The sequence below is a fragment of the Amphiura filiformis genome, chromosome 8, assembly GCF_039555335.1.
Source record: "Amphiura filiformis chromosome 8, Afil_fr2py, whole genome shotgun sequence".
In the NCBI taxonomy this organism is placed as follows: domain Eukaryota; kingdom Metazoa; phylum Echinodermata; class Ophiuroidea; order Amphilepidida; family Amphiuridae; genus Amphiura; species Amphiura filiformis.
In genome coordinates, this window is record NC_092635.1 from 948,501 (window position 1) to 1,221,782 (window position 273,282).

The 273,282-nt window shown below is 35.9% G+C and overlaps 6 protein-coding genes across 8 annotated transcripts; 3 read left to right on the top strand and 3 right to left on the bottom strand.

Annotated features, from left to right (window-relative positions):
* Positions 1-13,996: 13,996 nt before the first annotated feature.
* On the top strand, positions 13,997-22,222 carry LOC140158191 (uncharacterized). Its single transcript, XM_072181322.1, has 3 exons — positions 13,997-14,307; positions 18,272-18,373; positions 21,761-22,222. The coding sequence occupies exons 1-3, from the start codon at positions 14,004-14,006 to the stop codon at positions 21,949-21,951; spliced, it is 597 nt and encodes a 198-aa protein (XP_072037423.1). The 5' UTR covers positions 13,997-14,003; the 3' UTR covers positions 21,952-22,222.
* A 7,814-nt stretch (positions 22,223-30,036) lies between these two features.
* Positions 30,037-138,813, bottom strand: LOC140158492 (bone morphogenetic protein 1 homolog). Of its 2 annotated transcripts, XM_072181590.1 has the most exons (20): positions 137,613-138,813; positions 127,114-127,287; positions 95,368-95,484; positions 90,169-90,292; positions 73,860-74,044; positions 68,843-69,076; positions 65,580-65,798; positions 63,220-63,336; positions 61,473-61,618; positions 60,259-60,454; positions 59,062-59,187; positions 56,098-56,258; positions 44,538-44,627; positions 41,196-41,376; positions 40,586-40,711; positions 39,821-39,948; positions 38,322-38,535; positions 37,581-37,666; positions 36,184-36,351; positions 30,037-35,659 (listed from the first exon to the last, which is right to left on the bottom strand). In XM_072181590.1, exons 1-20 carry the CDS (start codon positions 137,794-137,796, stop codon positions 35,519-35,521), a joined length of 3,117 nt encoding a protein of 1,038 aa, XP_072037691.1. In that variant the 5' UTR covers positions 137,797-138,813; the 3' UTR covers positions 30,037-35,518. The 2 variants fall into 2 exon arrangements, with proteins under 2 accessions (XP_072037691.1, XP_072037692.1); XM_072181591.1 differs by lacking the exon at positions 44,538-44,627 and having other exon boundaries at positions 137,613-138,812.
* Positions 138,814-142,847: 4,034 nt separating this feature from the next.
* On the top strand, positions 142,848-169,771 carry LOC140158483 (uncharacterized). The gene is made up of 4 exons (XM_072181579.1): positions 142,848-142,986; positions 149,512-150,254; positions 167,349-167,411; positions 168,754-169,771. The coding sequence occupies exons 1-4, from the start codon at positions 142,881-142,883 to the stop codon at positions 168,940-168,942; spliced, it is 1,101 nt and encodes a 366-aa protein (XP_072037680.1). The 5' UTR covers positions 142,848-142,880; the 3' UTR covers positions 168,943-169,771.
* Positions 169,772-175,638: 5,867 nt separating this feature from the next.
* Positions 175,639-213,049, bottom strand: LOC140158484 (uncharacterized). Its single transcript, XM_072181580.1, has 7 exons — positions 212,919-213,049; positions 195,238-195,957; positions 181,613-181,701; positions 180,885-180,986; positions 177,987-178,339; positions 177,173-177,300; positions 175,639-176,605 (listed from the first exon to the last, which is right to left on the bottom strand). Exons 2-7 carry the CDS (start codon positions 195,326-195,328, stop codon positions 176,370-176,372), a joined length of 999 nt encoding a protein of 332 aa, XP_072037681.1. The 5' UTR covers positions 195,329-195,957; positions 212,919-213,049; the 3' UTR covers positions 175,639-176,369.
* A 21,670-nt stretch (positions 213,050-234,719) lies between these two features.
* LOC140158485 (retinol dehydrogenase 13-like) lies at positions 234,720-242,360 on the top strand. Its single transcript, XM_072181581.1, has 6 exons — positions 234,720-235,079; positions 236,827-236,967; positions 237,536-237,727; positions 238,336-238,614; positions 239,105-239,318; positions 240,698-242,360. The coding sequence occupies exons 1-6, from the start codon at positions 234,998-235,000 to the stop codon at positions 240,801-240,803; spliced, it is 1,014 nt and encodes a 337-aa protein (XP_072037682.1). The 5' UTR covers positions 234,720-234,997; the 3' UTR covers positions 240,804-242,360.
* A 10,841-nt stretch (positions 242,361-253,201) lies between these two features.
* On the bottom strand, positions 253,202-265,870 carry LOC140158192 (homer protein homolog 2-like). Of its 2 annotated transcripts, none has more exons than XM_072181323.1 (9): positions 260,071-260,327; positions 259,479-259,635; positions 258,568-258,699; positions 258,259-258,402; positions 257,837-257,955; positions 256,811-256,967; positions 256,133-256,249; positions 254,430-254,510; positions 253,202-253,610 (listed from the first exon to the last, which is right to left on the bottom strand). In XM_072181323.1, the coding sequence occupies exons 1-9, from the start codon at positions 260,160-260,162 to the stop codon at positions 253,431-253,433; spliced, it is 1,179 nt and encodes a 392-aa protein (XP_072037424.1). In that variant the 5' UTR covers positions 260,163-260,327; the 3' UTR covers positions 253,202-253,430. The 2 variants fall into 2 exon arrangements, with proteins under 2 accessions (XP_072037424.1, XP_072037425.1); XM_072181324.1 differs by lacking the exon at positions 260,071-260,327 and adding an exon at positions 265,548-265,870 and having other exon boundaries at positions 253,207-253,610.
* Between the last annotated feature and the right edge of the window lie 7,412 nt (positions 265,871-273,282).

The window sequence follows — 273,282 nt, forward strand, 5'->3', positions numbered from 1 at the left end:
AAGTTTCTATGACCCTCCTTTTGCACATCAACAAAGTACAAATGATGCAGGTCCATGTAAGCTCATGAGTTTCACACTTCTTGAAGGCATCAGGAGAGCACTATTATTGAATAAATTACTCATTTTCAATTGTTGAAATGGGAAGCTTTATGACCCACAACAATTTAAGTATGACCCACCCATTTTCGTATGAGCACAAGTACATAATAAAAAGCACTTAATAATACCACCTTGCATTTGAAAATTAACGCCATGGGCACTACTTGATATAATCATCTGGGTAACCAATCAAAATAGAGCTTTTAGATCTCTTAATAATTTTAAGCTTCAGCCCAAATGACTTTTCTTACCCTATCTCTGATTGGCTTAATATATGATATGCCCCTCTTTATAACCAATCAAAATATGATAATTTGGCCAGTAGTGCCCATGAGCTTAACCATTTGTGCTTATGACCTGTTCATACACTATAAACATGATTGGTTTACAAATCATGGGTACGACAAGAGTATGGAAATAATAGATTACAACTACTCTAACATCTAACTTTCAAGAATTATACCAATTTCTGAAATACTAGTGCCTACATGATCACAAAACTACGTACTGTCGATTCAAGTTTTAATAATTACAATTGTATGAGCCTGTTTCTCCATACTTCGTTTATCTATCAATCCAATTGAAGTAGAAGTTTGAATGTTGCTCATGTGAAAGAAATAGAGTCCATTCCAGATGTTTCTGACATGTGCTCTGAACACCTCATTTATATGTATGCAGCAGTGGCGTAGCCAGTGGGGGGGGGGGGCAGGGGGGCCCCCGCTCTTAATGGCCGTCGGTTCATGTAAGGCCGTCGGTAGACGGTAGGCGTTGTTGAAAAAAAAAATTGGGTTAACAATAGACTATTTTACACCCAGGGTGACAGGAAAAAGGGGAGAATTGTAAAGAAAATGATGAAAAATTGTGAATTACACATAAAAATTATGTGTTTTTATGTTAGTACCGCCTTTTTTTGCTCTTCACTTTTTCAAACCATGCAAAAAAATTTTGGGTCAACAAATCACAACTTCCGTCGGTAAAAAAATATTTCCGTCGGTACATTTACAAGTTGTGCCCCCTCGGTTCCAAAATCCTGGCTACGCTACTGGTATGCAGGCCTATGTAACCATTACATTTTCTAAGATATGTTCAATATGTGGATCCTGGGTTAATTTCAGTTTGTACCAAAATTTGTTCCCACAAGGTAATACCGGTAGGTGTATGGCATAACAATAGATACAGCTTGGGGGATAATCCATCTCCTTTGTTTACTGCAATGCATATATTGTATTATGGGAACGAATCTCAGTCAAATTGGCTTCCGGACAGTATACCAAGAGTGCACATACTGCAAGTTAATCTGGATGTACACTGTGATTTGATCCCATAAGCAACAATTCAATATGGTAAACTTCCTAATAACAGTACTACCCATGTAAAAATCTAATGCAATATACATTTGCCTAAAGATAGTAGTTACTGTTTACTATTTCCAAATATGACAAGTTAGGTACAAAAATAGATGTTTTATTTTGGAAAATATGAACAAAGAAGAAATTAGGTGCTTACAATATTATTACAGTAATGAATACCTTATTACAAACTGCAAGCTTGATTTATAACAACATCACTGTACTGTCATAAACACTGTGCAATACCCCATAGAAGGCAGTTAAATTTTGGCAGGCTTCACAGCCTCTGTTCCGGTGGGAGCTACGAAAGACAACTACAAATGATCACATTCTGGTTCTCATACTAGTACTGAATTCCAACAAGCTTGAAGTAAAAATGATTTTACCACAAATTTAAAATTTTAGATGTACCATTTGTAGAGGATGATCATAATTCCGGGTGTTATTATTTTCTAATCATGATGGGGTTTGTATATGTTCATCAAGATCCCCAGTTCATGCATCTATAGGCAGGTCTCCCGCCCTTTCTCTGCCCATTCAGCATCTAGTTCTTTCATACTCCATTTTTCCACAAAATCTTGCCAAAACTGTAAATGTTTTAATTTTTAAGAAACAATTTTGTGGAAATACATTATACCAAAGAATTCAATCTACAAGCATATGCCTCTAAATGAGTGGGGTTTTTTTAAAGAAAGATATGAAAGGTAGACACCCTCCACAAAAACATTGCAATAGATTGGTCTTACAATAATACATGTTTGTACATCAGTAATATAGTTGCTCAAACTCCAAATCATGTTTTGGTGGAGGGTGTCTGCCTTTCATCTAAAAACACTCATTAAGAGGCATACATGCTTGTAGATGGAATTCAACAGTCTCATCCTACTTACACATCCACTGCACATGTAATAAATTACACACAATATATCCTATGACCTTTGACACTATGACCATTGACTCAAAGTTGAGGCTTCACACACGATCTGTTTTGATAACGTTATCAGCAGCACAATATATCTGGTAATACTTGCTGTTGTAAGGAGTAACACTATGTCATTATTATCACATTTCAAAGTTGCACAACAGGTTTTTGTCACATTTTGTCTCAGTTTTTCTTGAGCCATTGAGGAGCAGAGTTGTCCCCCTGTCTGTCACTAGATGTGTCACTGATAGCGTTATCAATACAAACCAGGGGATTCCTTCCTTCAGTGTTTCTTGCATCCACCTATCTAAGTTACTTTCATTGATTTGCTGGATCTGCTTGTACTGCTGCTGGTCTAGATACTTGATATTCAGCACTGAAACCCTTTTTACTAATGGTATCATCTGAATGGAATACTATATACATAGCATTTCCAGATAGTTTTATACTCACACCTTGATATCTACTGAAGATAGTTTTATACTCGCACCTTGTTATCTACTGAAGATAGTTTTATACTAACACCTTGCTATCTACTGAAGATAGTTCTATACTCACATCTTGCTATCTACTGAAGATAGTTTTATACCCGCACCTTGTTATCTACTGAAGATAGTTTTATACTCACACCCTGCTATCTACTGAAGATAGTTCTATACTCACATCTTGCTATCTACTGAAGATAGTTTTATACTCATGCCTTGCTATCTACTGAAGATAGTTTTATACTCACACCTTGCTATCATAGTTTTACTCATGCCTTACTATCTACTAAAGATAGTTTTATACTCGCACCTTGCTATCTACTGAAGATAGTTTTATACTCGCACCTTGTTATCTACTGAAGATAGTTCTGGTATTTACTGAATATACCTTTATACTCACACCTTACTATCTACTGAAGATAGTTTTATACTAACACCTTGCTATCTACTGAAGATAGATTTATACTCACACCTTGCTATCTACTGAAGATAATTTTATACACATTGCTATCTACTGAAGATAGTTTAATACTCACATCTTGCTATCTACTGAAGATAGATTTATACTCACGCCTTGCTATCTACTGAAGACAGTTTCATACTCACACTTTGCTATCCACTGAAATGTAAATATTTTACTTATACATATAGTTATTATACACATACCTTGCTATCTACTGAAGATAGCTTTGTACTCACTTATTGCTATCAACTGGAGAGTTTTATACACATTGCTATCTGCTGAATAAAGTTTTTATACTTATACATTACTATCTACTGAAGATAATTTTATACATATTGCTATATACTGAAGATAGCTTTATACTCACGCCTTGCTATCTACTGAAGATAGTTTTATACTCACGCCTTGCTATATACTGAAGATAGTTTTATACTCACAACTTGCTATCTACTGAAGACAGTTTTATACTCATGCCTTACTATCTACTGAAGATAGTTTTATACTCACGTCTTGCTATCTACTGAAGATAGTTTTATACTCACGCCTTGCTATCTACTGAAGATAGTTTTATACTCACGCCTTGCTATATACTAAAGATAGTTTTATACTCACAACTTGCTATCTACTGAAGATAGTTTTTTTACTTACACTTTGTTATCTACTGCAGATAGTTTTATACTCACACCCTGCTATCTATTGATGACAGATTTATACTCACACCTTGCTATCTACTGAAGATAGTTTTATACTCACACTTTGCTATCTACTGCGGATAGTTTATACTCACCCTGCTATCTACTGATGACAGATTTATACTCACATCTTGCTATCTACTGAAGATAGTTTTATACTCACACCCTGCTATCTACTGATGACAGATTTATACTCACATCTTGCTATCTACTGAAGATAGTGTTATACTCACACCTTGCTATCTACTGAAGATGGTTTTATATACTCACACCCTGCTATCTACTGCAGATAGTTTTATACTCACACCCTGCTATCTAATGATGACAGATTTATACTCACATCTTGCTATTTGCTGAAGATATTTTTATATACTCACACCATGCTATCTATGCTATCTACTGAAGATAGTGTTGTACTCACACTGAAGATATTTGTATACACATCTACTGAAGAGGTTTATACTCTTACACTGCTATCTAACACGTTCCTATCTACTGAAGACAATTTTATACTAACACCTTGCTATCTACTGCAGATAGTGTGATACTCACACTTTGCTATCTACTGATGACAGCTGACAGCTTTATACTCACGTCTTGCTATCTACTGAAGTTTTATACTCACACTTTGCTATCTACTGCAGATAGTTTTATACTCACACTTTGCTATCTACTGCAGATAGTTTTATATACTCACACCTTGCTGTCTACTGAAGTTTTATACTCACACCCTGCTATCTACTGCAGATAGATTTATACTCACACCCTGCTATCTACTGAAGACAATTTTATACTCACACCCTGCTATCTACTGAAAACAGTTTTGTACTCACACCTTGTTATCTACTGAAAACAGTTTTGTACTCACACTGAAGATATTTGTATACACATCTACTGAAGAGGTTTATACTCATACACTGCTATCTAACACGTTCCTATCTACTGAAGACAATTTTATACTAACACCTTGCTATCTACTGCAGATAGTGTGATACTCACACTTTGCTATCTACTGATGACAGCTTTATACTCACATCTTGCTATCTACTGAAGTTTTATACTCAAACTTTGCTATCTACTGCAGATAGTTTTATACTCACACTTTGCTATCTACTGCAGATAGTTTTATATACTCACACCTTGCTGTCTACTGAAGTTTTATACTCACACCCTGCTATCTACTGCAGATAGATTTATACTCACACCCTGCTATCTACTGAAGACAATGTTATACTCACACTCTGCTATCTACTGAAAACAGTTTTGTACTCACACCTTGTTATCTACTGAAAACAGTTTTGTACTCACACCTTGTTATCTACTGAAAACAGCTTTATACTCACACCTTGTTATCTACTGAAAACAGTTTTGTACTCACACCCTGCTATCTACTGAAGACAATTTTATACTCACACCTTGTTATCTACTGAAAACAGTTTTGTACTCACACCTTGCTATCTACTGAGGATAGTTTTATACACATTGCTGTCTACTTAATTTCTTAAAGACACTGAAACTTAATTACAAAATAAAGTTGTTGATAGAGGCAGAATTCTGTTCTGTATATTTTGATGCCTATACTGGGCACAGGGGTGGAAAGACAGGGGTGGAAAGGGAAGCTTTTTAGCTTTGTTCCTCCCCCATGCACAGTGGCAGCACCAGGAGGGGGGCATTGGGGGAAAAGTGAATTTCAGGGAGGGAGGGCAAAAATCGACAGCGCAAAATTGCCGCAAAAAATGGAAATTTACGTTATTTTGGGGGCAAGAAAAATATTTGGGGCAAATGCCCCCTTTGCACCCCCATAGCGTCGCCACTGCCCATGCATACAATTTTTTATATCCCTACCGAAATTCACTCAAAACTAATTATTATTATGTTGCGGTCACTGCCTACACTGGAATCGTGTGACTTGTTTAAGCTGTCTTAGCATGTTATCATGGGAGTGATTATAGGCAAATCTCACCTCTGCCATAAATGTTGATTATTAATATTTCAAAAATTTCCAAACCTAAATTTTGTTAAATATTTGCGTCACTGTGTTTTGGTCATGCATACCCGATATACGGTATAACATGAAGCAAGTGCAAAGTGAACTTTTTAGTATGTTATAAAAAAGTTTGCTTACTCAAAGTTATCAAACGAACTATGAACATTTGCATTGGCATTATCAACAAAATTTCATATGATACTCAATTACGAAAAACTATCAGTGAGATATAAGCAGAGGATTTATGATCATATTCAAAGCAACTTGTTTCTTTTGCTTGTTTGGGAATTAATTAATCTTATATAAACGCTGATTACGCTATGTTATTATTATTTATTATTTTACTTGTATATTGGCTTGACAGATTTATGCAGTTGAATACACTGTAGTTTACCTAGGAATGTCCAATCTTAACAATCTTTCCATGCAAATAAAACTATTTAACAAACATAATTATGATATGAAATGGGTTTTTTTTAACATTGAGTACAAATGTACTGTTGCCCAACTCCGGGGCGTATTTATGCGTAGTTTGATACAAGTGGAGATACAAGCCGATCAGCTACATGCATTTTATACCTGTCTTGAATTGACATTTTGAAATATTTAGGTAAGATGGTATGATTATAATCCTTTACTTTAAGAATTAATAAGATCATTTTCACTTTAAACATGACACACTCAGGCAAGATGAATCATTTGCTGTTAAAATTAGTTTTGAGATTTAAAGCCATAATGTACAATTTTCTAAAATAAATTTAGGCATATTTGTAATGTTTACAAGTGTTCCCACACCTAACTGGAATCAACCAAATTTGTTGTGCTGGTAGGAAAACACCAATTTTATATCATTTTTTATTAAAAAATCCCTGGATAGAGCCTTGGTTAAATGGTAAAGATTTTGGTTCCGTCATTTTATCTCATTATTTCAGCTTAAAATTGATTGAAAACAATTCTGACAGTTATTATTAATATTATGTCACAGTTTTTGTCGAAGAATAACAACAATTTCAATTTGACAGAAATTGTATATTATGGCTTTAAGTTTATCTCCAATATGATATGTTATTATCTCAATCAGAAATCTTAAATCCATTTTGGATCAAGTTTTCAGTATAATTACTATATATGTGTCGCACCACAAAAAACGAAACAGTTGTCGGCTATGACCTGACACATATCTTATCAAATATAGCTGATATAAAATGTGAGATAGGTTGAATAGGTGGGTGGCCTGTACAATTCTAGATGATACAATTTGTCAAAAGTTTATATTTTTAAAAAAGTGGGCTTGCTTTATGAAAGAAGTTACATGTTGCACTTAACAACTGCATCCTTTTGATGTTTCTGGATCGACACATGTAGCCTGTATTGGAGGTATACGTAAACTTGATACCATGTAACAAAATTACTTCTTTTGTATGATTGCAATGGGTAGCATAATTACATAATAAGCATAGTTCATTACACTTTTAAAAGGTAGCACTTTTATAACACATACAAATTACAATACAATGCAGGAAGGGAATCTGAAATAGAAAACTAATTTAAAAGGATTTAAAAAGGTTATATTACAACCTATATCACATACAAAATACATCAAAAATACATAAAATGAAAGGCCTATGTTAATAGTTGATGAGTTTGACCATTGCTGATCTTGATAAACTTATGTCATTTATTTATTTATTCGCTCATTCATTTATTGGTTTACATAATCCATTCATCTGTTTATTTACTCTATTTCATTTAATTTCATTTTACTTCGCTTTTATTTATTTCCCAAACCTTATATTTTAATTTTCAGACCAAGACGTGCTAACCATAATTGATCAAAATGACGGATAAATCAAAGCCAATGACAGAAAGAGAGTTGGAAGCCCTATTTGAGGAGAAAAAACATGAAATTGGGTCCTATCTTGAGGATCTGAAATCCAGGGATGACTACTGTGCACAGGGAGCATGTGATGCAATAGAAAGTATTAGAGGTACTTGTTATCGTCTATGGAGTGATGAAAACTACCAGAAGATATGCAGTAGGTTGGTTGACTTCATGCTGCAACAAGGATTGGCACAACTGATAGTCAAGATTGTGAAATCTACTGGAAAGGTTGGGTTTGACTTTCGTTGCAATACTAATTTAGTACTTAGTCACTTAGTAACGAGTATGAGAAACACATCAGCAGCTACAAAAGTCAGTGTGGAGCTTATCAAGAATGGTATTATAGGTTCACTCATAAAGGAACTAGATTCCTATGATCCAAACACCAAAGATACAAAGCAAAGAGTTCTTATTACAACCAGCCTATATGACTTAAACAGACTGAGGTTTGCACCAAATGCTATTCCCATCTACCGAGCAGCAAATGCTGTGAACACCCTGATGAAGTTTGCAGAGTCAGATAATGTAATGACAAGGATTGACAGTCTCGAAATACTAGCTTACATAGTAAATGAGAAGGAAAGTCAATGCATAGCAACATCAGGTGAATGCATAGTGACACTGATGGATACAATACACAAAGCAGCTCAGTCTGATGATAGGAAATGTAGATTTATATTTAACATTGATGGTAAAGAGAAGGGATTTGATACAAATCTGGGTGTAGTATTAGAGACAGTCAACAATCTAGCAAACAATGATGCCAAGAAGGAGTCCATTGTACAGCATGGAGGTCTACCCACACTTACTGCAATACTGAGACCTGAGTATACAGATGAGGAGAAATGGATGGCAGTTGAAGCCTTGTGGAAGCTGTCCTTCCTAGAGAGTAACCTGGATGTGATTGTGGCTCATTTCATGTATACTGATACAACAGCATTGCAAGGTAAATGTCCCCTTCTAGAATAGAATATCACATATATAGGGAAAGTGTTGTAATAACATGTTTTCTTCCAATTTGTAAAAAATAAATTTTAAAGGATTTAAAATCAAATGCCTTTTGAATTTTGATTTGTGTCACCTACTTATTCAGTTAATTTCATTTGTTTTAGCGTGACAATTACATTTTTTTTATTAAAAACAATGAAAACTTGCGTAGCTTTACAAAAGACTCCTATGATTAAGGCATATTCTTAATAATATTTGTCCAGATGGTGCCACTGCCATATATTGAACAAAAAATGCAATTTTTGAGGAAAAGAACCATGCGGCACTTTCATTATGATTAATAATTCTATATGGGACCAAGTGAAATTGTTAAATATGAGATCCAATAGTTTGGTTGTAAAATAAATATTAATTTTGTGTGATTTTGACCATTTACCCGCAATGTTCATATTAAAATGTTCATCTAAAATGTCAAATGCGAAATGTGGTTTTTTTTTGGGTTTTTTTTGTTGTAATTTCATGCCTTATAATGAAAAAAACCCAACTTTTTTACTGCAAATTGGAATTGGAATTTACAGTGGGTCTCTCCGTCACCCACAAAAAAACATATTTCTTCATATTCAAGAATATTATGATCCCCTTTTAACCTGCAGATTAAAAAAGGTATTTAACAAAAAATGTGTGATGTTTTCTCCAATAGTTTTTCCTCGCCACTCGTGCAGTGGCGTAGCTGCCGTGGGCCTGCCTATTGCCTATTTGGGTCCCTGCCCCCAGTGCAAGGGAAACTTAGAGGAAAAAGGAGGGAGAGAGTGGAAAAAGAGAGGGAGAGGAGGGGGAGAGAGAGGGGAATCCATACAACATGCAATACCATACAATTATTATCAATAAGCCTTTGTTTGTTTTTGTTTAGTCGATTTGGGCCCCCACCCCATATATACAGGCTTGCCCTAGTGCAAGGAAAAAAAGAGGAAAAAGTAGGGAGAGAGAGAGGAAAAAAGAGATGAGAGAGGCCGGGGTAGAGAGGGAGAGGAGGACATGCAATACCATATCAATAAGCCTGGCAAACTGAATTGTCTATTTGGGCCCCCCAGTGCAGGGAAAAAAGAGAAAGGAGGGAGAGAGAGAGAGGAAAAAAGGGGGAAAGAGGGGGGAGAGGGAAGGAGAGAGAGGGAATCCATACGATATATAGTTCCATACGATTATTATCAATATACTCGTAGATCCCAGGATCGTTTTTAACTTCTTGAAGACAAAGAAATAGAAAGCTGTTGAAATGCTAATTGCACAAAAGCACCAATAAATAGGAGCAGTAAATTGACTAATAAAAATAAAACAATAAAAGGGCCAACCCGAAAAGAAAAGTCGAAAAAGGTGGTCAAGAAGGCTGTGTACGACAAGTTTCTTGTTTTGCATGTCCCAACCGAAAATTGTCAGTCTCGACACAAAATTGGCTGATTTTATAGTTATTTACCATTGAGCTATTTCAAACTTATAGGGCCGGATTTACCATTAGACCAGACCTAAAATTGCCTAATGTAGGCTATGTTCACCCAAAACACCATGTTTTGGACCGAAATGCAAAATTTTACCTTTATTTGGCCTTTACGTAAAATTTACGCAAAATTTACCTTCATTATGGTCTGAAATTGGACATTTTTAGCGCGAACAGAAAATTTGTAAGAATTACGGCCAAAATTAATTTTTATTAAGACCAAATTAGTAATAACAAGCAAATTTTTCTCGTGGAGCGCGCAATTTCTTTGAAAAAGTAATATTACCCAGTTTACCATTTTCCCTCTTGGGCCACTATATTGCAAAATCTAAACTTATTTCCTTTATTTTTTATTTTCTTTGATATTTTTACTCTCAAAGTACAATTTCTTTTCGATGGGGGTGCGTCGCACCACCCACACCTATCGCCATTTTCGTTTGGTGGATTTGGGCCCCCGCCATACAGGCTTGCCCCCCCCCCCCTGGAAAAATCCCAGCTACGCCACTGGGCTCGTGACGTTTGTGTAATGTGTAAATATTTTCTCCAGTAGTGTTTTATATAATTTTTTACCGTGAAAATAAGCCGTCAAAAACGAATTGTGCGCTCTACATGAAACAAACTTTTTTTTTTGCCTTACAATGGCTATAACTTGCTCTAGGGAATTTTGTTGCAAAGCTCATCACTTTCTTGCAGTTGGGTGTTTTCTAGTTTTCTATTTCTTTGAACATAAACACACGTTTGTTGCAGCAAAGTAAAAAAGATAAGCCATCTTCTTCTATCTCTGCCTTCATATATTCAAAACTCCCACTAAAGAAAGAATAGCATTCGGTCACTCATGGTCATAAAGGCAGGGCAAATATTTTGTCCTGTTACTAATCATTCTGTGACGCCCTGTATACAGTTTAGTGTTTATTTATTTTGTGAACATGAAAAGTTTAAAATGTTTAAAAGTATGAATATTTCCATTTTGCTTGACAAAACCAAGTGAAATTTTACTCACTATAATAGTTTGTCCTTCACATCAGAGGACCTCATCTGATGTGAAGGGCGAACTATTGCAATGAGTAACAATTCACTTGGTTTTGTCAAGTAAAATGGAAATATTTATTACAATCAACAAACCTAATGAATCTATTCATCAATGTTAAAATTAATCATGAAAGAATAGATCACACTGACACACCTTATTCCTATACTAATACTTGGCTACCCTTGTCACTGATGTTGTGTCATACGATCAAGCAAAACATTAAAATTTAGCCAAAGCAACATGTTCCCCGGGCATGTTCTTTTAGTTTTTAAACAACACTGTATCTTATAATATCTCCAGTGTCAGCAGAAGCATTAATGCCCCCCCCTTGCCAAAATCTAGGAATGTTCTTTTAGTTTCAGTTTTTTTAATATCTCCAGTGTCGGTGGAAGCATTAACGTCCCCCCCCACCTTGCCAAAATTTAGGGGATGTGTCCCCCGGCTTCTGTTTACTATGATTATCTCAATTTAAGTTTGAAATAGTTTTCAGGAAAGTGAAGTGTTTACAATCTGTATTAAAATTAATATTGTTTAGCAGTTTCCAACTGTTTACAAACACTTTGTATGCAGGAAACCTAAAATGCAATCAAAGAAAATGTCTTTTATGTTTTAAACCTTATAATTCAATATGTATTGCAAACTTTAAAACAAATATAACACATTAACTTTGATTGCATTTACATGTATGTTGTGTGTTACTTTTTATTTCACATGCTGCTGTATGGAAATATACTGTATTTTCTGAAATTTGAGATGCATGACAAAACAAACAGCTGATTAGAATCAGTTTACAATTCTACAATTCTAATTTGTAAGTCTTCTTCTAGGAGGACTTCAAAAAGCCCCAACCCAGGGTGGGACAAATTTGCTGTTGGCTTGGTTCAGGGCTAGCACTACCTTCTAGGACAGTGACCCAAATTTCTGAAGAAAAATATGGCGCTACCCACAGCACATGCTGTTATATTAGCATACCAGACATCCTTTCCAAGTTCTGCTGACCAGCTACCACGACTATATGACTCCTTTTGGGAGAGGCCATGACCCACAGTTTGGGAGCAGCTGTTGCAGACAAACTTAGTAGTTGCCTGAGGCAACAAGGTATTAGGGACAGCAAAAATGTTTTAAAAACCCATCCGCAGATGGTACCATGCCAGAGGATCGGCTACGGTGTCATGCTCAGAAATCCTTGAAAATGATATAGGATGTGTGTATTGATGAGAAAACCTTACTTGCCAAGTTTTAATTTTTTCCAACAAAGCGTTTTTGAGTTAAGCAATTTTTTGTCATCTCAAAATCCCATTGAATTACTACAGGGAAGGGCTTTTGGCACTTTGCCAATTTCTCAAAATAGCAACATTTTTGAAAACAAAGATTTTATTAAAACTGATTTTTCTCTCCTTTATAGCAGTTGTACATAAAAGTTTTAAGTTTTATTTTGCTGCCAATATATTACAGAATAATACAAACCAAGTTTATTTTCTAACTTAGTGTTACTTAAGTATATGTTTAACAGGAATGTTGGTACTTTTTTATGATTTTTTGATATTTTCTAGAAACACTAAATTACCTAAATTGTAGGATTTTTTTAGCAAACAGGGAAGGGTGCTATGGTTACCAAACTTTCAGGGATGGTAAATAAGATTAATATCTAAATTCTCTCGTCAGTTTTTTCCAATTAAGTGTTTCTATTTTAAGCTACAGTGTTTCTAACATTCCCTAAAATTAAAAATGGAAAAAATAATTTTTTTCAAAAAGTAAACACTTTATCTACAAAAACTGACGAGAGAATTTAGATATTAAGCTTATTTACCATCCCTGAAAGTTTGGTAACCATAGCTCCTTCCTAAGTGGGCAAAAAAAATCAAAAACTGTCAAAATTAAGGGAATTTTCAAAAAATAAAGAAAAACATAAGAATTGTTACAATTTTTATAAGACTCTTAAAATAGGTGGGGAAAATACTTTTCTTTGTTATATTAAAGATTTAAATGAATAGACCTGACTGATCAGAAACAGGAGCTATTTTTCTGCAAGGGTGTTGTATCCGAGGCAGCTACCTTAAGGAAGCCCCATCATGCACTGTAAATGTGTTATCACTAGAGTTTCAACTGCCACTTTACTTTTCAAATCCCATTGAACTCTGTGCAAAAGATGTTGTTTTAGAATTGCCCGTGTGTCGTCATTATTTGGTCGATTTCAGATCTAAAGTGATGTATGCATGAATGATAATTCACACCTTCTGTAGATAACATAAAATGTGAAATCGACCAACTATTTGAAGGTGTATTTATTGTAAATATATCTGTCCAAATTCAAATTTAACCATGCACGTGTGTATGCAGTGGGCGGGCAGTGGTGTCATGTTTACGCACACAGCTGTGCTAACCGCAAGACTTGCTGGGAAGTGCTTAAATCATCCTCTGGTACCATGCCAAGGGTACAAAATAATTTGCAGCTGCTTGCAGCAGTACGGGCTTGGTTGCACTTAATAAATTCAAACAGTGGCTCACACAAAATGAGTGACTGCATTAAAAATAAAATAGCCCAGGCCAATGGTCACTGGGATAACATGTGATGAAGACACAGATCACTTCAAAAAATATCACTAGTGATTTTATAAAGCATTTTATGTCTACCCATTGCAGCACTGAAGGAAATGCGTTCATCAGAATATCCAGAAATTCGTAATCCAAGTCAAGGACTCCTGCACAACCTAGGATTGGTTGACATTCATGAGGAACCACCAGTAGAGCAGCAGAGTCAGCTAGCATCTCGATCACCTTCATCATCTGCACAGGCCCATCCAAGCCAACCTCCTCCAACCTCCCAAGAAACCAAGGATGCACCTCGGATAATGATTAGCTACAAGTGGGACACACACCAGCAAGAGATGGCAATAAAAGTGAGGGATACACTCCAGGAGCGGGGTTTTTTTGTGTGGATGGACGTAGATGAAATGCGTGAGTTTGATAGTATATTTAGACTACCGTAAAAACTCGATAGTTAGCATATGTGCTTGCTATCGAGCGCTTTTAAAACATACAAATATGAAGAGCCCCATCCACAGAAGTGTAAAGGGTTTTGAGCAAATCATCGATACACATAGTTATATATATATATATATATGAACAAGTAAACCTGCAAATAAGTGTCTCAACCCCATTAGCTAAGTTGGTAAAGCGATAGACTTTGGTACAATTTCATGTTTTCAAAAGCGCTCGATAGTAAGCACATGTGGTAACTATCGAATTTTTACGGTAGTTAAATTTGTGGAGATCACATTCAGCTACATTCATGGGCAATATACAGCTGAAGTAATGGTTTATGTCACAGATGAACCACACAGGCTAGAAATATTTTGGATGAACATTATTATGGTTTTTTGAAGCCACTTTTATCCACCACTCGTCCCTATACATAATACATACACAGTGATATACCGGTAGTAGAGTAGGCCTATATATTGTGAGACTAACATTGTTTTTGCCAACACATTAGAGAATATTAAAACTATATATATGGGCATTCATCATGGGTGTGGCAAGGGACAAAAAAGAGAGGGCTTGTAGTAGGGTCAATGATCTACAGCAATTCTGTGACCGTGATAGCGAAGGTTCGTTTCTCAGTGGATTTGTCTTCAAAGAAGGATATATAAGAAAATTTAGCCCCATACCTCTCGTGAAAATGTGGGTAAATCCACAATAAAGGGGTCAAAATGAACAATGCTTGGATTACTGTAAAATGCATATCAAACTATCAATCTTGTCACAAGGATTAAAAATGTATTGTATCTATGGTATCTTCTATGAAGGTTAAACTAAAACAATGCCCATCGTGAAAAGTTTCCATTCTTATGGTTACAGAGATATAGGATAACAAGTGGCGAATGTCAAAGACAAGGTCATAATTTTAAAATGTTCAAATTTGTTTTAAAATAGGCTCAATTTTGTCATCTAGTCACGGGATTGAAACGAAAATATTTTGCACTGCTTCTTTATATTTGGTTATCAAGATACAGGACAAACTAGATCAATGACTATTCAACTATGTTGACCTTTTACTTTTGTGCTCACTAAAGGAAACTCATGGAGATTGAGTGTAAACTATACTTGTTTTAGCCTATTTTTAAATATTGACCCTGTGTGATTGACCTTTGACACATTTTGTCTTATATCTCCAATATGACCATAAGTCGTATATAGTAGAAACTAGACATTGTTTTAAATCCCTGTGACAAGACGAGAGTTTGACATGCATTTTACAGTAATCCAAGCATTTTTCATATTTGACCCCTGTAAGTTATTATGGATTTATCACCCTCCTGACAGTTTGGTATGTGTGAACAAGAGTATGGAATTGAATTTGTTCCAGTGAAGGCCTTTAACAATGGAAACTTTTCAGGAGGGGCATTGTTTTAGTTTAACCTTCATAGAAGACAAATCTACTGAAAAGGGAACCTTTGCTCTTACGGTCACGGAATTAATGTAGATGACCCTACTATCGTGTGTGACAGACGTGTCAGCAAATATACCATGTAAAGGATCTTTGGTGTCAGTTAAGAATAGGATCGGGGCTCGGGAGGTGCTGTAGGTCAGGGTAGGGTTTATGGATGTAAGTTATGGCATGAGAAGGTGACCAACGGGCCCATGTCAGCTGATCAGAGGATGATTTAAGGAAGCCCCATCATGCACTGCAAAAGTGTTATCACTAGAGTTTCAACTGCCACTTTACTTTTCAAATCCTATTGAACTCTATGCAAAACATGTTGTTTTAGAATTGTGCGTGTGTCATTATTACTTGGTCGATTTCAGAACAAAAGTGATGTGTGTTTAAAGTATAATTCACACCTTCTGTAGATAACATAAAATGTGAAATCGACTAGCATCTTCACAGCGTTTTTTATGTAAATATAACTGTACAAATTCAAATTAAACTATGCACGTGCAGTACGTCTATACGCAGTGGGCGAGTAGTGGTGTCATGTTCGCTCACACAGCTATGCTATTAACTGCAAGTAACATAGTGGAATGTTGGGAAGTGCTTAAATCATCCTCTGTCAGCTGATAATAAAGTTGTATTACAACATTAACTCCTCCATAGAACTAGCCAGTGGGGTTTCTTTCACTTTACCTCATTATTACCTCATTATTACGACTTAAATGGATAGAAACTCTTTCTGGTTGTTATTACCATTAATATTATGTTATTGTTTGGGGTAAAGAATAACAAAATTTAAATTTTAACTTAAGGGTTCACCTTTGCACAGTATTTTTGTGGGACTTGAGAGTACATATTAGACACACCAAATTGCATTCTGGATATCAAATAATTTTGATTGTTTGAAATTTGTGATATAATACACATTTTATGGCAAATTGTTAAAACTTGACATTTTTGACATTTAGTAGTCCTCAAAATAAACTAGGTAGACTTTATAAATCTAATTCTACGTACTTAGGTCTTTTGGAAAAATTCATAAAAAAGTTTGGATTGAAGGCTGATGTGCCCATTTTGTTGTGATCGTTTTATGTGCTCTGTGGATGTTTTTCTCACTATCTAAGCATAAAAAAATTTTACAATTCTGAAATTTTAAGAACGTTTTTAGGTTCAATTCAACAAATTACATCACAACAGAGAGGCGCTGTGCTGTAGAGATTGGTATGGTTTACACCACTTCAGAAAATTGAGCTGCTCAACTACCAAACAACTGCTGGTTCTAGGGTAGAATCCAGGGGAGGGGGGTACTCAAGTTTGGTTTTGGTAGGGGTGTGCCGCTGAGAATTTGAAAGTGGACCCATCAATATAAAAACTGGTCTATTTTCCAAAAAAATTGAGAAAACTTTGAAGAAAGAACCCATCCATATACCAAAATTGGCCTAGAAAAAGGGGTCATTGATATACCAAAAGGCCTAAAATGATACCCATGTTTGCGGCACATCCCCGTATGGTCATTTGCACTGGGTACCCTTCCCCAGGGTAGAATATATCGTAAACTTTAGGCAAAATGGTGTTTGAATGCACAATAGAGTTTTAACCATGAGAAAATGATGAATTCTTATGTACCATTTAACACATAAAAGAATGGAACTTGATATGGCGGTATGATCCCTTATAGAATGCAAAGAGCCACATCCTTTTTAATTTTGTGAACATATCAAATATGTTAATAGACACCTTGGCACTTCAAAAAATAGGTGGCATTAAATCTCAAATTAGGCCCTGTTACATTATCAACTAATTCTATTGTAGGTGACATGATTGAGTGGGGGCAGGACATCATCAACTAGCCTGCGAACGGTCAAAATCCAGGGTCTTTGAAAATCGCCTGAAAAACCCTGAACTGATAGGAATTAACAATTAAGGGGAAGAGCTGAAATTATCAAAATCACAGGTCTTTCAGCACTCTGTTTTTGACAAATTCAGTGGCCTTTCAGAGCTGCATCAGGTCTAAAAACAGGCGGTTTTCCAGGGAACATACCCGTTATTGTCATCTGTGTTACTTGCTCGTCCTGCCAAAATTGCCTCCCCCCTCTCAGCCTGCCAAAAAATATTTGTCCTCCTTTGCAAATGCCAAATTTTAAGGATCCCAATTTGCAAATGGTCTAGATACATGTTGAGAGCGCAGTGAGCAGGAAAATTGGCATATTTAAGCGTTTCCGTACTGTTTTCCTATTAAAGCCTTTCAAGAGCGTTTTATTTTACAGGCGCCCCATGAATATGTGCTAAAAATCGCTTGTCCCCCCTCTCAGCTTGCCAAAAATTGCTTGTGACCCCCTTTTGGCTCACCAAATGTTTTTTGCCCCCCCCCCCAATTTCACCCTCCCACCAGGGCTCATATTGATTGCACAGCCCCTTACTTTCACTGGTTAACCATACATAATTTATCACTTATAATAAAGGTTTGTCTTTTTTGTCACTTTCCAGAAGGCAACATTCTAGTGACAATGGCCGATGCTGTGGAGAAGGCAGATGTAATCCTGATGTGTGTTTCCAGATCATACAAAACAAGTACCAATTGTCAGTTCGGTATGTTCATGATTGCACTTTATATTCAAACAACCTATTCTAAGGGGCATTAAATGTACGTACGATTTCCGTCAAATTTTGATTTTGTTATTCTTTATTCAAAATGTTGAAATAATATTAGTAATAACTGACGGGAAGGGTTGGTGTCCATTTTAGGTTGAAATAACAAGGTAAAGTGAAAGAAACCGCACTGGTTATTTTGGTCATTTAATACGCAGTTCTATGGGAGGACATATTATCATAATTTTTGAATTATGATAATATGTCGAACTTTGCTCTGTTGACCTACAAAGACATCAAATTTGGCCGATTCCATTTAGGTGCAAGTTGGGACATGTGTAAACATTACAAATATGCAAAAAAATCAGGTTTGAAAACAATTAACCAACTTCATATTATAAGATCGTACATTATGGCTTTTTAATAGCATATTAAGCAGTGGGGGGGGGGGGGCAGAAGTGACCACAGACAGCTTTTACTGGCCAGTTCAATCTACAAGTACTTGGCAGAAATTGGACCAACATTGCAATATACAGGGTGTCCCATATAAAGCAGGTTCCAACGAATGTGGTGATATTTTAAAATGTGTTCTCAACCATCATTCAGTGTTTACATTATGTGAAATCCTCATCATTTAGCTATAAATTGCAGGAAACAAAACAGCTTGAAAGACATGACCTCAAATGTAAAAATGGTTAATGCAGGTCCATTACGCAATTTTTGTGCGGCCGCAGGCATCCATCCGTGAATCAATGTTCTATTTTGTATAAAAAATCAGAACATTTTTGAAAAAAAAAAGTGATATTAGGCAATTTTCTGACAATTTCAAAAATGATATTCAAATTGTAATAGGTGTGTTATTGGCCACTGATAGAAAACTTGCACTTTTTTGCATTTTTATAAAGAACCCTAAAACCTACTAATTTGTTAATGTGATTTTTGACATTCTCAGACAATTTCCTTAAGAAACATGTATCAATTTGTACAAAAAGGATTTGATTTTTGAGAAAAATTAGACAAATTAAAGGCCCATTCAGTGATTTGCTCATCCAGACGATCGTAAAAATCATCAAAATTCAGATTTTAGTATCTTTATCTTTGTCATAGATGCGCTGAAAGCTAGCCATGCATGTATTTAAGACCACTTAAGACATTTACATGAATCTGTAATTATATTATTATACTGACAGTATAAATTAGATACATACTGACAGTATAAATTAGATACATGTATTTGAATGGGGCTTCAATTTCATCAATACTGCTGTTTTCATTGTTTTTTGCCAAAATTTTCATTTAAAAAATACCAAATGACAATTTGAATGATCTAGCTATTCTTCACTTTTAAACAATTTAAAATTTTCACACTTGCGCTGGGATCACTGAATAGGACTTTAAGCCACACACAGACAAACGTAAGTTTCCGGGCGTAAGTCTCCAAAAACTCTCCATTCATGTGAGCATATGTGTTTGATCAACAAGTACTGTGCGAATTGAAGTCAACAGAAAATTGTAAAATTGGTCCTGCAACTATTTTTACATTTTGAGTCATATCATTCAAACTGGTTTATAAAATGAGCTCTGCAAGTTATAGCTAAAAGATGCGGCATTCACATGTAAACACTGGTTGATGGTTAAAACGCATTTTAAATGAACACCACATTCGTTGGAATCATCTTCTATTGATCTGTTTTTAATACACCAAAATTAATTTGTGATGTCAAGTTCAACTTGATGTTGACCTGCTCCAAACATGACTACTGGGAAATGGGGCAACAATGGATTGGTTGGACCCAGTGGCGTAGATTTCTTTTTGACATTGGGGGGATGGAGTTGGAACAAAATTCTTGAAGTAATTACATAGCACTTTTGGGGCTAAAATGGGCAAATATGAGGTTAATTTGGTCAGAAACCCTGTATCAGGCATCAACATTGGGGGGATGATTGTATGGACCACCCCCCCTGGCAAAACATTGGGGGGATAAATCCCCCATCCCCCCCCCGGATCTACGCCTATGGTTGGACCCCATGATGACTCCATCCTAACCATTATATAATACATGTAAATATAATCCAATAACTTACCAGACACTGTGTTTTATATTGGTGTAAATGCATTTAAAATCAGGACCCACTTTTAGTATAACAGACACAGAAAAGTTAAGATGTGCACCAAGATTAGTTCTATATAAACCAGCAGTTATAATGGCTCATATTCTCAATGGCATACTGTAAGAGAGTGTTGCACCATACTCAGAGGGATTGGGTGCAGGAGGGGTGCCTTACCTAACTCGGACAATTTCTGATGCAGTTTAAGGGAACTGGAATGAGCGTTTTGAGCGTTTCGACAGTATTTTTTGTGGGACATGAGAGCACATCAGACATATCGAATTGCATTCTGAATACTGAAGAATGTCTTTCTGATATCAAATAATTTTTATTTTATGAAATTCACAATATAATACAAATTTTATGACAAATTAATAAAATTTGATATTTTTCACATTTTTGAGATAATCCTGGAAGTAAATTTTATTAATTTAATGATATATTCTTAAAGTGTATGTAGCTGGGAGGAAAAGCCGACGATCAATTGAAAATTTTGACCTTTCATATTGAAGATATGGATTTTGCAATAATAACACATTTTATGGCAAATCATTAAAATTGATATTTTGATATTTAACAGTTGAAGTAAACTTTATAAATCTGATGATTTATATTTGAAGTGTTTCGGGGAAAAAAATCCATATCTTCAATATGAAAGGTCAACATTTTCAATTGATCGTCGGCTTTTCATCCCACTTACACACACTTCAAATATAAATCATCAGATTTATAAAGTTTACTTGAGTACTGTTAAATATCAAAATATCAATTTTAATGATTTGCCATAAAATGTGTATTACATTGCATAATTTCAAAAAATCAAAATTATTTGATATCAGAAGGACATTCTTCAGTATTCAGAATGCAATTCGCTATGTCTGATGTGCTCTAATGTCCCACAATAAATACTGTCCAAAATGTTCATACCCCTTCCCTTAACTAACTAGTACCATTATAATACTTCATAAGAAGCATTTTTGATGCCAACAAATTCGAATGATTTGAAATTTCCAGACATATTAAAACTACTTCACTTTAAACTTTAAAGTGAAGTAATGGACACCCAGCAAAGAAGGAAGGCGTAATTCTATAAACCAACTGATTACAGCGGTAGTGTTAATAAAGATGGCATTTCGACTATTCTTTCCATAATTATTTGGTTTTAATCTTTCTTTAAAAGAAAGATTTGATTGCATAATAGTTTTTGATTTTGAATGTTACACTACATGTCCAGTAAAAATCTTTAACCATGTTTGTCTGACATTTTCTTTTCATCAGAGGGTAATTATGCTGTCAAGAGCAACAAGAAAATCATTCCATTGATGGTGGAAGAAGACTACAAATATGAGGAATGGGATGGCTGGCTAGGATTGGTTGCTGCCGGAAAGATGTATATTAGAGCATATTCGGATCAGGTCCTGGACCAAGATATGCCACAATTGATGAAGGAGTTGAGGAAGAAACCTTAGATAAAAAGGTTTGGGCAGGTTCAAAGCTAATGAAAATTGACTATTAGCTTCTAATTATGTTTGTGAAAAAATGGGTAGTTGCTTTTCATTGCAAATTTATATCATTTTGCGTTAATGTAATCAATTTCAATTGCACTTGTCTGTGGTGATTTATATATAATATCTAAAAGCGGGTTTGTGAAAAGGGATTTGTTTTGTCTTAGGTGTGTGTAAAGCAAAAGCTAGCAAACTGGCCCCCTTTTTTCCATCTGAAGGTGGGTGAAAGGAGAATTTGTTATCTTTTTTAATTTTTTGTCTGAAGGTGGGTGATAGGGGAATTTATTTTCTCTCTTTTTTTTCAAAAGGAGGGTCAAAATCATGTTTTATGATTTTATTCCAAATTTAGCATTTTCAATAATTTTGGGTGAATATTTCTAAAGTTGTCAAAATTAAAAAAATAAATAAAAACTGGTTCCTAGGTCTTCATATATTAATCTACCTACAAAGTGTTACAAATGTGGACCATTGTAACATTAACATTTTACAATTTGAGTTTGGGCCCATCAAAATTGATGATAACCTAAAGAGGCGTTCAAGGTTTGAGACATATTCTTTTACACTTTGATCTTGATCTCGTTCCATTTCAAACCCTTGGAAGATTTTGGCTTGTTTCAATTTTTTTTTTTTTTTTAAATGCGGTGGTTTGGTTTTTTTTTGTACAAAAGGTAGATAATGCAGATGGCAATTGGTAGGCAAACCCTCAAGCTTGCGCTTTTTTAGGGTCATTTAGCCTCTCCCAGAAAAAAAAAATCCCTACCCGACAGACCCTACTTGACAAGTCAGTTGATTTGTATATTGCTCTCTATCATGTACACTAAAAACTTTGAGTTGATTGATCACAATAATTATCATAAATTTGTGATCAGTTTTTTGGCCTATAATACCTGTATTCGGTTTTGAGTGGCATAGCAAGGATTTTTCCAGAGGGGGTGTATAAGGGGGACAAGTTGACTTGGGGGGATTTAACAAAATGGTCAAAAAAGGCCTAAAATCTAAAATATTGGCCAGCATCCCATGGGGGGGTAAGACGATCCACAGGGGAAGCTACCCCTTGGCTATGCCACTGCTGTTTTGTACAATGGACGTTCAGTATCAACTTATATTTTATCAATTTGTATATACATAAAATTTACTGAATAATGTCTCAATTTTCGGAATTTGAATAAGAGTGGTGAACAGACCTGTAGCCAGTGTTGTGACCCAATCCCAAATGCACAAAAAAAGCCACCTATAAGTGAAGGTTATGTTAAAATGGGCCCTAAAAGGTTGTAATTTGAAAGAAAAAAATCACTATTGTGAGTACAAATTTTCAAAGAGGACTCACTTTTTGGGGAGGGGGTTAAAGTCCACATTTTGAAGTCCCCCCCAAAAAAAAACCAAAACATTCTGGTCTGGTCTCAGATTCTGGCTACAGGCCTGGTGGTGGTGACGTTTAAATAATTTTGTGGGATAGGGTTTTCATTGTTTGTGTGTTTTTTCTTAAGTTTTAATTGTTAAGTGTTTTTTGACCATGGTTTTTCTTTTGCTAAGTTGTAAATGGTAAGTGTTAAGTGTATTTGTTTTCAAATTATTGTAAGTGATAAGTTTTGGAGTTTAAGTTTTTGCACACCTTTTTGTTGCCTATTGTATATAATTATTATCAGCTTTGTATATTGCTCTCTATGTATATACACTAAAAACTTTTTAGTTTTAACTTAAAAGTTTTTAAGTTATCATACATTTTTGATCAGTTTTTTATCTTATAATACCTGTATTTGCTTTGGAGTGGCATAGGAAGGATTTTTCCAGTAGGGGGTGGGGACAAGTTGACTTGCGGGGGAGGGGGAGAATTGGATAAAATGGTTAACAAAGGCCTAAACATCTCAAATATCATGGTGACCAGCATCCCATGGGGGGGGGGGGGGGTAAGACATTCCCCCGGGGGAAGCTACCCCTGGGCTATGTTCAGTATCAACTTATATTTTAGCAATTTGTATATATATATATATATATATATATAATTTACTGAAATATGTCTCAATTTTTGCAATTTGAATAAGAGTGGTGAACAGGCCTGTAGCCAGGGTGGTGACCCAACCCCAAATGCACAAAACATAATTTGTAATTTGAAAGAAAAAAAATCACATGGTGTCCACTACTGTGAGTACACATTTTCAAAAAAGGACTCACATTTTGGGGAAGGGGTTAAAGTCCACATTTTAGAAGTCCCCCAAAAAAAAAAAAAAAACACATTCTGGCCTGGTTTCCGATTCTGGCTACAGGCCTGGTGGTGGTGACGTTGTTAAGTCTTTTTTGTCCATGTTTTTTTTGTCCATGTTGTTTTTTGACCATGTTGTTTTTTTACTATGTTGTTTTTTGTCCATTGTTTTTCCTTTGCTAAATTGTAAATGGTAAGTGTTAAGTGTATTTGTTTTAAAAGTTGTAAGTGATAAGTTTTGTTAAGATTTCAGATTCTGTCTCATTTGACAGGGAAATGTAGTGTCTTGCTGGAATATAGTCTGCATTATACTGCATTTGTAAATATTCTAAAAGTGGGAAAAATGAAATGTGTGGGGAATAGTGTAGTTTGAGGTTGATGGATCTCTGAATGCACCTCAAAGGGGTACTTTGTGATCCTGTGGTTGTGATTCTCAACCTTGTTTGTTTTGTATCGAGCTTAAGTTGTGAGGATGTCCACAAAATAAGTACCCCAAAAGATCCACCTTATCCTGATAATGCAAAACTTTAAAATAATGAGCATACACAGATAGTGATGTTAATATTATTACTTGGCCATGTGGACAAAATTACCATAGTGACTAATGGGATCTACAAGAGCAATTGTTCTGACAGCTGACTGTTCTACACCACTGACCATGTTGATTGTAGTCCACAGTTAACAAATTATCTCAACTTGGTAAGAGGAAATTGAGCAAGAGGAATGAGGATCACTAAGTGGCCCTTCAGGATTACCAAACATACATATATTATGTTATTATCTCATGTTTTGGATCATCAGTTTGCATATTTATTTCTCAAAAACCTTGGAGGGGGTTCAGAATCGATTGATTTATGTATGACCATACATGTATCAATCAATTTGGTGCACCCTCCCAATGGTGAAAGTCAATATTTTCAACAAAAATGATCATTGTGAGGGCCTGCTTAAGACTGAAATTAACCTTGACGACAAAATTTGCAAGATTTGTACAGTTAAAAAATGGCTACTAGCAGATGAGAAATAATTCAGTGCAGGAATTTCCACAATGTTATTAATAGTGTTTGGATGCCTGGCTATGATATAACTAATTTCAGTGTGATTTCAGTGCTACTTGCTTTGGTGTAAGTTTTCAGAAGGGGCAGCAATATAATAAACATAGTACAGTGGTACAAGCTTTGACTCACAAATCACAGTTACTGGTTCAAATCCCAGTGCCAACAATGTTCCCTTTAAGTATTTGAAGCTTTCAGGCCAATTGAGCAATTTCATCATAATACTGGCCCTCACGAGTAATGGGCCAATTTCTCAACTTATGGGCCAATATTGGGCCATAAGACCTTTAGAGGGGTTCTCTCCCTAACCAGGTGTATAAATGGATACCCGCATACTGGTCCACCTGGGTACATGTAGTTGGGCCCTAATAAGGGATTGGCAATTTGACCTGTTCAATTGTCAGTTTGTTTACAACGATTTTCAGTGTTTTAGTTTCATGAGTAAGTGAAAATGTACACACAAAATTCACTCAAGACAAAATATAAAGAATACAAGCTTGTTATTGACAGTCCATAAAAAGTAGTAGTATTTACATTGTTTTGTACATGTTATTATTACACAGTATACAGTCATCATTGTTTAATTACAATAATGTGATGGCATTGCACTGTTGGCAGGGCACCCTTTTTAAAGGGTGCCACTTGGAAATTTGGAAAATCCTTAAAAGGGTGGGGGTTTAAACTTTGTTGGTAAAAAGGGTGGATTGATATAAAGGGTGGGAGTAAAATAAAAAGGGTGGGAGTGTCAGCTTACAATATATTTTCATTGAATGATAAAATCATCCTAGTTTTCAAGAATAAGTGCCAAACCACAAGAATAAGTGCAAAATCACTGCCAGCAAACCATATCGCAAGATAAAATTGCATGTTTACATCCACTAGGCTATCGAATGATGATAGGTGCAGAATTTGGCGTACTTGATTTACTTCGAACCAAATTGCCTGTGACTTCACCAATGTACATGTATGCAAATGAAATAGGGGAAAAAGCAAAAAGTGGTGGGGGTCAGGAATTTTCAGTATAAAGGGTGCCTCAGTAAAAAGCGTGGGGGTCAGGAATTTTCAATATAAAGGGTGCCTCAATAAAAAGGGTGGGGGTAAAATAAAAAGGGTGGGGGTCAAACCCCACTGCCAAGTATGCATTTATGTTTCATAAATTAATTGAATATGTGATTCCTAATCTATCTTGATAAAACTAAATTCTTTTAGGGAAATAGTGGTAAATACTATTCATTACTTGTGTATATCGGACAAATATGGTTGCTTTCTGACTCCTCTAAAGTGTTATTAATTAACTTTGCTGTTTATCAATTTATTGTACATGTAGTGATAACAGATATTATAGAAGATATATGTGATGCGATCAAGCCAAATCAGTCGGAACTCGGAAATGTTGATTTGGAGATATAGCCAAACAAAGGAAATATTTCCTTTTGTTTACTGTTGTTTTGGAAACTCTTTAATTGCTCATATCTTTGAAACTGGTTGATCAATTTCAATAGGGTTTACTGCAAAATGCAGCTTTGTAAATGCCTTTTACTATCCTATAAGAAACTGAAACTTTAATATTGCTGAGTTCCAACTGATTTTGCTTGATCGCATCACATATTATTACTGTGCTCTTAATCTTCTTTGACTTTTGATCTGTATATAAATAATAATAATCTAAATAAGAATTTAAAGGACATTTCAGGTTCTAGCACAGTGCATTTTATGATATGGTCTATAGATATCCATGAAAACTTCCAAATGTCCAAAACTTTAGTTGATTTGGACATTGACTTAGTAACTTGAGCATAATTACATCATAATACTAATCATGACGTGTCCGTCCGTCCGTCCATCTGTCCGCGCGCTATCGCGTGCGCGTGGCTCGCTAACGCGTGCTCGCGGTGTGTATCGCATACTGCACGGTGTACCGACGGGCGCAGTGCGAGCATCGTAAAGCATTACAGTGTGGCTATAAATCGTGCAGGTCCATCTCATCGGATCAATAGGCCTATTTTCAACACATAGGCCTATTTCAATACGGCGCACGTGCAGAGGCCCATTTAATACAGCAGAACATGTCTATTTCCGGAGTGCAATATAACGCGGAGAAACTTTAACCCTAACCTATTAGGCCTAATTGCGTTCACATTTATCCCGATTGATTTTATTACTTTAGCAGGTTTTGTAACGGCCTACATCCAGATACTAATTTAGGGGAATCGACCCGAGAACTGCGAAATCTAGTGTATCATAAAAGGGCACTAGGATATTTTGCAACTGTACCACTTCATTCATATTTTTAAAACAGTTTAGAAGTGTGATGAAACTGTTTTTAAAAACTTTTCACAATATCATAATTCTGGCAAAAAAACTTTTTTCTGGAATTGACAAAATTAGGTCAGTGATCTTTTGTAAAGTAAACACTTTTTTTCATTAGGATTAGTCACCAATAAAGAGATTTTTTACACCAGAACCCTAGGACTACATGTGCATAAGCTTTCTGACAGATTTGGTCATTTGATTAACACATATCTTCCAATTTCAATTTTCCAACTTTTTTCATGGATATCTAATGACCCAAGCCTTCCAATTTGTTTCTAAAAGGTTGAGATTTTTATGCCATCAAAAACCTTAGGCTAGATAATGTTTGTGGGCGTGCCCGTTCTTTCAAATTCAGTCGTTTGAAACAGGCATCACCCAATTTCAATGTTCTGGCTGTCATATAATTCACACATATTTAGCCTTCTTTTTTATTAAGCTAATTCGGCTGTACATGTTTTGGCTACGATCTTTAAAAGGGGGGGGGGGTAAAGTCAACATTTTGGAAGTCCCCCCTTAAAAAAAACTTTTTGGCTACAGGCCTGGCGGTGAAGTTACATGTGTGGGTGGGGTTTTTATTGTTTCTTTGTTTCTTTAAATCTTTTCTTAAGTTTGAATTGTTATGTGTTTTTTATCCATGTTGTTTTTTGTCCATGTTTTTATCTTTTGCTAAGTTGTAAATGGTAAATGTTTTTGTTGTAAAAGTTGTAAGTGTTAAGTTTTGTTAAGTTTTTAGTTTGTTTTTCTGTTAAAAGGACTTTTAGAGACTTGTCAATGACAAAATGATCCGTACAATTTTCTGAAGTCACTTATAGATGTTTGATAAATTGGGGAAATACCCTTACACCATTTCCTTTTCAGAAATATTACGTCCATCTTTGAGATTGAGTCCTTATTAGATTTGCAAGGAATTCATTATGTCTGGGCGTAAAGAATTCAGATTCTGTCTCATTTGACAGGGAAATGCAGTGTCTTGCTGGAATATAGTCTGCATTATACTGCATTTGTAAATATTCTAAAAGTGGAAAATTAATGAAATGTGTGGGGAATGGTGTAGTTTGAGGTTGATGGATCTCTGAATGCACCTTAAAGGGGTACTTTGTGATCCTGTGGTTGTGGTTCTCAACCTTGTTTGTTTTGTATCGAGCTTAAGTTGTGAGGATGTCCACAAAATAAATACCCCAAAAGATCCACCTTATCCTGATAATGCAAAACTTTAAAATAATGAGCATACACAGATAGTGATGTTAATATTATTACTTGGCCATGTGGACAAAATTTCCATTAGTGACTAATGGGATCTACAAGAGCAATAATTGTTCTGACAGCTGACTGTTCTACACCACTAACTATGTTGATTGTAGTCCACAGTTAACAAATTATCTCAACTTGGTAAGAGGAAATTGAGCAAGAGGAATGAGGATCACTAAGTGGCCCTTCAGGATTACCAAACATACATATATGTGACCCCTCGGCACAACTGAGCCCGGATGTCGCCAGTGCCACTTTTGAGATATGCGCCATCGAACTTAACAATAAACAATAGGAAACAAAGGATTTATTGACTGTTTTATTGATTTTTCACTACTTAAATGTCAAGTACTATAGACATGATATACATCATTTTAAAGCTAATTTCAAGCAGAATATTTTGGTTGAATATCTCAAAAATGATGATTGGCGACTTCAGGGCTCAGTTGTGCCGAGGGGTCACATATTATGTTATTATCTCATGTTTTGGATCATCAGTTTGCATATTTATTTCTCAAAAACCTTGGAGGGGGTTCAGAATCGATTGATTTATGTATGACCATACATGTATCAATTAATTTGGTGCACCCTCCCAATGGTGAAAGTCAATATTTTCAACAAAAATGATCATTGTGAGGGCCTGCTTAAGACTGAAATTAACCTTGACGACAAAATTTGCAAGATTTGTATAGTTAAAAAATGGCTACTAGCAGATGAGAAATAATTCAGTGCAGGAATTTCCACAATGTTATTAATAGTGTTTGGATGCCTGGCTATGATATAACTAATTTCAGTGTGATTTCAGTGCTACTTGCTTTGGTGTAAGTTTTCAGAAGGGGCAGCAATATAATAAACATAGTACAGTGGTACAAGCTTTGACTCACAAATCACAGTTACTGGTTCAAATCCCAGTGCCAACAATGTTCCCTTTAAGTATTTGAAGCTTTCAGGCCAATTGAGCAATTTCATCATAATACTGGCCCTACGAGTAATGGGCCAATTTCTCAACTTGCGGGCCAATATTGGGCCATAAGACCTTTAGAGGGTTCTCTCCCTAACCAGGTGTATAAATGGATACCCGCATACTGGTCCACCTGGGTACATGTAGTTGGGCCCTAATAAGGGATTGGCAATTTGACCTGTTCAATTGTCAGTTTGTTTACAACGATTTTCAGTGTTTTAGTTTCATGAGTAAGTGAAAATGTACACACAAAATTCACTCAAGACAAAATATAAAGAATACAAGCTTGTTATTGACAGTCCATAAAAAGTAGTAGTATTTACATTGTTTTGTACATGTATTATTACACAGTATACAGTCATCATTGTTTACATTACAATAATGTGATGGCATTTATGTTTCATAAATTAATTGAATATGTGATTCCTAATCTATCTTGATCAAACTAAATTCTTTTAGGGAAATAGTGGTAAATACTATTCATTACTTGTGTATATAAAGAGAAAATTTGAAAAATATGGTTGCTTTCTGACTCCTCTAAAGTGGTATTAATTAACTTTGCTGTTTATCAATTTATTGTACATGTAGTGATAACAGATATTATAGAAGATATTTGTGATGCGATCAAGCAAAATCAGTCGGAACTCGGAAATGTTGATTTGGAGATATAGCCAAACAAAGGAAATATTTCCTTTTGTTTCCTGTTGTTTTGGAAACTCTTTAATTGCTCATATCTTTGGAACTGGTTGATCAATTTCAATAGGGTTTACTGCATAATGCAGCTTTGTAAATGCCTTTTACTATTCTATAAGAAACTGAAACTTTAATATTGCCGAGTTCCAACTGATTTTGCTTGATGGCATCACATATTATTACTGTACTCTTAATCTTCTTTGACCTTTGATCTGTATATAAATAATAATAATCTAAATGACACTTTAAAGGGACATTAATATATTCTAGCACAGTACATTTTATGATATGGTCTATAGATATCCATGAAAACTTCCAAATGTCCAAAACTTTAGTTGATTTGGACATTGACTTAGTAACTTGAGCATAATTACGTGTATTATAAAAGGGCACTAGGATATTTTGCAACTGTATCACTTCATTCATATTTTTAAAACCAGTTTAGAAGTGTGATGAAACTGTTTTTAAAAACTTTTCACAATGTCATAATTCTGGCAAAAAAACCTTTTTTCTGGAATTGTTGAAATTTTATACGGTTTGAAAAAAAGTAAAAATCAGTATAAAACCAGTATAACTATTTTTCTATCCTATCTACAAAGGCTATGCATTCAATACACACCTTAATAGTTTCTTATCATTCATAATTAATACACCTTTAAAAGAAAATGCTTACAGCCTTAAGGGATATACAATGGAATCAAATGGGGACATTCTTATATTAAAAGAAATATATACAAATAAGATGGTATACTCTGTCCAACTTGAAGTACGAAGTACATAACTCCCTTGGTTTTACAACTATGCTAATTAGGGTTGCACAGGTTAACTTTTTTGGTAATCGACATCAAATAAATGCAACTACAGCAACTATGATGACTATTTGCCTGACTATATTAGCATGTCAAATCTGACTAAAAACTAAAGGTAACCTATTGCCCATTGCACAAATAAATACATTGAGATATTTTCAAAAGAATGAATGCATGGTGCAAGTACTAATACCCAAAACCCAAAATATGTAAAACAAGTTGCAGAGTAAATTTTGGCGAATTTTGTGGAAAGTATTTTTGAAAACACAATAGGTGCTTGAATATCACCAGTTAAAGTCATAGTTGTAGTTAAAAGTTGCAACTACTGCTAATATCATTATATAATTATAGTTGACTTGGCGTGCAAGCCTAATGCATAATGCTTTTGTGTCGATAATGGAGGGCAAATAGTATACCTCTGGACAATTTTGCTATGCGCCCAGCAAATTTTGTGAGGTTGTTTACTTTCTGTGCGCTAGTATACAAATATTGACTGCTTTATATTCGGGACATGTTTAAAATTATAACCATGTCCCGAATATAAAGCAGTCAATATTTGTTTTATACTGAATAGATGTTGCGATTGCGCAGTGTGATCGGGACGCATTTGACCAGTCAATAGTTCATATCCGGTTCCATGACCAGTCCCAATAGTTCATTTTGATGAAATTCTCTAATTAATACAGGGCATAGTTAAAACAATGCCCTACTTTTAACCAATCAGGTGACAGGATTCTATGAGATATATAGTAATAATTATAAGCGCTGAGTGTGCAGGTTTGGAACCCTCAAGCTTAAAGATACAAATTACCATTAGATTTTGGGCCTTTGCTACCAGAGGTACACTATAATTGAAGACAGAATTAAAAAGACCAGTTTGTGTCTGACGTCAGGGCAAAGGCACAGCGTGATTGGTTGCTGACCTGTGATGACATTTTTGGTCTGGTTGACAGGACGTCAGACACAAACTAGTCTTTTTAATTTGGTCTTCAATTTTATTTGCCCTCCATAACGACATACCAATATGGCGGATTATTGCATTACACAAGGGGTAATTTTGAGTTGGCATTCTTTGTGTATAATATCTTTTCATGTACCACAATCCTTGGGTTTACTATGTATTGTAATTTGTACGGGAGTACATTGACTTCATATTTCACACTGGATCATTGACTATATAATACATATTTGCAAAGAAATAGTGTTATGTACATATACCTTGCCGATAATCTTTTTAAAACAGTCAAGTAAAATAGTTTCAATTATTTCACCTGCATTTATACAGTGTAAAACAACATTTCTGCAGCTGGGCTCATTAAATAATTATTGAATCATAAAATTGTATTGTCTGATAATATTTGTATCCTCTGTTTTTGGAATTTGTACACATATTACTGAAGCTAAAACTGAAAACTATGCCTAAAGGGTATGTCAAGATTCTCCTGTAACTAATTGGAATATATTCCACATGTATTCCACATTTGTATTCAATTAAAGAGTGCACCTAAGAATTCTCATTTGATTATTTGTGATGTGATCAGGTAATAAGCCATATTAGGGACTGTCATTTTCTTTGGAAGAGTATCCCAAAATAAATCAGTGACCGGAATCAATTATTTGGAACTCCTCTATCTGAAGTTTCTATGACCCTCCTTTTGCACATCAACAAAGTACAAATGATGCGGGTCCATGTAAGCTCATGGGTTGCATACTTCTTGAAGGCATCAGGAGAGCACTATTATTGAATAAATTACTCATTTTCAATTGTTGAAATGGGAAGCTTTATGACCCACAACAATTTAAGTATGACCCACCCATTTTCGTATGAGCATAAGTACATAATAAAAAGCACTTAATAATACCACCTTGCATTTGAAAAACGCCATGGGCAATACTTGATATAATCATCTGGGTAACCAATCAAAATAGAGCTTTTAGATCTCTTAATAATTTTAAGCTTCAGCCCAAATGACTTTTCTTACCCTATCTCTGATTGGCTCAATACATGATACGCTCTTCTTTATAACCAATCAAAATATGATAATTTGGACAGTAGTACCCATAAGGTTAACCATCAGATTTTGTGCTTAAGACTTGTTCATACATTACAAACATGATTGGTTTATAAATCTCGGATATGACAAGAGTATGGAAATAATAGATTACAACTACTCTAACATCTAACTTTCAAGAATTATACCAATTTCTCAAACACTAGTGCCTACATGATCACAAAACTACGTACTGTCAATTTAGGTTTTAATAATTACAATGGTATGAGCTTGTTTCTCCATACTTCATTTATCTATCAATTCAATTAAAGTAGAAGTTTGAATGTTGCTCATGTGAGATATAGTGTCCATTCCAGATTTTTCTGACATGTGCTCTGAACACCTCATTTATATGTATGCTGGCCTATGTAACCATTACATTTTCTAAGATATGTTCAATACGTGGATCCTGGGTTTCAGTTTGAACCAAAATTCCTTCCCACAAGGTAATAGGTGTGGCATAACAATAGATACAGCTCGGATGTTAATCCATCTCCTTTGTTTATTGCAATATGCATATATTGTATTATGGGAACAAATTTCAGTCAAATTGGCTTCCGGACAGTATACCAAGAGTGCACATACTGCAAGTTATTCTGGATGTACACTGTGATTTGATCCCCATAAGCAACAATTCAATATGGTAAACTTCCTATTAACAGTACTACACATGTGCCTAAAAATCAGAGTAAAGTAAAAATCTAATGCAATATACATTTGCCTACAGATAGTAGTTACTGTTTCCTAATATGACAAGTTAGGTACAAAAATAGATGTTTTATTTTGGAAAATATGAACATAGAAGAAATTAGGTGCTTACAATATTATTACAGTAATGAATACCTTATTACAAACTGCAAGCTTGATTTATAACAACATCACTTAACTGTCATGACCACTGTGCGATACCCCATAGAAGGCAGTTCAATTTTGGCAGGCTTCACAGCCTCTGTTCCGGTGGGAGCTACGAAAGACAACTACAAATGATCACATTCTGGTTCTCATACTAGTACTGAATTCCAACAAGCTTGGAGTAAAAATGATTTTACCACAAATTTTAAATTTTAAATTTTAGATGTACCATTTGTAGAGGATGATCATAATTCCTGGTGCTATTAATTTCTATGATGGGGTTTGTATATGTTCATCAAGATCCCCAGTTCATGCATCTATAGGCAGGTCTCCCACCCTTTCTCTGCCCGTTCAGAATCTAGTTCTTTCATACTCCATTTTTCCACAAAATCTTGCCAAAACTGTAAATGTTTTAATTTTTAACAAACAATTTTGTGGAAATACATTATACCGAAGAATTCCATTTACAAGCATATGCCTCTAAATGAGTGGTTTTTTGAAGAAAGGGAAGAAAGGTAGACACCCTCCACAAAAACATTGCAATAAATTGGTCTTACAATAATACATGTTTGCCAGGTTGCCTGTATCAGTAATATAGTTGCTCAAACTCCAAATCGTGTTTTTGTGGAGGGTGTCTGCCTTTCATCTAAAAGCACTCATTAACCCTAACCCTCCTGTATACTACAAAATACTACTTGATATATGCGCTGTTCGTGCGTGCATCCCACATGGTGTGATGACGCAATCGCCCTAAGTGATATATAGGCACGGTTTTGCTGGCAAGCGAAGCCAAAAACCTGTGGCAAAGTGTCGCCGACCGAGTGCTTGGCATGCGAGGGGTCTCGGGTTCGAATCCCGCCCAGAGCAAACAACTTCTTTCTCTCTTTAGTCTTTCCTTCTTTCCCTTCCCGTCGCCAAAAAGCCCTTAGGCGGTTAGGGTTAGGAGGCATATATGCTTGTAGATGGAATTCAACAGTCTCATCCTACTTACACATCCACTGCACATGTAATAAATTACACACAATATATCTTATGACCTTTGACACTATGACCATTGACTCAAAGTTGAGGCTTCACACACGATCTGTTTTGATAATGCTATCAGCAACACAATACATCTAATAATTCTTGCTGTTGTGTGGTTTTTAAAAGGAGTAAAACTACATCATTATTATCACATTTCAAAGTTACACAACAGGTTTATGTCACATTTTGTCTCAGTTTTTCTTGAGCCATTGAGGAGCAGAGTTGTGCCCCCTGTCTGTCACTAGATGTGTCACTGATGGCGTTATCAAAACAAACCAGTTCTTTCCTTCAGTGTTTCTTGCATCCGCCTATCTAAGTTACTTTCATTGATTTGCTGGATCTGCTTGTACTGCTGCTGGTCTGGACACTTGATATTCAGCACTGAAACCCTTTTTACTAATGGTATCATCTGAATGGAATACTATATACATAGCATTTCCTGTTGTTACAATGTCATCTGGTATCTGTAGGAACAAGATCGAAAGTAACATATCAAAATTATTAAAGAAGGTTGAAGAGTACCATAATCCAGTTAATTGTTGAAGATCCTTTTCCACAAAATCGACACAATCCAATTTTCTTTCTAAGCCACTCTGCGAAAACTTTATACTCTACACCTGATGTACTTGATTTTAGGTTCTCAAGACCATTATATTTATTCAGTTATTAGTTCTCTTGGACTATAGTTCCATAGGCGTCCTGTTTATTCCAAGTCAGTTATCAAGGTCTCCATTCCTTTGAACTTTCCTTCTAAGTAGATCAGAAAAAGTACACAGTGTGTAGAATATGTCCCTGCCAAGTTACACGATCAGAAAAGACAAGTTTATGAAGACTGAATCAACCAAAGAATGCAGAGTTAAAACTTTTTGCCACAGACATCCACAGACAGCCATTAATATACTAGTATAGAATTTATATTATCTTTTTCTTTTTCACCCTAGCAAATAATTTTTACACCAATATGACATGATAAAGTTTCAAAACTTACCTGATGTCCACAAAATCTTCCTATTACTGATGACGTAGAGAAATCATCTCCATCCAGTATTTCTAGATAATCATAATCACATTCTGTTTCATGTTCTATATCAAATGTTTCAAACATTAGTCTTACAAATGACCCTTCTGGTGCTATAATTGTCCATTGGCAGTCCTCCTGATGGTGTAATTAACACAAAATAAATAGGAAATTATTACAAGATACAATATTGATGACAGCATGATTCAACAATGTATTCTGTGGTCTTTGCAACATATTAGACTCATTTGGGTTGGTCCACAACACTTGTGCTTTTCTACTCCCAGCTCCTGATTACACCTGAGTGGGGTAAGGCAAGTGAAATAAAGCACTTTGCCCAAGTGAGAAACTTATTGACACTGCAAGTGTATGACTTATCAATTAATTACTAGTTATGTACTATTCAGTTGTAATGCTGTAAAGGTAATCCATCTTGCACAGGTAGCATGCCGCTGTTTAGGTTCCGATCAACAATCTTGTCACAGGTACTTGGCATTAATCAATATAAACACCTCAAAAGAAATAAGTCCCCCTCTGAACATGTCGTCATAACATCGTAAGGTTTCGTTTTGTACCAACAAAACTAACTTTGAAATAATTATATGACTGTTTACTAAGTGCTGTGTTAAAATGAGAGATGTCCATGACTTCAGGGTTGAATGAGCCTAAATTGAAGGCAAAAACTGCCCTTTTCAAAAGTCACAAAGTAGGCCTATGCTTGTTAACTGCAAGGCGTATTGGGACAAGAAATGGAACTGGCCATCTTACAACTCACTGTGCTGAACTCTGCACCAAGGGGATTTGCATGGCTGAATGATCAAGAATCGATACACATTACAGTAAATGTTCACTTGGTGAGGATTTTAAACTGCACTCAAACACATGGGGTTTTCCATTAGAAACAAGCCATGAATCAACTTTTGTGACAAGTATAGGCCTACTTTGTGACTTTTGAAAAGGGCAGTTTTTGCCTTCAATTTAGGCTCATTCAGCCCTGAAGTCATGGAAATCTCTCATTTTCACACAGCACTTAGTAAACAGTCATATAATTATTTCAAAGTTAGTTTTGTTCGTACAAAACGAAACCTTACGCTGTTATGATGACATGTTCAGAGGGGGACTTATTTCTTTTGAGGTGGTTATAAATTATACTCCCAAAAACAGCTTGATACAGAAAATACAAAATAGACAGACAAATTGATAAAAAGAAGGAAACAAAACAAAACTAAGCAAACATGGAAAAAAGGAAGAAATTAAACAAGAGAAAAAAAAGAACAGAGGAAAAACGAAGGATGATGAAAGGAAAAGCAAATGAAAAACAAAGAAGCAGCAAGATAAAAAAAAATAAACAAATATGGGTTAATTACCTGACTTCCATAATTAGTGTCCCCATGTGTAGCGTGTGAATACAGAGTCTGTGGGAGGTAATCTGCTTTCAGTATTCCACCACATCCTGAAGAAATAAGAAAATAGGTATGTATTCAAATAATCACTGTCATTGAAATACAACAATAAACACTCAAAAGTCAACTTTGCACCCAAACTTACTAGTGTTTTTGGCAGTCAGTGATGTTGGTGATAAATTCATTTGGTGCAGCTTCAAACTGTGAATGTACTTTTCAATAGCTGGTATAAGCCCCCACATAAGCCTTACACACAGGTGCTTTCAAGGCATCGCATATCTTCCTCGATATGTTAACGTCACTTCACAACGTTTTGCAACTCTTTAAAATGTTATTAAAATATCTTATACCCTTTATATATCCTAACATCTAAACCATTAGGTGAAGGTGTCCTATATATGTAGCATCAACTTCAAAAGAATCTTTAATGAGAAAGCATTAAGTGCTGAAAAGTAAAAATTGGGTATAATATTATTACTAAAGAAACTGGTATGCACATGGTCATCCTTACATCACATGCATAGCCAGTTAAATCAACTTGATTTCACTTGGGAAAGTTGGAGGGGGGGGGATAAATAAACAAATAGAGATATATCCAGAGCTATAGCATTTTCTGCCAACCTTTTCTGCCTTTTTAACCTTTTACCAAAATACTTGCTGGGATATACCCACTGAATAACCCCACCATGTTTGGATGCTACTTACTTGTTGAATGTTCCGCTCTAAAACCTTTTCTTGACACTGAGGCATCAGAATAAAATATTAAAAACATAGTGTTACTGCTAGCTGTTATTGGATCTGGTATACGACTGCCACAGTATTGTCCCAAAGTTAGATCATCTCTGGACTCTCCATCATAAATTTCAACATGATCATATGCACATTCTTGGTGTTGTTCTAGATCAAAATCTTTGAATTCCTGAATAACAAGAAAGGAACAATAATTTTTGAATGTGTAAATACACTAGTGGGAACAGCTGCATTACCTTTACTACTTACCAAGTTAAACATGCTTTCAACTACCTCTAACCAAATAGATTTGTGTTTTCTGTTTTGTTTTTGTTTTGTTTTCAATTAGCCATATAATGACCTGATGATTTCTTAAGTTTTGGCATGCAGAAAGAACTGTTAATAAGACTGAGTCAAAGAGTCTATAACAAGTATATAGATGAGTTGACTTCTGACATCAATGCCTGGCAGTATGCACACGCATCACAATTTCAATTGTTTTTTTTTGGCAGTATGCGCGCGCATCATATTTTGTTCAGGGCTCGTGTTTTTAACCCCCCCACATCACAATCAGGCTATTGAACAGTGTAGCGGTTGCATGGGGTTCACTCAAGCAAATCGATATACCAGTCCCTTGCCTTTGTTGATAAACATTAAGGTCAACTCATCAATACTAAGAACTATGACCTATGGAGCATAAAAGAAAGCAGTGTTTTATAGTGCGCTACGCACAGGCACAACTCCTAGACACAGCACACTTTACAGGTTGTTGCTGACCACTACGGCCCCACATAATTCCATAAACCATTAAACAACAAATAAGGGACTTTGCTGCTTCAAGAGCGCACACCCTAGAATTCCACAAATAACCTTCACAACCAGGATCAGCTCCCCGAGTTTCGTACGGGTTGCAACAAGACAAATTAGTAGTAAGTTCCTTGTCCAGGGGAATTTCAAGCGAACTCAGTTTTTTCCATGAGAGTGTACTAGGCACCGCCAGGGCTCGAACCGCAACCTCTCGCACCATAGTCGAACGCCTTAACAATTGAATCATCTTGACTGCAGGGTCTTGGCAAGAAATGGAACAGAAATTGGAAACAGATCAGAAAGCTATAGAAAGGAAAATGATCCACCTCTCATTGCATGATAGAGTCAGACATACAGAAATCAGGAAAGTAACCCACGTCAAACTCCTCTTGCAGAAGATGGAGATGGGCAGACTCATCAACTGAGGATAACTAGTGGATGACTAGAATCATAATAGATGCCAGGACTGGGATGAGAAGATGAAGACAAAAAAGACATTGAAGAGATGGTATCACCACCTTCATAAGTACATCAGCTTAGGCATCAATGGCAAGAAATAGAAGTAGATGGAAAATGCTGGAGGAGGGCTTCACACAGCAGTGGGTGAAACAGCCTGATGAGTGAATGTGACCCTGTGATTTTATGTATAAGGCTATTAAGTCACTTACCAATACTATTCTATGTCCTGGTGTAGATGAGATATGCCAACTACATTCTTTTCTCTTTGGATAATTATCTGGATAATTAGGACTGGTGATCTCACCGGAAGGATCTGTGATATCACGCTGACATCCAGCTAGAAGGAGGAAAACAACAAAATGATACTCAAATGTAAATGAATCATTATGATGTGGCTGAATCTAGGAGTGAAACTTTGGAAGTTATATTTCCCTTCTCTTCCCTTCCTCTAAATCTATTTAACTCTCATATCTATCTGCCTCTGTTCCAGTTCACACCTCCTGTGCAGGTTTCTACGATCTCAGTACAAAATATTTCTATATGTTTTCATCTACAGGCCAGGACTACTATTGGCAACCTGTAAGCTTCGGTGCTCAATGGGTTTCCATGAAGAAAATGTGACAAAAATTCTTTGGAAACAGATTGTAGGAAATCGCTCCAGCCTGGGCCCCTACAAAATTTACTCCGAATAGCCCAATTACATAACCGCAATTTGGTTTGTCATACATGGAGAACCAAAACAAAATATAATTTTGGTTATTTAAGCTTGCCTGTTGTAACGGTTTACTCATGTAGTGCTTAATATGCACTCCGCTGTTGACACAATGCATTACACGCAGAATGCAAAAAAGGACCACTTTAAATTAAAATTTGCCATGCGCATGGCTAGATAATCTGGAGTTACGCTATTTTCCACGCAAACATGATGGTATTGGTGGAGTCTCGACTCTTTTGAATACTGAAATATTGCTTACATTCTTTGCAATCTTTGTTGTTTTCATGTAGTGAGAATCCATTACGACATGAACAGAAGTAACTGCCTAGAGTATTAGTACAGATATGCTGACATTGACCGTTGTCTTTATCACACTCATCAATATCTGCAAGATGAAATAAAACAAACAGTATTCAAGATATATTAAGATTTAATTCATAATCAGTAGGCACAGTGCAATTAACTACTATACGTTGATCAGCTCGTAATCAGCGGGCCTTATTACATTGCGAACGTAACGTGATGTGATAGTATCTGGTAGCGACCCGCCACAGAATTTGTCATAACTGGGTGTGATTTCTTACCTGCATCAAACCTTGCAAGGAATCCCACCTTAGCTACAGTACTGTCTGATTTAAATTCTACCCTCATATTGTTATAACGTGATGTGATAGTATCTGGTAGCGACCCGCCACAGAATTTGCCATAACTGGGTGTGATTTCTTACCTGCATCAAACCTTGCAAGGAATCCCACCTTGGCTACAGTACTGTCTGATTTAAATTCTACCCTCATATTGTTATAACGTGATGTGATAGTATCTGGTAGCGACCGCCACAGAATTTGCCATAACTGGGTGTGTTTTCTTACCTGCATCAAACCTTGCAAGGAATCCCACCTTAGCAACAGTACTGTCTGATTTAAATTCTACCCTCATATTGTTATAACGTGATGTGATAGTATCTGGTAGCGACCCGCCACAGAATTTGCCATGTAGCTCTCCATCTTCTGTCAAGCCACTTCTTACTTCAACATAGTCATATTTACACACCTATTACAGAAACAGTAAAGAAACATGAACAATATTATGTGCAATTTACAAAAATAATCATCATATAATCTTATGAATAATTATACTTTCATGTAAAACAAAAAAACTTTCTAGTTTTCAGGCAAATCAAAGTTGATTCCTAAATGTCTATAATTTGTTTCACATCTAGTTTTGTAGAAACATAGGTGCGTATTTTGCTGGTCTCATCAAATCACACAACGATTCCAATTCTGAGAGCTTATACACATGCGTACAAGGGCGGTTTGTTGGTACTCTTGCAGTGCAACCATGTTATTGTATGTACTGACAACACTGTCAACTCCAGATTTAACAAAGTATAGAGCCTGGCAGAACCTATACACCTGTTATTGTTTTCACCATTCAATATTTTTTCCAAAGAGAAACTGGAAAACATCTCTTGATTTGCAACATATATCATATTAAAATATGGTTTCATGTTTTTGCTTTTTTTTCCTCAGCAACAAATGATAGGTGATCTGCTCCCATAAAACTGAGGGTAAAGTCAAGACATTCCAACTGTTGAGTTGATGTTTGAAGACACGTCTGTATTGGCAGTAGTTGTGAATAGGGACAACATTGAATAGGACAGCATATTATGCCCCATTCAAAAAGAACAAACCACTGACTATACAGGTGTTTCCAACAACTCAACAAACTCGAAACTCCCAAATTATGACTTTAGGCTCATTTTGTGGGAGCAGGTCACATATGGGATAGAGTCAGATAATAAAATCAAAGTGTGCCCTCACTTTCTTTAGCAGTTGTTATGAAACTTAGAATTTTTCTACAAAAGCTGAAGTGAAGCACATGTTTGTCAAAAGTTACACTTTTTACACCTCTAATATTGTTTTCATCTCAATACAGGATGAAGGTAATTCTTCATTTTACCCACATAGCAACATAAAAAGCCTTTGAAACTCAAAACAGGAAAATTTAACAATCAAAGGCACCTTTCTAGTCAAAATACAATAGCAATAACATACTCACATGACTAAGAAATTCAAATTGTTTATGACAATAAAATCAAAGTTTAAATAAAGAATATAAATAAAGTTTGTTAGGAATATTACAGGGAAAATTGAGTGAAGCATGTTACCATGAAATGGTCAAGAGAGAGCCCAGTAATGAACAAAAGGGAGAGGAATAATGCATGGTATCCTGGCTGTAAGGTGTTGTCAATGCACTTAGAGTCTGTGGTATTACATCACAAGTGTTGAGGCAACCTGTAAGGAAAGACAGCCTTTGATGCAAAAGGTCCTGGGTGCAATCCATTATGTAGGACAATCATTGATAATAATTATATGCGCTCTCTAATACCAGGGAATGATTTGTTGGCAGGATTTGGCAATGGCAAAGAATTCACAGACAGTTTCAAAAAAGGCCTTTGTAGGCTATGCCCTAGTCATCATAATAAAACACTACCTGTAAAATGAATGATTGAACTATATACGTTCAATCATTGTAATTTACTCTGGGGTAGGCAGTTAATTTCAGGTCCACTGTAGGGTGTTTGAAGTAATTGTTAAAAGATGTAAAAAAATAATTACAAACACCAAACATGACAATTATCTTACTAAAACTTCTCACAGGCTGGATATGTTTTACTGGACTTTCACCTTTCCCACATAATTATCATGTTGAACTTTCAAGCAATATGCAGGTGCTCATCCACACACCTGGGTGGAGATAGGCTATTGAGATGAGATGCAAAAATTGCCGGAGAGCAAAACACAGGCCTAAAGAAAGTTTAAATTGATAAATAAACAAGTGCTATACCTGGATTTGAACCTGTGGTCATTAACTGCCATTTACACAAAAATCAAAGTGTGTATCATTAATGTCACTAAGGGTAATTAATGGGTTACCATATTAAATTATCAATGCACCTTTTATATAATCAAGATTGTAATACCACAGACTCAGCAATGCACATTAATGCCACATTCAAGTTGAGATGATACCATAAAGGAATTGGTAAGGAACATAGGGTAAGAGGAGGATTTCAATCCACTGGTAGAAAATGCATGTTCCTTATTATTAAGAATCAAAAGTGAAAACAATAGTATATGGGAAATCTATATAGTACAAAGAATAAATAACATGCAACATGCAGTATGAATTATAAAATTTGTGATTAATAAATATAGTTCAGGATGAAGGTAACCAGCAGGCCCATAACCAGGCTGCTTCCCAGTTACAGGGTTTGACTCACTCTCAGTGCTGCTGAGAGCCATTATGGGCCCGGGGGTAAAATGAATGTCAGGGGCCCTTTTTTACGGGCTCCTTGAGGTCTCTTTTTCTTTGCTTTTATGGGCTCATTAAGGTATGTTTCCTTTTTTATGGGCCCGGGGGTAACACACCCCCTTATCCCCTTGTTGGCGGCACTGCTCAGTCTGCTTACAATGGAGTACCAATAATCAGTGAGTACTCATGATACAGGGTCTTTGAAATTTTCAAATCTTAGTTGGAGTCCATTCCTGGTCAATTTTTGAGACAAAATGGTGGTCATTTGTACCAAAGCAAAAAGAATAACTGCAAACCTAAGATAATTCACAACATTGTACAGATAACAATGCTCATCTATATAATGTGGCATCTTAAAAGATCACTGCTTTGAAACCACACACAAAAGGGCTATTATTGGTTAAATTAGTGCAAAATCAGACCTCATTTGTTTGCTCTTTTGGTATCTCTTCTTTCTACAATTTCCTTTGAGTTTCCCTATTTCTTCCTCTTCCTCTTCCTCTAACAGCTTTTTCTTCCCTCACTTTTTTCAGAGGCTATAAATTTAGGGGTTCAATCGAACCCCTCGACTGAACCCCCCTGGCTGCGAGCCTGCAAAGGTAGGAGCCATGTGGAAATTGCTATTAACGATGCAAGGTGTGCATGCGTAAGGTTTAATTTCCAGCCTAAATACTCAAGAGGTATTTAAAGTTCAAAGCAGGGAAAGTTTCAGGCAAGATGATAAAAGCAAGGTTCATGGATAAGATAATAAGTATTTAGGAAAACTTAAAGGCTGCATGCTTTAAGTATGCAAATGAAAACTATAAGAAGGTTAATTTGCAGGATAAATGAAAGCTAAGGTAGGGTTAAAGGTCAAGGGTTAAAGATCAAGGGTTATGGACAGCATGTTCAAATACCTGGGCAATCTCTAGATGTGATTCAGCAGCATGCTCCACTCTGTTAACAGTTAAATTACCAGTTGAATTGCCTTTGCTCATGATAACACCCTGAAAATCATGAAAGCTTAAATCAATGGGATTGTCATATAATTAAAATTGTGACATGGGATTGTCATAAAAATAAAATTGTGACATGGGATCGTCATATAAATAACATTGTGACATGGGATCATCATGTAATTAAAATTGTGACATGGGATTGTCTTATAATTAAAATTGTGACATGGGATCGTCATATAAATAAAATTGTGACATGCAATTTTTAAAAATCCAATAGGAAAATTGCCGACAAACAGCTTGTGCCCCTAATCAGACCCGGTGCCCCCCCCCCCCAATGTGATGACCCACACTATACCACTGGTGACATGGGATTGTCATATAAATAAAATTGTGACATGGGGATTGTTATGTAATTAAAATTGTGACATGGGATCATCATATGATTAAAATTGTGACATGGGATTAAATCAACTTGATATTTTATTTACCTGGATGACTGAGAATATACACAAATATATGGGATCATCATGTAACTAAAATTGTGACATGGGATCATCATGTAACTAAAATTGTGACATGGGATCATCATGTAACTAAAATTGTGACATGGGGTTGTCAAATAATTAAAATTGTAACATGGAAGTGTCATATAATTGTGACATGGTACTGTCATACAATTTAAAATTGTGACATGGAAGTGTCATATAATTAGTATGGTCGTTGAAGAGGAAAAACAGTGGCTACCCGGAAAAAATTGGTACAAAGCTGATTTTTGCACCAGACAAGCAGAATATATCATAGAACATCATATCCAAAATCCGAAAAAATCCTCTTTGGGGAATTCGTTTTATCAAGATGGCCGCCAAAATGGCCGCCACAACATATAATTAACTGTATCTTAGCTTCTAAAGCAGATATGATGATGATTTTAGTGTCTTTGAATAGGTTTAAGAGGTCAGAGAATTCAAATTTGTACAAATCTAACACACTGATGTCTTCAATCATACGGAAATCCAAGATGGCCGCCAAAATGGCCGCCACAACATATAATTAGCTGTATCTTAGCTTCTAAAGCAGATATGATGCTGATTTTAGTGTCTTTGAATAGGTTTAAGAGGTCAGAGAATTCAAATTATTTGAACAAATCTAACACCCTAATGTCTTCAATTACACTGAAATCCAAGATGGCCGCCAAAATGGCCGCCACCACATATGATTAGATACATCTCCGCTTCTGAAGCAGATATGATGATGATTTGAGTGTCCTTGAATATATTTCAGAGGTCAAAGAATTCAAATTTGTACGTATCTAAAACACTGAAGTCTTCATTCACACTGGAATCCAAGATGGCCACCAAAATGGCCGCCACCACCACGTGTTATGTTTAGGTATATTTTGGATAATGAAGCAGATATGATAATGATTTTAGTGTCTTTGAATAGGTTTTAGGAGTCAATTTTGTATTTATCTTCATAAGTATATGTCTTTACTGACACTGCAATCCAACATGGCCCTCAATATTGCTAAAAATCAAACATGATTAGCTAAATATCTCAGCTTCTGAAGCCAATATAATGGTGATTTTAATCTTTAAATAGGTTTTTAAGAGAACGAGGTTTTAAGGGTCAGAGAATTGTTGCAATTACTTAAAACCCGGGCTTATAACAATGAAGTGCAAGTCGCAATATAATCCCAAATAGCTGCCACCACATGTGAATATTATCTCAGCTTCTGAAGCAAAAGTAGCTGTCTTCGTTCTCATCTACAGGTATAATCGCCTCAGCATTTTGGCAATGTTCTCCTGTGTAATCTTCACAAGCTGTGACACATTTAAGTCCATTTTTGTGACAGGATCATCCGTTATTTACACAAGAATTCCTGGAGGAAAGTTTACAATCGCATCGCAAGCTTAAGCAACATATGTGGTGCTACATCTAAATTCGTAAGGATCGGTGCTAGAACGATGTCAGAGTGTTTCCAGCCCCATTGCTTTAAATTGGATTCAAGCCATTGTTTGTTAGCTTTCTCCAAAGTATGACCTGTAAAAGAACCCACAGACTGTGAAAATACGCTGCCCTTTCAGTAGGTGAAAGCTTTTGTAGATAGCTGTGGATCAAATGATGCTTTATTTGATGATACCATCGCCATGGATTAAGCGAACCGTAGAACGTTTAAAGAATCTTCTTCTCTGCCACCATATAAGAAAACAAATAATCTGATGCCAGCTGTACCAATCTGTTATAATGTCGCCTCAGGATCGCTCATCTAGGATGATATCTGATGCAATTCTTTTATCTTCTTCAACAAACTTTCTTTCCATGTCCAAATGTTGCAGAAGTTGAGTCGCAACCACTCCATGCATGGATAAACACAGGGCTGTCAACTTTTTGGAATTGCTTGGCGTGAGACAGAGGCGTACCGGGATTTGCCGACTCCAATGTTCATTTTGTACCATGATTATTTGAGCCACGGCGCCGAGACAGTGGAAAGCGGGGGAGGGGGGGGTAGGAGTAACAAATTATTCATGACGATGCGTGAGATTTTACTCATTTTGCGTGAGATTTACTATCTAGGCGTGAGATTATACTACCTTGGCGTGAGACCGTGAGAAAGTGCCCCATTGCGTGAGACTCACGGCCAATGCGTGAGAGTTGACAGCCCTGATAAACAGGAGGTCTTGAACTTTCCAAACCACCAACCCTTTCTTCTCTGAATGGAAGTACATAAGATATCAGCCATAGTCTGGTCTCAATGGTACATCAAAAGGACAAGTATATCTGTGTCATCTGCTACAACAGGTACTTCTCTTCCTTGTCTTGCAAATTGAAGGGTAGGCCTACATTCCACTATCAAAGTGTCAGGATCTCCAGTACTATTGTGCACGATCAGAACTAATAATAGCTTCAGAACTAATAATTGTTTCCACAATATATCTACATAGAAAGAAGGGTGAATTTTATGCGCATTTTGATACCCCCATTTGTCAAATGTCGCTCAATATTAACAACACAGTAGTGCTTTTGAACAAAAATACGAATTTAAGAGTTGCAGTTTACAGCGACCAATGGTTATTACGCAAGCATTGTAGTACGCAAAACCCTCCATTTATCTGCGCGTTGACTTCAAATAACTGTAACTTTTAAATATGGGTATTTTTCTTTAAAAACAGTGCTGTGTTTTTACGTTATTTTCGTCATACTACACCCTTAGGAACCGTGGACGTCCACGGTTGGAAGTGTCTTCAGTTGAAGGTGTATAAACTATCAAAGTGTCAGGATCTCCAGTACTATTGTGCACGAACTGACCATTGGTTTCCAAGTATCGACTCAGCAGCGAGATAAACTGACTGTTGTTCTTCTCATTCGAGAGAAAAGGTCTGCTGGTCATGATGAGAAGTTTGAGAACCTTCATAGATTCTGTGAGCTGAATATGATAAGAACAAATGCCAGTTTATCTCGCTGCTGAGTCGATGGATGGTGCACAATAGTACCGGAGATGCTGACACATTGATAGTGGAATGTACCCTTCAAGACAATGTTCAAGACAAGGAAGAGAAATGCCACTGGGGACCAGAATATAGCTGATATCGGTGGGTTGGAAAGTTCAAGACCTTATTAACAACGTTGGTGAAGTATTGACATTCCATCTCAGGTCCTGTTTATCCATGCATGGAGTGGTTGTGACTCCACTTCTGCAACATTTGGACATGGAAAGACAAGTTTGTTGCAGAAGATAAGAAGAATTGCAGCAGATATCATCCTAGATGAGCGATCCTGAGGCGACATTAGAACAGATTGGTACAAATGGCATCAGATTATTCGTTGTCTTATGTGGTGGCAGAGAAGAAGATTCTTTAAACGGTCTGCGGTTCGCTTAATTCATGGCGATGGTATCATCAAATAAAGCATCACCTGATCCACAAAAGCTTCCACCTAGTTAAAAAGAGCAGCATATTTTCACAGTCTGAGTGTTCTTTTGCAGGTCATACTTTGGAGAAAGCTCACAAACAATAACTTGGATCCAAATTGATGGGGTTGGAAACTCTCTGACACCGTACTAGCACCGGTCCTTACGGATGTAGATACAGCACCACACGGCTGGCTTTGTTTGTATGATACAAATGTAAACTATCCTCCAGGAGTCCTTGTGGAAATAACGGATGTTCCTGTGTCAAAAAGGATTTAAATGTGTCACAGCTTGTGGAGATTGCAGAGGAGAAAATTGCCAAAACGCTGAGGTGATTATACTTGCAGATGAAGTCGAAGATAGCTACCTTTGCTTCAGAAACTGAGATATAGAAAATCATGTGGTGGCAGCTTTTTTGGATTCTATTGTTACTGAGCACTTACTTCTGTGTTTTAAGCAATTGCAACATTGAAATCTGCAACCCCTAAAACCTACATTTTCTTAAAAGCCTCATCATCATCATCAGTCGGCTGCGGAGCAGGCGCATTTACAAGCTTTCTCCAACTAATGCGATCTTGGGCAAGCTTAAACAATTTTGTTTGGCTGCAGCATCCCTTCAGTATCTCCCAGGAGGTGCTGGACATACTGTAAGTACAGTGTGCGTGGTCGTCCCGGTTTCCTCTTCCCATGTGGTGGAATATAAAGTGCATATTCTTTCACAGGCTCGCCATCTTCAAGACGCAAAATATGGCCGAGAAATTTGAGTTGATGAATCTTTACTCTGGCAACCAGTGGAGTGGTGTTGGTCAGGTTGTAGATGGTTTCATTTGGAATCCGATCCACACGCTTGATGTTTAACATGACTCTGTAGCAAGATGTTGCAAATGCATTGATCTTGTCTTAAAAGCCTATTCAAAGATTAAAATCATCATTATATTGGTTTCAGAAGCTGATATATACAGTTAAGCATGTTTAATTTTAGCCATATTGAGGACCTACACGTCAACAGCCGCTTCCGGGGCGTTTTGTGCAGAAACCACATCAAGATCAAGATCAAGATCATCTTGGATTACAGTGTGCGTGAAGACTTGACTTAGTACTTTAGATAAATACAAAATTGACTTCTGCATCACCTAAAACCTATTCAAAGACACTAAAATCATTATCATATCTGCTTCATAAGCCAAAATATACCTAAATATAACACGTAGTGGTGGCGCCCATTTTGGCGGCCATCTTGGATTCCAGTGTGAATGAAGACTTCAGTGTTTTAGATACGTACAAATTTGAATTCTTTGACCTCTGAAATATATTCAAGGACATTAAAATCATCATCATATCTGCTTCAGAAGCGGAGATATATCTAATCATATGTGGTGGCGGCCATTTTGGCTGCCATCTTGGATTTTAGTGTAATTGAAGACATCAGTGTGTTAGATTTGTACAAATTTGAATTCTCTGACCTCTTAAACCTATTCAAAGACACTAAAATCATCATCATATCTTCTTTAGAAGCTAAGATACAGCTAATTATATGTTGTGATTGAAGACATCAGTGTGTTATATTTGTACAAATTTGAATTCTCTGACCTCTTAAACCTATTCAAAGACACTAAAATCATTATATCTGCTTTAGAAGCTAAGATACAGCTAATTATATGTTGTGGCAGCCATTTTGGCGGCCATCTTGATAAAACAAATTCCCCAAGGAGGATTTTTTCGGATTTTGGATATGATGTTTTATGATGTATTCTGCTTGTCTGGTGCAAAAATCAGCTTTGTACCAATTTTTTCCGGGTCAAAATGTCCAACGACCATACTAAATTGTGACATTGTACTGTCATAGAATTAAAATTGTGACATGGATTGTCATAGAATAAAATTGTGACATGGAAGTGTCATAAAAATAAAATTGTGACATGGGAGTGTCATATAAATAAAATTTTAAATGCTTTACATCAATGGGATTGTTTTAAATTAAAATCATAACAGCTTAAATCAACGGATTTCCAATGCCTTGTAACTAAAATTGTAACATGGTTTTGACATAATTAAAAGTGTGAAAGCTTAAATCAATCAGTCCCTTTTCTTGGTGGTTACAAAAGGAAAACATATTATCTGAAATCAAGGATTAAATCTAGGACCATTAATACTAGTACATGCTAAAAACAGAGAACATAGGCCTACCTCAACTCAAATCAAAAGGCATCGTCATGTTTTATCAATGGCAGGTTAAAAGGGCATTTCGTGATCCACAGCCTCATCCCCCACTTTTCTCAAAAAAAAGTTGAGATTTTTATATCACTGGAAACCTCTGGCTACATAATGTTTATTTACAAAATATTTCTTGCAGATTAATTCGTTTAGCAAAGATATCGTGAAATTTGAATTTCGTTCTGGTGCACCAGAACGAAATTACAACGCATTGTCTATGTAGCCGTGTAATACACATACTTATGAATAACTCGCGAACGCAAAATCGGAATCAACTGAAATTTTGGGAATAGTTTTTTTTCGTGGATATCTAATGAAATATGACATAAATAGAGGATGCTAGGATCACAAAATACTCCTTAAGTTATCAAGACAGTGAAATAATATAATTTTAACCACATTTAAAAATTAAGAAAGACATGAATTTGGGGTTCGATAATAATTATAATTGATGGCATGATGGATGTTTATGCCCTTGGAGCTCCTTGGCAGTTCAATTCTATCAATAAATCCCTTACATACATTCCTAAACCTTCCATGATTAAATTTTATCAAATTACCGGTAATATCATTATCAAAAACTAAAATGTAAAGTGTGATATTTTTGTGATATTTTGTTTCTATCCTGTGACCATAACGCTGAGAAAGTTAGGAACGTCTCTCAACCAAAAACACACGCCTTTAGATACTGCTTTATGTATAGGCCTACATTAGTTATTTAGGTCAAAGTACTTATTAGTTAAATAGTTACATTCTATTAATAGAATTTTATTTTATATTTCATAATGTTGGATTCAAACCAGGGAAATGGATTAGAATAGCATTTCAGAAGACAGCAACATATTAAGTCTTTAACTATGATAAAAGAAAGAAGCCAAATCTATACTGATTCACCTTTTTCAGTCTATAATATCGAATTGATTAATTCGAATTAAACAATTCGAGTGGCCATGGGCAGCGCCATTAGGCATGTTACAAGACTACCAAGTGACAGGTGATGGACCGTACACACACCCGGGACACACACAAAAGAATAGGCACTTTATTGATATGGGGGGGGGGGGGCATGAATATAACAACGAGACAAATCATTTTATTAAAAATGACAGAATTTGCCACAAATACAGCATTTAAAGTCTTGATATTTGCAGGGTATGTCAGTTTATTAAAATATACATTAAAATCATGTACAAATCCAAAATATTGAGCAAATGTTACAATATGTGTTATGACCATCCCGTATGCCATGTTCATACCGGGGGGCACTTCAATATGAAATGGATATAGGTGTAGGGCTGGCACTTTCGCAGTAAGGGGCATTCAGTGAGGTCAAAATACATAAAACGCACAATGTCAGAACGTTTTTATAGTTCAGAAACATTGCAATATTTATTTAGTAGGTCATGGGTCAAACCATGTTACTGATGAGAACAATTAGATAATTTGCCAAACCACTGATATATGATATTAAACAGGATTAGCTTCATGGCAGTCAAACATTACTGTACTTTTGATGACCTTCATTATTCATAATGAACTTGGCAGCTATATCTTGATATGATGATTATTAACTAATATCATAATTTACTGATTGTTATCTTATAGGCTAAATGGTAAATTTGGGTGACAGACAGTGGTGGCACTAGGGGGGTAGGTAAGGGGGAATTCCCCCCCCCCCCCCAAAAAAATTTTTTTTTTGCTTTCCCCCCACTTTTGAGGCAAAACCTCTTTATTTCCACTTTTTGTGCAATTTTGGGCAAAATTTGTTGATTTTCCCCCCCGAAATTCACTTTCCCGCCAATGCCCCCCCCCCCCCGAAAAAAATTCCTGGTGCCACCGCTGGTGACAGACTCTCTAGAAACTGTGAAACAAAGATAACAGTTGTTGAAACTCAAATCCTAGCCTGTAGCCCATTGCAATTCGATTTATATAAAAAATTATAATTTACTAGTTACAGGTGCACTCAACTGGGGGAAGGGGAGCTTATGCCCAAGTTAAGAAAGTCCCCAGTGCGCTAATGGGACAGGTCCTTATCATTCAGTAGACATGAATAATGTTATTATATAGGTTAATAACCAAATAATATATTTTTGTATTGTTCAGTTTTTTGACTTCTGAATGAATAACAGTGAATTAATTTTGAAGATGACAACATGTGTAAGATGATGGGAGACACAAGTAGTATGTATAGTGGGCAGGGTTTACTTTAACGCACAAAACACGCATATTTACCCGTTCAGACACTTTGCGGACCCCTTCGAATCCGAAGTCCCAAAGTCCAACGTGTACAAAGTTTTAGTGATTGGAAGTCTCAAGACTTGTATAGTGTCAGTTTGAAATTTTGCAAATTGAGTTCGGTCCTTTTTTCTGTTTAAATGCATTATGGATGCACCAAATGGCTTCAATTGGACTTTGATTGTGCACAATTTTCCCTATCAGGGGGGAACATCCCCTCAGACATCCCATGCGTAGTGGATAAACAAGTGGCCACTTTCACTTTTGCTTTCGACATTTGTCAATTTATGTTAAACACAATGTATAGGCCTACCATAATGGGGAAAACTTGCCATCCACGAAATGCTCCATGGACTGCTCATTTCACAAATTTGCGGCTTTTTAAACTAAATTTTACACATTAACACTAAGTGCCAAAATGGTCCATTGCCAAAGTTTCTTACTTCTCAGGGGGCATTTTTTTTACATTTTATTATTTTCTTCTAAAATTGCCCTCCCCCTTCTGACTGCTCTAGATCCGCCACTGCTCCAAAAACACGCACATTGTTACAAATGTCTCCAAAAATAATATTATAAAAATACCCCTTGGGCAATGTTTTTGACCTGTTCAGAGGAAAAATTCACAATTGAAAGGGTCCAAAAAATTTGAAAATACCCCTTCCGTAAAATGCTTGAAGAAAACCCTGATAGTGGGGATCACAAATTCAAAATGTAGGCCCTGAAAGGATAATATTTAAATAGAAAGGGAAGCTCAGGGCCAGGAGATCTGGTATATAATAAGAACCAGTGAGGATCGAATCTGTGCACTTAGCCCCACCAGCAGTCAGCACTACTGCCTTTTATTGAAATCTAAGAACTAATTTGGTTAAAAAGAGGGGTATATCATGTATTGAACCAATCAGAGTCAGTTGCTATTACAACTGAAATGACCACAAGGTCTGAATGACTCAAATGCGGTGATATTTGAGCCTTGCCCTGACACTATCAGCTTGCAGCAGTTTTGGGTATTAGTGAAGTTCATGATCATCTTTAAGAACAGTTGCCACCAATTAATACCCTGGACTGTATTAAGATTGTTCCCATTGTGTGCTAGTGTATGAATTCCATATAAGCACATAATGCGAGTAGAAAAACAGCCTCATAAGAATAAGATATTAGAAAGACTGAGATTTTGCAAAGATGGCTGGGAAGGATGATCACATTAAAGCAACTACAAGAAACTACACATGTAAGCTTGGGACTGTGCCAAAGAAGTATTAGAAAAGCAGGAAATAAGATCTGATTAAATTGGTTGTCTTTTTAAATTATGACTACACCATAAAATATCATCACATATTGGACAATTTTGAAATTCCTCTAAATTTTCACACTCAAATAGGTGAAGAACTATCTAACCCATATTTGCACTTAATTCAATTCTAATTTCAGGTGAAATTCAATTCCAAAATTTGGTAAAAATTCAAACTTTCTTTTTTGTTTTTTTGTTTCATTGATCGTTGTTTAAAACTTCTATAAAACATTTCATGAGTTAAGAACTTGCTTGTACATCAAACACACACTCATAACTGGACGTTACAAAGTGATGTACTATGAGTCAAAATGGTCTCATTTCTATGGCATAGTTCAGTGACCTCCAATCAACAATCACAGCATAAAAGTTCACCTCAAGTTGTTGGGTATGAGTTTTAACACACAACATACGTCAAAGTTCATTCTGTGAATGTACAAGCAAATTAGGGTTAAGGAACTGTGACCTGACATATGAGCATGTTTGAGATCCTCGTATCAGGAAATAACAAGTGTTATGCACCTGTTTCAAACACGCTATATCAAATTTGTGTGACTAAATTGATCACATTCAAATGTCAACACACCTGCATGAATCAACACACATATGTATTTGATAATGGTCATTCAAAGTGCATGTTAAGGGTTTTATCCTTTTGGCAAGTTGTTCGTAACTGTCATTCAAAGTGCAAACTGCTGTATGTTAAGGATTGCCTTCAAGATCATACAGTGTGCCTTCAGTAACATTTTACCATTACTGACCTAATTAGCATCCTTCCCTGTCCTTACTAACAAACTGTTCTTAATGTCTAAGCTCTTTCACTTCAAAGCACTTTAACCACTGAATTGGATCAAAATCTAAGTAAAATCAAGATCCTAATATCTAATATGGTGTCTTACATGTCTTAAATGACACAAATTAATCATTTTCAAAGATTTCAACAATTCATCAGCATAGCATAAGGAAAAATCCTGCACGGTAATTGAACTACATGTAAGGACCTCAAACTTCTCATAGGCAAATTGCTAGAACAGAGGGGAGAGGTTTTATTTCAAAGTGCATGTTTACATTACATTGTCCTCAAATTTGTGGCATTCCCATAGTCAAGAGATTGAGGTACCAGTCTCATGATCCTTCATACCTATTCGATGTAGAAGTGAAGATATAACAGGATTAACTACCATAGCAATTGGTTCAAACAATTTTTGAATATATCGCCCTGCACTACAAACAGGTTGTACTCATCACCTGTGTATGTCTGCAATCATAGATTGAATACAATACTGGTCTTTTCAAAGATACTAATCTTACAAGTGGTCAGCACGATATGAATATTCTATAGAATTACGATCCAGGTCTTTATCCCTGTTCTTTGACACCTATGGTTCAATGTAGACGTACTGTGTTAACATACTAGTGCAGTGTGGTATATTCAAAAATTGTTTGAACCAATTGATCTGGTAGTTAATCCTGTTACATCATCACTTCTATGGCGAATGTTACATTCTCAAGCATGATTATATCCCATCTCTGATATAACAACAATCATGATAGTGTTGGACAAATATAATTTGGAATTGTTTTGGATGCACAACACCAATTTCTTATGTGTAATTGAGAATGTTACTAACCATAAGATCATAAAGAGAATATGGTACCGTGTTTAAGTCTTGTGTAAAAGAAATCCTGGGCCACCCCAGCAGTTCTCTTCATTGCTGCAATTGAATTGAGTATTCAGATTCACTGGATTACAAAGATCTCATAGCCAGTTCCCATCAGGGTAACACCTGGTTGTTCCTACATCCAGCCCTTGGCATGTGGAAGAACAGTGCTTGAATTGAACACTGAATTGTAAAACAAACAAAGACACTTACCTCATTTCCTTCTAGCTCAAATTGATGAAATTCTAGTGATATTCTATAATTTGATGGAGCTACTATTTGCCACACACAATTCTTATCTCTTGGATATTGGTCTGGGTATGATGGACTGGTGATATTGCCTTCCAGACTGGTTAAGAACCCTCCACATGCAACTGTATAGGTGATACAAGAGATTCATGCTTGTCATGCAATGCGAAATGCAACAAGTAATAGGGATTACATTATGTGGTGTACCTCAAGGTTCAATATTGGGACCTCATATCTCTTGGATATTAGTCTGGATATGATGGGCTAGTGATGCTGCCTTCCAGGCTGGATAAGACACCTTCACAGGCAACTCTTCATGTGATAAAACAGATTCATGCTTGTCGGACAATGCAATGCAACAAGTACCAATATGCAAACAACATTATACTTTAAACACCTTGTACTAAAACTTAAAAGTCTGGCGATTTGCCAAGTTCAGATTTTTAAAATAGATTTGCAACACCGCAACAAGTGTTGCACTGCACCATATTTTAACTTTCATCTTTAAACATGTTCAATCTTGCAAAATTCAATTTTGGTTTTTACTATTTCCAACAGATTTAGATGCAAACATAATTCATATTCTCCAAATATTTCAGATGCTATCTTCTTGTGCATGCAAACATTTGTAATTGAATTTTTCAAATACCATTATTCCAATCAAATCAAGAATATAGTATTTCATTCCAAGTAGCACAACCAATTATGCAAGTATGTGCACATTACATTGCCAAGCAGTAGTATGCATATGATTGTCTTATAAAACTCTAGCTTAGAAAGCAGCAAAGACAATTTTGGTCCATTTTATAGAGGAAATTTATTATTTATACCGTTTTGGTCAAATTACAAATATACAACAATAAATATCATATCAAATCATTTTGATTTAAATTAGAAGATATTATACCATTGATAAACTTGAATGATTTGATCAAAGTGAACACAATAGAACTGAACATAATACCAACCAAATAAAGCAGACTGTAAAAGTCCAATTCTTCATGCAATTAAATTAACACTATAACAATTTCATTTTTTTTCAAATGTTTTTAATTTCACAAACATCAACTTTCTACATACAAGTAGACTTCCAGACTAGACTAATGCACATTTTTGTACAGTTTTTAATAATTTAATATTAAACGAGCATTAAAATGAATAAAACTAAAACATGTCTGCATTGTCAGTAGTGTTGAAATGTTACATTTAACCATTCACCTACAGGCAAAGTCCTAGCATCACATGGTAAGAGCCAATCATTCCATAAAGTTAGAGAGACGGTACTACTACGCACATTTTTACAACCTTTTCGTTTAACATGAAGACACACAATGTTCTATCACATAGGCACACAACGCATCCGTGACTTCGTAGACATGGTCAATCGAATGATCAGCCTTCTTAGCATACAAAGTACTGGGACTTTGCCTCTATTATGTAAGGTGTAAATACGAGTAAAACTTGACCCCCATTTTTTTTTCACATTGGAGATCAAATTCTATGGTGCAAACTGCAAACTTATTTTTCCTTCTTACAAAGCATTATATTTCCTATTTCAAAAGAATTTGTCTTTTTGACTAAAACAAGAAATGTAAGCTTGTTTTTCAATTGTCCCACTGAAGTTGTTATACAAAACCAAATAAATTGTTATGGAAAATATTTCTGGAAAATATTCCTGGAAAAAATGTGAAAAGTTTTGCTAACAAAAAACTAAAAAAAGTAAGCACTTTTTACATATTTTTGGAGACAATTTTGACAAAGCCAGTATCTACTATTTCCATGGCTGGATCAACTGGTCCACTGCATGACAGGCAAATTAAATCCTGGTCCATTGAAAAGACATTAGCACCTGTTATGAACCCTTCTAGGAATTTATATATACCCTTGATTTCTGAGCAGATCAAGTTTGGATTAAAGATAATCCCATCGAGGTAAATGTATAAATGTCAGGATCACTCTGACCTACATGCTTATGTAGATGTCCTTTTAATATAGAGGGAGAGTTCATTGATTTCATATTTTTCTCATAAAAAAGTGACAGGTGAATAATGTGTTACCAAGAAATTTTTATAGACAAGATTTTGGAAAGTTATTTGAAGCCGACACTGAAATTCAATAATGTGTCACTAAAACTGGACCAAATTGACACTCTATCCAAAACGTGAAAATAGATTAGGTTGCTTGACAGGTGGCTATTTGAGGAGAGGGCTGTGACCTCATATCGGCCTCAATACAATAGAATATATCACAGCACCCCAAAATCATGTTAAAAATGGTTCTGAATTATTATTACTAAAAGTGAAAAAATACTCATGCAAGCCTATGTCTACGATCAAACAAAACATTTTAAAACTATGAAGGAATGAAATGATAATCATGAATATGATAAGTTAGCAACATTTACAAATACTACCAATAAATTAATCATAATAAATACAATTAATGACATATGTGTTAATTTGACGGCTGGGCTTTTATTTAGGACACCAATTACGTCTTTGATTTCATGCAAACCTGTAAAAGTTAACACCTTGTCATCTACAGCATCTTTAAAATAAATGCTTTCAATATTTTCAGCTGCCATTCTTTGCACATTGGGCCTATTTCTAGGCCTCCTTTGTGCATTGTTATTTCTGGACCTCCTTCGTGCATTGTTACCTCTATTTCTGCCCCTTCTATTATTTCTAGTTGTAGTCCTTCCATTATTTCTCCCTGTAGTCCTTTCATTATTCTCAGTCCTTCCATTGTTATTTTCAGCCCGTACCCCTGCCCTTGCTACACTATTGTCATTAATCTCAACCCCAGGAAGAAACAAAGCCAGAGTACCCCCTGCAGGTCTGAATACCACAGGTGTATGTTTATTGACATGTGGATGATGGGATGAGATGGTATGATGTGATGAGGATGAGGTTTTGGGTGGTAGTTTACCTTCGCATGTCTTTCCATCTGATGTGAGTTCATATCCTGGTTCACACTCACACCTATAGCTACCTATTGTATTTACACACAACTGTTGACATCCGCTTAGAGCATGGTCAGCACATTCATCAGCCTCTGAAAATGGAGAGAATATTTTGATAGGCAAGGTAAAATATAAGGTTGAAAATAAGTGGGAGACGGGAGCCGTTTAGCCCCCAGAAACCCTGAAATGGCCCTGGTTCCATCTAAATTTAAGCTGACCAGGGGACACTTTTCTTCAGAAACTGGCCCCTGGTCACTACATCCAAAAATTAAATTCTTAAGCCATTTGCATGATGAACTTATCTAGAACAAATATTGGCCCCTTGTTGATTAGAAGTGGCCCCTGGTTCCATGTTGAATGAAGTGTATCAGGGGCCATTTTGTGTAAAAAGGAGCCCCTGGTTCATCATTTCTTATTTTCACCCTTGGGTATCAAGCTTAAGTGTCCAATGAAACCTAGCTATTCTATATACAGAGCTGTTGACAACTGGTTAGATCATCATTAGCATAAAGCTTGGACTTAGGTGCAATTTATACTAAATATTAAAAACACACCAGTGTTTTCTAAAAAATGCAAAAATAAACAAGGACGATAAGCTTAGAAATAGGCAAAAAAGCCAAATAGACCTACATCTCATTGCTGGTTCATTTACAAAGTACAACTTACTTTCAATTCAACTTCCAAGTCGCAATTCAAAATGGCTGCACCCATGTCAAAACGCATGTTAAAATGATTAATCAGTAAATATGGAACAAAATTGCATCTGTAAGTACATTTTCATGACCAACAAATGATTTACTTTATTCTTTAAAGTAACAATTCAACTATGATATTGAATTTGAACCCACAAGTGAGACGTTTTTCGTGCAATTTTCGGCTGATTTTAAACTCCGATTAAAAAAATATAAGATGCAATGGGCATTAAGAAATGAAAAGAAAATCCACGCAATATACAACAAAATTTTTGGTGGATATGACGATTGTGCAAAAGTCTGAGCCTTAGATCAGGAACCATCTATTTTTCCATGGAATATGAGCCAAACTCCTTAGCAGCATCAATAAACATTTTCTGATTTTTATGCTTGTAAATACTTCTTACATCCTGGGCTTATCATATTTGTTATATATTACATGTACAAGAAATGTGGATGTATCTCACGTACCTTTGAAAAATGCAGCAGAGAAGCCACCTTTATTAACTGATGTATCTGATACAAATTTCACCATGAGTTTATTGCCAGTTGACTCCACATCTTCTGGTATGATGTAACCACAGTATCGACCAATCAGAGGTGACTCTTCCCCGTGTCCATCTCGTACCTCTACATAATCATAAATACAGCTGTCGTGTCTCTCAATCTAGTGAATTAGATCAAATACAGACCTTTGGTCAAATTGCATGCACCTTTGTTTGTGGCAAAATAAACTACTCAGAAATGGGTTATTATTGGTGTCCAAAGAAAGCCCCCCTCCAATCTTAACAGGCTTCACTACTAAAATTGAACCTGTACATATTAATGAAAATAAAATTCTGGGAGGTGGGTAGTCCATTAATTGCAACTGGGTGGCCAGGACTGGAAAACGTTTATTTCCCAACAATATAAGCCACATTTTCCATAATTTCCCAAAATTTCCTATATCAACTAAAGCAAAATTTCCCTCAAAATCATGAAATTTCCACAGAGCTTTCCAGATTCCACATGTTTTCCATGCCTGAGTACGGTAAAACTTGTCCTTTTTCATATAGCAGCTGATTTTGAGTGCTTGACGGGCACCAAAGCACTCAAAATCAGCTGCTATGTACCCGTACAAGGTCACGGGCAATGTGCAGTTACATGATGATGTGAAGTTAAGGCCCCCTAACTCCTTTTGTGAAATACTCCATTTGAAATTATCTATATCTAGTAAAAAAAGTGAATTATAATAATCATGATAATTTGTTGATTGTTGCATGAAATTAATCTTTGAAAAATTTGTGAAGGCATATGGTTGATTGAGGTGCTGGACCTCTTTAAATGCATGTTCAGAATTAGGCTAAATTGTTTAAGTAGTCGTCTTCATTGTCTTTGCATAAAATGGTCAGCATGTTTTAGTGAATTACAACAATCTTGAGATATTGCACTATATAAATCTGCATTTCTTAATCCCATGAGAACTACCTGCCGACTGGCCAAAAAGAAGTTTTCATTATCAATTGGACCAATCATCAGCATTGTTAGAATAATTTCACCACACAAAAAAGTGGGGTGAATTATTTTCAAAGCTCCATTCTGATTGGTGATAAAAGTGAAGATATCATGTAATTGACCAATCAGAGGTAATGTTAGATCAGCAGGTAGTGCTCAGGGGGTTAAGACATAGTAAGACAGGTACTCACCTCAAATGACTGGAAGTTGAGACCAACTTTGAATCCCTTAGCCATAGTAATTTGCCAGACACATTCCTTGTTAGGTCTATAATCATCAGGATAATTAGGACTTTGCAACATTCCAAACTCCTTCACGATTTCACCACCACATATTGCTAGTCAGAAAATAATATATACAATTATATTAAAAATATGTTTTAGCCACAGAATTAGAGAAGGAGAACCGGGACTCCATATACCGCCACGTACATGGCGCTGTCAGCTATGGGGAGAGAATTGGGGGCCTTTGGGTCATTGCCAACGGTGCGCAGAGACAAACAAAAACAATTCTGCATCTCATCTGAAGCGTCTTGGTATCACGTGCAGGTCCCATCAAGTGTGTCTCTCAAATGCATCCATCGTGCTATGTCGCGCTTGCATGACAACAAATGCCCAAATGCATTCCAAGGGAAAACGAATACCCCCCATTTTTGCTCCACGCCTGTATCAAGATGGTGGTCGAGTCCCAGTTCTCCTTCTCTAATTCTGTGGTTTTAGCTCATATGTGATATGATCAAGCTAATATTGATTTTGAGATACAGCCAATAGTGTTCAACTTCCTATGTGTTTTATTGTTCTGAGCAACACTTAAATGACCATATCTTTGGAACCATAAGCACAATTGTGATGGACTTCTCATTAAAATAAAGCTCCTAAAATAGCACATTTAATGAACTAAGAACCCAAATTTTTATTCTGCTTGATAAACGACTCGTTTTGCTTGATCGCATCACATATTCTAGTTTTGTTGAGTAAGACAGACATGTAGGTTTTATGCAAGTCAGGGGTTCTCCTGTTGTGCTGACTGGCAAGTATCACTAGGATCTACATTACAATCTTTAGGACAAAGTTCTTTAATTCCAATATGCTTGTACTTTTAATTAATGACTTATAAATGTTGTGGGTATAAAACCTCATGTTCAACAACCAGAGGTCAAATTGTGTACTATACTTGTTCCATGGGGTTATTGAGATATATCATCAGGAATGAGATCATTGAAGCAGCAAGTTTTTGTCAGGATTGGCTGCGTAGTAACCCTTCTCACTAACTAATTAATAACAAAAAAGAACTTCATCCCAAACATAGAACGTTTTGGTCTAATATTTGCTGTGCAATCTGACACATTTTTTCATTGCTCTGCAATCTGACACCTTTTAAGCAGAATCCTTCATGTATTTTTATCGAATGCATTCAAAACTGGTTGGTATACCGTAAAGATTCGACAAATGGCACATATGGGTTCTCTTGACATAATTGGAATTTTAGACACAAAGTAAAAATCTCCTCCCGTATAAATCCCACCAGCAAATAAGGGCACGGACCCTTAATTCTTGTTGTGATCTTCAGTGGAGGGAGCTCTCTATTGGTATGTGACATTTACCATAAGGCAAAAGGAGCCCATGTGCACCAAATCTGGACAGTATTTGCTATATGATGCCTGTGGATGTTTGAGCCTAGTCACCATACCTCCTCAACCATCCTGTCTAGCCGCATCTGGTTTTCCTTTTCAATTTATATCTATTTTCATGTGTATTTTGAATAAGTTGTAAATGATTTATTTATATGGAATTGCATCTTCTCCATGCAGCAGAACTAATTGAACCATAGTAACTCACATGGGTCAATATAGTTCTGTGATACAACAATCTGAGAAAAAACATCTCAAGAAATTTAAGTCTGTGCAATTTTTAGAAGACATTAATTAGAGATACATACCTTCATATGATGAATTAAATCCCCTACTGTATGGATGTGAAGAACTTTTAAACTCAATCCATAGCCTACTATCTGTTGAGATTATTGGTTCTGGTAAAGTATTTCCACAAAACCTGCCTGTAATATAACATTCAAATAAGATGTTACCATGGTTACTGACATTTGAGTGACACGTTAGCCAAATGAGATTTAATAACTTTTAGGAGTAGGGTAGGAGCAAAGGCAGTGTCGGAGGGGCAAAATCGAGACCATCTTCATAGACACATGAATTTGTTGGGGACTCATGTAGGCAAGTGTCATGGCTGAGTTGGTTCCAAGGCCTTCTAGCCCCCACCCACCTACCCTTCAGTTATATTGTAGAATTCCTTCTACAATCATTATGCCTCTAAATGAGGTTTTTTGATGAAAGAGATGAAAGGCAGACATCTTCCACAAAAAGATTGGTCTTATGTTAACTCTGTTTATTTTAGGGAACTCTCCACCATGCAAAGCCAGCATAATTGAGAGCTTCTCAATCAAATTTTTCTTCAATTAGTTTTTTCTTTAGTCAACATTTTTTCAGTCAACATTTTCATCATTCGACTTTTTCTTCAGTCAACTATTTCTTCAGTCAACTTTTTCTTCAGTCAACATTTTCTTCAGTCAACTGTTTCTTCAGTCAACTGTTTCTTCAGTTAACTTTTTCTTCAGTCAACTTTTTCTTGAGCCAACTGTTTCTTTAGGCAACTTCCTCTTCATGTGCTTCAGGAATGAATGTGAACAAAATAAGTTGATGCAGGCAATTTGTAGTTAGCTTTTTCCTATGTGAATGGATCTGATAACAAGCAGCATGAATTATATCCACAGCTTCAGGCAAATAAGATGTTGTAGATAGGTATATAAACACAAGTCAGAAATGTTCAAATTCATTTTCTTCCCCTTCCTACTGCCAATGAAACACGGTTCACTGACCCCTAATCTCTGGTAGCTGCAATATTCCCATTGACTGCCAAGATGCCTTCATCTAGCACCTCTATTACATAAGCCCTAGCTGCAAGATTTTGGAGAATGGATATGGTGTGCACTGACTAGTTTCAAAAAATATTAACTCTATTAACTCTATTAACTCACAAGAGGGCTCTACATATATTTACATACATGATACTGAGATAACAATACATTTCAGAAAAACATACCCAATGTAAGTTTACTTTAATCGTATTTCCTTTAATAGAGTATATTAAATCCAGTGAGTATGATGGTAGACTGATTTATATTGGATATATGCCTTCAGAAAGGAGTAATATAGTAATACAAATGGTGCAATGTTATTAAACTTATTCTCCCAAGTCAGGGAGTTTGGGACAAGTGTACAATTTGTAATAACTTTGGCATCCCCAATCAGAACATCAACTTTAAAGAGGCATGTCTGCTGTTAAATAAATCCGCTATACAAAACCTATGAAATATTTTGGTAAAATTAAAATTTAGCCATGACCATATTTGGAAACCACACTCATCACATGAGTACAAATGCACCCAGTCGTAGTTAACATTGCAGTTATCATATAATCTATAGAATTTGCCAATTTCCATATTAGGTGTATGCTAACCATTCTGCAATTTGCTCACATTTCTCCAACACAGCACTTCTACTACCAGTCATTTGTCCCAATAAGTCTTAATGCCCGAAGCTTAAATCCATGTTATTCTTGGTTCTTGCTATGTGCTATGTCATGTTTTCTCACAATATTAGTTTAGTGGTGTATTTATCGTAGAGCCCCCTGGTGTACATGTCTTGTTAAATCACTTTGAATGTCACTGATACTGCAGAAGCATAGCTTAGCATTTTACCGATGCAAAAACACAGACAGAGTCTAACATTCTATGCAACATGCCATCACCATGATCACTGTCATTGGGTTGCTTTAGGAACCACTGAACCAATACTGAGCATATTTGTACTCATATCAATGTATTTTGCATGATCATTTCAAATATTGGATTATACAAATAAAAATGTGTAATTCATTTTGTTGGCTAAAGTTTGATACATTGATTGTAATAATCAGAAAAACCAGGGATTGTACCATACAGATTACCACTAGATGTAGGACTATTTCTGTGTGGTATGGCAGAATAGGCCCTACTTCTTGACCAAAAATCATGATTGCACTGGTGTGATCCCCATCATTATGATTTTGTCGCTCTTTACATTATTTATGTCAATTTGCCTGAGCTTCCATTTCCCATATTCTCCTGGACCTGTAGTAGTTTATTTGCTACTTTGACATGTTTCATTTGGGTCTCGCATGGTCTTGCACCCTACTTAGAGTGAAGCATGCCCACCACCTTCTGACTTTTGAAAAACAAAATCTTACCAAGTAGCGGTGAGAATCTCCAATGACCATCTCTGACTTCTAGATAATCATACCAGCATCCTTCACTGCCAACCAATTCAAAATTATGGAAATCCAATACAATGGTTTCTCCTGGTGTTACTGATATCCTCCATACACACACCTCCTCATTCTGGTAGTTCTTTGGCCATCCAGGAGAACTGAAATTCCCTGTTGTCTCTTGAAGAGTTCTACCACAAGCTAAATACAAGATAACAAGAAATGTTCTCAAATATTATCCAAATGTTGATTCAATTGAATATTAAATTAAATGTTATGCGAATGACAAGAGCCCCCTTTTCATGTTTTCATGACAACATGTTACCCAAAACACTTTTTTTAGGACTTGCTATTTTACAATCTTTGCCCAAATAACCTTATTATCAATGGTCTGCCAACCAGCGACCTCTCTGTTCTTGCTGAAATGACTTCTACCCTCTCCCAAATTTGTCAAATGTGGATAAATTTTCAAAATATTTGAAATAAAACATGTTTTTCCACCAATAATGGTGACCTTATCCTCTAACCTGACACTGAATTACCTAGCATTTGTTTTTCAAGTTATCAGTCACTGGTTACTGAAAGACAATAAGTTTCATGAAACAGTAGACACAAATGCTCCAAATAAAGTGGACCCCTCCCTTCCCTAGCTGAGCTCTAAGCTTTAACATACTTACTTTAATTTCAGAATATAGAAAGAGATGTAACATTCATTAATGACTACTGTTTTCAATCTTATAATAATTAATTAGCTACATATGTGACAGTTATACAAATCAAGCACTTCACTTGAGAAAGTTTCAGTTGATTAAATACACACAAAAAAAATAATTTGCTGTAACTATGGTGACGCTTTAAGGATACTGGTTTGCTCCTTGCAAAGGTGAAGAAATCTGAATCAGATGTGAACAACTAATGAAATGGATTCAAGATGCATAATATCAACAATGTTTTCACTGCTGGTTACCCATGACAACAGGGTACAAATCTCATGTCATATTCCATCTGGATTGCATTTCTTTGATTAAATTTTGTATTCTATCATCAAATTTAACACTAGTTTTTCACACCAGACACATAATAGAACACACATGTTGTCATGCATATGCAAACATTTACTGGCTGCCTCTTGTTCGATTTCAAAATGGAATATTAATGCAGAATCCAAAAGCTTGTCACAGGTTTAGGCTACTTGATCTTGAGTTTCCCTGTCACATCATTTCTGAAAACAAATGAGGTAACTTTTTCGATATTCATTATTTTTGCAACTTTCATTATATGACCAAAAAAGAGTGTTATTTATCGTTCACTCACTCAAACTAGAAGGATTTTTAGCCTAATCTATCGCAACGAGTTGACTGCATCGCCAGTAGCGAAATGGATGTTTTGAATTTTGATTTTGTCACTAAAAATACAGATTTTCATCTTTTCATGGCAAAAATGACCACTTTTTATTTTTATTTCTGGAAAATCACAATAATGAATTCAAGTGTAGGCCCCTTAGCCTTAAATCATGAGTTAAAGATCTTTACCATTATCTGAAAGGTTACCGAGTTGTTCCAGGAAGAATATGAAGAGCTATTTTCTCCAGACTTGACTGTCCAAGTGCAGGATAGCTCCCACACCATATTGCAGAACAGGGCCATAGCAAGCGGGGCGGCCGGGGATGCCATGGCCGCCCCACTTTTTGAGACATTTGTTATGTTTTTCTTGATATCTCTATTTCAATTTGGGCATATATTTGTAATTTGGCTGCCCCACATTTGTGATGGCCGTCCCACATTTTTCAACCTTGCTACGGCCCTGTTGCAGAACCCATAACAAATGTATCATACTTTTTACTCAGCCATTCCCTATGTCTAAAAAGCATTGTTTTCAATTATTATAATTCTTTAAAGCATAAGGAATCAACATTTCCTGTGTAGGCCTACCATGCTCACCTGTACTGTCAAAATGGCTTGTTTCAAAGGCCATTAAAAAACACATCCATGCTAGGGTCAATGAGTACACACAAGTTTGAAATGTAAACACTTCATAATAATATGGAGATATTCAGAATTATGGTATGTTTGTGTCAAATTTATCTCAAGGTAAAGGTTTATATACCAAAAGGCAGCTATTTGGGGTAGATATGTCTTTCACTCACTCTATGTGTCTTGACCTAAACATGGCAAACACTGGGAAAAAGTGTAATAATGCTGACGGGTGTATCTTATGTGTGGGGATTTTTCCAATTTTGTGAGATGTGATATTATGGCAGTATTGGTGATGTCAAAATTGGACTGCTGGTACTTAATTTTAGTATTGATGTTATTAGGGAGCCATAACTAAGCATTATTTTGTTCCAAAGTTAACAACATTTAGCATCTTGTATGACATTTAAGAAAGGGGTTAATTAATTAGGGGTTTTTAATTTGGTCTTCAATATGTGACAATCCAATATTGCAGATTACCATGTAGCATAATGGGGCTATATGGAGGCTATTTCCTTAATTCTATTTCTAGGCTTGTCTGTGATTTATTTGCTTGTTTATATCTACTTGACTCAATCTTTTCCTCTGTCCAATATTCCAACATGTCAGATTTCCCATAGCAGTCATTACAAACCCAAATGGCCTCACTTCAATGGCATAGTTCAATAAGCCTCATGTTACAGTCAAAGTTCAAAATTTGACCTCAAGTTGCAGAGTATGATTTTTGCCTGGGGGTACTCAGTACAAATGAACATAAGAGGGCGTGCCTCAAACATGAGTAGCATTTAGGTCTTTTGGTATATCAATGACTCCTTTTGGTATATCAATGACTCCTTTTTTCAAGGCCAATTTTGGTACATGGATGGGTCCTTTTTTCAAAAGTTTCTTAATTTTGCCAACATTTTTTGAAAATTTACCAAAATTTTTGGCAAAATTTGTAAAAACTAAGACAATCTGAGTAAAATCTGGCCGAAAAATTTGACATTTGGTATATCGATGGATCCAAATTTCTTGAAAAATTGGTATATTGATGGGTCCACTTTTAAATACTCTGCGGCACACCCCTACCAAAACCTAACTTGAGTACCACCCTGCGGATTTTTGTCTCCAATTTTGAAAGGTAATTCTTTGATTGTACAAACACATTTTGGTTAGAGAATTGTGTATTGACAGATGCATGAGCATGTTTGAGTTCCTAGTGAGTATATAATAGAATCCATATTCTCCAATCAAATTCTATGCTTGACTGTCATTCAGTTGAAGTTTACTTACAGGGACATTGATATAATTTATTTGCTTGTATTATATCTCCTTCACTCAATCTTTTCCTCTGTCCAATTTCCGGCCTTACACCGGACTCGTTTTCTTTCTGTGGCACCACCGTATCAAGCCATATTCCTCTTGAAAATGTATTCCTTGCATAGTGCATAATACTAGCAAAGTCGTATGGTTCATTCAAAGAGTTCACTTCCTCTGGTTCTAATTTGCGAAAGTTGTATTCTTGACCTGTACAAGGAAATGGTAAGATAAGAGAAATCAATGAAGATAAATGATACACATTACTGAATTAATCATGCTATTAAATAGGATGGTACAATGGTGTACTAACTACTGTGTAGCCAGATTTTTGCATAATTTTTACTTTTCACACTTTTCATGGTTAAGTTTACAACCACGAAAATAAAAGAATGTGAAAATATTTGTTACCATATAGGCTTTTAAATGTGTAACTGTTTGAATATAAAAAACTGCAAAACTGCTCAAAACAGTTCAAATCACAAAAAAGTATGCAACAAAAATAGTTTTATACTTTTCAGTAATAGTAACTTAACCCCATGAGAACTACCTGCCGATTGGCCAAAAAGAAGTTTTCATTATCAATTGGACCAATCAGCAACATTGTTAGAATAATTTCACCACACAAAAAATTGGGGTGAATTATTTGCAAAGCTCCATTCTGATTGGTGATTAAAGTGAAGATATCATGTAATTGACCAATCAGAGGCAATGTTAGATCGGCAGGTAGTGCCTGGGGGTTAATATAGATTTGGACATGAAATGAGGTATGACCCATCGGTCTGATATATGAGACATATTAATAGATAGAAAACAATTAGAATGGTGCAATGGTGTACTACCTATTGTAGTCATACAAAGTTCATTGTTCAATTAGGTATGACATTGTGCATCTGATGCAAGACAAATGAGACAAATTAATAAATAGTAAAAAATTAGCGTTGTGCAATTGTGTGCTACCTACTATAGTAATTTGATGCCGATTTGATAGCAAAACTAGGTATGACACCATGCTTCTGATGTCACATATACACTAGGCAGAGCCAAGTTCCGTTATTCCATTGTCAGATTGCCAAATAAACAAAATGCTCCAATTAACGCTTAAGTAGAACATTAGAGATGGTACTGTAGGGCACGTTTTGTCCCTCCCAAAACGGTTTATCCACTGGGGTTACCACTATCTGATCATGGTTCCATTTACTAGACAATTCTTTTTTTTCCTGTCTATGCTACAGACTTGACATTTAATATGGAATATTTTTCGCAAAATTCCAAGACTGGTCTGGACGGAGTCTGCATAGACCGCACGGGCTAAATATTAATTGGGGTGTGTCGGGAGATTGTGTAAAATAATTGTTTGATAGAAAGTGTGCTTTCCATATGTTATCATTACTGTGCTCATAATGTAGCGAATTTGCCTAAAATGGCGGATTTAGGGAGTCTGAATTTTAGCTTTGTGGGGGACACAATTTCGGACTTTATGTAACATGGTTCTGTTATTATCAAATTTATAGGAGTTTGAGGTGGTATTTTCTTAAACTTTGTCAGCAACTGGCTTTCAACACAACTGAAATACACTTACAGCGTACCAAGTTTTTGAACAGGGGAGGAGCTTAAAAAATAGGGCTCTTAAAAGCTGTACATACTCAGAAAGTTTGAATGGTCCCCTGGGGTCAAATGTTATAAATTTAGGTAAAAAACAACTGTGCGGATTCCGGGTGGTCCAATGAACCCACACTGTTTCTTTGTGTACAATACGTTTATAACATCTGGCCCCAGGGGACCATTCAAACTTTGTGAGTGCGTACCACTTTTAAGAGCCATATTTTGTAAGGCTCCTCCCACTTTCAAAACTGGTAAATGACAGATGCATTTCAGTTACTGACGAACACTTATTGGTATTTAGGTTCAGTAAAATCGCCTCAAGACTCAATAAATTTGATAATATCAGAATAATGTTGCTCAAATTCCGAAATTTTACCCCAACAAAGATCACATTCAGTCTCTTTATATCCGCCATTTTAGGCTAATTCTCTACATTATGAGCGCCATAATGTAAACCAATGGAAAGCACATTTTCTGTCAAACAATTATTTAAAACCAACTCCCGACACACCCCAATTAATATTTAGCCCGTGCCGTTTATGCAGACCTCTACCAGACCAGTCTTGGAATTTTGCGAAAAAGTATTCCATATTAAATGTCAAGTCTGTAAAACCCTTGATATGGTTAGGATAAGGGTTAGGAATAGGTATGTACCTAGTGGGGGATGCATGTAACTAGTCTCAGCATTGCATGGGCCCCTAAGCCTGGTCATTAAGAATTTCCTTTCAGTTAGAGTAAAAGAGCATCTAAACAGGGCGGATTAACCAAAATTTGTAATTTGTCCATCCTGATCTCACCTGAAAATATTTTTCTGCAGGGGTAGTCTATCCTGCCCCCTCTGGTTACACCCCTGAGATTAGGATATAGGGGATATGATTTGGGGCCAGGGTTAGTGAATTCCTGCACTTTTCCTCCAAATTAAATGATGCCAATTGGACAACACCCTTTACTGAATTAATATTAAAATATTTCCAGGATATAACAAGGAGAGAACAAATTCTCCCTAAAGCGCGCTTCAGACTCCGAGTATTGTACGTACAATATTGTATGTACTGTATGTACGTTATTGAATCTATTGCCATTCTATTTCCAGTAATGTTTAAGTTCTAACGAATGTTTGATGACGAAAAATCGATAATATGTTACATACAATATCTAGCAGAAATATATTATCGATTTTACGTCATCAAACATTCGTTAGAACTTAAACAGTACTGGAAATAGAATGGCAATAGATTAAATAACGCACATATTGTACATACAATATTGTACGTACAATAAAAAGTCTGTATACTGCTTTAGGCCACAAAGTCAACCATGCATGAAATGTCAAGTGAAATGTATGTCCCCTGCCACAATCCCCCGCTTCCCCTGGTTCCACCCCCACACTGCAGTTTACTTCAAGTTGCATACAGTTTCAATTGAATTATTTCCCTGTTGTAGTTGTCGATAATCTATGACATTTATTCTGCTACAAGCAAATTGATGATCATGTAACAAGTGTAAGTAAGTGCAGTAGCTACAATGAGTCAAATGTATTGGCAGTATTCTAGAATGAAAATGAAATGAGGTTTCACTGTGTTATGATTTTACCGAACTGAATGTTAATTGTAGATATTACAGGAGGACGATATCACCAAAATTGCTTTTATTTAGCTGCATATTTTTTATCCGATACTAAAATCGTTTTAATGATGGCATCTCAAAAGCAAAACATTATATGTATATCTTGGCTATCTTGCATCACATCTTAATCATATTTACAACAAAATATACTTAATCAAATGAATTATAATCAATAAAAAATATTTTTGTTGACAAAACCTAAAATTTTGCTTGTTTAGGTTTTATGCATAGAGTTTGAATGCGTTGCATGCATATGGGCCCAACTTATTTTGAAGCAAACTACTTCATTGTGTTGTCTATCAGCAGCTCTTATAATTTACAATTATGTTTTGTTTTTGTTCTTCTTCATTTTTGTTCAATACATTTACTCCATTTTTTTTCTCAAAAATTTGGATAAATTGGTTGCTTAACTTAATGATCTAGCTAACATCAGACTAAAAATATTTTTAAAAGATGTATGGCAGCAATTGCACATACAGCATTCTTGTCATCATGAAAGTAACTCAACGACAAGATAAATTGTGTAGGTGTAATCTAAAGGAAGGAAGCATAATTAAGTGGTAAAAACCAGAAGCCAGGAGGAAATATTTTGCCGATGACGGTTTGTTTCACTGGAAACACACTTGTTGTGTCCTGATGTAAAAGTTGACATTTATTGAAGATCATAATTACCCTCATAACTAAAATTTAGGTGGTAAATACTTGATGAGGTTTTAACTTGCCCTTGCCCTTTACAACTTTGTCTAAAGGGGCTAATCTTGATCATTATTTCCAATATGGACATGCAATTTCAAACTTCAATGTTTCCCCAACATTTTACCAACACTTCATGTACGCGTGGCTTTTTTCTTTTTCGGTTTACAATAATTGTAGGCAATTTATATTTCATATGTACCGCATTATCAACAACTCTTTCCCATCAGAGATGTCTTGTATTGACAAGGTGTATTACATCACTCATAAATACATTCTAGACAGTTGATTGGTTGATTACCATTTGATATTTTGTATTATATCACTCATACATAAAGTTCTAGACAGTTCATTGGTTGATTACCATTTATCATTTTTACCATCAGCCTTGTGTGATAATTTTTACCATCATAGTGCTCTGCCGTAGTGCGCCTGCGCCAAGCCGTGCGCTGACTCTTGGACTCACCGATTTAGTTATGAGGTATGTGAAGTATATCATGGCAAAACATGGTGTTATGTTGATGAAAAAATGTATTTCCTACCTTAAATAGTATTTTAGAAATAGAATTTATGCATGAGTGATATAAAACAAATATTAACTGTCTTAAATTCGTGTAATGGTCGAAATATAATCACTCAGTGAAAGATGTATTGTTCCATTCCACTAACCGTTCTGGCCCGTGGAATGGAACAATCCATCTTTCACCTCGTGATTATATTTCGACCATCACACTCATAGACAGTTAATAATTGTATACCATCCCTAGGATGCTTATGCTGAGCAATATGAAACAGGCATTGAGTTGTGCTGTAAAATCTAAAATATTCTTCAATGAATTTATGTATGAGTGATATAAAACAAATTTATATAACTGTCTTAAATTTTTGCAATGGACTGGTTCAAATAAAATCACTCAGTGAAAGATATGTTGTTACATTACACAAGCAGGTAGGAATGGAACAATCCTTATTTCACTTCTTGATTATATTTCAACCATTACATTCATAGACAGTTAATGAACTGATAGGCTACCCATGCGTGTGCCTATAGCGATAACAGCATTCTTACCTGGCATGATATTTTGTCGGACTATTGTGACATGATCATCCCTGTCAGGTCTGGTGTGTTCATGCCAGAAACCTACGACATGGCCTAGTTCATGGACTACAACACCAAATTTATCACAATTCTTGCCTATCGATATGGCTTGAGGACCAGGACCATCATTCTTCATACCAACGAATGAACAGCATCTGTGATGTAAACAAAATAGTAAAAAATCTTCTGTTAGTGATAGCAAACAGTAAGAATGTGTAGCAAGTTAATATCATACAGGAACAATGGATTACAACTTCAAACTATTTGCTTACAATGAAATGCCTTTTCAAGTTTCCATATTTACAATACACATTTGGAATTTCTTGAGGAACAGGTGTGCTACCTCTTATTTAAAGAATATCTCATCAAGCATATGTTCAATAATAAGCTGACATGTCCCAGAGTTAATTCCTATTATGTTCAAGTTAAAATAGAACATCTTTATACAATAGTAATAATTAATCCAATCAAATAATGCCAATTACTACATTACCATTTGTGATGCCCGATAAATTCAATGTTAAATGTCATCACATGTGTAATTCCTAATAAGGCTCTATGGCCCATTATTATGTTTTGATGAATCCAAGTGTGTGAAAATATTGAATCCAACACATAATAATGATAAAATTGGATGCTTTACACCCAATATTTATTGGTCTTGCTATGAGTTTTAAAATATTGGATGAGAATACGTCTCATTCAATATTGTAAAACTCATAGCTCAACCAATAAATATGGGCTCAATCGATCTAATTTTATATCAAACTTGGTCTAGCATATTGAGGAATTGGGAAAAAATAAAGAAAACAATTAGTAAACAATGCTTTTAATGATTGATTAGGTTAATTTGATTGTCATGAAATAGTAACATCGGCCAAACAAAGCTTGAATGACTTACAGTGAACACACTGATGCAGAATTTGTTAGATTATCATTACTGTTATAGGCTACCATGTTACAAAGAAGTACGTACACCTATTGCTTACTGCTGAGGCAAAAAGTATTGTGTTCTACATGACCCCAATAGAAGCTAATTTCACCACATACTGTTCAATTTTTAAAGTTTTATCTGAAACTTGAATAATAGGAGCAAACTAATATCAAACTAGGGTAGTAATTACTTGAACTATTGGACTGAAGAAGCTGCAGGAAATACCCGGACCTTATGGTATTGAATACAACACAGGACTCTCATCTGTGCTGGAAAGACTCCAATATATTGCAGATATGTAATGCCATGGACCAGAATGAGTCATTGTCAAACACAATCATGTATATTTTTATATTCTTGTCCATTATAAGGTGACAATTTGGTGAAAATTTTATTTAAATTGGACTTGCAAATCCTCAGAAACGATTGATATAACTAGGGATGACCAATGAACCATCAACTTGATTAGAACACTCCCATAGACATGCAGGGAGCTCAACTGTGCACTGCTTGCACAGACATTTCTAAATTGATTTCATTCTTTTATTTTTCAATATTTATTTGTAAAAATTAGGAAGTTAATGCCAATTATATTTTGTAACTATCTTGCAAATTGCAGCAACATAACTTATTTCATTTTCCTGTAAGTGCGAGTCAAAATTGGTCCATCGCCACAGTGCGCTTAATTGCCAGTGGCTGAGTTCAGCACTGCTCAAGAATGGCACAAAATATTCATGTCAATAATTTCAGGTGAAAATGTGGCCTACTGAGCTGAAATTTGGTAGAGTTGCCAGTAATACCTCTATCATACCCTCTGTAAAAAGGTTAAAATATTGAACAAGTAGATCTCGAGTTACAAATTAAATCACCAGCTTCCCTTTGGAATTTCCATACTCCTTTCGAATCATGCTAAGAAGACACCTTTCTGAACATAAATCTGAAGTTTCGTGCTCATTTGATGTATTTTTCACCTGATTTCAACCCTAAACGTTTTCTTATATTTAGGCCCATACCATCTACAACTTGCTGCTAGCTATACCTTGTTTAGAACTTTCAAAAGAAGTACCTGAATCCGGGACCTGAATGTGCAACCATAACTGTTTCAAAATAGCCATGAAAGTCATGCAGGTAACTCCAAGGTCATGTATTGAATTGTTTTGAATGGGGAATACTACGGGAAACCAGCACCTTTTGTTAGAAGTCACACATGAGCATGATGGGTGAAGTGAGTCAATGACCTTCAATGACACTTAATATTTAATTTGCATACACCTACTAATTGGTCATATTAAACCCAATAACATCGACATTTTTGGTTGTGAAAAAAAAAAGTTTACCTGGACTTAGTGCAATTTTGATTTTGTGCCATATCGGCCATCTTGGATGATTTTTTGGCAAATGTTCGCTAAATGCATGATTTCAATGCCTCGGTTTGAAAAAAATAATTTATGCCATTGACTAGTAAAGTGCCATTTCATAAGAAACCCTTTGATACTTTCACAATATGCTTGTTTCATGTTTGCATATATGTTAAAATAAAGAAATATATAAAGGTAAATATATACTTATGCCAATTATGCTCCCAATTGATATTTTTGGACCTTGTCATTTTATTTCGTTCCAATGACCGGTCAGAATGGGAAACTTTGAAAATTCATAATTGAAAAGTTTTTGACCGATTTTGACCATTTAACCACCAAAATACTTCTATTGATGAGTTCTATCCAGAAAACAATCTTTTGTAGCAATAGGGGCAACATGAAATTTTTATGGTTATCCCTAATATAACTTTGATGTTGCTAAAATGGTTTTCAGGAACATAAAATGTAAGAATTTGGAAGTTCTACTGGCTATAACTGTTGCTGGTAATATGGTTTCAAAATAATAACAAAGACCTTTACAATCAGTGCAAAATATTACAGCACATGTGACAGTATTCAAGATTCCAAGACTTTATATAAATCACAAGCCAGAGGCCTCTATCATATTTTTATCAACTTTATATGCCAAGTAACTATCTAGTCAGTCTTCACTATGCACTGTAAACTCAACCTTCCCCCTTTTCACTTTTTGACCCTGCGATCACTGACATTGCATTATAGATCTAAAATTCCAGATGTTGATACAACATAGGGCCATCTTACTTTCTCTAAAAACATCATATATGATCTTGGTTTGATACAAGCTGTACAGTATATTTATATCAAATTTGCAAAAACTATACAACAAGCCAATTCTTACTCATAACCTCATGAATCTATGCGACGTGTTTAATCCAATCACAAGTTCCAAGTTTGTTTAAATACACGGCACAAATGCAGGTTATTGAAAAAGTATAATTACTGTGTCTCATGATGTATCTAAAACTCATCAGTAAAAGTACACTTTACAAATGACTGCTTTGTGTGACGTGTTACACGTTCGAACAATTTTCGAGGATGGTGGCCGTCATATTTGGACATTACATGATTGCGCGCTAGTGTAATTTTTTACAGGGAAAACAAATAATACACTTAAAATTGTGTTTATTTTCAAATGTTAAAGAAGACAATGTGACGTAAATTGAATTTAAAAAGTAAAAATGACTTTGTATCAGTTATTTTTCAGATATGTTACATCAAAATCAAGGTACAATAAAGCAAGAATGTGTGCAGGTGCTAATAGTTGATCCGCCTGGTCAATATTGTGCATGTTAAATAAAGTAGAGACAAAGTATTGGACTTGAATTAATAATTCTTAATACTTCTGGCAAATCATCACAAGACAATTCTCGAAATAAAATGTATTGATATCAGGCCTATTGATTATGAGCTGATCAAACTATTAGCAATATATTTTTGGACAGAAAACTCTGATATTTGCTTTTTAAAGGGAACTGCAAGTACTGAGATGTGTACTTGTACACTGTAGCCAAGAAGATCAAGTCACAGATTATAGAAGGTTCCTTCTATAACCTGTAATCAAGTGAAGCAGCCATAATAGGAAGGCATGCATTCCCATACAATCCTGTAGTTTGAGTTGTAAGTGCACGAAAGCCGTACCTGCAATAGCTGCCCTATAGAAATTGGTCAATTTCTGCATTCTATATTGTACACATCTTAATAACACGACACACGGCAGCTATTGAAAATGGGGCTTTCTTGCGCTAATCCTGATACATGGAGGAAAGAGAGGATTAGCCTTGAGATAGGAATCCAAGATTAGACAGAGGTTGCTGCTGGACAATTGAACAAATTACTCACACATAAATAGATTTATAGAAAGCTTCCATTGACTTGAACTAGGTCACTTGCAGATCCTTCTACTTCCATGCTCCAACAGCCAAACTATACTACTTATGCAATCATCAATGACAATCTTAGCCATACCCACATCCAAACACAGTCAAGTTATGTTCAAGGGGTGCAGATTTTGAAAATGTGGAACTTTTTTCCAGGGGGGGGCAATTTTGTGAAAAGTGGACCTTCTTCCAATGATTTGGACCTCTTTTTGACAAAAAAGCATAAAAACCCTAATTTTGCTCACTATGTGCGCAAATTGGAATTTTTTAAAGACTTTTTTTTTAATTTTCAAAATTTCCTGAGAAAGGCCTGGTTATGTTGCTTGTTTTAGTAGATATGATTAACCCATACATCCTCTAGTTTTTTTGAGTTTTTTTACACACATAAAAATCCCAGGCACATTTTAAAGAATCCTGCTTGATAGCCCAAAAATATGAAATTAGTTTCAAAATGTTCTTGTTCTCAGACATTCTGATTCATTTCTGTTCAAATTGCAGATCTGTGTCTAAAGGATTTTCCACAAGAAAAGGTTGCCCAATATTGCACTCTTGAGATTTCTAGTGAAATACGATCTCACTTAGATTTTCAGAGTCATATTTGACCTGATTCTAAACACAATTTTGGGTCAAGTTTGATTCAGAAAATCTAGTGAGATCTTATTTCATTGGAAATATAGTCAAATCTACAAGACCATTAAGATTATGGATTAAATCCCCTGAACCTACCCCACCCAAGCCCCGGCCCAAGCCCTGTGCTTTGGAAACACATGTATGTTTGAGCCACTACAATTCGAAGGGGGGAGGGTTAGAATATCAATCTGACTTTTGCATTACCAAGCTGAAGGCATTCAAATACAATTTGCAGCTTAACTTGGGATAAGAAATTCAAGGGTATTTCTGACCCAAAAATCTGATATAAATGTTTTACCCTTGATGGGTAAATGATAACAAGTGTGAAGGAGAGGCAAGTAATGTAGAAATGTATGTCATATTCTTATAACAGTACCAATAGCATGTCATTGCTATCTCTGATTGGAATCACATGTTTAAATCAAAATTGACCTGACTAGATTCAAAATATATTATCCCAAAGACTGTAGATTTGCAGATGTGATTCTACCACAAGAGTATCATGAGTACATCAAATTGGTATATTACAGAATGTCAGCCTAATACCAGTCAGGCCTATATCAAGTATTTGTAGGATATTTGGGGCTAAGACAGACCACTTCCATGGACAGACCTATACCCCCGGTTCCTGCACTACGTGCATCCACAGGTACTCATGCTCATCAAACATTTTGCGAAATAAGGGGTGTTTTCAGATGATACACAGCCTACGCGTCTCTGCCAGAAAAGGGTATATTCGTGTGTTAGCGAAAATGGGGATATTGTTGAAGGGCAAATAATGTGTGTTTTTCCCCTGAAAACTTCGCAAAATGAGATGCAAAAGGAGGTGTTTTTAAAGTTCACCGACAAGCATGAATACCCGCAGATGCACGGAGAGCGGGGACCGGGCCTATACCCAGGACTTATTTCCTATTCATTCATTATTGTTTTACAAACATTGGTTTCCACATAAGACTGCTTGTGATTTTATGAACATATGCACTGAAGAAAGTTGATCCTGTACAGTATGTGAATGATTTTTTGTACAAACTGTGAATGTTGGTGATGGTTTGTTTGTTTGTTTGGCACACATCCACGCAAAAGTGCACATTAGGGGCAAAGAGATCATGAGAACAATTAACACTAAGATAAAGTAAAGGCTGTAAATTACATAATTTGGTCAAAAATATCCAGTAAAATATCTATTTTGAACCCAAGATTGTAACTTTTCTCATACCAGTAGTCCTATTTTGGTTGCTATGCCTTTGCTTGAGGTACTTCCTCCATAGTACTGAGTTCTAGCCACATCTAAACCTAAATCTTTCAAGTCTTTGCACAATTACAAATTATCACTGTGAATTAAACCACATTATACTTTTAATACTAAGAATTGATTAGTTTGGGCAGTAGGTTTGGTTTCCTCCTTTCCAGACATCCGTTTTCAAACTTCACTCTAAGCAAAATGGTCTCAATCCCAAAGGCATGGTTCAAATAACTCCACTCAATAATCACAGCTCAAAAATTGACATCAAGTTGCAGGGTATGATTTTTTGTACTTCACATGTTCAAATGTCATCAAATGAGTATACAGTTAAGTTGAAGTTCAAGAACTGTGCCATAACATAAATGGTTACCAAATGTTTGAGAATGTTGTAAAACCCAACATGACTCACTAAATTTGAGGGAATTCTGCTTACTTAAGTTACTGCACTATATGCCTACATCTGGAATGGTAAATGTCATTCTTCCTTTCAAGAATATAGGGTACATTAACTTTCATCATTTACATTTGAATTCCTTATGTATTTTCTTAACTTTTGACCTTTACATGGCAAATGTACTATGCAAGAGAATTAGAGCAATAATACCTTGTCATAGTTCAAGTTCTGAAAAGAGATGTCACTTAATGTTGTCAAAATTTCCTGAAAAACATGGATATATCCTGAAAAATGCACTTTTCCTATTCCTATTCCTTTGCACAGGAAGGATAGAGCAAAAATTTCCTGAAATCCGTATTTTTTTTTTAATTCCTGAAATCAGGAAATGTCCTGAAAAGTGGCATTTCTGAGTTCAAACCATTTGACACCACTATCAAACAACAAAGCTAGCAGAGGAAAACAAGAATGCAGTGTATAATTGAGGCCCCACATTTTGATTAAAATAATTATGTAAGTAAGGTTGATCATTAATATTCACAAATATGCAGATAACATGATTAGCAAAACTACACTACAAGATTCCTATTGTGGCCGCCTGCACATGTACACCATCGCCAAGGTACCGGTACCTAACTGGTGCACACAGTATACCTATACAGTACCAATGCTACTGACTACTGCACAGGACCCACCAGCAGTGGTACTGCACTGGTACTACACTAGTACTCCCCTACAGTGGCGTAGTGTGGGTCATCATATTGGGGGAACTGACCATGATTGGGGCCACCGGGTCTGATTGGGGGGGGGCACAGGGTTTGATTGGGGGGCATAAGTCGCAATTTGATTTTCATTCACTTCCAGGAACAAAAATTATTTTGTAAATAACTATTTCCATCTTATCTATCACCATACCAGTCACAGAACATTATAGGGTCTACCTGCATGCAAACAGGTCAAATGCACAGCCTGAATTTGGTGATACTGTCCCATATCGAAAAAACACAACTTTGCGGATACCTATCCGCTACTCTCCGGGTAAGCACCGGCTGAAATGACATGCAAATTAGGTAGATACCGGGTAAGCACCCGATACCTTTTAGTGGATGCCTCCATGGTATCTGGTCACTTGTGAATAGCCATCGGGTAAGTACCAGATAAGTATCGGGTGCCTATCGGGTGCCTACATGGTATTGTGAATAGCCATCTGGTAAGTACCGGATAAGTACCGGGTGCCTATCGGGTGCCTCCACGGTATTGTGAATAGCAATGGGATAAGTACCGGTGCCTTTCGGTGCCTTTTGTGGAAAACTTTTGAGAACCGTTAGTGTACGCTACGGATAACTATCCGATGGCTTTTTTGGAGACCACCGGATAAGTACCCGATGTCATTTGGCACATTTCAATTGGCATCAATGGTTTTCAACAAACCGCACTTGGTCGGCATATATTTAGGGGCTGTGCAATAATTATGAGCCCCCCGAACGGCTCGCCAAAAATCGCTTGCCCCCCCTCTCGGTCCACTAAAAATTCAGTTGCCCCCGTGCATGCCAAATTTTTGTGATCCCAATTTACAAACCTTAAATGGTCTATACATGTTGCGAGCACTGCGAGCAGGAAAATTTGCATATTTAAGCGTTTCTGTACTGTTTTCCTAAGCCTTTGTAGAGCGTTTTCTTTAAAAGGTGCCCGTGAATGTGTGAATGTGCTTTCCCCCCCTCCCAGATGGCAAAAATTGCTTGTCCCCCCCTCCTTTCGCTCGCTAAAAATTTCTTGGCCCCCACAATTTTAACCTCCCCCAGGGGCTGAGGGCTCATAATTATTGCACAGCCCCTTAGGCAACATTCTTGTGGAAGTTCATGTAAATGAGGCAATACATTGATTGAGTATAACATGGATACAACAAACCGGCGAACATGTGAGCTTTATTAGCGCTGTGCAGTTTTTACTGTAATACGACGGTACATTGGAATTTACTTTAACACAAAATCTGTAAAACACAATGAATTCCTGAACACTAAATGATTTTGAGTCCCAAGCATAAATTGTAGGCCTACATAATGACATGATAACACAAAGTAAAATGCAAAACTAAAATCCAATTAGGCCTGGACAATTTTGTTTTAAAGGTTTCAGACTCCTATAAGTGCCAACCCGGGCCCAGAGGTACACCACCCCGGGGAGGGGGGGCACTCAACACAAATGACCATATGGGTATGCTCCCCCGGAAAGACCCCCCCTTTTTGGGTTTTGCAGCTCCGAAAGACCCCCTATTATTTAACCAAAATAAAGCTCTGAAAGACCCTTGATTTTGATAATTTCAGCTCTAAAAGACCCAACAATTGCTTATTCCTCATATTTCTTGTTTTTTCAAGCGATTTTCAACCAAAAAGCCAAGAAATACCCTTGATTTTGACTTTTCGCAGCTCCAAAAGACCCCATTTTACTTGTTCACAGCCCGGTTCGCAGCTCCGAAAGACCCCCTTTACCGGCACGCCGTCAGCTCCCAAAGACCCACCACCTCAAAATTCTGGGGAGCATACTCACCAAAATTTTTGATGTGCCCCCGGTACACCACATGCTATACTTTGCGGCATTGTACAATTATACCTCCGATCTCCAACCTTTTAGACATGTATCAGTAATTGCCAATGATATGAATCCAATTTGCAGTGGCTACTGAAGCAAAGGTTATCACAGAAAACTAATTTTGGATACTTGCAAGTGGATACTGCAAAATTCAGCAGCCTTTGCACACATTATGTACAAGCAGTTGATAAGCTTATAACATTTACTGCTTGAAATGCAACTCTGCAAATCTTTAATTTACCTGTGCATCTACATGTGCATATATATAGTCATTGTAGTCATCTGTAGTATAAAATTCTCCATAAAGAATGAATGATTTGTGTGAAGAGACCAAAACACCACCATCAAGAGAACAGCTTGTTGCATGAATCCAACAGCAAATTTGAAATGGCAGTTGGTGATCATGTGACCTTAGTGGATACCTTTTGGATGCCTCCTTTTATTGACTAAGTTAGTGGATACCTTTTGGATGCCTCCTTTTATTGACTAAGTTAGTGGATACCTTTCGGATGCCTCCTTTTTCTTGACTAAGTTAGCGGGTGCCCTTTCGGATGCCTCCCTTTATTGACTAAGTTAGCGGGTGCCTTTTGGATAACTTGTTAAGGCACCGGATACCTACCCGTAGCTCCCAACTCTGACTTTGAGGCATCCGAAAACTAATCCGCTAGCGGGTGCCATTGGATGTCTTTAAAAATGACATCCACAAGGTATCGGATACCTTGCGGATCAGCACCGGGTAGGCACCCGGTACCTTATTTTTTTGATATGGGGTAAAACAAGTTAATTTCGCGAGGTATTTAATTTCGCGAATTTCGCGAGGTCTACAAATTCGCGAAATTAAATACTCGCGAAATTGATCCTTGAAAACACACACAGAAAGCTTAAAACAAGCTTTATGTATTTTAAGCTTATTCTGTCTACACAAACCATCATATTTATATCCATTTACATCGCTCAGAATACAGCATGATATTAATTTTTCATGATGCATGGAGGTAAAGTAATATTTTAATTTTATTAGTGCACATCCATGTTGTTAATTTTTCAGTCCTTCTGGACTTATTTTGACATTCTTTTTTGATATATTTTCTGGTATTTTTCATGTCAAATCGGCCATCTTTAACCCCCCTGAGCACTACCTGCCAATCTAACATTGCCTCTGATTGGTCAATTACGTGATAGCTTCATTTTAATCACCAATCAGAATGGAGCTTTGCAAATAATTCACCCCAATTTTTTTGCATGGTGAAATTATTCTAACAATGTTGCTGATTGGTCCAATCGATAATGAAAGCTTCTTTTTGGCCAATCGGCAGGTAGTTCTCACAGCATTGTGGGTAATAGGCAAGGGGCATTGGGAACAAGGTAATCAAATATGGCCGATGGTCCAACTTGGAAGTGGTAAAATATCGCAAAACTATCATCAAAATAGACAGTCAAAATGACAAAATATATAAAAAATCAAGGTTTAATCTGAATAACTAGATATTCATTGTACATTATAGGCCAAGAAAAGGGAAATTTATCCAGTGTTTAGAGCGATGTAAACGGATAGAAATATGAAAGTTAGTGCAGAATTCTGTGGAGTTCAAAATTTGGCATACTTTGTAGGTGTAAGCTTATATCGAAATTGTAAATTCGCGAAATTAAATACTCGCGAAAATGTCGATCATCGCCAATTCGCGAAATAAAGTACCCGCGAAATTAAAGTGTTTTACAGTATTCCCATCACATTGTTATGACACTTTTTCAGTGACTTTGAGTTTTGACAGTTTCATTTTTACTCCCTTCCAAGAAAAAATAATGAATACGTGTATTTGTAAATACTATACAAGTCACAATAAATGGCCTACCAGCACGCAAACAGGTCAAGTGCATAGCCCATCACATTTTCATGTTACTTTTTGAATTTCTATCATACTGCCTCCTCTAGGCATCAATGTTGATACTGTCTGTCTCCTGATAAAAATGATATCATGATGACAGACAGAAAATATCTCAAAAAGGGATATTTTTGTGATATTAACATCATATTAGATCCTGTGCCATATACTGGGGTACCCAAAAAGGTGGCTTTGTTACATTTTGATGTGCAGTTTGGATTTCAAAACACTGTCTCTCGAGTATTCCTTCACTTAGAAGATTCAATTAGGTCTTAAATTGAGGCTAATTTATTCTATATTACTCATGTTTTTATCCTGTTTAAAAATATTTTTCAATTATTTTCTTATGACGTTTGGCATGAAATGTGCCAAGGGTGGCTGAGGATTAGGGGGAAGAGGATTAGGGGGAGGGATTCATATTGTAAATTTCATTTAAAACCCCCTTTAAAAACTTGAATCTAGTAAAAAAATGTCTAAATGAACTCCCAGACATCTAAACCAAGTAAATAAATACAGAAGTTCATTTAAAAGACCAATGGGTCAGTCCATGTCAAAACAGATTGAGTGTACACCCACCCTCTTGGATTATGCTCTCCTTTGGCTCAGGGGTACCTTTCATGGACCCCTAGGTGAGGTCACAAGAAAAAATTCAAATTCAATTTCGTTTCGAATGGCGGGCCATCTAAGTTTGGCGACCTTGACCAAAATTGGGAATTTAAGGTGTCCAAATGACAAAGCGCTCTCTTTGAGAGGCATTTTCTTCTTAATTAAATCAGTTGTGACCCTCTTTTGAATGTGGTCACTCACTGGCTGTGTCTGAAATGCCTAGTGCCAAAAAGATTGATTTGAATTTCGTTGGGATTTCAGAGGGGTCAAAATCAGCACTTCATACTGTTCAATCCAATTATCTTTGATTTTGAAGGACCCATGATAATGCCACAGTGCACTTATAGGTCCTAATTATGTTCAGAATGGATTAACCATGTGCCAATGTCTATGAGCATTTAAAAAAAAAGAGACATTTCTAGACCCCCTACAGAATTTTAGGCCCCCCTAAAGTGGTTCAGCCACAAATGGCGCTTAAAATCGGCAAATTTTGACACCTAATAACTTTAGGTGTACACCAGATATGAATTTCTAGTCTTTTGCATCTGAAAGAATGTAGTCTAATGTTACTAGGAACATAAGATTTGTTTTGTATTTTTTGTGTTGTGATACTTTCAAAAAGGTCGTTTACCTATGAACATTTTTCGTCATAGCGCCGTCCTGAAAGGTCTGGCACATAACAAACTATACATTTTTGGAATCCTCATGACCATACTGAGTAATTTGATATATTACTTGACATAATTGGGAGCATTCTGAAAATTTGACCCCCATAACCTGTACTTTGCATGTGCATCGTTGCCAGGAAGTGCATTTTTGACCCCATTAAAAATCCATACAGAGGATTAGAAAGTAGTTTTTTCTTATTACTTGACTCAAGAGCAACTTGAAATATCAGGATAAATAATACAAATGGCTATAAAGTGATCAAAAATATTAAAAAAATATCACACTAAAATTGGCATTTTGTACCGTATCCTGTATGCATGGTATGTTAGGCAAAATGACTATTTTTGAAAGCGCCAACTTAATACTAAAACACAAAAATACAAAACAAATCTTATGTTCCTAGTAACATTAAACTACATTCTTTCAGATGCAAAAGACTAGAAATTCATATCTGGTGTACACCTAAAGTTATTAGGGTCAAAATTTGCCGACTTTAAGTGCCATTTGTGGCTGAACCACTTTAGGGGTGGCCTAAAATTCTGTAGGGTCTAGAAATTTCTCTTTTTGGAATTGCTCATAGACATTGGCATATGGTTAATCCATTCTGAACATAATTAGGACCTATAAGTGCACTGTGACATTATCATAGGTCCTTCAAAATCAAGATAATTTTATTGAACAGTACGAAGTGCTGATTTTGACCCCCTCTGAAATCCCAACAAAATTCAAATCTATCTTTTTGGCATTAGGTATTTCAGACACAGCCAGTGAGTGACCACATTCAAAAAAGAGGATCACAACTGATTCAATTAAGAAGAAAGTGCCCCACAATGAGAGCACTTTGTCATTTGGACCCCTTAAATTCACAATTTTGGTCGAGGTCGCCAAACTTTGAATGCCCGCCATTCGCAAACGAAATGGAATTTGAATTTTTTTCTTGTGACCTCACCTAGGGATCCATGAAAGGTACCCCTGAGCCAAAGGAGAGCAAAATCCAAGAGGGTGGGTGTACACTCAATCTGTTTCGACATGGACTGACCCCAATACTTGCTCAGAATGATTGTAAATGTGGAAAAAAGAGGTGGGGTTACATCCTCCCTACTTTGTGATTGTTTTTGCCCGCACTCTTTCATTTTTTAACCGATTTCCATAAAAAAGGTGTCAAAATGCTCAGAAGGATAAACCACTTCAAACGAGATGTGTTGGTAAAATGTTTGAACCATTTCATTTTTTTACTATGTAACACAAAGGTACCCCAGGTGACACAGGACCATTAATATATAATATCATAGTCAATACAGTATCTGTCTAGACATTTAGGCCTATACAAAAATAGTCTGACTAGGACACTAGAATTCTTCTGTTAGATGACACAACATAATACATGTATTTCACAATTGGACGTGAACGAAGATAAACTGTGCAAGTCCTAAAACCAAGGGGGTACATGTACTTGGTTATTTTTTGACAGGGGTGTGCGGCTCAATCTGTAGAACTCGTACCCATTTCTAATAGGTAATTATTATAATTTTGCCCCAAATTGGCAGTGGCGGTGCTTCTGAGATGACAAGGGGCATTTCCCCATATTTTTCTTTCCTCCCCCCACATTTTTGAGGCAAAACCCCAAAAATTATATAAATTTTCACTTTTTGCAGCAATTTTGTGCAAAATTTGTTGATTTTGCCCACTGAAATTCACTTTTCCCCGAAAAATATTCACCCCCATAAAAACAATTCCTGGTGCAGCAACTGCAAATAAGAACCCTTATCTAACGATGTTGGTTTGAAAGAGTTGGCCATATGTTTACATATTTGTTAATTTACTGTGTTTTTAGGGTTTTTCCCAAAAAAACCACCAAACCCAAGAAAAAAGATGTCATTAATTCATTCATTTTCAGGGTTTCAACAGGTTGCTGTCTTTGGTAATTAAATTTAATTAGGAATTATTGCAAAAGAAGTGACCAAATTCTTTCACATTTCTTTTCTAGTTTTTACAAGTATCCAAATTTATAATATTAGGCATGACCTTTTTAGTATAGCCCATCATTTGGTCATGAATGTTAAACGAACAATGGAACAATGATTTTGGCAGGATTAATCATTTTAATTTTTGGCAGAATAAAATCATTCTGCTTGAAATGTCACATAATGTGTTTTTCCTCTGCACTTTCTTAATTCTGTGATTTATTTTGCTTGGAAGATTGAGCATTATGAACAATGAGAAATCTTTATGAGTTTGTTCCAAGACCAAGTGCAAACACACCCTTTTAAGTAAGGACTGTAGCAGTCCATACTTTTAAGTAAAAAAAACTCTAAAAGGATGTTAGGAAAGCCAACCCTGCCAGTTCTGACTCTAACCCCCCTATGTTATTTTAGGTTCTACACATTCACATGTCAATTATCTTGCAAATCAATCAAACATTATAAAATCTTTTATCTTCATTCATTACTTATGAACTTGAAGTGAACTTCAATATCACCAGGAGTTCTTTAAGCTTGAATGCCAGTATTCTCAAACTATGCCAAATTCTTTTTATAAAAGAATATATTTTGATATCATCAATTTTGATAAATGGTTCGGAAACGGATCAAATACCCACACAGGCACTGACCGCAAGAATTTGAATACACAAACTTTGAAAGGGGATATTTTGATTTGACTGACCACTAAATACACACCTGCTAATTCTCTCACCCACAGCACGTAATATTCCCTTCCCATAATGCACTATGTTACCATCGGTTTTACCTGCGACAAATTCCTAATTTAGTCAAATTTAAACAGCCCTTTCAGGTTTTAGGTAATAGTTGTAAAATGCATTATTTATTGATTTTGAAGGCCTTAAAGTGTAAAAAAAATACAAATTTGTATGAATAGCATTAATAAGATTTGAAGTGAAGCATAAGCCAATAAAATAGTAATTATTGATTCATTTCTTATGGAAATTTGGGCAAAACGGAAGAAAATGTTAGTATTGATAATTATGAGCTCTTAGAGCTACAAGTGACAGTACAGACAAAATTAGCCAAGATGTGACATTTTACCCTTATTATGTTCAGTTTTATCACTTGCAGTGTATGTTGGCACATTCATTCTCGTTACAAAAATCTGTTTTTTGTTTTTGTTTTTTTATTTTAGCGAATCACTGAGAGTGCCTGTAAATGATGATCCATGTGCATAAAATGCCTATCCAATAATCGCCCTTTATACTTGATTAGGAGTTTCCATCACAGATTTTTAGAAAACAAACATGGTACTTTTTGCTTAGAGGCTTTTAGAGCATTATATTTTCCAAAGTTGTTTTTATCAGTCAAAGTCTCTATGCACCAATTTACTCAATAAAGAAAGTAGGGATGCCCCAGCAGGTGTAGTAAAGCAGATTTTGTGTTTAACATTCATGAGTAAAACAAATCACACACTTTTGTTAAGATTTTTGTTCAGATTTTTGTTCACATTTTTTGTTAAAAAAACCCAATATTAATGATAATTTTCAAAGCACAAAAATCTAGGGGTTTTTACCACAAAAACACACTTTTTAATTTCATTTTGTGAAAAATTGCAATAATGAATTCAAATGTGGGCATGAATTTCAAACACAGGTGGGTGACGGAAATCTCAGAATTAAGTGCAAAAGGCCTTCAGTAAAGGATAAAGTTCCCTGTGTGATCAGTCATCAGTGTGTGCAAAGCATCATGGGAAGGGAACACAATTTCTTCAGTACCTCTCCTGTAGATGTAGAGAGTACAGGTGACAGCTAATTCTTCTTTATTCAATCAAAAATATTAAATTTTCAATTTCATTGCCATAATTTAAATGAAAATTGTAAAAATAAGTACACACATGCCCACCATTGGTCCAGTAGTTCCTCAACTGGTGTAAATTTTACAAGAAAGAATCTTCAGGAGACTCATTTGATTTTTTTTTTAAATCCAACAAATTGCAGCCGGCTACCGAGCATTCTATTATGAAATCAGCTGGCAAAGTCAAAGTTTCCTAGTCTAGTGTTGTTGTTGTACAAAACCACCAAGATAAATAAAGCATTGGTAATTCTTACCCACAGGGCCGGTATGTGAATACAATATAGTTCTGGTGATTATCTGGCTCTCGTTCTACAAAGGTTATGCAGGTGTAATTCTCCCAATGTCTCATGGCTTGCTTGAACATTGCACGCTGGGAACCTGCAAAAAAATAAAGGAAATAAAAATATTATTATATCAGATACACTTATCTGACTAAGCTATTTAAATGTGTAAATCATCAGTAAAATTGAAGAAAGTTAAGACGTTTATACAGGTGTAATATTCTTATTAATGCATCACTGATTGCATAGCAGTTGCACTCTAAGAAGATGGAGGGGAGAACGGTATACCGGTAGCGTAGCCAGGATGGGAGCCAGGAATTTAGTGTGAGGGGCAAAGCCAAATTTTCGTCCCCATTTGTCAATTTTTGTCCCATTTTTATTAATTTTAAGGACACTTGACTCTTTGCCATCCCCATTTTCCCTGAAAATTTGTGGGGGGCAGTTTTCTTCTGATTCACCCCTGGCAATGAGATGCACAAAAACAGTACAATACAGAATTAATAATATTCTAAATACTGATACAACTTAGTTCAAAATTAACTTTTGCTATCTGAAGTTCATAGCATGTCCCCACTTCCATGATCTCATTGTTATCATTATTGTAGCTTAAGATAGTATTTTAAGATATTTTACATTTGTAGTTTAGTATATCATTGTAAGGCGCCTTGAGGTCAGTTCTGGCATAAGGCGCCCCATAAATGCGTTTTTATTATTATTATTATTATTATTTATCTCACATATTAAATGGGCTATTCCAGTTGAAATCCATACACCCTTATGGAAGACATGACCTGAATCTCACACACAGTCAGGGAGTGTAGATTTTAAATGGAGTCACCATTTCAGGTAACCCCCTTTGAAATTCACACTCCCTGTGAGGAAGCACAGTGGTGGAAGATTTAGATCACACGTTCCATAGGGGTGTATGGATTTCAAATGGAATAGCACAATAGTTCAAGTGAGGACAAGATATATTAGTGTTATCTTGATCAGGTTAATGTTACATAGTAAAACTTCAAAATGTGATGGAACTGTAATATGATACCTATTGAAAACATATGCATGAGTACCCAGTACTTTAAAAAGATGCACCCTGGTGAAATGCTTAGTGGTATGGGAGGCAAAGGGAAAGCCTTCTTACAGGGGGAAGCTCCCCAACCTTGGATATACGGCTGACTGACATCACCAGAGAAAAGCAGTTAATATAGCTTGCCTTCAAACTTTCAAGTTTATTAAAGAGAAGCCCCACAGAGAATTTCTTCTGAGTGATCCAAACCTGCCTGGTTATCAAATTAATCAGTGACAAGGTTATCTCTGAATTTGACAGGCTAATTGATGTTTTAATGTCATTGCATCAATTAGAGCACCTGTCAAAATCAGAGATAACATTGTCACTGATTAATTTGATAACCAGGCAGGTTTGGTTCACCCCAGAAGAACTGCTCTGGTGGGGCTTCCTCTTTAAGTATGAAAATGTATAATAGCTACTGGGTCTTAGAAAAAGAATGTCATTTTGTTTATCCCTACTGCTTCAGATGTCAAATGATTAAGTTACAACATTCAGGAAGAGTGGTCCAAACTTAACTAAATTGAAGGGAAGGGACAGGGTCCTGGGCCAGGGTACCAAGAAAGATGGAATTTACTGCAACAATTCAGGCTAACACACAAAAAAATAGGGCTGAAGCATATCCATCTGTTCCTAACACATCATACACATACCTCAAGTGAAAACTCATTCTTGAGCCACAAGTTTGTCTGTCTGAGACACCTGTCCTTTGATTGACCTCATTTCTTTCCCCCTCCCCCACATACTTCAGTAACACACTTGTATTCAAAGATCCATTTATAATACCTGTACACTACAGTGAGTTAACTGGCTAAATTTCAAAGGGGGATAAATTGCACAATCGTCCAACTAGTTGCTAAAATGGAGGACTCAAATAAAGATAGTTTTGGCCTAAAATAGGCCAAAAGGAAGATGCACAATACAATTTTTTTCCAATTTTACCTTATTATTTTGAGCCAGGGAAGCAAATTGACCCTCTCGTCCGTACACCACTAGGAACATAATAATTGTGTGACTGTCCACCACAAATTGGCTGTAATGACGGCGTTTTCACTTTTTGAGATATTGAACAGGCAAATAATCTCCTCAAAATAAGCTTTACAATGATTCATGTCTCTATTGTTTGATTGAAAGGGAGTAAAAAACAATCAATGTGTTGACATATTCTTTGTTTTCAATTGTTTTTAATATGATCAATGGATCATATCTCAGAGATTGTTCTGCCGACATTATGGCCCCTTTGTGGTGGATGTTAATTATGTATAAAAGGGGCAACCAACTGAAATGAGTGAAATGAGTGAGATATGTCATGAAAATTGATTCTAAGGTAATAGCAAAAACAAACACACAACAGAATATATGGTTGCAGAGAGGAATCGCACTATCAACATCCCTTTAATGCTAAACTGTGCTCATACCAGGAATTTAAAATGGAAAATGTGTTGATATGAGATCATACCACAAACAACTAAACTCAAAGTAAGAATTTAGCACACATATTTTGAAGTCCACAATATGACGTCACCCTGTCATACCAGTTAGGTCCACAATATGACGTCACCCTGTCATACCAGTTAGCAAGTGTCGCAGATTCCAATTCTGATCACATGGTGATGGCAAAATACAAATACATAACTGTAAATATATTTCCGTAAACTCTGACAGAGTGAGGGCAAAGAGTTAATAGTATTAGCCCCAGTTGGTTAATGAAGTAACAAGATGTGTTTGGGTTCCAGAGACGTCACTGTCTTTGACTACAACTGTGAAACAAAGCGTACTTAGCATGCGCTACGCTAAACTATGTACTAGGATGTTTGGAGAGATGGAATTCTTGAAAAGCTGGTAGATTAAAAGCAGAATGACAACAATCTCCTGTTGCATTTTTGGCGGATATCTTAACAATAAACTTCTCTCTGCTTGAATCAACTCAACTGAAATATGATTCTTATCAGACAATTTCATAAATAGATTTGAGAATTCAAATTTGTCACAAATGAGAATTGATTCTTGCCAACTATCACTACTGAAGAAGGGCTTATCACTATGGACCACAATGGCCTCATCCAAATGGCATAGATCAATAACCTCAATTAAACAATCATAGTGCAAAATTTGACCTCAAGTTGCAAAGTATGAGTTTTTGTACCCAAATTTTCAGAGGTCATTCAATGGATATACAAATGTATTGGGGTTAAAGAACTGCCCTGATAGATGAGCATGTTGTGGATCCTAGTGTATGCCTTTGAAAAACCACACCCCTTAAGTTCAAGTGGAAAGTGCAAGTGGTGTATGGATTTCAAAGGGACGGTACCCCCTGATCCGGGCCCTGATAATTGATATGATCAAATTTGATGCTCATGAGATCACTTCTAGCAGATACTATTCCAAGAAAGCTGACTATCAACTTATGAACCATGCTTCTTAGAAATAGGTAAAATGAATTAAATGAAAGCTAAAGCATCAGAAAACTTTCCGTCCAATTGTCCCAAAGTGATTATGGTTTACTTTATCATTGATCCTGGCGTTGTCCTGTGAATTTTGATACCTGAATCCTAATTCCTATACAACAGTAAAAAAAAAATTATATAGTTCATTGTTTATACTAATAAACGGCATTGTCTTATTTATTTTTAAATCCTTTTTATTCGAAAAGGTTATCATTGTTTAGCTCTCCACATAGTATCAGGTACTCCTGACACAGCGTGAAGAAAAACACACTTATACAACTATGTAGCATCATTAGGTAAAATATGTTGCATGTTGGGCAAACTGATTTTGAAATCTGGCCAAACAATTGTTCAATTATTTTTGTATTTTACTGTTACAAAAACAACATCAAATCATCTTGGGTATAGCAAATCCAGGTTAAAGCAATGATGAGTGATTTCAATAAAGAAAAGAATCTTATTTGTTTTTCTATCAAATGTTAGTTTTCACTGATCACATTATGTCCCCTTTTAATTTTGAGCCAACAAATGAGTAAAACAAAGAATATTGCAATTTCATTCCAGTGCCTGTAATTATCGTCAATGCGTGTATTAGATCGCTGATTGTTATTGAGCTTCATACAGCTGGGATGTATAAATGAAACGTAAGACAAATAGCGATATAGACAATTTATACGTCACTGGTCACTGATTCGATGATACACATGCACAAGAAATTTTAATGTAATTAAAGCATCATTGGGCATTACAATCATGCAAAAAGTAGAAATTCAAGAAAAATTGTGATGCCATCAAGCAAAATGAATCCATCATCAAAAACCCCATCATAATTATTAGACTTATGGTTCCAGAGATATGGCCATTTTAGTGTTGCTCAAAACAATAAAATACAAAGGAAGTTGAATACTATTATTGATTATATCTCAAAATCAATATTCCCGAGATCCGACTCATTTTGCTTGATTGCATCACAGTTGAGGGGTCGCTGTGGAACAAATCACACATTATGGCTTTAAAGGCCCGTCCCAGCAAAAGTATTTTGAAAAAAATTGAGTGTAAATTACAAGTCATTAAAATTGCCATCAGGTATTTTTGAAATGAAAAATTTGGCAAAAAAATGAGAAAAAATAACCCCAGTAGTATTGACAAAGTTGAAGCCCCATTCAAATACATGCAGTTATTAAGAGATATTACAGCTTCATGTAAAATTACCTAGTTTGTCTTTTATACACATCTAGCCATGCCATCAGGCTCTGTCAGCACATCTATCTATGCTACTAACAAAAACTAAAAAAGATTTTTGATAATTTTTATGATTTTCAAAATTAGCAAATCGCTAAATAGGCCTATGTTTCTTCCCGGTGTTTCTTCTACATATCATAACAATTATGAAAGTGTGCTGGAAATTAAATGATAAATGGAATATTAATTATATTATATTAGCTGATAGGTGACTCGCAAAGATTGGGATTGAAATTTCTTGAAAAGAGGAGAAAAAGTGTTTCGACCAAGGACATAATTCCTGATAGGGTTCAAACCCCACAATCTTGATGATGAGTCCAATGCCCTACCAATTAGTCCATCATGACCTCATACAAATGATAATAAAGGTACCGTATATTCCCGGGCGTATATTTACCATTTTGTACCAATTCTCACCTGTAAAATTTCCATCTATAACATATGGAATGACGGCATGCGGCCATTTTCTCTCTGCCCTAGATGTGACAGCCCTCCTGGACCTATGATGATGATGATTACGCTGCCTTATAACACCTGCGCAAAGAGGGACAAAAGTAACATACATTATTATACTTTAAGAGTGATATATATATATGGTAGTTACAAAGTTACACAAATTTCAAAGTGCATTAACATTGCCGATGCAACCCTAACACCTGGGTTTTTTTGCTATTGGAAGGTAAAGAAGAAACAAAACTAGAGAGAAGAGAACAATGTGTCACTTGGTACCCCTGGGATTCGAACCTTAGACCCCTCGCAGTTTGCATGTGTGCCAAGTAAAGTATCACCAAACGGTAGCCACAGGGGTTTCGCTAGCCCGGCCAGCAATTCCGTGCGTATATGACTTAGGGTGATTGTGTCATGGCATCACATGGGATGCATGCATGTGCAGTGGTTTTCCTTGATTGATAAGATTTTTTTCAATTGGGCAGTTTTAGGGTTAACATACAGGCTGAGTCAAAAAGAAGTAAACTCATGTTTGAGGGGCTGTAACTCGAGATCTGTAAGGAATCTGCTCAAAATGAAATTACGACTGGAAAGAGTAAATTCTACATGTCTAAATAAAAAATAAATTGTTGCAATTGTTTACAGCAAACTCAAGTTATACTCATTGGAATACAACCACCCATTTTTGTAGCTGCACACGGTTTCACTTCCCAAGTAGAGGCCTACCTATTATTTTGATTGGTAAGTCGCGATATTCAAATGCAAATAAAGTTCTGTGGCAGGTGTGGTTTCGATCAACAGTTCCTACATGTTAATGGGCTCTTTTCAATATGAATTTTACCTCGGGGGTCACTCCCATTGTGGCCTGTACACCATCCGCGATAATCAACTTTTGAAAAGCACCCTAAACAAGGATTTAACCCTTGGCTAAAACAATACTCTAAACAGGGATTTTATTCCTTGCATCAAATTTCATACCCTAAATTTCATTTTCGCGTATTAGCAATTGCTATTTTGCTACCCTTTTTCCCCATTTTTCACGTTTTGACACCCTAAACACGGTACGCACAGATCGTGCCTACCCACTGAAAAAACTACCCTTTTACGCGTTTTCATTATCGCGGATGGTGTATAGGCCACAATGGGGTGACCCCGGATTTTACCTCATTGCATAATAAAACGGGCCAAATGACAACATGGCACCACAATTTACCGCACGGGAGCGCACGTTTCTGTCGACGAAGTATCATGGGTTTTGTTGAATATTAATTAAAAGCAAAAGTTGTCTTTTCAACAATAAATCCTTTTAGCACTTCGTCGATTCGTCGAAATTAAAATGGATGAAAATCAATCAGCCGTGTGCAGCTACAAAAATGGGTGGTTGTATTCAAATGAGTATAACTTGAGTTTGCTGTGAGCAATTGCAACAATTCTTTTTTTATTTAGACGTGTAGAATTTGCTTTTTCCAGTGGTATTTTTTATTTTTAGCAGATACCTTGCAGATTTTGAGTTACAGCCCCTCAAACATGAGTTTACTTCTTTTTGACTCAGCCTGTAGGCCTGGATCTAGGAGAATGCGTGTTCTGATTTAATAATCCCCACACCCCATGGTTTTTTTACTATTAGAAGGGAAAAGAAACTACAAAGAGGAGATGAACAAAGAAATCCCTTCATTCACTTGGTACCTCAGGGATTCGAACCTTAGACCCCCAGTGGCATAACTAGGGGCTAGGGGGCATCATGCCCGGCGCTACCACTGGGGGTGCCAAATCAGCTTCACTTAAAAAAAATATGCCATTCCCACACCCACGCGTCTAAGATATTCTCGGGTGGGGGATAGGGGCGCCAATTTACGCCACTGTAGACCCTTCCTGAGCCAAGCACAGGATCACTGACCGGTAGCCACTGGGGTTTCACTAGCCCAGCCAGTGATTCTGTGTATGACTTCACAGTGATATGACTTAGGGTGACGGCATCATGGCATCAAGTGGGGATGCATCTATATGCACAGTGGTTCTGCCTTGTTAAATTTTGTTAGATTGGGCAGTATTTAAGGGGTGGGGTATGAGCGTTTGGACAGTATTTATTTTGGGACATTAGAGCACATCAGACATATCAATTGCATTCTGAATGTATCTGAAGAATGTCCTTCTGATATCAAATAATTTAGATTTTTGAAATTCGCAATTTAATACACATTTTATGGCAAATCATTAAAAATTGATATTTTGATATTTAACAGTACTTGAAGTAAACTTTATAAATCTGATAATTTATACTTAAAGTGTATGTAGGTGGGATGAAAAGCCGACGATCAATTGAAAATTTTGACCTTTCGTATTGAAGATATGGATTTTTATTCCCAAAACACCAAAAAAATTAGGTCTTTTGGGAAAAAATCCATATCTTCAATATGAAAGGTCAAAATTTTCAATTGACCGTCGGCTTTTCCTCCCTGCTACATACACTTTAAGAATATATCATTAGATTTATATAATTTACTTCGAGGACTGATATAATATTATATCAAAATTTGAAAATATCAAATTTTTATAATTTGTCATAAAATTTGTATTATATTGTGATTTTCAAAAATGAAAATTATTTGATATCAGAAAGACATGCTTCAGATTCAGAATGCAATTCGATATGTCTGATGTGCTCTCATGTCCCACAAAAATACTGTCGAAATGCAATAAACGCTCATTTTAGATCCGTTAATGCCAAGACACAGTAAACAAGTTCCTCTGTATGCCATTTGGCAATGAAAAATCAACTTGATGTCTCCCTTTTTTGTGCAATTCTCTGCCCCTATCCCCTGTATATCCCAGCTCACTAGGGAAAATAGACAGGCTTCCCCAATCAATCAATCAATCAATCAATCAATCAATCAATCAATCAATCAGTCAGTCAGTCAGTCAGTCAGTCAGTCAGTCAGTCAGTCAGTCAGTCAGTCAGTCAATCAATCAATCAGTCAATCAATCAAACAAATAAGGAAATAAATAAATAAATAAATTTAAATAAATATATATAAATAAACAAATAAATAAACAAACAAACAAATATATAAATAGCAACTCTACCACTGAGTCCATAGTTGTTGCATTGAAAACCAAAGTCTCAACAGCCTAGTCTACTAACTAAGCATATGATAATGATTCCAATACAGGAACCTTACTGGTGCCAATTAATTTGTAAACTACCCCTGACGTTCAGATCACACACACGACACAACACGGCAGGTTTGCAATCCTACAACAACATTTGATTTTAAACGCTGTAGTTGCTAGGGTTTAAGTTTACACTCATATAATATGAAGTTGAGAAATCATATGCAATTTACATTTTTTCAGCCTTGTAATATTATTATGATAGACCTTTTTAGTACCAGACTGTGTTCAAAGGGGAGTCACTCAAGCACTGTTGACCAGAAAAACAAGAAAAATGGGTCCTTTTCACAAAGGTGAATCACATTTAGGGCTTCAAAACGTCTGTTTTTTAAGGTAAAGGGTTGTTTTTGAACTTCCAGTTGATGCTTTAGGGGTCATTTTACTAAGTGCGTTTTGTAAAGTTTGTGTTTTCTGACTTAGGGGTACCTTTCAGATACATTCCTGATTAGAGGGTAAAATTTATTACGAAACCATGTTAAGTTCTTGTTCAGGGGTGTTTTTTGCTCAAAAGGGCAAATTTTATATTTTGAAAATCTCTGGTCACACATGTGTACACCAGGACACTGAAGCCCCCCCATATGTGGTTTATTTTACAGTTGTTGTTGTTGTCTATTGATATTGTTGTTTTTGCTTCTGGAAAAAAAAGGGAAAAAACTGATGATGCTGAACTCAGACTCTCGTCATTTTAAATTAATAACAAATTTTAATTTTCTCCCCAGGTGGAAGAATGTATGCCTTTTAAACCACTGTAGTTTTTCAATGGTGACCTTTTAAGAATGGTGCATTCTACAAATCAGGATTGTATCTGAAAGGTACCCCTTAGTCAGAAAACACAAACACACTTAGTAAAATGACCCCTAAAGCATCAACTAGAAGTTCAAAAACAACCCTTTTCCTAGAAAACAGGCATTTTGAAGCCCTAAACGATTTTGAATAAACCGTCTATAAACCGTAAGACGGTTTATTATTACGATGGAAATATTAGTCAAACACATATGCGATGTTCACAACACAGTACGAACATGGGACGGTCATACACACAAATCAAAGGATCGTACCGTAGCACGACCGACCATGGACCGACGGAGTAACACGCATATTAGCGCTGGTAGTAAATTCCAATTTTCTTTGCTTTGCTTTACCCAGATCTTCTCTGCTTTACCTCAGTTGTTCGGCTCAAAGTTAAAAGGGGGCATATCTGACAGTAAAAGCCAATATTTTAATAGAAATGTTACAATGGCTTTAATGGTCCCTACTAATGCCAACATTTTAATAGAAATGTTACAATGGCTTTAATGGTCCCTACTAATTTTAAAAAATTAACCTGTTTTTCGCTGACCAGTATTTTCTACAAGAGAGGTCTCAACAGAAACACTATATGACTCCAATCAGTTATTTTTGGAGAATATCCAGAGGTTGATCAAAAATAAACAAAGTTCCTGATGCTTCTACATGGATGCCTCATACCAGGAAAGTTGCTCATACACTTCAATTGCTTGACATTGAAAAGTTTACATTGTCATCCTTAAGATATTTAAAGAATATATATATTCTTGGAAACAATATCTTCTATCAATATTGTATTTCTTCAAGCATTGGTAGAATTCCTTGAAACACTTACTGTGAAGGGCTTGCCAAGGGTTAAGTCAAATAATTTGGTTTACCACTTCAAACTGACACACTATAGACCACTTAGATCCACTTGATAAAGTATGTCAATATAAGATCTTACAGGTGTTCACATGGATTGCTATTGTATTGTTAAATAAATTGAATATTATTCAATTGTCACAGAATTTATTCATTTGTGTCCTGATTATCCATTCTATTGTCTAGTTGTGTACAAGATATGTATACTTTGCACTGGAGGAAAGGTTTGAATCAATCATCTTTTTGTGAGCAGGGAGATGATCTTACCTTCTAACACTTAAGTTTTTGAAATAATGTTTGCAGATTGGAACAAGTGGTCCTTTGTAAAATCTTTTGAAGCAAAACTCCTGCAAGAAAATATATCCAGCCTTGCTCTGACAGCACAACTCAACTTACCTAAATAAAACTTTTTAAGAGGAGGAAGACCAGTGGCAGCACCAGGAATCTTTTTAGGAAGGGGGCATTGGGGAAAAAGTGAAATTTACGTGATTTGCGGGCTTTTGCCTCAAAAGTGGGGGGCAAGAAAAATATTGAGGGGGAATGCCCCCCCCCCCCCGTAGCACCCCCACTGAGGATGACTGGTAGAGAAGGAAGAGAAGGAGGAAAATAAGAAAATAAAAAGATTAAAAAGGAGAGGAGAGGGAGAATTAAGAGAAGGGAAGGAGGAGGAGGAATATTACAAGAGAACATAATTCTATGATATCATGCTGACATGGCAACTAACTGTTGTCCTATGTATCTCTTTGAAAAGTTCAGATAAATGGGAAAGGGCAATTAAAGTATTGAGTTGACAAGTGTAGCAACAGCAATGAAAAGGAAGAAAGCCATAAAATCTTGGCCTCTATACTGTTTTGACAACAAACATACACAAGACAATTTGACTAAATGTAAAACTACTTATTAATCATCAGCAACTAAACTTGGTTATAAATAGATAATACTATTGATATGATTTTCCTATTAACCAATGTATATCCTGTATCCAATTTCTTAGAATGAGTTACCTACCTATCATGTGCAGCTGATTCCCCGTTTTGTGTCAAGGTATTATTTTGCTTATTCACTTTGGTAAATTGTCTGTGCTTTGACAGACTGAAACCTTCTAATCAAGTAAAAGTAAAAACTGACTAAAAGGTGAATCCTTAGCTTTAATTTTTCCAAAATGCTGGTGTTTAGTGTTAGTACCACTTCAATGGACAATCAGAGTATCTCTGTACCATTGTCTAGCAGCTGCACCATGTGACAGAAATTTTTGAGATTTTGATCAAGCTGTACATAAAGATTTCCTGGATGGTCAAGCCAGGCTGCAGAGGATACACTTGCTCCCTGAGCTCCTGCTTATTTTGAGGCCTGTACAAAATTATTACAAGGTGGTTCTCAAACCAGGAGTCTCGCCTGCTTTCGTGATTACTATTGGTAGCAGCAGAAGTAAATGAACCTGCAACAATCTATGGCAATTTTACCCCAAAATGACCCCAAAACCTTGACATTTTTTGTATCCCTATGGTGATCATTCCCAGTCCACAAAATTTCATGAACCTGCAACAGGCTCATCCTCCCTATTGCCATCTATGGGTCGGTCAGAATCCTGGGTGTTACATGAATCATTTCATCACAAACTTGATGAGATGCCTTAGAACAATGCTTGCAGTTTCCCTCCTTGACAAAATCCGCAGCAATTCCATCAGACAGAGTCTCAACATCACAAGCTCCATCAATGATGTTATTTGCCAGAGATGTTTAAAATGGGCTGATCATGTCTTCAGGATGACTAAATATCGGATCCCCACAAAGACTACATAAAAGACTTCAGCAAAAAAAGACTAGCAAGTCGTCCACCAATCAGATGGCAAAACCAAATTCAGAGGTACCTGGGAGTGACCCACAAGAAGCAGAGACACAAGCAGCAGAGAAAACTGAATGGAGGAGGCTTACTCGACAGAGGGCAAGAGGAAACAACGTCCTGAGTATCTAAGTTAAGTAAGCCACAGAGGGGAAACAACGTCCTGAGCATGTCAAAAAGGGGAAACAACGTCCTGAGCATCTAAGTTAAGTAAGTCAAAAAGGGGAAACAGCGTCCTGAGCATCGAAGTTAAGCATGTTAAGTAAGTCAAAGAGTAAGTCAATGAAGGAGACCATTACCAATTAGTTCAAACAAATTCTGAGATTGTAGGCATTGTAGATAAAGGGCAGGACTAGCCGCAGTCTGTGGCCCTCATGGACTTAGCGAGCGCGTAGTGCGAGGGAGACATTAAATCGAGCGCGTCAGCGACGCAACCTCTCTGGATAGTATACTAATAGCAACAGAGCCCGAAAGTAGTGCTAGGCAGGACCTGATGTCCCTTTTCCCATGCTGCAGTAGTCATATCATGCAGTCCAATGGTAGGTGATGCAAAAGAAAACTTGATTCCTCCAAGTCAAACTAGGGCAATAGGGCATGGCAGCTTATGTTTCCAGTCATGGGTGTCAATCCTGTCATCATGTTGGCATATTATTTACAGTCATAACAGTGTAACCATGTGGGCCTTATCAGCTGATTATAATGAGAATGTTGCCAAAGTTGTGAGTTACTTGCCCAATTGGGCTTATAAGAGGGAATGCCTACTTTTTAGTATTTCAAATATCAACACTGTTCCTCTGGCTCAGAGCAAGCGCAATGCACCAACAGCTAAAAGCTTATATTGGACACTTGATTCATGGCACTGGAACATGCCTCACTCAAAGCTGCTCGGACAGCAAACTTGCTTGGTTTAATCTTGAAAGCAAAATTCATATAGATCTATCTCTGACTTGTTCTGCTGATAGCATCATATGAAAGTAAGAAAGCTAAAGAAGCTACATGTAGCACTCAAACTGTTGCAGTTTATGGCAGCCAGCCAATCACTTGATGACAGTGTAACTAGGATGGATAATATCTTCAGGCAATGTCACAGTCAATGCCAGTTCACTTAGTAGACATTTGTGGCAGTGTTTTAAATTCCTTTATGAACCAGCCTTTCTGTAATGAACCTAGCTCAGTTCGCAGGGCCAGGGAGGATCATAAACCAAAATCTAGTCTTAATATCATGTATTCATCTTTTATAGCTTTTTATGGAAATAAACGGAATATATATTATATGAAGCTGATCTTTCATACAAACACTTCCAAATTACAATGAGTTTTACTATGAAGTTGAATTTTTCAAATAAATGTGTACAGCGCTACAACTTTTTAGGGTAACTGTAAAAGACAAATAACAGAATTGACAAAAAAGGTAGAAAAGTTTGGAGTTATGAATTATGGAGTTGACAGGAAGTTGTAGGAGTTAATGTTTCACACATATTCTGATGGTATGTTCCTACGATCACATGCTGATGGCAGTCTGCTTGAAGGTAATAGAACTCACACAACATATGGGGATAATGCCTTCTGCAATTCTGTGCCAGCTCTCTGGAACCAATTACCTGTAAAACTTTGTACTTCACCTAGTCTGGCCACTTTTAAATCTAATCTGAAAACCCATTTGTTTCCAAACTAAGTTTTTTTTATTTTTAAGTTGTACATTTTATTGTAGCCTAAGTTGTACCTTTAAGATCATTGTAAAGCGCTTTGTTCATACTTATCTAAGGCGCTATATAAATTCTGTTTATTGTTTATTGTATTGTTTGCTTCAAAAGTGGTGTGTGTTCCCATTAATTGATGTTCTGTTGGATTGTCATGTAACTTGGAAGTGATCACTGAAAATTTTTGAGGCAAGTCAATTTTCATGAAGATTGGTGGAGGTGATGTGAGGTCAAATAAGTAGGACCTATGTTAGATTGGTGAATAAACTATGTTCAGTCCCTATACCCATACTTTCACAACAATCTGAGTATCATATTCAGTTGGTCTGAGATGAGCTTGAACTTGTCGTACAATCCACCAAGTTTCATGACAATCCAACTTTATAGGAACCTGAATCGTACAATATAAACTCCTTTTCTGTCTTTTCTGTTATTTCTGTTTTCTGTCTTTTACAGCTACTACAACTTTTATGCTAACAACCATAATCTCAACATCTGGTATGTGACCCGCTCTGACAAAACCAGGAACAAGTTGTATTTTTGATATTTCATGATTTGAATAAAAATGTAAGCACTAAACAATAAGCTTTAAAATGATACCAAAAGTATATAAATGGCTTCAATACTTTACAAGATATGGATAATTTTGTAAATGATACCTTGATATTTTTGCCAAATTGCTATTCTGAGTAATGGGCCACTTAGTTTCCTGCCTTACACAGGATTGAATAGGGATTATTATAGTTTAACTGTTATTTATTGATTAAATAAACCTCATTTTAATAAGTACTTTCCAGGATTTGAAAGTCCACTTAGTCCCACAGTCAAATACCATGAAATTAAGAATTCCAAAATTTGATTTTTTTTTATGGGAGCTATAACTCAAAAATATGTCTGGTGACTTGTTCCGGGTTTTGTTGGAGCTGGTCACATATTTGATGCAGACAGTATCTCAGTAGGAAGTGTCTATTCTAATCTCGATGTGTGTAATCAACATATCTTAGATGTCACCTTTATAAACTCTCACTTCTCTGATCTGTAGGATAGGTAGGTGTCTGCAATCATAACAAACTTGATTCAGCATTTTGAAATAATTAAAGCTGTGAGCAGAGTTGGTTTTTAGCTTTACTTTTCCCAATTTTGTCATCCTATAAATTTGCAACTTTCCCTTCAACTTTATTTCCATTTTATCATATCAAAATACATCTACTTTTTAAGTTTTCTTCACAAAACAGTCAGAATGAATTCAATCATGCCTCTAATTATCAAGTATTTTAACCCTAACACCAAAAGTGGTTTTTGGCCAGTGGAAAGGAAAGAAGGAATGAAAAAGGAGAGAAGATGAACAAAGAAGTGACTTGGCACCCCCGAGATTCGAACCTTAGACCCCGGCCAAGCACTAGATCACCGACTGGTAGCCACAGGTCTTTTGCTGACCCAGCCAACAAAAGCGTATGTATATATGACTTTAGGATATATTTTAATACAAAACAAGATCCTTGCCCCCACACACCGTGCATCCGCGGGTATTCATGCTCGTTGAATATTTTCGCGAAATAAGGGGTGTTTTCAGATGAAGAAACATGATTCGGGGAACACACGAAAAAGGGGTGTTTTTTCAAACCACATGTTCGCAAAATTGAAAAAAGGGTATTTTCAATTGAGCAGCCTACGCATTTCTGCCAGAAAAGGGTATATTATTAGAAATATCGTTCACGTTTTAGCGAAAATAGGGGTATTGTCGAAGGGCAAATAATTCGCAAAATCGCTAAAAAAAGGGGTGTTTTTCCCCTAAAAACTTCGCGAAATGAGATGCAAAAGGGTGTGTTTTTAAGTTCACCGACAAGCATGAATACCCGCGGATGCACGGGTGCGGGGACGGAACAAGATATAGACCACTTTTCAACATTTTTATATTTACAGTCTATCTCCCAAGCAATAACAACTTTTTTTAACATTATAAACATGTTAAAAGAGTGTGTTGGTTTTGGTCAAAACGAATAACATTTAAATGTCAAGTTATATAAGGGTCATCATGAAAAGTCACTATCAAATGTTGCTCAAAATTGAATTTGACTTTGCCAAGTGCAACTGGTGTTAACTGTAACAGTCAGTCAAGTTGAGTTTGTGTTTTTATGTTTTACAAGGTGCATGAATGAACATTAAAGTTTACTTCAAATTTCTCTGAAGCTAACTTCAATCTACTAAGAGTTTACACTTGCTCTTATCAATATGGTCATCCTCTGTCAGGGGTGGATCCACTCATAAAAAAATCAGGATGATTTTATTATTTTATTTTTATTTATTCATCCGGCAAACAACAACAAAATTGAGGTCTGCTGAGATACCATAGAGCACTGAAAGCACAAAAGAGCCTACAATGTATTCATTACCCCCTTTTTTAGGTTGTGGGGTAAGGCCCAAGCCCACTTGGACCCAACCTGGCCCATAGCCAGGATTTTTTGTGGGGGGTGCTGATTTTGAAAAACTGGACTTTTTTCCCAGGGGGTGATTTTGTGAAAAGTGGACTTTCTTCCCAAAATTTGGACCTTTTTTGACCAAAAAAGCGTAAAAAATGGATTTTTTTTTGCTTGCTATGCTAGCAATTTGTGATATTTTGGGACTTTTTCTATACTTTTGCAAAAAGCACCACACCCCCCTGGCTATGGCTCTGGACCCAACCTAGTCCTCTTGTCATAATTTGACTTTAAAATTAAATTAGAACTTTTTCCTGAGGTAATCAAGATCTGTGTTTCTGGTGGACGGTGAATGGCAGCATTTTCAATAGTGGCCCTGTACAATCATACAATCTATAAATTTGCAGTCAGTCAGTCAGTCAGTCAGTCATTCCTAAATGTTCCTCCAGGGGCATCATTTATCATTCAGGATATCCTGTATAAGCCTGGACTAGTTAAACCAAACCACTCAACCTACGTTGACATTCAACATGTCATAACAAAGTCAAAAGGCCCATCTATACAAAATAAACAGACATTGATACAGAGAACTGTGCAAGTATTTTGATCAGTGTTAATGATAACTTTCAACAAATTTCAGAAATAGGACCAAGGTGTATGCAGTTTAGTTTTGTATAGTTTACACAAAGTGGAAGATTTGAATCAATTGTATTATTAATAACATCCTGTAATGGTTCAATAAGCAATAATTACAGGGGGGTTGTCCACATACCGCACAACACAAAGGTAAGAAGACGTTTCCAGAATGCCTGATCTTCTGGTAGTAGGGGAGGGGGTTGCTACTCCTCCTGTACAGAAAGTATTTTACCTTCCTAGCATAAGCCAGTAGCCTTATATAAACTTGGCTGGAGAGAGGTAAAACAGGTAAACAAGTCTTAAGACTTCCATATTGAAGCAGCAACAATGCTGTATCAAATGGAAGCAAACTAGACTTCATCATAAGGCAAGGGGGCATCGGTCTATCATTCACACTCCCACTCCATACTGTATCTTGCATTACAGAACCCATGTTATACTACATAATATACTATGATATCATTTCACATCACATCACAATTATCACATCACATCACTGACTTTATATCATATATCATTTCTATATGAGTGGATATTCATACGTGGTGGTAGATAAAATGATTCAAGAGTTTAACTTCAACACTGCACTATTTTTCGCTCACCTGGAACGTTTTCACTAGTTCGACTAGCGTCTTCAGCAGATGGTGATGCTGTGATGATATCTTGTCTATGATCGGGTTACCTCACTGCATCACCATCTGCTGAAGACGCTAGTCGAACTAGTGAAAACGTTCCAGGTGAGCGAAAAATAGTGTAGTGTTGAAGTTTAACTCTTTAATCATATATCATTTCATTGTCATATTACATCACATCATCACATCACATCACATCACCATCACATCACATCACATCACATCACATCACATCACATCACATCACATCATACTATGCATAGACTTTTTGCACACTTGTTCAAGACTGGCCTCATTCCTCACTAGCTATTTCAACATTCACTGCCATGTTCCACAAGTATTGCGCATTTGGGCTTTAAAGCATGAAATTGATACACATTTTGAATAATATCAATGACAAAAACCTTTGAAAAGGCACAACACAGTCCTGGTATCCATCACAATAATAATAATCCACAATGGCCTTTTTACTGTAGTAGTGAAAATAAGTTGTAACATTTATCCTAAGCTCATGTGAATTGCTAGCTACTTAGGAAGGTGGCAAATGTCAATGTTATTGTATAAAAATGCAACTTAAGGGGCAAAATTTATTTCACACACACTCACACAAAAAGGAAAATGTACTCTTTAAAAAAAGAGTAGTGTACATTTGCTTGGAAGTATCTGTGCTTGGATAGACCTATATGTTATATAGGGGTGAGTGTGCTGGGTATTTATACATGTCATGATCATGGAGTGTGTGAATGTCTTTGAGAATTAAATGGGCCTATATCGCAAAAGTTTGGGTCTAAAACCAATAAAACATTGGTAAATTTACAAATTGATTACATAATAATTGATGAAATTTTTGCTGAAAGAGTAAACACAATAGGTATGGAGTTTTTGAAGTGACGATCATGATATTCTTTCATGAAGTAGCCTACATTATGTACAATTGACCGGGACATTTGATGAGCACTGATGTATATCACTATTATCAATGTGTTGACCACACAGAGTATGAATTACACTCTTTCCATCTTTGGCATTAAATAGTTTGAAATTATTCACCCTTCATAATATCTTTTCCATCTTGCAGAGAGAGTAAATGTTTTCCTGAAGTAACTAAGGGTGTGTACCCCTAATGTTGCTATGATTATCTCCCCATTCTATGCTATGGTTGTGAACAACTTCCTCTGTTACAGTTTCATTATTAGGTAATGTATGTCACAGATAACATAACTTGGCATATATCTGCTAGTACAGTATTATGGTATAATGCCTTGCATGTAGCGCCATGATCTGATCACGGGGTACTTGACCTAAATTGCAATCAATTTGGCTAAGTTCTGTCTTCTTTATCCAAATATTTTCGCCAGCCCATTCGGGGCTGGTACCTGTTTCAGGTTTGGGGTCAGTTTACTCAAGAGATTATATTTTAGTGGTATTGGAATGATTTTTTTTTTTTACTTTTTTGTGGTTTAATTTTTTTTTAAAATATTTTAATTGATTTGTTAGGAAAAGTAAGTATGTTTTGCCGTTTCAACGAACGTAAAAACGCAGTGAGTATTACCAAAGTTATGTTTGAACTAATTAATTATGACTTTAAAAGTTTAAAGGCCTAAATGTAACAATAATAGTTAATATATATAGCATCATATGGTCAGCAGAAGAAAATCTGACATCACCTATGATGTCATATCAGTGTCCTTGACGGGGGGTCCTTACTCCTTGACCACTGAACAGCGTGATATCATGTTGATAACAGATCTATAGAATCAAAATCTTCATCATATCCTGGATCATATCACAGATTCTCAACAATCTGTGATCATATGGACCATATTGATGTGAAAGTAGTTATCTATCATATCCTGTGTCGTTTTATGGATAAAAATGACTCAAAATGTTATTGATGAAATGGTTGCTATCATAAACATCAGTTTTGTCTTTTCAACGGAAAAATCCGATGCAAAATAAAGTTTTTAGGGCCTAGCTATAATATGGAATTATGAGGAATGTAGCTTTGATGGCCCCAAATATGTTATCCTACAAGCTTGGACAAACAGTGCTACTAGGGAAACTGCTGAAAAGTGTCACCTTCAAGCCAGTGCTCTTGTAAATGCAACTCTGCAAAAGTACCCAGATGCCCAAATCATAATCTCTGGTGCCCTTCCTAGACTGGTCCCAATTAACAGGAGAGATACCAATGTTGTGATCTCTCAACTGAATAGGAATTTTAACATAAACTGTAGAAATAGCACCAGAGTCACCTTCGTGGACCATATTTCCTCTTTTGTGGATGTCAATGGACAGATTCGCAGAGACTTGTATTATGACTTTGTTCATTTGAACAACCGAGGACTTGGAAAATTAGTACTCAATCTAAGAAGAGCAATTGACTCTGTGACCCGTTTTCCGATGTACAATCATATGCCAAACACATAAGAAATAATGAATGTGTACATTATAAGTGTGATAAGGTTAAAGATAGTGTAAATAATACTGTAAATAATGTTGCAAATGTAAGTGTAAATAATTATGGTACATGTATCAATGACAATGAGAATATTGATTGTTCCACTGATGTAAATAATGTTGGTACTATTGATTCAAATTATGACTTAAGTAATAAACCTGAGGATATTAATTGTGATCAGATAACTAGTACAATAACAAATATTTCTCAGAAAATTCACAGTATTCATGACTCATACAAGGTTCTACGTGAGCTCAGTAATGGATTAATAATTGGTCAACTCAATATTTGTAGTTTGGATGAACACTTTGATGAGTTAAACCACATTTTATGTTCAAATTCTTTTGATGTTTTTGGGCTCAATGAAACTTTCTTGTCAGATGATATTAATGATAATGCTATTGGTGTTGAAAATTACTACTTGTACAGAAAAGATAGACAGTGTAATACAAGCCGCAGAGGCGGAGTAGCTTTTTATGTAAATAAGCATTGTAATCATGTTTTAAGAGATGATTTGACTTCAGATAATCTTGAACTGTTAACTATTGAACTAACTCCTTTAAAAAGGAAACCCACTATAATTGTATTGTGGTATAGAGTACCTGGTTCATCAATAGATTTATTTGATCATCTTCAACAACTCCTTCAAGCTATTGAATCTGAAGGAAAGGATTACATTCTTATGGGTGATGTTAATTGTGACCTCTTGACACCTACCCCCCACTGTTATACAAAAAGACTGAAATTCATTGGTGAAAGTTTTAATCTAAAGCAAATTATTACTGAACCTACTAGGATAACAGAGACCAGCAAGACACTTATTGATCACATTTATTGTTCTGATGAATCCAAAATTTGTAAATCAGGTGTCATTCATGCTGGAATTAGTGATCATTCAGTCACATATGCAATTCTTGGTAAAAATAAGAAAAATGTTATTAATGATAGGAATAATAGAAATAATAATAGGAATAATGATACCTTAAACAGTACTAAACATAGTCATAATTATAAGATTTCTCGTTCATATAAAAATTTCAATGAGCAAGAGTTCTTACAAGACTTAGCTCAAACTGATTGGGACCCAATTCTTAAATCTGGTGATGTTGATCTATCTGCAGAACTATTTGAGAAAATATTTTCCGATATTGTTGAAAAACATGCTCCATTTAAGAAGAGAAGAACTCGGAAGAAAACTTCGCCATGGATTACTAATGAGGTACTAAGTATGATGCGGGAGCGTGATAGACTAAAACTTATTGCAATTAATTCAAATAATGATCATTCTTGTTGGGAAAACTATAGAAAAGCTAGAAATAATACTAATAAAGCCATAAAGGATAGAAAGAAAGATTTTTTAAAACAAGGTTTCAATAAACATAAAAACGACATTAAAAAGACATGGCAGCATCTTAGACATGTTGTTCCATCTAGTAAAAATAAGGATACTAAAATACCCATCATTAATTCAAAAAATGGTCCTGTGACTGATTCTAAAGATAAAGCAGATGAATTAAATAAATTCTTCTCAGAAATAGGTCCAAAACTTGCCAGTGAAATAAATGATAATAATTTTTGTGACAACATGTACAAGAATCTAGACAATTATGATGGCCCTTCATTTGACTTTGTCCAAGTAAATTATGAGTATGTATTCAATCACTTAACAATGTTATCTGATGACAAAGCCACTGGTTTGGACAACATACCATCTAAATTGTTGAAATTATCTGCTGCTATTATTACACCAATTATTACTCACCTAATTAATCATTCTTTCACAACCTGTAAGTTTCCAACTTGCTGGAAAAGAGCTAAAGTTATTCCTGTGTATAAGACAGGGGATCCAAGTGACCCCAGTAATTATAGGCCAATTTCAATTCTTGTTGTTATATCTAAGATTGCAGAAAGGGCAGTTTTTGATCAATTGTACAATTATTTAAATGATAATGGACTAATTAATATTAATCAATCAGGTTTCAGACCTTCTCACTCTACATGTTCTGCTCTAATTAATATTACTGAAGACTGGTACAATGAAATTGATAAAGGTAATTTAATTGGACTTTGTATGTTAGACTTAAAAAAGGCATTTGACACTGTAGACCATGACATTTTCTTAAATAAGCTTAAATTGTATGGCATCAGTGAGTACTGCATTAAATGGTTTAAAAGTTATCTTACAGGACGAACCCAATGCACTTTTGTGGATGGTACACTCTCTGAAACTTGTAACATAACATGTGGAATGCCACAAGGGTCAATCGATGGCCCACTTGCCTTCCTTATTTATATTAATGACTTACCCAATTATGTCACACACTGTAAAGTTAATATGTATGCTGATGATACTATCATTTATTTTGCTTCCAACTCAACTACTGATATAATTAATTGTATAAATAAGGATCTGGAAATAATCAATAATTGGCTTCAAAGCAACAAACTTAGCCTTAACATAAAGAAAACAGAATTCATGATCATAGGTTCCAGGCAACGGTTTGTATTCTGTTAAAGATGCTATTGAAAATGCTTCTGTAAATATAAATGGTATTAACATTAAGAAAGTTTATGAATGTAAACATTTAGGGGTCCTCATTGATGATACATTGTCTTGGACCCAGCAAATTGAACAAGTTAGGAAAAAATCTCTTAAAGGTATGTTTATGTTAAAGAAATGCAAATCTAACTTTATTTCTAAAGATATTTTGAATATGGTATATAATACAATCATACTTCCTCACCTAGAATATTGTAATGTTGTTTGGGGAAATTGTGCTATAACTGTTGTAAATAGATTGCAAATAATCCAAAACAGAGCTGCCCGCATTATTTGTGGAGCCCCCTGGGATACCTCCAGTGCAATTGTTCTTGATCAGCTTAATTGGAAGCCACTTTCAGTATAGGCATCAATATAACATCTCAATTTGGATTTTCAAAATTTTAAACAACCTTGCACCTCCTTACCTTCTTACTGTTTCAACTTTTTCAAATAAAAAATACAATTTTCGCAAAGTGTTAATAACATCTTTATTCCACAACCTCGTACTGAATTTAAAAACGAAGCTTATCCTACAGAGGTGCAATAATTTGGAATAACCTTGATAACAATGTCAGAAATTCTCCAAATTTAAATATTTTCAAAAATAAGCTGAAGGAGGTTTTGTTCTAATTCATTATTATATTTTAGATTAAATCTATATATCATATAAATTTAGCTCTCTCTCAATCTGTTTGTATATGTAATGTAAATAATTAAGTCCTCACATTTGTGTTTCTGTATTTAAATAAGTTTCTGTAAAAATGTGTATATTTTATGCATGTATTGTACAGTATTTATGTCCACGGCCCCAAGGAAGAACAACCTTTGGGTTGATTTGGGCCTCCGTGGTTAAATAAAGTTGAATCTGAATCTGAATCTGGGCATAATTTATGCATATAGTATTGAACAATGTACCCCATTTGACATGCACTTATAGATAAATAAATTGTCTTACTTTATTAATTTAATAACTTCTTTATTATAAATAAAATGACACATAACTATTTGATTCATAAAATTACATTCAACAAAATGATTGAAGAGAAAACACACAAGGCACTAGGCAGACTGTTATAGAATGGAGTATGTAAGATGCCATGTCCATAGCTTCATGAGGAGTTTCCGACTAGCAATCAACATGATCAGCACATTCAGAAAAACACAGTTTAAGAGTGAAGATTGTAGTGAGTAACCAGTCCTTTATAAATGTGCTGGCCACTATCTATTATAATATAGTAGGCTTAAACTATACATTGCGAATTAATTAAGTTATTTTAAAATAAAATGTACATGTAAGTTAACTCAAACCGCAGTGTATATATCGAAAGCAGTGAAATCGGACATTCCTAAGCGAAGATATTGAGTTCGTAAGTTCTGGTATTACAAAATTGGAAATTGAGATATCGTGGGTAAAAAGCTGAAAAGACAAAAAAAAACAACGACAACAACAACAACAAAAACAAACAAAACAAACAGACCAGAACAATTTGGAGTACATGTAATGAATTAAAAGAGTTGACATGAGATTAGGAATTAATGTTTTCTGCTGTTTCAGTGTGCATGTTCTCATCGTTGATGGTTTGGTGGACTGTCATGTAGATGTAAGCGTGATCCTAAAAATGCCTTTCACATTGACCAAAACTAATTACAAGACCTCTTCTACATTGAGGCTGGCTTTCCCTTTTAAAGGGAATTTTTATTAAATTTCAGACATTACATAAAGGGTACATGCCACAAAATAGCTTTCCATAGACTTTACGTGCAAAATAGGGGTCACGTTTTAGGCTGTAAGTCGAGTTACGTCTTACTTTGAAATATATATTCGATATCATCTTAATCAGAACAAAATTCTGCATAACATATCTGAAAATGACACCATATTTTAGGTCTACTTTTTGAGAAAAATAGCGCTATATAAAAAGACCAGATTTTCCCGTGTTTACGTTCGACTGCTAACCGCGTTTTGACCTTGTGTGTTCATGCGCTCATCATCGTAAACATCACTCAAATTTTCGCATTTTCTGTTCATATTAGTAGAGATCACATTCACAAGTTCTAGCAAAACACGATTTGCAACACTAAAATTGTTAATATTGTACCGATTTTGCACATTTTTATGCAAAGTTGGGACTATAGTCGTGATAAACTTTTACCGGAAACCGCTTCACAGGCGGATTTAGTGGTATGAACCCTTGAAGAGGCTAAAACTTCGTTTGTAGGCCTTGAAAATGATTTTGTTATCTTTTTCACTACATTTTGAATTAATTGTAAGAAATTTTGGGTTATTTTCTTTCATACTTTAGACAGGATGTCGATTTCAAGCACAAGCATGATAGCCGACAATTGCCATTTTTCGTCATTTTGATGCACATGCATGCACAATGGTTGCTGATTTGCTATTTTCATGAAGATATTAATTGATGTTAAGAGTAAACGTTCTTTGAACATCTTTTACAAGTGCATAACTTCAAAATTAAAACATTCTCAGCACCTGCAGAATATTTAAAAAGACAAGAAATGTCAATCAAGTAGCCTACCCCCCCCCTCCAGCGTCACTTTTAACCCGTTTTGTCCAAAAAGCACAAATGTAATGAATGGCTATTTGAAATTAAATGTTAATATAAATTAAACTTTGAATGTTATAACAATTTCAAATACTGGACAGTGGTATAAATAAAGCAAACTAGAAACTTAAATATCTTAATTCTAATTTTTTATGTAATTTTATTAAAATTGAAGGCCAAAACTTGAGTTTAAATGACAAAAAATTGGTTAAAAATAACAATGAAATTGAAAAACTTCTTTGTAATTTAAACACCAATAAACAATGTTTTCAATATTTTGAAACTCTTCTTTATTCATATCAAAAGGTTTCAAACTTCTACCAAAATCGGAACTTTTATTAAATTGGAAATAAAAGCAGGCCTATTCGGCAAACGCACATACAGCGAAAAAACCTGGCGGCGTCCATGAAGCGCTTGTTGATGTCCTCCTCTTTTCTTCAAGCGTGCATTTTAAATAGATAAAGACGCGCTGAAAACGCATGGAATTGCTCCTTAAAGGGTACATGCCACAAAATAGCTTTCCATAGACTTTACGTGCAAAATAGGGGTCACGTTTTAGGCTGTAAGTCGAGTTACGTCTTACTTTGAAATAAAGACTGCACAAAAAGAAACTCAGCTGTTATAAATACGCCTATAGCTTCAGAACTAATAATTGTTTTCACAATATTTCAACATAAAAAGGAGGATTTATTTACGCGCAGTTTGATACCCCATTTGTTCAATTTGGTTCAATATTTTAACACAGCAGCGTTTTGAAAGAAAAATACCCGAATTTAAAAGTTGCAGCTATTTGTATTGATTTGAAGTTTAGCGCGAAGATAATGGCGGGTTTTACGTGTCACATGCTTGTGTAATAACCATTGATGGCTGTAAACTGCAACTTTTAAATTTGGGTATTTTTCTTTAAAAGCTCTGCTGTGTTGTCAATATTGAACGGCATTGGACAAATGGGATATCAAAATGTGTGTAAATAAATCATCCTTCGCACTATGTTGAAATATTGTGAAAACAATTCATAGTTCTGAATCTATAGGCATATTTATAACAGCTGAGTTTCTTTTTGTGCAGACTTTATATATTCGATATCATCTTAATCAGAACAAAATTCTGCATAACATATCTGAAAATGACACCATATTTTAGGTCTACTTTTTTTTTTAAATAGCGCTATATAAAAAGACCCGATTTTCCTGTTTTTACGTTCGACTGCTAACCGCGTTTTGACCTCGTGTGTTCATGCGCTCATCATCGTAAACATCACTCAAATTTTCGCGTTTTCTGTTCATATTAGTAGAGATCACATTCACAAGTTCTAGCAAAACACGATTTGCAACACTAAAATTGTTAATATTGTACCGATTTTGCACATTTTTTATGCAAAGTTGGGACTATAGTCGTGATAAACTTTTACCGGAAACCGCTTCACAGGCGGATTTAGTGGTATGAACCCTAAATATTATACACACGTGCACCAGAAATTCTCCCTAGGAAATTCTACGTCATATTTTGTCATATTTTGACACGGAAAACAACCTAGCTTCTCTTTTGATGATCACCTTCAAACACATAAAATTCAGAAGGCTATTTAGCATAACAAAAGATAAGTTCCCAATAGATGCATACAGTAGACCTTTTTAAATCAAGATCGGAAAAGTTCTGAGAACCACGCTATTTATTCAGTAAGCTAGGGGGTCAAATTGTACCCAAACTGGCGGACAAGATATGTCATGAATTACGACACCCTTTTGCGCGAAAATACAGCTCATTAAGCCAATATGTGAACATGGGGACATCGCGAGAAATATTTTCCTAGCATATTGAGCTAACACCTTGAGCAGCTACTTAGTTTTTCACAATAAGGTACTAATGGAAAGAGATGGACAAATGTCTGTAATTTTTTGTCGGTTAATTTTTTTTACAGATCATTTTGTTTGTGTGCATCACCTCTTCCACAGTCAGTCTCTTACACAACACTACCACCACACGCTTGATTGCATGTTGGTACCCTTGGCAAAAGTACCTCTCTCGTCCCTAAATTGACCCTATGACCTTATGGATACAACATTTATGGGTCAATCGATCGATGTTCGCTCAATTTTTGTTTACAAAATCACATCACAGTATTTTTAATTTTCTTAATTGCTGGCTGGGCCAACGAAAGCGTGCATATATAGGGTGACTGCATCATCACATCACATGAGATGCCCGCATGCGCAGTGCATATATCATGTAGTATTTTGTAGTACTCAGGTTTCTTAGGGTTTAAGACAAGGGCAGTAAAAACTTATGACCCCTCAGTTTTACTGCAATTACACAGATTTCGATAAATGCTGGTGAATTTCAATGCAAAGAACCTCCATTTTCTAGACATTGTATAAATATTGCTTCTGACTCATGGTCAAATGGGAAAAGCCAACAATATTAAACCAAAACTGTAGGAGGATTTCAAAATCTCAGCTCGCTATTAAATTTCAATTTCAATTTCACTTTCATTGCCATCTTTTGACACCCTCCAGAAAGGTTTTGTAGCCTATGCTGACACATCCATGATTTCATTCAGAATTTAGTACCACAAATGACCTGACATCGTGAGGTCAAATCTGCCTTATAATTCCAGACCTAAATCACATCAAGATTTATCCTACCATGCTCAACAAATCTGTCTGGAGTTCAAGTGCTTCAAAAATGGATATTTACATGAAAACTAAACACTCCATACTTTGGGGTTCAAAATAGTGAGCACTGTCCTTTCCTTTTGGCCTACAAATTTATAACAGTGCCACTCCTTCTACGTGTGAAATGTGCAAAGTTCGATTAAGGGGGGGCAAAGGTTTTTTGCATGTCAAAAGGGGGGCAAAGATTTTTGGCACAGCCAAATGGGGGGGCAAGTGATTATTCGACAGACTGCTTTGATAATTCACCACCCGGGCTATACATAAGGCCAAAACAAATATATTGTTTGGTTGCCCTTCCGAGACAAAAATTTGGAGGGTCGGTAGGTCGATCCTTTTTTTTTTCATGGACTCTTCCTCGATGTTTCCTCCATTTTGAAATGGCTAGTATTGACAAATGCTTGATCATTTTATGGTAAAAAAATTGTGTGTTTTTGGACTGGATTTAAATGGAAATACTTCTTGTTTTCAATCAAATATGCATTTAATAAATAAAAAATGAGTGAATAACAAATATAAAAGTACTTGATTCTGTCCTAATTTAAGGTTTCTTCTAAAAAAGTGATTGGAAAAAAAAAAAACCGACCCAAGATTTCCAATTTTTTGGGTCAGTCGGTTGAGGGCAACCAAACATTTTTTTAGCATAATTATTGCACAGCCCTAAACCATCAAAAATGTGGCTGAAAAGAACAAGAAATGGGTCATTTTACCGAAAAGGTGGGAGGCACATCCTCCCTGTCCCCCAGAATTAATGTCTATGGGGTTAATACAATTTAGGATGCTGATTCTAAAAGGGGGTTCAGTTTTAATACTCTACCTGTTATTTCACTATCAAACTTGCACAGAGAGTGTAGATAACCCCTTGTAGCAGAAACTGCAGTGCTGCAAAAGACACAATTTTTAGGACCGAATACCTCAAAAGACCCTAAATTGCTTAGCACCTTCCCCCACCCAAAAAAAATATTTTTTGGTTTTTGCATTTCCCCCCCCCTCTCTATTTTTCACAATTTTGCCCCTACAGCCCCATGTTGAAAGATGCAACCACATAGGCATGTCCCTTTTGTAACCTACTTTTGACACACTTTGGCTTGCAAAATTCAAACAAAATATCTTTAAAAAGCAGAGGTTCTCAACAGGCTGCCCATAGGCTAAATTGGGCCCTCAGGCTCTAAAACGCAGGTCGTATGCAGAATTTATTTTGGGTGGTGTGGGACTTTCACAAAGTGTATCTTTTTCGAATGAATAGTATGTGCGCTTACACAGATTCATTGTAAACATTTGACCTATATCCCTGTAAAAATTGCCCTCTTTAGGACTTTTATCACCAAAAAGTGGACATTTTTCTCCTACAATTAGGCCTTATTATTGGAAAAATAGCAAAAAGTAGACTTTTGTGGATTTTTTTGATAGTGCTGCTAAACCATAAGAAACTTTAAGAAATAGAGGGTATTTGGCCCTCAAGCTTGTATTATTTGAAATGTGTTTGGTCCCCCATGTGGCCCTCGAACAAATGTCAAGAACCTCTGCTATAAAAGCCTACTCTACAAATTTTGAGGTTTTTGTATACATGCAACATTCATTGCAGAAAAAAATGTGAACATACTAAAATGCAAATAATTTCCACAATAGTAGTTTGATTTTCCCTTGTCAACCAAGATTCAGCTGTTGCTATGGATTCTGTTGCCAATCATGCACTTGACAGCTGATTTGTATGGCCTCAGAGTTTCTTGAACTTATCACAAAAATCAAAATATCAGCAGAAATAAGTCAGTAGTCATAGTACAACCATTGAAATCAAAATAAACCAGGAACAGCAACCTCTCAACTAGATGAAATTCAGCAGAAAAAAAATTACAATCTAACAAACTTGAAATCAAAATGATGTATAAAATATATAATACCTACAGTATGAAAAATTGCTATTTTTATGCAATTATTATTGCAGGAATGTTATTATTTTTAAACTTATTCTTATATTTATAGTAAAAGAAAAGAGGTCGGTAAAAACCAACATTTTTAAAAATAGGAAGTTAGATTTTTTGCTCCGTGTACCTACATGTATTCGCATCATTATATGATGCAAAAAGCTCTTAATTTTAAAAACTTTACAAAAATAAGAATTTATTGCACATTGAATGCACTTGATAGGATTTAAAATGTTCTGTTGGGTACACTGCCACTAATATAATATAGTATCAAATTTAACAGAAAGAGCATTCAATCAAGGTGGTAGAAATAAAAATAGGAAGCTATAAACCATCTATTTCTCACTTGCACTAGCAAGAAGATGCAGCAGAGCGCAAGTAAAACTTGTCTATGTCTATCAATGTGTTAATACTGAACATCTTGCATCACTGCCCTTTTATTCCCCTTTTATTCTGTATACTACAAAATACTACTTAATATAAGCACCGGATATAAACGCGATTTTGGAAGCCAAAAAACGCACCACGATATTATTTCCAAAAAAAAACAGCTAGCAATGCATGTTAATTCAATATGTCCCTGGCTGTTCAATAGAAGCAACAGTAATTAAAATGTACAACTTTATCCAGCTTTGAACAAAAATCTCAGAATTTTTAAATCTTTTTTTTTTTTTTTTTTTTTAAGTAGCAGTATTTCGGAGGTTCCAACCTTCAATAACAAGTAATTTAGGGTCTATAACTTCTAAAAAATTAAAAATTTTGAAAAACATAATTTCACCCAAAAACGCAATTGCGGCCATAAAAACCGCTTGATCGCGTTTTCCTCCGGTGCTTAACTTAATATATGCGCTGTTCGTGCGTGCATCCCACGTGGTGTGATGACGCAATCGCCCTAAGTGATATATAGGCGCGGTTTAGCTGGCCAGCGAAGCCCAAGACCCGTGGCAAAGTGTCGCCGACCGAGTGCTTGGCATGCGAGGGTCTCGGGTTTGAATCCCACCCAGAGCAAACAACTTCTTTCTTTCTTTTCTCTCTGTATTCTTTCCTTCTTTCCCTTCCCGTCGCCAAAAAGCCCTTAGGGGGTTAGGGTTAATGTCTCACGGTCACCGTCAACTGGGTTGTCTCTACTTCTCTGCAAATGGCGGGTAACCATTCGCCCCGTGCATTTAGCGGAGAAACAGGAAGTACAGAATGGATCACATCACATGTGCATTATTGTAGCTTACCACAGTGTAAGTGACTTCCGGTATAGCCACTAAAAGTTTCTTACTAAATCGTCATAGCATATCACCAACTACTAAGTTCTAACCACCTCAAAAGGTTGACAGTTATTGAGATTAACCCCCATCACCCAGCATCATTTTGATCTGTTACTACTGCCACTGTTACTGGGTATTACCCGAATGTTGCATCAGCCATCAACACTTTGCTCAGTAGAAACACATTGTACACTGTATGTCAAAGTCAAAGCAAAAGAGTGCATTTCTGTGCTTTTTATGTATTCATGTGTATGTGTTACAATTTCACATAGGATATAAATTACAACAATCACACCTGGGAATCACACAATATTCCTCAGATGCTCTTAAAAATGATGTGGATCAGACACTGTAATTTTGGGGATCAGTTCTGTAATTTATTGACACCCTGTGACAGGTGAATTTATTCTATGGCATGCAGCCATGCACATAAGAGTTTTCTAAGAATTAATGTTTGTCATTCATGTTTTCAGAGCACTGACATTTAAAAGTATGTGATCATAGAGGTTTAGGTTTATTTAAATGCACTAGCCCCAACCCTAGCTCTGACATAGCAAACCTTAGGGGGCTATCATTTTCATCAATAAAATTGCACCCCCCCCCATTTCAGCAACAACAAAATTATGACCCCCACCACCACCTTAACCCCTAAACAGGCTATTTGTATTGAAATCAGTCTTTTTGAATAAAATAAACACTATCTGTGGTAATCTTCGGGGGTTATACCTTCTTGGGATTTTGAGATATAGACCCAAAATAGGAATTTTGACCAGAGTCTTAGGCCAAGTAAAATAAAATACAAGTTTCTCGTCCCCGCCCGCCTCCTTTTCGGCCGCCGCCTCCTTTTTTTTACTATTTACTATTCAAAAAAAAAAATTTCTTTTAAAGTTTTTAACTGTTTTTCCTACCCTTGCACAAACTCTAACCCACCCCAAACCTTACTACACCTATACAAACCCACCCAAGCCCAACTAGCCAAACACCCTTGCCCCAACCCCCAACCCCCACCACCACCTTAACCCCTAAACAGGCTATTTGTATTGAAATCAGTCTTTTTGAATAAAATAAACACTATCTGTGGTAATCTTCGGGGGTTATACCTTCTTGGGATTTTGAGATATAGACCCAAAATAGGAATTTTGACCAGAGTCTTAGGCCAAGTAAAATAAAATACAAGTTTCTCGTCCCCGCCCGCCTCCTTTTCGGCCGCCGCCTCCTTTTTTTTACTATTTACTATTCAAAAAAAAAAAAATTTCTTTTAAAGTTTTTAACTGTTTTTCCTACCCTTCCCCAACTCTAACCCACCCCCAAACCTTACTACATGTATACAAACCCACCCAAGCCCAACTAGCCAAACACCCTTGCCCCAACCCCCAAAGGGAATTAGGGTAAAATTGATTTCACCCCAAAATCGGACCTATATTTAGCTTTTAAACTTAGTAAATGCATGAATATATTAATAAAGTTTTAATTACTTTATTTAGCCTCATCTCATCAAAATGGCAATTTTTATGGCTAATTATAGGAAGGAGAAACCTTTCACATAATTTTGGAAATTAAAAAAAAAATTCTAAAATTCTAAAAATACCCAAAAAATACATTCAAGTGCAAAGCTTTTTTCTTCTGGGTAAGAATTTTTTTCTTACGTGCAACAGCTCTTTTCATGCAGGTTCGAAATTTGATAAATAGGCCCATGCATGCATTTTGTATATGATGACCTATTTATCAAATTTCTAACATGCAATAAAAAAGCTGTTGCATGTAAGAAAATGATTCTTACCCAGAAGAAAAAAGCTTTTGCACTCGAATGTATTTTTTTGGTATTTTTAGAATTTTAGAAAAAATGTTAAATTTCCAAAATTATGTGAAAGGTTTCCCTTTTATTTTGTTAGCGATGAAAATAACAATTTCGATGAAATGAGGCAAAATAAAGTAATTAAAACGTTTGTCAAGCTGAACAGATGTACATTTTCCCTGTTTCTGAATTTTGAAACATGCTTAGCCAAGTGGACTAAAAATGTTACAAATCATTTGTTTTGTCATACATTGCATCAGTATATTCAAATAGCACAATATCGGTGATTAAATATACATTGAACAGCCATATTTGGCATGGTGGCCATCTTGGAAAAAATAGCAAAAAATTGAAAAATAGTAAATAGTAAAGCCCTGCCTCCTCCTTTTTTGAAAAAGTCCGGACGAGAAACTTGTTCCTTTTTTTACTTGGCCTTATGAGGAGTGTCACCCCGGTGGGGAAATAATTTTTTATTATAAATCTGTACTTTTTTCTATTTCATTTGAGATATGAAAAGGACCCATATTGAGTACATATAATTGAGGACATAATGAGTGTCAACCCCGGGTGGGGAAATATTTTTATTATATTCTTTACTTTTTACAACATCACATGTATGGGGGTCATACTTTGAGTGATTGTACAAGTCTTACAAGTGACATAGGGTAGGGGTGCCTTACCTTGGCTCTAGTGACACTCACAAATACTGCAAGTTTTTTTAAACTGAGTTTTTTAATATGTAGTTGTCCTTTTAAAAAGGACAACTCCATATTGCACTAGTAAGTAACACAATGTACCGTATTCATTCCAATATGCGCCCAGGGCACTTAACAAGGTCATTTTGGGTGGGCGCTTATTTTTATATGGTTTACCTAATTTTTTCCTTAGAACAGGTGTTTATTAGAGACAAACCTATGTACGTTATAAAAGGGTCCTGAGATGAGTAGCTTTTCTGATGCAGAAAATGTATTGCAAGTTTACACAGGACTTCTAATCCATCAGCTATTTCACTGTGTCGAAGTCTATCCGTCACTTCAACATTAATGGTACCCTTTAGCAAATTGAAAATACCCTGGGTGGGCGCTTATTGGGGCATGGGCGGCACGCTTATTGGAACGAATATGGTACATATGTAATTACTTGGCATCTTTAAACTCTGGATCCTGAGTATGGAACCATCTGTTAAACATTTGACATCTATATAGACACATTCTCAAAAAGGGATGTAACTTAATAAGGCAAAATAAAAAAATAAACATGTTTCACGTCCCCTCCCGCTTCCTTTTTTGAGGTTTCCTCAAATATATTTTTATTTTTTGAAATTCAGTTATAACTTTTCAAAAAATATGTCTAGGAAGTTGGAATGCTTTCTACAGCCTTGTTAAGATACAAGAAACATTTTAGGAAGGTTTTGTGATCATTGGAGGGGGTGTAACTCTCAGAACAACAAATAAAAAAGGGCCTCCTTCTTTTTCCAGGCATTATTGTATACGCTAAAACAGCTCTAAGTATGGGTATTTACACCAATTTTGCGATAAAAATAGAAAATAAAAAGCCCCCTCCTCCTCCTTTTCGAAAACCCGGACGTGAAACATGTTTTATTTTTTACTTGGCCTAATACTTTGTAACAAATAATGTGGATTAAATCTTCTAACTTTAGTCTGTAGGCCTACTTCACCAAACCATGTATTTTTAGGCCTATTAAGCTACTTTGCAGTTCCGCCATTATGCACTATGTGCGGGGAGAGCCTCGAACTGGCAGCATACATGAAAGGAAGAATTATGTAACCTTACACAGAACGTTATGACTAGTTCAATTCCCATTCATGTATGCTGCCAGTTCGAGGCTCTCCCGCACATAGTGCATAATGATGAACTGCAAGTAGCTTAATAGGCCTACTTTTTTGATTAACATCTTTTGAAAGAAAACAAATTAAATACATAAGAAAAGAGCATATATTAAACCTCAGTTCCCAAGAAAAGAAGTACTTGAGTTTCCTTTAAAATTACCATTAGAAACAGGTTGTCTTTTTGAAAGGTTTTGTCTTTCAGTTCGAAACATCAGGTTTTTAACTTTGTTTATTCGTTTTGTGTTATTCCCACATTGGATGTTGTGTCATATTTTCCCTGTTTTTCACATTAGAAAAAATTATGCTAATTGATCAGTTAAATTAACAGTATTTTCACTATTTTGAACTGAAAATATATGTAAATCGGAACTTATGGTCCATAAGGAAAGAGTTTAAGAGAATAAGACCTGTATGTCTTTGTACAAATCTTCCATGAATCCAAGCCAACTGCAAGCAATTTAAGTTCATCATAAGTAGGTCTATGTCCTTTTTAACTCATTAAAAATCAAATACCTATGGTCATCAAATGGCCACCCAGACAGATTTTGCACAAGAAATTACTTTAACTATTAACAACTGTATTGCAAGAGATTGCACAGAAATCAACAAAACCAACCCTCAGTGTTTCCACTTGTATATTTAGAGTCAAAATGATCCAGCAGTCCCCTATTCATCCCTGAGGGAGGATTGCGCCTGCATGTAAGTTAGACAGCTTGTTGACAGCCACTTGATGAGAGCTACCTGTCAACACTTCACATGGCATAAAATTGGACAAACTGTTTCTTTATTGCATGTCATAAACCTGTTGGCAATTTGGCACACTGTACACAAAGGTGTAGTATATTTTGAGAAGAACAGCAATAAAACATCCACACTAGCACTACCAAACCCTCCAGACATGGATACAGAGTCTGTGCTGGCACTACCGAACCCTCCATACATGTATACAGGGTCTGTGTTGGCACTACCAAACCCCTATACATCTGTGCTGGCACTACCAAACCCTCTATACATGGATACAGGGTCTGTGCTGGCACTACCAAACCCTCCATACATGTATACAGAGTCTGTGTTGGCACTACCAAACCCCCTAATATATGGATACAGGGTTGGTGCTGGCACTACCAAACCCTCTATACATGTATACAGAGTCTGTGCTGGCACTACCAAACCCCCTATATACATGGATACAGGGTCTGTGCTGGCACTACCAAACCCTCCATACATGTATACAGGGTCTGTGCTGGCACTAACAAACCCCCAATACATGGATGGGTCTGTGCTGGCATTACCCAGGGAAGTCCCTGCACTACCAACACTGACCAAACCTATCTGTGCTGACACTACCAAACCCTCCATACATGTATACAGAGTCTGTGTTGGCACTACCAAACCCCCTATACATGGATGTGCTGGCACTACCAAACCCTCCATACATGTATACAGAGTCTGTGTTGGCAGTTGGCACTACCAAACCCCCTATACATGGATACAGGATTTGGTAGCCTCAGACCCTCTAGCTTTTCCCATAAACCCCAGGCCCTAAACTGCATTTTCTGGTCCACATTTTTTACAGCTTTCTCCTTGCCATTCTACATGCTCTAAAAACTATAAGACACACCAGGGATATAAGAAATCCCTGGATATACATGTGTGCTTGTTCTTCCCTGAAAATGAACCTTTTTGGAGCCTTTTTGCAAATCACATTTCATCATCAGAAATCAAGCCCTATTTCACGAAGTTTCGCACAATTTTAAGCACGCCTACCCATGTTTACACAGAGTGTGTGGAATTCTTGAGTGTGGGGAATTCGGGACAATTTTCTTCCTGGAGTTTTTTAAGTTTTGATGATAAACATCAAATTGACTAATGACATAAACATACGAGTCTGGGTCATGACCCCGGGGTCACAATGTCAAACACAGGGTCCTCCTAATACAAGTTACAAACTTGGTCACAGGGTAGAGAATGGTCAGCCTTTCAAGATTGGGGTTATTAGTCACTTTGCAAAAGATTGGGAACCAACCTGGGGAACCAACACACACACATACCCTCCCCTAAAAAAACCAGTGTCATTATAAGCAAATTAAAACAGCCACTAAATTTGTGCTTAAAAATATTTATGTGTAGAGGGATCAGGAATTGTGTTCAACAATCATGCTCTCTCTCTCTCTCTCTCTCTCTCTCTATTCCCCATCCCTCTCCTATAAATAATTAGTCCCTTATTTTGTTGCACATTAAGAAAACTGTATCATCCATACAGACTAGAGCACAGGAACTTCGGCCACTGGTGAAGGATATGGTCTTTTAGGTTCCTGTGCTCTATATATGGTATGAGGAATCTATTCTGGTCTTCATTGGGCCAATTTGTCCATTACCAAACAAATCACACACAGTGTTGCATGTCAAATGCAAAAGATATCAAGACAGCACTTTGAAATATATGCCGTAACAGACGCCATGTGGATGTAGGTAGCACCTTCATCTTTGAACTTCATGGATCATGGGATGGAATGAATGGCCATCATTAACAGACGTTGCGTCTTGAAGCCGGATCTGTTTACTTCCATGGGTTTGCTTTATAATTTCTGCCTACACTCACCTGCAGTCTTAAGACGATTTCTTCTTTTATGCGATTTCTTTTCATGTTTGCTGCTGGTATCATTTCTTCTTTGTTGTTCTGTTAATCTCCTTAAATTCCTTTTATATTCCTCATAGTATGTCACCTCCCTTGCATATTCCTCAGCTGTAAGAGCAATATCTCCTTTGTATCCATCTATGGAAAGAAGAAAATAATAATAGAAGAATAGAAAAGATATCAAGTAAGATTAATCATTTTCATTCATATAAGATGCAATGTAAAGGTGAAAATTATGATGCCAGCAAGCAGGGCCGTAGCAAGCGGGGCGGCCAGGGATGCCATGGCCGCCCCACTTTTTGAGAAATTAGTTATGTTTTTCTTTATATCTTTATTTCAATTTGGGCAAATATTTGTATTTTGGCCGCCCCACATTTGTGATAGCCGCCCCACATTTTTCAACCTTGCTACGGCCCTGCCAGCAAGGGCCCAAGAGTACAGTTCAACATTCATGCATTTTTACCATTTGCAATTTTTCTTCCTTTTTATATAATCATCAATCCTACTACCAACCAAACATATCAGAGAAGTCTGTTCCTTAAAACCCCCTCTAGTCTGATTACACCACTACTGACTACCAGTAGCGGCACCATGACCTTTTTTCGGGGGGGGGGGCGGCAAGGAAAGTTTCAGGGGGGGTAAAATTGATAAATTTTGTGCAAAATTGCCACAAAAAAGTGGTAGTTTACATTATTTTGGGGGTTTTCCTCAAAAGTGGGGGGAACTGGTGGAGGGGGCAAGAAAAATATTGGGGAGAATGCCCCTTGAAATTTATTTTGATGAGTCAACTATCTTTGAGTAATTGCCTATTTTAAACAGTCCAAAATTTAGTAAGTGCAATTATTGAGCTCAATATTTTTGATGCAAGCATGATTGGCTGTGACTGTTACTTGTGAACTTCCATTGCTTTACCAGGGTTCCCGCTCCTTGGACCTTGAAATTCAAGGACTTTTCAAGGACTTTCAAAGTCCAAAAGCATGATTGTCAAGGACTTGCCACAGCACAAAGTTCTGCCGAATTCTGCACCCTTGCGAATCAAATAAAACTAGAGCGGTTCTCGGGCTTCGCGGTTCTCTGCTTTGGTGGTTTGTTTTGGTACTGAATGGTACATGTGTGTGGGTGATCATTGATGGTGTTTGTGATTGATTGGTTTAGGTTGGGTGATGTATGTTTTGTTTCTGTTCAGAACCTTGTGGGGATTTGGCGAGTCGATGGGTGGGGGTAATTAGTTAAATGTTTGTAAGAAGGGAAAGTGAGAGGTTAGAGAGTTAAAATGAGGTAGACGGTAGAGGTTTGTAAAGGTTGAAGGGAAAACATAGGAGCATGGACACTTGGCCTGGTGAAATAGTTGTTGAATAGAAGTTGAATGTATAATGTTTGTTGATGAATGAGACCGATTTAATTACACGTCTGTCTGCAGTGGATACTTTGAAGGGAAGTGACGGCCCGGGTTGCCAAAAGATTTCAGCCCGAATTGCGGGTCAAATAATCGAAAAGTCGCCCAATTTTTCTCTTTACCATTGGTTTCTATGGGACATGAAATGATCGGAAGTCGCGGGAGCCAATGTTGAAAAGTCGCCCAATTGTTTTCTTAACCATTGGTTTCTATGGGACAGGAAATTGTCAAAAGTCGCGGGGAAAATCTTCAAAAGTCGCCCAATTGGGCTACCAAATCGCGGGTTTGGCAATCCTCACTCACTGACGGGCGCATGTGACGCTTTCTTTGGCGTGGTGTAAACAAAAACATGGAATATAGCATAGGCGTGCGCAACATCATTTAAATTAATTATTATTTACCGATACAACATTGTAGGCGTTTCAATGTACAAAAACTTGTGTCATAGCGTTACGTAATCGCTATCATCATCATCAATTCGCTCAACACGATGAGTCATTCATCAAGTCAAGTACCAATTTCCTTGATGTGTTTATTATACAGGTTTGGGCAAAATCGATTTTTCTTTTATAATATCCCGTGGACGGCAATGCACAAAACGTACTACGCCATAATATAAATAAGGCTAAATAAAAATAAAATGATGTTTCCGGTAACATGCTCTGAAAAAATTGGGACGGAAAAAAGAAAAAAAAAAATATTTACACATACTGAAATTTCGACCCAATTTAACACTTGAAGGCTAGCCAATAGAAAAACAGTATGACTCGGGGTCTCAATCGCAAAAGCTCTTCTCATACTACACAAGTGTGTCGTACTGTCCAATATCATTTACCTACTCTCTGTCATTCACTGTTCTTGTCTATATATAAAAGCTTTTTCTGTTTGTGCAATTATAGAAAACTGCTACATACAATTTGGAAATTTATGCAATACAAAACACTAAACAGATAAAATAATATTTTGAAATGACCATAATTAGGGGTAGAAAAAAGTAAGGAGTCCAAACTCCAAATGGACCCTCTTATCTTAAATCCAAAAAATAGGGTCCATAACCAAACTTTTGGGATCCAAAAATAGTCAAATATAATATTAACTTGTAAACAGTTAATGACTTGAACGTGAAATCAATAAGTGTAAATCAAACCAATTTTTAAGTTTACCTGACTTGGGGATCAAATCTAACTAATTTGACCTCAGATGACCCCTAGTGACCCCAAATTACCTTACCAAAATATGGCTCTAAATGGTGACTGTATCCACCAAGTTTCATGCCCATATGACAGTTTTTACTAATATGACCTCTGGTGACCCCAAAATGACCTTCAAAATATTTGGCTCTAAATGTTGACTGTACTAACCATGTTTCATGCCCATATGACAGTTTTAACTAATTTGACCTCAGATGATCTCTGGTGACCCCAAATGACCTTCAAAAATTTTGGCTCTAAATGTAGACTGTATTAACCAAGTTTCATGCCCATATGACAGTTTTAACGAATTTGACCTCAGATGACCTCTGGTGACCCCAAATGATCTTCAAAAAATTTGGCTCAAATGTAAACTGTACTTACCAAGTTTCATGTCCACATGACAGTTTTAACTAATTTGACCTCGGATGACATATGGTGCCCCCGAAATGACCTTAAAAATTTGGCTCTAAATGTTCACTGTATTAACCAAGTTTCATGCCCATATAACAGTTTTAACTAATTTGACCTCAAATGACCTCTGGTGACCCGAAATGACCTTAAAAGAATTGGCTCTAAATGTTGACTGTACTAACCAAGTTTCATGTCCATATGACAGTTTTAACTAATTTGACCTCAGATGACCTCTGGTGACCTCAAAATTACCTTCAACAAATTTGGCTCTAAATGTTGACTGTATTAACCAAGTTTCATGCCCATATGACAGTTTAACCTAATTGACCTCAGATGACCTCTGTTGACCCCGAAATGACCTTCAAAAAATGTGGCTCTAAATGTTGACTGTATTAACCAAGTTTCATGCCTATATGACAGTTTAACCTAATTTGACCTCAGATGACCTCTGTTGACCCCGAAATGACCTTCAAAAATTTGGCTCTAAATGTTGACTGTATTAACCAAGTTTCATGCCCATATGACAGTTTTAACTAATTTGACCTCAGATGACCTCTGGTGACCCCAAATGACCTTCAAAAAATTTGGCTCTAAATGTTGACTGTACTAACCAATTGTCATGCCCATATGTCAGTTTTTAATAATTTGACCTCAGATGACCTCTGGTGACCCCAAAATGACTGACAAATTGACTGTACCCACCAAGTATCATGCCAATGTGATGTGACAGTTTTACTAATTTGACCTTTGGTGACCCTGAAATTACCCTCCACAAATTTGGCTCTAAATATTGAATCTACCCTATCAAGTTTCATGCCCATATGATAGTTTTTACTAATTTGACCTCAGATGACCCCTGGATTACCTTGACCCATTAACCAATACAAACTTGTTCTGTCTCGGGTCATGATGAACCCACCCACCAAAAAGTTTGGGTCAAATAATAATTGCCCTTGTAAAACAAACTGGGACATCCCCATACCCCCATTTAACATGTGCTTAATATCTGTATCATCCAAGTATCCTCATCTTCAATGCAACGTTCACTATTTATCGCTATGGAATTATATTTACATGTTGAAAAAGGTAGGCCTAGGGTTGAGTTTCTTGACGGGATAATATGCAGGCCTGGGCGAGCGGCATGAGAAAATAAATGTTGGTTAATCCTGAAATCTGCCAGGTTAGTTATTTTAATTTTTATTATATCGGTGCTGACAAAATGCACAACTTCCTCAACGTTTATAAATTGAAATGAACAGTCTTTTATTCATACTTGATAGGGGTTTATCGTTGAGTGTCTAGGACAAGATTACACAATTTTTCGGCCTACATCATTTTTAGCATTTTAACTTTTTATTACTTGCTCTTTTTAATACGAGCTTTATGGGAATTAGTTCGACAACAACACCGATTTAATGAGCGTTAGGCCTTTGTCTTATAGTGTTAGGCCTACTATTACCGTTTTTATCAAAATTTTTGCGGACACAGACAAAATACCCAGCAAACACAAAACATTTTCTACATCATTCGCAAAAGGTTATAAAAGGTTGTCAGAAAACGTTTAAATGTCGGGTTATATAAAGGGTATATTAAGAGTATAAAACATTTTCATAACCTTAAAAACATTTTTGATAATCTACTGCTCAGCAAACAAAAATGTTTTACAGAAAACGTTTAAATGTCGGGTTATATAAAGGGTATAAAAACGTTTTAATAACATTCCAAAAACATTCTTGAAAACTTGATACAAAACATTCTAAACAGAATGTTATTTTGGGGTTGAAAAAATATTTGCGAAAAAATGTTTGCCCAAAATATTTTCAATAACGTTTTAAAAACGTTTTCATGACCTTATACAACCCGACATTTAAATGTTATTAAAAAAAAAAGAAAAAAACATTTTAAGAACATTTCTGTGTTTGCTGGGTTCAAACATTTTAACATAATGTTATTTAAGTATTGACACAATATTTGGCAAAAATGTTTGTAAAAATAGTTTACAATAACATTTTTGAAAACATTGAAAAATATTGTTGTATTGTGTTTTCATACAAAACGTTTTAAAACGTTATCATGACCTTTATATAACCCGACATTTTAATGTTATTAAAACGTTTTTAGCTAAACCAAAAGCCAAAATATAACTTATTTAAAACGTTTTTAAAACGTTTTTGTGTTTGCTGGGTAGTTCAATAGTTTTTCAATAGTTGTAGGCCTACTTAATATTACGAGTCCTGCTGCACGCTGTTTTCATAAATAAAATAGTTGTGCATAGGCCTAGGCCTATATCGCGATAAATATTATCTATCAATTCAACTGTATTTCTTTAATCATTGAATGGCAGAAAGTCGGGGGAAAATAAAATAATGTGATTTCCAACAACTTCATATCAGAATTTCGACACGGACGACTCTTGAAAATTTTTATTTTTTCCAAAAGTGGCATAAATTATTTCATGTCAGAATTTCGACACGGACGACTCTTGAAAAATTTTATTTTTTCCAAAAGTGGCATAAATTATTTTTTTGCGGCACAAAAAAAGAGGGCGGGCGGGTTACCGGAAACCGAATTTTATTTTTAGTAGGCCTAACAAGATGAGTCATACATCATAGTTTATTGGTATCACATTGATACAACCTGATTGGTCCCCATATTTTACTGCTAGAAAGCCGATTGGTCAAAAAGCCACTTGAACATTTACCCACACATTGATCAGCCACTTTGACCTTTTTATCACGACTTGATCACGCGCCACGATTAGTGACAAGTAGGTCTATTACTAGTGGGGATTTTATGATTTCAATATTACATTCGCATGGACGGTCATTTTTTTTGCGGGGTCGCTAGGATTCTAGCGAGTAGATTTCTTGCAATATTTGGCTTATTTACCATCCAATTTATATCCTACAATGTACCTGTATATCATTAGCATATCAAGCGCGGCCCAACAAAAATGTTTTTTGAGGTTTCTGATCGTCACGCTGAAACACTTTTAAGGACACAATTTTCTCCGTTTTCCCAGCCATTTTGTTTACTCGTTGTTAACGACGTAACTGATTAGTCTCGACCCCAGAGTGCAACGTGGCTGTATCGCGGACATGACTTGAAGACAGAAACCGGCTGTAAAAGAGGTGGGTCATCTCGCGAGATCTTGTGACTTGCATTGTTTCATCTCGTAAGGTCGATGGCTCAAAAATTATCTTTGAAGTATCACAAATTCCAAGTGTAAGGTACTTGGATACATTAAACAGGATAATTATGATTTAGAAATCAGATATGTGAGTACCAATTTTATATAAATTGACTCAATTGCAAAAAAATGTTGCTACGTTTGTATAGATCCCAATGACACACACAGTGGCATAAGCCAGTCTCTGTGTACAAACGGCGTACACGAGACTGGCAAGTCTATACCACATCGTTACGACTCTAAAAGCGACCGAGTCAATGGGGGGATATACTATCATGACTATTGGGCAACTTCCACTTGATTGGCCCTCAGCCAGTCTGAGATAGAAGTATAAATTCGTAACCAATGGCAACGGTAGGCAAAACCGGCTATGCACGACTATGTGCACGACTATATGGACCAACCTCTGGTTGGATCGCACGGAATACAGAGTTGCCAATGCAGATTAATAAGGTATAATATTGGGTGACTTTGTGAACGTCCAACTAAATTAGTACAATTCTGAATACTTCGTTATTCTTTTTGTAGATGTCGACTACCATTCAAATTTAATAGGTTTCATCATTAGCACACACTTGACATATCCTGCAAGTGTCACTGAAAAAAAATACTTCGTTTGTCTGCTTTTTTGTATACAAGAAACACATGAGACATCTGTTTGTGTGGACTTTGTGCAAGGAGCCCAAATCCCCACAAATATCCGATCAAAAATACAAAAGTACTACTTTGGAAGAATGGAAGTCCTGTTGGCAAAATACATTATTGCAAAACAGTAGAACATTCGATGTCAACTTGTCAAAATATTGAAGGAATACCGTATGTGCTCCCCAAACAGGCGGCCAGTAGGCAAAATAATTCCCATTCAAATGCGGCCATGCCATGCCATAGTTCCAGCTCGTTAAGTCTAGGTTGGTGATGTTACCTGATGAAGGAGACTCTGCCGACGTGACAGATACAGATACAGATGCCCATACAATGCATGCATGGCAAACTAGTGGTGCATGGAATGGGTGGAAGTGCATATTAATTCCCGTTTGGTTCAAGACATGACATCGGAAGACACAATATTTCCTCTACGCTGAATGTTACAAAACCAAATATTCTATAGCTTCTTCTTACTACTATTCTCAAAATACCTTTTATGCGCCTTCCCTTATAAATTTTAAGGTCTAAATAATTTCTAACTTTTTTGGCCCTGACCCTTGGGTCCATATAAACAGCTCGTGATACAGCCCGTAGTCTATTAGCAACCAATCAAAAGTTCGTATATGATGCTACCGATTAAATGGCCTACTGTCAACTCGTCCTTTCGTTAATTGGCCCTGCTGTCATGACTGCGCAAAACAAATGATAAATTCGGCCTGAAAGTTGAATGATGGATTCAACGATCCATGTAAACTGTTAATTCACTCAAGGATCTGAAGTTAAACATCTGTTCTATTTAAAAGGGAAACAAAAGGTCTGAAATTATAAAAGTACAATTTAGACGTCGGCCTATTAGGCCGTATAAAATTAATGTTTTGGTTCTCGTCCAGAGGATTTTCATGAATTGATGAGGGAGGGAGGTGTTTTTTTTTTGGTTTTTTTTTTTTCAATGTAAAATTAGCATTGTCAGTAGTTTTCGGTCTTCTCCAACAGTGCTTGAGGAAACGATGAGGCCCCTTTTTTTTTCAAATTTTCAAATGTGAGATTCTGAGGATAACCCCTAGAGTACCACAAAAAACTTGGAAGTGATGCTTGTTATATAATAAACTTATTTATATGTATGAAAATTTCATAAATCATTCCAAAGAATAAAAAAATTAAAAAATCTAAAAAAAAAAAAAAAAATCTGACAAATCCCAGAAATTTAGGAGGGAGGGGATGAGAACCAAAATATTAATTTTATACGGCCTTATTCAAGAACCTGCATTTGTTCAACTTTTATAACATCAGAAATTGTCCCGTATGTGTATCGTGTTGTCATTCTAACAATTGAGTTTAGTCTACTCTGATCTGCACGTGCCAAATATTCAACAATCAATGATTTTTTTTTTTTTTTTTTTTTTTTGATTAGAGGGAAACGTTGAAGTCAAAACAAGGCTATTGATTGCCGGCTATCCATATTCAGATCAAAACTTACCGTGCCTTGAACTTGAATATAGGCTACTCATTCAATATCATTATGATTGCAACACATAAACCGGATATCAACATTGTCAATATTATTATAGACCTAACTTCTGAGCCAAAAAGTGGGGAGGCTTGGGAGATATCTGAACATATTTTGCGAAGTTTAACTTTATTTCGATCATCGAGCATATATTAAATTCGCCTGTTATTGAATATGAAATTATTCAATAAGCGTGTTTATATCGTATTCCCATCATGGGTTACTATTACTAAAAAATTAGAACTATTTGACTGCCCCAGAGTAAACCACGGGTGCAAACCAGGTAGACAAAACCGACCTTGTCCTGCTGGTGATGATGAGGCCCAGAGAAGCACGCAGGTGTGCTGCCCGCATGATGATGTACACACAGGTGAGATGAAATGACTGATCATGGACAGCTCAGACAGAAATAATAGCTGGAAATACCGACGACATTATAATTTATACCTGGATATATATGCACCATTCATTCATATAAGCCTATACCAATGTATACAAAATTACTATACTAAAATAATATTAATGAATTCAAGATGAATTCAATAAAATGTCAGTATAGGGCCTAATCCTAGATTTATAAGTCGGAGAAAAGAGAGAGTGCGAGTTTAGGTCATAGGCCTATAATGTTAATGTTAATAATATTAATGGTTCGCATATATAACTAGATTTGGGGTACATGTAGGGGGTATGCCTAATACCTGTCGTAACACTCATAGTATGGCAACATGAATACATTAGCATTGTAGGCTCAGTACATCATCAACGCTTGAGTCCGATATTTATAGGTCTATAAACAAACTATATTAGTTAGGCCTATACTGTGGAATATGCCTATACATTCACCATCACCATGATAAGGCCAAATAAAAAAATAAACATGTTTCACGTCCCCTCCCGCTTCCTTTTTTGAGGTTTTCTCAAATAAATTTTTATTTTTTGAAATTCAGTTATAACTTTTCAAAAAATATGTCTAGGAAGTTGGGATGCTTTCTATAGCCTTGTTAAGATACAAGAAACATTTTAGGAAGGTTTTGTGATCATTAGAGGGGTGTATCTCTCAGAACAACAAATAAAAAGGGCCTCCTCCTTTTTCCAGGCATTATTGTATGTACAGATTGTACGCTAAAACGGCTCTAAGTATGGGTATTTACACCAATTTTGCGATAAAAATAGAAAATAAAAAGCCCCTCTTCCTCCTTTTTTTTTTCGAAAACCCGGACGTGAAACATGTTTTATTTTTTACTTGGCCTAATCAGAACCAAAAGTTCAATTCAGCATATCCTATAGCCATGTATGACTGTGTTACATAATAATCTCAAGATCAACATAAAAGTTAAGGATATGCATGACATAATTGACATTGATATGGGAGTTCAGGTGTTGTAACACCTATTTTATTGTTATATATTATAATACGCTTCTATAAATAGGTCCCCTTGGTAGGCCTGAGAAATATACGCATCAACAACATTTTGCTAAAAACATCAAAGCAGAAAAGATTCATTACATTTTCTCTGGTATAAAGGTAGGCCTACAGACTTCCCTGCAGACTCATGATCACATCTCGTCATATTTGACCGTGAGCCAACGACCCTTTCATTCAAAACCATACTCTGCTCATCTCCAGTATAGTGCCACCGGGGGGGGGGGGTCCCACAGGGCTTCCCCCAGACTCAGTCCCCATTAAAACCCCTAAATTACGAACAATTACGGCAATTTTGCCAACATTTGATGTTACGGTAAGTTGGCAAATTGTTAAGAGCAGGGGGGTATCTTTGGTAATCATCAGTGGGGTGAAAAGATTGATTTTTAAACTTCCGCCCCCCCCCCCCCGGAAATTGCACTCCTTTATCGCGTACAGATAGTCTATGGAGAAAGTCCTATATAGATTTCGAACAGTTGTGTTTTCCCACCCACCCCACCCATTATGTTCTTTACCGGTGTTTGTACAGTACTGGAGATAAAATTCCAGTGAAAGTGTTAATATTAGATCATACGACATTATAATATTGTATATTGGATACGGCCTATGATAACTTTTTCATTTGGTATATTGGATACTCTATATATTAGGCCTACAGAACAAGCAAGTACACATGGCACGTGACATGAGCCTCTTACCTGCTTTACATGGGTCTGCATATTCCTCTGTAATGGTCGATGTGAATGGTATTTCATCTTCCCATTCATCCTCCGATACGGTATGATCTACTGCAGCAAATGACGATGGTGGCACAACAGTAAAAACGACAAGACAAGAAACCAGCAAAACTGCAAATGTTGACAATACAACTTGTAATTCCATAGCTATACTATAGATCTGACACTCCAAACTTCTGACGTCTACACTATATATTCCAATATGAAAACCCAGAAAGACAATAATATTGCTCAGGTTACGCCACTACAGCTGCAATAGGCAATATTTGGTGATGACAAGTGTGGTCGGTGGCAGCAGATTTCTAAACTCAACAATATATTTCCCTTTACTCTTTGGCAGGAATAAGACACAAGATTTATTTGCCTATATATCCCGGTATATATCAGCAGGTTGTGTATACACTTTCACATATCATGCAGGTCTTTGCTCAATTTTTTTTCCTGTACAAGAAAAGTTCTGAACAAATACTTGTTAATGGTGAGAAAGAAACGGCCTCAAGCATGGACTAGGTTACGTTTGATGTATATAGCAGTCTTTTAACAGATTGCTCCAAGCCAGCTTGCATAGATGCGCTGACAATCACAACAGTGTTGCCACAAAATTTCTGAGACCAAGGCAACAGCACTGATATGGTTTCAAGTAGCCTAGTTGTGTGCATACGACATGCTGTGGCAACACTCGTGGAAGTTACTAGTTTCCTTCACAGCCGATTTCTGACTTTCTCAACTGTTCGCTATTGAGCCACATACAGTCTGGGACTGAGACTATGAAGTTATTGGCTCAGGATGTTAGAAATACGGTAAATACCCGAGTTTAAGTAACAGCATAGTGCTTCAAGTAGCCAAGTTGTGTGACTATGGCAACCTTATTGGAAGTTGAGGGAGCAACTGGAAAAGTAGTAGAATCTAACAAGGTGAAGGAGGTCAGGAGCACCTATATCAAGTACCACAGTGACACACGAACAGACGAAAATTGAAGGTGGCACGCGTGCGCGACGTTCTAGAGTGACTGGGTTTGCAGGTTGCAGGGCCAGCCAGGCGATCGAGGTCGCCGTACGACGCTGGAGTCAACGGGTCAACTTTGGAGAAATGCGTGGGAGAAGATAAAATACTGCTAATGAGATTGAAGAAAATCAAGCAAGAAATATCATCCTTGTATTATTTGTATACTTGACAAAATCTACTTCGATCCAGAATTCATCCAATTCCAAATGCATGTCCCCATGATCCATCCAGCCCCCGGCCAGCTACCATTTTGTTCACATGAAGTTCATGTGGAACCTACAACGCCACGTCTGTAAACTTGTCAAAATTAGCCTGGCCATCGATCAACCAGAAACCCCCGTGGTGATCATAATTTGTGTAAATTAGCCCCTGTACTTTTGTCATGTAAGCAAAAGAACAAACTGAGATCACCTTATCAGGGTTTACCAGAAGTCTTTTGTCACGTCAATCACAATTTAGATACCAGTAATCTCATTAACACAACACTTGACAAACGCTACAGCAATTTAGGCAATAACGCCATTTGCGTTGAATATTACAGGCGATTAAATGGTGTTGTGAGTGAGATTATCTCTTTAAAGTGATTGCCTGTCATTCAATTCATTTATTTAGCAATCTTGAGGTCTTTATTCGCTCCTAGATATTTACTACACTCTACACATTATCATCAATTCACTGGACATACATAATCAACATCGAAGAAAACGTGATTACTAGGGATTAGTGTTATTTACTCTTTGAACATTTCCAATTAGATTGTCAAATTAGATTGAACAAATACGTGAGATTGTAATTGCATCTCAGACTCTCCGACAGGGCAAACTCTTCTCAGATATCAAATTTATGACAATATCTCGATTCTCGAAGTTTAAAAGGGCATTTCGTGATCTACAGCCTCATCCCCTACTTTTCTCAAAAAAAGTTGAGATTTTTATACCACTGGATACCTCTGGATACATAATGTTTATGTACGTACCAAAATTTCTTGCAGATTAACTCGTTTAGCAAAAATATCGCCAAATTTGAATTTCGTTCTGGTATACCCTGCAGAACGAAATTACAACAGTGCAAAACCATGAAAACAGCAGTGCAAAACACTAAATCATGCATAACTCGCAAACGCAAAATCGGAATCAACTGAAATTTTGGGAATAAGTTTTTTCCGTTGAAAAATGTCATAAAAAGAGAATGCTAGGATCACGAAATCCTCCTTTTAAGTTTTTTCGAATTTTGGATATATTATCTTGAAATTTATAAAATATCATCTCCTGGTATAGTCGCCAAGTTTCGAAATATTTATGTACTGCGATTCGAGGCTAAACTTTAGAATACCCTACCACATTACACATCGACAGCGCGAAACTTAACATTATATTCTTAACCTGCTCGTTGAATCAATGAGCAGCGGTCCCACTATGTACATAAATTATTAATTATTACTAGGCATATATGATGTTATTTCTGTTATCAGGATTGTTATTATTTTAGTATCATTTAATACCATGATTACTTTTATTATTATCATCATCAATATTATTATTATTATTATTATTATTATTATTATTATTATTATTATTATTATTAGTGTTATTATTATTATTATTATTATTATTATTATTATTATTATTATTATTATTATTATTATTATTATTATTATTATTATTATTATTATTATTATTATTATTATTATTATTATTATTATTATTATTATTATTATCACGTATGTATCTGTTCTGATTGATTGGTGATTGATCAGCAGCGCCACGATTTTGAAAGTGGGGGCCGCGGGGTAGACTAATTCCAATCAGCCGTCTGATTTTAGATTATTCCTCTCATCACACGGAAAAAAAAGTCAATTGTCATATTTTTCTCGATATTTCTACTTATTAGTTCAGAGGTCAAAATTACAAAATACTCCATTTTCATCGAAACTGGTCTTAAATTACCCCCCTTAACATTAGAAATCTCAAACATTGTATTGTCCTGTCCCCCTTTAGAGTTCATGCAGCCAAAGTTCAATACATTACAAGCATAACATTTGACCCATGATTTCATTTGATTCTGAGGTTTAATATCTATTTCTCAAATAAATTATTTTCCTATATTGGTTTGCTCGCCGAGAGGAGTAATTTAAGACAAATTTCAATTTAACATTTTGAAAATTTGGCTTCTGTGCATGAGATATTTGACATTTGACCTTAGTTACTCTATAACTCCTGAATTAAGCATCTAGTGCAATATGACAATTGACTTTTTTGTTCTTAGCAATGAGAGGAACAATTTGAGATTATATTATCAGCATGATAGAACAGATATTCACGTTTGGCCCCATTATGACCTTGGACCCTCGTGGGAAGCATAGGGGGCATGAACAAAATGGAACCAATTCTAGTTTTATCATTTGAGGTGTAAGGATGCAAAAAAAACATTGGTTCCACTAATGTAGGAAAACTTGATGCTAACTCAAAAATCACCCAAGGCAATAGCGCCATGTACAACTTTGTTTTCCATCAATTAATTCTCTTATTTGAAGAATCAGTCATTAATCATTATCTGCATAATTATCGCAACAAAATATATTTCCCAGTGCAATGTGTAAATTTCCCCCTCAAAATAACCCAAGGGTTTAAAATGGATAGCAAAAGATCCTACACTGAAGCGATAACCAATTAACACCAATAATACACAAACATAAACAAATAGCAGATTGAGCAGATATAGCAGAAAACTTTGGGGAGCCGAAGGGGGGGCAAGCATTTTTCGGCAAGCCGAGAGGGGAGGGGTCAAGGGCTTAACCTGACCATTTTTGTTTTTTTCCCTTTTTCTCTTCTCCCTTAACCTTTTTTCTTCCATCTCTTTCCTCTTCTTCCCCCTTTCTATTCCCTCTTTTTTCTTCCCTCTTTTTCTCTCCTTCCCCCTATCCCCCCTTCCATAGTTTTTTTTATGGGGGGGGGGGGCAAGCGATTTTTGGCACACTCATGGGGCACCCGTTGCACATTTTCCTGCTCGCTGCGCTCGCAACATGTAGGGTCTATCTAGAACATTAAAATTGGGAGCCAATAAAAATTGGCATGTGCATAGGGGGGGGCAAAGATTTTTGGAAGGCCGTGGGGCGGGGGAAAGAAATAGGGGAGGGGCAGCACTGAAATACGGAACGCGTCTCCCCATCCGCGGCCTGCGGGGATGATTGCCCCGGTATTTCGAGCCAGGAGATGCAGCACATGCTCACGGTCCTGAGGTACCGTAAAATGGGGTAACTTCGGTCAGCGGGGTAACTTTGGCGGTCAAATATATTTTTTCAAATGGTCATATTTTTGTTCAGCAATATTGTTTTTAGTCATATTTGGTGTCAATTTGTTAAGAAATATATTTGGAAGAAATAATAGTCGCTAATGTCCAATTTCCTCGAAATTTACGAAATATTTGGAATTTTTGACCAAAAATGAGCATTTTTAAATTTTTTTCAGAAAAAATAAAAACCGATATTTGTGAGCAAGGATGTGTGCTTGATTAATTTTGCAAGGGGTCAAATGTCACAAAAAATAATAACTTGCCCATATACAGCGAAGATCAATTTTTTAAATTTTTGTTTGATACGGGGTAACTTTGGTCAGGCTTTTTTTTTTTAACCCCTAGGGCACCCTTACAAAATTATTTTAAAATCTTTTTCAACTTCAAGGTGTAGAAGGGAACCCTAATGTCATAAAAAAAGGGATAATTAGAAATATAATTGGTTTTGTTTGGAAGCAGTGATTTAAAAACTCTGAAAAGTGACCAAAGTTACCCCATTTTACGGTATTATTCCCTAGTACATTAGGGAAGCAACTGTTGGTTACACTTTTTTTTATTGAATAAAAATCAATCAATCAATCAATCAATCAATCAATCAACCAATCAGTCAATCAATCAATCAGTCAATCAATCAATCAATCAATCAAATCAAATCAAATCAAATCAAATCAAATCAAATCAAATCAAATCAAATCAAATCAAATCAAATCAAATCAAATCAAATCAAATCAAATCAAACAACCAATACAAGAAAGAAAGAAACAGACAACCTGCCATCAACCTGCTGCCATTAAAAAGAAACAGTAATATCGCCCTCTGTAAAAGATGAACGACTTTAAATAGCCTCATGCCAGCGGGCAACTACCACTTTCTATTTCAAATTTCAGTAATTGGATAAAGATAGAGGATGAGGCTAAGTGGTAAACAAAAAACATGGCGGATGCAGCAGCAAGAAGACGTGAAGCTCGAAAAAGGAAACTTTTGATGAGCTCAGAAGACAGGCTGAATAGAATTTTACAGCTAAATACGCAAACGAAAGGTGAGAATATCAGCATAAATGTTATTCACTTAATTTTGACTCATTACATACAAATTAAATAGTTGTTTTTAAATCGGAAAAGTCATTTGATTTTGTCGTTATGGCTGCAGAATTTTGCACCCGAACCATTTTCTAGGTATGCCAGGCCAGTTGTAGTAACTACAAATTTCGAACGTTTGAGGACTTGTTCTCAAGTTGTAGAAGGTGCCATAGGGTGTCTTGAGTGTTAATTGTTTTCATTATAAATGTCGCAAAATATTAATATTAACAATAATTACCAACCTGTTTGACCTCCCGGGTTTGACCTCTCCATATATTCTAGGTATCCCAGGCAAACCTTAGTTAACACATTTGCTAGTCAGCGAAATTCGCCGAGACCGGGGCCCAAACACAACGCATATTTACATAGAAATTTGAATTTTTTTCGAGGATAGGTCGGTGAAGGAAACCTACATAAATATGTTTTCTATACTTCACTTGACCCAAATATATGATTTTTATGGTGATAATCAAGTCGCACATGGAATTTTAGAGGATTTTGATAGCAGTTCCATTAAAAAAGCTGCTATCGCCATGAGACTAAGATCTAGAAACACCCCTAATTGCCGTTTTGGGGAATTTTGCTAGCAGAATCTTTTTGATGAAAGTCAATCTTTGACAAGATGTAACTTTGTTACGGAAAGTGCTATGACAAAAATGTTTTCAGTTTTGGCTTTCTTTACTCAAGGGCTTTAATTTGATATGTAAAATGATGCAGTTTGATTACAAATTTGAATTCACCTAGCATACCTATATTATATTCATACATTGCTCACCTGTGTTTTCATATCATATTTTGTGGTGACAAATGATTACAAATGTGTAATTTGCAGTCATTTTTGGAGCAACGATTTCTGCGTACCGACGGCTAAGTGTGCATGTGAATGCACATTAAACACATACAAACACATACACAGTACCTGTTGGAACTCCCGGTCGGAGCCGGGAGTTTCAATTATTGGAACTGATGCCAGGCAAACCTTAGACTTAGTTAACACATTTGCTAGTCAGCCAAATTCGCCGACAATGTCAATGCATATTTACATAGAAATTTAAAACAACTGGCCGAAGAAGGAAACCTACATAAATATGTTTTCTATAGTACTTCACTTGACCCAAATATATGATTTTTTATGGTGATACTGATAAGACAATCGCACATGGAATTTTAGAGGGATTTTGATAGCAGTTCCATTAAAAAAAGCTGCTATCATAATGCGACTAAGATCTAGAAACACCCCCGAAATGCCATTTTGGGGAATTTTGCTAGCTGAATCTTTTTGATGAAAGTCAATCTTTGACAAGATGTAACTTTGCTATGGAAAGTGCTAGGTATACATGTATACCGCCATTCTTCGGAACGGCGGTATACTAGAGCATGGCAATAATTCTTCAGCGAATATTGTCTGTTTTCACCAGTGGCGTAACTAGGGTTGGTAGCGCCCGGGGCAAGAAACAAAATTGGCGCCCCATGCTTAATTTTTTAATACCTGAAAGAAATTGCAGCGGAGCGCCTGAAATTTCAGACAAATAAGGCCTACCACTAATTAATTTTGGTTACTAGAAGTTGAATATTGATCTTAAAATGTTCTTTGAATTGATTTTGTGTTGAAAAACTGAAGCGCTGTGAAAATTTTGACTTTCATCCCTTGGAGGCGCAGAATTGATGCTGGTCCTGGCTGAATTGGTCAATTTGGCGCCCCCTAATGGTAGCGCCGGGCATGTTGCCCCCCTGCCCCCCCTAGTTACGCCACTGGTTTTCACTCATTGTTCACAATGTGACATGCACAACAAATACAGCCCCCGAAATGGTCTACTTTTAGCGAGCCTTAACTCCGAAACAGTTTAGTCAAAGTTAAAAATGCGATCCCCAACCCTTTGCTTACCTTTGGACGAATTTGTAGTAAAATCCGCTCGCTCTGTGTTGAAAAATGTCCGGTACTTGCCCGGTACAAACATAGAAATGGCCACACCGCTTCAGTCCTGGCAATGAATATTTCTTGCGTAAATCCAATGGTTCCAACGTGGGCATCACGATGATAGTCTCCTACACAACCAGATTGTGTCGGCCTGACGTTCGGTCGATCCTAATCGCTAAAGTGAGGACAGCGTGAGCTCTTACCTGCGTAAGAGTCTGTTCGCTGATTGACAGCGCCGTATATTGGGCGGAGCCATTATGCCCATATTAGGTGTATATATTACGGCGGACAGGTTGCGCTGTCCACTGACCCTGACTGTTCTTCACGTAGACAGACCGTGACCTGGGTACATGTACAAAGCAGGGGATGCGACTGCGAGCCGCCATTTTGACACGTGGTATCTACTCTTCAGAAACATTACTTTTGTTGACGTTTTATATCAAACAATTTTCGATAACGGATTTCTACTAGGATTTCAATTTTTTATTAATGAAGGTAGTTTTGAGGAATAACACGGGATGTTTTGAGTTTTATTACAACTGGTGGTGTAGGAAGGTGAGTGAATTCGTGAATGAGGCCGGGGATTGAGGTTTTGTTGTTTCAACGATCCGACAGTAGGATACGAAACGTAGGCTAAAAATGTCTAATGACGCCATGTTTACATGAAAACATTAGCTGCTGCGAGGTCAGTGTCGTTGAATTCGTTACCTAAATTCCTTTCAGGATATTCTGATTTCACTTATTTATAATGTGTACGAATGTGCTCCATACAAACTCAAAAGTATGAATGCAAGGTGTTACTGCTGACAATAGTAACATTGTTGCAAAGTCATTAAAAACAGGTATGTACTAGAGACGTTATTTCCCTGAAATGAGATACAGGCCAGTAACGCAGTCTGGGAAAGTGCTACTGAAAAAAAGGTTTTCAGTTTTGGCTTTGTTTACTCAAGGGCTTTAATTTGATATATAAAATGATGCAGTTTGATGGCAAATTTGAATTCACCTAGCATACCTACATTTTCACCTTGAGTGATGTGGCCATATAGATGATTTATATAAACACACCGATTGCAATTTTCCATTCCTGTGCCCTCTAAGCGTACTCGAATTCATCTGACGCCGGTACAGCGTTTAGACCTGGCAAGATCGCTCATCATACGCGTGACGTAGCTTTTGTGTACGCTCGCACTATTCACGCTACGGTATTTTTTAGTTTGCTCGCGCAGTACCGGTACCTGATTTTGCGTCGATCCCCATAGCCTAGGCAACATGTCATGATACCGCGGTATGGATGAATCTGAATGAATACTGGTCAACGCTCCAAGTGGAGCCAGACGATCACAGTTGTTGTGCGCAGTTGGTGCAGAACTTTCTTTGACAATGATTTTGCTTTTTTTGCTTGGACACTAAAATACATTTGATCCTTTATTTTGTTTCAACCGACTCTTAAATTAGCAAGGTGGCTACCAGTTTTATATACCGTTGACATTGACCAAATTTTGAAGAAATTTGTCAAATATCTGACCTGCTCAAATCTTTGGAGCGATTGCCGAATAGGGTGCAATCCTACTAGTCTTATTACAAGACTGCCCTACCCCAACCCTATGCCTGGTCGAGCACCCTCACAGACCAAAACGTAGTGAGGGTGCTTGGTATATCCGCCATGTTTCAAATACATGGATGGCCAGCATAATGGCCCGCAAATTTAAGCTTTATGAGAAGCCTATTTTAGTTGCAAAATGAGAACACAGAGTGGCTTATCTTTAACCCACATTCTCAATCTCTCATGCCAGAGGTTAAAATAAAACGATCCCTAACTACATTGTAATTATCAAAAGATCGTAAATTGAATTTCTTGAAACGTGCAGGCGAAACGATTTGTTTACAAGTAACAATCCTTGTTCCGACACCGATACCGTTCATTCGGCTTCATTCGGCAAACCACGTGATCACTCAGGTGAACTAGGATTGGACGATTGATTGCGTTAAATTTTATCCAGGTTACCGGGCATGGTGAATGGCGATACTCGCGTCTTGGAAATATTTTTCAACCACGTTGCAAAATGATCAGAAATACACCATCAAGGCGACTCGATCGGTAAGCATCATTGAAACTAAGCAATATTTAGTATTTCTTCTGTTGATTTTTTGGATAAAATTGTAGTTTACAGTTTTGATTAGTTTGATGAGAGTGGATTTAAAAACCAGTCCACTAGTAGACGTTGTAATTGACAGTTTGACAGTTCCGCCGGAGGATCATGTGAATCCATAAGATGTGGCGATCAATTTCACGATTAAAATCTTTCCTTTGGGGCGATTTCCATTTCTTGCTATCATTTAAAGCTTGAAAGCATCAATACTAAAGATAGGCTATCAGTCGCTTGTGCAGATATATGTTAACATTGGATTCCATTTCTTGTTTATTGTTCACTGTATGGAAAAGCCTGTTCGGTTGTATCTTGTATTGGTTGTATTTCCCACATATACCCCAACCCTAAACCCTAACCCTAAACTCCGTAAACGAGGACTGGACTAAAGTCTAGCAAGTTGCACCCTATTCGGTAATTGTACCAAATCTTTAATTAAGTGTGTATTTCCCATATAGACAGAAAATTAGTGTGAGCCAGTCTGTGATATATGCACGGCGTATATAGACTGGTGAGCAAGTCTAGAATCAGACACTTTTTAGGTTTTTTCAAGGAACTCCAAATTTGGTATCAGAGCATTAAGAAACATAGACAATGGTCTATGTCTGCTACAGACTATGGTGTACATGTGTATACTGCCCTCTATAATTGTCATCTACATCTGTTACAGTAGCTCAGGGACAGACTTAGGTTTCAGTTTTCTACTGGCCCTCCGGCCAGTGAAACGGTAAATCTACTGGCCCTGCAATAAATTTACTGGCCCAACTTTTTCAATATGTTCTACTGCAAAAGTGCAAATAAAGAAGCATGTCCCCATGCCCATAACCAGGGGCAGGTGGTGAACACCCCTTGCCAAATGCCAAAAAGTCCCTATTTTGACCCAAAAGTCCCATTTGTCGGTCAAAAAGTTCCAAATTTTGAACAAAAGTCCACTTTTAAAAAATCCTGGTTACGGACCTGCACGTTCCAATGCGACTTTCAAAGTTAGTTACTAAACGTGACACATGTTACTTGTGTGTTAACATTATTTATTCTGTGCCACCATGGACCCTAAAAATCTTTTTCCAGGATCTATGGTACCACTTTAATTCAAGCAAACCTGAACATTTTTAATTGTTTTGCACTGAGCGTACTCAATATAGAGAGACTAGTCACTAACACAAGTTCAGTCAGTAGTCCTTCCTTAATTAATAAATCTATAGTTCCAAAAGTTCACAAAAGAAAAGGTTCAAGTCGCTATCATCATCAGATAGAGCATGAAAGAGCTTGGAAATAGTATGTAGGCCTACATCGCCGTAAAAAGCTGCCGTATATTTCCAACTTGCTTACAACGCAAGGATAAGAATAAATGGATAAAAAATCATTAAATAAAAATATAAATTACACACAGGTGACAAGTGGAGCAGAAACTGTGTCCAATTGTGTCCATCGCTGATTATATCTTGCCTCATATGAGTTATATCAGGATCAAAAATCTAGTGGCCCGCCGGGCCAGTATTGTTGGAAGTTTACTGGCCCGAGGCAAAATCAACTGGCCCCGGGCCACCGGGCCACTGCTTAAATCCGTCCCTGCAGTAGCTTCTTGTTTTTTGAAATATCGTTTCCCAGCTGCTCAGTAAGGCAATTTGTTGGAAAACATACAAATTAAGTAAAAAGTGAAGTCTGAAAAGTCTGGAAAGTCAGGTAGTTTGTAGCCTGTAACAAGCAAACTTTGAAATAAGGGCAACATCACTACTTTTCTCATTATTTCCAAATTGTTTTCTCTTTATTGATCGGCAGCGTTATCATTCAAATCCTCAATCCTTGTTTACAAAATGTTTACATTATAAATATAATTTATATGTAACTTGGCTATTTCATTCATGACTTAATATTGCTCACAAAGTAAAATTTTGTGTTCATAAGTGGCATGATCTGATCTGACTAAAGCCCACAATAATGAAATTGAGATATGGGCAAAAACAAAGCTGAAAACACAAGAATGAAAAACATAAAAAAAGGGCATGTAAAACCTCTACAACCAAGTATTCAAGAGATTTAGTAGCGGTAAGTTAGTTTCTGAGAAAATTAGAGACAGTAATAACTGAATTTTCAGAATGTCAGGCTTTGGTTTGAATGTATCAGATTGTGTCACAGAGTATTGGATTCTACTGTCATAGCTGGCAGAACTATGGTTCTTTGCCATATTTTCTGATGCCAAAATGTGACTTGATCTGGTACATGGGGGCCAGGCTGCAAATTTGTAATTGAGATATAGGCAAAAATATGGAGTAAAAATAACAATAAAATACATATGAAAATACACATCACAGAACCTCAAAACTTTAGAGCCAAGTATGCTAGACCTTTGAAGGCCTAATAATGTGCTAAAATCTTGCATTGTAATAAATAATTTTAATCAAATCTTCTTTACTTTGCAGAGGAATTGGTCGCACATTCAGAAGAAGCAGATACTTTGAAGGAAGACAATTCAGAGACCTCATCTTCAGGACAAGCAACCTTTAACCAATCAAGTCTTGATGTAAATTTGGCATCAACTGAGGACCAAGAAACCACTAAGACTTTACCCCCAACAACAAGTCTTGATGTAAATGTGACATCAACTGAGTCCAGTTCTGTTAAACAGGATCAAGATGTGACATCAACTGAGTCTAGCTCTGTTAAACAGGATCAAGATGTGACATCAACTGAGTCTAGCTCTATTAACCAGGATCAAGATGCAACATCAACTCAATCCAGTTCTTTTAACCAGGATGAAGAAGTAACCAAGATGTTTTCTAATAAGGATGGTGATAAAACTTTAGTTATTGATTCGGCAACTTCAGGTGTACAAGACGGGCATATTGGTGATACGGAGGGGATACAAGAAAGTGCCTCATCAAATTTACAATATTTAGAAGAAGACAGTTTAACCAAAAATATAACTAAATCATCGTCTCCAACCTTGATTAGGAGGACTCAAGCAAGGACTTCATCTGAAATCGAAGAATCAAGTCATGAATCACCAACTCTTCCTCAAGATACCAAGGCATCCGTAACAAAGACTAAAACAATTGGTAGTAAGCAGCAGTCGCTTTCAGGAAGAGAGATTGCGTGCATCTTGGTTGCCATAGTGATGCGAGTTGCTTTGGCTTATGATTGGTTGGTGAAATACACAGGGCAGGTAGGAAACCACTCTTATATGCTCTCTTTAGTTTATTACATTGGTATTGAAGTCTTTTTTGCTATCTACAGTTAAAAGTGTGTTCATTACAAATGACACAGGAGGTCAAACTTTGTAGTGTACAAATTTACTTATTTGCTATCTACAGGAGATAGCATTTCAGTAGACAGTTTTTTAATTTATAGTTTATTGTGCCATATTCTTGTTTGGGAAGGGGCGGGTCATTCACAGATATTGGCACTCATCATCTGCCTGTCAATAGACCCCTTTGTTTCTGCAAAAATCCTCCTCCCAATAACCTCTTCTTTTTTTTTTAATCTTACACCCAGTGACATTAGCTACACTCAATGGACCTTTATTTTAGTCTAATATGTTATCTTTAGTAAATAGCATTTTAATTTATAGTCTGATGTGCTATCTTTAGTAGATTATAGATGGTAGGTTGTACGGCTAATCATGCTTGCTGCAAAATAGCCACAATAGCAAATCAGAATTGTGTACATTCATTTAAAACTAAAGATAAGTCTTCACACCATCTATGTTTAGAGTTTCATAAAAATTTAAACATTTTTTTTTTTTTAATTACCTACATTTTTTACATTTTAATGTTTTAGCCAAGATGGAGTATGCTATAGTTACCAGAGTTTCAGGGATGGTGTATAAGCTTAGATTCTCTCGCCAGCTTTTTAGAATATAGTGTTTAATTTTTGAGAAAAATAATTTTTATTTTAGGGAATTTTAGAAGCACCTGTAACTTAAATTAGAGACACTTAAAAAGTTGGCAAGAGAAATGTCTAAATCTTTCATATGACATCTTATTTGTTGAAATTGGACCTATAGTAAGCTCCAAATAAATTCTAGAATTTAGGTAATTTAGTGTATCTAGTAAAAGTCAAGAAAATTTTTAAAAAGTACTAACGTCATTGCCATTGAATATCTCCTTTGTTAAGACCAATACGGTATCTTGGAAAAATCACTGTCCTTATTAAGCATTTTTGAAATAAAATAAATCAAAAACCAGATTTATGCAGTGAGTATAAAGGAGAAAAGATCACATAATTTATTCAAATTATCTGTTTTCATACATAAATCAAGCTTATAAGGTAACTTAATGTGCTATATATATAAGATATCATAAGATAAATGTCAGTCTATTGTGCTATCTTTAGTAGATAACATTTTTATTTACAGTCTTAATGTGCTATTTAGTATAATTTAACGGGTTATGCCATTTTAAATCGACTTTCGAAAAGTTTTTTTGATACATTCATTGATTTCTCAAAAAGTAAAAATCGCAGTTTAACAAATAACGGTTCAAATGAAAGCCATTATTAGGGGCTAATTGTTGTATCACTATGATAGGCCTGACACCAATATAAACACTTGTTTCGGTGACCCAAGTTCATGGTCATTTCTGCTCACGCACTTTTTTTACAGATGGCCTGGAATTTCATATTTCGGTTTCAGCGATTGCCCGAAAAAGGTGGTATGTTTTTGAAAAGCGTTTCCGCTTGGAATGTAGATAGTTATTGTTGCTATTACTCTTCGCGATTTTAATTTATACCCTCTTTAGCCGACAATTTTCAATGCATTTTACACAATAGATACGTCGCTTGCATAAATACCGCTATTTTTAACAGTATCGTTTTTGTTAACCAACATAACATCAAAAAGAGTTCTCAAGACTTTGATGAGACCATAGATACCAAATCGGACTACATGTGATGAACAGATTTTACACTAGAATCAAAAGAACCAGCGTAGGCCCTCTCAAAATGAACTTTTTTAAAATATCGCGTTGTGATAAAAATGACTGCCTTTTCCTTGTTTTTTATAACAAGGAAAAGCTTTACTTACCTCAAACTTCAAACGTAGTGCTGTCTCAGTGTCCGTTACTGGTTAGTATTATTCGATTAAGCGATTTTCATGATTTAGGCCTACTTAGCCTACATTTGAGCAACTATTTGCCCACACCGTGTACTGAATATATTCCAAATATGGCGCTGCATTCAGTATCACACTAAACGACAAGGTTATACTAAGATGTGTAAGACTTTCTGACACTATATTCACGGTTGTTCTAATGGCTATTCAAACTTATGACAAATTTGGCTGCTTTGCGTTGTTCAATACCATTTCACCTAGTCTTGGTACCAGCGGTTTGTGCTCCTCCGTCACTAACGGTGACGGAGGAGCACAAACCGGCTGGTACCGAGACTACATTTCACAGACGCCGACAAAATATCACTGCGTGTCCCGTCATTAGTTTTTCACCATTAAGTCTATAAAATGTATACAAAGTTAGGTTTCAATAGCAGGAAACTTTTTTGGCTGAGGACACCATGTCCGTAAGGCATAAATATGTTGTTTTTTGCCCCCGAAAGGTGTTAGTGATCATGGCGCCATTATCGTGATTATTGGGGATTCCTTTTTTGTGATGAAGGCACCAGCCGAAATGTCCGTGTTCCATAATGTAATGAACTTAACTCTGTACTCCCCGGGAGATGATGTAGTTTATGACACTCATACCCCCCTGGAATAGTGCATGATGGGAAAGAGGGAAAAAGGTCTATTGAAGCAGGCCTCAGTTTAGCGAACTTTGTCTAGTTTAATGCGATGCGAGTGCAAGCGCCGCTCAGACTGTGAAGGTTTCTGGATACCGAATATGGGTTTAGATTAGGCCTATATCATGTCCTCTAGGCCATATAATTTATTTTTGGAAAGGAAAGTCTAATCTCGGAGCCTATTCAATTGAGAAGGGACTGGATTTTGTCATAATAATATAAAAATTAATACTTAATGCCTCGCGATTTTTTTGATATCCAGCCATAGTATTTTAATTGATTAAACTGAACATAAAGCTATATCTTTACTAGCTTCATGCACTAATTTGCAGACCAGCCCGGCCTTCTACATGTAGTGAGTACCACATTAGATTGTGTTTACAAGAAATAATAAGCGCTGCCTCCTCGAAATTTCTTATGCCATCAGCTTTGATGATTAAATATTATCTACAACTCGGCACCTGTGTTCAAGGCCTTTCTTTTATCTATTGACCTCAAAAGAAAGGATTAGAATGATCAGAATGCCGTCCCTGACCCCTTTCCACACATTAATAATGAGTCGGTAAGGAACGTGCTACCGTTATACTTCAAATGAGTTATGGCTACTACGCAGTTCAATGGCCTTATTGTGATCTGGCGGGAGTTTTAAAAGCACGGTCCCTGACTGCGTGGGCATATTTCCGGACAAGGAACAATAGAGACCAATTGCCTGGCAATGACGTCACATGTACTCCCAGTCTATAGTGTGATTAGAACATTATAGGCTGGTGGTCACTATAGTACGATCAGTGCGAAAAGTCCAATGCGATTATTAATGTATTTTCTAAAATTAAAAGAACCACTTTTTAGCGGGAATTTTTGTAAGTTACACAGCTGAAGTTGTGAAAGGGTTGAAAGACTACAATATTACGGCTTAAACAAGAATGTCTTTGTTTGGTCGTTATTCCTATAGACTCATCCCTTAATAGTATTATTTACTAGCATTTTAATTTAAAGCCTAATGTGCTATCTTTAGAAAATAGCACTTTTATAGTCTAATGCTATCTTTAGTAGATAGTATATTTTCACTTTACAGTTTAAAATGTGTTATTTAGTAGATTTTAATTTTAATTTCAAGTCTAATGTTAAAAAGCCGAATGTGCTATCTTTAAGGGGTACTACACCCCTGCCCAATTTTGTGCCTATTTTTGCATTTTTCTCAAAATTATAGCGCATTGGTGACAAGTAAGATATGTATATTATAGGGCGAGGACTACAACTACTGCACTGGAAATTTTATTTCAGCACAGACAACAGTTGTGGAGTTACAGTCAAAAATGAGGAAAACCAATATTTGATCAATAAATCAATAACTACTTGCCTTGAGTTGCTGAATTTTCAGTGCAGTAGTTATAGTATTTGCCCCTATAATATACATATCTTCTCTGTAACCAATGCGCTATAATTTTTGAGAAAAATGCAAAAATAGGCACAAAATTGGCAAGGGGAGTAGTACCCCCTTAAGATATAATATTCAAATTTATAGTCTAATGTGCTATCTTTATAGTAGATACAGGGACTGCCTTTTGAGGAGAACAAGAGCAATCACTCGCTACTGCTCTCCTTAAATCTTATATAGAGAGTGATTTTTAGTTCTCCTTAGTTGACCATTCTCTCCTTACATTCTGTTGTAAATGCTCTAAAACAGCTCTCCTTGAAGGCTCCAGAAGAGGTATTTAATGCTCTCTTGCAAATTCCAACAGACAGTCCAAAGACATTCCCTGAGATAGCATTTTGATTTATACAATATTTAGTTGGTAGCAAATTATAGTCTTAAGGGCTGGGGTATGAACGTTTGGACAGTATTTATTTTGGGACACTAGAGCACATCAGACATATCGAATTGCATTATGAATACGAAGAATGTCATTCTGATATCAAATAATTTTGGTTTTTGAAATTAGCAATTTAATACACATTTTATGGCAAATCATTAAAATTGATATTTTTGATATTTAACAGTACTCGAAGTAAACTTTATAAATCTGATGATTTATACTTAGCGTGTATGTAGGTGGGATGAAATGCAGATGATCATTTGAAAATTTTGACCTTTCGTATTGAAGATATGGATTTTTTAAAAAAAACACCAAAAAAAAATTAGGTCTTTTTGGGAAAAAATGTATATCTTCAATATGAAAGGTCAACATTTTCAATTGACCGTCGGCTTTTCCTCCCTGCTACATACACTTTAAGAATATATCATTAGATTTATATAATTTACTTCGAGGACTGTTATATATCAAAATTTGAAAAATATCAAATTTTTAAAATTTGTCATAAAATTTGTATTAAATTGTGATTTTCAAAAAATGAAAATTATTTGATATCAGAAAGACATGCTTCAGATTCAGAATGCAATTCGATAGGTCTGAGGTGCTCTCATGTCCCACAAAAAATACTGTCGAAACGCATAATAAACGCTCATTTTAGATCCCTTAATGTAAATAGCATTTTACTTCATAGTCTGATGTGCTATCTTTAGTAGATAGCATTTTAATTTCATGTCTACCTTTCAATTTACTGTCATACCATTAGTAGATAGCATTTTAATTTACAGACTAATTATGCTATCTTTAGTAGATAGCATTTTAATGTATAGTCTAATGTAAATAGTATTTTATTTTATAGTCATCATCATCATCAGCTTATCATCATCATCATCATCATCATCTATCGGCTGCGACGCTGTTGGTCACAAGCTACATTGTACCACCAATAAGAACTGTCCTGAGTTGTATTTCTGATCTCAGCTGGGGAAAGGGTAATAGCCCTGTTGATTAAGTTTGCAATGTACTTGTGGTAAAGTACTCTCTGTCTTCCCTGCCTCCTTTTGCCATGTTGTGGGTCATATAGAGCATATGTCATGTATACAGATATATAGGATGTGCCCGAGCAATTTCATCTGTCGTTTTTGAATGAGGTGTGATAGTGGCTGCTGATTGGATACTCTATCATGGTGATGGATCATTACTCTGTAGCAGTTGGTGGAATAGCTGTCAATGTAGGCCTCCAGTTCTGTGTGAGTATCCATGTTTCACAGCCATATAACAATATTGAGAAGCAAGCTGTTTGGAAGATACTGATCTTGAGTTCAGTGGGGATTAGTGGCTTGATTTCCAGTTAAAATCTAATGAACTATCTTTAGTTCTTACTTGCTATATTTAAATATTTCTTGATTACCACAAGCCAATACAATAGAACTCAAATTTTCCAAAGACTGTTGAAGAGTGAATACATTACCCGAAAATCTTGTTAGCATTACCTCATCAGAAGACTAACTCAAAGAGTAAAAAATCATTTACAGAAACAACAACTCAGAGACTAGTCAACCTTTTCAGCACTCACGTTCCTTCATCACATTGCCATCTTCAGTTAAGCATTGTGAAGTACCTAAAAGTCAAAGTATCTCTCTCTCTCTCTCTCTCTCTCTCTCTCTCTCTCTCTCCCTCTCTTTGAAAGTCCATAGCATTCTGGCATGGAAGTCCATAGCTATAAATTTCTTGTTGTAAAGCTCATACATTTTGAATGATTAATCATGTAATTGTCATTATTTTATTACCACATCTTCATGATTTAAGCTCGTTCCTTCATCACATTGCCATCTTCAGTGAAGCATTGTGAAGTACCTAAAAGTCAAAGTATCTCTCTCTCTCTCTCTCTCTCTCTCTCTCTCTCTCTCTCTCTCTCTCTCTCTTCAGAAGTCCATAGCATTCTTAGCATGGAAGTCCATATATAAATTTCTTGTTGTAAAACTCATTACATTTTGAATGATTAATCATGTAATTGTCATTATTTAAGCTCGTCTGTAATCATTGTGAATCAAAAGAAAAAGCGCATCCATACAAAAAAATTAATCAAGTCACTTATTTGGTGCTACGATTATAATTCAGCTTGTAATACCAATTACATGCTCAAAATTGAACAGAAACATATATTGCGATTGGATAATTCAAGGTCTATTGCAAATTACTCAATCTCATAAATAAAGTCATAAAGTGAATCAACACTGCTCTACACTTATTTAATATATGTGTTGTGCACAGATCTTTGATGAGTAAATTGAAAAATGTAAAGACCTTGTTTGAGATTTAATGAAAATGGTACTGTAAATGGTTGGTAAAGCATTTAGAAAAACTTAATTACATTGATTTGTTTTCTATCCTTGAAATTGGTAAAAATTGATGTTTTTCCACTCTCATATTAATTCATCAGCATTTTAATAACAAAGCTAAAGTTTTGTATATTATAAACAGATATTTTTGCATGAAAATTGAAACTTGTGGTTTGGAAGACAAATTATTTGTACAGAAATTGATTTTTTGTTCATTGTTTGATGTATTTGAGTGAAAAACGTAATTATAGGCTTTTAGCATTTGATGATGGAGATGTTGACCAAGAGTGCTAATTTGTCTATGGACTAAATTGCTGGGTCATAAGCACTTTGTTGTCGATATCTGTGATATGAGGTGACCTTGAAATTCAGTGATGTAAATAATAATTAGGCATGCATTATGGTTTGCCGTCCAATTATCTCAATAATTGTGGTAATAAAAGAAGATTATTTACTGAAATATAAGTGGAATCTCATTTTGGCATTTAGGGGGTCTACTAATCATGTATATGATGAGTTTGACTACAAATTGATGACTCTTCTAACAGCATCGATGATGCATTACATTTTTTTTTATTTTGGTGCTAATTGCAAGTCAGTTTTGAGTAGTTTTGGAGATATTGTTATTAAACTAGAACTATAAGAATCACAGAATTGTGAGTGCAATTAAAAAATTGAAGTTGCTGGTAGATTCCTTCTAACCTCAAAGATGTATACATCTACATGGCAGTTGTTACAAAAATAGTTACCGATATTATTTAAGGTGGTATTACACCCCTGATAAATTTTGTGATTAATTTTGCATTTTTCTCCAAAATAAACACACTGGTAAGAAAAGTTATGTATATTATAGGGCAAGGAATCAATGACTTCACTGAAATTTCAGTGATTCAAGACAAGTGGTTCATTATGTAAGAAAATGAGGTACATTCTAGCGGTACCTCTTTTCTTATCATAAATAATAATGTACCGCTTGTCTTGAGTCACAGAAATTCCAGTGTAGTGACTGGTTTTCTTGCCCCTATAATATGCATAACATTTGTTACCAATACCAGTGTGTTATTATTTTTTGAGTAAAATGCAAAAATAGTCACAAATTTATCAAGGGGTGTAGTACCACCTTTTAGGCGTGGTTCAGTTTTTCATGTTCTGTTTTTTTCTTAGATTAGCCATATTATATAACATTTATGTAAAAATAGATTACCCGGTAATAAGTATTTATTTTCCATAAAATGTTAGCTTTTACTGTCAGATATGTCCCCTTTTAATTTTGAGCCGAACAGGTGAGGTAAAGCATAGAAAATTGGAATTTACTACTAGCCCCCATGCATGTTACTCCCGCGGTTGTAATACGGTACGATCAACAGGGTGTGTGTATGTGTAATCCCGCACGCCGTGTATGTATTGTGCATACATGTTCGACTAATATTTCCATCATAACAATAAAATGCCGGTTCCATCGTTTTATTGAAAATCTCGGATTTTGACAAAACTACAGCATCTAAAGTCTTGATTTTTGCAGAGTATCTTTATTCACTAAAGTACATTACAATCATGTAAAAAACAGAATTTAACAATTTTTTGAGGGCGTTCTCCTCAACAAATGTTATAATATGGCGTTAAGGCCTACCATTAAAACAATATACAAATTTTGAGTTGTAATGTTGTATTGCTCCAGTGTTTTTGATATGAGATGAAAATCACAAACATGTAACAATGCCCCATAGGATACTGCATACACTTTCGGTGTGGTTACCTCAAATGTAGCTTTATTTATACACGGCGTGTTTTTACCGTGTATAAATAAAGCTATTATTATTATTATTATTATTATTATTATAATCACTACGTTTTTATTCTCACAGTTTAAACGAAAAATATCTCAGGAGGTAAATTTCACTGGGGTAATAAGAAAAATATGAGCTTGCTTCTGATGCCAGAAAGATAGGGCAGAGGAAGAATTGAGGGTTGATATTGGTTCTTTGATATAATTAGATAAAATGAGCTATTTTTAAAGAAATTGTTTTTATTTTATATCTCCATAACCATAAGTTGTAGGGCCCAAGATGGTTGAAATTGTACATTTTATTAATCCTTGTGACAAGACTAAGGGCGCAGAAGTTATCAAAGCATGTTCCAATTTTGTGTAGGTCAAACGTTGACTCATCTATAGTAGCGTATACAGCCCTTTATCAGGTACCGGGTATCAAAAAAGAAAAGAGAAATCAGAGAAAAAGAGAAGAGAAACACCTGTGTGCATGTGAATTTGACAAAATGAATCTCATATTTGACCATTTCAGCTTTTAAATTGATTTGAATTTGTTCCATTTAAGCTTCAATGTATGTTATATTTACATGTTTCATGATCCTTTCTTAGCTCACCAAGAAATTCGCGCTCCCTGGTTGCTGAAGTTCTGTATACGCACCTGGTCTATATGGTAGTTTTGTAATATTTGAATTTGAAATGTGCATATTTCTTCTATTTTTACAAAGGAAATAAAGAAATTGGGCTGTAAACATGAATAAGAATTACTCTGTACAAATAATTAAATAAAACTAGTAGTATTTAGTAACATCCAAATACTTTTGGTGATTAGTGTAGTGTCAAATGCTGTCCAAAAGGGGTTAGACGTGCTCATGACCGTAATTGAAAACAAAAGATTTTTTTACTTTCTCTTTTGCATCAAAGCTTTAAAAAGTCATGAGTAGTATCAAAGTAATTACCTTTTTGAATGTCATGCTTGTTGCAAGCAATGGGCTATTCCATTTAAAATCAACACTACCCCCTGTGGAAGATTTAGCTAAAGTCTTCCACAGAGGGAGTATGAATTTCGAATAGAATAGACAATTGGGTAACTTCCATTTGAAATACTCACTCCAGTTGTGAAAGATAGATAAAACCATAATACAGAGGGAGTATGGGTTTCAAAATGATTAACTCTGAACAATTACATTTGAAAAACTTACTCCCCCTGTGAAAGATATTTCCAAAATCTTCCACAGGGGTAGTGTGGATTTCAACTGGAATAGCCCAATGAGAGGGATGTGGGAAAGAGTGGGAAAGGGGAGGGAGGAAGGGTGAAAGAGAAGGTCTGATAGATCTGTACTTTAGATCCTGCACCATTTTATTTCCAGGAGGGGCATGGGAATTTATTTGGAAAAACCCCCATTTTGCTCACTTAAAGTCCGTTCATACTACGCCGCAATTGCAGTGCGGTGCCGATATATCGATTACTTTTTGCCGCAACTTGACACAACTCGTTGCATTTCCAAGTTAAAATGTATTTAACTTTATTGCGATACCGCAATGCAGTACTTTGCATTATGGTGCAGTGCGGCAACGTATCGCAAAGCAATTGCGGCGTAGTATGAACAGACCTTCAGACGGAAAAAAACTCGTCTAACTGATGAGAAAATAATTTCCCCCACCCAATGTATACATTAAAATTGAAAATAAAAAAGTGGGAAAAAAAATTTGCTGCCTGACCCAAACTCCCATGCCCCCTTAAAATCAAATGGTGCATCCCTTGGGCTTATGGAAGATTTGAAGTACTGTACACTTACAGTTGCAAGTGTAAGGTTTATATTTTCTAACTTTTTTGATTGAATCTAAAACAAAAGGACAGTGTCCTTAAATTGACATTTAGGCAAATCCGGCACACAGAATTGAACCATTTTTGTCAAATTGAGAATGTAACTGATTTCATGCAACAGCAGGCATATTCCAATCTGCTCACTGATGCCCACCAATTTATTTTCAAATTATCTCACTAAAACACAGACACGGCTATTACTATTCATTATAAATCTTATTGATCCAAAAATCTTGGTTGAACCAGAAACAAATTACAAAATACAGGAAAAAAGTTTTTTTTGTAAACTGTGTGTGTAAATCCATGTAAAATGATTGCGCTTGTCATTAATGATGTATGGATATGATTTCTGTGATTGCAAAATATAGGTGTCGTGTATATACATGGGCCATCCATCATTGCTACTGAATAGAATCTGTATTAGACTAGGCAGCTATTAGCAATTTGTACTGATTATATGGCTTTTATTCAATTTGCAATATGTGATTGAGAAAAGAGTGTGTAGAGTGAAAAACTGATGAGTTGAGTGCCGTGTTTATTAGGACCTCTCTGTGTTATGCATCTGAATTTGTTCATTTTATGATAGGTTTAATTTGGTGATTTTTGAAGTGCCAATATATTGATGTGCATTTTAGTGTCGGCATTGGTCCAGAGTGGCAGCAACTATAGGCAATCAAGTGTGAAGGTTGGGGATGATTTAAACAGTTTTCATAATTTGCTGTATGGACAGAAGGTTTTGGGAAAGGATAAATGGAGATATGAGAAAGGTAGTGACTGCTTGAGAAAGACTGAAAGTTAGTAACAGAGTGTTTAAAGTAACAGAGAGGTAGGAGGAAAAAGAAAAGAAGAGCATATCTGTAGGAAAAAGGGAAATAAAGCAAAGATGGGAATTGTCCCCTAACTAGGACAAACTTGCCTGTAAATGTGGTCTTCACTCTGCAGACTAAACGGGCTATTCCAGAAATTAAAAGCACCCCCCCCCCAAGAAGACATGGGGTTCCTAAAATTTTCTACCATTTTTTGCTCTGGAAATTCCCCCAAACAAATTGGTCATTATTTGCATAATCCTAAAGAAGACACCCAAGAAAAAGACACCTTTTTACTTTAGGCTTGGGAATTCCAACAAATTTTGGCAAAAATTTGCATGTCTTCTTTAGGGACACTGGGAATTCCCATTTTTTTAATCATTTTATTTATTTTTTTGGATACAATTTTGGTTTGAGAATTCCCAAAAATCTATGGTACAAACTTACATGTCTTCTTTAGGGGGGTGCCATTAATTTCTGGAATAGCCCAATGGGTGTACCTGTAAGGGAGTAAGAATTGACGAAAAGTAGTGAAAGAGATTGGTGAAAAGACACAAGCTTCTTTTCCCGACCTAATTTAGTCTCAGATTGAGACTTTTTTGAAGAATGATTAATCATCAAAACTGGTGGAAAACATGTGAATAAACAAACATTCTCCAATAAAACAGTTCCTACTCAAATTTAATCGTGACCAATCCCTAAATTTGTAGCAATAAGTTAAATTGGGTTCATGATAAATGGAATTGCAGTTGACTAAATTAGAGATAGAATGATTAGATTACCCTATTATGATTAGATTAGCTGATTGATGTTTCCTTTAATTTGACTATCAGTCGGGTGCATTTGGGTAATATGTAATCCCATGGGACACAGGTGAATGCATCAACTAAAACCTCTAATTGAGTTTAATGGTAATTATACTAATGATGGATAGGTGAATGGATATAGAGATGGGGTGAAATTACTGCAGAGGAGTACTCACTGGAGCACACAATCAGCCAGAGTGTAAAATGAAGTTCACAAAATTGTTTCAGAAAATTGTTTTGTAAATCACAAGGAGCCAAAAATAATCTCACTTCTAGTGGCATAGTTTAATGACCTTCATTCATCAATTATAGCTCAAATGTTGACTGCAAGTTGTGGAGTATGATTTTTTGTCCCTAAAGCAGTATACAGACTTTTTTTATTGTACGTACAATATTGTATGTACAATATATGCGTTATTTAATCTATTGCCATTCTATTTCAGTAATGTTTAAGTTCTAACGAATGTTTGATGACGTAAAATCGATAATATATTTCTGCTAGATATTGTATGTAACATATTATCGATTTTTCGTCATCAAACATTCGTTAGAACTTAAACATTACTGGAAATAGAATGGCAATAGATTAAATAACGTATATATTGTACATACAATATTGTATGCATAATACTGGAGTCTGAAGCTCGCTTAACACATACAAAGGTCATTTTTTGAGTGTATAAATGTATAGAGGTTAGTGAACTGCATCCTGACACATTGGAGTGTTTAGGTGATAGTGCGGATTGACCTCTGAGATCCATTCATGCCGTAATGCTCCAGAGTATCACTGAAATATGTATATAAAAGGAGAGTATTTAATCTAACTCAAAGAAAGCAATAAAAGTAAGGAGTTATACTGATAATTGAGGTCTATACACCAAAATAAGGTCATATTGGAGTTGAAATGACTTTTCTCTCTCTGTGATGTTTGAGTGTCTTTGAGATAATGAAGCAAAAAAACACAAAAGTTCCATAGATGTGAATTGGTAAACTAATTTAAGGAGAGTTAAATTAAGGGTTTGGCATGTAAAATTGGAGTGTTTTAAATATTTTTTGGTAGATTTTATCACCTAGACCTCTCAGATGTGCCTTTTTCATGGGGCAAAATAATATGACTACAATCATCATGATTATGAAAGGACATTAACACACATTGGAGCATTTCATGCAAATATCCACCTATCTCTTAATTTAATGTGGATGAAAATGTTCCCATTTCCCACATTGATCGAAGAGAAGTTGGGATGGGAAGAAACAAAGGCATTTTTATGCATTCCTGCATGATGACTTATTTTTGTTATGCTATCTTTAGTAGCTAGCACACACCTATCTTCCTGCATGATATGAATTACATTTGTTATGTTATCTTCAGTAGATAGCACACACCTATCTTCCTGCATGATATGACTTACATTTGTAATGTTATCTTCAGTAGATAGCACATATACATCTTCCGGCATGATATGACTTATACTTGTAATGCTATCTTTAGTAGCTAGCACACACCTATCTTCCTGCATGATATGAATTACATTTGTTATGTTATCTTCAGTAGATAGCACACACCTATCTTCCTGCATGATATGAATTACATTTGTTATGTTATCTTCAGTAGCTAGCACACACCTATCTTCCTGCATGATATGAATTACATTTGTAATGTTATCTTCAGTAGATAGCACACACCTATCTTCCTGCATGATATGAATTACATTTGTTATGTTATCTTCAGTAGATAGCACACACCTATCTTCCTGCATGATATGACTTACATTTGTAATGTTATCTTCAGTAGATAGCACATATACATCTTCCGGCATGATATGACTTATACTTGTAATGCTATCTTTAGTAGCTAGCACACACCTATCTTCCTGCATGATATGAATTACATTTGTTATGTTATCTTCAGTAGATAGCACATATACATCTTCCGGCATGATATGACTTATACTTGTAATGCTATCTTCAGTAGATAGCACACACATATCTTCATGCATGATATGAATTACATTTGTTATGCTATCTTCAGTAGATAGCACATATACATCTTCCGGCATGATATGACTTATACTTGTAATGCTATCTTCAGTAGATAGCACACACATATCTTCATGCATGATATGAATTACATTTGTTATGCTATCTTCAGTAGATAGCACATATACATCTTCCGGCATGATATGACTTATACTTGTAATGCTATCTTCAGTAGATAGCACACACATATCTTCGTGCATGATATGACTTATACTTGTAATGCTATCTTCAGTAGATAGCACACACATTATCTTCCGGCATGATAAGACTTACATTTGTAATGCTATCTTCAGTAGATAGCACACCTATCTTCCTGCATGATATGACTTACATTTGTAATGTTATCTTCAGTAGATAGCACACACATATCTTCCTGCATGATATGACTTACATTTGTAATGCTATCTTCAGTAGATAGCACACACATATCTTCCTGCATGATATGACTTACATTTGTAATGTTATCTTCAGTAGATAGCACACACCTATCTTCCTGCATGATATGACTTACATTTGTAATGGTATCCTCAGTAGATAGCACACACCTATCTTCCTGGCTCATTCTCCGATAAAGCGTTCAAGTTTGGGCTTGGTAATTGCAAAATTCCAACCACGAAGAATTCATGAAAATCATTCAGAATCGTAAACTTTAATAGTTTCAGAGCACAAAACAATGCATGGGTGATTTTTCAACAATACTTTATTTTTTAGCAATATTACTTGTACGCATTGGTGGTAACGTATCAGTGGTAACGTATCTGTGAAGCCCTTTCACACTTTTGTCTTAATCGTGCAAGTGTAAAAACTTACCGACTTAATACTCATACTTGAACAGTCATCACCCAATGTACTAAAGTCTGGTATGGTATTTGGCTTCATTTATCACAGCGTTTTTTTCCGAGGGGAGTAGAATTTAGGTAACGTATCTGTGACGACATGAACGTAACGTCAGGATTTTTTGCCATTAATAGACCTGATTTTTTTTACTTTGAAACCATTGTGTTATGTACCACATATATAATATAACTATGGAGCCTGCTTGATCCATCACATATGAGAAATTTATATAGCTAGTTATTTTGACAGATTGCTATCCATTAGAAATATGGTAACGTATCTGTGAACAATTTTGGCGACATAGTCTCAAAGACCTGTTGGAAAAATTTAATAACCTGCGTTGTGATGTTTTATAATTTATAATTAGGGCATGATACCAGCTAATGAAAAGTTCCTATAATCCATTATAATGCGCGCATGTATATCGAACAGGGACACATTGTATGGAACGCACCTTGGCTGGCGACATGGAGGAAAACAATGGATATATGCATAATCAGCTTTATTGTTTTATACTTTCTAGGCATGTTACAACCTCTAGCCCCACATACTTTATAAAGCAACTCATAAGTATTAGTTATATTAATAAAAGTCATTTCTTTCTAACGAAACAAGTCTGAATACGACTTGAAACTATGGGCGACACAGATTTGGCTTTTTGAACACTTTATCGGAGAATGTGCCTCCTGCATTATATGACTTACATTTGTAATGCTATCTTCAGTAGATAGCACACACATATCTTCATGCATGATATAACTTACATTTGTAATGCTATCTTCAGTAGATAGCACACACCTATCTTCCAGCATGATATGACTTATACTTGTAATGCTATGTTCAGTAGATATAAACATACATCTATCTTCCTGCATGATATGGCTTACATTTGTAATGCTATCTACACTAGATAACAACACCTATCTTCATGCATGATATAACTTACATTTGTAATGCTATCTTCAGTAGATAGCACACATCTATCTTTCTGCATAATATGACTTATACTTGTAATGCTATCTTCAGTAGATAGCACACACATAATTATCTTCCTGCATGATGTGACTTACACTTGTAATGCTATCTTCAGTAGGTAGTATACACCTATCTTCATGCATGATAAGACTTACATTTGTTATCCCAGCAAACACAAAAACATTTTAAAAACGTTTTAAATAAGTTATATTTTGGCTTTTGGTTTATTTAAAAACGTTTTAATAACATTAAAATGTCGGGTTATATAAAGGTCATGATAACGTTTTAAAACGTTTTGTATGAAAACACACTATAACAATATTTTTAAATGTTTTCAAAAAATGTTATTGTACACTATTTTTGCAAACATTTTGCCAAATATTGTGTCAATACTTAAATAACATTATGTTAAAATATTTGAACCCAGCAAACACAGAAATGTTCTTAAAATGTTTTTTCAAAACCTTTTAATAACATTTAAATGTCGGGTTATATAAAGGTCATGAAAACGTTTTTTGGGCAAACATTTTTCGCAAAATATTTTTCAACTCCCCAAAATAACATTCTGTTTAGAATGTTTTGTATCAAGTTTTCAAGAATGTTTTTGGAATGTTATTAAAACGTTTTTATACCCTTTATATAACCCGACATTTAAACGTTTTCTGTAAAACATTTTTGTTTGCTGAGCAGTAGATTATCAAAAATGTTTTATAAGGTTATGAAAACGTTTTGTACTCTTAATATACCCTTTATATAACCCGACATTTAAACGTTTTCTGACAACCTTTTGCGAATGATGTCGAAAACGTTTGTGTTTGCTGGGATGCTATCTTCAGTAGATAGCAGACACATTTCTTCCAGCATGATATGACATGATAAATACTTGTAATGCTATCTTCAGTAGAGACCACACTCATATCTTCCAGCATGCAGGGATGTGAGAGTTCCTCTTTTCAGCTGATTTCCTCTTTTTTTGTTGCCAAAATTTATGTGTTTTTATTTTATTTTCAGCCCATATTTGGCATTTTTACCCTGATTTTACGCTGTTTTTAGTGATTTTCCTCGTTTTTGGTCTGTGACCTCTCACACCCCTGAGCATGATATGACTTACATTTGTAATGCTATCTTCTGTAGGTAAATGATATCTTTGTTACAGCTGGTCAGACTCTCAATTACCAAATTTCAAACATGAGCCCTGCATTGAACCAAATTTATAAATAGCACAATAGTGCTTATTAGTATAATTGTAATAGTTGCACAGAACAAATTTAGGTCACCTCATGCTAACCATTTGTTGAAACAATTTTGTCTTTACTGCAGTCCATCATGGTACCATTCTTGGCTCTGCAGCTGATGTTGCATGTACTGACGTCCAACCAACAGGTAGGTGAATATAGGTCTTTATATAATATATTATCTGTTGTTTTAGGTTGCTATATTTAAAAACATGAAATTATGCATAATCAAACTTCAAAGGGAGTCAATTGAGTTGTAAACATCCCAAAAATGCTTTGTTTTCAGAACAGTCTAATTTCTGAATTTTGAAAGTTTATATGAATGTTACATTCGTTACAAAGAATAATTAAAATAAAACACCTTCACAGTTTACTTTTTATTAAGTGTTTTACCAAAGTACACAAGTTCACAAGAAGCTCATAAAATTCAGTCCACGTCTTATCAGCAGTCTAAAAGAAAATATTGGATTTAGGTGACTTCAAAAGAGCTTGAACTTGATTTCATGTATTCAGTTTTCTAAGCACAAAGGAGGCAGAAAAAGAGGACATAGTTTAAAAGTAGTTTTAATATTTTATTTTAATTGTGTTTATGTTTGTACAGATTTGTGCTTTCAATCACTATTATGAGGCTATGTAAACAACAAAATTTGAAATTGTGCATCATGGTAAAAAGGGTCATAAAAATAAACATAATTATATAATTCACTTTGTAAATTATTGGACTGAATGTGTGTTTTATTCATGAGGGACATGCACTGATGTGTGTTTAAAAATGTTCCATAACTGTTGGACTAGCCATACTATTGAGTGTCCGTTTCCGGTCATTATCAGTGATTGTGTTTCAAAATATTAGAACAAATAATCAATATATTTTTAGAGTCAAACTTCTCATTCAAAAGTTCATATTTTTTAATCAAAAAGAAAAATTAGAAATGCACTTACTTTGTAGGTTTTGCAAAAGTGGTCGCCATGTTTAACACTGGATAAAGTCAGTGACTGCTGACTCGTCTTTTTGTCTCCAATTTTAGTTATTTAAAATGGTTAAGAATGGAAAATCTGTTTCACCTACTTCTACCAAATTTTGTTTATTTTTTTAAATTTCAAGTTCCAGAGACGTTATATTTCATATAATCAGTTCTCCATCTCCAAGCTTCGGTATCAAATTAGTTTCGTAAAACCTTTCACTTGTTCTAAATCAGACATAAGATGTGACTTTATCACCAGTTTAAATACCCTTCTGAAATCAGCCAATTAAGATCCCACTTCAGTGGGCTATTCCATTCGAAATCCAAAGCCACCTATGGAAGACATGACCTTCAATCTTCTACAGAGGGGGTGTGGATTTCAAATGGCACTACCTGAATGGGTGATTCCATTTGAAATGGATTAAGGTCATGTCTTCCACAGGGGGTGGGTGGATTTCAACAGGAATAGCCCAATATGTACATACTCAACTAACATTCATATTTTTTTCCTTTTCCTGTCTACAGAAACCTGCAGAAAGTGGTGGTATGTTGTTTAGAGTTTTCTCCATGGCTCTGATGTTCAGCAATGTACCTCCACAGACGGTCTCCAAACTCAAATCCATCATGACAGTTTTTGCCGCAGTCCTTGCTGATTTCACCATGTATCTCTTTGCATTCATTACATGTCATTGTATACTTGAAATCTTCGGATAGTGCCTGGGATAGAGACTATAAGTATGCAGAATTTCCAAAATGTGGACCTGTCCCCTCCATTTCACAGCAGTTTTGAATAGTTAAAATGAAAACGTGGAGGAAAAGTCTCCTGGTGACTTTCCAAAATAATTTAAGTGAAAATAAAGAATTGTAATCATACATAGCAGCATGAGCTAAACTATTTGTAACCTTGTCAAATGTTATCATGTGACCCGTTATGACAAAACCAGGAACAAATTGCATTTCATAATTTGAATAAAAATGTAAGCACTAGACAATAAGCTTTAAAATGATACCAAAATTATATACAGAGCATCACTGCTTTTCAGGGTATGGATAATTTTATAAATGATACCTTCATATTTTTGCCAAATTTCTATTTTGAGTAATGGGCTAATTAGTTTCCTGCCTTACACAGGATTGAATAGGAATTATCATAGTTCAATAATCGCTTTAATAAGTACTTTCAAGGATTTTAAAGTCCACTTAGTCCCACAGTCAAATACCATGAAATTAAGAATTTCAAAATTTGATTTTTTTTTTTCATGGGAAAGTCATCTTTAAAGGCCTATAACTTAAAAATGTGCCTGGTGACTTGTTCCGGGTTTTGTTGGAGCTGGTCTCATTATGTAGAAACAAAATATGGTACTGACTCTAAAAAATAATGTAACAGTAATAATGCTGAAATATTAAGTATAATAAACTGACTGGTGATGGGGTACCATCGGACATTTCTGAGTAGGGTCATTCTATAAGAAACATCACTTAAATTTTGTTTTAAAACTTTTTGTGGTAACAGCAAGTGAAAATAAAAGCTCTTTTCATCTTATTTGGATTTGTGCTTTTTTTTAAGTGTATCAACCAAGGAGACTCATTGGTCATTATTATTGAGAAAATATGAGATTTTTTGGTGTCAATTATGCAGTACTGGGTGACAAGTTTTTCATAAATGATGTCTATATGTGACAACATTGTCCTTGTTAATGCAAAAAATAATGTGTTAGCTTCTTGCAGAAATTTTAAAAGCTAAGATAGGAGATGCATTTCCTTTTTCGTTGTTAAGATACATGCCTTTAAATAAGAAATATTTATAGTCAAGCTAGTTGTAAAAGTATTTCAGAAAATGAAATGCTCTATTTGGAAATGTATTATTATTTTGTTATTTTTCTTTTGATTATCCATCATAAAACTAAATTACTTTAGAAAGCATTTTACATATGCTATCAGCACGGTTACAATACTCCGCGAGTATGCAGATTGCCGCGGTGCTGGTAAAGAGCTGATTAATACGGCTATATACTGTACAGTAATTTATGAAAACTGAACAATATGGAATTATATTATTTGGCTATTAACTAATGAAATGTCGTTATTCATGTCTACTGAATGATAATGCAATATATACAAAAGTATTCACTCGAAAGATGTATTTCAATTTACTTTTCGAATCACATCTGGTGGGGCAACTACTAGAAGCCATCTTGGGAAATGAATGTTCAAGTCATAAAGAGTGGCCACAGACAGCAATCACAGGTCTACACAGAGCCCTCTACTGATATTTTGGTTTTTGACAATGTGCATGTAAAGTGCACTTTATTGAAATGTTGGAGTATAATTTAAAATTATATATAAATTTGAATGGAAAGCTCAATGCTCAATGAAGTGGGTGCCCCTTTCCTAAAGGATCAGGATGTTGAAGCTATTATATCATGTTGATTAAAAAAATTAAATTATTGCAATTGCATGTAGTTAGTATCAAAATGTACACATAAAGCAGGGGTTCTCAAATTTATTTGGTCGGTGGCCACAAGGCAGCCAGCCACATTTCAAGCATGCATGCTTGATGGACAGATACAACCCAGTTACTTATGTTTCCTTAAATGTTAGCATTGGTCAGTGGCCATTTCATACACTCTTAGATAGTGAGAACCAATCAGAGCAAGCGTTAGAAAAATGCAAACCATGCATTGATTGTGTATGCACGGGCTTGCACTCCACATACAACTTGCAGTGCTTGCTGATGCGTTCATTTTTTACGGGTTGGTGAATTTATATTTGCTATTATTTTATAACACTTAAGTGACAATTTTGTTATAAAAAAGCAAAAAAATTTTTTTTCTTGTGTATGAAATAGGTTAATAAATGTGTATTACTTCTTACTCAAGAAATTGTACAATATAATGCACTTTTGTACTGAGATGTTGGTGTGTCTAATGCACTCCCCTCTTCGGGGCTTGTACATTATACATAAGACGCATCAACATCTCATATCAGTATGTGTGCATTATTTTGTACAAGTTCACTCCCAACAAGTGATATGCATTTATTAATCATAAAATATTGGTGGTTGGCAGGCCGGATTTGTCCTGTGGGTAGCCTCTTGAGACAACCCCTGACATAAGTTTTTGAAGGATACGAAAACATCAAACAAAAAGAGTATTGTATTTCATAAGAACTCTTACATCTTCAGAGATGAGAAATTTATTTATTTCAAAATGTTACAAATGAATGACATTTGAATAATCAAATTTATACAATAGAAAGAAACAGAGCAAGCAATAATTTATCACAATAAGTTTAGAACTTGACATTAAGATTCAATGTATTTATATATATAATTTGGAATGTCCCATATGTACACCTCGGTAACACATTAAATTGTGTTACATGTGAGGTGGTGTCATGAATTTGCTACCATACATGTCTCATTTTCTCTTTTGGGTGACACCTTGTTTGATAAACCAAAGGCTTTAGTGTAAGAAGGCCTCATCTCCAGTGGCGGCACCAGGGGGGGGCAAAGTGAATTTCTGGGGGGCAAAATCTACAAATTTTCCATAAAATTGCCGTAAAAACGGAAATTTACCGCTAAAATCGCTAAAGGAGTGCCGTAAAAAACGGAAATTTACGTAATTTTGTGGGTTTTGCCTCACTGGGGGGGCAAGAAAAATATTCTGTAATAGCTGCCAGGTGTTATACCTGTACAATATTATATAGAATGCAGAAAATGTCTGTCTATAGGGCAGCTATTGCGTATAGGGCCTTCTTGCATATAAACCATCAGTAGCTTGACATGCAATTCATTTCCCAGATATATCACTAAAGGAGGAGCGTGGTAAAATAAAATATTCAGGCCATTTCAAGAATATACTTGATCAAGCCTTGTCCAAATACCCAAAACTGAATTTGAAGTATACAATTTTCTACACTTTTTATCCAAATTCTAAATTTCTACAAATTTCTACCAGTGTTATCTAGTATATTTTGATGCAACAAAATGTTCACCTCCAGATGAAGCTTGGACAATTGAAATGGCAGCCATGTTGGTGGACATGCTTTGAGTATTTCTGAATGACAAATGAATCACCTGTTCGAATCATGTCTGATTTATTGTTCTCTGACATCCATGTTGGTGGACAGTGTTTTAATAGCATAGTATTTTGATGGGTCCATTGGATATGGTAGGATCAAGTATATATGTTTGAAATAGCCTGAATATTTGGGCTATTTCAATTGGGGTCACCTGAATGGATGACTCCATTTGAAATGATTGGCTGCTTACATGGTTAGCTGATAGTTGCAAGGCCTCTGATTGGCTACTTACATGGTCAGCTGATATTAAAGGGGCACCTCATGATCCACAGCCTCATCCTCCCCATTTATTGATTTTTTTTGTACCATCAGAAACCTACGATTAACTAATGTTTGTGTGCATAAACTTTCTTGCAAATTTGGTTGCTTGACAAAGAAACTTATTTTTGTGCCTGTCAACAGTCAGAAATTATAGCCCAGTTGTCTACAGGGTCCTATAAGACATGCAGCTATGCATAAACTTCTTGCAAATTCTATGTCCGAATCAACTGAAATTTTGGAAATAAGCTTTTTTCGTAGATATCTATTGAGCCACACCCTAAAAAGAGGATTTATAGAATCATGTTGTGCTCCTTTAAGCCATCCCTAATTGACCAATTATGTTGAAGGCATTTGCATACTAATTGTGAAAAGATGATTGTTCCAATTTTAAGTATGCCTTGAAACATTTGGTCCAAATTGTGCTTAGCTTTATTATGACTACATTTGTGACGTGTCGTGTCAAAAGGAGACACTTTTGGGCAGGATCGTAAATGGAGAAATAGTCAAAAATCTACCGGGTGGTAATTTTTTTCACAATTTGGGTTTGTTGTGAATTTGTGATGTTATTAATGTTAAAAATATTGTCTGATAGTTTCAGACCGGAATATAACTGGCATCTTGTATTTTTGAAACATTTTTTCAAGGTAATTCCTACTCTCAACATTGTCAATAATATTTTCAAAGGCCGATATCTCAATTTCCAATTTTTATAATACCATAACTTACGAACTCAATAGCTTCGCTTAGGAGGTCCGATTTCATTGGAGAAAACGGTGTTGTGGAGCAAAATATCTCTATATTTAAGATATGTAAGAATCTCAAAATTGATAACCTGCCCAAAAGTGTCTCCTTGTGACATGACACGTCACATTTATATTTTGTAAATACAAAAGGTACAACAGCATACAAAGTGACTAAGTAAACATACTGATGAAACTCAGATAGCTCATTAATACAGATCCTGTCTTTACCTTAAATCATCCTAGATTTGATTTTCTATTTCAAATGGTAATAACAATGAGTCAAGCAATCAAATCAGGGCATGTAATCAGATTTTTTTTTTTCCAAAAAAATTAATTCTTCCCAACAGACCTGTTCTGTAGTGATGATCACTAAGGAATATTGTAAAACACTAACTGTGATTGGCATAATGATTTTTATCCAAGGGCAGATTTGCAACATTAAGTTTTAACAGCACTAGTAAATGAGTCCAATCACTTGAAAGACAGAGAGAGCAATTTGTATTTTAAACCATTCATTGTCATCTAGAGAAGTAGTGTTGGCGGCTTCTGCTACCAGCATCAGTTCTCAAAAGCCTAATTCAAACTAATTCAATTTACGGCTAGTGCAATTACAGCAGTACACAAATCCATTGTCGATTGAACTCAATTAACGACCCCAAGAAATTCACAATTTGTAGTCTCTCCTGTTGGATTTTATTCTCTTTTTAAATGGCTAATCCAGACATAACGAACTTTTGCCAAACAGATGTACAAATTGTACTCTGTCTTTTGCCTTCAATAAACGGAGATAAGTGACATTATCAAAATGCGGCAATTGAGTTAGCGGTACGGGGATGCTGCGGGGTATTTTGAGATGTGGCCCGCGAGGGTTTAGCTTAACTAGGTGTTTTCTGAAAACATGTTCTCTGACCAAGACTTGCTTGGATTAATAGCTAACAACTTTAAGCAAGATAAGATTTTGATAGGAAAGTTTGTGTCGAAGACTAGGAGTTTTACAGACTGAATCCCAAGTTGGCATACACTCAGAGACTGGCGTAATTTCACAATTAGATTTGTTGGCCTAACTGGTCAGAGAATTCGGCAGGCTTGTCACAAGGGACTGTGGTAATTGGCTGTTTCATTCTGTTAACAGTTACTGCAGGGGATTTCTTAAAGATTTTATCAGAGGTTTTTAAAGACTGTATCATATCTCTTTGCTAAATGTGAATTTCTTATTTGAGGCCATTTTAGATCTTTGTCATTCACACACCACATATATCAGCAATAAAATATTGGACAGTTTGTAATTCAATTTGGACAATAAAGCTTATTACTATATTCACCGTTTTATACATGACAGTACTTTTGAAATTAGGAAATTCAATTTCAATAATGATAAAGTAATTACATTAATTGCACATTTATAATTATGTTTGTACAAAATTATGAACTTTGTGTGTTGTCATGGAAACCAAACAAATGTTAATCATATGAACATAGATAGACCTTTAATTGACATGGCTGTGTAGGTTGGTTCATATGTGCCTTTAACTTTAATTTACCTTTTTTGATATTTTTGATTCCAGCGTTTCCGGCCTGTCCATCCAATCATTATTAAATAATCGTATTAATCAGGGCAGATCCATGATTTTAAAATGATCAAATAATTGTGGGAAAGGATTTCTGTGATTTTCCGTTTTCCACTATAAAGTACCGAAAAGCAAAAACAAACATGTTTTAAAAGTGTACTTTGTCTTACATGTACCTTTTTACTATAGTCTCCCCTCAACATCGCCATTAAAATCATCAATGGTTGATTACTGCTAAATAATCACTTTTCTTTTTTTTGTTTTGCAAATCAACACAAAAGTTACACATTTTACAAACTTTTTCACTATTTTGTGGCATTTTAAAATTTCCATGAGCAAACCCAGAATTCCGTGAATTTTTCTGTTTTTCCGTATCACAGAGAAATCGTGGCTTTACATTACACATATGGCAAATGTGGCAATTATTAAGTGCCAGAAGACCTTATTTGCATAATTTGCCCATAAAGTTGTACAATGTGCTTTGCAGGGGTCTTCATGAGGTACTGGGTGTTTAGAGCCAGAAAGCCCCATATGTTTTGCTGATATCTCAAAATGACAAACTTGCAGATAGGGCCTTCTGGCACTCAACTCTTGTTGTGTTAACTTAATCTTATTTATGTGTCACCATGGTTACAACTCTTTGTATTTGTCTTGACATTATGTCACTTCTCAAACTACAAACTATCAAAATATTGAAAAAGAAGGCCCCTTGCTTTCAGCAAAATCATCTTAATATTCTGCCAAAATTAAAAAAGAAGGGGAAATATCTTCCCATACATTTGCATACATGTGCAGGTGCAGTTAACAAACATTTTGCAATGACCAGGGTCTATGAGGTGTACACAGATCTAGGGTCAAATGTTATTATGTGAATATAGTGGTATGATGGGGTTAGAATTGAAGGGAATGAGCAATATGCGAGATCAAGAGTAGTTTGCACAGTATACAGATGCAGACTAATAGAGGTTATCCGTGTTCTAGAAGCTGCATATCCTATCAGCGACTGCTCTACCTTGTTTAGGACTTTCAAAAGAAGTACCTGCATGTGCAACCATCAGTTTCAAAATAGCCCGCCAAAGTCATGCCCGCCAAAGTCGAGGTTGTGCACTGAATTGGTTTGAATTAGGAATACTATGGGAACCAGCGCCTTTTGTCAGAAGTCACACATGAGTAAAGTGGATAACCTCTATTGGGAAGAGACAGGAAATAGTTCCCTTCTTTGAATATCAAAAGATCAACTATAATTTGTTATTTTCATTCTATAAATATGGAATTGAAGGGCAAAATCAACCCGGTTATTTGTCAATTGAGATTACAAATCAATTATATTAATTATACTCTAGTAGAATTATGTTGTAGCGCAATTTCAGAATTTTTTATAAATGCCCTTGGTGATGGTTCCTTACAATAATTATATTCCATAAAATGTACAAATTACTATCAAATATATACATAAAATACCAATTATTTGTACAAGAGTTTATTTTTACACTTTCGATGCTGCCGCAACAGATGGTCCACTATAAACTATTGCACCTGCAGCCCGTGCTACAGCTTCATTATATTCTTGAGCCCGGAGTCGTAAGGCAGCTAGGCTGAGAGAACGCTTCTCTTGGTGTCTCACAGTGGGCAGATGGAGAGGGGCAATTGTTGTAAGGGGTGGTGGCGGTGACAAAAGTTCAGGAGAAGGTAAACTCACATAGCTGAATGAACTGTAGGCACCTGTAAGAAGAAATTGTGAAGGGAAAAATAGAAAATAATAATGTTAAGTGATTTATCTTCTCTACTTGAATTTCTTATTCATCTCCTTTTCCCCATATTTCTCCATATCATTCCCTCACTCTCACCTCAAACTTCCCCTTCTCCTTTTCTTTTTCCCTCATTTTGTCTCTTGTCTCTCTTGAATCTGTCTTGAAAAGGCCCTAAACTCCCACCCCTTCCACACACACACACCCCACCCCACCCCCACCCACTTATACATTCCAATGTTTCAGGGCAGAGTTCTTTAACCTCAATATGTTTGTACATTCATCAGGTGACCTTTTATGTGTTGGGTACAAAAACTCGTACTCTACAACTTGAGGTCAGATTTTGAGCAATGATACGTGAATGGAGGTTACTGGACTGACAATGAGGCTAGTTTGACCACGTGTCTTCTCACTGGCTCTTGCTGTTTTTCTTTGCTCTCTGCTTTGCTGCTGTCTTTAGGCATAGGCACCCAATGATACATGGGTGGGGTTATACTTCATATATTATTTTATTTAAGAGTTTTGGTAGTAAAAGGCTTACCTTTCCTTGCTGCATATGAGATGAGTTGAGATGCATAGGGTGTGGTCAAAGGTGATCCTAACCCGACTAGTGATGCTGCTCCTCCTGGTGATCCTAACCCAACTAGTGATGCTGCTCCTCCTGGATATCTATGGTATCAAATAATAGATCAAATGTATCATTCAGTTATGTGTTATTAATATCTCACAGGCTAATGTTGAAAAAGAATACAGATATCTTCTGTCATAGTACTCGCAGAAGAATTTGTCACGAGAAAGGTATTTATATATATTTGTTTTGGAACGGGTTGCAGTCCAGACCTTTAACTGTTGTGACCAGTAAGTATAAGAGTATACCAATGTTTCATTGATTTTGCACCAAATATGAACATGTCTGTCAAATTTTTAAGCATTCTTAAAACATTCTGGAGTATTCACACTTGCTTATTCTTACAGATTTAGCATAAAAAGTATGGAGCAATATTGATGAGTTTGTTGTCAAAAACTCTGGGTTGTAAGACCACTCCATTCAGACTTTGAATTATATATTGTCAACTGCAAGTGTTGTAGGCTCATAATATTTTTTGGGAAACACAAGCCTTAGAAAGATGTCAACAAAAGTGGTTCAAAATGACATTCTCTGATCGTCACTACAGATTTTTGACTAAAACATCTAAATTACAAGTGCAATTAAGATGCACTTACAAATATTTCATAGAATTTAAGGTTCTTCTTGGGAATTCAGTGTGATCACTGCAAAATATCTGTCTCCCCATTTTGAACAAGATTGAGTAACATGCATGCTTTGTATCAAAATAATTCATTTTTCTTCTTACCTCTCCAGACCTGGGTATGCAGCAGCCAAAAGTGGTGATGGTCCTAAGAGAGGCCCTCCTGGGGTAGGAAACCTAAACGTCCTAGGAGAGTGAGGGCTAGGTGGCCCCACCATCACCACCGATGAACCTCCATCTTGGGCTGTGTTAGTCTCTTCTCCAGTCGTTGTTGATGTCGTTTCAGCATCTACTGATTGTGGCCTGTCATTTAGTTCTGAGGAGGAGTCTGTTTCATGTTTTGTTTCTTCATTAGAACTGTTCTCTTCCCCACCGCTTTGCCCGCTGCTACCTCCTCCGTGTTCAGTTTTCATGCGTTCTGATTTACGCCATTTTGCCCTGCGGTTTTGAAACCAAACCTGAAAAAATAGATCAGAAAACGTATTTTTTTTGTCTTGTAGACATAAATCCATTTGGCACACTATTTGAAAAAGGAATCCTACCAATGATCTGAAGTATATACTAGACCTATACTATGACACCGCTGTAAATACGGGTTTTTTTTCTCTCTCTGTTTTTTTTTTCATCGCACAAAACGGGTAATTTTTAGTCTTGTTGTCAAATTGTGTAAATTTTGTTTTTAAACCAGATGTTTTGTTACTTTCTGGAAGAAAGAATCCGTAATGACTTGACTTCTATATCAAAATTTAAAAGAAACAAAAACGAAACTAAATATTTTGATGTGTCTGCACGGTAAACGATGATGACGATATGATTTCACTTGCATCCTCATTACGCATTCATAGTAATTGGTCCGTCGCCTTAATTCAATTTCCTCGCAACGAGAAAAGGTGTTTCTTCATAAACAACACGGTTAATCTTATTACTTTCCTCTAGAAGCTCAATCTTATCCCAATTACTGCCCTTCTAATCAAATTACTAATCCACTTCGCTAATGTAATTACCATATAATTTTATACCATGGACCGACTGATGGATGCACCAGCGTTGTTACATCTGTGTCTTTTGTAACATAAGCCGTGTGCAGTCACTTTGAACTTATGCGCTTCTTTACACTAAAAACACACTTGACTTTGAACTATGCCCACAACAATAGGGATGATGATAGAGCAATGAAAGTGTCTGATATCATTTTTTATCCTGACCATATTTCAATCATATCTCTGACATTAATGACCCATTACCGCGGGCCGTATTCACACCCTTACACGCATCTGCACATAATCTAATTGAGACGAAACAGATTGAGCCCAGATATAATGGCTATGAAAATGGCTAGCGGCGCCATGCGCGTCCATGCGTTGCGGCAAGCGAGTGACGCACTGGCCGCCGCTCACACTCGTGCTTCAGTTTACACACTACCCTTCAAATAGTTACAAACTTTACTTGTAATGTAATCAATCATCCATTGTAAAGTACTCAATTAACAATTATTATTTTTTTTGTTTCAAAAATACAATGCTGCTGGCAATAGCTAGTAATAAAGTTATATAGCGCAAAGCTCTATTAAAATTTAATTAGAAAAACAGAAACTATCGGGTCTATATTTATCTTATAATTACTAAACCTCTTTCGCCTATATCTTTTAATTACTATATATTCATCAAGCAACTATTAAAGGTCATCTCACTTTTGTGTTGCACATTGACAAATTGGGTCTTTTTTTATTGTAATAGAACAAGTAGGGGTCTTTTTGACTACATTGTTAAGACGATGGAAGTAAAAGATGTTTTCAAAAAGTCAAACTGAAAAAGTGTATATTAGAATTCAGTTTGCTATAATACTTGTGTCTCGCTCGATGAGTAAAATAAAATATTCTGGCATGCAGGAGTGAGCTAGCCTGGCATAGCATAGCTAGTCCATCGTGTAAATATTATTGCTGTCGTCTGTCCTCCGTAGTAACAATGGCTCATGAGATCTTAATCGAATTGACTCATTTGCTTTATCGTGTTATCCAACAGAAAAAACTCAATTATTCTATTACACTGCCCGCACCTGTGACAGAAATTGGGCCGGGCAAACCGCGGGGGACTCTGTCGACGGACGCGCTCGCTTGCTAGGTTAGCTTGCTTGGGTCGCACTAGCTAGTTCAATAATATTGCTCACTACTATTACATTGGATAATCTTTCGTTCATTCGATTTTACAGCCCGCCCAACATACTATTCATGATGTAACCATTGCATTCAGGTTGGAAAATGACATACAAAGAATTGGAAATTGCACATATAAAGAACTGGAAATTACAGAACTATAATGTATCTATCATATTGTTTGTTGAAGCCCTGTGTTGAAATTGCCACCATTCTAGCAAGTGCTTCAGTAATCTTTCAATTTATTGCAGTCGCAGGTTGTTCAAAGTTCATCCCAAATCTCTTTTTGTCCAATCAATATCATCTTACAAATTTATTTCATTTAGCCTATATAAATTTGTAAGTCTACCGTGACCTTAATTGTCGGCTTAGGGTTACGCTCAAGAAGAGTGATTTGTATTCCAGATAAGGCGGCAATTTGAAATCACTTTGGTGTCTTACTTTGTATCTAACTCATATATGTTTGATCAAAGATTCAGCGAATGGGAAGAGTGGTTTCACAAGCACTTAGCTGGTATTTATTAGACAGAAACCCAAAAGTGTAACCAACACAAAAGTCATGAAATGCAACCTATCTTACCAGGTAACCAAAATGGACTAACGTATACTTAAACGAAGAAAACGTATGTTGTGGCTCAGTATGTTTGAATTTGATAAATGTAATTACGCTAAATGTATTATAGGTATTAATGTATCCAAATAAGTCTACACGGTAAGCTACAAATCAGATTTTCTCATTTAGTTTTCTGATGATTTGTTGAAGGCCATTACTTTAAACTTTACTTTAAAAGGTTCGTAAAAATAATATTATGCACATATGCACTTCAGACTTGCAGAAGATGTGAACCTACCTGTACGCGTGCTTCTGTTAAGTTAATACGCATAGCTAAATCTTCTCGGGTAAACACATCCGGATAATGGGTTTTTGCAAATGCCGTTTCTAATTCTTCAAGCTGTAGAAGTAAATAGAATATATATAATAAATTGTATGTTTGTGCGAGAGAGCGAATGAGAGAGAGAGAAGTAGGGAGATACAGACACACACACCCCGACAGACAGAGACACGACAGACAGAGACACGACAGACAGAGACAGACATACAATACAGACAGACCCCGGGAGGATAGCAGAAAGAGAACGACATGGCGATATTCCAGAAACACACATTATACATACATGTATAGATAGCATTAGGACGTTTATTATGCATAGTGTAGGTCAGTGTTCTGCAATTGTGATCTATTATTTTCAATTATGCTGGTACCGTAGACTTTCCTGATCCCGGTGCACCGCGTATACGGTATGTGTGGGTTTGTGGTTGGATGGTTTTGTATTTGCCTGCATGCACGGTTCCTCTTGTCCGTTTTCTTTCTTCTTTTTAATTTTTTTTTTTTTTTTTTTGGGGGGGTCATTCTTTTTCTTTATCATTCATTTGGAATTTATCATTTCAAATTTAAAGTTTTACTATAGAGACTCTACTTGAAAAGTATACGATGTAGTTATGGTGGGGTGCGTTTTTTTAATGTCTATGGTTTGCACGAGCAGGGTCGGGGTGGGTGGGAGATGTCGATCTGCTTACCTGTTGCATAGTAAACGTGGTTCTATTCCGTCTTTGTTTTCTTCGAACAAAGCTTTCATCTAAGTCACCGCTGTATTGTAAATCGGTGTCTGTAAGATAAGAAATAAAAAGAATATTTATTTATTGACAATTGTCCGGTAAGAAATGAGTTTAAGGTTGCTATTTATAGTAGATATTGCTTACCATCTATGCGTTTTTGCCTTACGGTGCACGAACTCACAAAGTCCTATCTGTCTATGCTAGATAGAAAGACTGATAATTTATGTCAAAAAATGGCTTGGGATACCCAAAAACGGTTCCAACATAGCGCTGGTCCATATGAACGAGGGGCTTGATATCCCCAGGGTATCTGATATTTACTATACATCGCACTGCCTAGCGTATAGCAGAACCCGATGTCTGGGTGACTCCACAACCAACAAAGCTCTTGATCTGAAACTGCAAAGAGAAGCTATTTGGAAAAAAAAATCTTCCACCGTCGCCTTATGTGATCAGATCCATCAAAGATCTACTGATGGCGATCAGCTCCACCTTTGGAAAATAACAAAACCCAAGATCAAAAGTACTCTGAAAGAGGACACCAGTATTTACTGGAAGTCGGTTGTGGAACCACTCGTGACTCAGGGGATACAGCTAAACTTTTAAACGAATGTAATACAAATCTTACTTGGAAATCTATTATGTACAGTCTTCCGGAGAGCGTGCTAAAATTTGCTATCAATGCTGCCATTGACAGCCTTCCCACCTTCACAAATCTCTATAAATGGGGAAACGACTGAACGGGAACTGCCCCTCTGTGCATGTAAGGGTACCCTTCTTCATATCTTGAACAACTGCAACCATATGCTTGATCGGTACCTCTGGCGTCATAACAACATCATCCGCATCATAATTACCGCTCTGGAGAACAGCCAACTTTTTCTCAATAAACGTGTTCTCATCACGGCGGACATTGAAGGGTACCTTACTGCAGGGGGGACGGTTCCCCCTGACGTCATACCCACAGTTCAAAAACCCGATATTGTGTTAACGTTTCCGGAGGAGAAAAAAATCATTCTGTTAGAACTCACCGTGCCTTTTGAAACGAACATTGATAAGTCTCACAAGCTTAAGGTTGACAGATATGCTTCTCTGGTAGGCGACATTACTGACACTGGCTACAATTGCAGTTACATTCCATTCGAGGTTGGTTCAAGAGGTCTAATTACAAAATCGAACAAGACTCGTCTTAACCGCCTCCTGCATGTAGCCAAGTCGCACATTAAATACAAAGATCTGAGGAATGACATCTCCAAAATGGCTCTCACGTCTTCTTTTTCCATCTTTCAGGCAAGACATGAAAAAGAGTGGAATGTCAATATCCTCAGATAGCCTACCAGGGTGGCGTATCTGTCGCCTGATGATCAATGTCATTAATTAAATTTTTTATAATATTTATTTTTTTTTTTATTTTTTTTAGGTGTTTTAAAGATTGTGTATGTGTAATTTGTATTTCGTTCACGCCATGCCTGGTGGTCAGTAAAGGCCCCAGTTGTCTTGGATGTCTGTTGGTTTCTTTATTCTTTTAAATTTGTATGTTTAAATTGCTTGAATAAAGATGATGGAATAATATATCATCAATCAGAATTTTGGCCGCGGCGGAATGTATCAACGGGTACCTACACTGCAAAAAGTGTGTTTAGGAATTAAACACTTTTCTAAACAAAATCTTGCACCATGTTTTTAAACATGTTTAAATGCTACACATGTTTAGGAATTTGATGGGCTGTGTTTAGAAAATTTGACATTGGTGTTTAGGAATCAAACATGTTTAGAAACGTGGTGCAAGAAAAGTGTTTTATTTATAAAAAACAATGTCAAATTCCAAAACGTCATGTGTTAAATTCCTAAACACATACCCATCAAATTCCTAAACATGTGTAGCATTTAAACATGTTTAAAAACATGGTGCAAGATAGTGTTTAGAAAAGTGTTTAATTCCTAAACACACTTTTTGCAGTTCGTTGTTTGCACACCCCATCACGTCAAGTACATCCGAGATGGAGCTGTTAGTAGCTATATATCAGGGCTGGCTGCCACTATAGGGTTTAGGAATCAAGCATGTTTAGAATGTGGTTCAAGAAAAGTGTTTAATTCCTAAACACGCTTTTTGCAGTGTATACCTGGGCACAGGCATACGAACGTACCCCCCCCTGCGGCTTTTCGATGCGTTGCACTATATTGAACTTTGGCTTTGTGATCCATCATGAAACAAAGACAGATAAAAACATTACACTTTATAATTATAACGTCATACCTACCGTAAAATTATTTTTCTCAAAGATTTAATATCTAGCAGTAATTGGTTGATTTTGATAACCCTGGATAATAATTAGTTTTAGTCTATTATCATGATTATAAAGATACTTGCAATAGGGTAATTGGTTTTCACTTTATTATACAAACAAATACGTCACGCATTCTGATTGTGCAAGGTGGTATGAAGCTGTTAAATATTGGTTGTCCAATTTTATATTTAATTATGATAATTACTATAGGTAACCATTATTATTAGCGTGTGTTTTTTGTTTTTTTGTTTGTCTGTTTGTTTGTTTGTTTGTTTGTTTGTTTCTCAACGCAGTAAAAAATGTGATGCTGAATATTTTGACAAGACATCAAAATTGATGGAATTGTTCCGCAAAAAGTTTTTGTAGGTCTAAAACTACTGTTAGAATATTAAGGATTTTATACTAGTACATGCAGTTAGATATTTCTACAAAATCTTTTTAAAGGGACAATTTCGGTAACTTTGATGCTGGAAATTTCCGTAAAATTACAGCTCATATTTTGTTACAGTGATGTAATAATCCTACTGTAAAGTAAAACACAAACTGTTAAAACATTTTACATGAACATTACACAGAATTGACACGTAAGCTCTATGCAATTATGTAAATGGCATGGTATTCTATTGCGTACCTGATGTCACGTTTTGTACCACGTTAACAACATCACCTCACATTATTACCTTTATAGGACGCGACAAAGGGAGTTGCAATGTTTATGTATCCAGTATTCGATTATATTTCAAAAGTACTTTTGTTTTGAATTACTTGATAAGTACACTACCAAAATACACAGGCCTATTTCTACTTTCATTTTGTTTATATAGGACTTTACCAGTATAGGTAATTTCTTTTCTCAACAAGATAATATTGTATAACATTTTTGTAAGTTTGGCTTTATACGTTATATCTGGCGCCATTAGCTATCTACCGTAGATAGCAACAAACACAAAAGTGTGCTGTACTAATAGCGTGTGCTGGGCCAGGCAATTTTGGCGTGGCTCATGCCCTGGCTAATTTAATATTGCTCTTAAAAACTGTTTAACTTTCTTAGTGTGTTACTAATCAGCTCATCGGTCTCATGGGAGAAAACGTTTTTATTGGGTGTTAATATCTATAAATGTATAAGAGACCTATATATCGTAAAGTACGCCAAGCACACATGGAAGTTTACACAAGCATTCAGCACAAGCTTTGAAGCAATGTGAGCCGATTGAGCGAACGCACCTATATGGGTATAATGTGATTAATTTGCAGCCAAGCACTTGCGGCGGTTTTGTAGCTTTTAAAAGGCAATGATGGGATAAAGAAGAGTTAGGTCGTGAGTTCAGTGTAGCTTGAAGAGATTGCTTAACGATGACACTGGCATGCAAAATGCTGACACGTGGTCCTCGTCATAGCAATATTATTCATATCAAATTTGTTTATTTTTCAAGCTTATTCATAAGGATCATGAAGGAGAGCGGGCCCTTCCTTTGGCCGCCTGGTGCAAAGGCCACCTCTATATGATCCAGACGTAAAAGTAGATAACACACGTCCATGAGTCTACTGTTTTTCCAGGAACATTAAAGCTTAAAGAGGAAGCCCCGCCAGAGCAGTTCTTCTGGGGTGAACCAAACCTGCATGGTTATCAACTTAATCGGTGACAAGGTTATCTCTGAATTTGACAGGTGCTAATTAAGCAATAAGATTAAAAATATCAATTAGCACCTGCAAATTCAGAGATAACCTTGTGACTGATTAATTTGATAACCAGGCGGGTTTGGTTCACCCCAGAAGAACTGCTCTGGCGGACTTCCTCTTTAAAGGAACATTCAGAGATCAGTCAATCCCAAGCGACATATTCCCCACATATACGTCATTCGTTTGCATTAACCCCTACAATGAATATAGACTAAACACTGCTTTTCATATCAAGAGATGATGCCCTTTATGCCCGGGCATAAGGAATTCCGCCGTCGTGCAAATTCAGTATGGGGATGCGATCTCAAGGACGGACGTAACCATGGTAGCATTTGAGATTTCTTCATAATTTGTTGATATTGCTTTAAAGAAACTTATTCATGGGTATTTCCCTAATTTATCAACCATTTTTAGGCGACTTCAGGAAGTTTACAATTTTATTTTGTCCTCGACGGATCTTGGAGACTCCTTTTAATGACCTGCGAATTTTCTGCAGATAGGGCAGGAAGGAAATATACGAACATAGACAGATAGATGCAAGCGTTTTCCTGATCACGAAGTCTTTGTCATCCACCATGTCCACTGTCCTGTAATTCTAATACAGTGCATAGGGATAATATAAGAAAAAAACCCATTTCCTTGCTATTCCTGTTCCATGTCTTCCTCCATTCCACTCTGCTTCACCTCTCTAGAGGATAGTGTTCCATTTAAACATCGTTGAAGAAATGCGCCTTGTGTAGATTAGATTGCCACTCGACATATCATCCTTTATAGGGTCTAAGCCATAACTGCCAAGTGTTTAATATGATTTATCAATTAATCATGTTACAAATTGCTGTAATTGGCTAATAGTCTTAAACTTGCACCATTTAAGGTTTTAGACTTAGTTTAATGGGTCTAACAGTCTAAATGGTACTTAAAAGTATGTTTTATAAAAGTATGTTTTATATGGCTCTAAATGAGATTTGCCAACTTGCATCTAGTTTTCTTCTCCAGGACAGAAAGACCTATATGATGCATGTGACACTTTGGCCAAATTGAGTTATCACTTTACGTGGGTGAAAGATGATGTATCTATATCCAATTTAGATACGGTCAAATTCATAGTTGAAACGCTAGCGAGGAGTGATGGTTTTTCAGCCAAGTGTCTTGTGGGAAACTTGTCGATATACCCACAATTTATCTCATACATGGGCTAGAACAATCGTTGAAAAACTAGACATTTATAAATTCAGACTCTTTCGATTCATAAATAACTATTCTATATTCGAACTTAAATAGTGTACTTTAGGCTTAAGCATGACATAAAACAATTTGAACAGGGTTTACAAAATGACTAACAATTTCTTTATACATATTGAACCTCAAGTAAATAAGCGCATGAAATTTGGACTGATTTGACTACAAATAAATATGAGGATCGAATGACGAGCTATGAATGTAGCATACAGGTGGGCCCACTGGCGGCTATCCACCACAGCTTTGCACATAACCTTGCCATGATAAATCAAATTATCTAATATATAATCGACTTAAGGTTGTTGGCAACCTTAAAAGGGGAAATTCTTGGAGATACAAAATTCAATAGGATCTTATTGAGCAATTTTCTCGCCTGTGGGCTTTGTGGAATTCTTCAACCCCGAATCTATGATTCTCATATGAATTTTTATCAAAACTACAGACACTGCCACTGACATAAACTTTTTGAATCACATGACAGTGCTGGTAACGGGGGTGAATAATTTCTAATAACACTACATGTAATAATCCTCATAATATTTATTGAAATTTGATGAAATTTAGGTTCCCCCGGGTTAATGCACAAGTAAAAAAAGGGTGGTTTAAAATAATTGCATATTTGCTTAATTTTTACCGTCTTTATCAAAAGAGAGATTAAAAAAAGACGCTTTGATGTGTTTGATGGCATTCTATAATTATAATACTGATTCCTGGTCATATATAAATTCAGTTTATGGCGTTCTTGGTAAATTTCACCTATTTTATTTATTGATCAAATGATTACAGTTCTATAATACGTGAATTTAATAAAAATTGTATTTATTGTTGCATTACTCAACTTGGTGTTATATTTAGTTAGCTACATTCATTTTAATCAATGCTTAACCGGACACGTTAATTAACAAGACTACTGGCGTGTTTGTTATAACAAAAATTAATTCCCTTCTTTCAAAAGAGCGCAATCGCCGCGTTACGTTCCGTCTTATGAAATGGTGCCGGTATAATAAAGAGGCTTTACGATTCCTTCATAAATGCTAAGTAAATGTTTTCCTGGCCGGGCATTATTTCGTGTTTGTTCATCTTTATACCACGGAAAGCTGGGGCAAAATTAAATTAACAAATAAATCTGATTATAGGGCGCAATTATAACAGTGACAATGTGACATCAGGCACAAGGTGATGCTGCAATGTAGACATTTCAAAGCAAAAACAGAACTAATTTAGTTTAGTTTGTACAGACTTTCAAAAAGAGTTTTACGTTGTATGTGGTTGCTATGGAAACGATATTTTTATTTTCAACAAAACTAGCGTGTATTCAATTATTTAGTTAGGTGATTGCGGATTGACAATTGGCACAAACCTAAGCCTATTTTTCCGACTTAATTTGATATAAAGTGCTTGCACGAGCTCGTCCATTCTTGTATAGAATCGATTCAAAATGGGCAACCCGTGAACAATTTAAAACTAACATGCTGCAATGGAATGACTATCTGACTATAGGCTCAAAATGGTTTAATTAACGGCGAAATAATGGGTTGATTTGGGTAGAGATTTTATGTTGTAGTAATGGGCTTTTTATTGCTAGATAATGACAGTAAAGACAAATTAATACTCAAGCACTGATTAGGGTTAATTGGGAAAATGCTTAGGGGAATTAACAGTGCTATCTACGGTAGATAGCTTGCAAGAGAAAAATCACACGCTCTCGCACTCATGGAATAAACATTAATCACACGCGCGTATAAAAGCTATACTCATTTTATTATACTTGTCGTCTGAAATTAAGTTAATATTCCATATATCGGTTACAATTTGGTATAAATTGAGTATAAATCAATGAATCATATATATGTATAACGATTTAACCACAAATGTCTTATATTAATGTTACTTCTTTTCAACTTTTTTCCACTGCACTGGAGGAATAATTAGCTCTTTCATCTTTCATCCAGCCACACGTAATCACCACTTAATGATGTGGTCAAGTGGTGTGCGAACAAAAATCACAGCTCTGAAAAAAGACAAACACTCGCCACTATAAATTTTGAATCATGATGTACAGATCTTATCAATTTTAAATTTCATTTTTTTTTTCAATTTCGTGAGATGTGGCTTAAGACCCTTTATCTAGCACAGAACTTTTATCAATTTATACCAAATCCCTATTATCTCTCAGAATACCGTGTATCGCTGGACTGGATTATATCTGAAACACGCTTGCATGCTTGTAGATTGAAATCATCTCCGACTAATTTTCAGATTTATATATTTCAAAGTAAATATTTTAAATCAAACTTTGGTCATCTCGTTCAAGCGTGATCATCGCATTACTTTCCCCCGTGTTTTCCTCACCACTTTTCTCCACTATATTCCGCTACATTGATCCTCCATAAGATTCTTCCGCGCCTGTATGCACACCGTTTCAAATTAACTCGCCCTGACATAATGGAGTTACGCACCCCCTTCTTTAAAGCACAAAAGGGCTTCATTTAGCAAATTAAATTTAGCACGAAAACTGTAATAGCTGGGAATTAGTCAAGCGATTTCAGTTCATTATACGGTACCAATGTGACAGTCCTCCTAAATATTGCAAAAGCTCGCTGTTACAGCCTACCTCCATAATTGCATTAGCGGCGAAATTACGGCGAAAATAATTTGGTAATTGCATTATTCATAACTTAACAGTCGAGATGATGCGGTGCAACGTGGCAGAAAATGAGTTTGTTTGAGAAAAAACAATGCTATAACGTGATCTTCTTGAAAGGTTTTCATCAAGCATTCAACAAATAATATTAACATGTCTTGAATTTAGACGTCACCAATACTCTACTTAAAAAAATTAAAAGCTACGCGTGGCAAAATTTTAAATCACAACCCACCAAAAGTGACTGACTCAAACACAGAGTTTCCTTGTCGTAATTTGTCGATAGATAATCATTAATACGTTCATTTTTGTGATTTATCCTGTACCTCAAACAAACTGCTGTTTTAAGGCGACTGCTCTATTTGGTAGGATTTCCATGTATCCAGTAAAATGAAGAACGCATGCTTAACTAACCCGATTAGTGACTATGGAATTGCCCCTGAGACATCCAAGCACTAAACTAATTTCATGGGTTTGGAAGGGAAAAGCTATCGAAACAATATTAGATACAATTTCAAGGCGTGATTTTCTCCTTATGAACGCAATTTTGTGTAAAGCACATGCTCTGTTATCAAATCCTTATACTTGATGATTGCCATTTATGTATCTGTGACTCTCTCTTTCCCTCCTTATTTTACTCTCTCTCTCTCTCTCCCTCCCTCCTCTCTCCGTATCCGTTTGTCTGTCTCCATCGCTCATTTTCACTTCACTCCCCTCTTCCTCTCCTCCCTCCTCTCTCTTCCTCCCTCTTTCTTCTTCCCCTCTCTCTCTCCACCTCTCCATCTTCCTTTCTTCCCCCTCTCTTCATCACTCCCTCCCTCTCTCTCTCTCTCTTCCTCTCTCCGCATTTCACACATATTCTTCATGGTATTTCGCTCACTTTCAGCCATTTCTCTCATTTTTCTTTTGTGTTTGTCTTCTTTCATCCTCGTAACCTTCTCATACGCTCTCAATGTTTGACAGTCTATCATGTCTATAGTGTCTCTCCCTCCCTCCATCACCCAGGTCTGCCTCCATCCGTCGCTTTTCCTCTCTCACATTTATACCTTCTCAGCTTTTCTTAGTTCCCTCCATCACGCTATATACGTCGTTTTGTTTATTTCTTCCACTCTCATTCCTTCCACTTTCTATCTTGTTCTGTTCTCGTACCTTTCACTCCCACCCTGGGCTCCCCTGCACCCCATTGTTCTTTTTCTGCACCCGTGTTTTTCCTGCATGTAATTAATATATTCTCACCTTTTGATTTCACGCGCATAGTTTATCAATTATACCATCTACTGAAGATGACATGTTTCAATGCGCAATGAAAATATCTAACACACGTCTTACTTTTGACTTGTCTGGTGTCATAAAAATGATTTTCATGAAATATGTTTATATGATCAGAACTATACATGCATCTTCAGTACTTGTTATAAAGAGAAATCATAGTAGATGAGTAGATCATACTTGGATGGTTAACACGCGTAGAATTATACAGGGGATAGCGTAATGATTATGTCCTCGATTTATTTGCACCATCGAGGTCCCGAGTTCGACCCGTTCAGACGACTCATATGTATTTGGTTATCAATTCATTTTCGCTCTCACAGGGGTCTCGAATTCTTCTCTGAGTATATTGAGCTCCCTGTCTCCCGTATTGAATTTGATAAAGGTACTGGCGAAAATGAGTAATGATAAGCCCATAAATCCAAGTACCCAACGAAAGAACACCGTTTACTGCTTTTTATTATAAGGTATAGCAAAATGATACCATCATACATTACGCCCATTCGTAATTTTATACCAACCAAAGATTTTAAATTCTAAAGTAGGAAATATCTTTATTTTGTTACTATCAAGATACATAAATCATTTTGAGAAAACAAAAACCCGTTTTTACCCCAGCATCAGACATGTCAGAATATGATTAAACCTCGTATAGGTTGGAGGGACTTTCAAATCGGTTTAACATGTTTAACCCACATGTTAGCAATCCATAGGAGTGTCAGCCCTGGGTTACAATTAAACTGGATCTCTTGCGTGTGGTTTTTGTGACATTTGTCCCACAACAAATACACTGGTAGAGGAAGATCTTTCTTTTCTTTCTTGTTTTCTTTGTCAATTCTTCGAAGCAAATTTACTTCTGCATGAATTGAAAATAGCACAACTTTGATGTGCTGAAAATCATACTGTTTTACTCTCCTACATAATCCTGTATACACTTTTATAATTTTTATACAGTGCAACTTTACATTATATTGCACTGTTTCAGGCTCAGACATATCAGAAGAAAGTTTTATCATAAGCTGTTCTCTTGTATTTTTATAATGAACTTTTAATATAAAATTATTTACGTATTGTTCATAATAACTTTAATAGCCCTATTTCAATGCAATAAAGCATAAAATATATATTTTGATTTGAGTTTAATTTATTACATGGCGTGATGAGCATGATTGAGTTAGATAATTACAGTAATAACTGAGTCACGCACGCAGTTCTAAACAAACATTAATTGTCAATTGTTTGCGTAATTTACTCATCTTATAACGTGATAACGTGGCATCATCATCGCCCTCATAATAAGAGGTCAACTAATCACAATTATAAATGTTGTTATTAATATCGCCATCTGAAGATGAGATTATTATGAGATTTGATTAAAATAATATACTTTGTGCTCCACCAATTAGCAACTTCGCCTTGGTAATTTATTTGGTAGCCAATCTAACTCAATTATGAAGCTGAATTCAATATTACGTTATTGTCAGTTTTCAACTCCCGTGCACCAAGCCTCTTCATGTAAGTTATTATCCCTTCAAAATTGATGTAATAATGAGAAAATTTTATTATCTTCTTTTTTAATATGGTATTACGCACAAAACAAGAAGATAGTAAAATATTCATATTTTCTCATCTGAAGTAAATTACTTTTGCAAGTATATATATTAAATGAAATAAAACGAAGAGAATTTTGTTACGAAAATTGTATTTTATTGTTTTTGAGGCGTGTTTAGAGGTAAGAGGTATTATAGAGGATCATTTTATACTTTTGATTTTCTTTATAATATAAAGATCTTTTTAAATTGATGTACCGGAATGTCAGGCGTGTTGCTGTAAATGACCGTAAATCTAAATTTGAATTCAGTTTCCACTTATATGTCTTAATCTTGTATATAAGAAGTGTGTACGTAACAAGAACAAAATATGATATTATATTAACGGTATTCAGCAAAATGCAAGTTTAAGACAATAAAGATATAATCGATCGCACCACTATCACCATGCACCGTATGCACCTTAGATTCCCATATTATGAGCATTAAAGCCATAATGTATGACTTCGGTCAAGTTTTAATTTTGTTATCCTTTGCCAAAAATTATTACATATTATTAGTAACAACTGTCAAGGAGGTTTTCTGAGCATTTGAAGCCGAAATAATGAGATAAAATTGTTTAAAAAACACTTAGCCGCTTAGGCGACGAACAAAAAGAACACCCTCCCCACCAAACCAGATTTTCCAAAATTTGGGAAACAAATTTTTCCTGTGCAAATGAATGCCGACCCGCATTTCGAAAATATCAGAAACAATTTTTCTTTTGTATTTAACCAAATTGTAAAAATATTACAGATTTTGGTGATTTTTTGGGTCATTTAAAAAAAAAAAACTACTTGAAAGGTCCGTCCGCCAGTACAACAAAGGGTTTTTTTGGTCGCCTTAAGAGTTAATGTACGATTTCCTTCAAATTTTAAATTTGTTATTCTATACTCAAAATGCTGACATAATCTGGGTTTCTGTCCATTTTGAGCTGAAATAGCAATATACAGTGAAAGAAACCCTACTGGTAATGTTGGCCGTTTAACATGTAATGCTGTATACATGGTATAGGAGGACATTTAAAGTCATAATTCAGGAGTTATGACTTTATGTCGAATTTTGCTCTGTTGACCTTCAAACACAACAAATGTGGCTTATTCCATTTAGGTGCAAGTTGGGATCCTCGATTTTATTATAAAAATTCTAAATTTTACTGTAATTAAAGCACTTCATGCTTAGTCTTTCACATGGTATTTTAGTACACCATTGGGCATTACAATTATGCAAAAAGTAGAAATTCGAGGAAAAATTGAGGGCGTCGCCATGGAGCAAATCACACATGATTTGAGGCGTGTCAGAGTAGTCATGTAAAAAAAAACCAATTTTCATTGTCTAGATTTATAGCGGATTAATGAAAAGATTTTATAATGTGTACTGAATGCAAAACATTAAATTTCAACAATTGTTTAAGAAACACAACGAATTTGACTGATCCCGTTTAGGTGTAAGTTGCTCGTACAAATAACGTATTATGCCAAAAATCGGGTTTAAAAATATGAACCAATTATGGCTTTAAGGAACCAACCAAACTCGCTGTGTTTGTAGAAGACAATACGATTTGACAATTCCGGTAATGAGTCTCCCATGTATAGAGCTCCACGTAACGACATAGGTAGTAAGCATTTTGTGCTCTTCTTTTTACCTCATAGAAATCTTTCATGACAGTTATTACCGATATATATTATTTTATGATTTAGTTACAGAGGAAAAAAATCAACAATTGACAGAAATCGTACACGATGGCTTTAATTGTTTCTAGGGACCAGTGGTCTATACATAAACTGGTACTCATAAAACGCTGCACACCTGCATCGACAACAAGAACAAGGATTTGCATTTTGAAATTACTTTGAATTGGTTTTTATATAATTTTAAGCTACATAATGTAACGAATTTGATGGTTAATGATAATTTGTGTCTCATATATGTTGAAAGTTGATAAAAAAAATATGTAGCCACCTGGATACGACTGAACTTTTCTGGCATACTGAATGGGAAGGATTGTTTAGTATATCTGCCCGGCCGTTTGCATATTAAAATACCCCTTGCTTTTGGCTGCGTAAGATCAACATGTTTTAAACGATAAGTCTTTAAGTTGTGATTTGAGATTCTTTTTATACAGTTCCAAATGAAATGTAAATGTTTACTCATATAGATTAAATATCTATATTTCATTTATAATTGGCTCAGATCACAGCTTTTTTACGAACATTCCGCATCACATTCCGGATGAACTTGTTCATAATTCGTTCATTTTTATTATGATATTGTTCTGATATATAACTTAACCTCCACGAATACCATGTATACTGCTGTTATGCTGTTGCTGATGATGATAATATTTATGTCTTGATTTAAAGTTTTACCTATTATCAAGCAATATAATATGAGCGTATTATATGATGCAAATTTGCTTTAAAAGCGCTCAAGGTCAAGACGCGTGAATATCTTATTCAGATACTTAAGTATGTACAAATCCTGAAGATGTAATGGTATTGTGTGAGGTGATATTGTATTTGAGTGAGATGTGCAGCAAAATCCGTAGGTCCCTCATAAGTCATAGCCTCTTTCCCTCCCCTCATAGCCTTATGGCCTCTTTCCTTCCTCTCAGTGAGTACTAAAGGATTGAAGGACCGGTATAAATATATACCCGATATTTAATAAAAAGGATTTCCATCCAAAATGTTAGAATAAGAAGCGCGATTCGCATGATATGTCCAAATGGGTAACAATTTTTTTTTCCAAATTCGTTATATGATCTATATACTTTGACATAACATTATAAATTCAGGCATGTAATTCTATAACACTGTATTAATAAATTCACGATGTTTTAAACATCATGTTTATGATACAAAAAGAATGATTACTTACAAGGTGAGTTTTCACATGGTGTCGTTGGTGACATTCCAAGAGGATGGGGATGAGGATGAAGTGATGAACACTGGTAGCAATACATTGTCATATAAGTGTCTTATTCCTTGCTTGAAGAAGAGTCCTGAAGATGCTTATTGATACTGACTACAGGTCACCACTTTTTCATTCAAGAAACAGCAGAAAATGTGCAACAGTTATCTCCTAAGAGGCAGTATCCCAAGAACGTTTAGATGCTAAGTCAATATTATCACACAGTCATTGTAATTCATCAGTAAGTTAAGTTTCATCCAGTACTGTTGCCAGCTACTTGCATCAATATGTGCCTCTCATACGATCAGTGATGATATATCATTGTTCCGCCATCCGTTTGGCACGTCAAACCTTCCTCCAATCAAACAACCAAAATTGTTATTAGCTCCAAAACAACAAAATCTGTGAACAAGTGGTAGGTGACTCACTCACGACCCGGCCGCATTAGCGTAGATTTGGTGTTGTCAAGTTCAGGCTTTAGTCTGGTTTCAAACGATCAGGTAAAGCAGACGAAGCTGACTGGTCTCTAGTTTTTGTACCTGGTGCGATATGTTCCACCACCTGTTCCTTGGCCACAAGATTCAGGCTAGATTGGTTTACGCGTAATTTTTACCCTCCGGCAATGACGCGGCGAACTTGAGAGAAATCCCGATTTTCACCTCCTTTTTGCTTCCTCTGTTCTTCCTTCTGCAAAATACAAGAAATTAAGACAAATATGATATGTCGGTGTTGAACTGAGGATGGTTAAGAATACACTGACGGAAACGTGTCTGCTAGCTGCACTTATGCTTTGGTGCTTACATGTCTCAGATTGTTTCGTTACTCTGCGCAAATCGAATCACTCTGTCAATTAAATTATCGATAAAAAATGAAAATGAATTATGTGTATGAATCAAACTACCGGCTTTCACATATCATTTGATGATTTCTAGCAATTTTTTGTTCAGCCTCTGTAGTTGATGGACAGCTCAAGCTGAAAGGAACATGTGATTCGCAAATAGAATTCTTAGACAAAAAATGCGCCCGGGAGATGGACAATTAAATTATGTACCTGAATGGGCGAGACAACATACTGCTGAAATGCAAAATAACAACATTTTCTTTGGAGGTGGCAATGGGTGAATTAATATAACACAATCAGTGCGAAGGTTATGTACATTATCATGATTATGATGATACTATTTTGCAACTGAAATGTTTATACGTATACATGCACAAAATGATACATTTGCACAAAATTGCTTTCTAATGTTATACAGCATTGTCGTATTTTCCAAAAACTATTAGCCAATGTGATATCATTTTTTACATGCAGGTCCACGTAAAAATAATAAGGCGATGAAGCCCCGTCATTTAATATATTCTCATTCAATTCAAAGTCCTCTTTTTCAGCACGCTCTGTAGCAACTGTTTGTTCTCAAAGACAATTTTTTCCAACCTTAGGCCTAATGTTTACCAAAAAGAGCCAAATTTGGCAATTCCTAGGTGAAGTTGTCACCAAATGACCCAAACTAAATTAAATATTTCCAAAAAGACCTCAAATTCTGGTGTACTGTATGCGCTTATATTTGCAAACGAGTCATGTCATGATAGGCCTATACATGCATAGCTCCAGATATTTTGTAATCTTGTGCCACCGCACAGTCAGCGAAGCTCAGTGAGGCGCATGACCATGAAACTTTTATTTTCATTGTCATTCGGCGCAGTTCATCCATTACAACTTCCTTGATAGCGCAGTTGGTAAAAGAGCACTGGTCCTGAGTCCCAGAAGACCTGGGTCCAAATCCTGGTCAAGAATAATTTGTTTTTACCGAAAGAAAGAATACATAGGTACTATTAGGTAGCGTTTAACTTACGAACAATAATATTCACGAATTTCTGAATTACATTTAGATGATTTACCAAGTTTAATTTAAGCACAAAAATATTTCCCTACGACAAAAGATAAAAAACATGAGACGGTTTACAAATACCCACGAATCCACAATGTCTGCAAAAAGTACTCTGCATCCCGATCCCCCATGAAAACGATAACTTAATAATTATCTTTTCAAATATCAAGGTTAATATTTCAAGTTAAAAAGTTCTTTCCTAATCTAATTAGTTTGCACCTGTATAGCACCAGATAAAGTAATCATCTATATTACCAACTCCACTTCATCTCTCCACGGTCTATCATCTTTACCAAATAAAATAAATTCATAATAAAATATAGGCCATAACTTGACAATATCAAATGTGGAATGTGTGCATCCCATAGAGCCACCATTTTACTCCAATTTTGCTCAATTTATCTCCAACTGAGGTTACAGTTGGTATTAATGACCTTTGCACGTAATATCTGGTTACCGCTAAGACAGTAAGATGGTATTATCTTTCATACAAGATGTCTTCAACACAATTAGGTCAGTACATGTATTTGTCTTAAATTCATGTTCTAATAACTATCTTGTGAAAGGTAAGGACGGTAAGTATAGATTTTTTTACAAAAAAACAAAATAAGCTCATCTGGATAATTTTGCTATTATATCAGGGCGGGGTACTATATGCCCTCCTTTTCATGGTCATAAAACGATAACCAGTCATCTTGTCCTTTTAAAGGGTTAATAACGACAACATTATTTAACATTAATAAAAAATACTCAGCACGCCCGCCATCATGTGCATTGTTTTATGTAACGTAAAAGCTTTCATGCTATATAACTTTAGTCGGTGTACTTTTTTCACTATCAAAAGTTAGTTTATGACGATTTACGAGTGTAAGTAAAAGCAAAAGGATGATCGAAAAGTGGGCTTTACCCAAAATATCATTGCTGATTTTAAAGCGCACAAGATGGTATCATTTTGTTGATCACACGAACTTTTGATGCAATGCAAAATTTGCAGAAAAGTCTTATTGACCGCTAAATATGAAATAAATACTTAAAAGAGTCTTGAACAATATACTATTTCATATTTCCCTACACTGTATAAATAGTGCCCTGGCAGTCGTCATTTGCCGGTCAATATACCCCCTTTTCTGCAAATCTGCCACCCAATATCCCCCTTTTGTCAAAAGTTGTCATTAGTATAGCATGGAAGCTATCACCTCAATGGCCCTCTTTCCCGGGCCCTCTTTTATCTTCCTTCTTCGCTTAACAGCACCATGTTTTGGGCCAAAGTTTAAAAATATGAAAATATCACCCAATGGCCCCAATTTTAGCAGTCTTCACCGGATGTGAAGCACCATGGCGAACCGCATTCCTCTCATAAAGGGCTAAAAAAATCACCCTTCCTAAAATTACAAAACATTTTCTTCGCCGGTCAATATACCCCCTTTTCTGCAAATCTACCACCCAATGACCCCCTTTTGTTAACAGTTAGCATTAGTATGCATGGAAGCTACGCTCAATGGCCCTCTTTTATCTTCCTTCTTCGCTAAAAAGTACCATGTTTTGGGCCAAAAAAGTGAAAATCACCCAATGTCCCCAATTTTGAGCAGTCTTCACCAGGTGTAAAGCACCATGGCGAAAGGAATCGCAATCCTCTAATTCACCCTCCTAAAATTACAAAACATTTCTTCGCATAACTTGATATATATTTTGCTGATTTGAAAAATTTAAAAACCTGTGAATAAAGGAAACATTTTTCTATCTTCCAAAGTTCTCCCTTTTCAAAATCATTTTACTTTGGTCCGAAGAAAAAAAATCACATTTTCAAAAACGATACTTTCAGAAAAAGTTGTACTCCTCAAAATATCTATGCATAAAATTTACAATAACGTTATCGATATCAACGTGATAAATATTTTGATTGATTTAATTATTTTTTGGTGTTTTTTTATTTTTTTATTTTATGTGTCTGATAACTCAGTCATCCCCGCAATCATTTGCCAATGATTCATTGACATGAATTTGGACATAAATTGGGTTTTCTTTGAAGTTTTATTCAGCAGTTGTTGCAAAAATGGTAAAAGCACTATAGGAGGAGAAATGAAGTTTGTAGTGTGATACTTAGTTCTTTCATTTACTTGTAGATGGTAGACTGAAACAGTTGCAACAATCTAGAGCGACGACTCTCTTGGATAAAGGTGTACAAGACGAGATGGCCATTGGTTGAATTAAGAAGTTGGATTGTCAGCATCCAGCCTCTACTGCAACCAAACTCCTGTGGCCATATCAAGAGTGTTTATCGGGGAAAGCAATCACTTAAGATTCAGATGCAAGATGCTTCAGCCTACCCTTTACATGTAAATGTTCACCCTTCTGGTCAAATGTATGTGTGGAGAACTCATTTCACCCCGGGATTTCTCCTCCTTAGTGATTTTATCATTTTGAAACAACTGCTGATTATAAACTTAGAAGAAAACCTCATTCATGTCAAAATTAATTCCAACGAATCGTTGTTTTGTACTGAATGGTGGTTGCATATGTGACTGAGGGATCAGATACAGAAAGGCAAAGGGAAAAACAATTTACTCAATCATAATATTGATATCGAAAACGTTTTGTGCATTTATGTATGGGATGCAGAAAAGTGCAACTTTTTGGAAAATGTGATTATTTTTGACCAAAAAATTGTTTGTGGAAATGGGACAGCTTTGGGAGCGTAGCAAAACGATTCCTCTATTCACAGATTTTTGAATTTTTCAAATCAACAACATGTATGCAAAGTTATGCAAATAAATGTTTTGTAATTTTAGGGGGGAGTTATTTCTTTGAAGCCTGTATGACGTAAAAGACCGGGATCAAAATATTGGCACGAGTTAAACATTTGCAATATTTTAAAACTGCGCCGTAAAGAGGAATAATTAAACTTTAATATCAACTTTATTTCGTTTCAATCGGTAGTTCAGAACAAAGGAAAGGATATACTTCAGCAAACAAAAGGGTCAAAATAGCATTGGTGAGTATTTTCATCCATCATGCATGGTGACTGGTCTCTCAGAAATGCATTAATTAAAAGTGCTGTGCCTTTTTAATTGTTCATGCAACATGTGTAAAATAAAAGTATATATACATTTTAAAAAGAAAATTAGTCAATAAATCTGAATGTAAGTACAGACGGGGTGTATTAGACATCAAGCTGGGGGGGGGGGGCAAAACATTTTTTGTCTCAATTTACTTGGAACACACTATAGAAAAAGGGAAATCCATAATTTTTATAGTTTAGGCACCCCATTCCAGGGAAAGATTTTTTTTTTAATTATTGACCAAATAAGGCCAAAAATATGATTGTTTTTTTGCTATTCAATCCACGGACGATTTCTGAGCCCTTTGTTGGAAGAAGCATAATATAACTCTTGTTCTAGACCACCGATTGAATTAGCATTTTCGAGCTATGGCGTACCCAGTATATAGGAGGGCAGTCTTCAATATGGGTAAAACCCGGCAAATTCAAAAGACTTTACCATTTCGTGCAGCGCCATCCTATTGTGTCCGCCATATCTCGAAAAGGCAAATTGGAATAGAGTTTATTATACAAAGTGTGATTATTCCTCATATTACCCCATATTCACTATTTTTCTAAAATGATCTATTTGGGGCAACCTGTATATCAAAATACTCACTTTACCATACCATACCATCTTCCAAAATTTCTGTCATAATGTAGTATTTATAATATGTAAGTACAGCTAAGATAATTAACATGGGAAGAAATAAACCGGGTCTACCACGGTTCCAATATCAAATATAGGTCCTCTTCCTGTCTCGCCTGATATCCGCTTTTATATTATTGGAAGTTCCTTTTTTTCCAATTTTTGTTTTATTTCCATTTATTATTTCCTATCATGTAAACTATGCTCGGAATGATGGGCATTTTGGTTTGAGATATTAATTCGGCTTGATATTTAGCGTCACTCTATAGTCGCCAATATTGTCATTATGTCTCAATTATTCTCAAATATATTCCTGATCATAACCAAATTTACGAACAAATATAACCACGACACAATCATTATTAACAACCTATAAAATGACAGAAATGACATGACGCACGATCTGTTTTGTTTCAGTACAAAAGCATGAGAAGTTTCTTTGTCTGTGTGTTTATATCATCTTGTCCCTCCTTAAACCATGTTTTTTCCCGTCATCATCATCATCATTGTTGTCGTCGTCGTCGTCATCATCATCATCATCTTCATCATCCTCCATCATCATCATCATCATCATCATCGTCGTCGTCCATCGCCAACGTCGTCATCATCATCATCATCATCATCATCATCGTCGTCGTCGTCGTCGTCGTCGTCGTCGTCGTCATCATCATCATCACTATCATCATCATCATCATCATCATCATCGTCGTCAGCGTTGTCAGCGTCATCGTCGTTGTCGTCACCATCATCTTCATCAACATCATCATCGTCGTTAACGTCGTCACTGTTGCAATTCTCATGATATCGTCGTAGTGTCATCGTCTAAATCATCCGTCATCACTCCTCCTCCTGCTCCTCCTCCTATCTCAACTTTCCTGGCTCAACTGCTCCTCCTCTTTCCTCCAATCCCCCGTTGCTTCACCTTCGGGCTTCTCCTGCTCCTCACTTCCTTCAGTTCTTTGCACAAACTTTATTACCATACCGGTGATGATAATAGCGCCCCTTATAACTGTAAACCGTTCCCCTTAACAAAATCTCTCGATATTAATTGTCTCATCTCTTCATCATTTACCACTTATCAAAGCCTCTGGGTCGCTTAAAATTCTTGCCCTTTTTGAACTGAAATCGGACGCAGTCGCGGCAATGCGGCATAAGCTACGCTTGTTGAGGAAGCAAACATTTTGTTTCAATATTGGAAACGGCCTCAGGGCGTTGTATATCCGATATCATTGATACTATACACTTCAATGCACTTTTCTACAAAGTCACGGCCAATGCAACATGTATAGGACCTATTATTAAATGTAGGAGGCTTTTATAAGGATAGTATAAGTAATACTAATGGTATAATTGAAGGCTTTCCTAGCGAAATAATGATAATTTAATGAACAAATATAAATGAAAATTGAGTTAAGTTTCTGCTTTTAACAAACGTAGAAGAATTTCATAACATGTTATTAAATTGATTCATTCAGGTGCAGGATGAACCAAAATCGTCAATTTGTAAAAAATTCTTAGTCACTTGAAGTAAAAATCCAAGCATTCAAAAGAAAAGAGTAGAAAATCTGCTTAAAATAAAGTACAGAAAGCGGTGATGAAAAAATCGTCATAAAATGTCTGAAATGACGGCCTGTTCTGTGAACGGAAATGAATTTAGTTCTATAATAATTTCATGATTTGGGGTTTGGAAGTTTATAATAAACATGATATTAATGCTCAGCAACTGACTGATATAATAAAACGTTTAAAAATTCATCACTGTTTATAGATACCTACCGGTTCATAATAACTAGTTTGCATTTTTTTCAATTCGAAAATCTGCTCAAAAAGTACAAGGACATAAGCTTAATCTCGCTTTACCAGTCGTCGTTCGACAATTACATCTAACATTTAATAGAAACAAGCAAAAAGTAATAAAATACGTTTATTTCCTATAGCGTGTGGCTCTATATCAATTCAAGGTTGTGATTAATTCAATCACAAAAAATATCACAAGACACTAATACCTAATATGAAATATGCTTCCCTATTACTGATCAATAATCCGCGACAATTAATAAACTTACTTTGAGGATAATAAAACCAGTCGCAGTGAAATAATCTTCTGCACGCTTCAAACTTAATTCAGTTGAAAGTTATCGACAGAAAGTAGCAATCTGCGGTAGCGTAATTCGTTACTAGATTTCCTGTTGTCGTGTTTGTGGGCTAGACTATAGTATGCTTCTAAATAGCGATCCAAGTAAAATTTTCAAATTTATCTATGGCTGATTGTTACAATCAAGATCATAGCATAGGAATATAAACTCACTTCTGCTAAGTACATAAGAGTAACGCATGTGTTTGTTGTTTACACACCGTGCTATCTTCAGTAGATAGCACAGTTGATAAACTACGTACAAAGTGTAAAGATGAAAATTCATTCCTACAAATCAACTGACTCAACAGGTTGGATGGGAGAGGGGTAGAGCTATAAAGAAAGTGGGCAAGTGAGGGGTGAGAGATGTAGTATAGAGACAAAAGAGATGATAAGAGGGAGAGAAACATGAAACCAGTGAGCAGAGCATAGAGAGAATGAGAGACGAGAGACAGGGAGAGGGTGGGAAAGAATGAATCTCGCGTTGACTCACTGAGCGCGCAACAGTGACCCGTATGAGCAAAGCGTGAGGAGAAGTGAAGATAATGACGAAGTTGTTATATCAATGATATTTATGACGACAATGATGATGTCGATGATTACGATGATCTAACCTTTTGCGTGAAGCAATTTCAAAAACATAATTAGACAGGATTTGTTGTTGCTTAATATGATTGGGCGTATTGCGAGTGAGATATTGACGGACCGGGTGATAACGTGATTTCAACAAGTTAATTGAGAAAACGTTGTAAACAAAATTGACGCAGGCCTGGAGTTAAAATTATGGGAGTAGTGCTTTTAAACACGATTTTACTGACTTAAATCTTAAATGATATAATCGGTAAGATTACATCAAAATTATAATGTAAATAATCCATTACTGTAAGTTAATCAATACTTATCTAAATTACCATGAAAATAAACTAATTGCCCGTCTGAAAAGAACGATAACCTTTTGGTCTAATATAGTGGGAATATTAAGGGATATATCATGGCGGAGAGACCGCTGGATTTCAGCAACAAATTGGCTAGAATTGCGAGAGCGCGCTGCAATACATAACTGAAATCATTAAATCAAAATAATTTCGAGCAATTTTGCTAAATTACAGCGCATAAGACATTTTAAATTGATAAAAGAGTAGGTATAAAGAACCGCCCACACGGACATTAAAGCTAAAAATTAAATTATTTCACGGTATATAATAATCACTAGACGGATGGTACTTCGCGATCTTGATTAAGTAAATATAATTAATATAGAAAAAGGCATTGTACTTTATCCTGCTAATGTATCTATCTAAAAGTTTTACCACGCGGATAAACAATTTGGATGCATCTTTCGTAAGAAGTAGGTCTATAGTCAGTTTGTTTAATTGTAGTTATTTTATTAGATGTAATTGGATTAAACGTTTTAAAATTTTAGCATGCATTGCAACAAATCTTTCGATCAATCTTTTTGAATCGCGGATCCCAGCTTTTGAAATTATGACTGCCGAATTAACGACATCACCGAAGTCATATCATTCCGACATTTTTATCATGTATAGTAAGAACGCTGTATATGTTATTTACTTGAATATACTGGGTTTGTACTTTGGAGATAAAGCTTTGAGCACTGCCGTTGCCGAAACGCCATCAGTATTTCAGCTATAGATTCAATATCACCATCAGACTATTGATATTATAGTAAATACCGTCAATTTGGCAGGACCTTTTACCGCCAGCATAATTCGGCAGACCGGTATCTCGGATGATAAGCGTATTTCAATTCAACAAGTAATATATACAATTAAGCATCATGTAGCATTTCTTGTTTGTTTGATATACTTAACTTAACTTGTGCCATCTATCTATAAACAGGCTATTATGAGGTGCAGTACAATGAATTAAACAAAACTTATAAAATAAAATACATTTATACATCAAAATAGCATGATTCATCAAAGTGCTACGATCCGGACTATTTTTTGCTGCCTCCGAAAATGAGTGATTCATGCACAAAAATATATTGCATACATTTTATAGTTTGTAGTAAATCGGTCTTAATTTTTGTTCAATTTAAATCGCAATTTTCATTTTATAGGCAAAATTATCGGATCCATGTGTATTACGCAACAGCATGGATGAAGCACGGTGTAAAATATAGTAAACCTATGACATACCCTGGTGCACAAATATTTAAAATTTAAATGTAAGATGTAGGGTAATTTTTTAATGTAATGACATATTTCTATCCGTTTCAAACAAGCATAACATGTTAGATATTTACAGAGAATCTTGACAACACATATCGTGAGAGTGCTATTTTAAGACACATAACTACAAATTCACTTAACTCACAAAATACAGAATACAGTAATTTGTGACTTACTTAGAAACGTTTCCTGTATACAAGTTACCATAAAATTGAACCAAAAGGTGTTAGACTTCATATTCTAAGAAATAAAGGTTCTAAACAGGCTCTAAAGTTTGTCCTCTCAGGAGAACCCTTAGAAGTTAAAAAAATCGGTGATTAGTTGTTTGGTTATCAAAAACTTCCTTCACCCAATGAAATTTGGGGAGCTGCACAGATAATTGGTGGATGTTACAATCTAAGTGCGGATAGGTCACCGAAGTCTATTTAATATCGATGGGATAGGTCTGCGCCAGGTTCGGCTGCAACTGGCCTAGATGATGCGATCTAATTCACCATGGCAGCGAAATTACAGCGCTTTGAATCCTTCAAGATCTATCTGGAAAAAGGCGCTATATAAATCCGAAATTTTTGTTGTTGTTGTTGTAGAGAACCAAAAATGGTTCCAAACCGTCGAAAATGGCCCCCAAAATGTGATACAGAATCGTTTTCAGTTTTTTAGAGAACCTCTAAGGGTTCTCCAAAAATAAAGAACTTTTTGAGAGGTTTAAGAGGGAGAGTTCTCCTGAGAGGACAAAAAGGTTCTATGTAGAACCTTTATTTCTTAGAGTATAGGCACCTCAAGTTCCAGTCTAACGGGAGCTAATAGCATGAGGAGGGTGTAGTGTTTTATTGTCAGTAAGTATACAAATTGACCAAAATCATAATGGTCGTCTGCCAATGTAGGCCTATGTTTCATCAGATTATAGAACCTTTATTAAATTTATGCTTCTTTTTTCTGTTTTACAATTGAATTATGCGGGTCAGTGGAATCATTTTTAACAATAGTATGCCGTCGTAATTTTGAACATGCGTGTGTAACTACGTTAAATATTTCAAAAATCATTATGTTTTGTTGTCAAGGAAATTATATGATAGCGACATCACTATATTTCTCCTTACAAAATTGAAGTGTTGATAGAATGCATACATTGCATTAGAGACGATGTTATATAAGATTTTATGGGAAAACATGTTGTTATCAAATTATGCGAAATTTTATAACTTTAATATAGAAACGTATTATTTGCTTATATGAAGCAAAGAAAAAAAAACCGAAATGAATTAACAGAAAAAAAGAAGAAGAACAAATGGAAAGGCAAAGAAAGGAGTAAGAAAATAAAGAATTAGGGCGTGCTATCTACTGAAGATAGCATTACTAATAAGTAGTCGTATTCAGTTTATTATGTTATTAAACTATTACTATGAAATAGATAATATACAGTTATACGTTCCATATTACGTTAGAATATTATTATTTAGTGTCCTTCAATTGAACGAGGTAAGAATCACATCCATCTTGATCTATGCATTGTAGTGCCTCTATGTGGAAGAAAACTTTATATGAAAGATTGCACCAACTTTCAAAATGGCGTCTTGATATCTATCAACATGATCATCTGTGAATACAAAGTGGGTAAACTTAAATATGAACGGTATGAAGTAGCTTGAAGTTATAAGAAAAGTTTGACAAAAGACAGAATAAAAACTCCGTGCAAGCCACAGGACAAATGAGCGATATTTTGGCATAGGAAGTAGTGGCAATTAATTAAACGAATGAAGAATTACTGAAGAAACATAAATTGCTACCGGTATCGAGATCAAAAGTAGCGTTTCTTCAATAGTTGAAGCCGAAGATTAGGCTGTATTCAATTTGCAAATTGACAATGTCAGAGCTATACCTCTTGTTCAACACCTTCGTCTTTCAAACTAGAAAACTAGAAATTCAAAAGGGTTGTTATCGTGTTTTTGATTCTGAAAATGTATTGAGCTCTCCTCACTTATATAATTGAACACATACTTAGAAAGTCTAGTTTGCGTATGACGTCCTGTCAACCAGACCAAAAATGCCGTATTGCGCAGGTCATCAACCAATCATGCCGCGCCTTTGCCCTGACGTCAGACGCAAACTAGCCGTTTTAATTCGGTCTCCAATTATAGAAAAGCAATGGTTTCGGTTTCTCGAAGTTGGAATAGCTCGGGATCACCGTTACTTCTGGAGCATTACAAAGAGCGTTAATTGAGTTGGGGTACGTTTGGGATGGATAGGTAAGCTACCACATAGTTTTCTAAATGTTTTCTTACAAATTGTGAGAAGTGCGAATAAACTTACGCGGATGTCAACGACATTGCTACAACTTGATTATTTGCAAGGTTGGACAAAAATTAAATCATACCAAATCAAATCAACGTCTACTTACATTGGAATGTTTTGATCACATTATAAAATGTTATATGAACGACAACATACTCTAACTTTGATTGCATTATTGGAAGAGAAATAAAGAAGATGAAAACATGGTGAAGAGATGAAGAGGAGGAGAGATAGAAATAGCGAGCGGGAGAGATGTAAATAGAGATAAAGGAAGGAAAGAGAATAGAGTGAGAGAAAGAAGAGGAAGACATACATGCTGACTAAAAAAGGACAGACTAACATGTAGACAGAAAGAAAGATGAAGCACGACACAAAGACCATGTGAAATATCAAAACATGTTGTGTAGTAAGATTAGTTATACCTTCATCATGTGAAGCACGGTGGCCCAATGCATGGTTAGGGCGCGAGGTTCATAATCGAAAGGTTGCGGGTTCGAGCCCCACCACGGCTAGTGTGTTGCGTCCTTGAGCAAGATAGCTTAATTCCCAATTGCTTCACTCCATCCAGGTATAAAATGTGGAGCTGCTGGGGGTAATCACAATCTAAGTCGCTGAGAGTATACCTGCGCATCATTTGCGGACTTGGTGAAGCGGAAATGATTCTGATATATCCCAATGGCAGCGGAATAATTGTTTAAGTGTGCTGATAATTAGGTCATGCCTATCTGAAGCGCACGTTAAATCAAACAACATTTGTTTATTTATCAATTTATTTATGTGTTTGTTTGTTTAGGGTTCTTTGTTTGTTTGTTTGTTCAAATCATTCCCAACCTTTATCATATAATTGAAATTGTTACGTAATACTTGTAATTGCGTGTGGCTACAATATACACTTGTATGGATCCAAGATATGGCAAATTATACTTAATTTGGATGGCTTTTGAAGAAAAAAATGAAACCTTTTAAAGAAAATGTGAGTATTTCTTATGATATTGATTCCTAAGATCAAATATGATATTAGTAGTAGTAGTGACGTATAGTGTCCTTTTAGAATGAGAATCTGACCACTTTGCCCAAATTAAATTACAGCAGATTCGAACATCGAAACATATATAAAACGTTACATATGCATCCCCTACTAATTGGTACAAAGTGAAATATAACTGTTAATTACGTCAATTCTGTATTCATTAGTACAAACGTGGTCTTACACGAGAGTAGTAGATATAAAGACTGACAGAAGGGCGTAATTTCATCGTGTTTACTACAATATAACTCCTTGTCGTGTATTCTCATTAACATTTAAATTAGGCCGCTTGAACGTGTTAGGCAATTATCTCATTTTAGAGGCTAATTAGGTTATAATTACTAGAATCTAATTTATGAGCAGATGTGACGGGTGTTAGAGACCAACGGACTGTACGCACAGATGATGAGGACGAGATGACATCATGGTTTCTTGTGCAGTATTTTATTTTTTCGTATGATTCGTATTTTATCCACTGTGTATTTTATCAATTGAAGATAACAATATTTGTTATCTTTTTTGTCTGATGAAGACTTTTATTTGATATGCTATAGACAGCCATTGAATGATATTATCAATATGCTATTTTTACCATACTGAAGATAACCAACAATGAAATAGAAAAGGAGAATAAAATACCATGTTACTCATAATTGGTTACAACTAAAAATAAACAATGATACCGGTGATTTATGTTTACTATCTAAGATAGTTAAGTCTGTTGTCTGATAAGATATATAGCTAAGAATGTGAAGATAAACAGCATTAATGATGAACAACAACCAATACGATTATGAATGCAATAAATAAAGAAAAACAATAAGATACTGAATCTATAAACAAATATGTCACAATGATCTACCGGTATATCTACTGAAGATAGCTATAAATAGTGCGAACATAAATAACAATAAACGTTGTTTGCTGCTAACATTATAATATACAAATGAATAATATGCCTAATGAATAAAAATAAATAAATAAATAAATAAATAAATAAATAAATAAATAAATAAATAAATAAATAAATAAATAAATAAATAAATAAATAAATAAATAAATAAATAAATAAATAAATAAATAAATAAATAAATAAACAAACAAACAAACAAACAAACAAATAGATCAATCAATAAATCAGTTCCTCAAAGTGTTAAATAATACTTTTTAAGAACCTGAAAGGTTATTTCAGTTTAAAGTATTTTTCTTGTGGGTTCCATATGAGGACAAAAGGGGTTTTGAAGGTCTTTTAGAAACTTTACTTTTGTCTGAGAGTGAATTGATATTAAAACATGGAGAAAACATAAACTTGTACCCTTAAGATTCTGCTCAATTTAAAAACATACACAATGATAGTTTAGAATACAGAACGGAGTTGGATTGAAAAGACCTGTACCGTTTAACATTATGTGCAATTATGCTTAGTATGAAATATCCAGTTATTTCTCTATCGGATCCACCGAAGATCACCAGTAATAACAAACACAAGTTGACCTTTGGTCGTTAACAAAATTAACAAAGAGTCCGATGATACGATTCTAATTTGCATAATTAATTAGTTTAACCACTCATCCATCTATAAAGATAACCAGCAAGAAAAAGTTATTATCTAGTTTTGCCTTTATCTGTTCAAAAGTGATCTGTTTATTCACTATAGCCTATTTGTAAGGCTTTATATCTTATGAAATAGATGTTTAGACGATATCATTCAAAATCGTTTTGTTAACATGGTTTAGGATTATTGAAAATGAAACGTAACTTTAGATTCTGGATATTTTACTGGAAGCTCGATATCTTAAAACCACGTGTCATAGAAAATGATACACGTACCTGTGAATTTCATCATGGCCATGCAAGACATAGACATAAATCAGGGATGTTTTAGTACATAAAAACCATCAATGTGGCGCAAATAAATATCGGTTATTGAAGCCTCAATAAATAAACAACAGCGTGTCCGGTACATGGTAGTCAGGCCTGTACATAGGGAGGGGGTTGCGCCGCACCCCCCCCAAAAATTTTTTTGCAAAAGTATACAAAAAGTCCCAAAATATCACAAATTGCGAGCGTAGCGAGCCAAAAAATCAGGTTTTTACGCTTTTTTAGTCAAAAATGGTCCAAATTTTGAGAAGAAAGTCCACTTTACATGCAATTGCCCCCCTTGGGAAAAAAGTCCACCTTTTCAAAATCAGCACCCCCCCCCAAAAAAAACATCCTGCGTACGGGCCTGATAGTCAAAGCTATCTTCAGTATAGACTAACATGCATGCTATCCTATCATGCTGAACAACTAATAACAGTGTGTTTATCGGTGCTATCTTCTATCATCAACAGACAGCACATATAAACCAATGCACGCTTTTAAGGATAGATTCGGTATTGTTGGTCGAAGCAGCCAAACAAAAATCGATTTTCATTATCTAAATCAATATATTATTGAAAAATAATACTTTGATGTTTTGCAAAAGTTCATTCTACAAATCATATACTTTGAAAACTTGCTTGATTTATTGTTGTTAATGAGTTATTTACGTTTTACAAAAGTGTTGCTGTTTCAGCCCTCTTTACAACATAACTCAAGAACCACAGGACCTAAATAAGTACCACTCGCAAGATGCTGTAAACTACCAAACCGCAACAGTTTAAAATAGTTGCATAGTAACCAACAGGTGTTCAGTGATGCTTTCTTCAGTAGGTAACACATGTAACCTAATTCTTTATGTCATAAAGAACAACCGGAATGTGTTTGTTTATGCTATCTTCAGTAGATAGCATAAACCATAAATGCTTTACTGTCAATCATGCATTGCAAGCAAAACGTGTTCGTTGCGTTGATGCTATCTGCAGTAGTATAGTTAGCACATAAATTAATACAAACATTGCATGTACTGCCACACAAACAACCAAAGTTTGTTCGATGACTTAGCACAATATAAAACCAATACATGCAACCAAAGTGTGTTCGTTGATATATCTTCAGTAGATAGCAAACCATAAAACCAAGACAAGCTATACTGTCATGCATCGGAAGCAACCAAAGTTCATCGATGCTATCTTCAGTAGATAGCACATAAACCAATACATGCTTTTCTGTCATGCATTTCAAGCATTCAAAATGAGTTCGTTGATGCTATATTCAATAGATAGCACATATTGTTTAACCAATATATTGTATATATTATGTAGTTTGTAATTTTATAATATTTATTTGTTTTATATCTTGTATTATTGGTGCAATGACTTTCTAAGTGTATTTTACATTTATTTCCTTGTAAATCATTTGTTTATGTTTTATTGTATCGAGGGCCCCTGTGGAAAGCAGTGCTTGCACTGATCAGGGTTTACCCTCGTTAAAGATGTCATTAAATAAATAAATAAAAATAAAAACCAATTACATGCTTTTAAAGCGTGTTCGTTGATCTATCATCAGTGGATAGCAAACTATAAAACAAATACATGATTTACTCTCATGCATTGCAAGCAACCAAAACGTGTTCGTTTATGTTATTTTCAGTAGATAACTTATAAACCAATACGGTACATGCTTTACTGCCATGCAATTAAAGTGTGTCCGTTGATGCTATCTTCAGTAGATAGCACAATATAAAACATGCTACTGCCATGCAAGCATCCAAAATTTGGTTGTTGATGCTATCTTCAGTAGATATCAAACTATAAAAACAATACATGCTTTACTGTCACACACTGCAAGCAACCAAAGCGTGTTCGTTGGTGCTATCTTCAGTAGACATCACAATATAAACTAATACATGCTTTACTGCCATGCAATTAAAGTGTGTTCGTTGATGCTATCTTCAGTAGATAGCACAATATAAACTAATACATGCTTTACTACTGCCATGCAATTAAAGTGTGTTCGTTGATCTATCATCAGTAGATAGCAAACTATAAAACCAATACATGCTTTACTGTCACACACTGCTAGCAACCAAAATGTGTTCGCTTGATGCTATGCTATCTTCAGTAGATAGCACGATATAAACTAATACATGCTTTACTGCCATGTAATTAAAGTATGTCCGTTGATGCTATCTTCAGTAGATAGCACAATATAAAACCAATACATGCCACTGCCATGCAAGCAACCAACATGTGTTTGTTGATGCTATCTTCAGTAGATAGCACATAAATCAATACAAACTTAAACATCACTATTATGCGTTGTTCTGTCTTCAGTAAATAGCACACATATTTAAACCATTGCAATCTTTATACTTTCATCCTATATATCTTTAGTAGATAGCATATAAAAGCAGTACCGTGCATACATTACTTCGTGCAGAGCAACCAAAAAGTCAGCAATAACTTTACTAATTTAAAACATCCGCAAGTAGTTACCGCCTTCGTATTATAATACTGATAAGCACTGTCAATATCATATATTCAACAAACATATTCTTACCTCAGATACACCACGCTGTCACAGTTCGTAACTTCTCAATGAGAACGCATTGGGTATGAAAGTACGTTACAATAAATAGATAATATCTCAACTAATCAGTTGCTACGTACAATACAAATGAACTTGTACGACTATCAGCAAATCACTTTTGGCAATCTGGCTTTACACATGCACGCCTGCACCGCCTCCCTCCTTCTATGCGCAGCACAAACAGCTTTTAGTCAGGAGGTGCGCCGATTTGTACATTTGTGTACGATGCAATTGAGTCTCCCGAGAGAGTTAAAATTAGCGCGCTCAGAGGACTGTGACGATGCAATACTGCTCTTGGACGTTGGTAAGGGTGGGGGAGACTTCGTCTATGCACTGCCTCGCCTCTCGCTTAGCTCACCAAAAGCTGTCAAATCATATGAATTATAAATGCAGCTGAGATTGGATCTATTCGGGCGGATGAGCAGTGATGAGAGTTTCCCCTAGGCTATAGGTTTACACCTTAAATCCGCCGGGGATGTAGCTAGTCGGTTAGGTCGCATGGGTAAAAGAAAACGCATCAACTGACGCACCCTCTAATAGTTCGCCACCTTGCACTAATCGCATTTTAGAGTGTCCTTATATAGCGTAACATTCAACTTAATAGATGCACTATGTGCCCATTGAGTACTGGCGAATAAACATCACAATTGAATTCATAAACATGCAAAAATATAATCAAAATCTTCTCATATAAATTTGTTTTCAACCGATACTTATAATTTAATGAACACGGTATGTAATGAAATTAATGTAATAACTTCAAATGCAATCTAAACATGAATGTGTTATTGTTATTCGATGTTTTGATGAAGACTGACAGCTTCAAAGAAAATAATTGAATCTGTCAACAACATCTATTAAACTATACAACGAAGAAAAGAATAATCTCTTTTCTGATTTATAGCTTATATAAGATTCTACGAGTACGAAGTAAGTGGTGGTTTCTGGTGATATCCTTGATAACACACATTCAAAGGTATGTTATCTCTTCAATAGACAAGCCATCCAAATGTACTATTTTTTAGTTTGCACACATCTAATGCGCTATCTTCAGTAGACAGCACACGTCCAAAATTGACTTCTGGAGTATGTGTTATCTTCAGTAGACAGGATGCATCTGAATGCACTGTAGTATCCTTATGGTCCATCAGCCAGCCGATGTTATTCACATGTCTTGTTTCAAAATGCTGTCATGTAAAAACTAGCCAGAAATATAACAGTTTGCACTATCTACAATGCCTCGTTTATAGTAAATAGCACAATGCATCTAATGTACTATTCACGGTGGGCAACATAAATTTATATCCAAATGAACTATGTTATCTTCGGCTATGTATGTACTATCTTCGGTAGACAGCGTGCATTTAATGCGCTGTCTTCGGTAGACATCATCACACATCCATAAGGTACTTACACACGTCGACTATTTGCTATCTACGGTAGATATACATTGATTAAAGGAAAGAAAAGTTTGCTTTGAATATAGTGTTGAAAAAATCCAAGAAAAAAATCACGTATGCACAAAGGGAGTGTTATTCATGGGATATGTTAATTCATGACCAAAAAATTGTCAATACATGCAGTTAATTCCTAAAGGAAAGTCAAATGTCAGAAAGGTTTACATTCGCTCATATAAAATCGAGAACTACTACGCCTCCTTTTTCAATTTGGTTGGAAAACAATGTTTTGGACACAAACATTTTGAAAATGTAATAATTTATTTATGATTTTTTCAACTCGCAAGAGACACATTTGTGGAAACATACTAATCAATGTTTTGTTTTAAAGTAATTATTTAAGACGATTTTATTTGTTCGTAATTTATGGACGGTGTCTGTTGACTAGCTGTCTCAATAGTGCCTGAGCCATACAACAAATGACTCGGTACAGAATCCTATCAGCCTAATCTAATTTACCATGAGCCATTTAGTGAGATGATAATTTAATATTGGGTTTGCATCACTGCCCCTAGATGTCCTAAGATGCGTGTAATGTATAGTACGACCTGACAAAATCTACCACAATTATGTTTTTATAATAAAAAGGTGAGTTACACTGGTTGGGAGATTCTTCAATGTGAAGTGCAATTTGTTTTGATGTTATAAACACATACACAAGGGGAACCGAAAGATACTATTATTACAAACAGACTGGAAACACACAGAAATTGCCACAGGCCAGATATACAGACGGATGACGGATTCACCATGTTCACAAAGAGATATTGCCACGATGGCAAAACTTTCACGTGGGTATCCACATGTGTTGCCTCAATACCTATTAATTAATGTATCATTGACCAGCCTCACATACACACAAATCCCCACCCTATACACCCCTACCCACTACATGTTGCGCTCGCTCGCTCGCACCTACCCACCCCTTCACATACTTGCACACCCCAACACTCACCCGCTCACCCAACTCATTCACATGTATACGCCCTCATTCTCAACACACACACCCCACCACAACACATTATATTCATTTCATAGATTATTATGAAATAATGTTCATGCAAGAACATTGTCCAATCATATACTTTTCATTAAAGAGGATCTAATTTTGTTAGCTCAAAAAAACAGTGCAGTGTGATTTGTTGTGCATTCGGAGGTGAATTTGGGTAACAGGTATTTTGGCCTTGGGTTGCGATTGCGATCCAATAACATTAATCGACATCTGTTTCTCTCGATCCACTTCACGGGTCCACCGACAATATTCTCTATCATTGTCTATGTCGTTATATTAGATGAGACTTTGTTTCAAAAGTGAAACGTGGTCCTGTTTTTAGGTCAGGTTTTGTTTTAGGACTGGACTACCTACCTACCTACCTACCACCCACCCACCTACCACCCCCACCACCACCCACCCACCCACCCACCTACCCACCCACCACCCACCCACCCACCCACCTACCCACCCACCTACCCACCCACCCACCCACCACCTACCACCCACCCACCTACCACCCACCACCCACCTACCCACCACCTACCTACCTACCTACCACCTACCTACCTACCTACCTACCTACCTACCTACCCTACCTGTCAGCCATGTCAGCATCGTGCATTTCTGCACCTGCTGCTTGACGTTGTAAAAGCTTTCACATGGCCCGGTCCTTGGTAGCAACTTCAGCTTCTTCCACAGACCACCTGGTGCCAAGACTATCCAAGTCCCTTTGAATAACACTCTTCCAAGTTGTCCTAGGGCGTCCAGGTCTTCTCTTTCCGTGGGTGGGATTCCAGAGGTAGAATTTCCTTGGAATGTAACTCTCATCCATTCTGAGCAGATGGCCAAACAACTGTAATCGGCGCTTTCTTATGATAGTAGTGATCCTCTGTTGTTTCGTCATGGATCTTATGAAGTTTTATACCTTAAGATATGCTGGGTCCATTTGATGCGAAGAATTTTCCTTTGGTATCTCATATCAAATGCATCTAATCTGGACTCATCTCTTTCAGTGAGGGTCTAGCATTCAGAAGCATATAGAAGGGTAGAGAGAACGCATGCACTATAGAATTTCGTCTTGGTGTTTTAGTTGATAAACCGGTCCTTCCACACCTTCTCAAGTTCTTTAAAAGCACCCAATGCTTTGTCAATCCTATATGATTGAGCTCCTTAGCATTTGATCCATCAGCACTACAGTATGCTTCCAGATACTTTTAAGCACTTTTAAAAAGTGATCCACAACCTTGATGAGGCCTTCATCTCCCATTGGAACCGAAGGTGCTGAGCTCGAACGACCAAGTGACATGATTTCTGTTTTCTTGAAGCTCATTTTAAGTCCCAATTTTCCAGCTGTTTCACGGATGGCTTCAGATGTATCTGTCATCTTTGCGTAAGAATCTTCTAGGAGGGCTTTGTCATCAGCATAGTCTAGATCATTTACCTCCGGGTACCTGTACCTCGAGCTTTGCCTAGGTAGAAGGGTTATACCTTAATTTCTTGTTTTCATCTACGGATTATTTCATTACGAAGTCGATGTCAAGGCCAAAAAGCAGTGGCGACCAAATATGGTGACTATACTGAAGAATTTGGAAAAGGAGCCCTCTGATTTGATTGCGCATGCTGTGTCATGATAAGAGTGACTAATGATGTTGATGATCTTCCTTAGGATGCCATAGATGTGCGGGATTTCCCATAGGGATTGTCGGTGAACTGAGTCATACGCAGCCTTAAAGTCGATGAAGTTAATTAGGCATGGTATCTGTTGGTTCAGACGTTTTCTTAATGATTTGGTTCAGGCCGAATATTTGACCCTGGCATGATGAGCGTCCCTTTCTAAAACCAGCTTGGTTTTTCCTCATTCTTAAGTCAGTGTCATCCTTCACTTAAGATTGTGGAGAATACTTTGCCTGCAATGTCCAGAAGAGTGACACCACGGTTATTGCTACCCACGGTTCTTGCTACAGTAAGAAAGCTCTCCCTTCTCTGGTAACGGAAGGATTATGCCTTGTCCTCATTCTCTTGGTGTTTTCTCAGTTTGCCATATGAGTTAGCAAATTCTCAGCAACCATTCTTTGATGTTGTCGCCACCATCCTTAAGAAGTTCAGGGGGATGTTGTTAATACCCGGTGCTTTGTTTCGTTTGAGCAGGCTAATTGTCTTTTCAAGTTCTTCTCTAGTCGGTGGTTCCACATCAATGTTCAGTTCTTCATGATTGAAGCTGGTGAAGTCTAATAACTCACTAGGTTCTTCAGCATTGAGCAGGTCTTCAAAATATTCAGTCCATCTCTGCAGTCGAACAGCCTCACCATGACGTATTTAATTTCTCCGTTGGCATCTCGTATCTGCCAGGCCTTTCTGCTGGTTTTACCAATGAGAACAATTTTCAGCTGGTAGACTTCTCTCATATTGGTTTTGCTTGAGGGTACTTCCAAGTCATCAACGACCTTGCTCATTTAGGTCTTTTTGTCATTGTTCTCATTTCTTGAGAAAGTTCTTGTATGCCTGTTGAGTTCACGATATCTACTATCCATTGCTGGTTTGGCTATATATTTGGTTCTTGTCAATAAACTTCTTTGTCTCGGTTGAGATCCAGTCTGCCTCCTTCTTCTTCTTTCTGAATCCAAGGTGTTCTACTGATGCTCTGTTTACGGTATAAACAAAAGCATTCCACTCTTCATCAACATCAGTGTTAGCATCTAGTACAGCCAATGCATGGAACCATCCACCGATTGTAGCATTAAAGCATGTCAAAACATCCCTCTATCAATTTACTGGTGTCATATTTTGGTTGTTTCTGCTGCTGTTTGTTAGCTGATAGAGATACCTGGTAGTAATTGCCAGGTTATGGCCACTTCTAACATGTCTAATACCAGCTCCGCTGTACACTCTGACGTCTTTCAAGGAGTTACACCAGCTCCGGATGATTAAGGTATGGTCAATTTGGTTGACTGTCCTTCCATATTGGGAGAGATCCGACAATGAGATTGTGTTTCAGACAGAGAGACAGAAGCCTGATACCATTACCATTTAGGACTCCTTCAGGATGACTTCCAAGTGCGGGTTTCTTGATATTGACATCATTGCCTACTTGGGCATTCATATCTCCAATGATCAGCTGTCATGCTTGGGGTGCTTGAAATCAGGTCATCCAGTTGGTGATAGACAGCATCTTTATTTGGTATATCATCAGCCCTGGTCTCACTATTGGAGCATAGGTTGCATGTGGCTCTTCCACAATTACAACTCGTTGAGCCTGTGTCATTGCCACAAGTATTCAGTGATACCCTGTATCGTCCAACACCAGTTCCAATGCGGTTTCGACACTTCCATTTCATCCAGTGCTTATTTGCCCAAGGTGGGAGGGCTTTGTTGGTTAAATTTCTATCTGGGTGGAATTCAGGATGATTTAGCCTTTCCACCCATAATCTGCAGTATCTTCAGATGTTGAGCCTAATGGGCGTGTAGGCATTACTGCTCATAACTATATATCAGGTGGTGCTATTCCTGCGAGCAGACATTGATGACATTGGGCATGTTGATGGCTTTTAGATGCCCACTTATGTAGCAGCGGCGGTGGAGATCAAGCTCAGAACCAGGGCAGTGGTAAGGATCGTTTATGATAAACAGCCTTACACTAGCTTACACAGTATGGTGTCGCGTTTGCGGACTTTGGCATTTTTCTTCGCATTGTGGATAGGTTCTTAGATGAAAAGCTTGTATCTAGAGTGACTCGCAGGTAAACGGGTGTCATGAAGGGTAATACGGTAGTTGAGTACTGACCAGATGCGACTGGGCCTATTAAATCTGATTCGATGAAAATCGCAGACTTGCGTTTTAGTAGTATATCTGGTTTGCTCGTTATAGTTGGTTCTCGTTATAGTATGAGGTTAATCCAACTAGTCAATGTGTTAGGTGTTCTAAACTCCATTCATATCAGTTCCTTGATTGGTAATACATAAATCACAAGTCATTGAATCAGTATTTCGGTCATTGGTGCAAATATTATACAACCATGACAACAGTGGAAGGACGCTTCCATGCGGATGACCTGTTTGCGTCATCAACTCTGTTTTCCTACCAGCTCAACAACGAATCTTCTATTTTGGAGCACAGTGTACGAAGCTCAATTAGATGTATATTCCGTGTCATTACTATCCCAGCAAACACAAAACGTTTTCGACATCATTCGCAAAAGGTTATAAAAGGTTGTCAGAAAACGTTTAAATGTCGGGTTATATGAAGGGTATATTAAGAGTATAAAACGTTTTCATAATCTTATAAAACATTTTTTGATAATCTACTGCTCTGTAAACAAAAATGTTTTACAAAAAACGTTTGAATACCGGGTTATATAAAGGGTATAAAAACGTTTTAATAACATTCCAAAAACATTCTTGAAAACTTGATACAAAACATTTTAAACAGAATGTTATTTTGGGGTTGAAAAAAATATTTTGCGAAAAATGTTTGCACAAAATATTTTCAATAACGTTTTAAAAACGTTTGCATGACCTTTATATAACCCGACATTTAAATGTTATTAAAAGGTTTTGAAAAAACATTTTAAGAACATTTCTGTGTTTGCTGGGTTCAAATATTTTAACATAATGTTATTTAAGTATTGACACAATATTTGGCAAAAATGTTTGCAAAAATAGTTTACAATGACATCTTTTGAAAACATTTAAAAATATTGTTGGAGTGTGTTTTCATACAAAACGTTTTAAAATGTTATCATGGCCTTTATATAACCCGACATTTTAATGTTATTAAAACGTGTTTACCTAAACCAAAAGCCAAAATATAACTTATTTAAAACGTTTTAAAAACGTTTTTGTGTTTGCTGGGATGGGACTATAGCGAGAAGACGTTGACAGTATCATATGCTGCTGAAATATCTATAACAGCTAGCTCTGAAGATCTCCCCTCTGCCACAAGCCGCGGTGTCTACACTGCAACACCTCGGACGCGTTCTGGATTCGTCTGTTGAAGAGGAAACTTCTGATGGCGATTTCATGATTAACTTTGAAGACCTCTAGAACGTCCGATTTGTTCAAAATCGATTACAGTTGAACGCATCGGACTTGTTCTGATTTTTATCGTCTTCTTTTGGCACATAAATGCAGACGTCTGTAGTATTTTCTTGAGCTTGTAAACATAATCTACAACCCATAAACATGATAAAGACTAAAGATTGTCCTCCTGAACACTTCAGGCGATTCCATAACGGGTCTGAACTGTGCTGAAAAATTTGCAGTAAATCTTGGGCGAAGGTTATTCTCGTGGTCACGTTCGAAAGTCGAATTTCACGCACTGCGTCCAAACATACATGTATAAAGTAGGGTATGAGGAAAACGTCCATTCATCTCACCGAAATATTTCTGTGATCTATCCAGTCTTCTCACTAAATTTGATAGCGGAAGTTGTCTTGAAGTAGTCTTGTTTTCTTCAATATTTGTTTTCATTTACTCTGCATGATCAATTATTTCTACTTGAACGATTAATTACGCCAACATAACAAAAATCATACAAATCATATCAAAAACACTACTCATGAAATTGGAAGAACAAATAGAAACAAAAAGACAAAAAAACTCAAGGCTACTACTTGCATTGATCAACAGAGGTATTTTGTTACACATTATTTGATGTGTGACACTTACATATGTAATGTATATGGACTGGTTAAACAGATTTTGTTTGAATCTAAAGTTGAACGGATTTTCAAATTTACGATAAGTCGTTTCATTTTGTAGTTTCTAGTAAATTCTGTAAAAATATTTCTCTTAAGAAACAAAACATCGAATTTTGTTACTTTAATGCATGATCGCACGTCTAAAGAAGACGGAAGTGAGGTATCGTGATACAGAAATGGTTGAAACACAATTATATAGAAATTGTTGTCCCGAGCAATATAACAAAAACTACAACCATGACCAAAGTCAAATGATTTATACAACAGTGGAAGGGCGCTTCGATGAGGAGGACCATTCCTCTGTTTGCGCCATAAACTCTGTTTTACAGCTCAACAACGAATCGTCTATTTTGGATCACATTTTACGAAGCTCAGTCAGATGGAGATTCCCTGTCATTACTAGGACTACAGCGAGAAGACGTTAAGAGTATCATATGCTGCTGAAATAGCTACAAAAACAGCTAGCTCTGAAGATCCTCTGCCACAAGCGTCGTCTACACTGCAACATCCCCGGCAACATGCACCTCAGGCGTGTTCTGGATTCGTCTGTTGAAGAGGAAACTTCTGATGGCGATTTCATGATTAACTTTGAACAGTCTAGAACGTCCGATTTGTTCAAAATCGATTACAGTTGCACGCATCGGACTTGTTCTGATTTTTATCGTCTTCTTTTGGCACACATATGCAGACATCTGTAGTATTTTCTTGAGCTTGTAAACATAATCACCAACCCATAAACATGATAAAGACTAAAGCTTGTCCTCTTGAACACTTCAGACGATTCCATAGTCTGAACTGTGCTGAAAAATATGCAGTAAATCCTGGGCATGAGTTATTCTCGTGGTCACGTTCGAAAGTCGTTCGAATTTCACGCACCACGTTCAAACATATACAAAAGGGTATGAGGAAAACGTCCGCATCTCACCGAAATATTTCTGTGATCTTTCCAGGCTCCTCAATAAAATTTGATAGCGGAAGTTGACGAGTATCTTGAAGTAGTCTTCTTCAATTTTTGTTTTCATTTACTCTGCATGATCAATTATTTCTACTTGAACGATTAATTACGCCAACATAACAAAATCATATAAATCATATCAAAAACACTACTCATGAAATTGGAAGAACAAATATATAGAAACAAAAAGACAAAAACTCAAGGCTACTACTTGCATTGATCAACAGAGGTATTTTGTTACATATTATTTGATGTGTGACACTTACATATGTAATGTATATGGACTGGTTAAACAGATTTTGTTTGAATCTAAAGTTGAACGGATTTTCAAATTTACGATAAGTCGTTTCATTTTGTAGTTTCTAGTATATTCTGTAAAATTGTTTCTCTTAAGAAACAAAACATCAAAATGTGTTACTTTAATGCATGACCTGAAGTGACGGAAGTGAGGTATCGAAATACAAAAATGGTTGAAACACAAAATATAGAAATTGTTGTCCCAAGCAATATACATGTAACAAAAACTATAAACATGATCACAGTCAAATGATTTACATTTTTCTGCGTACTTTAACAACGTGAATGCGAGTCGCTAGACCATGAAAATATTTAAATTAACCAAATCATCTTTTAATTAGGAAAATAAATTGATCACTGAACTTTAAACAAATCGTGAATGACCATACGCGTACGTTCGCTTAATGCACTTTGAAATCTAATTGACGTTTGATGTTTGTTCTTGAGGGACCCATTTACACAAAAAAGAACAAACGACAATTACGCAATTACGTGCAACTTCTTTTTTAAACAAGGTCAAATTGCTCTTCATTGGAAAATGCCACAGACATTAAACAAAAAAATATAAAAAGTAATATGTAAGCCTCCGTCATCAAATTTACAAGTGTAAGATATTCTATTATGTTCATATCAAACAGTTGCCGAATAATTTTGATTTCAATTTTTCCATATTTTGCATATAATAACCTCTACCTGAATACGCATAATAATTATATTGAATGTCTTCACCATCCTCGTCACATTAAATACAGGTCTATTTAACCCACGTCTTTGGCAAATTTATCAAATTATGACGATGCAATTAAAGGAAGTGTCTATTGTTCAGGTAGGCAACGAGTAAGTAAATTATTGTCAATAAAACACTAATCGAATTGGACTATGAAATAATTTGATTGATCAGACAAAAGGCAAGGCAAAGTTATTTATGCAAGTTGCCACATTATCGATATTACAGTCGATTCTATAATGATGGCAGGTTATGTTGGTGGCACATGGAGAAATAAAATGATGGAAGACATCGCATACCCAGCAAACACAAAACGTTTTCCACATCATTCGCAAAAGGTTATAAAAGGTTGTCAGAAAACGTTTAAATGTCGGGTTATATAAAGGGTATATTAAGAGTATAAAACGTTTTCATAACCTTAAAAAACATTTTTGATAATCTACTGCTCAGCAAACAAAAATGTTTTACAGAAAACGTTTAAATGTCGGGTTATATAAAGGGTATAAAAAGTTTTAATAACATTCCAAAAACATTCTTGAAAACTTGATACAAAACATTCGAAACAGAATGTTATTTTGGGGTTGTAAAAATATTTTGCGAAAAAATGTTTGCCCAAAATATTTTCAATAACGTTTTAAAAACGTTTTCATGACCTTTATATAACCCGACATTTAAATGTTATTAAAAGGTTTTGAAAAAACATTTTAAGAACATTTCTGTGTTTGCTGGGTTCAAATATTTTAACATAATGTTATTTAAGTATTGACACAATATTTGGCAAAAATGTTTGCAAAAATAGTTTACAATAACATTTTTGAAAACATTTAAAAATATTGTTGTAGTGTGTTTTCATACAAAACGTTTTAATACGTTATCATGACCTTTATATAACCCGACATTTTAATGTTATTAAAACGTTTTTACCTAAACCAAAAGCCAAAATATAACTGATTTAAAACGTTTTTAAAACGTTTTTGTGTTTGCTGGGTAGATACATTTACATAAAATGAAGGAAAAGTATGATGATTGGACTTAGGAATAAAGGTTCTTTTAATTAATGATATTTGAATACATAATACGCTGCATTTATATTAGTGTGACCAATATTATCGTATTAATTACAAAAATGTATTTTTGCTAAAAAGAAATGTTCACATGTCTAAAATGACAACATTGAGAAACATATTATAGCAACACTCTACAGTCAACAGCATTTGCATGTCGGTGATCGTTAGGGTAAGGCATCCGAATACTAGTTTTGCTCCAGAGTGAAGGCACCTTACTCTATGATAAACAAACAAGGAACCGGATATCCGATTTACACCCACTTCTTCGACACAGAGTTTTGTTTCATGGACAAGAGCGTAACTTGCTAGGTAATTCTAAAGAATTCAACAAATAAATCCCTTTTCTTAAAAAAAAAACACCCAAAAAAAAAACAAATACCAACATGCAAGCCTGGGTGCGTCTCTTTGTCAGACAAGATACCGATTTAGATGATAATCACGATGGAAATTACATGCTCGCATAGGCGCAACTGTTCAGTGTTTTCAGCTATTTCTGTATCAAATTCACAGAAAAATGTTTAAAATGCTCTATCAGATTATTGCTAGCGCTTTAAAATGACACCAGAAGATAGCGCTCTTTATTAGATTGCTGTCTCTGGTAGATACAGATATTGCTCCATTATAGCTGTCTTCAGTAGATAGCTCTCTATGAGGTTGCTGACTCCAGAAGATAGCGCTCTTTATTAGATTGCTGTCTCTGGTAGATATAGATATAGATATTGCTCCATTAGACTGCCGTCTTCAGTAGATAGCTCTCTAAAAGATTGCTGATTCCAAAATATAGCGCTCTTTATTAGATTGCTGTCTCTGGTAGATACAGATATTGCTCCATGATAGCTGTCTTCAGTATAGATAGCTCTCTATAAGGTTGCTGACACCAGAAGATAGCGCTCTTTATTAGATTGCTGTCTCTGGTAGATATAGATATTGCTCCATTAGATTGATGTCTTCAGATAGATAGTGATTAATATATTTATTAGATTGCTGTCTTCAGTAATATAACGCTCTAATATATTGCTTTCTTCGGTAGATATTGCTCTATTAGATCACTGTCTTCAGTAACCGAACGCTCTAGATTGTTTCTCTAGTAGATATTGCTCTATTAGATAGCTGTCTTCAGTAGATATTGCTCTATTAGACAACTGTCTTCAGTAGATAGCGATTTATGAGATTGCTGTCTTCAGCAATATGACGCTCGGTTGTCTCCAGCTGTCATCAGTAGATAGCGATTTGTTAGACTGATGTCTTCAGTAATGGTTCTATTACATTGCTGTCTATCAGTAGCTATTGCTCTGTTGTAGATCGTTACTGTCTCCAGTAGATTGCGCTGTACTAATAACTGTCTTCAGTGATACTAATAACTGTCTTCAGTGATATAATACTCTATAGTATTAGCTTGCTGGTTTCAGTGCACTCGTCATTAGATTGCTGTCTTTATATTAGATGGCTGCCTCCAGTAGAGAGTGTTCTATTAAATTGCCGTCTCCAGTGCAGGATAGTGCTCTATTATAGATTGCTATCTTCAGTAGATAGCGTTTATTAGATAGCCGTCTCCAGTGGAGAGTGCTCTATTAATAGATTGCAATCTTCAGTAGATAGCGTTTATTAGATTGCCGTCTCCAGTGGATAGTGCTCTAATATAGATTGCTATCTTCAGTAGATAGCATTTATTAGATTGCCGTCTCCAGTGGATAGTGCTCTATTATAGATTGCTATCTTCAGTAGATAGCGTTTGTTAGATTGCCGTCTCCAGTGGATAGTACTCTATTATAGATTGCTATCTTCAGTAGATAGCGTTTGTTAGATTGCCGTCTCCAGTGGATAGTACTCTATTATAGATTGTTATCTTCAGTAGATAGCGTTTGTTAGATTGCCGTCTCCAGTGGATAGTTGAATCCTATGAGAATTTGACATCCTCGGTGCTGGATGAAGTTTGTCCCTTTGTCACAAAATCACGCACTGTAAGATCAAAACTGCCCTGGTATAATGAGACAATCCATGAGGCTAGGCGCACCCGGCGGCGCCTTGAGCGTAGGTGGAAAAAGACTCGTGCAGAAGCGGATGAAACTACTTTCAGAACTCAGAAAGACCATGTTTGTAGCTTAATAACAAATGCAAAAATTGAGTACTTTACAAACAAACGTACAAATGCTACCATGAAAGATATGTACAGTACAATCAATTTCCTTCTCAACAGGTCTCCATCTAAACTTCCTGATTGTACTTCTGATAAAGTTCTTGCTGATATGTTTTTAACCTCTTTTATTGAGAAGGTGGAGAATATTAGAAAGAATGTGCACACTGATGTAACTTGTGCTGCAAGTGATGATTCATATACTTCTATAGCCAAAATAATAAATTCTCGATCATGAGAGCCAACTTGGGAACGCACAGTTATTTGCGCCGAGCGTACTACGCGAAGTATACCGGCGCTTACGGCGCAAACACAGCTTTTGAGAATTGACCAATCACACGGTCGTTGCTAGGCAAGGTCAAGGTTCTGTCATGCAGGTCGCGCGATCGTGTTATTCTATGAAAAATACGCTGACGCAGAAGGTACATCCTCTCATGATCGAGAATTTATTATTTTGGCTATAGTAACATGCATACAAGTTTATGTACTTTCAAAACACTCACTGATGATGATGTTAGAAAAATCATTATGAAGTTCTCTAGCAAATCCTGCTCATTAGATTCTCTACCATCTTGGTTGGTTAAGGAAAACCTACATACATTGTTGCCAATTATTACTAGAATTGTGAACTCATCACTTGCAACAGGCTCATTTCCATCAAGGCTTAATCGTTCTGTTATAACAACTGTAATCAAGAAGCCTACCCTAGATCAAAACTCGTTGAAAAGTTATCGTCCTGTGGCGAATATAACATTCCTGTCCAAAATCGTCGAAAAAGCTGCGACATGTCAGGTAACCGACCATGTTGAGACCAACCATCTTGGTGAGAAATATCAATCTGCCTATCGGAGACACCATAGTACAGAGACTGTACTTCTTAAGGTGAAGAATGATATTCTGCAGTCTCTGGACAATGGTAAGGCTATTTTCATGGTGTTACTTGACATGTCGGCAGCATTCGACACGGTGGATCACCACATTTTGTTACAAAGACTCAAATGTAGGTTTGGCATAGAGGGTACTGTAAATCGTTGGTTTGCATCTTACTTATGTGATCGTACCACAAAGGTTACCATCAAAATGAAGTTTCCAGAGATCACATGTTGAAATATTCTCTTCCTCAGGGTTCTATTATTGGGCCATTGGGTTTCACTTTGTATACTACCCCTGTTGGGGATATTATTCGTGATCATGGTATTATGTTTTATGTGTATATATGCAGACGACATACAGCTATACCTTGATTTTGATCCAAAGATCCAGGGTGACTGTCAGCGAGCCCTAACTAGTATACTTATGATATTTCTATTTGAATTGAAGTGTTTAAGAATGAGAATAAAGGTATTGTTTTTAGCCGCTGTCGTGCATCTATCGTCTCATATAACACGGGCGATATCATTATTTTAAGTAAAACAACTCGGCTTCGCCTCGTTGTTTTACTTAAAATAATGATGTCGCCCGTGTTATATGAGACAATAGATGCACTCCAGGGGCTAAAACCAATACCTTTATTCTCTAATTACTATCTTCAGTAGATATCGTTTATTAGATTGCCGTCTCCAGTGGATAGTGCTCTATTATAGATTGCTATCTTCAGTAGATAGCGTTTATTAGATTGCCGTCTCCAGTGGACAGTGTTCTATTATAGATTGCTATCTTCAGTAGACAGCGTTTATTAGATTGCCGTCTCCAGTGGATAGTACTCTATAGATTGTTATCTTCAGTAGATAGCGTTTATTAGATTGCCGTCTCCAGTGGATAGTGCTCTATTATAGATTGCTATCTTCAGTAGATAACGTTTATTAGATTGCCGTCTCCAGTGGACAGTGTTCTATTATAGATTGCTATCTTCAGTAGACAGCGTTTATTAGATTGCCGTCTCCAGTGGATAGTACTCTATTATAGATTGTTATCTTCAGTAGATAGCGTTTATTAGATTGTCGTCTCCAGTGGATAGTAATCTATTATAGATTGCTATCTTCAGTAGATAGCGTTTATTAGATTGCCGTCTCCAGTGGATAGTGCTCTATTATAGATTGCTATCTTCAGTAGATAGCGTTTATTAGATTGCCGTCTCCAGTGGATAGTGCTCTATTATAGATTGTTATCTTCAGTAGATAGCGTTTATTAGATCGCCGTCTCCAGTGGATATACTCTATTATAGATTGCTATCTTCAGTAGATAGCGTTTATTAGATCGCCGTCTCCAGTGGATAGTGCTCTATTATAGATTGTTATCTTCAGTAGATAGCGTTTATTAGATTGCCGTCTCCAGTGGATAGTGCTCTATTATAGATTGCTATCTTCAGTAGATAGCGTTTATTAGATCGCCATCTCCAGTGGATAGTGCTCTATTATAGATTGTTATCTTCAGTAGATAGCGTTTATTAGATTGCTGTCTCCAGTGGATAGTGCTCTATTATGGATTGTTATCTTTAGTAGATAGCGTTTGTTAGATTGCCGTCTCCAGTGGATAGTGCTCTATTATAGATTGTTATCTTCAGTAGATAGCGTTTATTAGATTGTCGTCTCCAGTGGATAGTAATCTATTATAGATTGCTATCTTCAGTAGATAGCGTTTGTTAGATTGTCGTCTTCAGTGGACAGTGCTCTATTATAGATTGTTATCTTCAGTAGATAGCGTTTATTAGATTGCCGTCTCCAGTGGATAGTGCTCTATTATAGATTGCTATCTTCAGTAGATAGCGTTTGTTAGATTGTCGTCTCCAGTGGACAGTGCTCTATTATAGATTGTTATCTTCAGTAGATAGCGTTTATTAGATTGCCGTCTCCAGTGGATAGTGCTCTATTATAGATTGCTATCTTCAGTAGATAGCGTTTATTAGATCGCCGTCTCCAGTGGATAGTGCTCTATTATAGATTGTTATCTTCAGTAGATAGCGTTTATTAGATTGTCGTCTCCAGTGGATAGTAATCTATTATAGATTGCTATCTTCAGTAGATAGCGTTTGTTAGATTCCCGTCTCCAGTGGACAGTGCTCTATTATAGATTGTTATCTTCAGTAGATAGCGTTTATTAGATTGCCGTCTCCAGTGGATAGTGCTCTATTATAGATTGTTATCTTCAGTAGATAGCGTTTATTAGATTGGCCTCTCCAGTGGATAGTGCTCTATTATAGATTGCTATCTTCAGTAGATAGCGTTTATTAGATTGCCGTCTCCAGTGGATAGTAATCTATTATAGATTGCTATCTTCAGTAGATAGCGTTTATTAGATTGCCGTCTCCAGTGGATAGTGCTCTATTATGGATTGCTATCTTCAGTAGATAGCGTTTGTTAGATTGTCGTCTCCAGTGGACAGTGCTCTATTATAGATTGTTATCTTCAGTAGATAGCGTTTATTAGATTGCCGTCTCCAGTGGATAGTGCTCTATTATAGATTGTTATCTTCAGCAGATAGCGTTTATTAGATTGCCGTCTCCAGTGGATAGTGCTCTATTATAGATTGCTATCTTCAGTAGATAGCGTTTATTAGATTACCGTCTCTAGTGGATAGTGCTCTATTATAGATTGTTATCTTCAGTAGATAGCGTTTATTAGATTGCCGTCTCCAGTGGATAGTGCTCTATTATAGATTGCTATCTTCAGTAGATAGCGTTTATTAGATTGCCGTCTCCAGTGGATAGTAATCTATTATAGATTGCTATCTTCAGTAGATAGCGTTTATTAGATCGCTGTCTCCAGTGGACAGTGCTCTAATATAGATTGTTATCTTCAGTAGATAGCGTTTATTAGATCGCCGTCTCCAGTGGATATACTCTATTATAGATTGCTATCTTCAGTAGATAGCGTTTATTAGATCGCCGTCTCCAGTGGATAGTGCTCTATTATAGATTGTTATCTTCAGTAGATAGCGTTTATTAGATTGCCGTCTCCAGTGGATAGTGCTCTATTATGGATTGCTATCTTCAGTAGATAGCGTTTATTAGATCGCCATCTCCAGTGGATAGTGCTCTATTATAGATTGTTATCTTCAGTAGATAGCGTTTATTAGATTGCCGTCTCCAGTGGATAGTGCTCTATTATGGATTGCTATCTTCAGTAGATAGCGTTTATTAGATTGCCGTCTCCAGTGGATAGTGCTCTATTATAGATTGTTATCTTTAGTAGATAGCGTTTGTTAGATTGCCGTCTCCAGTGGATAGTGCTCTATTATAGATTGTTATCTTCAGTAGATAGCGTTTATTAGATTGTCGTCTCCAGTGGATAGTAATCTATTATAGATTGCTATCTTCAGTAGATAGCGTTTGTTAGATTGTCGTCTCCAGTGGACAGTGCTCTATTATAGATTGTTATCTTCAGTAGATAGCGTTTATTAGATTGCCGTCTCCAGTGGATAGTGCTCTATTATAGATTGTTATCTTCAGCAGATAGCGTTTATTAGATTGCCGTCTCCAGTGGATAGTGCTCTATTATAGATTGCTATCTTCAGTAGATAGCGTTTATTAGATTGCCGTCTCTAGTGGATAGTGCTCTATTATAGATTGTTATCTTCAGTAGACAGCGTTTATTAGATTGCCGTCTCCAGTGGATAGTGCTCTATTATAGATTGTTATCTTCAGTAGATAGCGTTTATTAGATTGCCGTCTCCAGTGGATAGTGCTCTATTATAGATTGCTATCTTCAGTAGATAACGTTTATTAGATTGCCGTCTCCAGTGGATAGTGCTCTATTATGGATTGCTATCTTCAGTAGATAGCGTTTATTAGATTGCCGTCTCCAGTGGATAGTAATCTATTATAGATTGCTATCTTCAGTAGATAGCGTTTATTAGATCGCTGTCTCCAGTGGACAGTGCTCTAATATAGATTGCTATCTTCAGTAGATAGCGTTTATTAGATCGCTGTCTCCAGTGGACAGTGCTCTAATATAGATTGTTATCTCCAGTAGATAGCATTTATTAGATTGCCGTCTCCAGTGGATAGTGCTCTATTATAGATTACTATCTTCAGTAGATAGCGTTTATTAGATTGCCGTCTCCAGTGGATAGTGCTCTATTATAGATTGCTATCTTCAGTAGATAGCATTTATTTGATTACCGTCTCCATAGATATATTACCGTCTCGATAGATTGCTGTTTTCAGTGGATAACGCTATTTAGATAACTCTTGTTGCATTTTTTTTTATTTGAATGAATGAATATAATGAACGAACGAACGAACGAACGAACGAACGAACGAACGAACGAATGAATGATGTACATGACTGTATAGCAGTTAGTGTATGGGTGCTGATGGTGTACTTCGAGTCCCGGAGTTTGAAAACGTTCACATTGTCGAGACAATGTCAATGATGTTTTCCCCGATTCTGGTGCACCATTATGTAGAAGTTGTGTAAATTTTGTTATAAACAACTTTGAAAAGCCTCTTTTACTAAACCTTTATTTTCTTTTTGATTGTGTAGGCCTTATTTTCTTTGATTTATAATACTGAGAATAGAGGATATTAATAAGCTAGTAAATTTGACCTTATAACAATATTTTTAATTCGATAAAGCTATTAGTTGCAATGTTAGATTATAATTGCAATTAAATCAAAATGTCTATAGGGTTTACTAATGATAATAGTTTATAATGTCGTCAGTAACCTGTGTGTATATAACAAGTCAATGTAGAGGTCATTTTGGTTAATTAATAATAGCTTTCTAAAATACGACTTGATTTAATTAGGCCTAAATGCTCTGTAAATGCAAAATTCACTCTTTTTCATTTAGAGACTATATAAGCCGATTCTCGGTATATAAAACTAATAGTAGTCAATTATAATGGTTTAGGCTATTTTCTTGAAGCACAGAAATGATTATATTTCTTATATACTGCGCCAATAAAGTATCCTTACACTTGGAAAAATAATCACAACTTCCAAACGGAACAATATTGGGTTAAATTTGTTTTTTTAATATATGCACTATCTAATCCTGCACATTATGACACCAAATTGAATCCAATGTGACTTCAAGAAGCAAAGTTACAAGCATTTGATTAGACGAAGGTCCAGTTTTAAAAGTGACAAACTGGCCTATTCAAAACTTCACAGACTATACATCTGGTTTGAGAGTGGTGAATGGCTAAGTTATGCGTTTGGCTTTAATTTAAAACAAAGGGAACAAAAGAAAACTGAAACAAAAGAACTGACAAATAAAAATGAAAGTTATGAAAAGTAGAGAGAAGTAAAAACTGAAATAAAAACTGCTTTAAATAACGCTTCATTGAAGAAACTGTGTTGCCTCTTTGTTGGGCTTGTTGGAATCTTATTGCGCCTTGTATAGGCCCGTTTGTCACTTTTAAAACTGGACCTTCGTCTATTTAATTGCTTGTAACTTTACTTTTTGAAGTCACATTGGATTCAATGTGGTGTCATAATTATTAGATAGTGCATCTATTAAAAAAACAACGTTACCCCAATATTGTTCAGTTTTGAAATTGTGAATATTTTTCCAACTGTAAGAATACTTTATTGGCGCAATATAGATATCTTAATCGTATGCCTTATTGTACAGACCTCCAGTTACGACACAGTTTCTACACCATGTACACGGCACCGTAATACGTTACAGCGAAAAGTTATATACAAGCTGCAGTAAAACTTTTACAGCAAAAAATGTACTATAAATTACAATACTGTAAAAATACCTTTAACATTTAGCAGTTAACCGTAAAATAATATATTTTCCGGATAAAATAAATGTTACCGGGAAGATTAATGGTGTGCTATAAATTTTGAATCATTTTGATTGCTATAGTTACAGTACATGTATGCCTACAGAAGTTGTTAGGCAGATTAGCTGTAACATGCTTTACTGTCTAGTGACGTGACATTTCAGCGTTTTCTTTTCTTTTTTCACGGACTAGCCATAATATTTTCTTAATTTACCGTCAGTAATTTTATGAAATTTATTGTCATTATCAGCCCTGATAAAAGTGAAGTAATGAACAGTGCCACCATATTTGAAATCAAACACTCTACCCATTTGAGTGTTGGTGGCTCTGTTCCAATATTAATCTGTACTTGAATGTATGCCCTGCCAGATAGGAAGCTTCGCCAAATTAAAATACATAAAACAGCGTAATTATGTTATAACAGCATGATTTATTACTCGGAGTTTCACGCCTAAAACGGCGATCATCAGATAAATAGATGAATACTGAACTTGGAGTTACAGTTCAGTGTTCATCTATTTATCTGATGATCGCCGTTTTAGGCGTGAAACTCCGAGTAATAAATCATGCTGTTATAACATAATTACGCTGTTTTATGTATTTTATTACACGCTCTACTATCTAATAGTATCGAGCACTATCTTCAGCTGTTTTGATTAACTAAATACATAATTAAATAGATTAAAAAATAATAATAATAATAATAGTAATAAATAAATAAATAAATAAATAAATAAATAAATAAATAAATAAATAAATAAATAAATAAATAAATAAATAAATAAATAAATAAATAAATAAATAAATAAATGAATAAATAAAACAATAATGAATGAATGAATGTATGAATGAATAAATGAATGAATGAATTAATGAATGAACGCATGGATGAATGATTGAATGAATGAATGAATGAATGAATGACTCTGAATGAATGAATGAATAAATGAATGAATGAATGAACGAACGAATAAAAAACAACAACATTTTTATGGATGATTTCAGGTGCTAGGTGTAGGGGGTTTTTCAATTTGGAAGTAATATTCTAAAAGACATTTCAAAATTCGTACAAATGAATCATTGCTGGTTCAAGAAGCAAGAAGTATTTTCACTGATGACACAAACATTTATAATTTCGTGATTTTAGTATCTTTTGATAAAATAAACCACGGTGAAAGACTTTTGGGACACCCTGTATTTCGCCAAAAATATTCGCAGATTCGCATTTCACTAATCATAGTAATCACCAATATGCCAACAACAATGTAACGGAGACTTCAATTTCACAATTTATTTTCAACAAGAAATGCACATATTATTAGCTTTTTTATTGATTATGTTGCATTTGAGGTGTATTTTTATTGCTCTTGTATAGGCCTACTGGCCTAGTGTATCATGTATGACGGTATCAAAATAATTGTATAAATTTACTCTTTCCTTGTATTTTGATTTCCCCTTTGTGAAAGATATGATGGTTCAAAACGGTAAAGAGACTTTACACCACATATTTTGTAAAAAATATCCGCAGATTTGCATTTCACCAATCACCCCAATCATGCTACCAATAATGCCAGCAGCAATGTCAGAGACATGTATATTTTACAGTGTGTTAATTTCACGATCAATTTGGTGTATAAAAAGGTGAAAATAAATCCACGTGTATTAAATAAAATAAGCTAGGCCTATATATATTTCTAAAGCGGAAACTAACTATCCGGAAAAAATGATTTTATTTTCACGCACAAAACCTTCGGCAATGTACTCGTACTTGCCCTAAAATTTGCGACAAAACGTTCGTGATAATTATTTTTCTATGGACGGCAGGTCAAAGTTTGGTGGTGAAAAAAATGCATGTGTACCATATACCATACAGAACCAATACCAGAGTTTCACTGCAACAGCTCATTGATGTGAATGGTAGTAGTGTGTTGGTTTTTGCGTTCATATACTTTGGTGTTGGTCCCGATTTTGGTTGTTAATTTGTAATGGAAGTGGAAACTTGTGATTTCGAATAATATCGGTTCATCAGTGCTGACACAGTGATAATGTTGGGTAGTTGCTGGATGTTATGGAACCAATTTTGGTCTTTGCACTTGGTGATTCAGGTGGCAGTCGTATGTTCTATTGGTATGTATATTGCCCGGTATATAGGCCTACCTTTAATACTCATTTATAATGTTATTTGCTTGGCTTGCCGTATTTAGAAGTGATGATACATCAGTACTATCAGTGATAGCCTAATTTTTTTTCGTGGGGTGCGGATATTCCAAATGCAGACCTTTTCAAGAGAAATCTTCATTCTGGCCAAAAGTAGACCTCCCTGGGAATTGATCCCCTCTACAATTGATTTTGGATCCTATTTAGAAAGTTCCTGACTTGGGGGTATATATATTTATCTTTGCACAATTGTGTATAAAACGCGTGAACGCCGCAAAAATACTATTGAGGAAGTTCTTGCTGCTTTTATATTAATGGCCAATGATGATAAAACCTAAATTAACCTGTGAAAATGGAAAATTAACCTTTAAAACTTAAATATGAAATAGCTGTATTGAAGTTATTTTTTATTTCACTTGCAGCTACACTGACACGACGAGACAAGGATTATCTTACACGACACGAGATATATGAGTCAGTTAAGGGGTGGGGTATGAACGTTTGGACAGTATTAATTGTGGGACATTAGAGCACATCAGACATATCAAATTGCCTTCTGAATACGAAGAATGTCCTTCTGATATCAAATAATTTAGATTTTTTGAAATTCACAATGTAATACACATTTTATGGCAAATCATTAAAATTGATATTTTGATATTTAACAGTACTCGAAGTAAACTTTATAAATCTGATGATTTATACTTAAACTTAAAGTGTATGTAGGTGGGATGAAAAGCCGACGATCAATTGAAAATTTTGACCTTTCGTATTGAAGATATGGATTTTCCCCCAAAACACCAAAAAACTTAAGTCTTTTTGGGAAAAAAATCCATATCTTCAATATGAAAGGTTAACATTTTCAATTGATCGTCGGCTTTTCCTCCCAGCTGCATACACTTTAAGAATATGTCATTAGATTTATAAAATTTACTTCGAGGACTGTTATATATCAAAAATGTGAATATATCAAATTTTAATAATTTGTCATAAAATTTGTATTATATCGTGAATTTAAAAAAATGAAAATTATTTGATATCAGAAAGACATTCTTCGTATTCAGAATGCAATTCGATAAGTCTGATGTGCTCTCATGTCCCACAAAAAATACTGTCGAAACGCTCAAAACGCTCATTCCAGATCCCTTAACCTATGTACAATTGTGTAGCCTATATAATATTTGGTAGTCCTTGTTCTACAACATTAGGTTGGCCGTACGCATATATAGTCTTATTGCATATTATTATTGGTTTCACAATCATCAGAGCTAGTTCATGTTAATAAAATAATTTCAATATAATTAGTATTATTGATATTATAAGCTATGCTTGTTGTTACAGCCATGGCGCATCATATGAAGCAAAAAATATTAATAATATATGCAGCACAGCAGCAGCCTCCTGCATCAACGGTGAAATTGGTTGGTTGGGGTGAACGACCAATGATGATGAATGATGATGATGATGCCTCTCGAGTAATTTTCAATAATTTGCTGAAATAATGCAGAATTTTAGGGTGTACAATAATACTCCAGCTCCATGGATTTCAAGTCCTAAAACATCCTAAATTGGACTATCTTCGGGCACTCTGTTCAATCAAACGAATGTCCATACACCGATGTTATCATGAATAGTCGCCACAATTTTTTTTTATATATAGGGCCTAAAGATGACTATAAATTTAGCACAAATTTTATTTTATTTTTTCTCCTTCTAGGTTACGCATTATACGTGATAAGGTGCTACTTTGCGGGAGGGGTGTGTCACAGCAGAGCTTTACTTCATGGAAAAACTGTCATAGTGACTGGCTCAAACTGTGGAATTGGCAAGGAAACGGCTATGGACATGGCAAACAGAGGTTCATTTATTCACTCAAATAATTACTAAACATTATGTAAAAATTAGAACTTGACCAAGTAACAAGGGAACACGGCCCTTTATCGCTGAGTTAATCATAAATTTATAGAAAACCAGTGCCGTAGATTTCCTTCTGTCATTGGGGGGATGGAGTTGGAAAATGTCTTGAGCTATAGTAAATCCGGCACCCTTTGGCGACAGAATAAATTTATGGTACAAATGCGCGCGAAGCCCGCAAAAATTTTGCCATTTTGAAACTAAGCTGATGAAATATTGTGCAAAAGTGGAATAAATTCGCGCGTAAAAATTTGGGCTTTGGGGCTAAAATGGCCAAATATGAGGTTAGTTTGGTCAGAAACCCACATACAGGCGTCAACATTGGGGGGGGGGGTGTGATTGTATGGTCCACCCCTGGCAAAATATTCGAGGGGGGGGGGGGTTATCCCCCACCCCGAAACCCACTTTTATTATCAGTTTTTGCTTCTAAGTAGCCCTATTGTTAACCTGGTTATTACCAAGAAAATATATTCTTTATTGTTTGAATCAATTTATTGTAATCATTATTTCAGGTGCCCGAGTGATTTTAGCTTGTCGTAATGATGCCACAGGGGAAGCAGCAGCTAATGATATACGACGAAAAACTGGCAACCAAAATGTTGAAACGTGGAAATTAAATTTAGCGTCACTTTTGAGCGTCAGAAGATTTGCTGAAAAAGTTTTAGCCCAAGAGGAACGACTAGATATTCTCATTAATAATGCAGGTACATGTAACGACGACCATAAAGTTTCTTATATACGAACGAGATGTATTTTATTATGTTTAGAGCAAAAATCTAAAATTTCAACGAAAATCATACTTCATCGACGACGATGATGATAATGAAGAAGATGATGATGCATGATGATGCCCACGACAACGACGATGCTGACGACAAAATCATCATCAAAATCGTATCATAATTATGGTGATGATGATATCGTCAAAGACGATGATTATGCCAATAGTAACATGCACCGAATACAATAGGCGTAGATGATGACGTTGGTGAACAGTGGCGGCAGCAAAATTGCCGCAAACAGAGGACATTTTTCGTAATTCTGGGTTTTTACTGGGGCATGGGGGGTTCTGACTGGGGGAAGTCCCCCGTGATTGGAACACTAACAATGGCATTGGTTAGTAAAGATGATACTGAGAATTGTATAGAATCGACACAACTGACTTGCATTTGCGATTTAACGTAGTTTTTCCAGTACTTGCTTAACCGTTCCCGACTGAATTTAAGCAACGCATTCTATCATTTTGGGCAAATGATTGGTAAATATAAAACAATTTTCCCCATAAAATTCCATTTTCTCATTTCTTTTTCAGGTGTAATGGGCTGTCCTCAATGGGAAACGGAAGACGGATTTGAAATGCAATTTGGTGTAAATCACCTCGGACACTTTTTACTTACCAATCTACTACTTGATTTGTTAAAGAAATCTGCCTCTAGTCGTATTATAAACGTGTCTTCCATGCTGCATTCTAAAGGGAAAATAAACTTCGATGATATACATTTAACAAAGAATTACGAACCAATTAATGCTTATTGTCGAAGTAAATTAGCTAATGTGCTTTTTACGAGAGAGTTACACAAGCGGATTATAGGTAAGCAATGAGATATCAAATACATTTATGATCTAGAATTTGTAGGAATATTACTTAAGCGTGTTAAGAGGTGGAAGAGGATGAAGAAGATTAAGGAATAGTATGTGTTTCAGAGAGGAGGAAAGTGATGATGAGGAGGAGAATGGAAGAGGATGGTAAGGAGGAGGGACATGAGATTGGAGATGGCTGAAGAGGAAGATAAGGCAGAGAAGGTAAAGAGGACAATGAAAAGAATTGACGTTGGGGTGCAGCTCGTCACTCAAAAGACCCGGTAGTTAGAAGATCCGCTATTTAGAAAAACCATTATTCAGAAGGCTCGCTAGTCAGAATTTTCTGATTAGCGGGTCTTCTGAGTAGCGGGTCATTTTAAATGAAAACAAGCCCGCTATTCAGAATTTGACGGGTTTCCTGAATAGTGGGCCTTCTGAGTAACGGGCCTTCTGAGTGACGGTTGCCCCCTGACTAAAGTTATTTTTTTTGTTTTCAACAGGCACGGGTGTGACTGTCAATGCCGTGAACCCAGGAGCGGTATGGACTAATCTGTATCGTTATTTCGCGCGTACATATCCGCCTTTAGATTTCATCATAAGATACTTTGGATTTCTAGGCGTCTATTTTGTAAAGACTTCAGAGGAGGGTGCGCAAACTACCATTTATTGTGCTGTTGAAGAATCGTTGAGAGATACATCTGGATTGTTCTTCAGGTAGGCCCTATCTTATGAATTGAAGAGCTAGTTTCCAAACCATGATAGGTCCACAATCACATGTTTCTCACCGTGATACAATCACGACTACTTTGACAAGTTTGACATTAGGAACATTGAGTTGTACCCTCAACAAGCCATTCTTAAACACTTGAGAACGTTCCTGCAATCTTATTGGTTCTTGCCCAGCTTTACCCGTGTGATATGACACGATATGACACGGGTCAGCACGTACTCGCTATTTGGCCCAATCGGAGGCGCACAGCAACAACGGGACTGATCGATTTTAACCCCTAGGTAATTCCTTGCAAAATGTAGGATTTAATTTGATTAAAATTTGTATGATATTTTTATTTGAATTGAAGTGTTTAAGAATGAGAATAAAGGTATTGTTTTTAGCCGCTGTCGTGCATCTATCGTCTCATATAACACGGGCGACATCATTATTTTTGGCGTAAACCAACTCGGCTTCGCCTCGTTGTTTTACTTAAAATAATGATGTCGCCCGTGTTATATGAGACGATAGATGCACTCCAGTGGTTAAAAACAATACCTTTATTCTCTAATTATTTAACACAACAATGATGCTTTAAAATAATATACAGACTATAATTGTTCTCATTTAGGAACCAAAGGCCTTACACAGTATTGTTACTGTGCATCCATCCACTGTTTGCTTTGTAATGGCGCATCCAACTTAAATTAATATTACCTATAGCATCACAACCCATTGCAATATCGCACATGTAAATCAGAAACATGTCTTTGCGGACTTAACATGGTTTGGAACCAAGCTCTTCAATTGTGAAGCGAAATGTTGCAGTTTTAATACCGGGTCTTACGCCTTGCGCCTAATTATTCTTTTGACAATCACCATGTTAAGACATAATCCACAGGACCATTTGGCAAATCACAAGGCCCTCAATTGTCAGTCAAGACCCCGAATTGGGTGGTAGACGCCTCCAGTTTATACTAGTCCGTCGAAAAGGACCACAAGTTTGTTAGGTAACCAACTCGTGGTCCTCCTTGACGGACTAGTTCATACCGCTGCACATATCACTTCTCCGTGCATATTTCATAAACTACAAGGGAATGCATGCGCTAGTTCTTTAGTGATTTTCATTTTTTACAAGTGTGGGTTTTGTTTTTACTTTATAACTCAGTTTGCCTGATTTTAAGTTCCAACAATCTAATTTCCCATTATATAGTTTTAAATTCTCTGCAGCAATACTCTACAAATTCAACAGAATCGTTTCTTTCAGACCTCCGCTTGTTCTCTCGACCAGTTCCTTCAGCGGTTTTCCTTCCCCCCAAATCAATTCTTCGTCAATTTATCGTCATATTTTGACAGAATTTCCTTGAATTTTGCTTTCTTTCAGTGATTGTAAACCCAAGGAACCAGCCAAGCAAGCTAAAGATGACGTTGTTGCAAAAAAACTATGGGATATGAGTAGCGACATGGTTGGACTATCACGAACGCTGTAACCATAATTATGGATAACTCTGGCAGGGCCCAATTTCACTGTGTTACTCTTGATGCTGCTGGGTGCTCGGTTTGCGTTATACTCTGGAACATGACAAATACTGCTCGTTCATATTATAACTTCTTCAATCCCAAAGCCACGCAAAACTGACAACAAAAACAACTTCTGCGAAGCCGTATGGCAATTTTGTATGACATTAAGGAGAGCTGAAAAAGTCGACTTGTAATGCAATTACATTGCTGTAGGCTACTGTCCATAAAATTGTTACAAAACGTTTTGTATGAAAAAACACTACAAAACTTTCATTGTAAATTATTTTAGTGCAAACGTTTTGTAAAAACGTAAATAACAGTGCAGTATGTTACAATGGTTTGCAGCAACCTTCAAAAATGTTTAAAACATTTAATTTTGTACCCTTTATATAACCGTTTTGTTTGCTGCTTAACTCAAGATATAGTTTAAACACATAGCTCTATTGCTTAAGAGATCACACCACTAAATCAGGTCCAACCCTATCTGACTGAAGAAATAAAAACCAGTGTTTCCATTCGCTGACCATACCTGGTGCATTAAAATGGAAAACTATGTTTGGAATGCAGGTTGATGTGCCCATTTTTTGTGGATGTTTTCTCACTATCTAAGCATAAAAAATATTACAATTCTGAAATTTTAGAAAGGTTTTTGGTTCCATTCATATTGCAATTCTGAAGGTTTTTAGGTTCCATTCACCAAATGATGTCACAACATGGAGGCATTGCAGAGTTTGGTATGGTTTACATCAATGCACCATCGCGAAAAATCGAGCCGCTTAACTACCAAAATATGGTGGTTCTAAGGTAGAAAATATCATAAACTTTGAGCAAAATTGTGTTTTGAATGAATGATGACGTTTTAACCCTGAGAAAATGATGAATTCTTCTTTAACACATAAAATAGGAACTTGATTTAGTGGTGTGATCCCTTACAAGATGATAGAGGGGTTTGTCCCATCTGCAATAGCTGCCAGATATGTACAATATACAATACAGAAATTGTGAAATGTCTTTAGGGCAGCTATTGCAGATAGGGCCTTCTTGCACCATAGGACCTTCTTACCCCAATCCCTCAATATGTCTGGTTGTAGTCTAGAGTGGTGTAAGAATCTTCTCTCTTGACTTAGGGATGAAATCAAAACTCGACCGGCAGTTGAACCGCGTTCCATTGTTTAGACCAATAAAAAGCGGCTCCAACCGGACAGAACTGCCTGAAACGATGGTCGAGTTTTGATTTAATCTCTTACCGACTGAAAATAAAATTGTTCACTTGATCTGTTTAGTGACCTTTTTAATTCTCTTGGTTTTCAATTTGAGTTTGTTGCCACATACAATCATACAGAAACCAACAAGAAGTAACAATTAATCAATGAAAAACATTCATACTTCATATTATTGTATTCAAGTTCAATTTTAATGAACACTGGTCATAAAAGCATTACAATAGAAAATGGCTCACATAATTTTCTGCAATATACAAATGTTATTACATGATAAGGAGACTAAGCAGAGGTGGATCAAAAAAATGAAAATTATCAAATGTACTGAAGGGGGGAACCAAAATAGGCCAAATGTGCAAGATTCTTGTAGATTTAGAGGGAAAGTACCCATGTCTCCTCCCCCCTTCTTGATCCACCCCTGCTAAGTGCCCAGAGACAAGCTTTGGGTAGCACCATTGTATGCTCTGCAGTCTTAGGTCATGTCATTTTGCAACACACAGCATTATGGGAAATGTCAATATAAGTGAATTACACACTTTCATTAACTTAAAATAATTCTGAAAAATATCCACATTTATTTAATATTGACTATTTAAAAGCAGTATCAGCTACTGTGGTAAGCTCAGGTACTGGTACCAACAAGGGCAGCAGGCTTTAAGCATATTTATTATACATTCAATGTTTGTATCTCTGCTTAAGGGTATACAACATACATCGTATACCCTTAAGGGCTGGGGTATGAACGTTTGGACAGTATTTATTTTGGGACATTAGAGCACATCAGACATATCGAATTGCATTCTGAATACGAAGAATGTCATTCTGATATCAAATAATTTTGATTTTTTGAAATTCGCAATTTAATACACATTTTATGGCAAATCATTAAAAATTGATATTTTTGATATTTAGCAGTACTAAAGTAAACTTTATAAATCTGATGATTTATACTTAAAGTGTATGTAGGTGGGATGAAAAGCCGACGATCAATTGAAAATTTTGACCTTTCAGTATTGAAGATATGGATTTTTTCCCAAAACACCAAAAATAAAAAAAATAGGTCTTTTTGGGAAAAAATCCATATCTTCAATATGAAAGGTCAAAATTTTCAATTGACCGTCGGCTTTTCCTCCCAGCTACATACACTTTAAGAATATATCATTAGATTTATATAATTTACTTCGAGGACTGTTATATATCAAAAATTTGAAAAATATCAAATTTTTATAATTTGTCATAAAATTTGTATTATATTGTGATTTTCAAAAATGAAAATTATTTGATATCAGAAAGACATGCTTCAGTATTCAGAATGCAATTTGATAGGTCCGAGGTGCTCTCATGTCCCACAAAAAATACTGTCGAAACGCAATAAACGCTCATTCTAGATCCCTTAAATGTGCAAAGGAAGCATTATGAGAAGCATTATGTTGTAGCCAACACTTACTACTTTTTGGAAGAAAGGTAATTGAGGTTTATAACATTGGTTAACTGAAACAATACATTTTTGAACAATTCAAAATTCCTGTGCTTATAGCATACAAAGATGGAGACTGTTTGTTTACAATATCACCATAGTATGGAATTACATAACAAACCTGTTTCCAACAATTTTAGAAAATTGCAGTCCTGTATAATAGTGTATAAATAATATGATAAAACAAAATATACCATTCAGCAAAAAGAAAAATCTATAATATTACACTGCCAACTTAAAAGATTTCACTTGTATACTTTGGGAACAAAACAAAAGTGTGATGACTTTCCTATAGAGGAAAGTCCTTATGTTAAGGGGGGGGGGTTTAAAATGTCTGATTATGTTGTAAAAAAGTAGTTACAATATCAAAGTTGATCTTTCAGATTGGACTACACAACATTTCACACTATACTTTGATCAGCTCGTATTCGGCGGGAATTATTAGGCTCTAACCACTACGCCAAAAAGTAGATCCACATTATGAGTGATATAGTTGATCAGCCTGGTCTATAATTTGCATGTTAAAGAAAGTAGACAAAGTATAGGACTTCAATTAATAATTTGTAATACTTCTGGCGAGATGTCGCAAGACAACTCTCCAAATAAAATATATTGATATTAATAAGCGATGTTATAAGGCCCGCTGATTACAAGCTGATCAAAGTACAGGGAGGTAGTAAGGGGGGTCAGCCTCCTAATGAAAGCACTTTCGATTATAGGGTGTCATCAAACTTAAGGTTTGTTCCCTTAAACAAAATATATGCGATTATAATAGATTGATAGAAAGAGTAAAAGAAATACAAAATATGGTGAGTTACATAAGGCCAAAAAAAAAAAAAAAGGTTTGTCTCAAAGCTCACGAGAAATTTAAAACAAATGCAAAATGCAATTTTTTAAATTTTTTATTCCGACTTTTTTCATGGTATTTTGATAAAAAGTCTGACTTTTGCCGTTTTTTGAAAAAACTAAAAAAAAATTTTTTTTTGAAATAAAAAAAATTTCCGCATTTCTTTTTTGTCAAATCGTGCGATTTTACAAACGCGCGCGCAAGCTTTGAGACAAACCCTTTTTTTTTGGCCTAATCATAGAAGTAACTCATTGGTGATATAATACAGTAACATACTCAGTTAATCATGCAGAAAATATGAAATATGAAAGTCCTTTGGTTGCAAGTTGGAACTTCTTTCACAAATGGAAAGAGAAATACAACATTATTTTGTCACAAGACTCTGCAATGGTATTGTAAAATTTCTAACAAATTTAGATATGTATTTTTCACAAAATGATGTGAAATAATGGGGGTGGGGTGCATGAGAATCTTACAGTATTTCTTTAAGAGAAGGTGCTGGTCTTGGCAAGTGACAACCTAACCCCCCTCAAACTGTAAAACAAATTAACTTTCCCCCAACAAATATGCAGGTCAACTATTATATGCCAATAAACTCGGGTCAACCATACACTAAATGCCTTTATAAATACATCTATTTGCAGCACTTTTAATTCTGCCGATTAATTATTAATTGCTCACTAAATTAAATTGTTTTACATTATCTGGATTTTCAAAACACAATATTACACAACCCCAATTCAAAACAAATGGTGAAAAAGAAAATATTAAATACAAATAAACAAAGAAAAGAAGAAGCAAAAATATACACAATTTCAACTGATTTCACATTGCAAAACAAATGCTTGTTAACATAACAAGAATCTTGAAATATTTAGAAAATAAACATATAACAAATAAAAATAAAGTGTTGCAGATTCATACTTACAGTCTGTCCACATAGAAGTACAAACCAAATCTGTGGCATTGGGGGTCGATGCTTTGTGTCACACGCACTGCGTAATAAAAAAATGTGACGCGTAAAGAGCATGGTACGCTCGACAAGTACAAATCGTGCAGCAGTTGGCGCGCCAACGAAGCATTTACACATGCATTGCACTGAAATAATTATTCTCATACCTCCAGTTTCCGAAGTCTATTTACTTTGTACTTCTATGTGGACAGACTGTAGTGGTGGAAAATGTAGATTAATTAATGAAAGAAAACACTACTTTTACATTCGCTTACAGGGAGCACTTTTGCAGGACTTCTGCTTCATCAGATGATTGTTGTTAGCTTTCTTAGAATACATTAACTTAGAGATGTTACCTATAGTTTTCAGTACAGTACTTCAGTGGTCTGTTAATTAGGTGCAGTTTTTGGCGTATACGGAAGTGGGGTTCTGATTGGCTAATTGAATCATGTCATCATCACATCGGCACCTCATTCGCTAGTCAAACTGCGTACAATCGTGTGATCTAGTTCTTTTTATGCGATAATCAGACAGAGCAGACGGACACCGCTGAAGTAATTTGCTGAATAGTATAGTGTTACATCATAGTCAACACTGACAACATCTGGCTGATGACACAGAAGTTCCACAAAAGTGGTCCCGGTAAGAGAATTTTCTTTAATTAATCAACAAAGAACTAGTTATCTAGTTGGAAGAAAACAAATACAAATAATTGACACAATTGGTGCATCAAAAAAACCAAAACAAAAAAGTATGTTGATTTAAACTGAGACCTGCTATTGAAGTTTTGCAGTTTGCAGGTTGTTATTATTTTATATTATATATTATTATTAACTTAGATTTATAGCTTATTACCATCAGCCCACAGATTTACGCTCTCAATGAAATGATTCCAGATTCCCCTTTCTAACTTTAAAATTGTCTCCATTCTTCTGTAAATACCTACATATTTAATGATATCTTGTAAAAACCCATCAATATCGTCAACATTATTTAATGTTTAACCAGAATTATTCTGAACCATACATTGCAGCATTTAGTTTCTATATTATATTACTTTCATACTACTAGGAACTATTGTTGAAATTCAACTTGAAATGTGTAATGCCATACACACACACCTGCATACACACCATTATTAACTTGGTCATTTTGTAATCTATTACAGACTGACTATTACTTTTTCTACATAACCCTCTACTAGATCATGTTACCATTTTCTATCTATCGTTTACCTTGTTCTATCATATTTATTGCAAAATATATCAAACCAAAATACAACAGCAAGATGGATTGAACTCAATGCAATATACCAGTAGATAGCTCATTACCTCAATGCATAAAATCGACTAAATATGCACATGTGTTTTACTCAAAATATACTGATTTGAGTTGAACAGGTTTTGATAGTAACATGGTTTCAATGTGTTTTATGTAGAAACTGATTGTACAAAGGAAGAGTTCACATGCAAAAGGCAATATACCTCATTTTCAAAGTCTTTTGTTATAGGCCTATAGATCAGAACATCTGCCCTATAATGCTACCTTGTAATAGACACCCTCCTTTAAAAAAATCCAATGTATATTTTTGAAACTATAATCTAAAACATCATTTTTTAATGTTCTTTTATTTGACATGTTACATCTGCCTATATCACAAATCAAAAAAATGGATATATTGCTTCTTGCATATGAACTTTTGAAAATATTGCTGCATGAATTGACAAAACCATATTTCAGATACTAACATGTGAGAAATCCACTCAATTCTCAATGGATGATATCATTGTGATAAGTGCATACTGATAAATAGCAGATAACTAGGAACCAGGAAGCTGAATGGACTAAAGTTCTGTGCACCAGCTGTATTTGTAGTAAAAAATGGCTCAATTTGTGCAAAAAAGTACAATTTATTTAAAAGTGCATTTTGTGATCCACAGCATCATCCCCGCACTTTTCTCAAAAAAAAGTTGTGATTTTTATACAACTGGAAGGCTCTGGCTACCTAATGCAAAATCGTAATCAACTGAAATTTTGGGAATAAGCTTTTTCGGGGATATCTACTGAAATATTTCATAAAAAGGGAATGCTAGGATCACAAAATACTTCTTTAAAAGGAACCAAATACAATAACACACACAATGGTATATTACAAGTTTGAACAAGCATTTTCCTCACAAAACATATTTTTACCTTTAGAAAATGGGCTGCATTTAGAGAAACAAGGCACAGTAGGCTTCAAGGTTAATATACAATGCTCAAGGTTACTGGGATTTATATGCATTTGGTTACTTCTAAAATTCCTCCACTACAAATATTTAGGGAAAAGCTGGCGAGCATAGAATACATAATAAAAAAATTGTGCATTGAAACATGACCAAAAGTTGAATATTCTGATAGATTCTCTTCCTAGTTGAAAAGACATGTAACTAAAAAAGATGGATGAAAGTCACAGAATTAGACCATGGTGAACACTGACTCTGTCATGTATGCATGTCCTGCATTAAGCATAATTATAGAATGCCCTCCACACCCTGTATTTTAGGGTTCGGCTTAGGGTTAGGATTTAGCATGGAGCAATACATGGTTCGGTCTAATTCTGTGATGTATACACCTATCCGACTTCGCCATTACTGCGGTGTCCCCGATGTAAAACTGCGGTGTCCCGAGGTCGGGGGTTCCATCCATTATTTATTGTGTGCTATACAGAATTGTACCGGAATTATACACACAGTGATATTCAATACACAATCATGAGTATTGAATTACGAATTAAATCTCCCGCTCTGGTACATCTGTGTTGCCGTCAATAGAGGGCCAAATACAGTAAACGCTTCTCGGATTGGTGTATAAGATGTACACCTTTCCAGTTGATGTATTCTAACTTTAGAATACAGGTGTACTTTTAGTCAGATGGTAATACACAGTACATAGAATAAAGAAAAGACATCCCCATCATATCTACCGGTCCAAGAAGAGCCCTCTTTTATAACAAATCGCTCATACATCTTGCACTGTATAGGCCTAATCCTTTCCAGACTGCAAGTCTATGTACACCCATATTTGTCCAGCAATATGGGCAGATCAACTTTTCAACAAATCAAATGACTCTATTTCAATCATTACATAATTTGTTTATATTACAAATGATGTGCAAAAAAGTTCAAATAGTTTACATGCACAAATATAAAAATGCGGAATTTCATTATTTTGAAAGATTGCGATACATGATAAAATATTTCGTAGTTTTACATATATACATATTTCACAAGTTTGATTGCTATTGGTGGTGCAGAAAGCTGAATCTTGGTCAGCGATCCAGTTACCACAATAGGAATTGCTGTATACTGTGTGGAGGTAACTGGATTTTTGACCAAGATTCTGATCACTGCTTGGTGATATTGGTGGTATTCTGATCAGTGAAATTCTTTTCATCTAGGTGGGCAGCTGCATTGTTGTTGCCTACGTAGTTGAAAAGATCTCGAGTGCTATAGTATTAGCTGCCTGATTCTGATGAGACTGCATTTACACTAATGTAAGTCCTTCAACCCATTTATGATTGTAATTAGGGATGGACTTCAGGAGTAACTTTCACTCTTCACCTCCATTGTTTTCAATGATTCTGTAGAGTGTATACAAATAACTATACAATAAAAATTAAATTACTATTTATACATTGGTTCACCTCAAGTTTGGTAGTGATGTAGTTGCGTATTTCGCTGGTCGCAGTATCGCAACGCACGCACGCGTACAAGGCTGGTTTGTCGGCATGCTTGCAGCGCAACCGCGAAAAAGCAATGACACCAATATACTGACCTTGAGGTGAACCAAAGTATAGTGGCAACTGACAGGTGGATAGCCAAAAAAGGCAACTAACTTTAACCCTTAGAACCCAACCGAGTCTCACTAAAGCTCACTATTAAAACCACTCTGTGTGCATGCACTCCATGTGACTTGATGACACAATCAGCCTAAGTCATATATACCCAGGAAATTGCTGCCCGGGCCAGTCTAACCTCGGTAGCTGCAGGTCAGTGATTGTGTGCATGGCATGCAAGGAGGTACCAAGTGACTTCTCTCCTTTTTCGTTTCTTCTTTCCCTTCCGATAGCAAAAAAAAACACGGGTAGGGTTGGGGTTAATCCCTTCTCAAATATGGACTAGTGCAGCAAAGGATTGTTTACTTTACAATGATACGATATTGTGATTGAAAGTTCTGTGAAATAGACCCTAGGATTCAAGTTAGTTCCCTTTTGTGAATTTAAGTCATTGTTTTATCCTGACTTCATAATGGCAGATTGTGAATGTCTTTAAATGAAGACAATAAAGTTAATTACATAAATACATGGTAAGATAGGCTATAAACATACAAAATCACACATTTTGTAAAACACATGGTTTATGGTATAATCCAATATTAGAGCAATCAGGAAGAAATGGTGAGAATAAATGGAAATGTGGAGGTATAATAATTACTGAATATAATAGAATTCTTGTTAACATACCTGCTACAGTGAGATCTGAAAGAATTAAATCCATGTGCTATAATAAAGTTGTTTACTTTGTAAAATGTACTTCATTTTTTTGTCGGATTGCTAACTTAAGGACTGCAAGATTACCATGTACTGGGGGTTCCAAACCAGTTGATCATGACCCAAAATGAGGGGTCAATCTGACCCCAAAGGCTGTGAATTCAAAACTTGGGGTCATGAGACATTTATGAATAATAAAAACAAAACAAAAATTTTGACATACAGGTCGCAAGTGGTTTCACATGCAAGAAATGTGGTCACATTTCAAAACAGGTTGGGAACCCCCTACCTTTTTGGACACACACAATGCAAGTTTTACACACATTCATTGAATTATACATTCATTCTACTTAAAAGCATTCAATCTAAATTCAGAAATCAAGGGAACATTTTTGCCATGTAAACCTGAAACTACAGTGTACATGAACTACTGTACAGTTTACACTGGCATGATTCCTCTTGATATATGTGTACATCCATATCAAAACGATGCACTTGTCGGCTGCTACATGTGTCTCATTTCAAATAATAGCTAGGAATAAATATCAGACTCAATACAAGTTGAGGTCACTTCAAATCATCCTAAGTCACTTGGTTAAGGAATGCAGAGAACATTCCTTAACCATGTGACTGAGGGATGATTTGAAGTGACCTCACTGAGATGAGTCTGTATTTATTCCTAGCTATTATTTGAAATGAGACACATGTAGCAGCCGACAAGTGCATCGTTTTGATATGGATGTACACATATTTGACATGCAGGTTTTAATATCTTTTTATTTCTGAAATGAGCAGTGGAAGAATAAAAGCAGGCATTGAGTTTTGCAATGTGACAGGTGTGCTGTAAATCACTGCGCCTGGATAACCGAGGTGTGCTTTTAGGTGTGCTGCAAATCGCACACCTAAATAAACCAAGGTGTGCTTTTTTCAAAACTGGTGTATGACTATGATTTCATTTTCAGCTAAAACTTAGCAATTGTGACAACATACATGTACTTTTTTTAAATGGCCATGGTAAAAGCTCTGGGGTAATGAATGGTGTATACTGCATAGATGTCCCTGGACTTTGGACTTATTGCTAGTGTCATTTGTAATTTTTTTTTTAATTAGTTTTTTTTGGATTTAGAATGTCCCTAGAATGTCCCTGGAACTTTAGAATGTCCCTGGAATTTTTTTAATTTAAAAAAAAAATTACAAAAAAGATTTAAAAATTATAAATTCTTGTTTAAAATAGGCAAATTTGTAAATTATGTTCACATAATAATCTATGAATGATTTTAAAATGCATTTGTTTTGTATGCTTCTTTACTTCATAAATAGGTTGTAATGTGAACATCAATTATAAATTTGCCTATTTTGAACATGAATTTATAATTTTTTAAATCTTTATAATTTTTTTAAAGTTTTAAAAAAAATTAAAAATATTTCAGGGACATTTTTAAGTTCCAGGACATTCCAAATAAAAATAAAAAACTTAAAAAAAAAAAAAAAATTTTTTTTTTTTTTTTTTTTTTTTTATGTGTGCGAAAAATCGCACCTCTCGTCGTATTTTCAGTCGTGCGGAGCGTGCGAATCGCACTCGCACGCCTTAAAACTCAATCCCTGATAAAAGGACAACTACATACCTACATAACTTACAAGAAACGATAGCAAGGTGGGGATTATTGAAGATATTCTCAAGGTTGCTTCTCAGCAAAGCTATGGTGGGCATTCTTATTGTTTACATTCAGTGGTTAAAATGCTATGAATCTTTCTTGACATCTAGATAAAAATTGATCACATTACAACAATTTGACAAATATGGGTTTGAAAATATGAAAAGATGATTATTTTCTTAAACAATATCCACCCAAATTCTGTAATTAGCAATTATTAGGTTTAGATGTGCACACAGGATTTGATATTACGTTATTTTTTTTGAAAAAGTGGGCAAATAAAGTAGTATTTTGGGAGTGATTGATATGACACAAGAGTTGACTTAGATAGTGTACATACATATCAAATACACTTTATATTTTGAAAGAATAATAGTACCATTTCATTTTGGAGGTGGGAGTAGTACAACTCACTGTTGTGTATTCATTAGTAGTATGGCCATATCACCCCCTGAAAGAACAGCCATTTGTGTGCCACATCAAAATTACGCAGTTGTTAGGTAAAGGCACTTTTAAAATATTTAAGATTAAGTAATAAAATAAAAAGAAATTTGATCTGATTATCATAAATTTGGTATCATTTTTTAGAGTTTCAAAAATATCTTTCAGAACCAATTAGTATCTCAATGTCTGTTGTGAGAACCCAACTGCATCATTTTGATGTGGTCGGACACATTTTACAGATGTATTATATTGCACAAGAAATGAAAATGGGAGGGCTTAAGAGTTTTTCCAAAACACAATGCAACACAAAACAATTTTGTGAGTATGGTGGGATTCATTTCAATGTGATGAAAATATTTTTTCTCAGAGCTCCACTGCTCAAAATTGGAATACTCCTAATGTATTAACAGTTGGATTCAATGCACCTGTTGTGAGCATGGAATTAACAGCTAACAGATACAGATCTAGTCAAGTTACAAAATGTGTCTGATACCAGAACTGCCTCATACTGCCATCTACAACTGTCACAAATGTGAGTATTGAGCAGTGTTCACTGTCTCCTCCACTACTGGTTTGATTCTGCTCACTACACACAGACTGTCTGCCAATGATTACATACAAGCCCTTTTTGATTGGCTGAATTCTTTCCCATGACGTTATCAAGGAAGAGTTGAAACAAGGCTTTCAATATCAACTATCTAATATTCATGAGACATGACCATTAGTGAGAATAGTCAAATGGAGTGAGTATAAACCCACAGAACCACAATTCATGCTATTTTCAAGCGCCCAGATATCTGTTAGCTAATAAAAAAATGGTGTTTGACATTAAAATTGACAGATAGTATGAGTGCAGTGAGTGGAACCAAAATGTCCAAGGAGACTATGCACACTTTGTCAAAGTTTGATTGTATATATAAAACTCCCCCCCCCCCCCAATGTCCAAGTTTGGCAACAATTTTATGTTTTTCATTGAGAATGGCAACTTTCTTGAATCAAGTTTTATTTTCGCCAAGCCAAAATTGACCTAAGAGTCAATGACAAGACCATACCGCGGAAACATGGCATGTTGCCTCAGGGGATCGACGCTAAGTCAGGTACGCGTGAGCAAACTCAAAATAGCGCCAAACAGCGCGGCGTACCTAAAAGAAACTTCTCGCGTAAGATAAGCGATGTTGCCAGGTCTGTACGCTGTACCAAGCGTCAGCTGAATTGAAATACGCTTAGAGGGCACAGGCATGGAAAATTCCAATCTGTGTATTAATAATCTAAGGACAAGACAATGTTTACAATACCTGCTGAGCAATGGAAGCGTTCCCAGCAATTTAAAACTGCATAAAAACTGGAAATCTGCTCAAATCAATACTAAACGTTGGGATCAGATCTGTACATTTACACAAAATATCTCTTGCACCATAATTCACTTGATAAAGTTCTGTACAATAAATTAAAAAACCTATATTTGTGTACCTAGAGTGATTCCCCTAGCTGTTGATGTACGGTGGTTAGTTGTTGCACCAGCGCCCCCAATTGGGTGTGCACCTGTTGTATACTCTGCGATTCACTTTGTCTGCCATCTTGTTCTGATGCTAGTTGGCCTTCTAGTTGTCCTATTTTCGTATTCAAATTCTGTATAGTCTCTTCTGATTGCTGTACACAGATTATAATAAAAGTACTTTTAATAATGTGACAGAGTCATAATTATGACCATAGGTGCCAAAGGGAAATACATACACACCCCCACCCACCACCCAACCTCCCCTAAGGACACCCCGACTGACGGCCACATAAAGCCAAAGGATACAGCTAAAAGGTTAATATCAAACCTTTGACCCAATTTGCTTGCATTTAGACTTAAACATGACTTGATATTAGAGTATAGGCCTTATACGGCATCAGTCCAGCATCATCTTAAACGTCATCGTTCATTAATACACATTACATACTTCTTACTAGGGTAATATTCATTGAGGAAAAAGAGATGAGTTTTTGAAGCAAAACCCAACACAATCAGTATAACATGCTGGTCCGATAATGCACCAAAATTTATCAATTTTGGGCATGAAATGGTGTTCTCAATAATATAAAATAATATAAAAATATAATTTGACCACATGCATGAAAAATGAGTACCATTATCTAGCCGAGTTATCCAGTCAGGGTTCTAAGGAATTTTCATTTTAAAATTGGAAATACATAAGTCCAGAAGGAGTTATCATCTTTTGATTAAGTTCTGACTTTTTCTTAGTAAAATCAGGAAAATCGGAACGTTCCGCTTTTTAGCGACTTTGAGGTTTAAAAATTGGAACAGTTCTGCCTAAATCGGAACGGTTGGCAGGTATGCAATACTTAGTTGCAGCCTGTGATGAAGTAGCAGGTCCATTGATTTAGTATGTGTCCAACCAGCTTTAGGTTGACTACATTTTCATTTATGTTGCGTGTTGTAGGACATGGGGATGAGTTACTTACCTCCACTTGACCTTTCAATCTGTTGTTTTCCTCTTCTAATTCACTCACATCCTGTAATCTCTTGGATAAGTCTTCAGCTTCCTACAAATCAAATCATACCAGTGACATACAAAATGAGTGAGACACTGCACTGCCACACTGAACAAACACCAACTACTATTTACTGCTAGAAATGGTCTAAACATTGTCACACATATTGCCCCTGTCAAATTGATAAAGCATCAATTGCATGCTAAGATGTATAAACCAGCGAATAACACTCAATATTTGTGATTAAGGTGGCCCCCACAACAAAGCTTTGTAAATAGCAAAGATTTTAAGTACAAATGATATGCAAATGAAGTCATTAATGTTCAGAAATGTGCAAATAACACAAGAGGTGATCATACTCTATCACCCTACAAAGTGAGAAGCTCATTAGTAATTGCATGCAAGCTTCAGAGTGGAGAAGGTCTTTAATATTCATAATTATGCAAAAAACCTGACATAAAACTATACAGTTTTGCAAACTATGCAATATCAGCAATGCATCATGGGAAGGCATTGTCTGCTGTGATCATAGCCTTCATAAATAGTGGAATCCAGTGATGCTGACAGTCCAATAACCATACCTTTCTGTATATCGCGGAATGTGGGCATGTTGCCTGTGGGGGCAACGCTAAGTCAGGTTTGCGTGTGCTAACTTAAAAATAGTGCAGATAGCGCAAGCGTATACAAAAGAAACTTTGTGCGTAAGATGAGTGATGTTGCCAGGTCTGAACACTTTACTGGCGTCAGCTGAATTCAAGTATGCTTAGAGAGCACAGGCATGGAATATTCCAATCTATGAGTTATTAATCTATGCCTTTCTGTGACCAATGCAATGGAGGTAGCTCCAGGGAAGAAATAAAGATTGGGAAGTGTCACTCTATGATAAAAGTAATAAAACTATGGAAGCTGCCATTGCCCTGCCATCGCGTAGGCCTGGAACACTACCGCGACTTCTACCAGCTGCATCGCGTCCATGCTCCGCGTTCAAGTAATGAAAATTACCCATAAAATCGCGGCTTGCTGCATCCACGGTTAGACTTTATCAAGCCTGCTACAGTGCATTTTTTTCAAATGTTGAACGGCATTTTTAATACTTTTTAATGATATTTTTAGCGCATCCATGAACTTAATTTATCAAATACATTAAATCAACCAACAATCCCGCTATCCGGGCCAAGATTTATACAAGAAAAATACGGTTTTAATCACGAAAATTAACCTACATTTCGCGCATACACGTAAGACTTGGCGATAGTCTATTCAGATATCATTGTCAAGCTCGAGGTGATTGACCCCTAATGATTGACAGTTGGGAACGCGTACTGTACGCGATGATGAACGTGTAGTCATGGTAGCCGGGTGCTAAAGTGGGTGCTAAAACCTCAAATGGCGACCTCCATGCGTGGACCGGGGGTGCTACAGTGGAACCAAAACAACAGCGGGAATCGTGTGTTAAGTCGACATAGGAAAAAAACAGGAGGGATCAGCGAAACTTACTGTCAGCCCTCTGGTAGCTCTACCTCACTAACTCTCTATTTACCAACCAAAATTAAGAGGCATGATCTAATCCTGAATTTAGTAACAAAGCTTTAAAAAGCAACAGCAAGCAGGCAACAAACAAAATAAAACCAGCATAAAAAACAACCCAAGCTTCTATTGGTAAGCTTCCATACCTGTTGTTTCTCTTCATGTGCCAATGTAAGAGCTTGAAGCTGCCCTTCAAGATTCACCTTATTTGTGTCTTCACCATTTACCTCCACAGTGTTACTTGTCAGTGACATATCCTGAATCTGTAGGGTAAATTAAATTTACATCTTTTTATAGAAGTGAAGAAAACATATATGTGTTATCAGAAGTATCTTATCATTCCTAAGAAATTATAAACTAACTTCAGATGTAACTGGTATTAACATGATTAAGGGACGGTCACTATTGATAAGTAGGTTTTAAAAAATGCATTTGTGTCCCACACATGTACCAAATCCAAGATGTGAAATGCATTTAAACACTAATTTTTTTATCATTACTATAAGTCTTTATGGTTAAATCTACTACAAATGTCTATGGTCAATTCAATACAAATGACATAGCATTACTATTTAAAGTTTGGGTAATTCTTTTGTTAGGGTCAGGATTAGGCTTGGGATAAGGATTAGCTTACAAAAACTAATCACATATTATAAAAGGATTGACCAAAATTTGATATATTTTAAAGGTAGATTATGTACGGAAATATGGCAAAATTGTTTATTAACACACAATAAACAGTGCATACTATCCTACTTGAAAAATAATTGTTTACTGCTTTAGGCCTTGGAATAAAATTTGAAAATAGTGGAAGTGATTCATACCTTCTTATTAAGCTTAGCATTTTCTTCCTTGTATAGTGATAATTGTTTCTTCCACTCCTCCACGTTAGATGTACTCTCTTGTAATGCTGTTGTCAGTCTGGCATTATTATTTTTTAGTGTCTGCAGCTCCAATTCCCATTTCTTGGCATTATTTGAGCTGTAATCATTCACATAAAAAGAACAAACAGATCAATGTGAATCAAGTTGTATATGAAACCACAAGAAACCGGTCTCAATTTTGATGGAATGTAAAAATGAAACTTTCACTTAGTCCACCTACAATTGTTTGAATGTCATCAATCATTGTTATTATTATTTTGGTTTCACAATAAAAGTCTGTTCAACTTTCGTTTGATTGTGTGACCTTTATGCCGTATACATTGTGAAACTGATAAAGGATACTGTAAAAATGGTATAATATATTTTTTCACCAACAAATATTTTGGCTTGTTTCTACATTTACTTATTTTGGATTTTCTATACAGACATACAATTTTTTCCCCCTTTTTTGTAAAGAGAGAGAATATATGCAAATCAACCACTTCTATGGAAGCATGGGTTTTACTTTCAGACCATTATTTTAAAGTTCACAGTTTTTAAAGACTTATTTTTATACAAAACAAGTTCATATAAAATTGGGAGATTATGAATATTCATAACTTGATGTTTAATTATAAAGAAGCTTTATAATAAGAATATTTACTTGATTAAGAATTGTCCACTTGATAGCAATCAATCAAAGTCAAAGTCAATCAGAGCTATAGTCTGTCTTGTCTCAAGTTGCTGTTGAGAGTGATATTACTAGTGTGTTACCCTGTTGCGTCGCCAGCATACAGAAAAAAATTGCCCTTCTATGCTTGTGTATACACCCCGTATGATTAGGTTAGCGTGAGCGATTCAAAACTGCCACTGCAAAATTCATCATGCTATGACGTGGAGTCTGAATCAGACTTTACTCTCAACTTGAGATGAGACACACTATATATCATACATGTAGAGTTAACATCACAGTATCCCGTCACTCACCTTTGAGCCAGTGCAATTTTCAGTCTATCATTCTCATATTTAAGTTGTGCATCATTGGAAGCTAAGATTGGTACAGAGCTTTGAGAAGAATTGCCAGATCCAGAGTCACCAGAATTCTCCTGAAAAAAAAAACAAGTTTAGGATATTTATTTTCCTGTATGTACCCATGAAAATTTGGGACTTAATGTAGCCCCAGGGCTATTAAATTAAGGTCTTTAAACCCATATGCAACTGATGTCTATTTTCCTACTATGGCTATTATAGTCTGTAAGGCAATTGAATGAACAGACAAATATGTTTCCACCACTCAACCACAACAACACACTCACAGGGAAGTTATGTGATGCATCAGTTGCGTGGAATTAAGGTATATCTAAAATGGAACTTTGTGTTTATTCTGACGTTATTAATGGTACACTTACCTTGTTATGAATAATTGGTACATTATGCACAATATTCACTTTTCCACCGCTGCTATTTGATGAGGAATCATCACTTCCTTTCTTGTCGGATCCTGTCCCGGTACTTTTAGCCTTCTCTTTCACTTCATTAAATTTCTCAATAAACTGTGAAGCAAGCAGAGAAGTAATGGTTTAAAGGAAGACATTGATTCATTTATTGTAACATTATACTTGGTTACTAAGGAATGTGATGATATGATTGCAATTTTCAAAATGGCTTCCTCTGGCTTGATAGATCAGATCAGGCCACATTTACCCTACATAACATACCTTGTTGAGTTCCATTTCTGAAGAGAAGCCCAGACCATAGACAGTGTTAGCCCTGGTATCTGCCCATTGACCAAACTTCTGTGATGTCTTGGTGAATACCATGTTAGGTATGATGGTACTGTTGATGATTGCCTGTAAGCATACAAAGAAATTATTCAATCAGAATCTGGCTTGAGAAAAGTGCTTTGTGACTATAACTGTACATATCTATGTTTGTTCAACATGTTGATGTGCTATATATGGCAACTTATTCTGAAACAAGTTGTTCCTGAATGACTGGCCAATCTTGTATGTTGACAAAGAATCAATCAAATCAAGTCCAGATGGTAACTTAATTTGGGATGAACATTGCAATGACAAGATATTTATATCCTTTATTGAAAGTACTATAGATGAGTTGACCTATGTCACATGTTTGCATTCAAGACCCCTCTATTGTTTCACACAAGGCAAACTAAGAGTTGAATACTGTGTAACCCTAATGTAACCCTAACCCATTGCTTTACATGTTACACGATTCGACACTCACCCGTGGTGTCATACACAAATTGCTTGTAACATAGCTAAAATTTTGTGATAAAGCTTGTAAGTACCTGTAAAGTTTGTTAACAACATTGTCAGTATTGTTTGCTTTGAGAACAAAGTTAATACAAAAATCCTCCATGTACCTGTAGGCTACATTTATATTATTTTGCTCTACAGTTCTTTTTTTGATATGTCAGACCAACATAGGGTGTACCAAACATAATATGAATGCAATAGTGCATACATTTGAAGGCTCTTGTAAGCTTTCAGTTGCTCCTAGTCCCAGTTCATTGAACTTCCATTTGTCAGGCACCTTCTTTAAAATTGCTGAAGGTGACTAATCATCTATAAATATATCTGCAGAGGCCAAATTCAATGTTTCTTACCTTGGATCCATCTACACTGATAATCCTATAGCTTTTCCGTGTGCTATCATAAAAGAAAGAAACTGCTACAGCTTGTTTGCTGGATGGTAACCAGTTCTTCTTGGTGTTAGGATCTATCTGGAAAATGTGGGCTCTGGTGCTGAAAATTGGTTGCTCCCTGTATGCAATGATAAAGAAATAAAGGTTTGTTAAAAATATTTATGCATTTGTATCACAGATTCCATTATTGGTTGTTTTGGTGGCATGTGTGCATATTTATGATGCATCAAAGTCTAAACTATTTTATAATAGAAAGTAACATGAGACTCCTGTATATTTTATATTGTGTTGTTTGAAAACATGAAAGCAACCCTGCCGACAAATCACAACATCACATTGTTGATATGCACAGGAAAAGGTAAATCTATTATTATCAATTTTTTAACCAAGGTTTAAAACAAACAAAACATATAAAAGTACAGCAAATTCAAAACATATATACATGTACAACAAGAATTATAAAAGCAAGAAAAAAACAAGACTTATCATGGCAGATTTAAAGTACAGTAAAGAAGATTCCAAATTAATGAAATATATTTAGTTTATAACATACGAGAAACTAGTTTCTCCTGAAGCTTGCAAGTCTGCAGAGTTTTTGCGTCGAGTGAATGATCCAGACCTCCGGGGTGATAACAAGTTCTCCATTTCACCAAGCAGAAAATCACTGCGATACTTCCTGACTAAAATAAGCTCAATACTTCCTGTTGCAATGTCCTCAACCAGTCCCGATAACCAATACCACAGAGAGAATTATCCTCATCTTTGTGAAACCAATAATATCATTATCCATGAATATTGCCTAATTCAAAGCTCATATGGTTTTAAAATCAACATTAACTGATGCAACGCAACAATCATCATTAACTTCCTATTCATGATATTTGCCTACCACTGTCAGGGTTGCCAAAAGATTTCAGCCCGAATAGCGGGTCAAACAATCGAAAAGTCACCCAATTTTTCTCTTTACCATTGGTTTCTATGGGGCAGGAAACGTTTGGAAGTCGCAGGAGCCAATGTTGAAAAGTCGCCCAATTTTTTTCTTAACCATTGGTTTCTATGGGACAGGAAATTGTCAAAAGTCGTGGGAAAAATCTCAAAAAGTCGCCCAATTTGGCTACTAAATCGCGGGTTTGGCAACCCTGACCACTGTGAAGATCAGGGTTGCCAAAGATGTTCACCTGTATCGCATGTCATATCAACAAAATTAGCCCAATTTCTCTTGACCATTAACTTGTAGAGAACAGAAAACTACCAAATATCATAGTAGTCAATTTTGGAAAGTCAACAAATTTAGCTCTTAACCATAGACTTCTACGGGACAGGAAGGCTTATGAAATGGCCATATTAAGATCATCACAAAAGCACCCAATTAGGCTGTCAAATTGCAGATTTGGCAACCCTTCAAAAACCAATGTCAATGGCCATATTCATGGACATCTCTCAAATTGATGACCACTTCAACTTCCTTTACCATTGTGAGGGTTGCCACGTATTTTCTGGCAAAAAGTACTACAAAGAAATACAAAGATGATGACAATTTGACACAACTTTCAAATCCATGATGCATTACCAGGATGTGAAAGAAAGATATCAAAACTACAGGCCCGTAACCTGGGGGGGCCGGCAGAAGCCCTTCAAAATCACCAAAGGGCCAAAAAGTCCCAAAAACTAGGGTTTTTTATGCCTTTTTGTTCAAATAAGATCCAAATTTTGGAGAAAAAAAATCCACTTTTTCGAAATCTGCTCCCCTAGTCTAAAAAGGTCCAAATTTTGAAAAAAAGTCCACTTTTTTCAAAATCAGCCCTCCAAATAAATCCTGATTACGGGCCTGCAAAACTATAAATATTAGGAATTAGCATGCAAGTACATATTAAACCAGCTATTAGCCAGTAAATTGGGAGGATTGACCCTACACCATAATTATTTTGTATCATGCATATGCAGCAATGTTAAACCCCAACGAGACAATGTTTAATATTAAATGTAGTTTCAATTCTGTGTGAATTGGAATAGGATGACTACACTTTCACTTTAGAGCACTAGTCTATAGTCTTTGTGATGACTAATTATGATGCAGCCCAATTGTAAGTATTACTATTAGGTACTGAGTGGCAACTCATACTCTGGTGCCTGGGAAGTTCCTCTTCCTGAAAATAATAAGTTGTTTACTTGTTTACAAACTCATACATTAAACTTACTTAGACCATGGCTGTACTGTTTAGACAAGTTTTTATTTGTAAAGGAATGACACTGCACCGTCACACCCACAGACTAAAACACCCCACCCACCCATGTATTCCTGATCAAATGTAGTCATTCAGCAATAACCAACCTTCAATTAAATGAGGATAAAACTTTCACTATCTGACCATAGACTCTGAAATTCAGAGTCTATGATCAATACTTCCATGGCCAGACACACCTGGTGATCAAACTATAAAATAATTAAAAAAATCCTGATGTACCTCCTTAAGGGATGGGGTATGAGCATTATGGACAGTATTTATTGTGGGACATTAGAGCACATCAGACATATGAATTGCATTCTGAATACGAAGAATGTCCTTCTGATATCAAATAATTTTGATTTTTGAAATTAGCAATGTAATACACATTTTATGGCAAATGATTAAAAATTGATATTTTGATATTTAACAGTACATGTACTTGAAGTAAACTTTATAAATCTATGATATGTACTTAAAGCGTGTGTAGGTGGGATGAAAAGCCAGCGATCAATTGAAAATTTTGACCTTTCATTATTGAAGATATGGATTTTTTCCCCAACACCAAAAAAAAAAATTAGGTCTTTTTGGGAAAAAATCCATATCTTCAATATGAAAGGTCAAAATTTTCAATTGATAAATCGACTTTTCCTCCCAGCTACGTACACTTTAAGAATATATCATTAGATTTATAAAATTTACTTCGAGGACTGTTAGTGTTATATATCAAAAATGTGAAAAATATCAAATTTTAATAATTTGTCATAGAATTTGTATTATATCGTGAATTTCAAAAAATTAAAATTATTGGATATCAGAAAGACATTCTTCGTATTCAGAATGCAATTCGATATGTCTCAGGTGCTCTCATGTCCCACAAAAAATACTGTCGAAATGCTCAAAACGCTCATTCCAGATCCCTGGCTTAAGTTTGTTTATGTTACACAAATCAAACAATTTTTAGGGCTAACTGGAAATTTGACTGTTTTTGGTGCTTAGTGTTAGTGCATGCATAATTTACACTGTACATTGTGGCTGAAGTCCACATTCATTTCCTTTACATCATTTCCTTACAACTTTTTATTGAAATCCCTACTTGTGGCTTCCAAGCCAAGTAAGCCAACACAGCCAGTAAATATTAACAGCTTTTAGGCAATAATTGTGAAGCTAACATACCCCAACACAGAGTTAGTGTACCGGTACATGTACTGGTATAATACATAATCCTTTTCTCCTTATAAAAACACACAAAATTTATAGAACTGTTTTTGTTTGTTTCAGATCTTATATCTATAATATATTTCATATTTCATATATTTTATTTCCCATGAAATGTTCATTTTAATCATATTGTATCCATTTTTTGTTATGAAAGTTTTAAAAATTAATTTAAAAGTTTAAAAGTTGAAATTGTAATAGAAGTCGCAAGTTTAATTGTACATATTTTTTATCACATTTTGGATATTTTGTGGGCCTAAAACAGGGTGAAAATGGAATTGTGTGCAATTTAAATAGCAATATAATTATTCATTATTTTTGGTGTGAGCTTGTAAATCTCCCCAAGCGGGGACATATACATGTAACTTTACATATAACCAAAGATCACATGAACACACCCACCACATGAAGTAGTGGATTATTGATCACTTTGTTTCATCTCTGATTAGTATGGACGTACAACTCAACAGAAAAGTGAAAAACAGGTTACCGTACATATCATCTGGGGGTGGCACTATTATAGTGGCAAGGGTGGCAATAGTGGCAAGGGGTATCAAACGCATCTAAAGATTCACATAAAAAGTGTATATTTTCACAGTCTGCCACTACGTGCGACTCGTGCGTAACATGGATAGGGTATCAAATTCATGTAAAATTTGGCATCTATTCAAAAAACAAATTTATCCCAATATGATTCAGTTTTGAAATTGTGATTATTTTTCCAAGTGTAAGGATACTTTTTTGGCGCAGTATACATGTATGTAGTTGCATCAGTTACTTGTTTAGGGTTGGGGAAAGACAACTACTTGTTTAGGGTAGCAAATTGAGCTACTTATACATTGTATAATTTGTTTAGGGGTGCAAATGTCAGTCTCAGAAATACTTGTTTAGGGTGCTTTTTGTGAGTCCATGAACGTGCCTGATACCCCACCTTGCCACTATAGTGCCCCCTCCCCCAGGCATTATATCATATCATGTATATTCTCAAGAAATTTATCCCAATAAAAAAACAATGGATACATTCCCCTAAGCTACTCAATTTTTAGTACCGTACTGAGTACATGTAGTATTGAGAACTGTGATTGTGATACAAATTGATGACATCCTTCAGACGCTGATGGACAAAACCGTGCAGTTAACTATCTATATTGTTCACTTCCTTTTAATTATACTAGAGCTTAAACAAGGGAATGAATGAGTCTTCCTTAATTTTACTTCTTGCTTGTTGAATCTTGAAGTACATAGATAAAGGCCAATATCATATTTAAAAATGAACATTTATAAAACACAAAGTTCAAGTCAAGAGTAGTACTGCAAAATACTACATCTATAAATAGACTTAAATGATTGTTCCACTGAACTTGAAGCTCTTAACAATGGAAATGGTATTTAAATCACTTAATAGCAAAAATAATTACTAGTATGCATAAAATTACCAAAAAATAAACTAAAAATTTATAATTGAACAAAAACCACCATGGCTTGATCTCCTGGCAATCTGTTGCATCTTTGCAGCTCATTGATAGCAAGGAATCTAATAGACTAATGTACTAATGTCATAAATAGGCCTACTGAGTCACAAAGTACTGCAATCATTTGTGGTTGATTTTTAAAAAATTGGAAAAATGTTACCAAAAAATTGCAAGTTTGTATCCAAATGGGACCGATTTGTAACTTGTGTTCACTGCATAATCTATTGAAGATAAAAAATGCATTGGTTTTGTACACAAGTCTATATATCTTAAATAGATTTTGAACACAAATAATGCAGCCCTAGTGACTAGTGTAAAGCAATGGAAGTTCAAAAGTAAACACAGCCGATCACGATGGGCGATTGCATCAGAAATGTTGCTTTTAAAATTACACTTCAACTATCAATAGACTGCACAACCTAAACATACTGTCCATTCGACTCATCAAAATAACTTTCATCCAAATTTAAACTTAACCCCGGGTCCCCCCGGCCTAACACGCCTGAGTACCAGGTCTGTCAACTCTCACACATTGGCCGTGAGTCTCACGCATTGGGTCACTTTCTCACGCGTAGTATAATCTCACTCCTAGCCCCGTGCCGTGGCAAAGTGTCGCCGATCCAGTGGTTGGCATGCGAGGGGTCTCTGGTTCGAATCCTACCCAGAGCAAACAACTTCCTTGTTTTCTCTCTTTATTCCTTCCTTCTTTCCCTTCCCGTCGCCAAAAAGCCCCTGGCGGGTTAGGGTTAAACAGAATAAATAACATCCATTGCAAAAAATGTGACCAAAAAACAACAGCAACGCATGTGCAAATTTGAAGCTTCTCGATCGAGTAATTAGCTTTTAATAGCCTGCCCTTTACAACGACCTGTGATTTCTGGTGTCACATCTCACTGAATCCACTCAATGCGATTTAATCATGCGATCATTCTCAACTTACGAAACATCACTCACATGCGCCATCGCATCGTTAATGAAAAAAAAATGCTCCTCTTCTTGAATCTTGTCTTGACGTCGTATATTTAAGAACTGGAAAAAAATGGACCCCTGATTCTGAACTGAAGTACTCATGAATAAAACTAATCTATTTTTATCCATATTATTATCTTACTTACCCCATTTTTCAATTGTTGTTTTTGAACTGATGTTGACTTTGAGATCACCCAAAATGTACGTTCTCTCTTTGCAAAGCCGGTAAGCTTAAAAGTCAATAATATTTAGAAGTGTTTTTGTTTGCGGTTGGTTGGCTTGTTTGCTTGGCGCACTGGCAATTTTGTCAAGTTTGCAGTGTTTTGTAATCCATGATATATCAATTAGTAGTAAATTCAACACACACCTATACAATGAATCATCATCTACTACACTCTTATTGACATTTAACGAGATAAAACAAGTGCAAAACCAGACTTTGGAAAGTCATCAGCTGAGTAATTTCTTGTTCCTGTGTTTGTAATAGCGCCCTCTATATTGACAGCAATGCCTAGCAAAAAAAAAAAAGAAGAAACATTTCCTTGTTTTGCCATTTAAAAAACCCAAAAATTGCAGCATTATGCTACGAATATACAAATTTTATACTGTTAATTGAAAATGTTAAAGTTTGGACTCAAAAGGCTGTTTATTTTAAGTTTAAACATGCCAGTAAACCAATTTACAGCAACATAAGTGGCATTATTTTGTGATATTCATTAAATGACCTTTGACCTATATATTTATGTGAGAAAAATAAATTTTGATCTGGTGAAGTTTTGGTTTGCGGCGAAGAGAAGCGTCAACTTTCGTCCGTAGAAAATACAGGAAGAAGATAAATGCACTAATGTTTGATGTAGGATAAATACTTGTACTTCAACTGCGTGATGTTTTGAGTGAAGGATTACTACGGGCCTACGTTGCTTTTCCTGATCATTTTTGCCGAGCTGCGACACAAAATAAATTTAAGCTTTACTCGATTTTGTGTTGTGACCAAATTTGAAGCACTGTTTATTTCTCTTCATATTGGTGTGAAGATATTTCCAATCGTTATTTTGAACAGTACTTCAGATATTGTATAACATTTTTACAAGGGTTGAGCCCACGTGAGCACGCAGTAGCTAGATTGGTCTAGCAACAAGGAATGACAGGTGAGTAAATCAGTACAGTAGTATGCCTGCCACATCCACACACTTGTGCAAAATACGGAAGGTTGATTTGTGCCCATAAATGTTTAGGCCTATGTTAAACTGTATGTTATACAAATTGTACAGCTATCATTTCTACCCTATGACACACCTTGAACACACCTTCTTCTTGGGCTCTTGTTGAAGGAAAAAAAGTCCTTATGTAGCCCATCCAATTTCATCACAATACCCTTAGGCCCCTACTGCATAATCTATTTATGGGGCCATGTTAATAAACAACTTTCTGCCAGAGAGCTCCCGTTCCATGGGTGAACTTGTTGTATGTCTTCTCTAGAGCTCTATCTATGCCATTCTTGAATTCATTGGTAGTCTTAGCATGCACTGTATTTGCAGGCAGTCCATTCCATGCGCTCACCACTCTATTGCTGAAAGAATTTCCTCTGATCTGAGTCTAGTGTGTTGTTTCTGCACCTTGAGGCTGTGACCTCTTGTTCCCACACCTTGCTGTGCCATTTGAAAGATGGAGGCTGGATTGATGTCATTAATACCATGCATTATCTTATACATCTGTATCAAATCTCCCCTTAATCTTCTGTAGGCTAATGTGGGTAAATCAAGCTCTTTCAATCTCTCTACATACGTCATCTCTTTCAGGTCTGCAACAATTTTTGTGGCTCTTCTCTGTACTCTCTCAATCCTTACATTATCTCTGTGTAGAACTGGACTCCAAATACAATTTGCATATTCTAGGTGTGGACGCACTAGACTTTTGTACAGAATCTTCAGCATATCTTTATTGATGTAATCAAATGTTCTCCTTATGATTCCAACCATCCTGTTGGCTCTATTGGCAACCATATCAACATGCTTTGAAAAGGGCAACGAGGGGTCAAATTTCACTCCCAAATCTTTCTCTTCTTCTAGTACTTCTAAATTTCTTCTATTACCTTCTTCTGACATGCTATATGTACATGGTGTTGGTTGTGAACCATAGTGCATTACTCCACACTTTGCTACATTGAATTTCAGCTGCCAGGTATCTGACCACAAACTCAGGTTGTCCAAATCCTCTTGAAGCTTCTCGCAATCCTCTTCTTTCTGAACATGCGTAAACAACTTTGTGTCATCAGCAAATATCTTTACATAACTTTCAACTACATCAGGTAGGTCATTGATGAATATGATGAAGAGGATAGGACCTAGGACACTGCCTTGCGGGATACCGCTAATGACGTCTGCCCATTCAGATGTTCCACCATTTACACAGACTCTCTGTTTTCTACCTGTCAGGAAGCTTTCTTGATGAATATGATGAAGAGGATAGGACCTAGGACACTGCCTTGCGGGATACCGCTAATGACGTCTGCCCATTCAGATGTTCCACCATTTACACAGACTCTCTGTTTTCTACCTGTCAGGAAGCTTTCTATCCAACTCTGTAGATTTCCATCTATGCCATGAGCCTTCACTTTCTTGAGTAGGCGCTGGTGTGGTATGCTGTCGAAAGCCTTCCTGAAGTCCAAATATATCACATCAATACCTCCGCCCTCATCCAACATGCTGGACCACAAATCCATGATCTCTATCAGCTGAGTCACACATGACCTTTCAGCTCTAAACCCGTGTTGGTCTTCACTAAGCAGCTTATTTTTGTTCATGAAGTCCATGACGTGGTCTCTGATAATTGACTCAAGGAGTTTACAAATGACTGATGTTAGACTCACTGGTCTGTAGTTGCCTGGGCTTTTTACCGATCCCTTCTTGAAAATTGCCGTCACATGTGCTATTTTCCAGTCATCGGTACTACCCTTCACCAAGTGATTTGTTGAAGATGATGGTCAGTGGTTTTTGTAATTGCATCTGTGACCTCCTTAAGCACCCTTGGATGAAATCCGTCAGGACCTGGTGATTTATTTGGTTTTAATTTATCCAACTTTTTCTTCGCCTCCTCCTCTGAAACTGTAATATCCTTTAGCCTATCACCAACATGTTTCATCTCAGGTTCTGGGATGTCTTCATCCTTCTCTCTGGTGAACACACTAGCAAAAAACTTGTTCAATTCCTCCGCTTTCTCTTTCTCGAACCGACATACCTGTAAATGCAAATTGCCTGCAAAAAAACTGGTCATCGCTGGTATTTTCATGAAGAAAAACAACACTTTTTACGCCGGAACATGTCCAAAACACGTCAGCTGACGTACAAGCCTCCCCACGTATGTACATAAACAAGCCGTGTTCATTGTTTAATTGTCACATTCAGCTGTTCGCAAGAAAACTTTCTGCATAAAATTACCTGGGGTCGTTATCAGGCCTGAGACACGACACACTGGCGCTACTTTGAGGACAGTTACAGTGAGTTAGATGTCATGCAGAAAATGCGTGATGGGTTGCCATTTTGTGACTCGTGCAAGCTAAACACAAACAAATTATTGGACTTAATAATTTTTTTCAAGTTTTAATAAAACGTGCATCTATCATGATAATATTACATTTTATTATTTTATTATTTGAATTACATATAAGCTATGTCAATTTTGTGGCCATGTTAATTTTTATATGGATTTACCTGTGTTGAATTTAAACTGTTGTGAATGCGGAGCTACGCAAACTGGCAGACGATTACCCACCATGCAATGCGAATACACGGAAACGATCCAGTTTAGGGTGCATCGCAGTTCCTATTGTGTAAACCGCCCGTCCAACCATCGTGTGCGCACAACCAATGCGCAGAAGAAGACCTTGATACTAGGCGGAGCTTACGTTTCACAAGAATGATTGACAGCTGTGAGTAGGTGAAATTCTGTTCCGTGATTGGTACAAAAATATGGTTCTCGTATAAATGAATATATTAATCCATGGCTTCAAAATTAGGAACCGTTTCTTCCACAGAGCCCTATATAGGGCTCTATGGTCTCTACCCATCATACACGACCGTAGAAGATCTGGCCAGCGACGACGCTTGCGAATCAGGCTATTTGTACGGTGTGGCCTCTCATCCTTTATTATCTCTGGTCTTGTCACGCTGGTAGATTCGCCCATCTGTGATTACTGACCTGGATCTGACAGAAGATTGTGGAATTTACGTTTTTCAGCAGCGGGATTTTATGAAACTGCCAATATTTGCAAGTATTCTGAAGGATCGGTAATAATTAAAATATTTTTCATTGTGTCGGTAGTGCAAGTTGAAGTTAGTGAATTTGTGGTTTTTAATATGTGCAAGAGTGTTTTCAGGAAGCGTAAATAGGCAGGCCGTTATGCTAAACTGTCCATCTTATCTGTAAGTTCGGCGATGAACTGGACACATCACACAGTGACGTGTGATGTGTCCAGCCTGGATATAAATCAGTAGTACCGTAGGCTTTTAATTCATTTTCAAGTTTACATTAAATAGGTATCCCTATTGCATATTAACATAGAAATTTAAAACAACTGGCCAAAGAAGGAAACCTACATAAATATGTTTTCTATACTTCACTTGACCCAAATATATGATTTTTTATGGTGATAAGACAGTCGCACATGGAATTTTAGAGGGATTTTGATAGCAGTTCCATTAAAAAAGCTGCTATCATAATGAGACTAAGATCTAGAAATACCCCCGAAATGCCGTTTTGGGGAATTTTGCTAGCTGAATCTTTTTGATGAAAGTCAATCTTTGACAAGATGTAACTTTGCTACGGAAAAGTCGGAAAGTGCTATGAAAAAAAGGTTTTCAGTTTTGGCTTTGTTTACTCAAGGGCTTTAATTTGATATATAAAATGATGCAGTTTGATGGCAAATTTGAATTCACCTAGCATACCTACATTAAATTGGGGGCTGTGCAATAATTATGAGCCCCTCCGGGGGGGGGTAAAATTTCCAAATGGCTCGCTAAAAATCGCTTGCCCCCTCTCGCCCACCAAAAAATCTTTCCCCCCCCTTGCACATGGCAAATTTTTTGGATCCCAATTTGCAAACCTTAAATGGTCTACTCTATATACAAGGTGTCCCATAAAAATTTTACATGTAGAAAATGAACCGCATTTTGCGATGGTACAACAAAACACAGTCATTTTTTCAGTTATTACTTATTCATCCTTCTTGTAATTGTCTGCTAAGTTTCAATTCCGTATCTTAAAAGCAACTTAACTTATGAGCGCAAGATGACAGGGAGGGGTACCTGGGGTGTCAAGAGTGACTAATCATCAAAATAACGTACAACGAAAGTTAAACACAAGCACATCTTTGTTTTCTATTTTTTCTTTTTATTATTTTATTTTTCTTGTATGTTTTTTATTGGACTAAAGAAGCATATTGACAATTAAATATTGCACATCTTTTATAGCTTCTTGACTCTTGGTGGTAAAATTAAAGTAAGATGGTCATTAGGGAGGAACACTTTGTTTGGTGAAGGCAATCAAGGCATTTCTGCATGCTGTATCTCCTGCCATCAACATAACAATATTGTACGATTTTCATTTTAGACTTTGGGTTTTGTTACATACATCGAATGTATGGAGCCGGTATACATGTACATTGTCAAAAGCTGTAACTCACACATACGATGGGTGTAGGGTTTTGTTGAGTTGAATTCGCTGCTGTGTTATAGACCTACTGTAAGAATATTGTCCATTTTCTGACTGAACTCTCGAAATAAAACTGAACAAAATTAATCATTTGCTCAATCATTTGTCTGGACCTACAAAATGTACTCAAATGATCCAGCAGGGGTAGCGTTAATCCCCGATAGGGGGTGAATGACCCCTAAATTTAAAAAATATTAATTTTTCACCCTGCATATATTGGGAATGTGCAAGCTTGGGGGTGAACTCTGACCCTCTACTTTTGGACCTTACTCCTACCCCTGACTACACTGCAAAATATTTTTCACCCCCGAGATTTAATTTTCACCCCATGTATTTGGATTTTCTGCAAGCTCGGGAGTGAAAAACACGGGAAAACAACCCCGACTTTTGGGCCTTAAATTAATGCTACCCCTGTGACCCACCAAATGCACTGTGCCCCGTGTGCTGGCAGTAAACCTTGTGTTGCATCATGTCACTTAAACATGGCAAACAGCTTGCTCAGGAATGTGTGGAATGCAGGCTAAATATGCACGTTGTGAACTTGACATTCACAGGGGTACTAGACGAAGGTACTGTACATAGATTATGTCATGAAAAGGACATTTATATTTGTTAACATTAACTTAGATTATTTTCAAAAATCTACACCTTTTTTGGGACACCCGGTACATAATGTACATTGTATATGTAGCGAGCACAGCGAGCTGGAAAATTTGCATCAAGCGTTTCCGTACGGTTTTCCTAACCCTTTTCTTACAAATGATCAGGCAGGCCGCATCAGGGTTCCCGTTAAGGCTAAAAAATATGCGTCCGTGTGGATGCAAGTTTGCCGATTAGGTTGCAAAAACTTGCGTCCAGACAGATATTTGTGCGTCCATCTGAAATTCACGATTAATCATATTGGGAAAGGCAGCGGTATGCCATGATTAACAATAACACAATAACAATAACAGAACGGCAATCCCTTGTTTAGGAAAGTTGTTGCTGCATTGCACATGTACAATGTACATGTACCCAAGGGTTCATGTACATTGTTCGGTCTGGACTTCATCAAATGTGGATTGTTCAAATAAAATAGAAGTGCATTTCCACCGTGATATCCAATCATTCCCGTGTCAGTTTCGGGCTGAAACATGGTCACTGGTCAGAAAAAACATGGGCAAACTCTGCCAATATATTTTTGGCAAATTTACAAACTTCCGAACTTCTTAAATTAATGTGTTGTTGATGCTAAAACATGTGCTGTCACATTAATACATTTATAATTATTAATAAAGGAAACATAGATTATTTATTCATGAGAAAATAAACTTAAAACATTAAAAACTGAATATTTTCAGGTTGTGGTAAAATAAAAATAAACATTAACTGCACGTCGTCAGTCCGGCACGCCTGTAGTAAACAAAGTGTGAATTTCATCAACCAGTATTTCTACATCAAACCATAGTTACGGAAAGCATGCAAAAAGTGCACGATTTCCTGACGTTGCATAACAATATTGCAGAATTTACTTCTTGGTCAAAATATTGGGGCTTTTATTATTTTAAAAATATAAAAGAATGGAAGGTTCTTATTTTTATCATTAAAAAAAAGATTAAATTTTGAAATTTTTTCAAGTCAACCACTTCTGTGTGTGAAACATTGTTGCGTTCACACGGATGTATTGTATACATGCAGAAAGATTGACGGCGCGTCCAAATTTGTAAAATAAATGAAGAAATGGAGCTCATACAAACTAAGCGTTATAATAAAGGAGAGAAAAAAACAGAACTGTTCTGATTCAAACCAGCACGCACTCACGATTTACATGTCGTTAAGTTAACCACCACACATCACAACAGCTCATGGCGGATCTGTCAGCGTCGGCTAATTGAACATACATGTATGTAATGATTTTAGTGTGAGTGTGAGATTTTGCCTCAGCGAGTGTGGAGATGTAGGTGGGTGTGAGATGTGTGAGTGTGAGATTTTGCCTCAGCGAGTGTGGAGATGTAGGTGGGTGTGAGCTGTGTGAGTGTGAGATTTTGCCTCAGCGAGTATGGAGATGTAGGTGGGTGTGAGCTGTGTGAGTGTGAGATTTTGCCTCAGCGAGTATGGAGATGTAGGTGGGTGTGAGCTGTATGAGTGTGAGATTTTGCCTCAGCGAGTATGGAGATGTAGATGTGGGTGTGA

Excerpts from the sequence above, each read along its gene's own strand:
- LOC140158191 (XM_072181322.1), top strand. The coding sequence starts at position 14,004 with ATGCGTTCATCAGAATATCCAGAAATTCGTAATCCAAGTCAAGGACTC. Across the intron at positions 14,308-18,271 it reads GATGGACGTAGATGAAATGC|AAGGCAACATTCTAGTGACA; the intron begins GTGAGTTTGATA and ends GTCACTTTCCAG. Across the intron at positions 18,374-21,760 it reads AAGTACCAATTGTCAGTTCG|AGGGTAATTATGCTGTCAAG; the intron begins GTATGTTCATGA and ends TCTTTTCATCAG.
- LOC140158492 (XM_072181590.1), bottom strand. The coding sequence starts at position 137,796 with ATGGAATTACAAGTTGTATTGTCAACATTTGCAGTTTTGCTGGTTTCT. Across the intron at positions 56,259-59,061 it reads AGATGGAAAGACATGCGAAG|TTGCATGTGGAGGGTTCTTA; the intron begins GTAAACTACCAC and ends TCACCTATACAG. Across the intron at positions 41,377-44,537 it reads CACATCTAGAGATTGCCCAG|GTGTGTAAATATGACTATGT; the intron begins GTATTTGAACAT and ends TTTCTGTAATAG.
- LOC140158483 (XM_072181579.1), top strand. The coding sequence starts at position 142,881 with ATGGCGGATGCAGCAGCAAGAAGACGTGAAGCTCGAAAAAGGAAACTT. Across the intron at positions 142,987-149,511 it reads GCTAAATACGCAAACGAAAG|AGGAATTGGTCGCACATTCA; the intron begins GTGAGAATATCA and ends TTTACTTTGCAG. Across the intron at positions 167,412-168,753 it reads TACTGACGTCCAACCAACAG|AAACCTGCAGAAAGTGGTGG; the intron begins GTAGGTGAATAT and ends TCCTGTCTACAG.
- LOC140158484 (XM_072181580.1), bottom strand. The coding sequence starts at position 195,328 with ATGACAATGTATTGCTACCAGTGTTCATCACTTCATCCTCATCCCCAT. Across the intron at positions 180,987-181,612 it reads CCACGTTTACTATGCAACAG|CTTGAAGAATTAGAAACGGC; the intron begins GTAAGCAGATCG and ends TTACTTCTACAG. Across the intron at positions 178,340-180,884 it reads TAACAGAAGCACGCGTACAG|GTTTGGTTTCAAAACCGCAG; the intron begins GTAGGTTCACAT and ends CTATTTTTTCAG.
- LOC140158485 (XM_072181581.1), top strand. The coding sequence starts at position 234,998 with ATGTTGGGTAGTTGCTGGATGTTATGGAACCAATTTTGGTCTTTGCAC. Across the intron at positions 235,080-236,826 it reads GGCAGTCGTATGTTCTATTG|GTTACGCATTATACGTGATA; the intron begins GTATGTATATTG and ends TTCTCCTTCTAG. Across the intron at positions 238,615-239,104 it reads GTTACACAAGCGGATTATAG|GCACGGGTGTGACTGTCAAT; the intron begins GTAAGCAATGAG and ends TGTTTTCAACAG.
- LOC140158192 (XM_072181323.1), bottom strand. The coding sequence starts at position 260,162 with ATGGAGAACTTGTTATCACCCCGGAGGTCTGGATCATTCACTCGACGC. Across the intron at positions 259,636-260,070 it reads TCAGGAGAAACTAGTTTCTC|GGAGCAACCAATTTTCAGCA; the intron begins GTATGTTATAAA and ends CATTGCATACAG. Across the intron at positions 254,511-256,132 it reads CACATGAAGAGAAACAACAG|GAAGCTGAAGACTTATCCAA; the intron begins GTATGGAAGCTT and ends TTTGATTTGTAG.